This window comes from Paroedura picta, chromosome 3 (assembly GCF_049243985.1).
Source record: "Paroedura picta isolate Pp20150507F chromosome 3, Ppicta_v3.0, whole genome shotgun sequence".
NCBI lineage: Eukaryota > Metazoa > Chordata > Lepidosauria > Squamata > Gekkonidae > Paroedura > Paroedura picta.
In genome coordinates, this window is record NC_135371.1 from 128,992,635 (window position 1) to 129,236,427 (window position 243,793).

The 243,793-nt window shown below is 45.5% G+C and overlaps 4 protein-coding genes and 1 long non-coding RNA gene across 15 annotated transcripts in view; 3 read left to right on the top strand and 2 right to left on the bottom strand.

The window, feature by feature from the left end:
• UBE2O (ubiquitin conjugating enzyme E2 O) overlaps positions 1-5,795 on the top strand; it is a 106,314-nt gene extending 100,519 nt beyond the window's left edge. For both annotated transcript variants that reach the window (XM_077327688.1, XM_077327689.1), the window contains 3 exons: positions 160-363; positions 1,419-1,476; positions 2,237-5,795. In XM_077327688.1, coding sequence (XP_077183803.1) covers positions 160-363; positions 1,419-1,476; positions 2,237-2,991 — 1,017 coding nt within the window. In that variant the 3' untranslated portion in view covers positions 2,992-5,795. The remainder of the gene's footprint in view (positions 1-159; positions 364-1,418; positions 1,477-2,236) is intronic.
• Positions 5,796-9,899: 4,104 nt separating this feature from the next.
• SPHK1 (sphingosine kinase 1) lies at positions 9,900-78,987 on the bottom strand. The gene is made up of 6 exons (XM_077327694.1): positions 78,917-78,987; positions 59,111-59,719; positions 26,628-26,777; positions 21,703-21,797; positions 20,173-20,288; positions 9,900-11,697 (listed from the first exon to the last, which is right to left on the bottom strand). Exons 2-6 carry the CDS (start codon positions 59,550-59,552, stop codon positions 10,905-10,907), a joined length of 1,596 nt encoding a protein of 531 aa, XP_077183809.1. The 5' UTR covers positions 59,553-59,719; positions 78,917-78,987; the 3' UTR covers positions 9,900-10,904.
• A 38,521-nt stretch (positions 78,988-117,508) lies between these two features.
• On the top strand, positions 117,509-154,767 carry PRPSAP1 (phosphoribosyl pyrophosphate synthetase associated protein 1). 6 transcript variants are annotated; one of them, XM_077327709.1, is made up of 11 exons: positions 117,509-117,740; positions 119,247-119,351; positions 134,341-134,393; positions 136,462-136,528; positions 138,611-138,783; positions 140,035-140,150; positions 143,570-143,625; positions 144,778-144,923; positions 146,738-146,808; positions 148,364-148,510; positions 150,892-154,767. In XM_077327709.1, exons 2-11 carry the CDS (start codon positions 119,269-119,271, stop codon positions 151,048-151,050), a joined length of 1,071 nt encoding a protein of 356 aa, XP_077183824.1. In that variant the 5' UTR covers positions 117,509-117,740; positions 119,247-119,268; the 3' UTR covers positions 151,051-154,767. The 6 variants fall into 6 exon arrangements, with proteins under 6 accessions (XP_077183824.1, XP_077183823.1, XP_077183822.1 ...); XM_077327708.1 differs by having other exon boundaries at positions 117,510-117,729; XM_077327710.1 differs by lacking the exon at positions 117,509-117,740 and adding an exon at positions 130,413-130,554 and having other exon boundaries at positions 119,195-119,351.
• On the bottom strand, positions 136,599-171,703 carry LOC143832794 (uncharacterized). 3 transcript variants are annotated; one of them, XR_013229406.1, is made up of 4 exons: positions 171,077-171,703; positions 168,978-169,053; positions 163,480-163,542; positions 136,599-136,650 (listed from the first exon to the last, which is right to left on the bottom strand). It is a non-coding gene; the product is annotated as an uncharacterized LOC143832794 (long non-coding RNA). The 3 variants fall into 3 exon arrangements; XR_013229408.1 differs by lacking the exons at positions 136,599-136,650; positions 163,480-163,542 and adding an exon at positions 163,726-165,628; XR_013229407.1 differs by lacking the exons at positions 136,599-136,650; positions 163,480-163,542 and adding an exon at positions 165,639-165,903.
• QRICH2 (glutamine rich 2) lies at positions 171,664-228,136 on the top strand. Of its 3 annotated transcripts, XM_077327703.1 has the most exons (20): positions 171,667-172,781; positions 185,163-185,267; positions 191,844-191,915; positions 192,586-192,699; positions 196,364-197,552; positions 197,797-197,891; positions 201,680-201,786; positions 202,220-202,334; positions 204,159-204,410; positions 206,500-206,622; positions 206,813-206,887; positions 207,419-207,583; positions 208,387-208,508; positions 212,769-212,834; positions 213,015-213,116; positions 213,863-214,063; positions 217,872-218,040; positions 224,020-224,107; positions 224,266-224,391; positions 227,721-228,136. In XM_077327703.1, the coding sequence occupies exons 1-20, from the start codon at positions 172,221-172,223 to the stop codon at positions 227,843-227,845; spliced, it is 3,972 nt and encodes a 1,323-aa protein (XP_077183818.1). In that variant the 5' UTR covers positions 171,667-172,220; the 3' UTR covers positions 227,846-228,136. The 3 variants fall into 3 exon arrangements, with proteins under 3 accessions (XP_077183819.1, XP_077183820.1, XP_077183818.1); XM_077327704.1 differs by lacking the exon at positions 213,863-214,063 and having other exon boundaries at positions 171,664-172,781; XM_077327705.1 differs by lacking the exons at positions 201,680-201,786; positions 202,220-202,334; positions 204,159-204,410 and having other exon boundaries at positions 171,666-172,781.
• Positions 228,137-243,793: the final 15,657 nt, after the last annotated feature.

Sequence of the window (243,793 nt, forward strand, 5' to 3'; positions counted from 1 at the left end):
AGTTTGAAATAGAGTATGCACTGGGCATGTAGAAGCCTGAAGAGACTTGAGGGGGGTGGCTGAAGCACTTCCCTGCTGGTGTTGAGTGAATTAACCCCTCATTAACTGTGTTTTCTCTGTATGGAATGCTGCTTGATCTTACATATAGCCTCTTCACAGGATCTGTTTTCGGCATTAGTCAAAGGACCCACCCGCACACCATATGAAGATGGTCTCTTCTTATTCGACATTCAGCTCCCCAACATCTATCCAGCTGTTCCCCCTCTCTTCCGTTACCTCTCCCAGTGCAGTGGGAGACTAAACCCCAACTTGTATGACAATGGAAAGGTCTGTGTGAGCCTTCTGGGGACATGGATAGGCAAGGTAATACAAACAGACGTGGTCAGGAAGTAACTAGAATTCTCTCAGTGTGTTGTCTTGTCACTGCCTTGGGTCCCCTTTGTGGGCAAAGAGAAGGAAAGAATATTTTAATCGTAGCTGTTCTGTTGGTCTTCCTGTTTGGTCTTCATTTGGTTTCCAACAAGGATAGCCCAAATCCATGTAAGTGTGGTGGCTAAAGAGCCATATACTGTTGACTGTGGGAATCCAAAGTGAGTCCCTGTCTTGTGTGGCAATGACATTGATATCCATGTTGATGGTTGGCTGAATCCACCTTTACTATAAAAGATATCCATCTCTATAACAGGATGTCTAGCCCCACCCACAGAATTCATTATGCCAGTTACCTGACAACTGTGCAGTGTGTACATCCTGTGGGTAAGGTCACGTGCAACATAAGAACATGTACTGTAAACACAAGCATGTCTTCAGAACACCAATCCTACTTCTCTCTTGGGAATTTCTTCAGGTCTGGTAGATGAGTGGCAGTGATTGGCCCTGAAGCCACCATTGCATAGACTACGAGTGGGAATATTTGTTGAGCCTACGTGATACTTGAGAGGACTTTGGGGAAATAAATAATAGGCAGGCTGTTTCCAGCTGACTCTCAAAGCACGTATGCAGGATTCTACTGCGCAAGGGCAGTCAGACGGACCTAAGAGCAGTTTTATTGTGCGGTGGGGGGGATCTGTTAATGTGGGAATGTATGTTTCCATTGGTAAAGGTGTGAGGTGTGCCAGTCCAGCACTGTGTTCTGACACCATACCCGTTTGCTCTTTTTCCCCCAGAGAGGGGAAGGTAAGAATCCAAGTGACCATCACTTCATAGTTAGTTTATATCACATCTTGATGAGCTTGTTGTGAGTATCATGGAGCCAGTATATTTAGGTGGAGTTTAGATGACAATGCTAGTGCAGTTTAAAATGCTAAAATGAACTGGTTCTATGAGGTTTGCCCACAATTCAGTTCCCATCTACATTTTGGTGCTGTCTTAGCCCTCACTGCTGGCTTTACCTGCCTATTCTTATTTGTCTGTTCCAGGGCACAGAGAGGTGGACCAGCAAATCCAGCCTTCTCCAGGTGCTCATCTCCATCCAAGGTATTTTTCAGTATTGAAGTTGGGCCCACGACTTAGCCTTTGCAGGAGGTCATGGGAGCATGGTGCCAGCTAGATCTCCTGTCCAGCCACCCTGAACAAAATGTTCCCAAAGCAGCCAACCCAGCAGTCAGAATTTCCCCACCACTCTGAACATTCCCCATTCACTTTCCTCTTACTATGACTGGAGGCACTCCTGCCCCTACGCCTACTGCTTCACGACCTGAAGGGAAAACCACAGCCACCTCCAGAAAGCTGCTTCAAATAACTCCTTGAAGTGACTGCTTAAAATCCCACATTGGTGCTCATTTTGGGCCACATGTATTTCTTACCTCTCTGCACAACAATCTCCCTGCAAATGGAGCTACTCATATGGAAATGCTCCAGCTTGCCACTTGAAAAAGCAGGTGCCCAACCTGCAGTTACAGGCTGTAAGTTCAAACAGGCACTGTTCCTTGTACATCATGAGGAGCATCATGTTCAGAGGACACCAGAAAGCACTGAGCTGCTTGAAACAAAACGTGAAGTGAAACCTGAATTTGTGTGCAAGTTCACCAAGCGTAAACCACACACATTTCTCTTGTTGAAACACAGGCGTTTGTGCATGTGTGAATAGCCTCTCACTCCAGGGATTTCTTTCTTTTTTTTTGGGGGGGGGGTCTTCAGAAGGCAGATCTGAGCAGGATATGTGCATTTTTCCATTCATTCACAATGCTCTAAATGTCTTGTTCTCCCCACTCTCCCTCTCATTGTTTTCCAACAGGGCTTATCCTAGTTAATGAGCCTTATTACAACGAGGCTGGCTTTGACAGTGACCGGGGCTTGCAAGAGGGCTATGAGAACAGCCGTTGCTACAACGAAATGGCCCTGATCCGTGTGGTGCAGTCTATGATGCAGATGCTGCGCAAGCCAGTGGAAGTCTTTGAGCAAGAGATCTATGAGCACTTCTGCTGCAATGGCTGGCGCTTGATCCACCGTATTGAGTCCTGGGTGGAAACCAATGAGCTTGTTGAGAGAAGCCATGACCAAGCTAGTCTGGGGGATTCCTGTTTTGTGCATTCAACATGCAGCACTTTGGCTGAGAGCCCTGTAGACAGCATGGGGCCACTGGGCGAGCAAGAGGAGGTAGGGGCAGCTGCAGCAGTTGACCCATTGCCTGAAGGCAGAGAGGAGCTGGAAGACTCTGGTTGTGGAACGTCAACCCTCACCTCTGGTGACATCCATCAGTATTCGGACTCGGAGAGCATGGGTCAGGCCAGAGCAGCACACTTTGCCAGAGACCTAACGGATGAGAGTAAAGCCACTCAGGACTCTGCTTCTCAGCAGCCTAGTGTGAAACCAAAGAAAAGGAGAAAGAGCTACAGGAGCTTCCTCCCTGAAAGGAGTGGCTACCCCGACATTGGGTTTCCCCTATTCCCACTCTCCAAGGGGTTTGTCAAGAGCATCCGTGGTGTCTTGCAGCAGTACCGGGCTGCTTTAGTAGAGGCCAACATCCTAGAGTGGACAGAAGACAAATAAAACATCAGGGGATAGGGGACAGACAGACAGACGCACAGAAAAGAAGGGAAGCAGGGAGGAGGAAACTAGCAACACTTGTCAACAATAAATAGACTGTGTCATACTGCACCCATTCCTCCTTGGCCTGGTTTGTTATAGAGAAAGCAGAAGGTCCCATAACTCATCTTAGGCTGGTTCTTCCCTTCCACATTCCAGATGCACAGGATGGTTGAGCATCTCTGCATGCGTGCACACACCTGCCATTGTTCTCTTTTTGCATTTGATCCTAGGAGACTAGGAGCTGAGGTGCTTCTATTCCAGACCTTATGCAAACCTGGAATTGGGATCCTCTCAGTTTCTGCTTGTATGAAGTAACTCCCTTTTCTTCACTTGATCCTCTGGAGCACTTGCTGTGTGTGAAGGATGAAGATGCTTGTTTTACTTTCAGGGAGGAAAATGTAATGCTCTACTCATTCCTCTACCTTCTTACCCAAGTGTACTAAAAGCAGGGGGGAGGGGGCTGTTGGTTGCTCTCAATGCACCACATTTTAATGTGCCCTTTCCTGATCTGTTCTCACCAGACTACTCTGTTAGCGAAATGGATCATTTCTTCAGAGAACACTGGAAGATGGTGTTAGGCTTGGACTCCTCCATGAGAGCATTTAAGTGATGGATATAATCTGTTCCTTTTTCCTGACTGTCTAGTCCACTGGTAGGCCATTTTGAGGCAGAACCTTAAGTGCTATACAAGGTGTACTTGATTTGGTCAGCCCTTGGAAACTTTAGTTTCTGAGAATCACCTGCTGTCTGTCTCACGTATACAGTTTCTTCTGGACAGAATAGTTATTTCCACTTTGCCTTGAAGGGGAATAGTGTATATAGTATAGCCTGCTATTCTCCTGGATACATGAACAAATGGCTATCCACCGAACCATGTGCACCAAGGTACCTCAGGATGGCGCTGGAACAATTGCACGGTGTAATCCACATCTTTTTCAATTTCTGCTTTCACTAATGGGTTTGCCAAGTAGGTTCTGACTTCATGTCTTCACAGATTCATATCAGCTTTACAGCCACAAGCCTATGCTCTGGTAGATAGTGGGTCACCCTAGTCCAACAGCCTTCATTGTTCACCACTGTTAATTCCTTTCCCCTCTTTCTAGATAGCAGCATCTCTGATATGACACGGTACCGTGTATTAGAAGCCCTAGCCTTGTACTTGATCTTAATCACAGCTGGTGGTACATTCACATTCTCACTTTCTGTTTTCCATTCCGTGTTCCTGCACTGTTGCATGGCATCAGTTTGCCCACATACTTCCATTCTCTGATGCTGACCTAATGCCCCTCTTTTGCCCTTCCAGTACATGGATCTAGTTTGAGACACCAGGAAGGGATGGTACATGACTTGTGTTACTCAGATATTGCGCATCATAGTGCTACAGATTAAGATGGGCTTTATTCTTTGATTGGGAGGCTACAGCACATATGTTTTTGTGGCCAGGCCAATCATTAGTCTCATGGGGTGACATGCTAGTGAAGAGTAGCAGAACAAAGTTGGGCAAGCTACATATTAGGTGTAGTTCCACTGCACAGCAAGGCTTTTCCCCTCACCTAATATAGCTGCTGAGGCTGGTATTTCAAGGGGAAGGAAAGGAGGGACGTTAATCTAACCTTTCTTCCCAACATAGGTGAAAATAACTTGGGGGGGGGGGAGCAGTATAAGCACGCATATTTTCCCCTCACAATGGTGGAGGTGGTGTCTATTCTGCAGGGAAAATAAAATTTAATCCCTTCTTTCTTTTAGAAATAGCAGCCCTAGTGCCTACAATTTGGAAAAGGGGGAAAGGGTTTATTTTTTGAAAGCAGACAGCTAAGGGCCTGTTCTCCGGTCATACTTTTAAAAAAATCAAACGGTCTTAGACCGGAGCCTCTGTTCATATAAATTCCCACAGTCTTCTTGCTGTTGGGAATTTGGATCCTCATCTCCCTAGGAGGTGAGTGGACCACATCATTCAGGCATGTCAGAGACCCAAACATCCCCAAATGTCAGTCCCACAGCTGCCCACTTGAGCTTGACCAGAGGCCGCCCTCCTTGTTTGGAGCAAGTTTAGCAAGGTGGGAATGGCCAGAGAACTGTAGAGCTGTTTGTGCTACTCCCCACTGCAGAGAGCTGAGCTAGAGGACTCCCTTTTCTGAAGGGCAAGGGAGAGCTTCGTCTGGAACCCTGGGAAGAGGCTGCTTTCTCTAGCCTCCTCAGGAGCTGCTGCCACCTTTTGCGTTGGTCAAGCACTGTCCCTTTGTCCTTGCTGTCAGCCCCTACCAGAGGCATGCACAGAAGTTTACAAGTTTTTTTTCTATAAGCTTTTGGATAATGTGAAGCTCTAGATTATGCAGTTGCTATTGAGCACACTGCAGCTATGTAACTTTTTTTGGTGTATATGTAATAAAGAGTGAAGAGAATTTCCAAGAGAGAAATGCTTAAATACACACAAAAGCCAAAGCATGAGGCATATTGTTAGTCTTGAGATGGGCTACATGATTGTGATGTATAAATTAAAAGCCTCTATTTGTTAAATGCTGGGGAGGTACAGGGGGGAAAGAAATATTACACACACAAAATCAATTTCTAGCCTTGATTCTGTACAGTATTTAAAACCGATGGAACTGGCTATTGGGCAATGCTTAGAGGTGTGTTAATTTTGCAGCTGTGAATGCTTGGTTGCTTACAATATCTGTATAAAGTAATTTGTGACCTTTTTTTAACTTGCAAACTTTGTTTGGCTTATCAAGAAGTAGTAATAAAGGAGAGAAAGCGGCTTGCAATTATGTTTTCTTGCTGTTGATAAACTTGGTGGTCTCTGTGGCCTCTTCTTCCAGCAGCCCTTATGGGATTTGTGCATTATCCAAGAGGGGTGGAGGGAGGCTAAAGGGGGACCTCTGCCATGTGTGAGCAGCTGCTAGTTTGGTGTAGATTTGGGCAACTGAGGCCCAGTAGCTCCATTATTTCTTATTTTCCCTAAAACCATATTTTTAAAACCTTGTTAGGTTGTGTAAGAAAAGATGCCAGATTTTCTTCTCTGTTACTTTATTGAACTTGAATACATAGGCCTCAACTGTAGAAGCTTACCTCTCCTGTTAATGATATATTTCCAAACAGTTATGTAGTGAAAACCATCCCCATACCCTCTTGCTAGGAGTTGCCTAAGGCCTGATCAGAAGAAGAATTGGTTTTTATATCCCGCTCCTTAACTACCTGGAAGAGTCTCAAAGCAGCTTGCCATCACCTGCCCATCCTCACCCCCCAAGTCACCCTGTGAGGTAGGTGAAGCTCTGAGGGAACTGTGACTAGCCCAAGTTCATCCAGCTGGTTGCATCTGGAGGAGTGGGGAATGCACCCCAGTTCTCCAGATCAGAGGCTGCCACTCTAAACCACGACCCCAAGCTGAATCAGGGTGTTCTGAATGTCCATCTGTGCCAGGGCCATGATTATGACAGATAATTGGAACTTTTTCATAGCTTCCCTTTCTGAAAATAGCTGGCATCACACCTCTTGTGAAGCAAAGCAACTAGAATCTACTTGGCGGCTTCATGGGAAGGATGGATAATGAGACTTAATAGGATCCAGGGAAATCCTTAAGTCTAGCTTGGAGGCATTTCTTTCAAGAATTTAAATTTAGCCTATTTTCTTCCTCGGGAGCCAATCATGACTCCAGATTAGGATATCTGTGTTGGATCTGAACAAAAAAGCTTTTAAAAGTGGCAAGTTCAAAATTAGGTTTGATGGCAGAAAAATGTCTGATTCTAACTGAATGAATCATGAGCTTAAAACTGATGTCTGGGATAGATTTTAGAGAGTGAGGTTGTCTGGGTTTCTGTTGTCTTGCAGAGCTAACGCACAGGAGACAGACCGAGCCCTGGCTGCCCACTGCTGACGAAACAGCAGCCAGAAGCCACAGCCTCCAAGCTGACTCACTCAAAGAGGGCAGATCCAATTTCTCTGAACAGGAAGAGATCACAGCTCTAGCAGCAGGGAAATCATTATGGCAAACAGTGGTTCATGGCCTCCTGGAAGCCCTATCCAAGCCCTGCAATGGGTCGGGTGGAGGGGACAGCCTGCTCAGGGCTGGTCTTCATTGCTGGCTAGTAGCTGCCCTGTCCCTGAATCCATATGCTGAGTCCGCTGAGAGAAAACCACCATTTTTAGAGCTACTTGGAGTAGCCCTACAAAATCAGAGTCCAGTGGCACCTTTAAGACCAACAGAGATTTATTCCAGGCATGAGCTTTCAAGTGCAAGCACTCTTCCTCAGACTGTGAACTTCCATCATGACAGTGGGAATATAAAGCAAAAATTAATTCTGTTAAAGTAGCCCTGCTGTGGCAGCTGAAGGAAAAGTGCTCTGGCCTTGTTTGAATCACCAAGTCTTAGTGCCTGGTCCTTATAATTTACTCAATTTTTATAAATGTGAAGCTGGATAGTCTTCAGTAGTCTGCTCCCCTGTCTGTATATTGCAGCATGGTTTCCCTGCTCTTCAGTATGCTGGGGTACGGTTTTCATCTATGTGGAAGGACAGGAGCAAATTTTCAGCTGGCATCAACCGCATCCCTTTATGCTTGTCCTGAAACCTGTCCCTCTTTTTTTTTTCTTGCTGGCATAGATTGATTAGAGACTAGTGTTGAGTACTTAAAAATTGATGGGAAATTTTTTTTTAATTCAAATGAATCAAACTTGTTAGGCTTTGTTTCATTCATTTCCTCATTCCGGCAGACCGTGGCTGCCAGAAAGAGGTTGAGAAAAGAATGAAGAGAATAAAGCCGACAGGAAAGATTCCAATCATCAGTGAAGGAGGTTTTGCAATGAAAGAAACATCCTGCTAGATCTGACTCACAGTTAGCATTTCTGTCAATCATATTGTTCATTTAGTCATTTAGAAGAGAGCCCTTTGCAGTGGTTGAGAGCGGCAGCTTCTAATCTGGCGAGTCAGGTTTGACTCCGTGCTGCTGCAGCTGCAGCCAGATGGGTGACCCTGGGTTTGTCTCAGCCCTGATAGTGCTATTCTCCCCAAGCAGTCCTGTCAGAGCTCTCTCAGCCTCATCTACCTCACAGGGTATCTGTTGTGGGGAGAGGAAGGGAAGACAATTGTAAGGCGCCTTGAGACTCCTTTAGGCAGTAAAAAGCAGGGTATAAAAACCAACACTTCTTGATTCTCTGTAAGCAATATGTTTGTTTTATTCTGTTCTGTCATGCTTTGCAATTGGTCATGAGTTCCTTTAAGTGCTGCCCTCTTCTGGAGAATTGCAGGTGATGCCTGGGAGTTCAGTTTGGAGAGGGGCAGGAAGGATTGTGATACCATAGAGCAGGGGTAGTCAAATTGCGGCCCTCCAGATGTCCATGGACTACAATTCCCAGAAGCCCCTGCCAGCATTCGCTGGCAGGGGCTCCTGGGAATTGTAGTCTATGGACATCTGGAGGGCCACAGTTTTGACTACCCCTGCCATAGAGTATCAAAGCTGCCATTTTTTTCTAATGGAAGTGGTCTGTCGGGGCTATTTGTAAATTTGTTAGAACTCCCAATCCCATCTGGATGGTGCTGACTAATTGCCCTTCAGTGATTAGTACTGGTTTAAACTCCCTCAGAATTTGCCTGGAGCAGGGCCTTTGCAGTGGCCACCCCAACAGTGGGCAGAATACTACCCCATGTGTACTTTGGTTCCTTTGTTCTCATTCAGGGGAGGGGGGGGCAAGTGGACACCATCCTTTTCCGCTATGCTTTTGAAGTTTAATTTTGCAGGCCAACTTGTATTTTAGAATACACAGGTATCTTACTGTTTTATTAGGATTAATAATTTTGTGGCTTTCATTAGTCTGCAAACTCCTTTGAAAACTTCTGAAAACTTTTAAACAAAGACAGTTACAAATAAAACAAACAAATTAAGCGCAATGACAGTTCTAATCAGTAGGAGCAGTTAGAACTGGAAGCCGCTCAAATCTAACAAACCAGTTTGCAGTAAATTTGCCTAAATTCCATGTGCCACCGCAAGCATATTCTCTGGAGATATGGCATGGAAATGTTCTAAATAAATACGTTCCTTAGAATCAAGGAACAGTACTTTTAATCTGAAAAAGGTGTTGTCCAATAGTCTACCTTTGTGGGTAAGAGCACTAAGAATTACAAATTGCCAACCTGTTTTCCTATGTATGAAACAATCGTCATTATAGCTATATATCAGCCCCAATAACTTTATGCTATTATTCTGTTTGTCTTCTGGAGTCTCTAAAGTCAGGCTTTGTTTACTCATGTTATTAGATACAGCTGGATAACTTATCTTCACACAGAATAAAGTTTGTGTTGTGTGGCGCTTTTAAGACAAACAAAGCATTATTTGAGATCCATGCACACTTCCAGCACACGCTTTTGTGTCCATGCACACTTCCAGTGTACCATACACCTGAAGAGGTGTGTATGCACACAAAAGCTTAGACCTTAAATAAAGTTTTGTTGGTCTTAAAGGTGTCTCTCAATGCAAACTTTGTTCTGCTGCTTCAGGCCAATAGAGTTACCCACCTGAACTTATCTTCACGCAGACACCCCCGACCCAACATTACTGTGAATGGGGCAGTATCACGAGAAACGTATGGATCCTTGCTTGGCAGGCATGAATTCTAGCAGGGTAGGATTGGGTGGTAGGTTGAAACTGGCTGTTAAAGCAACTATTAATTTCCCCCCCAAAAAAGCAAACCTCTGTGAAGTTTACCTTTAGACTGATGGATCTGAACATCTTGGATTCCGTTTATCTCAAAGACCCTCAGCTCAATAAGCTTCAGCTGACAAGAAACTATGAGCATTAGCATAAGGCTGCTTTTGCACCACCTCCACATTATGTGTATTTACCAAACAATGAAAATAAATTATTGCCATTTCTTTGGGGGGGGGGGGAGTGGTTCTGTTGGCTGGCTGTCACCTGATTACCATCTTTCCTTGTATCTGCCAGATGGTATACATACGGTCCATACTGCCACACCAAAGGAGCCCCTATATAGGCTCCAGCTTGGAAGTATAAAGCAAATAGAGGTGTTAATGGTCTGCTGAATTGATGCCCCTTGCTACAGAAATCAAAATCCTAATAAGATTAACACTTCACTTGCTAATACTTCTGTAGAAAATCAGAAGGTTCAATCTTTTTTAATGAGGAAGTATATGCAATTGAAGGTGAGAAGTATCCACCTCTTAGGGATTATTCTCTTCCTATCATCAACTAAAATGTATGAAGTGTAAGCTCGCTGGTTGTAAGGAGAGGGTTTTGACACTTCTTAGAAATGACACCAAACTTAATTTCCGAATAGAGCTGGTTATTTGGGGGAGGTGGGTAGATCTTTATTTCATCTCTGTAAGAATATAATCTGCTATTACAAACAACTTTGTTTCTTTGTAAAAAAGCACACTCTTCTTTACAAAAGGGCTTAAAAGTTGTCATTGATTTCAGCCAAAGGCTCACTAGGTGGGGATGATCTCATGTCCCCCATGTTAGCCACTAGGCATCCACTAGGCTTTGGTCTCAGAAGGAAGAGTAACTCATGGTTGCTGAAAAGTTGCCTTTGGTTTCATGGAGAGATCTGGGGTGTTTCACCTCTTTACTAAGAGAGGAGGAAGACTATGAAACAGCCTTTTCTCTCCTTTTGCGACAGAGAGAGGCTATTCTAGTACCAGGAGGAATACCCTTTTAATATTGCAATTACATACTCTGTGGGCCCAGTTTCCCCTGAGAATTATCCCTTGAGAACAGAGCTGGTGCCGTCTTGATAGAGGCAGCACTTAAGGCAACTTGCTACAGGCACTGGTTCATGAAATTAAACGCACAAATGCACCCCAGCTATGCTGTACAGCCTTTTGCTGCTGGCACAGATGTTGCTTCTTAGAAGTCCCCCAAAACACTCAGGAGCCACTGATGATACGGCAAAACTGTCTGTGAATTTGACCCTGCACTGGCTCACAAGCCAGCACTTCACCATCCACCGTCATGTGACCCTTAAGCATGGAGGGTTCAAGCCGGAAGGCTTTCACAGGCACATAATGGAGATACGGGCTGTTGAGAGTCAAATGGGTCCCTTTTTCCAAGGCCATAAAGAATTTGATTATTGCCATCCTGGAAACCCCAGCGGTCATGTAGAAGACGTGGATGGCATCATTGTGCAGCTTGGCTGAGGGAGCCAGAATAAGGTCTGTTCCTAGGTGGGACTGGTAGATGCAGACAATGGAGACAAACTCCTCCTCAGGCACTGCGATCCAGTCTTTGGGGACTGGCTGGTCAAAGGGTACCAGTAAAGAATCCTCAAGCACAGAGCCCTGCTGAGGGCGGGGGGGCACTGGCTGCCCATTGCAGAAGGAGGTTGGGTGGGCATGCTGTCCTGGAAGGCTGCTATTCTCCCCTTGGGAGGATAGGGCGCTTGGCTCTTCGGCAGGCAGGTAAGAGAGACGGCCCTTGTAGACGTGGAGCGTGGTCAGGTGCTGCAGTGTGCCCAGAGTAAAGCGGGCGCTGCCTAGTTTGCGGTATCTCTCGCTGGTGATGTCGACGTCAGAGACAAAACCCCAGCTAAAGCTCAGGAAGGAGAACAGACGTCTGCCTGAGGCGGTATGGAGGGACACGAGGTCCAGGGGAGCGTGCAGGCCTTTGCATAGGAAGAAAGTGCAGCTTATCAGCAGCTCTTCTTTTAGTAGGCAGCTCTTGCTGTGGGAGAAGAAAGAAAAGGCACTGAAGAACAGCTTACACCAGGTGCCAAGGTTGGCAGCAAAACATACCATATTAAGCAAGCAGTTAGTTCATATATCCCACCTTCATGTCACAAGTCAAATTCACACCATAACTTTTCAGCAGGCTCCTGTCACAGAACTGCTTTCCTTGGGGTATCTTCTACTTTGCATTAGCAATACGTAAGGGACACGAGTCCCACAGGTATTTCCTATGCCAGCCCTATCCCTCTGTCGGGGTTGCTGAAATTCAAACAACCCCATGACCCAAGAAATGCAGAGTTAGCATTTCCACCCTACTTTGCTGGGATGCAGTGGTGCTTCAGCATCCAGCCCATCACAACACAAAGGTCATCTATAAACCGAGCCCTCACTGCACGAGAAGAGCTCCCTAAAGGATGCCTTTCATCTCCACGCACCACCCCCCACAAACCAAAGCTTTAACTAGTGCACATTAGATAGTGCTGAGTGGAGAAGATTGAACACTTAAATATCTGCAGCTGATCCTGTCCAGTTCCTTGTAGCAACAGATGGGAGAAGGGACAGCTTCACATCACTGTTGTCGAATCTGATTTACTAAAACAAGAAAGGTTGGCCAGAAAAACCAAGAACTGACAGTGGGGTGTGTGTGTAATAAATGGGGGTTTGGGAGCACACACAGCTGCACCTTCTTGAATGAGATGTCTTTGATCAACCCCTCAGCCAGAGGCAAGGGCAAACACAGATCAAGTTTAGGAAACCAGCAAGCCAAGTGGGGAATAAAACAAACATAGTTTTGTGGCTATTACTTTAACACCATGACCTCAGAAGGGGGCTGCCGGACAGCCTCTTGCCTTCAGGCTGAGTGGTTCAAGGAGGCACCTTGTCACATGGGTTGCTCCCAGCCATGGAAGACAAAAATGGCCATGCTTGCAGGCAGCAGCGGACTCACTGGCATCTCACTATTAATGCAGGGAGAAGTGGGTAGGATTTAGGCACAAATATTACTCCTGCTTAGCATATTTTCACCACATGGCTATGCTAGAGCAAACAACAGCTATGAAGCAGGATACTTTGGAACAAACTAGATGGGAGAGCTATGAATGGATTTCACACTTATTGTTATTGGATTGGGAAAGAGGGGTGCTTTTTGAAAACAGCCACATGGAACCCTCCTTCAGATCAGGTTACTCTCCCATATGCAAATCACAGTTCCCTTTTCAAACTTGACCTTTCCTCTTCTCCTGCACATGATTAGGCGGGGAAGGGGCACAGAAATCTTCTCTTTGCCATCATATTTCCCTTCCAGAACTAACTTCAGAATGGAGGAAGGCAGTGTTGACAAAAACACAACAGAAGGGTTAAACTGCCCCCTAAATCCTCCTGTACCATGGTTCCAATTCAAACTGGGGCTTCCCCCATTTAAAAAAAAATACTGCAGAATCTCTTCTCAGATCTCCCAATATCACTAGTTCAGCCCCTTCTTAAGGGTTCAAATATCCACCATTCCACATGAACCTGGACTTGATTGGTACTTTGTCACAAGCTCTGTGCAGTCATACACCTGGGCAGACCATATGGAGGACTGTCCAGAAGATCACCCTTAAGAAGTAACCAGACAGGACCTGCTGCTGATTTATAGAGGAAAAGAAAGCTGGGCTCCCAGAAAAGTATTTCATTAGCAGAGGCACCACTGGTGCCTTCATACAAATTAAGTTGTCTTAAAAGAGCTTTGACAGGCACTGCAAGACAGGTGAAGGGATAAGCAAACTCCAGTGCTTCATGGCTAGAGGGAAAGACAGATTCTGTGGGCTCAGGTATCTGTGAAAACAATGCCTACTGAACTAGGAGTTTTCCCCTCTAATCTCACCTGATGGGAGGATGATAGGCAGAAAGCCCCCTCCCCTGCCAGCCTGGTGGGACAGCTCCACAACCATTTGCCTCATTCCTCCCAAAAATATCTCCTGCAGTAGCTGTTCCAAATGTTCATTATGCAATGTATAGCATTAGGAAAGCATTCATATCCATGTTTGTTTTTTCCTCCCTCCTCTTCCCACCCCATTCTTTTAACTTCTGTATTATGTCTATCAAGCCAAACTACACATTATATGTAGTCTTGTGATTGGGTAACAGGTGGCTTTGGTCAACTCTAGCAACAGAGACAGCAATTCTAAGGAACCTGGAGCCAGGCTTCTTTATTCCTGCCCTTCATGATGTCCCCTTGCCCCAAAATTTGCCCACTTTGCTTTTTCTCCTGCTGGGGAAAACATATTTCCTGCATTCTGCAGAGGGTTGGACTAGATGACCCTAGAGGTACCTTCCAACTCTATGATTCTCTATGGGTACTATATGTCCATGTCCTCCAAGCATGGTAAAAGCAGGTTGGCAGGGATTCGGGGGGGGGGGGTGAGTTGCCAGAGACAGTATGAAGAAGGGCTTCCCCCTTTGCCAGTCTTCCAAATCAAACTGTAATCTCAGGAATAGTATTGGATAAATATAATGGCAAACCTGTTTAAAAGTCATGGAACCTAATGTGATATTTTCTTCTGCACTTAAATTCTAAAAATTGTACACCGTTTTGAGCAACTTATTGGAAAGGCTTCAGCAACCAATATATGAGGCACATAACGGCAAAAATAAGCCCAGGCAGGTCTTGTAATTACTTGGAGGTAAGAGAGAACCACACAGGGGCACTTCAATTCATTTCTTTTTCCAGAACCAGATTCCAGCATGGAAATTAGGGCCTTTCCTCCCCACTGTCATTTTCCCAACCTGAAATACTGCCTGGAATTGCTGTGTATCTCGCTAGGCAAACTTACAGGTACACATGTCTGTCTGGAAGTGTCAAGAGAGGGCAAACAGTGACTCCACAAGGTTCGTGTCAAGTTAAGAAACTGTTACAGGAGAGGAAGGCTTTACCCCTCCTCCACATTCCCTCATGCCACAGTACTGACTAGAAGTTGTGAGGCCCTGCACATCTGTCATTTGAAAAACAGGGAGTCCCAGGTTACATCTGGTTCAGCCTAAATCCTGACGGGGACTGTTTCAATTGGCCAGCCAGGCCCTAGTTGGCCACTGGTTGATCTTTTGTGATTATTGCAGTATTAATAAAGTCTCTCCTGACACAGATAAGCAGCCCAGGCTAGCCCAATCCTGTCAGATCATGGAAGCTAAGCAGAGATGGCTTAGCATTTGGATGGGAGACCTCCAAGGAAGTCCACGGTTGCTACACAAAGGCAGGCAGTGGCAAACCACTTCCAGCCATATCTTGAAAACTCTTCCAGGTGGCCATAAGTTGGCTGTGACATGATAGCAAAAGAATAATAAAGTCCATAGTAACATGCTTATATATGCCACATTTCAGTGGCTACTGTGGAATCAAACTGACAGCCACAAAGCTATCTTTGCACTGCCTGTTGGAGACAACGGGTATGAGAAAATGCACTGGAGATGGTAGAACAAATTAGGATAACAGCTAAAGGGGAATGGAGGAGAGCAATAAGGAAAATGGTCCAGCTAATGGAAAGGATGGGCCAGCCTATGCCCAAGTGCTGGCCACTATGCAGAGTTCCAGAGGGATAACTTGTGGTAGTCAACTGCAGCTAAATAAAAGAGAAGGTTCAAGACACCATAAAGACTCACATAATTTATCTCCGTATGAGCTTGCATGAGTCAGAGCTCACTCATCCAGATACTACAGAAACGAAATCACTATGGAGATGCTTAAAGGGGAAATCGCAGTTTCCCTCCTAGTGCTCAGTTTGAGTGGACCTAGGCACAGCCTCGAGGCCATAATTCCCAGGTGCAGAAATGTGAGAATTAACAACTCCATTTGCCTGGGGTACACCAGGTGGTTGAGCCAGCTTGACAGGGAAAAGAAAGTAACCCATTAGTGACATCCTCCACCCATCTCATCTGCCCCCTTTCCAAAACAAAACCCAGGAGGAACAGACGATTAGTCACAGAGCAGATGGAAGAAGCAGCCAGCTGTGCAGAAGGCAAAGGCCAGGTCTGGGGAGTTGGGGGGTATAAATCCAGGGAGGGGATTGAAATGTGAGCCAAGGACCTGCAATTATGCTGCCTTTGTGAATGAACCTTCTCCCCTACTCCACCCCCATTCCAACAACAGTGCTAGAAGACACCAGCCACCATCATCTGTCAAGAGGGAATCCACCAGCCCATGGGACTGCCCTGCCACCAGTCTTCGTAGGGATCTACAAGGACAGACCATTTTCTTATTGCCCTGGAATATTCCTGCAGCCTCAACGAAACTAACCCATGAACTAAACCAGCACTCTGTCATTGTTCAATTATCTGGAACTGATCCATTGGTAGTTATAATGTCTACTACACTTGGCCCTGTCACAAAGCAAAATAAGCATGTGCTTAGGGCATCAAAGGAAAAGGGTACCACAGTTCTTCCTGCTAGTTATCTCACCATTAGCCTGATATTAGTCAGATCTTTTGTAATTATCCTTAACTGCCATGTTCAACTTGCTTTTTTTTTTGGTATAGTAAATGATTAAAGTTTAAAAGTTTGGTCCGAAGATGCCATCAGATATCACATCGTTTCCGTCTCATGGCATGGGAGTTTCACTTCCGTTAAGTGCAAACAGAGTGGCTGGGTCTGCCTAGCATGTAACTTGTCTGCTGATTTGTGTGACCCTTTATTATTTCTTTTACTTATTTTTCACAGAAACGAGCTAAGTTTTAGTGAACAAGATGTAAAACTTGACTTGACACCAGATCTACCACTCATAGATCATTTACAAGACGGGTAGTCCAAGGGTCACTTTTTAACCTTTCTGGAACTAAAAAGCACTACTGGTGAGGAGATGGCATGCCAGGTGCTGCTGTACTTACGCAAAGTGTGCAAACTACGTTTTTTCAAAGCGTAGGGGTCAGTCCTGCACCAACCTGTCTGGGAGTTATAAGGGGATGCAGCAAAAGATTTTAGAAGGAAACAAGTTTGTCGTATATGTGCCCCGTGCAGCCAAAGTGCTGTTGACTGCTGTCAAGGAGCAGTTTTTTCTCTACAGTGTGTTTACTCCATGCATATTTTTCCACCTCAACCAGCCGGAGGAAAATCCTTAAAGTTTGTCTCGGAAATGAAAGGGTGTTGAAATTCTTCTCTGATCCCAGATGGGGGCACACGTGATGGCAACAGCAGCATTTCTGAAGGCTTTCTGTAAGATTTTGGAAGCTTTAGGATGTCTAGTTGAAGACCAGTCACAAAAGGGAAACACTAGAAGAGAGGCAGACAACATTGCAAATCAGATGCAAGAGTTTGTTCTTATGTTGATCATGTGGGATGAGATTTTGCAAAAGTTTCATAGAGCAAGTCAAGTTCTGCAAAGTGAGGATGTGAACTTTAAAATATGTGCAGATGGGTCCTTAGCTGACCAACTACACACATTAAGAGATGACTTTGAAAGATGTGTAGCACTTGCAAAGGAAATACTACCAGATGTTTATTACAGTATAGCTCAAACTCGCAAACGTATCAGAAAGCAGGTACACAATGACAGAGATACACCAGCAGTAAATCTAAATGCTAGGGATAAATTCCCTATCACCACCTTTTGCACAGTTGTTGAGAAACCAGAAACCCAGATGAGAAGAAGAGGTGCACAAAGAAATAGCAGATTTTCTTCCCAGAAGTGCCAGATAATTTTCCTTCATCCACTGAAACTGGAAAGTACTCAATTCCACACAGTAAAAAAATTAGTGTTACACCAGCACAATGGAGTAACATTTAAAAAAAAAAAAAAACCCACACCTCTGGGAATTCCTCACCTGCTGGCTCCTCTGCTGCCATCTTGCGCTTCCTGCCATTTCGCACGCCTGGTTGAAATGGCAGAAGAGGGGAACACACTATACATGCTCCTCTCTTCTGCCTGTCAATGAAGACAGGTGGCCAATCACCTTTCTCCCTCTTTTAAAGAGACCGCGATGCGAGCTCATTTTTTAAAAAATGAGACTTATGTGTTTAAATCCATAGGTGCATAGGGCTTTTACTGCAAGCTCTCTTGCAATGCAGAGCCTTGAAGCTTTAAAAAAAATTGGGGCGGGATTTGTTTTGTTGTTGTTGTTGTTTTTGGTGGGGAAGAGGCATGCTTGATGGGCAAACTGATGGGGAAAAGCTTATTTTGTGCTATGCCTGGGCGATTGTGTGCCTATTCATTGCTCCAAGCAGTTTTTAGAAAGAAAGAAAGAAAGAAAGAAAGAAAGAAAGAAAGAAAGAAAGAAAGAAAGAAAGAAAGAAAGAAAGAAAGAAAGAAAGAAAGAAAGAAAGAAAGAAAGAAAGAAAGAAAGAAAGAAAGAAAGAAAGAAAGAAAGAAAGAAAGAAAGAAAGAAAGAAAGAAAGCCCCGTTCCAGTGAAGAGAGAGGGAGGCGGGCTCGAGGGCAGGCACTTGCTACTTCGGCCACTTTGGTAATGCACGTGTCTTTTGCGAGTGGCTTGCTGGCTGATCTCCTCCTGCTCACATGGCAGGGGGAATCCAGTTTATGCAATTCCCCTGCAAGCGCTTTAAAATGGAGAATGTAGCTGCCAGTTTGCTGCTGGAACGCTGGATGTTCATGACATCATGCAAAACACCAAAGATATGACGTTTACAAAAGGTAAGAATTTCACTTCTTTTATCAGGTGCGGAATGGCTCTTAGTGTTCTCAAAAGTGAATTGGTGTTTGCCCAGAGGACTTGGATACTAATCTCTCTGCTGAGCTTCATATGTGTGCCATATTTTTTTACAACAAAAACTGTAAAAACTAGATTCAGTCATGCTGAACTTTATAAAATAATTTTAGAAAACAAAATTGAGTGTGTGCTGCTTTGCATATATTTTTAACATGGATGGTCCCAAATTGCAGACCTGAACATTCATTTTCTCAGCTCAAGCATATTAAAAATCTCAACAGAACAACTATGCGGCAAGACCGGCTGAATGCATTGTCTCTGTTAACTAGAGAAGCAGATTTGTTATGGTAAATTAGTTTGGAGGACTTGATCAAGACTCTCCTAAAAAATAGGAGAAAACTCCGAAAATTATAAATAAAGTTATAAGCAGAGAACAATAAGCATTATTTGATATTTTTTGCATATAGAAACGCAGTTTATCTTCAAGGCTAAAAAGCAATGGAATAAAAGATGTTTTGTTTCATGCATATTATATTTTTCCATTAGAAAATCTTTTTTAATTGTCCATCAACATCAATTTCTGCAAAAAGAGGATTTTCAAAATTGAAAAGATTACATAATTTCAGTAGAGATAATAGATCATATTTTGCGTTATAATCTTTGAGAGGATGATTCAAGATAGTTTTCAGTAATTTTTGTATATGCATTTTTCCCTTATAATAATGTTATTTAAAAGTGCTTGGAATAGTGTGGAAAACTGCATTTGTTTCTGTTGCCCTGTTTGTAAGTAAATAATCTGTTTATATTGCTTTCTGTTACTTAGTGTTAAATATTTTTTTAACTTTATACTTAACATCGTTGTGGGGTGTGGTTTGGAAGAAAACAGAATTTTAAATCTCTTATCTCGCCTTATTTTATCCCTTCTTCCCTCCCAAAAGTTCAGGGCGGCATATGAGGGTTCTACCCTCCTCTCTGTTACCCTTTGCTTTAGGCGAGGTGCTAAGACATAGTGATTGGCCCAAGATCACACAGTGAGCTAGACAACAAAGTACAGATTTGAACTCAAGCATCCCAAGCCCCAATCTGGCATCCTAAGCCCTCCACTATACTGACCTACCATTATAATCAGCACAGGCACATACTACCCAGGAAGAGCTATACAGAGTGCTGAAGAGCCACGAACTGATGAGCCATCCACCAGCTTCTCACATATTTTTACCAAGCCTCCTTGACAAATATTTGCGCTTGTCTTCACAAAGCTAGTTACTTGCCTTAGAACAGAGAGACCAAGGTTAGTTTCTGCAACCATTTAGACTCATGGGGGCTTGCTTGAAGAAATGAGCATAAACTGGGAAAATGCAGTTTTTTTCATGGCTGAACCACGCAACTCAGTCCCTTTAAAGTTTCAAGGGACTGCAGAGGGCACCCAACAATCAGCAAGTGGGGAGGGGCTCCCAGCTGTGCAGTTGCAAATCATTAAAAATAGCTGCCAGGAGCATGGTGGGAAATAGCTGTGCAGGGAGGCGCTTCCTGTCACACAACTGTTTCAGGCTGTCTTCTGCAGACCCTTTAAACTTTAAAGGAACTACAAAAGACAGTCTGAAAAAATAGCTGCATGGTGGGGCCAGCAGCAGTATACCAATGAGGGCACTGATTTCAAGCGGTCACTACCTACCCCAAAGTCACATGGAACAGTCCGGAGATTTCTAGGATGCTGAATTCTGCAACAGCTGTCACAGTGCAAAACTGGACCATGCGGTTTGACAACAAGCAGACTCCCCTGACAAGTACAAACAAGGCTTTGACATTCAATACAACATTTTGTTTGTAATCCCTTACGTTGTATAGTAATTGAGAGAAGCAGCAACGGCATTTCCAGAGCCAGCCGGGAGGACACAAAGAGGCTTCTGGGTAGCAGTCTCCCAGTCAGGACGCTCCATCAGTCCATTTATGACCTGCAAAGATACAAAGAAGCTGGCTGCTCAAAAGCTGGTTTGAGGGAAGAGCACAAGGAAAGGTGGTTTTCAGCTATGAGCCTGGCTTTGGTAACAATGCCGCAGCAGCAGGGTGAGTCATACGGGTATCATATAAATGTCAAGTCATTTCCCTGGAGCAGCATATGAGATCTCAAGGGCACATCACTTTTGGGTTCTGGGGAGGCTGGATTTACACAAGCAGCAGAATGAACTGAAAGAATGGTGATGTGATGGGCTGGACTGCATCGCTTTGGGTTGTAGGTGAGAAAATGTGAATGTTGCGCACATTAAAAAGAAACCTTCCTGAAGGTAGAAAGCTAGCACATTTTGGGAAATAGTTCTTCCTCTAGCCTTGCATGATGCTAGTTCTCTAGTTGCAGGGAGTTTTGCTGATAGGGAAGAGTCTAAAAAAACCTGTATCCCCCACTTACAGTCTGACATGGCACAGTCCATTTTACCACCTCATTCTGATACATGCGTAAGCCAGGCCGGAGTCAGTCTCACATGAGAAGCAGTGGGTTTGAGGATGTATCTGGGAGTCAAAAACTACTGGAAGTGCTGAACCAGTAAATGTATGCAGTGGGCAAGTCACAGTAACGTTTCCACCTCCCCCCACCCCCAGCTTCCCTCAGCTCTGTCAGTGCTCTATCTTCCCAATGCAGATAGCTCTGCCAATACAAAGATTTAAACCCACTGTATTCATATATATAATCTTGCAAGCATTCAGCTCAGTGCTGTATTCATAGGTACAATTTGATATTCCTTACTTCTTAAGACAGATATCTTAAAATACGACATTTTCCCATTGTTACTCAAAGGGAGGATTTCTGTATTAATATTCTGCAATTAGGGGGGAAATACTGTACTCAGAATAAATTCCTAAATATTCAAAATTTGGCTTACTGAGCCATTAGCAGACTGTTCACTCTTTTTAGTCTTTGCACAACTTTTGAGGACTAGAGACACACTATGGAAGAGTCTCAAGCCAGTTTTGGCACTAGGCAACGGATCCTGTACTCTGTGAAGGGACAACTGCATCCATATGGACTTACTCAGTGGGCCTTTGCTCCATATAAGTTAACACTGGGTCATAATGGCTCAGTACTGAGGTTTGAGCTGTAGGCTATTAAAGGCTCGGGAAGCAGGATCAACTGTTTAATAGTATTTAGTGACATGCAGGTATTAATTTCAAAACTAGCCAACTGAGTCTTAACATGAAGGGAAGCCATGACTAGTAGCAAGACTCACAAAGCTCATTTATTCTATTCATCATGTCCACTTTGAGCAATGGGGCAGCATCTGGTCCTCTGTGGTGGGAGGATCATCCAGTGTTGTGTCATCATAGGAAAAGCCAGAACCCCAAGTTTGACAGCGGTCCATCTGCCCTTCTTACCTCATACAGCAAGCCATCCCCAGCCATAATGACCAAGGCATCCCACCTGGACAAGTCCTCCTCCCTCACCAGTTCCCAAGCATGGTGGTGTTTCTCTAGAGAGAAAGACAAAGAGCCTGTATGACTTGTAGGTGGCATTACCTTGCGTAAACATGGGATCAACAGGAAATGAGGCTGGCCATATGGGCTGGTCCACACACACATCTCAAAATAGACAGCTGCATTCTCTCACACAGTCAGACTCACCGGCGGCTAATTTCACCTGCTCAGCAGGAGCGGCTTGAGCTCTGCATCCTCCACGGCTCCCTGTCTTATTCAGGAAACACTGCCAGTCAGTCCTCTCTTCCCTCTGACACATACTGGCAGCAGTATCATGGTGGAGGAGTACATGAGGAAAAGGATGAGAACCAGCCCACGCCCAGAAGATGGCTCCCTACTTTGACATAATCTGGCTGTATAGATCCATGTCATAGGAACCTCAACGTTGGACTATTGTATCATGGATCTGACAATGTCAGTGAACACACTGCAGCTGGTACAGAGGCTCGGTGACTCAAGAGCTAGATGGGCATGCACGTCACACCCACTCTGCAATCATTCCATTGGTCAGGAACCAATTACTAGGCTCAGCTCAAGGTACTAGTCATCACCTACAAAACCATTCATGGCCTTGGGCCCATATAGAATCATAGCCTTTCCAGAGACCTACAGCAGCTTCCCAATAATTACAAGTTCTTGTAAGTGATCCAATCTGAATTTTTAAGAGCATTGTTTAATGCTGTCAGGTGCACTCCAAATGTGATTCTGAGACAGAAGGCCGGCCTCTGTACAGTAGAAACAGAATTCTGGCAACATATATTCTACTTCTGTTAAGAACTCATTTAAAGCCCTCCAGCCTAATTCCTTTTATGTTAGCGGCTGTCCCCTACCTGTGTTGGCTGGATAAAGAAGCAGGCAAATTAAGATCAATTGGGCTTGACCTGCTTCAACTATTAGAAGGAGGCCTAACTAAAGCAGAAAGCATGATTCAACCACAACTTTTGGACACAGAGCTCCTAAAGGAGATTTCCTTATTACCAGCTCCTTGTTGTTGTTGTTGTCGTCAGCCATTCAGCTGTGTCTGACTCTTGGCGATCCCACAGCACAGCCACTCTCCCCAATCCTGCACCTAAGCTGTGCAAAGTTCTGGCTGGTGTCCACCCCAATTGAGTCCAACCACTGCACCCTCTGTCATTCTGGTTTCCTTTTTCCACTGACCTATCCTAGCATAACTGCTTTCTGCATTGATTTGGATCTCATGGTAGGGCCAAAGTGAGTGAGTGGGTTTTGTGATTTTGCCTACCAGTGATATATCAGCCATTATGAGCTGTTGTATTTCCTTGTTTGTGACTTTTACTGTCCATGGAACCCGCAGAAGCCTTCTCCAACACCAGAGATCAAGGAATAGATTCTGTTGTCTGGTTTTTTTTTCATCGTCCAACTTTCACAACAATAAGTGGCTATTGGAAATATGATACATCTAACCAGCTCTTTACTCTAGGTTAAAATCATGGATAAATATTGCCAGTGCCCCTTACCTAGGGAACATTCATAATTCCAACCACTTCCATCAGCAGTACTGTCTGGCAACCTCTGCACTTGAGACTCTGTTTATGTGATAAGACTGTGGGGACAACATCCCATATTCTACAACACTGCGCATTATATGAGGATGACAGGAACAAACTAATAATCCCTGCTGTCTCTCAATTTAAGCCCTTGGAGAGTTACTTGAAATATGCAGAGGGACATCTTGTAACTTTTCTCCTGGGAGACAAAATTAAGACGGTTTCAAACGATGTAGCACAATATTGCTATTTGGTCTCTAGGGAAAGGCAAGTTCTATCTGAACAAATTCAACAATTTTACTAGTTTCCCTTACTAATTAATGTCATCATTAAAGTGTGTTTTTAACTTGCTGATTAATTGTTTATTTCCCGCTGGTTGTTGACCCTATTAATAAACTGTACTGTACTATTCCCACAGCGGAGTGACATCATTTCCAGATCTTCCCTGAAAACGATGTAAATTCTAAAAGCCCTCCCCCATATCCCTGGCCTCCCAGTCTCCTGCTGGGTGCTGGCAACCCTAGCTGTGACAACTTCCCTCTTCTGAACACAGGCATCTAAAGATGGGCCCTGCAAATGCCCCTCAGCAATGACCCTGTGCAGCTGCACTTTCTGTTTCGGCTACCACATGGAGCTGGAGATTAAAAAATAAGGCCAAGGCCAATGGTGCAAAATCAGGTAAATATATTTTATTACTCAGTTAAATTTTTAAATATCCCCTTTGTCAGTAGATCAGTTAGTCTAGCAGTAATTATTCAAAATGAGTAAAAAGCCAATAAGGAAAATGCAGTTTAGTTTGTGGTTTGTGGCATGCCCTGTTCACAAACCATGAACCATCAGCTGGAGATCCCATGCAGGTTTGGAGTTACTAGCTTGCTCAGTATCCATTCTGTACACGTGAACCTCCTGAACCTATGCCAGATATTGTGACAGATGCAGGTTCAGGAGGTTGAAGATTATATGGAAGAAGAGGAAGGACTTTGTGTGTGGGTTTTTTTTTTTTTGTACCCCACTTTTTATTACCTGAAGGAGTCTCAAAGCAGCCTGCAATTGCCTACTCTTCTTTTCTCCACAAGAGATATCCTGTGAGGTAGGTGAGGCTGAGAGAGCTCTGAGTGAACTTTGACTAGCCCAAGGTCCCCCAGCTGGCTGCATATGGAAATGGAGTTGCTAATCAAACCTGCTTCTCCAGATTGGAGGCTGCCACTCTTAACCCTACACCAAGCTAGAATGGATCCTATGCAAGCCAGAGACATCAAGGTCACAGGGGACCTCCCCTGGCTGCTCCTGGACGTATCTTCCAAATGGTTGCTTTGAAGTTTGGCATTTTGATGGAGCTGAGACAGTCTGTCTCAATCATGAGCTGGCAGAAACCTTCATAAACAGCTTCCAAGTTTGTGCTGGTTGACCTGCCATAAACCTGACTTTGCAAATCAAACCATGACAACAGTCACCACAAACTATTCAATTCAATTTCAATTTCAATTTCAATTTCTATGGTTTGTGCCCATTCCTATTAATTGGATTTTTCAATTTGCTGTTATTACATTGGCTTCTACCTTTGTAATCCAATTTCTGCGTTATGGTATGCCATGCCTTATGTTTTTGTTTGTATTGTTTTCTAATTCGGTAATCCTAGTCCTATTTCACAGTGTGATTGATGTCTACTTGAACTGATTTTGATATTCTAGAAACCTTGAAAAGTGTGGTAAAAGGTAAGTAATTAAATATTTCATCTGCTGAATCCTTGCCCCCCCAAATAAAGTCAACAACCTGATTTCATGTACACACACATACATGCTCCTTCACTTCTTTCACCCCTCTCCTCTTACAGAAATAATTTCCAAAGGGCCAGAATATGCAGTGCTCAAGTAGTGCCAGTTACCCTGTCTGTCCATAGCCTAAAGGTTCTTTTTTTCCTGTTCAAAGAAATTGGGGGAGGGGGGGCAATAAGTAAGATACAGGGAATGGAGTCATATACTGCATGAAGCAATTGAATCTATCCCAGACAGCTGACGCACCTGTTTTAAAAGTCCCCCTGTTTTGAAAGTCAAACAATATGCTGAGCATCTTTACTGGAGAGTTTAATTTTATTTGTATGCCACAGTCTTGTAATGTTCACTTTTGAAGACCTTAAGAGCAAAGGAGGAGAGTTTTCTGGCAGCAAAATTTGGAGTCCTGAGGGGAGCAGATATACCAAAGGGTAAGGGTGCCACACATTATGCCATCACGGTCTTATTGCTTGATTGACTGGGTGTGTTTTTTTCCACCCTTCCTCTCAGAAGGGTGGCATACATTCTTCTTTTCTCCTTCAATTTACCCTCACAACAACCCTGTGAGGTAGGACACACAGAGAGAATTACTGGCCAAAGGTTACCTTCAAGGCTCCCTGACTGTACTCTAAACACCTTCATCTTTAGCACTGGTGTAGAGGTCCTTCACTCACATATAGCTCAGCCCTTACCTGCTTCTTGGAATAGCAAAAATTGAATCAGAAAGACCATTATGGCATAGTATGTTGCAACCCCACCCCAAAAAAACCCTCAGTCAGGAAAAAGGTACTCCCTCCAGTGTGGAAGTGTCATGCACGCCTGGGGCTGCCAACTTCTCAGTGGTGGCTAGAGATCCTCCCGAATGACAACTCTTCTCTAGAACACAGGGATCAGCTCCCCAGGAGGAAACTGCTGATTCATACAAGTGGACCCTGCTGAGGTCTATCCCCTCCCCAAACCCTGCCCTCCCCAGGCTTTACCCCCAAATCTTCAGGACTTTTCCAACTTAGTTGACACCTCACACAAGCCCCATGCATTTTTTAAAACTGTTCTATGCAATATAGACTCTATTACAAATAAATAGGGCAAGCAAGGATGCTCCTGAGGCCTCTGCAGGACTCAAGCAAGGGAGCCCATCACAGTGCTGCCATTAGGGTTACCAGTTCTGGGTGAGAAAATTCCTGAAAATTTGGAGGATGGAGACTGGCTATAATGCCATAGAGGCCAACTTTGAAAGCAACCAATTTCTCCATGGGAACTGAGGTCATTTGCAGTTCCAGGAGACCTCCAGCCACCTCCTGGAAGCTGCCAACCCAACTGCATTGCCAGCAATGGTAGGTTAGCAACATGAGGGCTAAGAAAGAGCTTGAGTGGAGACAGCCATGGGCAACAGCTGGTGGGTAAGGCCTGGGGGGCAGAGGTAAGGATACAGGTGTGAGAACAGTCACTTTTGTAGCTGCCAACTGGCATGGTCCAGAGTCTTCCACCATGTGGAGGAAGTATTGCTACAGCGTATCCAGAGCTCTTGTTCAGGCACAACACTTACCAGTTATAAACATGCTGAATGCTATGTTTGCTTCTGTCAGCATCGGCTGCACTTGGGTCCTGAATAGATGCAGTGCCTGGCCAGACCCACTTTGTGGATTTAAGAGAACCATCACTTGACAGGGCCGAGGGAGGAGTCCATATATTGCCTCTGCAGAGAAACAAGAAAGAGCAGGGAAATTACAAGAAGGTTTGGGGTGTCAGGCTACATAGAAGATCCTATTTCCCCTCTCCTTATCCAGATCCTAAAGAGGGGGGGGTACTACAGACTAGCATATAATTAATTACTGTAGCTAAACAGCATGGATTAAAACATGAAACCAGACCAGGGTGTAAACTGCACGGAGCTTTTACTCCAACCCAGATCGATCCCTGCCCTCTAAACAGAATGTGAATTCCGTTTGGATTTGGGGCAATTTAAAATTTCCTTCTGCAACAAGAAGGATTGATCCGTAGTGATCCTATCTTTATTGTGCGATATCTTACAGTGATTGGCCACAGGTGGTCATGTGACAAACTTGCCTTAAAGAAGAAGCCCCTAATTTCTCTCAATTTATGTCAGTCCTGGATTTTTTTTCTCCCTTCTCTGCCTTTTTTGATCCTCTCCCACCCACCCCTCTAAGAAAAGAAAGAGGCTCCCTGCTTGGCTCCTCTCCCCCCCCTTCAAGAAAAGAAAGAAGGGGCTTGGATTCCTCCCCCCTTCTGAGCCTCCCTAACCACGTGCAGAACACTATCCTGTTTCAATGGGGAGGGGGGGAGGAGGAAGATCTGAGTTCAAAGCAATCTGAATTCAACAGGATTGACAATGGAATAAACAAAGGAAGTGGAGACTCTGCCCAGGTATGCAGATGTCGAAGAGCTTTGTGAGTATTTAGTTCTACCCTAAAAGTGGAGATATAGCTAAAACTCTTCCCTACAAAAATAGGCAGTGGTGGCCAGGGTTGCTTCTCTCACCAGCCTCAGCCTTTCCTGGGCCAAATAAATAAATAAATCTTGCCACAGTGGCGTGTGCCCTGGTTGTGTTGCATTTCTATATGTTTTTAATAGAATTATTTAAATACTAGAAAATAAGCCCGCTGCAGGCAAAATGCAGCGGGCGCTAGGAGGGCACGCGATGAGGGCGGCAGGGCTGTGCGGCGGGGCTTTAGAAGTCCGGGGTCGTCCGGGACGGGTGGGACCTCGCGGCCTACCTGGTGTCCTGGGGGGCAAGCTGGAGGGCAGGAGGAAGTGGACGGGCTGTAGTGACTTGCGTCAGATTCCCGAGCTGAGGCTGGGAAGCTGGCTGGGCACTCAGGCTGTGTCCGGTGGGCGGCGGCGCGGGCGGCGCTTGGGTGACAGGCGTCAGCGGTTGCATGTGGTGGCGCTGGAGGTGGGCAGCTTGGGCCGCGTGGTGGAGTGCGCCGCCAGCGCCGCCGGGTTCCCCGAAGCTTCCTCCACCGGCCGCTGCTGGTGGGCTGGCAGCGGGGCGTCCTGCGCGTGCGCGGCAGGCGGGAGCAGCCTCAGCCGGCGTCATGGGAGCTGGGCGGCTGGCGCTTGCGTCAGTGGCGGCGGCGGCCCTGAAGCATCCCCCGCCGGCCGCTGCTGGCTGGCTGGGCCGGGGGGCGATGTGCGGCAGCGGCGACCTGCAGCCTTGCAAGGCTTGCAGGTAATGGCGGCGGGCGGACGGCTGTTTTGGAGCGCAGAGGGGGGCGGATCGGGAGGCGCTTTGTGGGCGGAGAGGATCGCTCACCGAAGCACGGCAGGCGGCCAGGCCGGAGGGTCCCCGGGGAAGCGAGCCGCACTACGCGCGGCCAGACGGCCGTCCCTGTGGGGTCCGACGCAGGAAAGGAGGGAGGCCGGCGCGCTTCCCTTTTGCAGGTGGCGCGGGATGGCGCTGTGGCTCGGCGGGGTTCCCGGACTCGCTCGGTCGGCGGCCTGAAAGGGCGGGAGGCGCTTCGCGGCTCTCACTGCATCAGGCCGGCAGGCAAGGAGCCCCCGGCAGCCGCGCGGACTGCCTTGCGGCCGTCCTGACGCGTCGGAGGTGCTATGCGCCTCCGACGTGCCAGGCCACCGGCAAAGGGAGCAAGTGCAAAGAAGCAAGTGCAAAGGGAGCAAGTGCAAGCCGCGCTGCGCACAGCTCGCAGTTACTGGGGCTGGGAATCGGAGGGACCATTGTCTGTCCAGAGGAAGGGTCCAATTCGGACCCTTCCTCATCACGGACACATCCTGCCCTAGAACCCCTTAGCCTTTTATTTAGTCCGTGGCGCCCATGGCGCCACGGGCGGTTTAAAGATTTTATATGTACGTTTTAAGTGCTATTTTTAATGTTTTTATATTCTAATGTTTTGCCACCTTGGGAACCATTTGTGTATAAAGGTGGCACAGAAATGCTTCTTTTAGTTGAATCATGGTCATCCCTGTGTCGGCTTTGATCGTGTCGAGCCAGCAGATCCTTTGGCAACCACATTTCCTTTTGCTACTGACCATGCCACTGAGCATTAATGATTTTTCTAGCGAGTTTAATCGCATGATGCATCCAAAGTAAGTGAGCCTTAGCCATAATATCTTCCCTTCTAATGACATTGTTGGTTTGCTCCTCTCTAACACGATCTTGTTGGTAACTTTGGCTGTCCATGGTATTTGCAGCATTTATCTCCAACACCATAATTCGAAAGCATCTAATCTCCACCTGTCTTCCTTCTTCAGGGTCCAGCTTTCGCATCCACAGGTTGTTATGGGGAAGACAATGGTGTTTACTAGCTGGCACTTTGTATTAAGGCTGATAGCCTTACTCTTCCATATTCGGTTCATGCCTAACATTGCATTTCAGCCCAGTGTTATTCACCGTTTGATTTCATGGCTGCATCCACCACTTTGAGTGATCATAAAGTCAAGAAACATGAAATCATCGATACATTTAATATTCTCATTGTCAATCGTGACTTTGGTGCTACTGCCAGTAACTACAAGTCCCATGGCGCCCCACCGCCAAGTCCCCCCCTTGCCCTCGCCAGCCGCTGGTCAGAGCAGGGCGCACCTTGTCCACCTCCGCCTCGCCAGCCGCTGGCACTGCGGTGGCAGTTCAGCAGGCCCGCCTCACCTTCTGTGCTCCGCTGGCCTGGCTGCCTGCCTGCCTGCCACGGGAGCGGAAGGATGCTGGCTGCCTCCCCCGCTGGCCAGAGCATCCCCTCCCTCCCTTCCTCCACTGCTGGCCAGCCCCTGGGCCGTGATCTTCCCTCTGCATGTGGGTGCAGGCCGCACTGGCCAGGCGGGATATTTGGGGAATGCAGTGGGACACGGGACCAGGCCTTGAAATTTGGGATGGTCCCGTGAAAACCAGAACATCTGGTCACCATGAATTAACTATGTTTTCCAGCATGTTGGTTGCTAGCTAAGCACCATCCGACCGTTGCACCATCAGATGGGTCTGCTCCGGGCTCTGCTTTGCATTCCAAGTTCCAGGGCATGGTCTGGAGGCCTCCAAGTCAGCAGCCTTTACAAAAGCTATCTGGGTCACTGCCCCTATCATGAAATCCTAAGCAGAGTTGGGTCCTTCTAAGACCAACAGGCTTAGTTCTGACTGTACCATGAGTTTTTTCCCTACTATACTGCTTTGTACATACTGTGAGGGGAAAAGAATAATATATTAGTTCTGAAGAAGAGCAGATTTTTATATACTGCTTTTCACTACCTGAAGGAGTCCCAAAACAGTTTACAAATACATTTCCCTTCCTCTCCTCACAAGAGACACCCTATGAGGTAGGTGGGGTTGAGAGAGCTCTAACTATTCTGTGAGAACAACTCTAAGAGATCTGTGACTGGCCCAAGGTCATCTAGCTGGCTGCATATGGAGGAGGAGTGGGGAATCAAACCTGGCTCCCCAGCTTAGAGCCTGCCACTCATAACAACTACACCAAGCTGGCTTTTGGGAGGATACCCAGAGCACGTTACCAAATGTTGTGATCTATAAATACTGGTGATTTAAAAAATGGAAGCCTGACACTTGTGGCTTTAAACATCGGCAAATAATCTTTGGATGGCCAAGCAAGGAAATAAAATCTTTTCCACTTCCAACGATATCTTTGAAAGAATCCTTCCCATTTATAAATAAGGGCCACAGCCTGAAGAAATCTTTCAACCAGATGCCAATGTTAGAAAAAAAGAAAGGATTGTGCCAAAGGGTTTGTAAAATAAACCTGAGAGGCATATCTGCTTTGGTATTTTTTTTCCTGAGTGAGGTGGAAGAATAGACCCAGATGTCACAACTGTAACAATGTGGCCTTTGTTAGTAAGTAGAAAGGACTATGCAGGACAGGTAAGAGGGGAAAAGTGAAGAGGGAATTAATTGGAACAGAGAGGTATGGCATATCTGAATGCCTTATCCTCTCACTCGAGCACCTCAACAAAGTTAGCAGCTTTACGACCAAGAGTGTTTTACGACCAAGATGCGAGCTTCCGTGTACACGCACCTTGAATAAAACTTTGTTGATCTTAAAGGTGCTGTTGGACTCTAGCTTTGTCCTGTTCAGACCAACATGGTTACTCTACTAAATCGAGGATCTCAAAGTAATTAGCAGCTATTGACATCAGAATTCAAGCCCCCCCACCCCGTTTAATGTATTTGTTTAGAACATTTGTATGCTCCATCTTTCTCCTATCATAGTTTCCTGTCTCCTATACATAGTTTAAATGGCATTAAAACAGTGAGATTGTTGGTCTTATGCTAATGCTATCACATGTAGCTATATTAAATGTCTCATGGTGCAATCTGGTGCAATGAGAGAGAGGTATGTGTATTTATGGCAAACCCCAAATGATGTTTCTAATCCCAGTCTTCTTTAGCTATATTAGCCTGAGCTGCAATTAAGGGTGCCATTTCCCAGGTGGGGCAATCCCCTCGAATTATAGCTCATCTCCAGACTAAAGACATCAGTTCCCCTGGAGAACATGGCTGTTTAGAAGAGTGGATGCCATAGCATTATACTCCACTGGGAACCCTCCTTACCCCAAATCCCACCCACTCCTGGCTCCACCCCAAAATCTCCAGGTATTTCCCAACCCAGAGTTAGCAAGTGCAAATATCCAGTTAACGACAAGGCAGTCATAGCATGACCCTAAATTCTGGGATTAACCTTCCCAAGGCCATATTCTTCAGACTGTGAAACACCCTTGTGCTTCTAAAGAAATAGCACATATCTTTCTTTCCTCTGTCTCCCTTCCAGAAGTATTTGATAAACTTTGGGGGATTTGAAGAGCTAGGGAAGATTAATTTAGGCCTCTGGGCTACAGCTCATACAGCTGGGACACGTTTATCTGGCAGAACTCATAGGGAGGAAAAGTCAAGGAGGTTGGTGCTGATAACAGTACAGTGCAGGTAGTTTACGTAGCTAGAGAATTCAGGAACATTTAGGGGGAATACCATAAGGAAAAAATAGCACAGGCTGGCAACAGGCCATGGACTCTTATTAGGAGATTGTGTTGGGATGTGAAAAACATACACAGCAACTAAGTGTTCTGCCCAGAATATACAAGAAATGAGGCAGCACCTTCTGCTTTGGGCCTGGGAATTTGCATTTAGCCTCCATGACCAAGACTCTTGCTGCAAGTAGCAGTAAATAATTAAATACACGAAGTTATGCCTATGACAGCTAAGGTCAGAGGGAAAGAAAGAATTGGCAGAGTTACTAGGATGCACCTGTATTTGCTCTGATTCAGTCAGAACTTTGCACTGAGGTAATTTCCTTCATTCCAGGGTGTGGCCTGATCCACGCGGTTCTATAAACCTAAGCCATTGTAAAGCAATGAAAGAGGCAGGGAGGAAACCAAACACATTCTACATGTCCCTTAATATACTGAAAGGAAATGACTTGATTCTTCCCTAATCATTTTATTCTGACCTTTTTATAGAACCAGGATAGTTTTAGCTACAATATTCATCTGGAGCTGGCTTTCTCAACCAGGGTTTCATGAAACCCTGGGATTTCTTAAGGGGTTTCCCTAATGGTGGGGAGTTAATTAATATTAAACATATTTAGTACATTTGTTAAAGTTTTATCATGTGATATAATCATATATAGCTGCATCAACCCATCCTCCCTCCCAAAATGGCCAATGATGGGCCTGAGGGGGTGGAGAAGGAGAAGGCCCAGGTGGGCATGCGCACAGCTATGCTTCCCAGCCACAATTGCCACACTTCTGGAGTTTCTTGAAGCCTGAAAAATGTTTTAGGGGGTTCTCAATGGTAAAAATATTGAAAAAGGCTGATCTGGAGAGAGACACCAGGAGTGCATTCAGGATTGAGATTATATCTAGGATTTGAAGCTGGGGATCACTAATATGCCAATGACACCCAGCTCTGGATTTAGGGAGCTGCTATTACTGTTGAGAATCAGTGCCTAGAAGCTGTAGTGAAACGGATGAGTCTGAAGATGAAACTGAACCCAACAAGATGGCCCCAATGTCAGAATCTGCTGATTACTGCCATGATTTATTATACCAGTGTAACCCTTTTATATTTTCTTTTGTCCTGAGTTATTGCTTAGCCTGTCTGCAGCCATTTTGCTTGTCTGTATTTTACCCTTGAACTGTCTGCCATGAAGTAGTTTGTAACATGTGCTATCTTGGAAGAAGTACCCTGGCTTCTCCAAGGCCAGAGAGGAACATGTTATCACTGCTGGATGTGGGCCCAGAGGGCACCTGGCATTACTTTCTGTTTTGGTTATAGCCGTGAGAAGGGAATTGGGTGGGAAATGCTGGGATGAAAGAACTGCCCTTTGAATTTGCCCTCAGTTCTGGCTTTGTTTCATCTTGGAATGATCTGCAAGAAATAAACACTTTCTTAATTCAATTAAGGCTTTGGTTTCAAGTCTGTCTTCCGGACACCCAGACAAGATGGCAGTTTTGCCCGCTAGGACGTCAGAGACTATAAGAGCCTACTGTCAATGGGGTGCATGTCGCTCTGTTGGGCCAGGTACACAGGTAGGGCATTTCCCCAAGTCCACTGCTAATGCTGGATAAGCAAGTAGCAGAAATGGCCAGGAAAGCTTTCCGTAGTTGATGGACTGGCTGCATACGTTTTCTCCCACTTGGTACTACCATCACTGGGAGCAGCCACCATCTGAAATTATTTAGTGCTCTGCAACACAAAGGCTTAATTTCCCCTCCTCCAGAGCCCCTGAGAAAATAAATTTTGATCTGAGACACAGGTAATACAATTCTAAATATCAGCCTATGATCCAATTTACTCAGCAGCCTAGAGACAGAGGCCTGCGGGCCCCAAAGCCTCCCCTTTTGCCTAGTTGCTTTGACTATCATAGAATCATAGAGTTGGAAGGGGCCATACAGGCCATCTAGTCCAACCCCCTGCTCTACACAGGATTAGCCCTAAGCATCCTAAAGCATCCAAGAAAAGTGTGTATCCAACCTTTGCTTGAAGACTGCCAGTGAGAGGGAGTTCACCACCTCCTTAGGCAGCCTATTCCACTGCTGAACTACTCTGACTGTGAACATTTTTTTCCTGATATCTAGTCTATATCGTTGTACTTGAAGTTTAAACCCATTACTGCGTGTCCTCTCCTCTGCAGCCAACAGAAACAGCATCCTGCTCTCCTCCAAGAGACAACCTTTCAAATACTTAAAGAGGGCTATCATTTCCCCTCTCAACCTCCTTTTCTCCAGGCTGAACATTCCCAAGTCCCTCAACCTATATTCATAGGGCTTGGTCCCTTGGCCCCAGATCATCCTCGTCGCTCTACTCTGTAGCCTTTCAATTTTATCTACGTCCTTCTTGAAGTGAGGCCTCCAGAACTGCACACAGTACTCCAGGTGTGGTCTGACCAGTGCCGTATACAATGGGACTATGACATCTTGTGATTTTGATGTGATGCCCCTGTTGATACAGCCCAAAATGGCATTTGCCTTTTTTACCGCTGCATCACCCTGCCTGCTCATGTTTAGTTTACAATCCACAAGTACCCCAAGGTCTTGTTCACACACAGTGTTACCTAGAAGCGTATCCCCCATCCAGTAGGCATGCTTTTCATTTTTCTGACCCAGATGCAGAACTTTACACTTATCTTTATTAAATTGCATCTTGTTCTCATTTGCCCATTGAGCCTCCTGGCAAATTATGGTTAAAGGGAAGCAGGAAAAGGACAGAGAGCCGATATACACACAAAAAGGCGTACAATACATAGCCTATTCCCAGCCTTCCCAACCTTGATTTGATCAATTAGAATATGACATCTGAACTGAGGCTGAATAAACAGCTTCAAAAGCCCAAATCCTTGAGCAATTTCTTTAAATACTGGCTCCCAAAATTCATATCGCAACCAGCAGCATTCCTAGACAATACAGAACACATGCGGTTTTAAAGAACAATGGAGTTCCTCACTGAGCAACGGGTTCGTTTTGTGTGTGTGGTATAAATCTTTAGTTGAAACAGTCCCTTTGAAGATCCCAATTTAGGAAACTAAGGTCAAAGCGAGGAAGGCCTGCAACCCATGGGTGGGATACATCGTGTGCTGCCTTGGCAGCTGGAGTCCGTTCATTTCTGAAACACAGCACCTTGTCATCAGGACAAAACTATGTTACGCTTTTTTACCAGATGTTTCTGCTGTGGCAACACAGCTGTGATTCAGCACAACGTGATACTGGGAAGAGAAACTCAGCATTTCTTTGAAAGGGGAGATGTGCTGACTTGCCAGAAGCTGCCTGCCCCTATTATTTTGGTGACTCAGATGTGGTTCCAGAGAAGCTGCTGGTGGCTTGCTAGGTCCTGATGGTAGCCTTCACCCCCATCCCACAGCATTGTCAAAAAGTTGCCATTACTAATAACTTTACAGACTGCTACAACTGGCCATGACTAGTTGCAGACAACTCAGTCTACATGACAAGCATACCATGCTAAGAGCGAGAATGCTGGAAGAAAAGAATCAGATTCTTTCACTTGCAGTCTACAACTTTGTTGTGGAGCCAAGGCTGGCCATGCATGTCCTTTGGGAGAGGGACTGTGGCTCAGTAGTAGAGCACCTCTGGATGGTCCCATGTAGAGGGTCCCATGGTAGAACCCAGATATTTCCATTTCTTAAAAAAAGGTCAGGTAGTAGGTTGTATGACAGACCTCTAAGATGAGGCCCTGGAGAGCTGGTGCCAGTCAGAGTAAGCTGACTGGCAGAGTAAGCACTACTGATGTTCACAGAAAAATCATCTGACTCAGTACAAGGATACTTGCTGGGTTCATCTCTGGAAGACCCACTGACTGGTGTCATGTGTGCTGGAATATGCAAGGTCTGCAGTGTGCATGACTGAGCAGAATACAGTGTCCTGCAGAGGTACCAGAGGAAATATGTATTTAACATAATTAGAGTAGAAACTTCCTGGTTATTTTGAATGTCCTGATTGGCTCTTTGGAAGCTTCCTGCTTTTTTTCAGTAAACTTCTTCCCAGCTTGCCTCGAGAACAGTAGCTGAACAGAAAGAATGACTACAGACAACACTAGAACAGATAGTTAGGTTTCTATCTCTTTCTTTCTATATATAGTTGTTTCTCTTCATGAATAAAAACTATTTTATTCTTTAAGCAGCTTGGTGCTTCACCCTCTCTGCATATTCAAACTGACTCCACAGGAACTATTCACTCAAGACATTTTTCCTCCATATGAACAATCATGTCTGTCCCCAAATATGCTTTCATATGGATAGAGATGTAACATTTCTGGAAATGTTGAAGCTGCGGGGGAGGGTGTCTGAAAAAAACGGAAATGGGATGGGAGACTGCAATATGTGCAATATTTCATTTCCTATGAAATCTAAACTTCTACTTATTTAACAACATAAAATACATAATTTATAAGTACAAGCATAATTATAGAATTTAAAGGTATAAATACCTTCGTAAGACAAATTACAAGTATACCCAATACTTGAGAAATTGCTGCACCCTATGCACCCATAGCACATAGAGCCTTAATATTTGCCATCTGAGAGATAGGAAAAAATAAAACCAATTATTTAGTAAACAGAATAAATTGTATTAATTGGACAGCAACTCCCCCATAGAATCCCAGTAGGTATGACTGCCAGCATGTTTGGATAATAAGCTAAACTTTATAACACTGATGCCACTGAACTCTTTAACAATGTATTATAGCATATTAATTGTTGCCAAAATTATTTCTATTTAAACAAACCCCAAAAAATATTGAACATATTGTACATGTTTACGGTATGTGTGTTTTTAGTGTTCTCTAAATGTTTCTAATTTTTTTCCACCAGAAAAATTGAAGGGAAGACCTCAGGGGAAGAAAACTAGGGGGAAACACCCCACCTCAATATTCCTCCCGTTCTCTTGCACCTTCCTCTCTCTTATATATGGACTAGAATTAAAGCCCATTGTAGCTGATACAACGGGTGCCAGCAGGGGGGAGGGGGGAAACAGCAAGGAGATATGGGGGTAGAAAGGAAGAAAGGGCATGGGTGTAGAGAGATGGGTGTCAAGAACCTGTGGTTTGAAATGCTCGTTGGGTGTGGGAGAGGACTGACCTTTGGGAATTGTGGCATAGTGGTTACAGATGAGCTTTCAAGAGCTCACATTCACATCCTCATTTATCACCATGCCACCACAACCCCCCCCCCCACAACACACATATTCAGCCTCATGCCCTTACAGACTGGACAACCCCTCCCCTTACTCTTCCCAATGCCAAGCTCTCTTCATCTTAATCACCCTCTTCCTTTCTACCTCCCTTTCTCTTTGCTATCTTCCTCCCTCCCCTCCCCCCACTAGCGCCTGTTGTATCAGCTACACTGGGCTTCAATACTAATCTTAACACAAGCCCACGGCGCCGCGGGCGCCGCGGACTAAATAAGACAGTAAGCCCTCGGAAGGCAGGATGTGTCCGGGATGAGGAAGGGTGCCGATTGGCCCCTTCCTCCGGACAGACTATCGGAGGGACCAATCGGCAGGCGCAGATTCGTCCCTCCGATTCCCCGCCCGAGCAACTGCGAGCCGCGCACAGCGCGGCTCGCAGTTGCTCCTTGGCCGGCGACCTGACACGTCAGGAGGCGCGAAGCACCTCCGACGCGTCAGGCCACCGCCAAGGGAGCCCCCCGCCAGCCTCAATGAAGACACCGGAAGAGGGAATCAGGGCCGGGCTGCGCAATCGCACGGCCGCGCCCCGATGCGGGGCGTGGCCCGACGCACGGGCAGAGCCCGCGGGCGCGGCCCGATGCGCGGGCGTGGTCCGCGTGGGCACGGCCCGCAGGCGCGGCCCGATGCCCTGCCAGAAGAAGTAGAGGCAGCGCAGAGCGCCGCTGCCAGGTCGCCGGCCTTGTGGGCCCCCGCCAGCCTCCACGAAGACATGGACGAAAACAAAAATGGCCGCCGGAGAGAACACGCCACCAAGGAGCCGCCCGCCCTCGCAAAAGGCCTCTAACTGGTAAACCACCTTTACTCACCCTACCTTCGCCAGTCCCTCGCTCTGCCCCCGCCTGCTAGCGCCCATTGTATTTGTTATACAATGGGCTTTATCACTAGTTATTATATAAAACCATACAAAAATAAAAGCAGCATGCAAAAAGAAATTAAACCTATTAAATAACTGCTCTCATAGTGAGAGGCCTTTATTTTCCTTGCTTCTATCTATCCATCTTTTATCTTCTATCTACTATATAAAAGACAAGCCATATTGACAATAACTCACCTCTTAAAACAGTGTCTGCTGGGATTGGGTGCAAAATCCGGCATACTCTGGCATGCTGAGGCATTGCGCCTGCGCTCTCCCACTTGTATGCTCCCTGACTGCCTGTTTTGGGCAACAACCTCTGGGCCAGGGCAGACCACCTCAGGTCTGCAGAGAAGAATTTAAGTTCCTGCCAAGAAGTTGGAGGGGGTCTTCCCCCCCCCCCCGCTCAACCCTCCTGAGGCTGTGGAGAGAAGGCTCTCTCTCTCAGCAGGGAGGGAGTGTTTAAGGACCCTGCCATACAGCTGATCCTGACCCTTCTCAGGCTGTAGAGACAGAGCTCTCTGTTTTCGCTTCAGAGGAGTCTACCAAAGCTCCTCATCACCACTTTTGCTTCAGCCCATTGCTCCTGCTCCCCCTCCCCTTTTCTAGAGCTCGTTGTATTTTTTCCCAAAACTGGTTTTATTATTAGTATGATACATAATCATCAGAGTCAGAAGATAAATTATCTTCCCAGTAGCAGAATAAGAATTCAGACAGGACAAAACCTCAGACTTTCAATGATCTTTGTTTACACCAATGCAATGTCACGAACGTAAATAGTATCTTGCAGCCTTTCAACGAGAACTTGTTCTGACACTATTTTAGGACCCCATGCTTGAGCTTTGTGCTTAAAAACAAAAAAAAAGCCAAATACCATGCTCACAATGATACCGTGACACCACTCTTATCTCTCCGAACTCACCCAGGTGCAGACTTCTGATACATATTTGCACATGTGAAAGATGTCACAGTGATTCACAGCACACCAGCATTAAAAGGAACATTATTTGGAAGTTAACGCAGACTCTAAATATTTGAAATTTCTAGGCAAATAAAATTTTCACTCTGGTAGCACCTTAAAGACCAACAAGATTTATGGCAAGGCACAAGCCTTTTTGAGTCACTTCTCACTTTTTCATATATTGAGCAGCAACTCAGGCAGCCTCATACCCTGCCACAAATTTTGTTAGCCTTTAAGGTGCTACTGGACTATTGCACTTTTCTACTGCTACAGACAAACAGGGCTTCCCCTCCTGAGAATGCTGGCCAGTTTTCTTTGTGCCCCCTTTAAACGTTCCCCACTTGTAAAATGAAAGCAGCTTTACACAGACCTTTCTATAGGGCCAAATGTGTCTCAATCCAAAGCACTATACTGATACCAAAGAACAGGCAGACAGGTTAAGCCTGTCTTTGATCATTCTCGACACATTCATAGTATGTCCAGTTTCCACAAGAAACACTGAGCCTCTATTACCTGCATTGCTCAGTGGCCTGCAGCAGTAGCTTCCCCACCCAGAGCCCAAACAAGTTATATTAATATTAATTTGTATTTTGTTGTTTTTCCAGGGAGTCCCCCACCCCATCCCCATCCTTCTGATTTCATACTAAAACACCGAAGCCATATTTTCTCTTTCATTTGGGAATGCAAAAGACCCACTTCAACAAACTGTTGCACCAGAGATTGTTGCATATTGAGAGACAAAGTCTGTTCTCTTTAGTTGGTAGGGCATGTTCCCCACTGATGTATGGTACAGCATCTGATTACAGGGGTCCAGATGTTTATTTCTTGCACCTCAACTCTCCACAAATCCATGGAGCTTTCTTTCTTGCAGAGTTCAGTGTTCTGCCCTCAGCAGTCATGAAGGGCAGATCCTTGAGAACTCCTCCTCTGGAAAATCTCTCCCTGGGTAGACCTAGGCTCCCTGAATTTTTATCTCATGTTTTGGCTCACTGAAATTTTTATGCTGAGTTGAAGAACTCTTTAATTAGCCCTCTTTTATACACTTTTACAGGCTATTCTGATCAGTGGCTGGTTTTATAACTTCTGTCTGATGGGAAACCTTATATTGTTAATCAAGTAGTTTGTAGCAGTAGTCAGATGCCACTAAGCTCCAAGAAAATGATAGTCAGCAACTCTGGATGATTTCCTTTTTCCTCCTGGGTTATTTCTTGATATTGTCTGACCCAGTTATGTAACTTGCAATAAATGCCCTGTTCACCTCTGCATTCAGCTTGGATGCAGCCATTCTGAACACGCTGCCAAATACAAGCTATTCATGCAAGGCAGCTGCCTGTACACAGCAGGGTGATTATCATTACAACCCTCATTTATGTGTGTTTTGTTATCAGGACTCACCATGCCACTGATCCCATGGGTGAGTACATGGGCCTTAGTACAGTGCCTAACTCGGTCTCTCTCAGACACCTAGCTCATCCCTCATTAGAGACTCCGCAGAGGAGAAATGACAGCTCAGTGTTCAAATCACTTCAGTAGGGCTATCTAAATCATAATTCAACTGAAATTAATAGGGCAAACGGAAATGGATTTAATAGCACTCAAAGTACTTGAATTTAGTCCGTGTGTATATTATTTCCATTTAAACAAAAACTAAACTCTTGAAAATGTTGTGCATGTCTACAGTGTGGTTTTTAGTGCTTTGATAACCAGAAAAGTTGCAATATCAGGAAGGTTCCCCAAACCTGGAAACTAAAAAGTTTCCGTCTTTAAGAGCCTATATTAGCACATTAGGAATCCAGTTCTAAACATGATTGCAGAAGAGGAGCACTAATACATTGTAAAAAAAAGGGGGGGGCAGAAGCTGTCAAAGATTTTTCAGATGCATTTAAAGTAAGGTTCCAACATATGCCATGTTTGGCCCTCACTATACCATAGAAAGAAAATTTTATCTGGGGATGTTGCAAACATCACACCCCCCCCCTCCAACCAGCCCCAGGCCAAATGTGTATGGTGCCTCCTTGGAGGCAGTGATGTTAGTGTATTTTCCTGTCACTGCAGCCCAACAAATAAATAGCTGGGTCATCTCACTGAATATCTGAAGAGCAATTCTAAGATCCTTGCCATGAACCGGGTCCATATGGGATGCAGTTCTGGGAGAGAAGATTATGGAAAGAAGGCATTAACGAGTGCTCACTTTTGGAGTCAACACTGTTTCACTTAAGAGTTTCCCGGCACAAACCATGTGGGCATCCAAGTGGCATAATACCAAAAAATCATGTGCATGAGCAGTGGTGTGGCTTGCTACTGCTTCAGCAAAATAGTCATAATTGGTTTACCTTCCATCTTCAACCAGGACTCATTAAACCGGATGGTAAGTACACCCAGAACAGTTCTGATGACACTGTATTTTGTCAAGCTGCTTTAGCATGACTGCCAAGACACTTACACGAACAAGTGGATGGTTTTGTGTGCTTATACTGGACTATCTTGCATCAGCCTGTTCACAATAGACAGAAAGGGCCTGTTGTATTGTTCATTCTGCTGGAAGAGTATTATGTAGCCAAAGTTAAAGAATGCAAGAACAAACGCAACATGCCGTGAGCCACATAAAATCCAGTGATCTTCAATATGCATCTGACAGCTAGAGAATAGCTCTAACATAAGATGCCAGTGCATATAAATATGCATACAACAAAAAAGGAGCATCTTTCATCTGCATAGGAATGGAGAGAGGAGTCTCTGATTCCCAGAGACACACAATGGTGAGCATTCATTCTCTCTCACAGGGTTTGACCTAGTACAATGGAAGCCATGGATAAATCTTCAGAAGTATTCCATTGTGCCCTCTACAAACATACTGACCATGTGGCTCATTTCGATACAGACCTAGCACTGGTGCGGCAGCTTCAGGTTAACTCTACACATAAACGGGCTACCATATACAGTTAGCATGTTTACACATGGAACCCTTGTGCAGGCCAGCTCTTTTCTTGAGGCTGCTTTAGTCCCTCTCCAAAGAGAGAGAAAAACAGCAAATCAGAAGTTTCAGGAAGAACCTGGACATCTGTTCAGTCACACCTATGTTGTTTTACATACCTTTTCAAACATACATGATGGGCAAAGAAATGAGCAAGGTAATCAAGGATATGGTGATGGATTTCACTTTAGAATGCCATCCCAGGTGTCATCAGGGTCTGGATGGTATGTTTCATTTCAAACAGAGAGCCTGGATATTTTTAGCCTGCTCTTCAAAGGAGATAAGGAAGAGCAATTTTTTAAAAATAGCAGCCTAGTGTGATGGAATGACATAAAACTGCCTTTCATGCAATGGGCCAATTCTAAAGTGAGAAGTCATCCTGCCCTCTCTCAGGTGGCTGTCCACCAATTGCAACTGATAAGGGCTGGCTCACAGGACTAACTTTGGCATTGCAACCAACTGCTTTTGAGAAACACTCAGAAGTGCTACATAGACTAGTTGTACCAGAGGACCAAGAACAAACCTTGAGGGATGTGGGGGGGGGGGAGTGGAACCCATGCTACTATGGATAAGATGAAATCTTTTCAAGACAGAAAGCTTTCTGGAGGGTTCAGAAAGGCAAGCTGGTAAGAGAGAAGGGGGTGCAAATCTTCTCTGTTCTGTTCCTCTCATGGCAATGCAATGAAATCTCTTCTAGCTTTGGGCTCTCTTTCCTCCTCATCTGTCACTTCATGAACCGGCTTACAAAGAAACATTCTGGGCACTGGATCAGCTGCCATCTCTTACTGTGCCGTTCTCTCCTAGCATCTCCTCTCTGCATTTACCTCCCATGCCTGAAGGTCTCTCATAGAAGGAGACGCAGCAGGGTAATTGCAGACTCCTAGGCAGGAGGCAAAATGGAACAGGGAGGAACACAGATTGTACAATTGTCATGCTTTTCAGTCTCCAATTAGCACATCTAAAACCAGCTGTACTTCTTCCTCCATCCCTCATGCATTCAGTGATAATGGCTCAAAGAAAATGTTGAGTCATAGCACTGAGAATTCATATGCATTGCTCAAAGCATCCACATTATTTTGCAATTTGGTCATGTGGTAGACTCATGGATGAATGGCCATGGTGAGGAGAAGTGACTCTGACGTTAACATAATTCATCACAGGCTGAAATAAATCTGCATTTTTATCTAGAGATAGAGAGCTAGCCCTGAGAACCCACAACACACTGAGTTTCTAGAAGAGAGAGTTCAAAGCTTCCTACGGTTAGACCTTAATTGTACACACATGCTCATTCCAATGCACTGTGACGTTTGCTGTTCTTGCAACTCAAATACTTATTTAGGGCATTTACGCACATCGAAAAAAAAATCATAATTGTGTAATGCTAAATACTATCACGCCTCCAGCTATTCCTAACCTTCTTGCTGTCTCGCTTTCGTCTGCTGTTTTTTCGCACGCCTTATACTCCATAATGCCTTCTGGAAATGGCGCAAGAGAGCAATGCACTTTACACATGTCTCTTTTCCACCTGGCAACCAATCTCCTTTCTCAATGTTTTAAAGGGCCTGCCATGCCCGCTATTTTTTTTTAATTCAATATTTCTCCATTGAAACACCTATGCATCTAATCATGGGTTGCACTCATGGGTCTTGATACTTTAAAAAAAGAAACTGATTCCTGATTTTTTTTTGAGGGGATACTTTAGAGAGGCATGCTTTGTGTCACAAATTTGGAAAAAAAATATTTTTACTTTTGCCTGCATGCTTGTACACCTATTCGTTGCTCCAGGCAGTTTGCTTTTTAAAAAATCCCATCCCCGGGAAAAGGGAGAGGGAGATGGGTACAAGGGCGGGACACTGGAGGCAGAGATAGCACTTCTTCACCTCCATACATTTCTTTGGCTGGTGGCCTGCTGATTGCTCTCCTGTAGCTTGTGCTTTTTAGGTTGGAGAATCCTCTTTATGCAGTTCCCCAACTAGCACTTTAAAATGGAGTATGTAGCAAGCAGTTTGTTGCCTGGATGCTAGATGTTGGCAACATCATGGGGAGTGGCTGGAATGTAACGACTACCTAAGGTAAGCATTTCACTGCATTTAATGGGTACGGAATTGCCTTAAAATATTGCTATCCAGCTTTCTCTGACTATAGACCTCAATTGAATCCCTGCTACTCATATTCATTTGCTGATGTTTTGGCCAGCCACACACAGCCCTTCGGTTCAGATCATCAGCCGGCTCATGGAGCCCCATCTGATGACTCACAAACACCAACAATACCACTATATTTTTTTGCTGCTTTTGAGAAGAATTGCTGATAGTGCACAAGCACGAGATAATTGGCACATTACCCCTCACACCTCCCTTTGCAGACAGACTGAAAGAAGCAGTGGGATGGTGAGGTAGGACCACTAAGCGGTAGAGAGGACTCCTCTATGGCTCTAACCCCAGGTTACACCTCTTGGTGCTTAGTTGGTGTTTTCTGTCCCCAACTCTACCATCCACTAATCTAGCTATAGCACCAGTAGTCATTACTCTTGCTCCTCCTCTTCTTGTCACATGCTTGCATATCCAGTGAAAGATGAACTTTGAAGGTGGGTACCAAGTCTACAAAGGCTGAAGACCACTGCCCAGCACTAAGTCACATCACTGATCTATCTAACCAAGAATTGGCTACTAAAAACCATTAGCTCTTTAAGGTTTCAAGCTGAGGTGCTCTTACTTAGGATCCCTCTCACTGGAGATACTGGTGGGGAGACTGAACCTTGAGTTTACCCCACACAAAGCATGTGCCCCTTGTTTATGTCAGACTCAGTTCTATCAAATACTTCCAAACATTCTACTGCCGAGCCGAGCCATTCTGTTGTGTTTTTGGTTGGTTTCCAAATCAAACCCGTACAAGAAGTAGGGTCTTGTGGTTTTAACCTAGCTGAACAGAATCCACAATTAGGGGTTGTGCAGGGCTAAAAAAAAGAGTAGCCTGCTTCTGTAGCTATAGCCAGATTGTGTGGGTTTGGGCACACCCTTATCTTTCCTGTTCTTTGCACAACACCCTCATCTAAACAGTTGGTGGTTGTGGGAAGTGCCATCAAGTTTCAGCCAATTTATAGTGACCACAGTAAGGTTTTCAAAGCAAGAGATGTTTTGAGGTGGTTAGTAATTGCCTGCCTCTGAGTAATGATCCCGGACTTCTTTAGTGCTTTCCCCACCCAATACTGACCAGGGCCAATCCTGCTTAGCTTCCTGGATCTAACAGGGTCAGGCTAGCCTGTCAGGGCTTTGAATAATGCTTTATTGTTGTTCCGCACAATTTAGAAGTGGTGATGTCTCTAGGTATGCACGTGAATTAGATTACCTCTGGGCATTGTTCTTTATATCCCTGCAATGATATCATAGACGTGGTCAGAAATATAAGGTAGCAATTGCAGGACTTTACCAAAAAAGATCACAGAAGATGTAGTACACTTAAACTGAACAAATTCGGCCTCTCACTGTAGCATGTCAAGGAGGCAGCCTAGAAACCCAGAAAATATTAGCCTTGAAGATCAATAAGAAGAAAGAGTGCAACAGTTATATGGACTTGTATAGATTACAAGCTGTCCAGCCCCTTATCAGCAGATGCAGTTTGTTGAGGCCCAGATGCAGAAGCATCTGAGAATTGTAAGAATATCTTGCCTGACAGAAGTAGGTATGGTTCAAGGATGGGAGCATTCGTTGAGGATAAAAAGATATCCACATTTATGAGAAATGTGTAATCATTATCTTTGAATAGAATTTACTAAAAAGTAATGAGAATGAACTAAAATCTTTAAACCACTCCTGCGGAGCGGATTAAATAAAAGGCTAAGGGCTGTTTGGGAGGAGTTAGGGCGGGCCCTGTCCGGGATAAAAACTCAGAGAGCCCAATCAGGAGCCGCAAGTGTCCATCCAGGAGCCCTCCATCCAGGGCCAAGCCGCCAATGGGGAGCCGCACGAAGCGCGGCTCCCCATTGGCGGCTTGGCCCGGCCTCGCCTCAGCTGCCAGGGGACTCACCGCACAGAAGGAACAGACCTCCGACTCGGTGAGTCCTCCCGGCGACCGCTCCTCCCCGTTGGGAAAGGAGCAGGGACGCCGCGTCTTCGACATGGCGCCCCTGTTCCTTTCCCGCCCCCTGCCACCCCCAACTAACCCCCCTTGAATCTTCCACGCCGCTTGCCCCACCAAATGCACCTACCCACACACCACCGACTACCCCTTGATCCCCCGAACCCCTCCTGCCCCCGCAGCACCCAGCCACCTCTCAAATCGCCACCCTCCCACCCTTGCCCACCCCCACCCCGACCATCCCTTCCCATGGACCCTCGCCACTACCGTACTCATGTTAACGCCGTCCTCCACTTCCCCACCCCTTTCCTCTGCTTCCCATGCTCGCCCACGCAGCGCGGCCCATGCGGCCTCCCTCATGCCACAGGAATTAACCAGGCATGCGTGGACTTCCGCGCATGCCTGGTTGCCTTGCCCGCCACGCTGACACGGCTCCGCCCCTGACCCAGTCCCCCAGCCTCAGCCATGCCTCACACAACCTGCCTCACCGCCCAGAGGAACGATAAGCTGGCCAGGGGGGCACGCCCCACGTCGCCGCCGCCTGGATGGCTGCCCACCGCCCTTCTCCGAGTGTCCATCCAAGGCCAAGCCACCAATGGGGAGCCGCACGAAGCGCGGCTCCCCATTGGTGGCTTGGCCCGGCCTTGGTGGCTTGGCCCGGCCTTGCCTCAGCCGCCAGGGGACTCACTGCACAGAAGGAACAGACCTCCAACCCGGTGAGTCCTCCCGGAGACTGCTCCTCCCTGTTGGGAAAGGAGCAGGGACACGGTGTCACTGTACCTTTCCTGCCCCCCGCCACCCCTAACTAACCCCCCCCTTGAATCTTCCGCGCCGACGCTGCTTCCCCCCAAATGCACCTACCCACCCACCGACGACTACCCCCTCGAACCCCCGAACCCCTCCTCCGCCTCCGGCACCCCGGCCACCTCTCAAATCGCCACCCTCCCACCCTTTCCCACCCCCACCCCGACGGTCCCTTCTCACGGACCCTCGCCGCTACCGTACTCATGTTAACACCGTCCTCCGCTTCTAAGCCACGTCACTGAAGTGGCGAGGCTGTCCCCAGCCCTAGCACCCATTTTATCCCCGCATAAAATGGGCTTTAGTTCTATTTTTATATATATTCTAAGAAGTAGTTTTAAGTTAAGCTAACCTTGTATGAATTAGCCTCTTGTGGCGCAGGATGGTAAGGCAGCCAACATGCTATCTGAAGCTCTGGCCATGAGGCTGGGAGTTCAATCCCAGCAGCCGGCTCAAGGTTGACTCAGCCTTCCATCCTTCCGAGCTCGGTAAAATGAGTACCCAGCTTGCTGGGGGGTAAACGGTAATGACTGGGGAAGGCACTGGCAAACCACCCCGTATTGAGTCTGCCATAAAAACGCTAGAGGGCGTCACCCCAAGGGTCAGACATGACTCGGTGCTTGCACAGGGGATACCTTTACCTTTACCTTAACCTTGCATGGTGTTTGAAGTTATGAGGTAGTATATTAGCCAAGAATGTGCAACCTACTCAAATGATACAGTTAGCTATTGTTAGGAGATTATTTTAATATCCTATAGGGGAAGTTGTATTGACTATGACCTGCTTACTATAGGGATGAAGAAACTGTTATGGACTCATGTAATTGCTCTACTTTAATTATCTATGCAACAATAATGCGTAGATGCATAATGCTCTGTGGATGTAATCTATCTTAGTGCAGTAATTATACTTTAACAAACAAGTTGAGAATGGAAGCAGAGACTCTCTAATAGTATTTATTTGTGTAGTATGCTCAGAATAAACTTGTAGCATTTCTGAGGTGTACCTCAGCTCAACAGATGCCTATGGCTCTTTTATGTGCCCACCTATACCTGAATTAGGCTTGACTAGAACAGTAGGTTTCATAAAACCACTTCCCACATTCCTTTGGCAGCAGGACAAACCTTTTAAGTGTGAAACATCAACACTCAAGAACATGAAGGACTGTTCTCTTGTTCCTAAACTAACCTCCACTGCTAGAAGAAAATGGCCTCTGCCTTCAAAGACTTCATATAAAGGAGCGTGGCCCGTGCGGGCGCGGCCCAATGCGCGAGCGTGGCCCATGCGGGCACGGACCGATGCGCGGGCGTAACCTGCGGGGGCGCGGCCCGATGAGCGGGCGCAGCACGATGCCCTGCCGGTCCCCAGCCTCAGAAAGGTTGGGGACCACTGTGCTACATCATAGTTCCAAAACAGCACAAGCATGGCACACACACACATTGCCTCCCCTTCTCCCTCTCCAGGAAGATTGAACATTCTTTGTCAATTTCATGAAGGTAAATTGAGCTGTAGTCAGTTTCAGGCAGGGAGGCTATGAATGTTGTTATTTTCATCCAGCAGCCTCCTGCAGCTTTCCCAAAGTACCCCAAAAAAACCCAAAACATGCACTATATGGAGTGGAAGAAACTGACGACACAAGATGCTTGCTGGAAGTGGCACATTTAAAACAAAGCTGCAAGCAGTTACCATTTTTCCCAAGCAGTCTTTTAATTTGCATTGCCCCCAAGAAGGCTGGGGGGGGGGCAGGAGAGCTGCACAGCACATGGAAAAGAGAAGAGCTTGGGCACTTTTCCCACAGAAGGTGGAGGAAGGGGATAGGACCAGCCGGCTGTTCCTCAAAAAAATGTCACGGGAGATGGGACCGGCCACCAGCACCTCCAAAATAAATGTGAATGGCATGACGCAAAACCAATTCTCAGTATTGCCATTCAGAGATGACATGTGCAGAGAGCCAGGCACAAATTCGATGTCAGCTTCCAGCGACAAATACAAAGGAGAATACAGACAATACAGAGAATACAGACAACTGCAGAAAACCCCTGTGTGAAACTGGCAGCTCAGCAAGGTGAAGCAAGGAAGGGCACAGGCACTGAAGAATGGGGCAGGCTCGTCCTAAAAGCACCGCTCCCCATGAATGGTTACGCAAGCGTAATCCCCACTGAGTTCATCAGGAGTCTTGACAATTTTGACGTATAGAGGAGGCGGGGGTCAAAAATTATCTGCTCTGGGTGTCCAGTATGCTAAGTACACTACTGGAACTGTGAACCTGATGCAAGCCAGGTAAATGAATTCAAAATTTGGGGTGGGGGGGGAGAACCAGGGAGTCTGCTCAAACACAGCAAAAGAGGCAACCAGTAAGGGGTGAGACACATACACCAGAAATTATCTTCACGTTATAATGCAATGGATGGCAAATGTACTTTAATGGGGGTAGCACAGTTCATGCATGAGGAAAAAGCAATGCCCCAGAATCCAACCCTATGAAAAGTCAAACCTCAACATGAATAGACAGAAACGTGACAAGGAAAAAATGAAATATGCAAGTGTGAACCAATTGTACCAGTAGCATGATCATTGAAAACACCATGACATTCATGAAAATCAGAAAGGCAACTGCAGCCTGGAAAATGCCAATGACATATTTCTTCACCACACATAGGAATGGGGAAACTTCCTGTACTGACTTCCTAGTACGTCACATAGCTCTTAAAGATACAATAACCTCCTCAGAAGGACGGTAATGACTGGGGAAGGCACTGGCAAACCACCCTGTATTGAGTCTGCCATGAAAACGCTAGAGGGCGTCACCCCAAGGGTCAGACATGACCCGGTGCTTGCACAGGGGATACCTTTACCTTTAACCTCCTCAGAAGAGTTAGCAACTCTAACCCTGTCCAGCTCTGAAGCATGTTTGGCTGTGGAAGAGCCTGCTGGTGATGTACATTGTTGGCAATAAGTTCTGATAACTGTGGTTCTGTCTATCCCACATGAAAAAGGAATGGTAATGTTTTTTAGTAGTTGAGGCTACCTCCCTCAATGCACCTTAGTGGCTCTGGCGAAAGAAGCCTTCCCCCATATAAAAGGATGCTGGAAGGGACAGAGAAAAGCAGAGAGCTACTGCTTTGAGTAGGGTTGGAGCACCCGGGGAGGTGCCCCCCCACATATGGGGTAGTAGATCAACTGCCTGATAGAACCTGCTCTTTGCCTGTGTTCTTCCTGCAGATCTGTAAATACTGAAGACAATCGAAAAGAGTCTCCAACGCTCTGTTCTGTAAAGGGAATCAATCAGGGAAAGTGCTAGAACTTCTCGCCACTGTTAGTAAGTAGGGTGTGTGTAAGGTGTAAGGTGTAACTGTATAAATGCAGGGACACTTACCATTTTGTATCATTGAATGGCTTTAAGAGAATTTCATGCCTTTTAGTGCAAATTAAAAAGGACAGCAAAGAAGCTGCTTGTAATACGATGCATTTAATGAAAAGTATGCTATATATCAGTTATTGTTAACAAAGTTCCATTTCCAGAGACAATCACTGTTTAAAAAAGAAGTGGATGTGGTATGAAAGGAAGTAAAAGAGACAGCAGCAGGGCGAGTGGCCTCAGCTGACTAGATGCATTGCCCCAGTTTGAATCTCACCTCTGCAATAAACTCTCTGTACATATGTGGAGCACTCCAAAACATGGAACGTTCTATACCAGGCTTTCTGAACCATGGTGTCATGAAACCCTGGGGTTTCCTAATGGCCCTGGAAGGGTTTCCCATATGGGTGGGAGTTAAATAACTTTATATACATTTTAATGTGTTCTTATCAGGTAACATAACCATATATGGTTGTGTCGACCCGCCTCCCTTCCCAAAACAGCCAGTGATGGGCCTGGAAGGGATGGGAAGGGGTGGGGCCCCAGTTGGGCATTTACACAGCTATTTCCCAACCATATTCTTGGGTTTTTTGAAGGCTGAAGAATGTTTCAGGGCTTCCTCAATGATAAAAAAGTTGAAAAAAGCTGTTCTGTATAAAAACTAGTACGTTATTATATCAGAACTAGCTTCAAAGCCCGTTCCTAAGAATGGGCCTTGAAAGGGTCCCCTCCCCTGGCCAGGCAACTGAAAGTGGCCTTGGGCGGCAGCTCGCAGCCAGATCAAGTGGGGCGGGCGGGGAGTCATCTCCTTAGCAGTCCTTAAGGAGCAGTCAGCAGGCCAGGAGGCTCTCATCAGCAGGCCCAGCCTAGCAGGCCAAGAGGCCCTCATTAGGAGGCCCTCCACCAGGAGCCTTTGCCCAAGGCCTCTCCCCTTACCTGCTCCTGGCTCCAGGCACTGAGGTGTCTGAGAGCAAAGGGGCTAGAGTCCAGGGACGGAGGGTGGGAGCTGCTGTCGCAGGGCTAATCAGGGCAAAGCTGGCTGCACCCTGATTGGCCCTATTCCAACTTGGACAGCCGGACACGTCCGAACCCCTAGGCTGTTTCATAAATATATAGAGGAACCACAATGGATAAGGATGTTTGCATAGCAAGATATAGGTACTTTCAAAAGTTTCAGGGCAAGCAGGCATCACTTAGGTGAAGTTTTCTCCTGTTAAAAGCAGTGAGGAGGGAGAAGTTCAAACTGTTGAACTTCTGTTGGCAAAACAGCTGAGCTGTGATCCCACAGTTATGTCTACATTTTCCTGTTCAGTGCTGAAAACAAAATATAGAGTTCACTTAGATCCTGCTGAAAAGTAGCATGAAGATTTTCTACCCATGATGTACAACTTTCTTGCCTCCCCCTCTTGCGCCAGTCTAAAAAACACCCCCAGCGCCACTCCTGAAAGACATGGGAGCTCTGGGAACAGCATGAGCCAGAGGTCTGCAGGGGGAGGGGAAATGAGCAAAAACCACCCACACCACCCTTTTCACCATGGAACATTAGGTGGGAATCACCATGGAGCATTGCAGCCAAACATGTTCAGCGATGACACCAGTTTTTCATAGGCACATATTTGTACCATAAGAAAGCTGGGATCCTAAGGTGACCATATTAGAACTCCTATCAAACTACTGTGCAGAGGAGCAATTCCAGGAGAGGCACATCTTGTGATATCACAGCATTGCAGGAGTCTGAAAAGCTGCACCTTATCTTCAATGTATTGAAAGGACAGCTACCCCTGCAGTAAAGCAGAAGTGGATGTACTGCCTCCTGCTCCCCCTACCCCCTGCTCCTGCTGTAGTGTTTCCAGAACTTAAAGCAAGCAAATGAAAACTCACAGTAGAATTATTTTTCATTTTCACCTTATACATTTCTATAATTATGATTTTGTATGTGTATATATCTTCCACCCGAGGATACTGCTAACTGGGCAATATCAACTACCTCCCCCAATCCCAACAACTACATTTAACTCTTCTGTTTTAGTGGGGAACAGATCCATTTGTGGGTTTCCTCATTCCTTATCCATTTTGGCCCTGGAGTCCCTTTCAGGTGAGCAGACCCTGACCATAGAATTATGCAGTGCCGCAGTGAGACCAGTGAGAGAGTGAACTCAGATTCCCTTTCACAAATATCATTTAAAGCCCACGGCAGTCACCCACATTGCTCTTGTGCCCCTGAGCTCTGGAGTGATAGTGAGCCTTAGCATGGGGCTTCCGAGGCAAGTGAGAAGTGGTCAGTCACTGTCTTCCTCTGCAGAGTCTTCCTTGGTGGTTTCTGTGGCAGAGCAGGTGTGCTCTGGCTTGCAGATCGTGTTCCAGCTGCCACTCCAAGGTGTTCCCAACTCCTAGACAGTCTCTCCCTCTCCCTCTCCCTCATGTTAAAATGCAGGACAAGTTACATATTTATACAGAGTTTCCCTTACCTGATGATTGCCCCTACAGACCTGAGATAACAGGCCTGTCTGTTATGATGGACACAGCACTAAAGAGGCCTTCCGTACTTCCAGGAGTTTTTATATTTGTTTTGCCAACCACTAGGTCAGCCCAGGTCCAAGAAGTGTTTCCTGGCAGTCTCCAGGAATCTCCTACCTGGAGTTTCTCTAGAATTTAAAACCACAACATTTCTATTTCCTGCTTGGACACGGGGGAGCTGGACCATCCCATTGTCTTTAGCTAAACCCATGTGCATTTGTATGAAGGTGAGCTGAGGTACCTCTGGAGAGAAATCGCCCCTCCCTGGTCTCTTACTCAATTCAAATGTCTACAGAAAAATGCATTTTTTCACAGTCTAGCCTGCTTAGCTTCCGAGATCTGACAAGACTGGACTATACCATTCCACATCCCATGTATTTTTAATATATGAGAAATATTTACTCCATCTAACACAAGGTCCATTTTGAAATATGTATAACTGCAGTCATGTTGACATATGTTTACGTACAGTTGGTATGCAAATATGTGGAGTGACTGATCATCATTCAAGTACTCATCAACAAAAAGAATCAACAGAAAGCCTTACTTAGAGCTACATCCCCCTTTGTTTTAAGCTGGGTCCCATATAGACCATATAAAAGCATGCAAGATAGTGAATGGAAGATGAGAGAACTGGGGAGAAAGAGGGGGAAATGATGATATTTTAATTCCTCCCAATTCCCCACCCTACAAAAAATGAATGAATAGTGTGCAGGGCCAAGCTCAGGCTTTTGATCAGCCTTTCTGGGGAGTTATTTATAAAGAGCCAATCATCTAGCTAAGGGCGCATTGTACAACCTCTGAACCTCAGATGAGCTAAAATCTTTGCAACACACCTGGTAAATACCTTAGGTGTCATTGCAAGCCCAAATGGAAGCACCGAGTGCTCATAGTGGCCCCTGAATAGTTCAACCTCAATTTACTTCCATATTTCATTATACAAGGACAGAAGGAAGAATGCATCCTCTAAATTTAAATATTAAATTAAAGTTAATATTAAATTAAAACTAAATATTGTGGGCCATAAGGGACATCACCTCCTGTTTGGATAACCTCCTGAACTTTGGATCATTCAAATGCTTTAGGGATATTAGGTCTCAAATGGACCTCTTTGCATCTACCTTTCTTGTCAATGGTGAAATATCTAGAAAAGAAGGCTAGGGGTAAGCTTTGTAATTGCTCCCTTAGTTACTAGAAAGGCAATCTCCTACACTAGGAAAGGGGAAGGGTTATAGGGTTGGGGCAGAGGTATTCAAGTGAAGGCTGTGATTTGAAATCCCAAAAAACTACCTTTGTTTATTATGAATACCACCCATTCATCAACTGTAACTTTGCACCAGTTATAAAAAAAAGAACACTTGGGTAACCTATCTGATAAATTCAGACAGATGGGGCACTTCTAGAATGCTGATCCCTAGGGAAGTGGGAGGAGTTTCTTTCCTGTAGCCTCCCCTGTCTTTTGGGCTGGGACTGTGGAGTATAAGGAGGCCTGAAGCACTGATAGAGGAGAAGATGGGCCTGGTATCTGTAGTCCTGTGCATGGTAGGACCTTGACTGGGGGTACCTTTGGATATGCTAAGGAAGTACCTTTGTTCAAAAAGTGTTAATGAAGTATAAGTAATGCCCAAGGACTTGGCTGTCAATCCAACCCAACATCAGTTTAGTCACTGAATAGGTTTCAACTTTCAAATGGAAGATCCTATGTTTTGCCTCTTATTGAGCAGAAGGGCTGAGGAACATAACCATGAATATCTCCATATGACAATGCCAGAGGCCATTGATCTGCTATTACAATCTTCTTCATGCCTTGCTGCTGTTTTCCTAATTTTTATCCCTCTGCAATAAGGACTTTAGCCACATTCTGTTTATCTACAGGCAGTAACTCGAGGAACTGTGTCAACTTTTCTTATAGTAGCAGCCAGTGATCACTGTGAAATTAGCCACCCTTAGTCCCATAGCCCTGGAGGAGTAGATCTTTCTTCCCAGCAGATCATCTTCTGCATTCATTATCAAGGGGCTTCCAGCTCTGCCCTCTGGCTGGCAAGACCTCTTGGACTATGGAGTTTGCTTCAGGGTGACAAAACAAATAGTTGCAGCCTCCTTCCTGATAGTATAGATTTTCCAGCTTCTTTGACAATGCTCGTGCCAAGGCAGGCTTAGCTCAGATGGCCAAAACTATGTTCTGAATCCCTTGCAACACTGGGAGTGCCACAGGGCCCAAGTCAGGGCTGTACAGGGCCTTCATTACAGGATCAGATGGTTGCAGCTCTGAGGCATTAAACTCAGGGCTTTCACCATTGGGATCAACTGCTCAGAATACATCTTCAGATCCTTTGTTCAAGTGGAAGATATCTCTTCTGGGGATGGCACTGAAGTGTTCTCCAAGCCCGTTTCCAAGATTTGGTACCAGTGTGTCCTTGGAACTGGAACTATGATCAGAGTAGCACTGCTGATGGTGTTCTCATCTCGGTCTTGTGGAAGACTTAACTGGCTGCTATTGGTATACAGCCTATGGAATTGGTATACAGCTATTGGTATACAGCCATTGTGCCACTGCAGTGGGATCATGAATAGAAACAGGCCCCGTAGATTTTGTTGAGATGGCCATTTGTTTGGCAATTGTGGGCCTGGTTGCTCTTTGTCTTGTGATGCAGGTGGGTCCATGGGAGGTACCTCAAAAACCTCATCTTCTGAGGAATCTGGGGACCTTGATGCCCTTCTCAATGGCAAGGAGTTTTTCAGATGCGAAAATGAGTTGACATCAAGCCCTAATGTGGCACCAGGGGGACTTTGACTTAAAGATCGTCTGTGCCAATGCTTTGCTCTGAGGGGAGACTGGTCATCATTGGAGGGTTAATGACCTCAAGCAGTTGAGCTACAATTCCATGGTGAAAGAGATTATCAGTATCGAGGCAATCTTGAATGGTATCAACTCAACAGCAATCGAGCCAGACTGCAATGTGTTTGGTTCTCCTTTTAGCCTTTTCTGCAGGTGGTTCTGACACCAATCTCAGGATAGAAATTTGAGTTTGCAGTTCTGATAATGAGGATGTTAATGCCAAAGTCACCAAATGAGCCCTTGAACCCTTTTCTTTTGGGGCCTGTTTTTCCCCATGGGATCCTGGGCACCCAGAGCTTTTCCCCAAAACTGTGGCCACTGCTCTAGAGCCTGAAACTTCCTTAGAAAAGCTTGGAGGCTCTTCTCCACAGCTGGCCTGCAATCACACAGTCCTCATGTGGAACTGCATAGAAGCCATGACAATGAATGGTCAGATATAAGAAAATCTCCTCTGTGCTTGGTGTGCTTGGCGTGTGTAGTGGGAGTGAGGATTGGTTACTGCAACCCAAGTGAATGGCACACTGGAAATAAGAGCAGAATTTGCCACACATGGCTGGGGTGTTCTTAACAGAAGCAGCCCTGTTCATTGACAGCATGGGGTGAATAGCTGGACCGACAGTCTGCAGAATGGGGTGATGTCTCAATAGGCAATATGAAGTTTGCAGAAGTTGTACTGGCTTTTGCATGTGGGGGGAAGAATCAGGTGTGTCACCTCCCAGCTCCAAACCTGTTTGACAAGGCAAGCCTGTGTACCTGTGTACCAAGTTGTCTTTAAGCAGATTACAGGTGACTCTCCCAAGGTTTATTGTGCAATAATAAACCCTGAGCCCCCGGGGAGGGCGGTATATAAATCAAATAAATAAATAAATAAAATAAATATCCAGTGACACAAGTGTTCCTAGCTCTGACCATTATTCCTATTGGCAAAGCCATTTCCATGCAGCTCCCTGGAGAAATGCTTTGCAAGTCTTACACTACATCAAGAGATTCAAAGAGTTTAGACTCCCATTGCCCTGACCCACTGTGCTGAAGTGGTTAATGTGTTGAATAGGACTGGTGGGAACAGAGTTCAAATTCTTCCCAGGCATTAAGCCCACTCCACAGCCTTGAGCCAGTCACTTTCTACCTCATCCACTTCAAAGTTGTTGCGAGGAGAAAATAGAGTTGGGGGAAACCATGTGCACTGCTGTGAGCTCCTTGGAGAAAGGGCGGGATAAACATATGTTAGGCCATAAACACAAGAGAGACCACCAGCATCTATGAGGTTGCCCTGGCCTGGATAGCCCAGGCAAGCCTGATCTCATCAGATCTCAGAATCTAAACACGGTCAGCCCTGGTCAAGATTGGGCAACCACCAAAGAATGCGAGAGTTGCTATGCAGGAGCGAGCAATGGCATAACACCCCTGATAGTGTGTTGCTTGGAAAGCCCTAAGGCAGGGGTGGGCAAACTGTGGCCCTCCACAGCGAATGCTGGCAGGGGCTCATGGGAATTGTAGTCCATGGACATCTGGAGGGCCACAGTTGCTCACCCCTGCCCTAAGGGGTCACCATCAGTCAGCTGTGACTTGATAGAGCTTTACACACACACATCTATCTAGTTGGTTCATATTTTCTATTAGGAAGATTAAAATCCTTATGTTCCTTCTTTTTTAATTTTGGGTTTTAACTTGGACTCCAGATTCGACTGCCTTTTCTTCGCAAGGCCTAGAAAAACAACTTTAAAATCAAAGCAGTTGAAGATTTCTTTTTGTCACTTATCAGATGATTGCATTATCCTGACTGACAACTATTCAAAATGGTATAACTGGTTTATTCCATACAATGATTTGCAGATTCAGCCTGGTTTTGAATTGCAGGAAGCCTCATGTAGGAAGAAATATGAAATACCATGAACAGTTTGACATTTTCTTTAAAGACATGGCTGGCTGTTGTTGGAACAAAAATGCTGAATTAGATGGACCTTGAGCTGTTCCAACAAGCATTATTTGTGCATGTTTGTGTGTGTAAAGTGCTGTCAAGTTGCAGTCGACTTATAGTGACCCCAAAGGGTTTTCAAGGCAAATAACTATGCAGGGGTGGTTTGTCTGCTATGTCTTCCTTGATGGCCTCTCATCCAAGTACAGACTCAGCTTAGCTTCCAAAAATTGGCCATCCTATACTGTTCCACATCCCCAAGCATTACTAGCCTGGCTGCTCTTTAAACAACCTTTGTCTTTGCATCATCTACGGGAAATGTGATCTGTAGCCCAATCTTGTCAGATCTCAGAAGCCAAGCAGGGCTGGCAGTGGCTAATACCTGAATGGGAAACCACCAAGGAAGCTCAGGACCACAACGTAGATGCAGGTGACGGCAAATACACCTGAACATCTCTTGCCTTGAAAACCCTACAGGGTCATCCTAAACTGGGCAACTTGATGACACTTTCCACCACCAAAACTGGATTAATTGCCCTGACTTCTCTTCAAGAAGTGCCTTGTGGGCTGCAGTCCAACAGTTCAGCATGGTTTATTAAGCCAGAAGGTGTCACAGCTACCTTTGTCACTTCTTTAAATCATGATAGCTCGTTATTCCATTTCAGCATGTATAGAGTACCATTCTGGAAAAATCCTATAGACCTCTTTGAGAGACTCAAGGTTGTCACATATGACAAACCAAACTTTAAAAGTTGTATATCTTTTACATCCTGCCTTCCTCCTTAATGGGGACCCAAACCAGTTTATATTATTGTCTTCTCCTTCATTCCTACACTGCAGTGTTTTCCATGTGGGGCAGGAGCTCATGGTAACTGGAGTCCATGGACATCCTGAGAGCCACAGTTTGGCCATCCCTGACCCAGGCCATCTTCAACGAAAACATAAGAACACATGTGTCCCTCCTGCAACTCCTTACCCATCCCTGTAGAAGTTTAAATAACTGGTGCATCTTTTTTAAAGCCCTTTCATGGGAAACTTTTAATCCATACAGGCCGCGGGCCTCAAGATCCTCCACTGAATGCCCACGAAAGCCAGACTGGGGCTGCAGGCAGCTGGGGAGTCCATTCCCTCGCTCCGTAAAGAGGCAGCTAAGCATACAGAGGCTATAGCTCTGGAGAAAGCAGCAGCAGGAGTGTCCTAGCGCGCGCCTTCGGGAGAGACACGGCAAGGAGCCTGCGACTCGGGCGGCGCCACGGTCCCTCTCTCTCCTCTCCCCCGCGAGGCAAACGGGGAGCGAAATGACCGGGAAAGGTCGTGGCCATTTCCACGGAGTTACACCGGGCAGGGCGGTTTGGCCGCGCACCCTACGGGACCGCGCTGTTCACTGCACCGCCAGGGGGGCGAGGGAAGGGGGGGCAGCAGCTCGTCGACTCCGAGGTCAGCTCCAGACTCTCGCGGCGGCGGCGGCGGCGGCGGCGGCGGCAGTGACCCCCCCCCCCCGGCCCTTCACGGAAGCCCTCCCCCCCCCGGCCGGAGGCGTCTGTCGCTCGCTCGCTTACCTTCCAGTTTCGGGAAGCGCGGGGCGGAGAGCTCGGTGATCTTGCTCGCCCAAGTGTCGGCGACGGCGCGGTTCTCCTCAGCTTCCTGGGACGGCAAGACGCGGAAGGTCCAGGCCACCCTGTGGCGGGACGCGACGGAGTCCCACCAGCCCTTCTTGAGGGGGTAGCAGAAGAGGGTGAAGTAGGCGGCCACCTTGCGCTGGAACGCGTAGCAGCCGATGCAGTCCGAGAGCATCAGCCGGGTGGCCGCGCTGCCGGGGGCCGAGTCCCGCCGGCGCAGCAGCAGCTCGGCGTCGCTGGACAGGCTCAGCGCGTAGTCGACCTTCAGAGCCGGCGCCAGCGTGAAGACCCCCGAGAGCACAACTTCGGCCGAGGAGGAGGAGGAGGCGGCGGCGGCGGCGGCGCGCTGAGAGCCTTCCCCGGGGCCCGAGCCGTCCTCCATCGCCGCAGCCTCATCGAGCGGACGAGCGGCCGCCTCCCGCCCAGCGCTGCCAGCCCGAGAAGGGAGCCAAGCGCGGCTCGTGCGGCGGGCTCGCTTTTAACTCGCCGCCGCCGCGGACCGGGACTGTCGGCCGGCGCTCTGCTCTCTGTCGCCACCACGCGGCAGCCCTGCGGAACAACAGCAGCGACGGTTGGATTCAGAAAGCACGCGGGCGGGGGCGGGGGGGGGGCGTGCGCGCAGTTCGCTCGCTCTCGGGACCGAGGAAGCGCCTGAGCCGCCCAGCGCACGATTGCTCAGAAGTAACACTAGTCAGCGATCTCGGGGATTACACCGGAGATTCCCGCAAAGATAATACGTCGGCACCCGTGTGCCGTGGGCGGAGCCGTCTTAAATCCCCGCTTGCATTAGACGTGCGGGAGCCCTTTTTCCTTTGGGTCGCCCGATGCTCAGCCTTTCTCGGAGGCGACAGGCTCAGCCGCAAGAGTTATGATCAGGACCTGTCGAAACCGTTCTTCTTGCTGGGAACAGAAATCCCAACCAGTCGGCACAGTCTATTGACAGTTTCCCGGTAGAAAGACGTGTGAGTCGACTGGCGCCTTTAAGGCCAACAAAGTTTTGTTCAAGGGATAAGCTTTCATATGAAGAAGCATGCATGGGCAGGAAAGCTTACACCTTGAATACAATTTCACTGGGTTTAAAGGGGCCAAAGGACTCAAACTTCCCTCTGCTGCTTCAGACCAGCAGAGCTACCCACCTGAATCCGGTTTCCTGGTATGCTCACTTATTATTTATTAATTATTAATTGGACTTGTATACTGCCACTCCCAGCAAGCTGGCTCACGGTGGCTCATAAAAGAAAAGACAATGTACAGCAAGTCACATCTAAAAAATAACCTAAAACAATCCCCAATAATCTTCAAAACAATCCTCACTATCATAAAAGGCAGTATACTCTGTATACTAATAAACCTCTGCTCATATATTGGACCATCGGGCCGGTGCTAATGGTAATATTGACAGGCAGTACAAATAAATGACACAGGATCCCTAATGCTGCCTAATATTACTCATAGGGACCGAAAGGGGGGAGGGGGACCAGATTGTATACCCCGGGATTACCACCCAGCCCTAAGAGCTCTGTTTTTCAGGCCCTGCGGAACTCAAGGAGTCCTGAGAGTGCCCACAGCTCATTCAGGAGCTCATTCCACCAGGTAGGGGCCAGGACAAAAAAGGCCCTAGCCCTGGTCGAGGCCAGGCGTGCATCCCGGGAGCCCGGGACTTCCAGCAAATTCATACCTGCAGAGCAAAGTGCCCTGCAGGGGGATATAAGGAGGTAGGTGGTCCCGTAGATAAGCAGGGCCCAAGCCGCATCAAGCCTTAAAGGTCAAAACTAATACCTTTAACCTGATCCTGAAGCGAACTGGCAGCCGATGGTGATGCTTCAGCAAAGGCTGAACATGGACCTCCAGGGTGACCTGGTCAGGACCCACTCAGCTGCATTCTGCACTAGTTCGAATTTCCAGGTCAGAGACAAGGGAAGGCCCACATAGAGCAAGTTACAGAAGTCTAATCTGGCAGTGACCGTTGCATGGATCACAGTGGCCAAGTGTTCTGGGAATAGGTAAGGCACTAGTAGCCGGGCCCGGCGTAGATGGAAAAACGCTGTCCAAGCTACCTTAATGACCTGAGCCTCCATAGAAAGGGAGGCATCAAAAGTCACTCCCAAATTCCTGTCTTGCAGTACAGATGTCAGTTGCACCCCATCCAGGCAGGAAGATGCACTTCCTGCTCCTGTCCCCTTCAACCCAGCCACAGGACCTCCATTTTAGAGGGGTTGAGTTGCATACGACTCTTCCTGATCCATCCAGCTACCGCTTCCAAACAAACTTGCTAAATGTTGCCCCAGGGACAGTTCCTGGACTGGCCGATGACTTGCTCTGTCCTTGGTAGTCAAGTGAACTGTTTCACATGAGTGTAAGTGCCTGTGTTTATTATAGTTCTCATGCAATATGAATATTGGGGGGACGGGGTAGTCCTGTGCCACATTTAAACTGTTTTTTTAATCCAACACAAACCTGTCATGGCTGAGAGCCTGCTTCCTGAGCCAGTTTGGTGTAGGTGAGCCAGTTTGGTGTAGTGGTTAGGAGTGCGGACTTCTGATCTGGCATGCCGGGTTCGATTCTGCGCTCCCCCACATGCAACCAGCTGGGTGGCTCGCCACGGCACTGATAAAACTGTGCAGTGATATCAGGGCTCTCTCAGCCTCACCCACTCCACAGAGTGTCTGTTGTGGGGAGAGGAATGGGAAGGCGACTGTAAGCTGCTTTGAGCCTCTTTCGGGTAGGGAAAAGCGGCATATAAGAACCAACTCTTCTTCTTCTTCTTCCTCTGATGTGAGGCCACCGAAACTTAGTCTGGAAGGAAAATGTTCAAGACACCACTAGATTCCAGTTTGATTCTGTTGCAAAGGGCCAAACTGCCCTTCCACTCATGCATTAGTCCTAAAGAGACTTCTTAGCAAAATTGTAGCCATGGAGGTACTGGTCTGGTATTCATGCCTAAGATCAAGATATCTTTTAACCTTGGCAAGCTTCTTGTGCCAAGTCAACAGCTCTGTGATGTGCTGAAATCCTGGATAAAAAGTTCACTGAATATTAATCCAGGTTTCTTTCTCAGTCTATCCTTGGAGTCAAAGCAGACATATCTTTATCTGTGTTTGTCCTCAGAGTAACCTCAGGTAAATGGCTCAGCGACATTAATCAAGGACTGGCAGCCTGAATACACTTTGGCTGCAATCCTTCCCAGGGAGTAAGTCCTATTTAATTGTATGAGACTTTCTTCAGAGTAACGCATCTTAGTGTTGGAGGTTCTGTGGTTGGGGAAGAAAGGACAAGAAAAGAAGCATGCCTCCCCTGCCTGGACAGAGCGCAACTAACATCTTCACACTCTGTAAGGAACTTGGGGATGCTCTCAATGCCTCCCTTACTATGGAGGCCCAAATCACAAAATATAATTTGCCAGGCCTTTTATCATCCATGCCTGGTGAAGCTACTAATGCCCTATCTGGCCCTGGAAGATCTAGCCACAGTGAGCCATATGCTGGCTACCTCTAGGTTAGATTACTGTAACTTGCTCTATGGGGACCTACCCTTGGCTATGATCCGGAGATTGCAGCTGGTACAAAATGCGGTGGTGTGGATCCTGACACAGGCCCCAGAGAGGGCCTATGTTTGATGTGACCTCTGTCAGCTGCATGAGTTGCCAATGGAGTTTAAGGTGTTGGTATCCACCTTTAAGGCCTTAAATGGTCTGGCCTTGTGTACCTGTCGACTGCACATCCTGTTATGCCCCCTCGAAAACATTATGATCTGTGAATGCAAACTTGCTGAAGATCCCTGGCCCCAGAGAAATCTGACCAGAGCTAGGGCCTTTTCGGCTCTCAATTCTACCCAGTGGAATGAGTTACAAACAGAGATCCGGGCCTTGATGGAACTAGTAAAATTCAGCAGAGCCTGTAAAATGGTACTCTTCCACCAGGCCAAGGTTGAGGCCAGGATAAATAAAGAATAACTATGGGCCTTTCTCCGTCTCTCCCATCTCAATGTCCTTCTCTGCTTATACCTGCACTAGAAAGCCTTGAATAGTCTTGGAACAACCATAAACAGAAAGGCCAGTGGAGCTATGATGGAAGGAAATGTTGATATATTAATTTTAAACTGTTAAACTTTTAAAGATATTTTATTGTTGATGTTTTATCATTGATACTAGGGACGAAGCCCATGGCATTCAGGATTACAACGAATGCTAGATTGGAGGGGGGGGGGGAACTCTGCAGATGGCCTCTCTCTCCCCCCAGGACCTGAAAAGGCTGCAGACTGAAGGCCCCCAGACAGGGAACTCACCGGAAGGGGCAGCTCTCATGCAGCAGGGATCTGTAGCCACTGAGTCTCGGAGAGAAGTGGAAGGAGGAGGGGGTGGTCAGGGGTTGGGGGCAGAAGGCTATTGAATAGCCACTGGACAGACAGGCAAGGCCAGTTGGAGGAGGAGGCACTCAGGGGCATGACAGCTGCCCTGAGTGGGTGTTAAGCACTGAGTGGCACTTAAGCCATGAGACTAGCTCCTCCTAGGAAATATTAAGTGGAATAGATATTGTAAGCTGCCCTGAGCCTTCTTGTGGGGAGGGTGGCTATAAATTAAAGTATTGTAATACTAATCTTTCACAGAGTGTCATTGTCTGTCAGAACTCCTCCCTTCCTCATATTAAAAAGGTTTAGATATTTCTGATATAGTAATTGCTGCTGTAGATAATGTACAATTTTTACTAAACAGCAGATAAGGTTGTTATTTTTATTTTAGTTTTGCTTCTATTCTACGCAAAGGATTTCGAGCTGATCAAGTCAGACTTCCTCCCTTTCCAGTAAACGTATATTTAGCATATTTGTATCCCACCTTTCCACCAACCTAGGTTTCCCAGACCCTAGTCTAATCATTAAACCACACAGACCTGACATGCAACAATCCATAGATGCAGCTTTTAAAATATCATGAAGTGTTGTTCCCCATGTTGTTAAAGTTACAGGAACTCATAGGAAGGTCAGCAAATTCACAGATCTAGCAAAGAAAACAGGGGAAGCTCTTCCCACCACTCATCTCTATAACAAGTCAAAAACTGTAACAGCTGATTAAGAGCAGCCCAACAGGTAGAAATTTAATTGTCAGCAGAAAGAACATTAGTGCTCCGAAGATGGAAGTAAATGACGCTGTAAACAACCCATTTGCATCCCTTGACTCTGGAAATGAGCTTATATGGGTGTTTAATATTAATATTTAATTAGATGCATTTAATTGCCTGTATTAACAGCTGTTTGCATTTTAACTGTTACCTCCATCTTGACCATGTCATTTATTTTACTTTGTTTATTGGTTTCAGGATGTGTAGACTGATGTGAAATGACTCTGAGTTGTTTATTTCTTAACACATGCACTCAAAGCCAGGCCATTTAAAGTAACATCCTAAGCAGATAAATGCTTCTACAATGGATTTAGAAGAGTGTAGCTCTATTTCAGATGGCAATGTTTGCAACAGATCTCATCATCTTCCATCATGAAATAAGGCCCTATGCTGAACCATGTTATGAAGCCTTCACCTATATACTATACTAGCTTATCCTGTGCCAAATGACTGTTCACAGACCCAAAGACATTAATCCTTTATCTGTGCTGCTTATCTTACGCCTGAAATGTGTGACAATGATCAGGAATAAGACTGATCTGCCTTTGTTGTTGGGCAAGCTAACAGCTGGTTACATTTTCCCCATACCTTCACACTAGAAACATGGTTATTTCACACCTTATCCTAAACAGTGGGGAAGCTTATTGGATCCTGGTACTTGGGAATGTGCATGACACAGAAATGCTCTCAGATAAGTTATATAACATTGACGTTGTTCTATAGCAGGCTTTCTCAACCAGGATTTCGTGAAATCCTAGGTTTTCATGAAGGCCCTGGAAGGGTTTCCCGAATGGGTGTGAATTAATTATTTTAAAATTTGTTAAAACATTTATTGAATGATATGACCATGGTAAACGGTAATGACTGGGGAAGGCACTGGCAAACCACCCCATATTGAGTCTGCCATGAAAACGCTAGAGGGCGTCAGTCCAAGGGTCAGACATGACCCGGTGCTTGCACAGGGGATACTTTTACCTTTACCTTATGACCATGGATGTCAACTCCTCCAATGGTCAATGATGGAGGGGATGGGAAGGGGAGGAGTGCTGGGTGAGCATTTACTCAGCTATGCTTCCCAACCATATCCTGCCTGAATGCGCCACTTCTGGGGTTTCTTGAAGCCTGAAGAAAGTTCCAGGGGTTTCTCAACAGTAAAAAGCTTGAGAAGGGTGGTTCTAAAGTTTCAATAGTATAATGGTTGATCTAGCATTGTAGGGTATCAATTAACAGTAAAGAGAAATAAAATCCGCCATCTAAGGAAAAAAGTCAAAAGGTAGAACATACCATTTTCTTTTTCTTTGACTGATTAAATATGCAGCTTTGAGTGGCTTGTGTGACATGCTGGCATCTCCAATAAAGGGATAAGGCTGATTTCTCAAATAAAGTATTACATCCTAATTTATGAAAACATTCAATCTTCAGAATGCAGCTGCAGAGCAAAGGAACAAAGGAAGTAAGAAAACAGGATTGCACCCAACTGTAACAACAACTTGTTTATCAAGTATCTTCCATGCAATCCCACAAAGGGACTACACATAAGCATGTCTGCCACTGGAAACATTTTACAGCTAAAATTCTCTAGTGGGCACTGTGCACTAGAGCCAGAACATGTTCCTGCCCAGGGGCCACATGATCCCACACAGTAGCACTCCCACCCTCATTACCTCTAGCACAGCAAAAGCAGAGGATACAGCAGGGCAGGAGGGAGGGTATGTGTGTCTGCATGGATGAACAAAGGTTACAGGTAGGTGCAAATGTGTTTGCTGATGACCAAATCTCTCTTAGAAGCACACTGTCAAAGAAGCTATGGCTGTCATAGATGGACATGGATGTTTAGAGGACAGGAAAGCCTAGCCAATACATCATTCTTTAATGGTAGCTACAATCCACCTGGATAATGTTTGCAAAGAATCATTCTTCCTTTTATTAGGTCAGGCATAACACACAAACAATGCCCTATCCCTGCAAAACTGTCATTTGGATCATGGTACTCTCTCTGGTAAGGATGCCATGATTGATGCAGAAAGGGCCTTTGTGAATTGGGAGTTACTAATCTGGGACACCCTAAATGATTCTGCAGTTCTCTTGTGTTTCTTAATGAAAGACCATGTCTCATCCATCCCAAATTCTGCTTGGTTTTGATAAGGAGTACAGTTGACCTCAGCCAAGCATGGTGCCTGAGAACAATTGAGCTTGCCATGGCCAATGCTGCAGAATCCATGGAATATTGGCCAGATTGATTTGATGACCTCTGCATGTAGCACTTTAGCCAGAGGTCGCTTGTCCTCTTCCACCAGAATTATAGTCAAGGTCAATAAAACAGTCAACATCAGACTGGCCTTCCTCCTGTATCATACTCATGCCCAGGTTCAAGTTCTATACCCATGGGTGGAACTTTTTAGAATGGTTTTTGGAATGGTTTTAGCTGTGATTTTAAATTGTATTGATGAGCACATGTTTCTCACTGTCTTGAGTCCACACTGGTGGTGAGGGTGGTCTATAAATTCAAATAAGAAGGCATTCCAGGAAGAGCAAGATTCTCTCCCACAGAAAAAGTTGGTAACCAGCCATTATCGTCTCAGTATGTTTTAACATGTTTTATTGTTTTATTTTATATGTTGTAAACTGCCATGAGCCAGAATTTCTGAGAATGACAGTATATTGAATGAATGAATGAATGAATGAATGAATGAATGAATGAATGAATGAATGAATATTTTAAAGCCCAGTGCAGCAAAATATCTAGTTTTTTAATTTTTCTGCTGGGGTAGAATTATATGATTGACAGCCTCTAATCTGCATTTCTTCCATAACTAATGAAGATGGTGGAGGATGAGTTGTTAGGTAATCAAATGATTCTTTCTTAATTTTATAAAAGTTCCACCCTTCTGAATGTGAGTCACAACAATGCAGGTTTTTGCCACAACTCCTGCATAATATCATCCAGGCATCTAGTACTAGCATTAATGCCAGGGGTATCTGAACAGAGCTGACTTAAAATTTTGTCGTTTGGCTTGTATCCAAAGTAATGACTTCAGTTTCCAAGGATTGTACCATACATATAATTTGTTCTCCATACTTGCAGAGATCCTCCATGGGAAATACTGGGGAAAGGTCTCCTATTCTCTCTCATCCACTTGGATCTGAAGTTGTTTCAGATACATCCAACTTGAGGACTGCCTCTTATCTCATTACTGGGGAACAAGATCTGCAGGAAAATTTTGCAAAGAGTGGATAAGAAGCAGCATGATGAGAATAAGGGGAAATATTGGCATCCCTAATTTGGACAAAATTATCTTTTCCTTTTTCCAAATTGTCCGGAGATATCAAGTATGGATGCAAGGGCCAACACATAGGTAGCTGAGGTTGTGACCACACAACCATTTCACTCTTTTCCAAGTCACAGTCATGAGGAACTTGACTTGTAGGCAGATTTGGTCCCACCTTCCCTTCAGAGATGGATGAGAAGAAGAAGAAGAAGAAGAAGAAGAAGAGTTGGTTCTTATATGCCGCTTTTCCCTACCCGAAGGAGGCTCAGAGCGGCTTACAGTCACCTTCCCATTCCTCTCCCCACAACAGACACCCTGTGGGGTGGGTGAGGCTGAGAGAGCCCTGATATCACTGCCCGGTCAGAACAGTTTTATCAGTGCCGTGGCAAGCCCAAGGTCACCCAGCTGGCTGCATGTGGGGGAGTGCAGAATCGAACCTGGCATGCCAGATTAGAAGTCCGCACTCCTAACCACTACACCAAACTGGCTCCCATTGTTGGGTCCCATTGTTGAGAAGCTGATTTGTACTTCTCTTTTTCTTTGCTCTTCTTTGCTCTTAGTTGTGGCTCAGAGGAAGCCCATTGGATCAGATGAGATTGTGATCCCAACAGGATCACTTGCAAAATGGATCCAGGAGGTCGAGGTAATGACATCAAATCCATAGACATTTTCGCATGCAATTTTTCTGAAGCAATTTTGATAAGGGTTCCAAGGCTTTTTAAGCTGCTCCTCACCCAAGCAGAACAGACACATCACGTTCATCAAACTGGGTAATTTTGAACCTGCAATGGGAGCATTTCTTGAACAAGGCTTTTTGAGCCATCTCGAAGTTTGTCACCAACAATCCCAGCAATCTGGTAATAATTCCTCACCAACACAAAAGTAGTTGGAGGCTCTAAAAGAACAACCTTCTCCTTCAAGGGCAAAAGAAGAACTGAGGGTAGGCATGTTGATGCATGGGAGCCTAGACTGGAACAAGTTCTGGCTCCAGTGCAAGGCACCTCTTGGAGGCTTTTAGCTGTAAAACATCTCCAATGATAGGCTGCTCATGTGAAGTCAATGATGAACTGGATGCTTTGTCAGATGGAAAGTTTTCCCCCTGCCTTTTCCTAACATGACTGAAATTAGTTGTTTGTTCCTAGAATGACATAGCTACTCCCTTTTGGTAAGTGTTTCAGTAGGTGGTGTCCAGTTATACTTTGTGTTGCTTATTTTAGTTCTCTGTTATTTTTACAGCTTGGTGGAAACTGTCTGAAACTACCTGGACATCACAATATCCTCTTACTGCATAATTTTAAAGCCCTGCTATGATCAGGAGAGGAAGGTGTCGTTCGTGGTCTTGCAACTAGTCTTTTTTTCTCCTCCACAAAAAAACAAAACACATACATGTGGACGCAGCTTGAGACTCAAAAGACTTTTGGCAAGGAGGCTGATTGAAAGGTTTCATACCCTCTTCACAAAGTCATGCACCTATAGAGTAAAAGGCTTATTCATTAGAGCAGTGGTCCCCAAACTTTTTATCTCCGGGGACCGGTCAACGCTTGACAATTTTACTGAGGCCTGGGGGGGTACTCTTTTGCCGAGGGACGTCATTGCCACTACCTTAGCCCCTGCTCCACTTGCTTTCCCGCTGGCATCCTGACTTACCGCCACCCACTGGGGGGCACTGCCAGCAGTAGCTGCGCAGTGCCACGCAGAGCATCAAAGGTGAGCCGGCGGCAGAGTGGCAGGGCAGCCCCTGAGGCAGCAGCCAGGGAGGAGGGTGAGGAGGAGCCGCAGCCCAGTACTGATTGATCAATGGACCGGTCCCAGTCTCCGGACCGGGGGTTGGGGACCGCTGCATTAGAGAACCCTCTCCCCAGCCTTGAATTCAAATGTCACCCTTGAGTCCTAACAACAATCTTAGTCTTGCTGTTGCTATGTCACAAATGAGAGCCCTATTTCTGTCAAGGTTAATAGGATCACAGTGAGCCCAATTTCAGTTAGGGACAAACACAAACCAGCCCACTAACTAAAGTTCATGATGAATTTGGGCTAGTTTCTGGTTCATGAAATGAAGCTCATGGCAGGTCAACCAGCATGAACTTCAGTGTACTTTGTGGTAATTCATGAACTGATACATTTCCAAACATCCTGTCTTCAATCAATCTGTTTAGCAAACATCAAAGCAACAGGGGGCAGAACTTGGACAGTATGTAGAGGAGCCTCCAAGAGAGATCCCTTGTGACTTTCCTACCTCTAGCTTGTACAGGATCTATTCTATACACTCCCAAACCTCCTGAATGAGCACCTGTCATTTCCCCAGAAAGCACTTTCCTGGGAGCACCTTCTTTGGATGCAGCAATTCAGACCCCATTTGACATGCCCATACCTGCTGCACCTCTGGCTGAGCCCCCAGAGGACACTCTGGAGGCTGTAATTGACCCAGGTGCACTGTCTGGGCCAAGCACTCTCTCAGCATTGCCTGGAGTCCCTGCAAGCAAGGATTGTGCAGTGGACTAGGGCCAGCCCGATCTTCCAGGCGGTCTCAGCCAGATCCCCACCCAGCCTTATCTCCCAACACTCTTGAGATAAAGAGAAAAAGCCTCATCTAGCTCAGAGGACTTGCCAGAGTGGTAACAATGGTGTGTAAACCTGACAGCTGTCAGAAAATCAGCTTGGCTGTCAGCATGCTGTCAGTCCCAATGGGGAGCAGCTGAAATTCCTTCCTTGGATGAGGACTAGGCCCAGCTGCAAGCTCTCCAATTGAGGGCTACTCCACCCAGCCTTCATATACTTTAGAAGAGGCTTGAGGCAAGCTTTTCTATGGGTGCATGCATGCATTCCCTGCCTGTCTTCCCAGATGCTCCGGTTTGCTATGATGAAGCTCTGCTTGGTTGATTCCTGGCTCCTGACTTTGGCTTTAACTTCTTGACTTCATTCCTGGTTCCTGACTTCAGCTTTGACTCCTGACTGTGTTCCTGGTTGCTGACCAGTTTGGCTTAATTGTGTTCCCAGCTCCTGACCTCAGCTTGTTCCTTGATTCCGTTCCTGGCTCCTGACTCCATTTTGGCTTTTGACTCTGCTCCCTGGCTACCCCACCCTACTTGGTGAATTGTCTGCCTCAGCTTTAGACCCCTTTGAACTGGACTTGGACTGTGAAATTGTCTCTCTGTTTGGTCTCAGCTTTTCTGCTGAGGCTGTAATTCACGGGCCGCACACCATACATCCAATCCTCACCATACTCAGAGGGTAGATAGAGGAGAGTCAGTCAAGATCTTCTTTGAGTTTGGTGCCTCTAGCATGCCCAGGGACTATTTTACCATGTTGCAAATTAAACTGGTTTGCAAACCAGGCATAACACAAATGACAAACTGAACCACATTTTCCCAGTTTGTTCCCATTCCTCATTTCAATATCAGAACAGTCATGGAAGTAATGCCAACATTATACTTTCATATCAGCTAGAAAGGTAAGTCAGTCTCCCTCATGTACCATGTGCATTCGGGACCAGTGGAGTAGGCTTCTGTGCCATTTAACACAGCCTTGATTTGCTGGGGCTTGAACACCCTCAGGGCAGTTGTACTCAGTGCTGGACCAGCAAAATTCTGAGCTAGGTGAGCAGAGAGTTTTTGTGCTTTGAATAGGAACTTGTATTTATTCTCCATCCCTCATGCTATCTTTTTATGATCTAGTTTCTATTCTCATATAGCTACTGTACATCTACAAGGGAAGGGCAATCAAATTAAGGTGTGAATGTACTGCATGTACCTATTGTACAAAGCCAGCACATTTATTGACACTAAGAAATTGTCCACAATACTCTTATTGAAAGAACTGGCTGCACATCTAGTAGTCTAGCCCTAGTGCTGAAAGTATATGCCTTAAGCCAGTGGTCCCCAGTTTTACTGAGGCCCGGTGTGGGGGGGTAGTTTACTCCTCTACTCTCAACCACTGCCCTAGTGCTCTCTGATCGCTATGGTAGAAACTGGTTCCCTTGGAGAAAATGGCTGCTTTGGAAAGGCTCTTTAAAGCCTCCATTTTCTGACCTATTTGGATCCAGGCCTATACAAATGGAATGAATCTAGGATAGGTTATTTAAGACATGGCCATTTCACTATGAATATTTGGCTCTACCCATTCAAACCCAGAAGGCAGCCATTCTTTGTCAGTAGAAGGAGGATCCCTAAATATGTGTCTCAAAATGCAGTTTTGCTGTTTAGACGTAGACTCCAACATTATAATGTTGTTTGATCTCTGGATCATAAATAAAGAATGTATGTATGCTGCAGCAATAAAGTCTCTTAATGTGAAAGACAAAATGTTTTGTGCAGATGCAAAAAAAGCTCTTTGGCTTGAGAGAGGCTAGGGCCTTTGCCCTTTTCCATTAAACAGCTCTGTGTTACTGCCTCTGTACTTTCCCTTTATCTTTATGTCAACAAAGGTGCTCTGAATTTTCTGAATCTTCCCCTTTCCCTCCCCGTTGCAAAATATGCTGTTTCCCATTGATGACTTCCCCAGCATCACCCAGCAAGCTTGCACATCAAAATGGGATTCAAACCTGGCTTTCCCAGAGTAGGAGTGAGAAAAGTTAGCCAATAAAATCTGGTCACCCCCCTAGACTATAAACGGCTTGGGATAGCTCTGGAGTGCCATTTTTTTGCCCTGCTCTCTGAGCTTTGGTTGGATTGTCTGTTGCTGACTTGGAGTGTTGTTGCTGAACTTGCTTCCATCTTTCAGTCAGTTTTCACAGGCAGAAGAGTTGTAAGTCTGCCTCTTTATTCTGTTTCTTATGAAGCTTATTTTTAGAATTCTCTTCCCAAGCTTTTTACAGGATTTTGCTTCAGCTTCAATCCAGCTTGTTTGGAGGCTCATATTCTAGCCCTGATTATTTTCTTTGGTGTTTATAGAATTGTTACCTCAGTATATTCACATTATTTAGACATCCTTTAAGTGCATTTATGAGCTAAGCTTAAAAAAAAAAAACCTCAAATGCCAGCCCTCTATGTTTTAGGCTAGTGATTTGTTTTGATTTTTTTTTCCTACTGTCTAGAGCAGGGGTAGTCAACCTGTGGTCCTCCAGATGTCCATGGACTACAATTCCCATGAATTCCCAAGTGCTGGCAGGGGCTCATGGGAATTGTTGTCCATGGACATCTGGAGGACCACAGGTTGACTACGCCTGCTCTAGAGCACATTTAAACTTTTGTTTCAGTATTTTGAGGTAAAATCCTAAAATGGTCTCTTTCTGGACATTGCTTTGCAATCTTTTTTCCCCCCAGTTTCAAGTTCTTATTTTTTAGTACATTGCACTTCAACTCTGTGGCTTTCCTGTTGACCTGAATAAGCAAAGGCAGAGTGCTTCTTCAGGTTGCTAGTAGTGGGAGCTGGGAACAGTTGCATTCTTTTTCAGCTGAAGTCTAAAAAAGATATTATGCTTAATTTCCCCCTGAAGCTGTGCCAACAAATCTTGAAAGCGATGCGTGATGGCCACCTTGGCATCGTGCACATGAAGGCACTCACCAGCAGGTACATGTGCTGGCCCGGCATCAGCAAGGAGGTCGAGGCCTGGGTCCCCAGTGCTCAACCTGTCAAGAGCGTCGGCCGGAAATACCACATGCTCCTGTCAGACCTAGGAATCAGTTAAGAATCCCTGGTCCAGGCTGCACATTAACTTCACTGGGCCCCTCCATGTTCCTGGTTGTGGTAGACTCTTTCTCGAAGTGGCTAGACATAGTCCCCGCTGCTTTTGTGACTTTGACCGTAGTCTTCCTGGCTCTCCAGCAGCTCTTTGCAACACATGGGTTGCCTAATGCAATTGTCTCAGACAACAGGGCCCAGTTCACCTCATGAGAATTCAAGGACTTCCTGGAGGAGCACATCACTTCTGTGTTGTTCCACCCATCCATCAACGGACAAGCTGAGTGGATGGTCTTCACCACAAAGGACTTGCTAACAATGGCTGTAACAACTGCTTTTCAATCATGGTTCATTGCAAATAATATAGTTAGGCTACAGTTCTGGTCACTTGTCTCCTCTTCCTTTGTAAACCTAGTATGCATACTTGGTTTGACCATTTGATGTTGATCTTTCACTACAGGGTGCTTAATTCTCCATGAATTGTGTACATTGATGTCTACAAATAGATTCTAGGTTTTTAACTCCTCCATGGTGAGCATTTTTTATGCTTTATCTAACCAGAATTTTAACATTTTAACATTTCAAAAATTAAATTATGCGGGAAGTCATATCATTGAAAGAAGAGGGGTATGTTTTGACCTCTAGCCCAATTTTGAAATCACAGGAAGGGGAGGGGTTGGATGTCTTGACCCTTGACCCAAAGTGACATTACAGGAAGTTTCATCAACAGTGACATCATATTTCTTCTCCCTGGGCACTGCCCCCAAGTCTTAACTTACAGCAGCTATATTCTGCTCAGGATGTGAACTGCCCCACCAATTAGGAGAAAATTAGAGGGAACGTTGGTTAGTTCTGCCTATCATTAGGTCTGGCTTTGCTACAATTGAATGCCCTACTTCCTGCCCCACCATATCCAATGGATACCAATAGTAGCTATTGTGACTATCCACGGACTATCTTCCAATCCCTCACACTATAGTGCAATAACAGTTTAGAGCACCTCACTAATAATTAAAATAGGCTTCCTTTCCTCACTTAACTCAGACTACAAATGCCAAGTTGGAGCCTCCCTTTTTTTTTCATTAGTTCATCAAGCTCTGTTTTCAAACTCAGGAAAGGTATTGACTGCATTGTTCTTATTTATTACCAAATTTCACACCAAAGATGTGCTGAAATGTGTAACCACAATTTGTTTTCATGCCATTTTTTCCAGCCATTTCCTCTCCCTGTTTTCCAGCAATACTTAATTAATGTGCATGGCCTAGTTTCCCATGCTAAGATATCTTCCATTCAGTTCCCTGATGTCTTCCTGCTTTAGAGAAGCTCTTTCCTCCATCTCTATATCCTTCCTGTGTCCTACCTACTCATCCTACGCTAAGCAAGTCCCCCCTTCTTCCTCTTCCTGTCCCACAGGAACATCTCTCAGTGTGTGTTTGCAACCTCTGTTGGTTTGTTAAGCCAGGAGCACAATTCCCAGCAATGCTGCTCATGCAATCATATTAAGTAAGCAGAGTATGAAGAGCTGTTCATCACAGGAGTAGCCCCATAAACAGCATTCCTAACCTGGAGATGAAGGCAGGTGTTTTGCAGATCTTTCACCTGTGATATAAACATGACTACATTGGCCAGAATGTAGATTGGGCTTAGTTTTGGCTCTGTTCTGCCCTCTGTCTGGCATTAAACATATTCACAAGTGATGCATTTACTTTGCAATACTAGTATTAAAAAGGTTGCTAGAACTTTTCTTATAAAAATATGAGGTGAAAACACCAATAGGTTAAAATAAGAGATTGCTTTAAAAATGTCAGAGGAATGAAATACAATTTCTTCCAGGTAGCAGTGTTTTAATGAGAATAAGGGGCAATTTATCTAGAGGTGCTATGTAGGCTGCCACCCCTCCACCACAGACTGGCACAGCTGCACCAACTATCCTTGATACTCCTACACAGATCATGGCACCAGAGAGAGAAAGCCAGGTCAAGCCTTGCAAAGTATAATGGGAGAGCAACTAAGATCCACCTCTTGCTCTCAAGCAGGACTTGGAGCTAGGGTTCCCCAACACACATGATTGCAAACAAAAGAGGAGTTTGTCAGCACACCTGGCAGGAATAGAGAGACAAAGGAGCCCCACCCAAAATACCCCTCCACCCAGCCAAGCACATTGTCTTGTAAAGGGAACTGGCCACCCTCTTTCAACATCTAATCCAAGATTTGGTCTTTGTCTTTTCCCATATCACTATCCCTGGGCACAAGCAGTCATCCAGGATTTGCCAGAATTGGGCGATTAGCCCTTCTAGATCGGAAGTATTTCTTCATATCCTCAGCAGGTGGTTTATTTGTCTCAGCCAACCGTTTCTTTGTTGGGACCCGGCCAAAATTGTTACCAGCCATCAAACTCTTTGTTCAACTCAGGGAAGAAGGTAGGATCAGCCCCCTATAACCTCAGGTCACAAGTTTCCTTTAAATATTGGGCTCCCGCAGCCTACAAAGTGCAGTCAGCTTCTAGGCTACAGAAACACTGTATGATGTTTCTCTAGGTCCCTTGACTGTCACCCCGAATTGTTTCCCTGGACCTCCAGAACTCTGCTCCACCCAGAGAATAGGTAAATATCAACTCAATGAACCCTTAGTATAGGCTATTTTTCCATCCCCATAAGCCTTTTCCTTGTGTGCTCATGCCTAAGAACGCATATTTCTATGCTAGAGTGCACATGTGCTGTCTTTGTCTAATTAGTGTTTGTCAATAAAATCCTTCCATGTTTAGATCGTTGTCTGCATTGGTTCTATCTCAGTGACATAATTTACCCAGTAAGCTGTGCAATAAAAGATTGGCCCATGCAGGCAGAAGCACAGGCCAGACACCCGGATGTGTCCCAGACAGTGCTCGCCTTAAGGGGTTTTTCACAAATATTAGAGCCACCAGTGGCTAGGATGTTTATATACCACCCTCCCTTGTGGCTTAGAGTGATTTATACTGAAACTTTCATAATGTAGTACAGTGTAATGTTTTGCTTTGAATACGTAACATTTTTTTAACAGTGAGAACAATGAAGAATAGTAAAATAACACAATGTAATATAGGACATCTTGATATTGCAACTCCAGTTTGATATTCAACAATGAATATTCGATTCAGTTTTGCTGCACTGTAGGTTTTGTTCTTTTGTGGGTACAGTTTGATTATAGCAGAGGCCTTTGGGTGGTAGGTTCATTTGCTTCGACCGAAAGCCTGGTGGAAGAGCTCCATTTTGCAGGCCATGAAGTAATCTGGGAGCTCATTCCACCAGGTGGGAGCTAGGACTGAGAAAGCCCTGGCTCTGGTTGAGGTCAAACAACTTTCCTGGGGCCAGGGATCACCAGCTTGTTGATGTGAATGGAGCATAGTGCTCTCCGGGGGAGCATAAGTAGAGAGGTGGTTTCTCAGGTTCCCATGGCCCAGTATAGCCTTGCAGGTGATTACCAAAACCTTAAGCCTAATCCAGTAGTCAACTGGTAGCCAGGGCCGGATGTGGGCCCTCCATGGTGTTCCCATAAGAAGCCTGGCTGCTACATTCTGCACATTGGCTGCTACATCCTGCTACATTGGAGTTTCTGGATCAGGGATAAGGGCAGGCCCAAGTAGAGTGAATTGCAGAAATCCAGCCTAGAGGTGACTCTCACTTGGAACACTGTGGCTAGGTATTATATATATTCACTAGAATAAATTGCAGAGTACCTTTCCTCACCCCTACAATATGAAGAAAACCTTCTGGCTCACATTATTATTTGCATAATGGTGGGAAAGGGATCCCCAGTGAAATTGTGTAATATCTGAAGGCCACAACAGCAACCCCAATGGCTCCTTCCACATAGGGATGACTCTTTGTGGAGCTAACAGAGGTATTTGCCGCAGCAAGTATCCACCAGCAGTTTTCCTCACACTTTCCTTGAGTCAGCTCACATGCATTTCCCCACTCTGACAAAGAGATATCATCATGTAACAATTTTCTTTTTTAAGCCCAAAAAGGTCTTCCATGGTGGTGGTGGCAGGAGGGGTGATGGCTGAGGCAAGGAAAGCAGTACCAGTTTAGATGAGACATGCAAAAATAAATGATGTTCAAACACACCTGGTTGTAATCTTGAGATCATTGGGAATTATCAGCATAAAGCAGAGGGAAACTTTGACAGTGGATTATTCAAGGATTATATCAGGTGTCCTAGGAAGAACACATGAAGTCAGAGAAAAGGGGCAAGAAGAAAACCAGAAGCTCCTTCTCACCTCTCAGAGAGCTTCCTCACAGTGTTGACCGAATTACAGCTTTTTAAGACGAGTTTCCCCAGCGTACATCTGACTGCGAGTCCAGCTGTGCACCCATCACCCAAGACATGTTGGGCACATGGGATAGTTAGCCAGTGGGTTTCAACAAACTGTCACAGCCTGAGCAACACTGAGCAGTGTTTTGGCCTGTAATTTCTCACTCCGTGCTCTTAATCATTCTGACATTCTCGTCTCTGCCCCTTCTAACTCTGTGACACATTTGCATCAATTAATAACTGTATGGCTGGAAGCAATCCAGCAGTGTCACTTTTCATGTCTCTGCAAAAATTCAAATCCATGCTGGGAAAAGCCACGCCTCTCAAACTATGCAGCTGTAGAAGGTACAGAATCTAATTCAGCAAAAACATTTGCAACCCATTGAAGGTTGCTGCTTCTGCATAACAATTATTATGAAGTATTTAATATTTTGGAAGAGGTTATCATAACAAGTAGAAAGACAAAGGGGAGAATAATGCAAAGATCTCACTCCATCTCTCCAAATCTCTCCTTCCCAGATTCTCTAAACCAGGTGTAGTCAACCTGTGGTCCTCCATATGTCCATGGACTACAATTCCCATGAGCCCCATCCAGCAAATGATGGCAGGGGCTCATGGGAATTGTAGTCCATGGACATATGGAGGAGCACATGTTGACTACCCCTGCTCTAAACTGCCACAGGCTTGACCAGACTAGTCTCCCCTCCCCCTTTCCCCCTTCAATTCACATCCAGCTATTTCCATCCCTCCTGAACCCCACTCAGTCTTCATCAGGTTGGAGTAGGGGTAAATTCTCCTTTTTTATTCCACTTAATTTGTAGAGTCATATGCTTCTGGGGTCCCTGAGGACCCCTGAGGAATCTTGTGTAAAAGGGGATAAGAAACCTGGCAATCCCATCCCATCTTCAAAATCTTGCCCCCACTCCATCTTTGCCCTTGCCCCACTAACTGAATGGCCATCATTCACCAAGTTAAAAGGCAGACACAGCAGACTCTACTCATTACCTGGGATCCTCTGGGGGATCTTTCCTGTCCCATTTGGCACCATGAAACAACATACCCCTATAGATCAGCCTTTCCCAACTTTTGTAAAATTAAGAGACCCTTTAAACATTCTTCAGGCTTCAAGAAACCCCAGAAGTGATGCAATGGCACAAAATATGATTGGGAAGCACCAAGGCCTTCCCCTCCCCACCCCCTCCAGGCTCATCATTGGTCATTTTGCAGGGGGGGGGGGCAGGTTAGCATGTCCATATATGGTCATATCACCCAATAAATGCTTAACACATTTTTTAAGCTATTTAAAAAAAATAACTGTCACCCACTCAGAATACCCTTCCAGAACCATCAAGAAACCCCAGGGTTTCATGAAATCCTGGTTGAGAAAGCCTGATATAGACATAAAAGTGGTAAAAAGTAACATGGAGATATACAAACAAAAGTAGACTTGCCTATAGTTGATGCAAGTGGGTTTTGAGCAGCCACATGTTGTTATGTGTTGGTTGGCTGGGTGGGATTTGAATTCAGTCTCTGGAACATTCTAGAGGAAATTGTCTGTTGTGCACATTCCCCCTCCCCCACCTAATTCTCACACATCTACCTGAGCAAGGAGAGAGTCTAAGAAAAGGACACACAATCCTCTTGGTGAGATTTTGACTGCACAAATATCACTTGAGGGCTTGAGTGAGGACTTTTAACACAGAAATAATCAAAAGTAGTTTGACTTCCACAGATTATGCAGATTTAAGGCCAGAAAATAAACTGAAGCTGAGAGAGTCTGGACACAATAGCTGAGGAACTCTATTAGACCCTAGTTAAGAAAATTTTCTCCCTGTCCTGCCCCAGCTTTGTAATCCTAGTGCTATGATATTGTTTATTCATTAAGGTGACCAGAATTTAACATTGGTAAAGCGGGACACCGTTGACCGGGGGGGGGGTCTTGATTAAAAATTTGGTCTATATGGAGCAACAAAAAGTTTCATAGAATGCATAAAATGCAAAAATAGTATTGTAATATTTTTTTTTTCATTTTAACATAAGTACAATTTGCCAGGTACCCCCAGTTGTCCTTCTGGTCACCTTATTATTGACTGTGATGATGCACATTACATTGTTTATATAATGTAATCTGCCTAGAAAGTGAGCTATGATCAAGTGTGTAAAACAGTAAATACACGAATGAATAAACAGACATGTGTATTGATATGTGGTATGTGCTTTCAAGAAGGGGCCCCTCCTCAGGCTACGTGGTAACATCTACTGTACCCCGCCTGGTGGTGGATGGCTGTGGGAAATGGGGGGGGGGGGCGGTTATGCTGCCAGTCTTGGTTCAGGTTGCTTTTTTATGGGACTAGATGGGGTTTTATATGTTTTGTGGGGATTTTATATTGTAACCTGCCATGAGTCTCTTGAGAGTGGTAGGCTAAAAATCTAAATAACAATAACAACAACAATAATAAATCAAAAGGAAAACTCACAAAATAATGAAATCAACACACTCAAAATCAGTCAAAATGTGGTCTAAAACTATGTAATCTGTCCTATTAAATTAGATTTCATGCCTACAATTTACATAGAATAATGTTCTCACAAAACTTAAAGCTAAGAAATAGAAATTGATGATCAAACCTAAAACTCATAATTATTTGTGTTTTAAAGTATTTGTGTGAAAACACATGCCATGTTGTTGCTTTATTTTCGTTTGTGATACACACATACAGAGCTCAGCTCCAAAAATGTGTGAATGCATACTGTAATATAGGGTGAATGTGGAGAATGTTAAGATGACTTACAAGTTACTGCAGTGAATTATCATAAGACTAGATTGAAAGCCCATTTGTAAAAATGGGCAGAGGAGGGCCGTAGAGGCGGGCAGTCACGGTGGGGGCGTCCTCCGCTTTGCAGAGGTGGCAGTAACCTGGGGGCAGCTCGCGCAACGCGTGTAGGGTGGCGGTGTGGGGACGGCGGGTGAGCGGCCAGAGGCAGCGTGGCTCAGGCGGGTTGGCGGCCGCGGGCTCTGGGCGGCAGCAGCGGAGCAGCAAGGCTTGGAGAGTCCAGCGGGCAGCGATGGCGGCAGGTGACACGCAGCAACACGCGGCATCCCTTCGGGGACGGGGAAGGAATGTGTGCATGCGTGTCTCGCGGTGGTGTAGCAGCAGGGCGCGTGCGCGTTGGGAAGCCTGTCTACGTCGCTGGGGGCGCCCTGGGTCGCGAGCGGTGTGAGGCACGGGTGGCGGTAGCGGACCGGGGGCAGCGGTGCAGGCAGGGCTCGGCAGTTGGGCAGACGGTGGCGAGATAGTGGGCAGAAGGGCGCATGTGCTGAATGCTGCACATGCGTGGTTCTGGCGGCCTTCATGGCCTACTCGGGTTCGCAGTGGTGAGCATTGGGAGCGGGTGGCCAAGGAGCAAAGAGGAAGTAGGGGCTAGGAGAAGTTTTGGGGTGCCCCCCAAGGGATGGGCGGGGTCGGGGTCGGAGGGGCGCAGTCGGCGGTGGTCGAGAGGCGGCTGGGGACGCATGTGGGGGTAGCGGGCAGTTCCATGGTCGCGCAAGGGCTGTGGCTGGTCGGAGGGGAGGCTGGGTGCAGCGGTGTGGGGCGGCCGTCCTCCCTGGCAGGCATCCCTGGCCCTGGGTGAATTCCGTCGGCGGGCGACTGGAGAAGAGGAGGGCCGCCGCGGCCTGCTGTGTTGCAGGCGAAGAGGATTGGCACTCTGGAGGGGGCAGCAGTGAGGATAGCTGGCTGGGAGGAGCGCGGAGTCGGAGGCGCGGTGTTCCGAGGACGGGCCAAGTAGCCAATGGGGAGGCGCGCTTTGCGCACCTCTCAATTGGCCACTTGGCCCTCGAGTGCCACTCGGAGGAGCGAATCAGGAGCCGCTTCACCGAGTTTTTATCACAGACAGCACCCACCCACTCTCCTCCCAGTTAGTCCTTAGGCTTTTATTTATACCGCTCTGCTGGAGCAGTGTAAAGATAAAAGTAATGGCCTTTGGAAATCAGCCAAAGTTGAGAGCCTGAAATCTGAACAATCACAAAATTGAACAGGTCAAGTAGTTTAAATATGTGGAGATAATATTACAGTCCTCGGGAGCTAGGAATGCCCATATCCAGTATGCTGCAAAGCATGGCGAAAGATCAGCTAACATCATTATTACATGTCTTCACACCAAGGGTAGACATTTCCATCCAGCAGCCTTAGAACTGTTTAAGGCAAAGTCCCTCTCCCAACTTTTATATGTCGCCTTTTTGGGAGCCGTGTTTACAAGTATCACGAGAGTGCAATCAAAATTCCTTAGAACTATTCTCCAGCTTCCCAAATGTGTTTCTAATGCCCAGGTGTGCCTGGAGACAGGAATGCAGAGAGTGGAAGACTAGATCAGTACTCTCTCTAGCTCTCAATGCTTAAAATTAAATCATAACCCAAAGAGCCTATCATCACTTACTTTGATAATTTCTAATCACTTTGGCCGAAAGCTGTGTGGGCTAAGTTAGTGCAAGTCAGGTTCTCAGAACAACTATTAATCAACCTAGGCAGAGATCAATCTAAGTCTATATTCAAGCAAAGATCTAGAGACATTAGCTAGCAAAGGGATCTAGAAAGAGTCGATGACTTCCTACTGCCAAACAAGCTTAAATACAGGCTAGTCCCGACTCCCTACTTGTCTTCTTTAGAGATCAACAGACAAGAGAAGAGCCTTTTCACAGGATCAGCCCTGCTTTCAGTTGTTCTGGAGGACCACTAAAACAAAATTCCTGTCACAGAGACCATGTCCATGTGGTAGTGGCCAGATAGAAACAATAGAATATGTTATGATTACACTGTTTGGCATTTACTGATATTTTAAATGTATTTTTACAGTTTGGTCTGAAAGACAGTAAATAAAGTTGTTGTAGGGTGACTTTGTGACTGTTGGTAACATTGTAAGAGGCTGGCAACAAGTAATTAATGTGCATCCCACATGCTTTCTTCTTCCTATGCTATTAGCCTCAGAGAAGAAACAAGACAGACAAAATCAGAATGCCTGTCTTTTATCTCTTCCAAGGCTAATAACAGCCTGCAGGTGGGGTATTGTTTGGCAGAACTGTAGGGAAGGGTATGCATGCCACAGTCCTGATCTGAATAAGGACCTGGAATGGTTGCCGCTTAAGATCCAGTCCTCTCTTATCTAGGCACTATTCAAACCAAATCTAATACAAATGCCATTTCTGTTAACAATGTGTCAAATTTCCACCAGGTGAATTTATCTGAATTCAAAATGTGGGGAAACCTCAGTGCAGTCCCCCCCCTTTTTCCCCCCTGTAGAATTTGGATTTATCACTTCTATTTTTGTAACATTGACCTGTTTCCTTTTTGAACTTCTAGTCTTGACATACACACCATTTCTGTATAATCACAAATGATTGCCATAGAGATGTGTATAAAAGTAACTATAATTTCATTTTAGATTTTAAAATGTATCTTTAGCAAATACTTATTTTCACACGCAAAAATTATGCTGTCTCAATACCTTCTCAGTAGGACAAACTTTATTGCTTGCTGATTAAGAGGTCCTGAGCAAACAAGCAGCATGAAACAAAGCTGCTAATTGTAACAGAAAATCTGAGGTAATGAGTTACTTGAGATTTATTACAAAGTCGCCAGTGAGTCAGGGGCCTGTTGCTTTCAGGACTTCAAAGACATAGTGCCGCCCATTTGTTTTCATCTCAGCAGCCTCTGTGTTCCTTGATGACCCGGGTGATTTTTAAGTTACTCTTTGGTGAATAGATGATTTTTAAGTTACTCTTTGGTGAATAACGTGCTATGCTTAAGAAAGCTGGATCAGCCCCACTTCAATAAATAATGTTAATGAAAAGCCTTCCCCATTACAGTTTCCTTTCTATGGCATGTTTTCAGAGTTGAACAGCAAGAGCTACCTTCTGCCCTCCCCTCAATCCAGAGTTCCAAGGAATCTCGTGGGGATCTTAGGCCATCCCCAAGTAATCTTGAGGACCTCCTCCTTCTTCCTTTCTCCATATGTAAATTCTGGAATTGCACACATGTAACCATCTTATTTATCTTAATAATCATTGTATCACTACTACATACATGCATGTGACCATGGTAAAGGTATCCCCTGTGCAAGCACCGAGTCATGTCTGACCCTTGGGGTGACGCCCTCTAGCGTTTTCATGGCAGACTCAATACGGGGTGGTTTGCCAGTGCCTTCCCCAGTCATGACCGTTTACCCCCCAGCAAGCTGGGTATTCATTTTACCGACCTCGGAAGGATGGAAGGCTGAGTCAACCTTGAGCCGGCTGCTGGGATTGAACTCCCAGCCTTATGGGCAAAGCTTTCAGACGGCTGCCTTACCACTCTGCGCCACAAAAGGCTCTTGTGACCATGGTATTAATGACTAATTTGTCTTTTAGGTGCCACTGGACTCAAATTTTGTTCTGCTGCTTCAAACCAACATGGCTACCCACTCGAATTAAACATTTAGGCATACGCATCAAAGGAAAGCAGGTTTATTTGTTCTCTCTGTAAAAGACTGTGTATAACATGGCTACTCATATACAAAATTCAATTAATTAAAAACCAAACAAATTGCAATTAAATAAGACAAACCTTATAACATACAAACCTGACCATGGCTTACCATAATTCTTAGAGCGTGCCTATATTTATCAACCTTTAACTGACAGTATCTCTATATTATTCACAAACCTCATATATAGTGCGTGATGGAGAATGATGCACATAGAACAGATGAGTAATTTTTTTAAGGAAAGGGGAAACGGGGGGAAAAACCAAAACTAATTTATCGAATTACACAGATATATAAACCCTGTCCAGATGAAAAAAGTAATAGTGTGCACATCCAGTCAATATTTTCATTTAGTAATTGTGGGGTAAGAGCCAGCCTGGTATCATGGTTAAAAAGTGGCAGAACCAGGAGAACCAGGTTTGATTCCCTGCTCCTCCACAAGCAGCCAGTGGGGTGACCTGGGCCAGTCACATTCTCTTAGAGCTTGTCTCACAGAGCAGTTCTCTTAGAGCTCTCTAAGCCCCTCCTACCTCACAGGATATGTGTTGTGGGGAGAGGAGGGGAAAGGTGTTTGTAAGCCATTTTGGGGCTCCTTTGGATAATGAAAAGTGGAGCATGATAAAACACCTCTTCTTCTAAAGAGAAGACCCAGAATGTCCCTTCTTTTTAAAATTCTATGATTTTGAGAGGACTAAGCTGGCAGCTGTTCTACAGTGTAGCGATCCCCAACCTGTGGGCAGCGGACCACATGTGGTCCTTCGACTAATTGGAGGTGAGCCCCGAAGGACGCCTTCTCTCTCCCCCCCCCCCCCCGGCACTTTACTTCATCCCCCCAGCCCTTTACAACACACTTCATTGTTGTGGCGTGTCTGTATCTTATTTTGAAGGGATGTTTAAACATTACCATAGCGATCAGAGAGCGCTAGGGCAGTGGTTGAGAGTAGAGGAGTAAACTACCCCCCCCCACCGGGCCTCAGTAAAAGGCGTTGAGTGGTCCCCGGTGAGTGGTCTCCGGCGTTGAGTGGTCCCCGGTGATAAAAAGGTTGGGGACCACTGCTACAGTGAAGTTCCTATCAGAACGTGTGAAGGTCACAAAGTATTAAACTAGTAAATCTGTAAGCCTTCTGCTTCTAATGCAGTCCCTTTGTTCACAAATACGATTGTTGTCTTCCTTATGTACATCGGGGACATTGTACTATATATGCTTCAAGCGTTAACAGTTGACAAAGGAATTAATATGAAAGATTCCGTCATACGATGAATTCAGAAATGTCTCCCTTTGAAAGGTGCATAAAAAATACAAGGGAAATTTCCTTTTGCCATTCCTTTACCATCAATTGCTGTACTTCTGGTAGTGGGTTCTATTAATGCACTCCTCACTAGCATATCCACAAGATTTCTAGATCTTTTGAAAGTAAAAAAAGGGGGGAGATCTATATTTTCGAATCCCAGACAGGAGGTACCAGTATCTTTGTATTATTCCTCTCACTTGGGAGTATACATCATTGTATGTTAAAATGATAATCATCCTATCTGTAGTTTGCTTTCTGACTTTGGGTACTAACAAAAATGATCTTGAAGTGTTTGTGGCCTTATAAAAGGCTTGTTTTTAAAGTTGTGGATGAATACCCCCTCTCAGCGAACCGACTGAACAATTCCTGGGTTTATCTACATCTGACCCGGCCTCTTTCCTTTATACCCGTGCCCTGAAGGAAAGGTCAGTTTCCAAACAACTGCCTTCATAATGTTCTTACAGTCTCTGACTGAACCTTATCACGTGTATATGTTCAGATACTAATTTGGGAGTTATCTGCTGCCCCCTTGAGGCAGATCTCTCAACCTGTAAATTCAGCCAGGCAGCCGGGCATTGAAAAGCAAAAATAGTGTGGCAGCCCTGCCAAAGACAGGAGTGGTATTAAGCTGGAAGGGGAGGAACTATTGCATCCTTCAATGTGGTTCGGATATTGTGCACATCTGGAAGAAGGCAGCTGCCTCAAACAAACCATGCATAAAATGTTCCTAGCCTTGTTTCTCATGTGTTCCTATAAATAATCTCCCATTTCATCCTGAGGCCTTTTTCTCTCTTTGGAGGTCAAAATTACAAGTTATAGAAAATCTTTAATAACAGCATCTTAAATTACAGAAAAGCCCACAGAGTGGCATGAGGAGTGGGCCGTGCTGTATGGCAAAGGAACATGGGCTTCGAGGGTATTATAGTGAGGATATTTGCTGCCCAGAAGTGTCTCTGTTCACAGCAGCCCACAATGCTGAAGACTCTTGATGTGAAGGCAACTGCCATGAGCTGACTGCAGGAATACATACTGCATGCAAGGGTGATAGTTTCTTGGTGCCTTGAAGCCCCAATCAGTGTGGAATGCCCAGCTGCATTAGGACAAGCTATTTAAAATGCTGTTTTTTCCCTTCAAGGCATCTGGCAAATCTGATCAGCTGATCCACAGGTTCTTTTGCATTTTAAAACCCCAAACAGATCAGTAAATAAAGGAAGCTGACACCATCATTCCACTGTGGAAGAAATAAATACATATTGCAGTGATCAAGGGCGATGTGAATAATTCACATTAGGCAATCAATGCATGCATGTATAAATATTTATATTGGTATTTATATTCTGCCCTTCACCAAGGATTCAGGGCAGATTACACATGTAAATATATACACAAGGTAGGAATTTATATTAGTTAAATTTTAAAGTTCTATAAACAAAAAACTTGCCTGAAGCCAGCTTCCTCATAAGGGTGGAGGGGAATACAATATAACTCTCCACTTAAATTTAGTTAAGTGGATTTTTATAGGGATTTTTATAGGGATTTTGATTTTATTTCAGGCCTCAACCATAGGCCCAGCAGAACATCTGTTTTACAAGCCCTACACAATTGTTTCATGTTCTGCAGGGCTCTGATCTTGCTGGGCAGTGTTTCACCTGGCCAGAGCCAGGGATGAAAAAGCCCTGGCCCTAGTTGAGGCCACTTTAATTTCCTTGGATCTGGGGATCGTGAGCAGATTTTGCTCACTAGAAATTAATTCTCTTTGGGGAGGTAGTCCTAGAAAATACATGAATGAAAAACCTGGAAAGGGATCAAAAGTGGCATTCCTCCTAAATACAGGAGCTTGGGAATTCATTGCAAAAAACCTAAATGAACATCCTGCAACGATATAGCAAATATATGACTGGAACTGATAGTGTCCTTCTATTGTTTATCTATATCAGGCTTTCTTAATCAGGATTTTATGAAACCCTGGGGTTTCTTGACAGACCTGAAAGGATTTCCCAAATGGGTGGGAGTTAAAAGGTAAAGGTAAAGATATCCCCTGTGCAAGCACCGAGTCATGTCTGACCCTTGGGGTGAAGCCCTCTAGCGTGTTCATGGAAGACTCAATTACAGGCTGGTTTGCCATTCCCTTCCCCAGTCATTACCTTTTACCCCCCAGCAAGCTGGGTACTCATTTTACCGACCTCGGAAGGATGGAAGGCTGAGTCAACCTTGAGCCGGCTGCTGGGATCGAACTCCTAGCCTCATGGGCAGAGCTTTCAGACTGCATGTCTGCTGCCTTACCACTCTGCACCACAAGAGGCTCATGGGTGGGAGTTAATTAAGTTTTAATATATTTTTAAAATTTGTTAAACATTTATTGGGTGATATATGGTCATGTCAATCGCCCTCTCCCAAAATGGCTAATGATGGGCCTGGAGGGGGTGGGTGTATACACAGCTATCCTGCATGATTGTACCACTCCTGAAGTTTCTCAAAGCCTGAGGAATATTTCAGGGGGTTTTCAACAGTAGAAAAAAGTTGAGAAAGGCTGGTATATATCTTCAAGACATATTTCACCCAATTTACTCATATGTTCCTAGAACTGGGGCAAGTCTGAAAACTGGCTTAAAGATGATTTTGGATTTTTCTCTGTAACCATGATAACAAAAATAAAAGTGGATTTTCAATATACACAGCTCTTCTCTTCCCAGCTACCAACTCCCATTGGTGAGGCAAGAGAGAAAAAAGTGGCTATGTTTCCCATAATGCCTGAATCCAGAGCTAAATAAGAATTCTTCTCTACGCTGACTAGAGCTCAGAGCTCACCACAACCCCTCCAACAGCTGCTAAGTCAGGCATCCTTTGCTCATTTGAGAAGCAGGGTAAAAACACCTCTGTAATACATACAGGCTGCAGTTGCCACTAGAGAAGGGGGATTAGCAGAGCACTTCCATTATCATTTTTATCACAGCTTCTGCAGCCAAATAATGTTTATGTATGGGAATAGAACACGGAAGGGAGGGGAAAAAAAGCAGGCTTATATATTCTTATCCTTTTCTGAGAAACATCATGTACATCTTGATCTGATCCAAGTTCCCTCTGGAGCTAAAGCCTCTTCATTACACCCAAGTGAGTCTGCATATGTCCACAGCCTACGTTTCCTTCCTTTCCTTCTTTCTTTTTTCTTTCCTTATATTTCTAGTCCATCCTTCCCCGGAAGCTCAGGATGGATGACATTAAAAAAGCATACAATTTAAAGGTTATGAAATTTAGATATTTAAAAATTAAATTTTGATTTTTTTAATTTAAGAAGCTGATTTGCCCAATATATCCTTATCAAAGAAGGAAAAAAAGATGTGTGTGAATATATAAAATATAAACCTTCAGATGAATATGACTTTGGACAGGGAATTTCTGATGTTTCTCCAGGGCCTCAATCATAGGCCTGGCAGAACAGCTTTGTAGGATATCTTTGAAAATGAAAGAATTGTTCACTTGTAGAGCAAAAGTTCTAAGTTTAAAGTACAATTTATCATTCCTTTAAAAAAAGATTAAAACTGTCACCCTGCACAGTGTCACCCAGAATTAAGGTGTCTTTTAATGGTACTTTTTCCACGGTGCTAATTGAATTAAAGGTGGTATACCCTTTAATCTAGGTTACCTACCTGAATATATATTTGCACTCTATTTAGAGTTGTTACTTTCTTTAGTCTCATGGTTTTTATTGCTGTGAAAACAAAGTGTAGGCTGTTAAAAATAGGGATGTAAAAAAAAAAAGATATATTGCTTCCAGTTACTGGAATGATGCCCTGGCAAACAGCAGCCAAACATCTTTGGCACTACAGCAGGACTGGGCAGTTTGTGATCCACTAAGCCAAGCAGCCTACAGGCCATGTACTGTGGTCTGACAGGGTCTCAAGAGCCATGTTTTTTTGCAGAAAGAGATTTATTCCCTTTAGCTAGCATATGTGACTCATGGCCTGTATTCAGTTTGGTCATGAGTTATGCAACCCTGCACTACACAAATACTCTCTTGTTTAGTGGTATCAGGTGTTATTTAAATTAGGTGGTAATTCCATGGAGCCTTGCCTATTTTTTCCTGCCTATGAATTCCCAACATGCACTGGACACACTTTTACCATGGTGCCTTGTGGGTAACAAGTATCCTTTTCCTCTGGGTGCTGTCTTGGCCAGGAGGAGTAGGGGGGAGGGGTTATGCTTTAAACAGTTTTAATGTATTTTAGATTATTTAATTCTGTATTGTTGTGACTTGCCCTGGGACCTTTGGGTGAAGGGGCAGGATATGAATTGCTAAATAAACTATTTTGAGCACTTTCCAGAAAGACTAGACATAGCAACATTAATTACTCAAAGTGCTTCCAGAGGTTTTGTTCTCTGTAGGCCAGGCTTTCTCAACCAGGGTTTCATGAAACTCTGGGGTTCCTTGATGGCCCTGGAAGGGTTTCCCAAATGGGTGGAAGTTAATTAATTTTTAATGTATTTTTAAACATGTTAAGCATTAATTGGCTGATATGACCATATATGGTCATGTTAAAAAAACCCTCCCCAAATGGCCAATGATGGGCCAGGAGGGGATGGGAAGGGGAGAGGCCCTGGGTGGGCGTGTACACTGCTATGTTTCCCAACCATATTCTGCATGAGCGCACCATTTCTAGGGTTTCTTAAAGTCTGAAGAGTGTTTCAGGGGTTTCTCAACAGTAAAAAAGTTGAAAAAGACTGCTGTAGGCACTGGGGAGACACTGCTGTATAGGCTTTTTTGCGATGACTTGGTGGCCAAAATTGGGTAGCTAAAATGTCAGTTTACATGGAACCATCAGATGCCCGCACAATAGGCTACAAAGCAATGTCATTCAAAAATTTACAGGAAGAGTACTACACAATGTAAAAGAAAGGCTTGTAATGCTGTGCATGGATTACTCTGAAGTATGTGCTTACAAATATTAGCTAAAATTATTCTTCCATTGCAACCCTCAGCAGCGTTACACCCTTCTAAGGTAAGCTGACCAGGTGTCTTGATTCTCATGGGACACTCCCACTTTTGAGGGAAAAGTCCTGCATCCCGTTACAGTCTTTAAAAGTCCCGCCAGTTGCTGGTCTCGGCGCAGCTTTGCCCAGCCCCATGCAAACACCGCCGCCGGTGGTGCTGGGGCCTGGACTGGCCAGCAGAAGGCAGGGGCACAGCACCCACCAGGGATGAGCAGCCCTTGAACCCGGGCACACGCCCGCCTCTGCCCCACTTGTCCGGCGCTTCCGTCTCTGCCCCCGCCATGTAGTACAGCGCCTCACACAAGCCACAGCTCTCCTCGCGAGCCAACGCCTTCTCCATCACAGCACTCTTGTCCAGCGGCAGCTCCAAGGCCAAGGAGGGCCCTGAGAGCACCATCAAGCCCTTGGATGAGTCGGGGAGGACCCGATCTGGAGTGCTGGGGCCAGGCTCCGAGGAGGAAGGCGTGCCCGGGTGGGCGAGGCCAGAAGCCCACCCCCACATCCATGCTTGGCCGAGGCATGGCGCCACCCAGTTGGGGTCCAAAGCCAAGCTGAGCTCCACAAGCAGGCAGGCCGACCAACCAGCCAACCCCACGGGAGAGGAGTGGAGCAGCCCCTCTGCCAGGAAAAGCCACCGGCGGCGGCACTGGAAGGCGGGCGGGTAGGGAGGAGCAAGTGGCTCACGGAGGTGAAGGGGCCAGGCTGCAGCTGTTCTGCCTGCCACTGTGGCTTCATTTGCTCCACCACCACTTTTTAAAAGGGAGCACACGAGAATGTGTGTGTGGCTTTCCTTTCCTGATTGCTTTCTCTTACTGCTCGAGGGAGGAGGAGATGGATGGGTGGAGAGGGTGGACTGGCTTGCCTTTTGGCCTTCCCCGGGATTGGCAGGAGGAAGATTGGAACACGTGGAGGTGGGTGGTGGGAGCGAGATGCCAGAAATGCCAGGGACCCCTTCCAACCCCCAGTTGGGAAACGCTGCTCTAGGGATTGCCCGACATGGAGTGGGTAACCCTAATTCTGTAGCACAGTGAAAATGTCAGGCAGAGATCAGAGATCCAGACCACAGGACTGCTTTTTGGCTGTTCCAAGCAAGGCAGACAGCTGGGTTGCCATGCCAGCTCTGGTATAGGAAATGCCTCGAGATTTGGGGGCAGAGCCTGGGCTTCACAACCCCAGGGTGCACTTCCGATGAGACACAGAAAATGAACTGAGGCAGTCTTTAATAGAAAGTCCATAAGGAAGCTTTATTCTGGAGAGCAAAAATGGGCAAACAAACACAACAGGCAAACATTGCTTAAGGCAAGTAACAACTGTAGAGTCAGAATACATATAAGCTCTAGCCCAACCCCAACTCCCACTCAGGTATTTTTTGCACCAAAAAATGTTCCCATGGAAAAACCCTTTCATCTGCCAAAGAGAAAGCAACTCAGGATTTGACACATGCTTGCGCAACACTTTTCAAGGCAGCCTGACTCCCTTTCAGACACTATACAGGACCTCTCCAGATAACAGGGAGAGGTGAGAATGAACAGGCACAGCATAGAAAAATACTGAGACCCCGAGGAGGAGAGGGACCCCCCCGGCTGAGGGTGCTGGTGCCAATAAGGCGGCATGACACTGGGTAGGACAGAAACTGGAAAGGTGGGGGAGCTCAGATGGGATGCAATACCATAGAGTCCACTCTCCAAAGCAGTAATTTTCTCCAGGGAGACTGATCCTTTTAGTGTCTGAAGATCAGCTGGAATTCTGGGAGACAACCATGTAGGCAGCAGAGGCAGGCAGGCAGCAGCTAGATGAGCAGAGCTGTAAGGCCACTAGGCTTCCTCAGTGCGACCCGCGGGCCCACCTGCCCAGAGAAGTGCTCCTCTGCACTCCTGTGCATGGGCTCTTGGCTGGGCCCGTGCCCCACACACCTCCTCGCCCACTTCCTTGCCCACTTCCCCGGGGAAGCCTTTCCGTGATGTCACCAGAAGGACTCTCTGGCTGCGAGGGAGTGGGCACTGCAGCCAGTCCGGCAAAGAGCAGCCCCTCCGCATGGCCGCCGCCTAGGAGAGCTCACGGAGAGGCCTGGCAGAGGCAGCAGGGTGGGGGAGGGCTGCAAGGGTCGGCTCCGGAGGAAGGCAGCGTCGGAAGGTGCGAGAGGAGCACAGTTTAGCCTACAGGGCAGCCCTTGGTCTCCAAGCTGTGCAGGCTTGAGTGATGATTCCTGAACTCCAGGCCATATCTGGAGGTTGGCAACCCCCGGTCAATGGTGTCCCTCTTTATGAATCTTAAAATCTGGTCACCTTATTCTAAGGGAACTGAATTCAATAGATTTTGAAGGGTATAACTTTGCTTGTTATAACACTGTTAGAATATCTGTTACAGCCTCAAGACTTTCACTACATTCCTCTGTAGTTACTCCAGTCTCAGTGGCCTTAGACTACAGTGACTCAACATGGGATTGCACGGTAAATATATATCTTGCTTGCTGAATTATTATGCAGGCACCACTTTCCTTGAGGACTTGTTTCCCCTTCTGTGACATAAACAGGACATTTTTTTAAAGGGTTGGTTCTGGGACTTAGTTTGGGTTCCCTGCAACAGCAGCTGCACAAAAGGCGCCTTTCCTCCTTCTGCTGTAGGTTTGGTGCCCAAATGTTTATTTTTAACAGCCATTCCTTTCAGGTGCTGTGTGGTTGCATAGAACCCAAGTTGGGTCTGGGAAACCAGGACCTGACTCTAAAAACCAAAAATCTAGCTTGGCCCATATATGACAGTATTCAGAAACAAAGACCACACTTGAAAGCTTCCCCCCCCCCTCGCCCCTCTCCCAAGCAACACAACCACTATTGTATTCCCACATCCTGCCAGGCAACAAAAAATAACAAAGCCCTTTACTTCACGCTTGTAAAATAAAACTCATTATCTCCAAAGTACATTACCTTGCGGCAGTATTATCATATTATTATCTGCCACAGACAGGACATTTTACAAAAAAATTTAAATTAAACTAACTTCAAAGTTATTTTGCTAAGTTCCGGACACTGGAATTTCAAAATGTAAATTTTGCTGTGCCAATAGCTTTTTATATTTAATACTTCAATACCATCTAATTTACTAGTATTTGTAGTAATTGTACAAGAAGATTTGAGGTAGAAGAACATTCTGGAGACATTTTACCCAAATGTTGTTTCAGCAGTAGCCTACGTCTTCTACATCTTAGTGCTAAGGAGATTTTCCAACTTTTTTATTTGGGGACTTCTTCATGTGTTTTCGGATCTGATGTCAAAAACAACTTTGGAGACAGAGTCAGTATGATTGTATTAATGCATATGTTGTTCAAGCTCAGAATTGCTAGAGTCCAGAAGGTAAAGGTATCCCCTATGCAAGCACCGAGTCATGTCTGGCCCTTGGGGTGACGCCCTCCAGGTTTTCATGGCAGACTCAGTATGGGGTGGTTTGCCGGTGCCTTCCCCAGTCATTACCGTTTATTTTACCGACCTCGGAAGGATGGAAGGCTGAGTCAACTTTGAGCCGGCTGCTGGGATCGAACTCCCAGCCTCAGACAGCATGTCAGCTGCCTTACCATCCTGCGCAACAAGAGGCTCATGTCCAGAAGGTAGATAACAGCAAATAAGTAAACTCCATGGGGTCATGTCCTAGCACTCTACTCAGCTAAGTATGAAATCTTCCAGATAAAGAACCTTCCTCAGTGGAAGAACTTCTTTTGCTAGAATACAGATCTTTCCAATGCAGGAAGTCTCCCCACCCAGAGCTGAGAGGCAGGATACAATTCCCACATAGTTCCTCACATGGTCTGCCCTATATCAGAGTTTACAATTACCACCAGAAGGATAGCTTGAAAGACAAAACAGCAAAAACAAAAACCAATTTACAACTCAAAGGGTCCATATCTGTGCTCTAGTTCATCAAAGGATAAAGTAATTGATATTTTCAAGTGTTAACTTAATGATCGGAGCCATAAATATATGTTTTAAAAATAGCAGCTTGCCTTCTCAATGTTTTATTCATTATTCCAATAAAATGTACCCATATATTCTTCCTGCTCCAGACTTCTGTGATTTCCTTTAATTTTTTCAGTAACTAAAATGGGGGATTACCTCTGATTTTCTATAAGCTCTGACATTTAAAAGGACAAAGGGTGTTATGTTGCAGTGGTTCTCTCATTTGCCCGAAATAAGTGTTAGAAGAACAGGATTTCAGAATGCCCTCTTTTCTACTTAACAGTTCAAATCATTTAGTAGTCACAAACTGTTCTCATTCAGCATGGTTTGTCTCTGTCTAGTTGTGGAGGCAGAGTATAAATCTGGTTGCTACAAAGTCACTTTCCAATATCTATGTTCCATTGATTTGAACAATTTTAATAATCCCTCCACAGCTTTCTTAATTAGTTTACTTGATTTTGGTAATGTTGTTTAAGATAGTGTGTCTGTGGGTTTCTTGTACAGGCGACCTTAAGGGTCCTCAACCTTTTATGCCTGCAAGCAGCTCCAGAACTGGGGGAGCAGCATTCCAAAATACGACAACATAGAAACATTCTCTGATTTGATTTATGATAGGGATTCACTTTCTTATGGTCTACATTCATTTTGACACTTGCTTCCCACCATTTTCCCTTGTTTGTTGAGAATGGCCATTTCAGGAGTCTATTGAAATGGAGGAGAATCTCATGGTGATGGCCATGGTGGCTTGGGTGGCAGCCCTCATCCAACTGATCTCTGCCATCCTCATTCGCATCAGGGAGGACATGACTCATTTCTTTAGAATGATGATCCATTGAAGGCATCTGAGGACCCTGCGCCAACCTCTCTCCAAGTGTCCCCAGCACTGCCATTCCATTAGGATCTCCCTAAGGTCAAGGAGAGCCTCCAGGTGCAGGTGGTTCACTCTCATGGAGGTGTGCTTCCCCAAACAGGTGTGGGTGGACAAGAGACGCACCAACTGGTGGGAGAACTTTGTCCTGGCATTATAGAGCAACGATGACTGGATCCTTAACTTCAGGATGACCAGAGGCACCTTCAAGGAACTGGTCTCCACACTCAGAGGGAGGCTGCAGCACCAGACCACTAACATGTGCCTGCCCATCATGGTGGACAATAGGGTGGCAATGGCTCTGTGGTACCTGGCCAACAGCACCTGCTACAGAGTGGCCTCCCAGCAGTTTGGGCTGGGCATGTCTACTGCAGGAGAGATTGTGTAAGGACAGGCTGGCTCACCTCTAGGTACCCAAGACAAACACACTGGCTAGCTCACATCTAATTTCCCCAACACAAACAGTCCATGACACCAGTCTCTTCTTGTGCAGGTCAAGTCAAAACAACACTGGCCCAAATGGGCAAGGCAATACATCTTTTCTATTGCTTTATTTCGACACTTCAAAAGGGGGCCCCACTGGATAAAAATGGCAACGGCTCGTCAGAGAGCAGCCTCATTCTCGTAGATCCTAATTTCCATTGGGAGGGACCCTGCTAGAGAACTATATTTAACCTAATCCTCATCCCTCCCAGCTGTAGGGGGAGACTGGATTAGACAGGGTCTCCATTTGCTTTCTGTCATACTGTTTGTCTGTATTGATCCTCTGATTTTATGTAACTCTGGAATGATTTCTTTCAACTGGCTGGTCTCAGTGTGGTTACATGCCCTCTGCAATCAGTGACCCCATGGAGGTTTGAAGGGGAATCTCCTAAACCTTCCTTAACAGATTGTGCTGGAGGTCTGCTTTGCCATGGAGGCAGAGCTCTACAGCACAGTGGTCTGCTTGGGTGAAGATATTGGGAAGGTAGGTAGGCTGGGCTCCTGGAGGTCCCTTCCAACTCTATGATTCTATGTGGGGTGGAAGGAGCGGTCATGGCCACTTCCAATGTTCCTTCTCAGTCTCTATAGGGGCTGTATGACCAGAGGGCTGGCATGGTTAATTGGACAACAGCTGCAGTTAGCCCAGCCGCTGGTTACATTTTGAAAAATCATGAGTTGGGGCGTTATTGCATTTATTTTTCACAAAACTGCCATTCGCCAACATGCCAGGGACACAAAGAGGAGCCTTTTGGCAGTGAACTGGGATAGAGGCCCTGCTGGACGTTATCCTGCTCTTGAGGAGCCTGCCAAGGCTCATGGCCAGCACCCATATGCAAACTCGGGGAGCGCATGTGGTGGCAGTGAGGAAGCTGGCACAGAGGGTGTTCCACTGGACCTGGGAGCAGTGCCAGGCAAAGTTTAAACAGCTGAAACTAGACTTCCTCGCCAGTCTGGAGACATGGCAGGGCGTCCCCAGGGAGAGGAGGTACACAGCCTCCCATGACGAGATGATGTTACTATGGGAGGCTGCAGGATGCCCTCAGTGGGAGGACAGAAGACACCTGTGTGAGTGCTCCCTATGTCCTCCTTTATGTGTTAAGTGTCCAAGCACTGTCTCAACCCCCCCCTTACTCTCCTTTTAAGGGAGACTACTACTGTGCCCATAGAAAGGCAGATCTGCATTTGTGTGGAGGAACAAACCTCCTCATAGATTTCTGGGAGGAGTTTTAAAACTTTTTGGGGGAAATACTTGCATTCTTGAGAGTGGGTGGACTTTCTCCCTCTAGGTCAGGAGGACAGCTTGGTGGATGATTTCCCATCTCTCTCTGAGGGAGGCAGGTCAAAGGAGAACTTCCTGTCTCCCAAACGCCCTCCTCTTGCCAGTCTTCCTCCTGCCTCACATGAGGGAGCATGCAGACTAGAAGTCTCCTGCTTGGAAGAGAATCTTTCTTTACAACCCCTGTTCCAACCATTTTTTCCTGCTCTCCTGCTAGCCTTCCCTCCTGCTATTCCTTTTTTCTTTCCCACCCTCCCCTTGGTCGGTTGAGAGAAATAGCAGAGAGTGACTTTGAAGCAGGGAGCTGAGCACATGGCTGCTTGTTAGCAGTGGCCATTTTGGATTGCTTTCCTTTTTGCTTTTTTCCTTGCATTTATTTTCCCCACTGCTGGGAGATGGCCTCCAGCAGTCGGGAACACAATTTTTCATCTGAGGATGAGCAACACTCTCAGGAGGCCCCAAAGGGGCCAGTTGATTCCAGAGATGCCACAGCCACTGTGGCACAAGGAAGCTTGGCGCAAACGCCCCCCCCAGGAGCAAGGACAGAGCTCCTTTTCGCACTGGGCCGCTTCGGAACTGCGCCACCCCCAAAGCCGCCTGACTCAGCGGCTACGGAGAGGGGCCTGATCCTGGCACTTCGTCAGCGGGGAAACGGCACAGCACCGATCCTGAAGGTCCACAACGTGTGAGACAGAACCAGCCTGAGGAACTGGGTAACGTTGAGTCTATGGCAGAACGTTTTAAATTGCCTGCTGAATTCTTTACCTTCAGGCAAAATTCTATGCAGGCAGAGATTGCTAAATTCTGTAAGTAAAGCCTTGCCTCTTCAGCCAGGATCTCCAGGTCCCGTTCCCATTCTTGCTTCCCTGACTCTTGATCCCACAACTAGATGGCCCACTAAGGCAGCTTAAGGCCCTACTATGCCTCCAATTGTCAGTCTGAATCCTCTGAGGAGGAAACTAAGGCCAGGGAACGGGAAGAAGGATAGAAGGTATTATGATCCCAAGGGCAGTGGGGAATTTTTCCTAAGATACAAACCAACTTAAAGAACTTCCCTTACCAGAATCCTTTGAAAGGATCAGGGCTGAATGGGGAAAGCCTATTGTAACTAAATAGTTTCCTTCCTTTATCTAGCATATGTGTGATATGCCAGAGTATGCTGAATCCATGTTACAGATTCCTGCAATAGATGGTCCAGCGGCAGCATTGCAGACTTCTGAGGATGGCGAGGGATATCTTCAAGATATCATGGACAGAAGGTCAGAGACTGCGCTGAGAAAGCACACAAGGCCATGGCAATGGCAATTAGAGCTGCTACCACTGCCTCAATTGTTGCAAGAGCGTCCATGGCCAGGTGTAAGAAATTGCTCACATTGATTCCTGAATCAGAGGGGCGCCTCCAGGAAGGCACCAACCAGATCCTAAAGGCTTTGGTGTATAATGCAGACACTTCCTTAGATATAGTGGTCTTTGCATCCCCTGCCATGGCTTCTACACTGTGGCTAGACGACTGTTATGGCTCAAGGCCTGGCAGGCCGATCCACACTCTAAGACTCAAGTTACTGCTTATCCCTTCCAAGGGGACAAGCTCTTTGGAGACACTCTGGACAGAGTCCTTATGTCAAACGCTAAAAGAACTCACAACAAAACTTCTATAATAAGAAAGCTTTAATGGAAGGTTACTCTAGTCACTATAACTCAGTCAAATCTACCCCACAATAGAAGTGCAAGCCCTTTTCAATACAATTCTCCCGCCCAAAACTTGAATGTTCCCAAGGGGAGGGTGCCCTCATCCCCAGGTGTCAGCCCAGGCATCCTGCCAGAGGTACTACAAATCGCACGTCCTTGGACTGGCCGGCGCCTATTGACAAGATACAATGTTGTTGTTACAAAAAGCAGAGCTAGCGAGCAGGGATCAAAGGACAGACAGTTCAGAGCGGGCACTACAAATCATGATAACATGGGAACTGAGGACAGGCTTAGGTTACATAGAAAGCCCGGAAAAGAATAATGGAATACAGACAAAATGGAGTAACCCCTGTTCATGGACAATTCATGGCAGAGAGCAGGTACTGATCCTGACACCTTATTGAGACCAGGGATAAAAAAGAAGGCGATGCCACGGCCCATTAGGAGGGATGGCAAGCCCTTTCCATCGAACTTCCGGTCCCAGAACACTGCTCCCAGATTCAGACCGGAAGGAAAGAGGGGATCCTACAAATCCAACTGCTTCAAGCAGGGCCGCTCCGACAGACCAGTGGGAGAGAGTAAGTCCCCTAAAGCATGACTATTCCTGTAGGGGGGCGACTTCAGCATTTCAAGCAGGCTTGGATAGGTTCACCAATGGATGCATGGGCCAAGGAGGTAGTATCTCAAGGTTACCTAATAGAGTTTGCTTCTCTGCCCCCACACAGGTTCCTACAATCCCCAGAATCCACAAACCCAGACAAGTGAAAGCAGACATTGGACGCGATAGACCACTTACTGTGGATCAGAGCCATAGAACCAGTTCCTCCACAAGACCAGGGCATGTGTGTGTAAATGTTTACTGTTCCCAAGAGGAACGGGGACTGGAGAGCCATACTTGAGAGTTTGTCAACCAGTTCATCTGGCTGAAGAGATTCCATATGGAGACTCTTCGCTCCATCACAGAGGCCCTACAGAAGGACAAATACCTCACATCCCTAAACCTGCAGGAGGTGTATCTTCACGTCCCCATAGCTCAGAAGCACCGACGCTACTTGCGTTTTTGTGCAGGGGGGTGTCAGGTTCAGTACAGGGCCCTACCCTTTGGCCTATCAACAGCTCCGCGGGTAGTCACGAAGGTTCTTGTCACCGTGATAGTACTCCTGAGACAGGAGGTGATTAATGTCCATCCATATTTGATCAGGAGCCCCTCCCGTCAGCTGTCCACATCTTACACCCGTAGAACTATCAAGATTCTGGAGCAGTTTGGTTTTTCTGGTGAATTTGACAAAGAGTTCAACTGTTCCATCTCAGACACTAGAAGATCTTGGAATGGTGATTAACATGACCAAGTTAACACTTTTCCTCCCACAAACCATAACCATCAAGACCATAGGGTTGACCACACAGGTCATCATAGCACGGTCCTCTTCACTCCTACAGCTGGCCAGTCTGATGGGACTTCTGACATTGAACTCGAAAACCCTTCAGTGGGGTTGCGCTCACGCATACCTTCATTTTTTCCTAAGACTTGTTCTGAGAACAAACGCAGATGACACAAGCTGGATGTGAGAAGAGTTCTTAAAACTTACATCAAAAGGGACTGAGATCCTTAGACAAAAGGTTTGTTCGTGTCAGCAGCGCCTGCACAGGCAGGCCTGGCCATATCTAAGGCTGCTATTAGCAAGTCCATCCAATCCTGATTTGTAGAGGCCCATAGAATGGAGGGCAAGATGGTGCTGGAGGACATCACAGCTCATTCCCTCAAAAGTGCAGCTGCCTCTGCTGCTTTTTCCAGCAGAACTCCGGTGAAACAGGTCTGTAGGGCCGCCACTTGGGCCAACTCTTCCACCTTTGTCAGGCACTATATGATAGATGCCTTAGAGGTTGCAGAGTCAGATTTTGGCCATAAGGTTCTACAGCAGGTAACTGACTCTGGTTCCTTTTCCCTCCCAGTTGGGGACTGCTCTTGTACGTCCCACCAAGCTGTCCTCCTGACCTTGAGGGAGAATGACCATTGGATACTCACCGAGAAGGGTCCTTCTCCTCGTAGGTCAGGAGGACAGCTTGTCCCTCCCAGTTTCTTTCTAGCCAGAGCTCTTTATCTTGAGGAGGGTCTTCTCCTTGCAGGTTAAAGCAGGGTTGTTACCCGTTTGGTTCTTCGCTTCGGGGGTCTTTCATGTTGGAGACATTGACAAGTGTTTCTTATTAAACATTAGATGTGGAAGACTTCCTGTACCGTCTTCTTTTTGCCTTTTGTGTCCTCTCCTTATCTTAACCAAGTTTAATTTCCATATGGACAAGGTTTTTCAGGGAGAGATCTCGGGAAGAATCTGACTGGCAAGAGGAGGGCGTTTCCCAACAGGGAGACAGGAAGTTTTCCTTTGACCTGCCTCCCTCAGAAAGAGATGGGAAATCACCCACCAAGCTGTCCTCCTGACCTACGAGGAGAAGGACCCTTCTCGGTGAGTATCCAATGGTCATTCCCCTCGTGGTGGGGGCTTGCCAGCACCAATCAACTCCATCCAATACTTGCAAATCCCACCCCAAGAAGCATCCCTCACATCCTCCACTTTTCTGATTCTGCCCAGAAGGAGGAGAGATAGTTACTACCATAGATGGCAGTGCCATCAAAGTGTGTCCCAAGGGCACACAATACAGCTCGTGCTGGGGTTTGCCTTTGGGGTGTTCACAGCAGCTCTAAACCTCTTGTGGCATGATTGGGGGTGCTGGCTGCCAGGTGGGCTGACTATTTTGCCTCTAAAACACCTGAACAACAAGCCACTGCACTGTAGATTCCCTTTGCAGACAGTCATGGTCACCTTTTCGTCAATAGTCACAGCAGTCATTTGACCAGAGCCTTCCTTCTTTCCCCCTCATTGCCCCATTCACATGGCCTCTGCAGCAACAATGACACCAAGGAGAGTGGCAGTGTCCTCCCCCCCCCCCCCAGGCACTAGAGGGAGAAATTGAAGAGATGGCATCCTCCCCACCAGAAGAAGTGGTAGATCAGGTGTAGGACCCTGCTGAGAGCAATGTCAAGGAGGATGCTCTTGCCAGCACCCCCCAAACCCCAGGTACGTGCCTGATGGGTCCTGTCACCTGTCCAGTGGGCCTTTATGTTGGCTGGGGCTATTATGAGCGAGTCCATTGCATGTGTGGGCCCACAGCTGCAACTCTTTTTCCCCTACAGCAGGCCACAACTCGCCCCAGGAGGAGCTGGTAGAGCAGGCAGTGGAGCATGGCAAGGCTCCTGTAGCGGGCACCTCAGGAGAGGAGCTACTACCAGCCATTGATAGGCTACAGGAGAGGATGGTGTCAGCCTGTGAGTGCCATCTTTCAGTGGGGAAAAGTCCTGGGCTTGTGTGCATTCCCAAGGCATTGGGATTGGGTGTCTTCTTCCATTAAGTGTACCCTGTTCCCTCCACACACACACAAACACAGTGCATACCATAAATGAGATGTTGGATGCCCAGGAGTGTTGGAGGAAGACAGATGGGAGGATCATCCACCTGCATGGGAGGAAACTGCAGGAGATGAATGGCATGCTCCAACGCATGAAAACTTGCCTGGGGATGGAAGGGGATTCGGGCAACAAATGGTTGTTTTCTAGATTTTCTTGTGTGGATGGGGTTGGTTGTGGGCTTGTTGCTGCTGTTCTGTTTGTTTTTTAAGTTCTTGAGTTATAACCTCAAGAGCCCCATGTGCCTTTCTTACAAAAATCTCAATACACTCCCCCACCCGGAACACCAGCAAACACGCAGGCAGCAACACCAAGGAATCTCGTGGTGCGACTGTGTGCTACCTTTTTGCCCCAGCATTGAGGGCAGAATCCCACAGCCACATGCCAGGTTGCCCCACAAAGACAGCATGATGACAATATTAAGAAACAATTTAACAATAACTTTATTGATGTAAAGAACTTTATTGTGGTGCTCAAAACTGAATATGGTACTCCAAGTAAGGTCTAACCAGAGCAAAGTGGTAACATCACCTTACATTATCTGGATACTATACTTTTCATACAGCCCCAAATCCCGTTTGCCTTTTTAGCTACCAAGTTACACTGCTGACTCATGTTCTGTGTCTAGTCTACTAAGGCCCCCAGATCCTTTTCACACATACTACTGCCAAGACAAGTCTCACTCATCCTATAGTGATGCATTTGAATTTTCCTACCTACATGCAGAACTTCACATTTTTCACTATTGAAATTAATTTTATTCATTTTAGCTCAGTTTTCCAGCCTGTCAAGATCATCCTGTATCCTGTTTCTGCCTTCTGGTGTGTCTGCTACCCCTTCCAGTTTAGTATCATCTGCAAAATTAATAAGCATCCCCTCTATTCCTTCATCCAAATCATTTATGAATATGTTGAATAACACAGGGCCCAGGACAGATCCCTGAGGCACTCCACTCATCACTCCTCTCCAAGAAGATGATAAACCATTTACAACTACCCTTTCGGTGTGATCTGTCAACCAGTTCTTGATCCACCTAACAGTAATAGGATCCATACCGCATTTTACCAACTTGCCAATAAGAATATCATGCAGAACCTTATCAAAAGCTTTACTGAAATCATAGTTACTTTCTCCAAAAGAGATGTTAGCCTAACATGACTTTTTTCTTCAGAAAGCCATGCTGACTCTTAGTAATTACAGCCATCTACTTGCTCGAGGACCGACTGTTTGATGATTTTTGCCAGATGTCAAGCTGATGAGTGGATAGTTACCTAGGTTCTCATTTTTCCACTTCTTGAAGATGGGGACAACATTTTCCCTCCTCATATCTTCTGGGTCTTCCAAGAATTGTCAAAAATAATGGAGAGAGGCTCAGAAACTACATCTGCAAGTTCTCTTAGTACCCTTGGATGTAATTCATCTGGACCAGAAGGTTTGGTTTCATTTAAAGAAACTAAATGGTTATGGACTAACCCTACAGTGATCCTAGGCCACAACTCCCATCCCTCATCACGTGAAAGGATTTTGCCACGTTGAGTACAATTCCCCTCGCAAGAGAAGGCTGAGGAGAAGTATGAATTGAGCAATTCAGTCCTCTCTTCATCATGTTACAATATCTCTGGTCCCTGCAATGGTCCTATTATTTTTCTTATTTTGAAGATAACTAAGGAACCCTTTTTTGTTACTTTTAGCATTTCTTGCTATCCTAAGCTCATACTGAGCTTTAGCTTTTCTAACATTTTCCTTCCAAGCATTGGCTATTTGTTTATATTCCTCCTTGGTTACAAGGTCCTCCTTCCATTTCCAAAATTAGTCTTTTTTATGATTCAATTCTTTTGAAAGCTATTTATGGAGCTATCCTGGTACCTTTATATTCCTCCTAGCTTGACTTTTCAAAGGAATTGTCTGTGATTGTGCCTTCAGTATATTTTGAGAAACTCCCAGCCTTCTTGGACTTCCATATCCTTAAGTTTTTCTGACCATGGGATTCTGCTCGACATAACTTCAAAGTTTATTAAAATTTGCTCTCCTGAAGTCCAGCCTGTATGTGTGACTATGTACAGCTTTTCACTTCCCCAAGATCACAGGCCAAAATCACATAGCCACTGCTACCAAGCACACTCACAACTTTTACCTCCTCAAACAGTTTTTCCCTATTGGTAAGAATCAAGTCTAATATAGCAAACTCACACGTTGCCCCTTCCATTTTCTGGGAAATGATGTTGTCAGCAAAACAGGTCAAGAATTTATTGGACTTCTCATTTTTAGCAGAGCTGGTCTTCCAGCAGATATCTGGGTAATTGAAATCTCCTGTGAGCACCAGGTAACCAGGAATACTTGTCCCTAGGCTTGATAAGGTACCGCTTTTTGGGCTTGGTCTCCATCTGGACCACACGCCTTGTCTGAATCCCCCAACTTCTTCCAGGAGTTATTTTGCACAGAGCCAAATAAAACAGTTTAAAAAACAACCCGTTTAGACGGCTTTATTATACTACAATCATTGTTCTGCATTGAATATAGTCTGTTGAAAAAACTACGTTGCAATGCTTTCTGTATGGAACAATTCATAGCCCTGCCAACTCTGCTTTGTTCTCTAATGCAGTCACTAATCTGCATAACGAAGGAGCTTCTCTGCATGACTAATAGAGCGTATGAAGCAGGAAGGGCGTCTTCTGCATGTTGGATAAGCTGATGAAAACTCACTAATTACATCGTTGTTTTTCTGATCTCTGCACAGAAGAGTGAATTTACTCTGCAAAATTGATTTTGCTCTGCATGGTAAACTGCCTCTTTGGTCCTTTAAGCGCCCTTTAAGCGCTTAAGATGCTTTTCATCGATTCATTACTCTCCTGCCTGCTTGAGATGCTCTATTAGTCATGCAGAGAAACTCCTTAGTTATGCAGATTAGTAACTTTGAACATTTCCTGGATATTCAGCCATATATACACAGCAGAATGACTCATAAATAAGTTTTCATGCAGAGATGGAGGAGCTTCACATGCTCATAGGCCAGAGATCCTATATACACACTGGGGAGTAGGTATCACATGTATAGGATCCCCAGACAGTATGTGAGCCTGTTCATCCTATATAAATGAAAGAGCAATTTCATCCCCATACGGAATTATGACATCACCAAAGTAATAATGAAGCCATAAATCAAAACAGTACATGAGTTCCTTTCCTTAAGACATTTGTTGAAATACTTGGCAAACAGATTCTCCTCTGAGACAGACTCAGGTGGATAGCTGTGTTGGTCTGAAGAAACAGAACAAAATTTGAGTCTGGTGGCACCTTTAAACCCAATAAAGTTTTATTCAGGGCATAAGATTTCATGTGCATTCACTCCTTTTCAGATACATTGAAACAGAAGTCACCAACCATAACATAAAAGAAGAAAGTGAATTGGGTGTTGCCAGGAAGGGCCAATTAGTAAGTAGCTGAACAGTAAAAATAGCTAAGACTGAGTGAAAGTAATGGGTAATACCTGCAAATAGCAGCGAATTAGCATACAGCATAATAAAGGAGTTTACAAGCAGATGTGGGAACTGAATGATAGTATCATATGTAGTAAGAAAAGAAACCAATCTCTCTGTCCTAGAGCCCTTTTATATTGGGACAAAGTGGTTCAAATGATATCAAATGGTCTTTAAAAAAAAGGTACTATCAAACCCAGAAAACATATTATTGAATTATTTTCCAGAAATACAGTCCTGTTATGCTATCTTAATATGTTAAAAACAATGAGCTTATAAGGAATTTGCTAATAGCAGCTCCTTTTCAGTTGCTGGAGATGTTAAAAAGCATGTTGGTATTTTTATCCATATTTGATGGGTTTGGTCAAAATGTTTTGGTAAGAAATTATTCATTGTGAAATTAAAGTGCCCAAAATCAAAATGCTAATCGAATTCAGTGTAGATGGGAGGGATTAATTCAAACTGGGACTGGGTAAAAGCCCCGTGCAGACTACACCCTGGTTTTTTGTTTGGGCAAAAGGATTACCACTCTTGTCCAGCTGAAGAGCTGGTTGGATCTACTGGGTAACTCTGCTTAAGAATCTATCATTAATAATTCCACTGTAATATTGTTAAGTGTCCTAACCTCCATAGCCCAGGCTACTTTTGTCAGATTTTGTGTAGCTTACAATTTAAGGATGAGAATATGAAATGATCATGGTCAATGGGTAGGAGGAACAGGAACAAAGGATATGAAAAACACCTAAGTAATACCATTATCAAGACTTCTTAAAATTCACAGAGTGGTTTGGTGATTCTGAGCAAATGTAGAGATCACCATGGGCAATGAACTCAACAAGGAATCTAGAAGCACTGATCTCTGTTGTCTGGAGATGAGGTATAAAACCAGGAGAATTCCAGGTCTGACCTGAGGACTGGCATCCCTAGCAATCTATCCTATTAACTCTTCCAGAAGTCACAGGTAAAATGGGATGAACACCAGATCTAATGTACTCAAAGTACCCTTTTGTCTCTACAATATCAAATAACTATATTGAATCTATTGATTAAATGGACCTACCGAAAAATCTATGCTTTTAGTAGATACTGAGAAAGGAAAAAGGAATGATTGACTTGGAGATGACAATGACAGAAACTATTTACCTACCATGATATGCTGATTTTTTTTAAAAAAAAAACCTTCATTAAATATCAATAAGATGTACGGATGGTTTATACCCTATCAAGAATGCCGAAAATGGTATTGACATCATTTTCAGTTGCTGGAGATGTTAAAAAGCATGTTGGTATTTTAATCCATATTTGACGGGTTTGGTCAAAATGTTTTGGTAAGAAATACATCAGATTCTAACAAATTATTCATTGTGAGATCGCATGGAATCCAGTTACAGTTCTGTTAGGCTGTCTTAATATGTTAGAAACAATAAGGAGCTTATAAGGAATTTGCTAATAGCAGCTACAATTTGAGTAGCAGAATATTGGAAGCAGAAGATATTACTAATTATGGAAGAAAGCCTCTGTGCAAAATATGTACCTGGAGAAAGCTGAGATGTTAAACAACTTATTCAGGATATTTTGTTATGATACGTTATCTTTTTATTGTCCTAGAATATCAATATTAAAATCCATAAAGTTGTAAGGAAGAGATACATTTTGGGCAATAGGGATATGCTGTATATTGTATGAATATTATAATAATATTAATATTATACTATTATGACAGTAAATTTAAAACATTTCAAAAGATGTGTCATCTGGGCATGGAATTGGGATCACTGTGGGGGCCAAGGTACTTATGTTTCCTGCACTGTGCAGGGGATTGGACTAGGTGACCCTGGAAACCCCTTTCAGCGCCATGATTCTATGATTCGGTAACCTGTAGCCAATACCCAGCTGCTTTCAGCGTCTCAAGCCCATCAGCCCTTGCCTTTCAAGCAAAGCCTTCATCGTTGCCATAGGGATGGCTAGGCTATGATGCTGAGTATTCTGCTAAATGATGTCACAACCATCTTCAGACATACATAAAGCTTGCCCATAGTGGTTGCTGTGCAGTCTGCAAAGACCTGCTCGGTGGCATACACCTTGCTGATATGGCTTATGCTAACTTCTTCCTTTGGATGTTACTGGTGCCTCTTATGGGGCTAGCTCTGCTGTCCCCTTGGAAACGCTACATTCCAGACTCTCAGACGAATGTTCTTGAGCCCAAAGGCTCCGTGACAGTTGACAGTGAAGACAGTGACTTGACTAACCTCCCTAATGGTGACAATTCTGTGGTAGTACTGAAGAAGGTACTTGGGTCACAGATACTGACTAAAGAAGACCTGCTGAAACCGCTTCTACAGGGAACTAAACATGTTTGAAGGAGAAATCTCGGCAGGTGACTCAGAACCCTCCTTGAATGAGCCCTCACTTCCAAGGACTTCTGTTTCTCCCCCTTCGGGCTTCTTGCCACGTGAAGATGACAACGTTCAGGTGAGGGTGAAGTCTTTGAAAATGAGCTGAACGAGAAATTGACTGACCTCAACCCAAACACACCGGTGAGGAAACTCATCTCTCACATGATCCGCATCCTGAAAATAGATTGCACGTCACCCACACTCCAGGTGGCTTGTGCGAAACTCATCACTGAAACAGACCTCCTCATGAAACTCTTGAGTGAACACGTCAATGAAGCCTCCTCCCTATGGAATATTTGGCCCTCCTTGGATGCAGCTGATATGACCACAGCAAGCACACCAAATCTGGAGAAGCCTTCAGGCAGGCTAGTAAATGAGGGAATTCCAGTATATGGATGTGGAAACAAGCTGCTCTTGGTTATTTTAGTGACCGCCTTCATGCTGATTATCGTTGCTGTTATCTGCCTAATTGAGTCTGGTCTCAGTGTACTGCAGCCAAGGAGAAGAGCTTTCTGGGCAAAGAAAAGAAACCTGCCAGATGAAGAGCTTCCCAGAACACCCTCTCCATTGAGGGATAAGCCTCTTTGGCTCAAAGATATGTATTATAATCTGGATGAACTAGAGAATAACACACTGGACAAACTGCATGGTGAAGAATCCTTCAAGGAAGTGGATCTGACCAGTTCGAGCATGGGTACCCCACCATTACGAGAGCCCAGTGTTGAAAAAATATTATCTGAACCAATGCTGAAACAACGGATTCCCCGTTACTCCACCACCATTGCCAGCAGAACTTGTTCCTCCTTCTACTCCTCCTGCTCCTGCTCCTCCTCCTCCACCACCACATGCTCATGAACTACCACCAACTGCTCAGTGAACCACCACCAACTGCTCATGAACCACCACCATTACCAACAGCAACAACAACACCACCTTCTACTCCTGAGTAGTCGATTGAGAAAAAGAGTTCAGAAACAACAGAGGCCATCAGTCCAAAAGCAGCATCTTCAGCAGCAGATGAAGACATAGAGAACTCTGCTGAGAAATCGGGGAATCCCCCCTTCAACAGAAGTTATGAGTGAAGGACCAGAGAGTGGAGAGGGGGATGATGAAGGTGAAGGTGAAAGTGAAGAAGAGTGACTGATCTCTCTCAAGTTATGAATATTTACATAATCTGAAAGTTTTAGTGTTGCTTCTATTAAACATGTGATTAAAACACACCTCTGACATAAAGTGTTTTGATTTGTTTAATATTAAAATGTTTATATTGCCCTTCCCTGTGGGATCATATCTAATAAGAATGCTCCTGACTTCTGAGCCTTTCATTGTGAAGTGAACAAATATATGACCCTTTGGGGGGGGCGGTATATAATATAATAAATAAATAAATGGAGTGTAGACCTTCTTGCTGCCTATTCTCTAACTGGATATTTTTTTTAATCGAGTAAGGTTTAGCTGTTTAATTACCTAGAAAAGCCATGAACTTTACTGTGGAACTGAGTGATCAGAACTAGTTATTTATACAGTCCCATCCCTTGCAGACTACCCTCAATGCATTAGATTGGAATCCAGCCAGTTCATCCCCTCCTCCTGCCAGAGAAGGCCTGCTGATCATAGGCCCAGTCTTTTGTCCAGGCAGGTCCCATGAACCCCAGAACCTGGGCTGATTCTGCACTTACTTTGTTTATTCCATTGTGGATCCTGCTGATTTCAGATCGATTTGAATTCAGGTCTTCCTCTATCCCCCCCCTTCAACTGACGCCCTGGCCAATCAGGGAAGACTTTTTTTGCTACAGCATTGGAGGCATGAGGCAGAATTATTTCGCAAAGAGCAGAGATCTGCACTCATCCTGATGCCTGTTTTTCAAATATTGAGGCTTATATCCACTCCGGGATATTGTGGGGGGATAGCTAGGGTCACCACGAATCAATCTTACTTGTTGCAGAGGGGAAATTTAAAGTGCCCAAAATCAAAATGCAAATCGAATTTAGTGTACATAGGAGGGATTAATTCAAACTGGGACTGGGTAAAAAGCCCCGTGCAGACTACACCCTTGTATTTTGTTTGGGCAAAAGGATTACCACTCTTATCCAGCAGAAAAGCTGGTTGGATCTACTGGGTAACTCTGCTTAAGAATCTACCATTAATAATTCCACTGTAATATTGTTAAGTGCCCTAACTTCCATAGCCCAGGCTACTTTTGTCAGATTTTGTGTAGCTTACAATTTAAGGATGTGAATATGAAAAGATCATGGTCAATGGGTAGGAGGAACAGGAACAAAGGATATGAAAAACACCTAAGTAATACCATTAGTTATCAAGACTTCTTAAAATTCACAGAGTGGTTTGGTGATTCTGAGCAGATGTAGAGATCACCATGGGCAATGAACTCAACAAGGAATCTAGAAGCACCGATCTCTGTTGTCTGGAGATGAGGTATAAAACCAGGGGATTTCCAGGTCTGACTTGGGGACTGGCATCCCTAGCTGTCTATCCTATTAACTCTTCCAGAAGTCACAGGTAAAATGGGATGAACACCAGATCTAATGTGCTCAAAGTACCCTTTTGTCTCTACAACATCAAATAACTATATTGAATCTATCGATTAAACGGACTTACTCACCCAAAAATCTATGCTTTTAGTAGATACTGAGAAAGGAAAAAGGAATGATTAAATTGACTTGGAGATGACAATGACAGAAACTATTTACCTACCGTGATATGCTAATTTTTTAAAAAACCATTAAATACCAATAAGATGATGTACGGATGGTTTATACCAGTGGTTCCCAAACTTATCTGGCCTACTGCCCCCTTTCCAGAAAAAAATATTACTCAGCACCCCCTGGAAATTAATTTTTTAAAAATTTTAATAGCAATAGTGATACCGGTGCGCGCCGCTTGGTGTCCAATTACCGAGTAGCCACGCCGAACGGCATCGGCGTCACGCCGTCGGCGCTAGCTAGAGACGGCGACCAACGATTCTCAAATATGTTATTCCCTACAAATAATGGACCTATTCCAAGTATACGACTGACCTATTTATAGCTGCAGCTGGTGGGGACTGGAAAACCGGTCCGTTTCTCTACAAATACTTTACCGGAGAATCGATAGTTTTCAGACCTAGTAAGAAGGCTTAAGTAGGGATCAGAAAACGGTTATAAATAAATAAATTACCGATAAATAAGTAAGAAGTTTTGGTTTTAGACTAAAAACATAATACAAATAAAGGATGACGTTTTATATTGGTATGTTTACAATTTTGAAAAAAAATGATTCAAAAATTCAGAACGAGACAGACTCGCTCTTCGGCGGAGAGAATCAAAAGTGCAGAGCGATACTGACTCGTTCTTCAAAGTGAAAAGGTTTGTAAAAAGCATATAATTATTACAAAATAAATAAATAATAATCACCAATTATAGTCGCACTATTTGTTAGTTAACTTTAACTTGTACAATATCACAACAATCTAACTTAGAGTTATATTACGCTGTAATTTTACCCTAATAATTACGGGAAATGTCCTGATTCATAGTGTGCTCCAAAATCTGCTGGTAGTACAGCCGCTGCCGTTCCAGACTTTGGCCTTACGATTGACCAATCGCACGAGTGGCTGTTGCCCGCAGCAATGCTCGTAGTACTCACGTGTTTTGGAACGGCAATTCAGTGGCACCCCATGAACAATAGCAGTGCGCGATTGCACATATCTCAATGCAAGTGAGGGAGTATGCTGAAACCGAGCTAACATCCAGTACGTTGTTCAAAGAAAAATTAAGCGTTATGAGCGGAATACATAAATCAATTTTTCTAAATCTTCTCTTCTTTCTTTTATGTTTTCACAGCCTCCTTACAGTTATTCATCGCCCCCAAATGCACCTGTGGCCCATCACCGCCCCCCTGGATTGCTGCAGCACCCACCAGTGGGCGGTAGCATCCACTTTGGGAATCACTGGTTTATACCCTACCAAGAAAGCCAAAAATGGTATTGACATCCTTTTCAGTTGCTGGAGATGTTAAAAAGCATGTTGGTATTTTTATCCATATTTGACGGGTTTGGTCAAAATGGTAAGAAATACATCAGATTCTAACAGAAATTATTCATTGTGAGATCGCATGGAATCCAGTTACAGTTCTGTTAAGCTATCTTAATATGTTAGAAACAATAAGGAGCTTATAAGGAATTTGCTAATAGCAGCTACAATTTGAGTAGCAGAATATTGGAAGCAGAAGGTACTACTAATTATGGAGGAATGCCTCTGTGCAAAATATGTACTTGGAGAAAACAGTTTATAGACAAAGCTGAGATGTTAAACAACTTATTCATGATACTTCATTATGATATGTTATCTTTTTATTGTCCTAGATCAACATTAAAATCCATAAAGTTGTAAGAAAGAGATACATTTTGGGCAATAGGGATATGCTGTATATTGTATGAATATTATACTTATAATAACTTTATTATTATACTATTATGACAGTAAATTTAAAACATTTCAAAAGATGTGTCATTTGGGCATGGAATTGGGATCACTGTGGGGGCCAAGGTACTTATGTTTCCTGCACTGTGCAGGGGATTGGACTAGGTGACCCTGGAAACCCCTTTCAGCGCCATGATTCTATGATTCGGTAACCTGTAGCCAATACCCAGCTGCTTTCAGCGTCTCAAGCCCATCAGCCCTTGCCTTTCAAGCAAAGCCTTCATCGTTGCCATAGGGATGGCTAGGCTATGATGCTGAATATCCTGCTAAATGATGTCACAACCATCTTCAGACATACATAAAGCTTGCCCACAGTGGTCGCTGTGCAGTCTGCAAAGACCTGCTCGGTGGCATACACCTTGCTGATATGGCTTATGCTAACTTCTTCCTTTGGATGTTACTGGTGCCTCTTATGGGGCTAGCTCTGCCGTCCCCTTGGAAACGCTCCATTCCAGACTCTCAGACGAATGTTCTAGAGCCCAAAGGCTCCGTGAAAGTGTAGACAGTGACTTGACTAACCTCCCTAATGGTGACAATTCTGTGGTAGGACTGAAGAAGGTACTTGGGTCACAGATACTGACTAAAGAAGAGCTGCTGAAACCGCTTCTACAGGGAACTAAACATGTTGCAGGAGAAATCTCGACAGGTGATTCAGAACCCTCCTTGAATGAGCCCTCACCTCAGGGGACTTCTGTTTCTCCCCCTTCGGGCTTCTTGCCACGTGAAGATGACAACGTTCAGGTGAGGGTGAAGTCTTTGAAAATGAGCTGAACGAGAGGTTGACTGACCTCATCCCAAACACACTGGTGAGGAAACTCATCTTTCACATGATCCGCATCCTGAAAATAGATTGCACGTCACCCACACTCCAGGTGGCTTGTGTGAAACTCATCACTGAAACAGACCTCCTCATGAAACTCTTGAGTGAACACGTCAATGAAACCTCCTCCCTATGGAATATTTGGCCCTCCTTGGATGCAGCTGATATGACCACAGCAAGCACACCAAAACTGGAGAAGCCTTCAGGCAGGCTAGCATATGAGGGGATTCCAGCATATGGATGTGGAAACAAGCTGCTCTTGGTTATTTCAGTGACTGCCTTCATTCTGATTATCGTTGCTGTTATCTGCCTAATTGAGGTCTGGTCTCAGTGTACTGCAGCCAATGAGAAGAGCTTTCTGGGCAAAGAAAAGAAACCCCTGCCAGATGAAGAGCTTCCCAGAACACCCTCTCCATTGAGGGATAAGCCTCTTTGGCTCAAAGATATGTATTATAATCTGGATGAACTATAGAATAACACACTGGACAAACTGCATGAATAAGAATCCTTCAAGGACGTGGATCTGACCAGTTCGAGCATGGGAACCCCACCATTACGAGAGCCCAGTGTTGAAAAAATATTATCTGAACCAGTGCTGGAACAGCGGATTCCCCGTTACTCCACCGCCATCACCAGCAGAACTTGCCCCTTCTACTCTTCCTGCTCCTGCTCCTCCCCCTTCTCCCTCTAATCCTCCTCCTCCACCACCACCACCACCACCACCACCACCTGCTCTGGAACCAGCTGCTCAATGAACCACCACCAACTGCTCATGAACCACCACCACCAACAACAACAACACCTTCTACTCCTGATAAGTCCATTGAGAAAAAGAGTTCAGAAACAACAGAGGCCACCAGTCCAAAAGCAGCATCTTCAGCAGCAGATGAAGACATAGAGAGCTCTGCTGAGAAATCGGAGAACCCCTTCAACAGAAGTTATGGGTGAAGGACCAGAGAGTGGAGAGGGGGACGATGAAGGTGAAGGTGAAGAAGTTGAAGAAGAGTGACTGATCTCTCTAAAGTTATTAATATTTACATAATCTGAAAGTTTTAGTGTTGCTTCTATTAAACATGTGATTAAAAACACACCTCTGACATAAAGTGTTTTGATTGGGTTTGACCAAAAATCTGCAGTCATGTTTCCATCTGTAGAAGAGCAGTCATTTATTATTTATAGATTCGTTTATTAATATTACTGTTTATATTGCCCTTCCCTGTGGGCTGTTATCTAATAAGAATGCTCCTGAGTTCTGAGCCTTTCATTGTGAAGTTAGGGCATTTGGAGTACATTCACTTTAAGGGAAGCCTTGCAACCGGGAACCAGGAAGACTTTGAACTGACGCCCTGGCCAATCAGGGAAGACTTTTTTGCTACAGCATTGGAGGTATGAGGCAGAATTATTTCTGATGAAGAGCTTCCCAGAAATCCTTTTGGTAAAAGGGATTACCGAAGGGATTACCACTCTTATCCAGAAGAAAAGCTGGTTGGATCTACTGGGTAACTCTGCTTAAGAATCTACCATTAATATTTCCACTGTAATATTTTTAAGTGAACTAACCTCCATAGCCCGGTTACTTGATTTTGTCAGATTTTGTGAAGCTTACAATTTAAGGATGAGAATATGAAAAGATCATGGTCAATGGGTAGGAGGAACAGGAATAAAGGATATGAAAAACACCCAAGTAATACCATCAGTTATCAAGACTTCTTAAAATTCACAGAGTGGCTTGGTGATTCTGAGCAGATGTAGAGATCACCATGGGCAATGAACAGACTTCCTAGAAGCTGAGGATGAAGACTGGGCAGACGTTAAGAATGTTTTGTTTGTTTATGACAACTGAGGGAAGAGACATGAAAGAATGAGGTGACAATGAGGTAGAACCCTGAGGTGGTGGAATAGGCTGTGCCACTTCAAACTGCAAATGGTGGGGTCCAGGTTTGAATGTTTCTTTGCAAATAGAAAATTTGGCCCACAAGGAGAAAGGTCCTATAGTTGCGCTGCTTTTCTGAATGCAGGGAGTTTTTAAGATAAGGGAAAGAGCTGCAATACATGGTGCTCCTGAATCTTCCCCTGCAGTTTGAAATAGTACAGTCCAATATACCATCTTGGCATTCTTCTGCTTCATCCTCCTGCGTGGATTTACTTATGTCCTTCATTATCATGGAGTGGGGGGTAGTGAAGGTGAAGAAGATGAAGAAGAGAGTGACCGATCTCTCTCAATTTATGAATATTTATATAATCTGTAAAGTTTCAGTGTTGCTTCTATTAAACGTATGATTAAAAACACACCTCTGACATAAATTGTCCCCACAACAGACACCTTGTGGGGTAGGCTGAGAGAACCCTGGAGGTATTTTGCACTGAGCCAAATAAAACAGTTTAAAAAACAACCAGTTTAGACCGCTTTATTATACTACAATCGTTCTGCATTGAATATAATCTGTTGTGAAACTATGTTGCAATGCTTTCTTCATAGAACAATTCATAGCCCTGCCCCCTGTAGTTTTGCCAACTCTGTTTTGTTCTCTAATGCAGTCACTAATCTGCATAACTAAGGAGCTTTTCTGTATGACTAATAGTGCGTCTCAAGCAGGTAGGAGAGAAATGAATCAGTGAAAAGCCTCTTTCAGAAACAACGCTTAAAAGTTGCTTAAAGCACCGAAGAGGCAGTTCACCGTGCAGAGCAAAATCAGTTTTGCAGAGTAAATTCACTCTTGTGCAGAGATAAGAAAAACACTGATGTATTTAGTGAATTTTCATCAGCTTTTCAATCATGCTGAACAGGATTGGGTAGGTGCAGGACAGCTGTTTCGGGGAGGAGGGGGGGAGTGTGAGGAGACATCAGTTGGGATTCAGGGGGTGCTGGTTTGGGGGGGATGTGCTGTGAATTTAAAGCAGAGATTGTGGCCAGCAGTCCAGAAAAGTTCCCTGGGCTACCAGCTGGACACACAGAGGTGAGTAGAGAAGATGAGAGGGACAGTCCCAAGCAAACCAACATACACCTGGAGGTGGTGTCTTGGTCAGGCAGGGGCTTCTCCTTCACTGCTCCCTTTAAATGCAGCAACACAGTCACACAGGTCTGCAAGGAACCTGTCAAACCTGATATTGTGCACACCAAACAACGTAGATAATCTCAGACATCTCTAGAATAAATCATTCCCTGGCATTATCACAACCATTAACATGAAACCACATTTGAGTCCAGTAGCACCCTTAAGACCAATGAAGTTTTATTCAAAGTACTTACTTTTGTGTGCATGCCATTTCTTCAGATATCACCTATGTGCGTGCACAGGAAAACATACCTTGAATAAAACTTTGTTGGCCTTAAAGGTGCCACTGGACTTCAACTTTCTGTTACTGCTTCAAACCTTAACATCACTGGTGAGTGCAAGAAGGCACCAAAAAGCGGGGATAACCCAGCTTTTTACTGTGTTCGTCTTCATAGGTTGAACTGCGACAAGATCTAATCAGTGGTAAAGTAACAACAGCAGGTTCATGAACAGAAAGAGCAATGATCTGTTCACCTACCTGGCTGAAATTAGTGCCTTAAGAGCCTTTTCAACTCTTGGCTCTGGGAAGAAAAGATAAAAGAGATTGGTGCAGGTAGGGGGGGAAATTGGAACTCTACAATTGTAACTCTTTAAATTGTATTTAAAAGGTTGCCATATAGAGAATGGAGCAGAGTTCTTTCATGCCCCAGAGGAACGAATCAGAACCAATGGGATGAAATTAATGCAAAAGAAATTCCATCTAAACATCCGGAAGAAGTTCCTGACAGTTATCTAATGATTCCTCAGTGCAACAGGCTTCCTCGGGAGGTGGTCGGTTCTCCATCTTTGGACATTTTTAAACAGAGGCTGTGATTCTGTGAAGCTTCAATGGGATGGCAGGTTACAGTGTTCGAGTGATAGGGTTGTGAGTGTCCTGCATTGTGCGGGGGGGGGGGGGAGTGGATTAGATGACCCAGGCGGTCCCTTCCAACTCTATCATTCTTCATTTCTGTTTACTTTTTCCTCAGAGGACATGTCAGGAACTTTTTTGCAGAGCAACAACGACGGCAGGGGGGATAACAGCGCACCAGCCAGCATTATCTGAATGGTCTCGTGTAAAGAAACCCACTTGAACAGGTCCTGCCCTGTGCATTATAGAAAGGCCGTATTATAAAACACGCCCAAAACACTTAGTGTCTCCCCCGCCCCCTGCCTCTTTTGTAGTCACCTGTCTTACGTAATCCCCCCTGCAAACTCCCTCCCCGCCCAGCCTTAAGGACTTCTCGAGGAAACGATCACCGGCCCTTTCAGCACCTGCCCCCCTTCCCGCCGCGCTCCCCTCTGTCTCCGCCCACTTCCTTTGAAGCCGGGGAACCGTCATTCTAGAGCTTCCCTCCTAACCGGCGGTTGGTCCTCCAAGCGAAGCATCCATATTTGATCCGGGAAAAGAAGTAGTCAAGGTCCCAAGGAAGAGACGAAAGAACAAAAACGCCCACCGATTCGCCTCAGGGTGGCCCTAAAACTCGAAAAGTCTCCTAGTTGGCTAGCGAGCGGGGGGAGAGGGAAGAGCGGTGAGTACCAGGTAACGGGAGTTGTCTGTCACCGGCTGCCCTTACTCAACATGTCTGCGTGGCCGCTGACAAGGGCCGCAGCATTGTTCCCAAGCCGAGGGAGAGTTGGCACAAAATGGCCGCCGAGAGCAGAAGGTGGCGCTCTAGTGCTGCGTCTCTATGACCACCAGGGCCTTGGCGGAATCACTTTAGTTGATTTGGGGGGCGAGAGAGTAGCGGGCCTGCAGGAGTCCCAAGGAGGCGGGATCGACAGCAGCAACTGCGAACGACACTGACGGAGCGCGCCCTCTTCCCCCCAGGCTGCCCCTAAGCAGCAGTGGCTGGAATTGCCCTGCCTCCGTAGGGGGGCTGCTGTTCGGCTGACCCGTCCCCCCTCCCCCCCGCCATTTCCCACCGCCTGGATCCCCCCCCCTCTTGCCCATAACGCCCTCGTCCCCATCCCTGTCCCTCCCTCTTCACATCGCACCGCCCCTTCCAGACCACTCTGTTGCTTCTTGACCCATTTCCTCCTCTTCCTCACTGTTCCTCCTCCCCTGCCTTTTGCGTGTAAGGGCTTCCGTCCCGTCCCTCTCTTTTCACCTGGCTGCCTAACCATCTTGCATTTGACCTTTACAAGCTCTCAGGAAGGCGAGAGTGCCTTTCCCTCCTCTTGCTGCCCCCGTATCATACTTTGCCCCTGCCTTGTGGTTTGGGGCCCCTGCCATCCTGGGTCTTAAGTTTCCTCTATTCTCTGAACATTCCTGCCAAGTCTGCTGGAATCCTGATACCCTTATCAGCGGTTCTCCCTTCTAGCAGAACTTGCCTCCTGTTTCTCCCTTTCATTTCCCCTCTGGTCACTTTGTCCCCAGGATGTTTCCTTGACAGTGTCATTCCCTGCTTCCTCTGCCCTTCATGCTCTTGTCCCCGTTGTCTCCTGTGTTCCACCAACACATCTCTCTGCTGCCAATTCTGTGCCCTCAGAACCTCTCAAGACACCCCCCACCCACAGTCTGGAGTTTTCTCTCTGAATCTGTCTCCCCCTTTTTTGTGTTGTATGTAAACAAGTTTAATTGCTTTTGCTTTATTTTCTGTGCCCCCCTCCTCTGTTGTACTTTGTCTTAGGGATATTTGTTATTCTCCCCCACCCCAGTAAATTTTTATAAACTTTGGTTTCCTGTTTTTCCTGTTACTACTTATTTTGCTTTTGCTTCTCACCACTCTCACAAAGCTGACTGCTTGCTTTTTAGGACTTTGGCCAGCAAAAAGGCATATCTTCTTTCCCATAGGTGGCTTTTTCAGGGAACATATAAAGAACTAATTCCAAGCTAACATTGGTGCTTCTTAGCTTCTATTTTTAAAATACTTTTTCCTTGTCATTCCCATTACAGTTGGGTTGGGGAAGATCGTCCTGTGTTAAATTCCTTTTCTCCCCTCCATCCCTTAGTGGGTTTCTAGTAGTTGGAAAGGCTGAAGAGGAGGATGCCAAGGAAACTGCTGTTACCTTATAAATCTGTGTTTTCTCACTCTCGGGTTCCAAGGGGTTTGCATGATTCCTTGGCGATGAATGCAGCCAGAAGTGGCTACCGGGTCTTCTCGGCAAATTCTTCAGCAGCATGCACGGAACTGGCAAAGAAAATCACTGAGTGAGTCTCTTGCATTTTTAAACTTTGTGTTGTTGAGTTTATCATTAGGCATATAGCCAGATATTTTCTTTAAATGGTATTTTCAGTGGATTTTAGTCTTGGATTCAACTCCAGTAGCAGCTTAGAGACTGGCAAGATTTTTCAAGATATAAGCTTTTGAGAGTCAAAGCTCCTTTTGTCAGAATTAGTCTCAAAGGTGTTTTTGGACTGGAATCTAATGCTTTTAAGTGGTATATGATTCAGGTTTATCTTTTTTATTCTTCAGTTTTGTAGTTAATTGGTCAGCCAGGTTTAAGAGTTTATTAACTATTCAAGTCACATAGATTCACTTAGGTAATTCAGACTCAGAAATGGACTTCTTTGTGTTAAAATACTGAACATAATTTTAAATGAGAACAATATAATGATTTAGCCTATTGTTAAATTCTCTAGACCTCAACTGTAGTGCTTACGTTGGCTTTCTTGAGCCCTGTTTGAAAGGAAGATTTGGATTCACAGTATAGTGAAGCAAAGGGTTCCATGCATTTAGGCAGGCCTTGATAGGCAGCCCAAATATATAATCCTGCTGATCTTTCCTCTTCCTGGTTGGGATAGGCATGGGTCTTCTTAGCAAATATGATTTATTATTGAGTTGCATATCAGTTTAAACAGTTAAATTCCAGTGAGACCAAGTCTAACAAAAAGAGTTTTGACACTGAAAAGCCACTGTTTTATTTGCAAGTGTTTCTGAAACTCGGCAAGACTACAGGTCCATACAACCACTAAATGGTTTTTTTGGGAGACCTGCTATAAGTGTGCTTGCCAAATGCCCCTTGCAGGTGAAAGCATTTGTTGTCCTTAAAAAAAAAAAAAAAGCTGATCTGAGCATCAATAGAAAGCAAAGGCATTAGCTAGATGATCCTTAACTGGTTGAACTGTCCTGTTAGATTCTCAGTGGTACTGAATAGTACAAAGAGATTCACCGTTTTTTCAGTGTCACTTTTCAGTGTTTGGAGCCACAGACACTGGACACGGTTCAAGAGATGAAAAATCAGTTCAATCTCCCAATTTCTTCTTAAACCAAAAATGGCCATAGAAAGCTCTGAGTTTGGTCACCAGAGCAACAGGATGAAAGAGAGGGTTCGTAATCTTTCTGCCACAAATAATTTCAGAACTTCCCTTTCCACATTGCTATTCTAATTATTATCCTAAATTGGGGAACGGCGGTCTATAAATCAAATAATAAATAAATAATAAATAAATCTTCTAGATGGGAACAGCTTTTTGTGTGGCGGTTTGAATAAGTGATTCTGACGAGTTGGGAGCAGAAAAAGGAAAAAGCTTATTGGCTTCCATTCTTCTGGTGAAATTTTAGAGAAACAGCTGCTGATAAATTTCTGGAGATGGTGGCACTTGACTGCTATGTAATGTCTAGTCTGACCTCAAACAATACTACATTATCACATTGATACTGATGGCAGTCATAAACGTCTTAGAAAACATTAGATTAATTCTGGTCTTCTAAACATTGTTTTGCCACGGTATCTCTATTACTGATGGGTTTAGTTTGAAAAAGGTAGGCACGTGTTCTCTAATTGGTACAATTATCATCAAATTTGTTTTCAAACACTAGCATAAGTGTCACCAGTTACTGTCCTTCCTAGAAGAAGAACAGTGTTTAAAAACACATTCTAAAGGTTTTGTTCTTTCTAGGGGAAGAGCAGCATGTTTGAACAAAGTGGTATGCAAAGTTTAGATCGTTGCGTTCTTAAAATGGCAAAATGGTGGTCACTATGAAGTATGAGGCCATAAACAGTACATTTGGGAATTGTTTTATAAAATACCAAATAGCCTTATTCTTCCTCCCATGTACACTTTTCTATGGTTAAAGATAGCGGACTGCCTTGCCATTAGAAGCTACTTGCTGCAGTATACAGGTCTTATATTCCTTGACTTTCCATGACTAAGAATAAGAGTGGTAGGTTCTACTTGGTACTTACTTGAAAGGCTGCTAATGTTTTGGTAAATGACATGTTATTGAAAATTGCATCCCTGTGTAAGATTCTCCCTTCTGTAATGTTTGGGTTTCGTGATATTGTGTGCTTTCCTATCGCTACCAGTGGCAGCTGGTATTACACGGTAGGAAAAATCATGCTATCAGGGCAACTCAGCATGTATTAAGTTATGTTATTCAGTAATAGAAAGAGGAAAAGCTCAATGAGTAGGATGCTGCTTTCACTGAAAGTCCCATGTCTCCTGTGATATATAACGGTACCCGTTGTTAATAATTTCATCAGATAACTCCTTCACAGCTAGATGGTTATGTCAAGGATTAATGCCTCATGGGGATCACTTTCTTCTCCCAGTCCTGACAGTTAAGAGCACCCTTGCCATTAGGATACCAATTGGAGCTGGAAGCGCAGTTCATTGTCCGTCTTGTTGTGCAGCCCCACATTGGGACTGCGCAAATGCAGGCCTGCTGCGGAAGTCGTTTTTCCAGCTTTAGCCCTGTAGGGGGTGCTTCCGTTCCATCATGGTGCGCATGCATGTGGTTACCAGCTCTTCCCTCAGTTCCTTTTTCACCACCACAAAGAACAGTCGCACTTACCAGCAGCTCTTTTTTTCTTTGAGAATGGCATCTAAGGCTATTTTCAATAAGTGTTCTCGCTGCGGAGTGAAGATCCTGCAGACCGATGATCATGATCTTTGTCTTCTTTGCCTCAGTGAAGCTCATAACATTGGGGCATGTAAAATCTACCAGTGCTTCATGCCTAAAGCCAAGTCAAATCGTTCTGCCAGACTCAAGGCAGCTTTATGGGAGAAAGCCCTTTGGGGCCCGCTATCCAACCCCTTCCAAACTGGCATCCAAGCCTTCCTCTGCTCCTGCCCCTAACCCTGGATCCACATTGGTCCATTCCGGCTGTGGTTCTGACACAGGTGGAGAAGCATAGAGCAGTTCCATCAGTTCCGTCTGCACCTTTGGTGGATACATGAAGACATTGTCTTACGGGGAGTGCCATTTGGTTTGTGGAACCCTGATTTGACCTTAATCACCGATGCATCTCTCGTGGGTTGGGGGGCTCATTGTTTGGATAGATCCATCCAAGGTCTCTGGTCAGCCCCTGAACAGCAGTTCCATATCAACTTTTTGGAGTTACATGTGATACATTTAGCCTTAATTCATTTTGCAGATATCTTGCACAGCAAGAAGATCCTTATCCAAACGGACAATACCTCCTGCATGTTTTACCTAAACAAGCAGGGAGGAGTGTTATCCTGGCACCTTTGTCATGAGGCCATGAAAATTTGGAAATCAGCCATCAGGCTGCAATAGATTTCAGGGCCATTCATATAGCAGGGGTATTGAATGTTCAAGCAGATGCACTCAGCAGGTCTTTCATCTTTCCCTACAACTGGTCCCTCAATTTCAACTTTCTCTGGCCAATTCTGGAATGATGGGGTCTCCCAACAGTTGACCTATTTGCTTCTCCACTGTCAGCCAAATGCAGACCGTTTTGTTCCATGGCAGGGATATGTCTCAATTCGATGGGGGATGCGTTGCAGTTGCAATGGACCGGAACTCTATTGTATGCCTTTCCCCCCCTTACCACTTCTTCCCAAGGTTCTACACAAGGTGCAGGCAGATTGAACATCCATGATCCTAATCACACCAGATTGGCCATGGCAGTGTTGGTACCCAGTTCTGCTGAACCTCTCAGCGGGCCGGAAGATCCTTGAGAACCTAACCTGACTGCATGGAAACTCCACTGAGCGTGGAGTGTTTCTCACAAGAGGTTAAGGACGTCCTCCTACACTCTAGTTGTGCGTCCACCAGATGTTCTTATAACCTCAAGTGGGCAAGTTTTGAATGTTGGTGTGCGGAGAAAAGTTTGTGCCCGTATATTTGCCTTCTGCCGAGAGTGTTGGAATATTTGCTAGCTTTGGCTGTGGATGGCCTGGCCATCCATACATCTGGCAGTACTTTCAGCCTTTCATGAGGAGATCCAGGGAGTTTCCCTCTTTGCTCATAAACTCTCCCAACATTTTCTGAAAGGTTTAACTAAGCTGTTTCCCCCTACACCTAGAGTGACCCCCCAGTGGTCCTTGTCATTGGTCCTGCCCACACTCATATGCCCTCTCTTTGAACCCTTAGGGGCAGTCTCCTTAGGCCTGCTTTCCATGAAGATGGCCTTTCTGATTACCATCACGTGTACCAGACATGTTCTTGAAATAAGTGCCCTTAGGTCTGATTCCCCTTTTTTACAGGTGTTTCCGAACAAGGTTATCCTGCATCCTGACCTGCAGTTTCTTCCCAAGGTGGTTTCTAATTTCCACTTGGCCCAGGCTATTACCTTACCGTGTATCTTTCCTAACCCAACCTCCAACTCAGAGAGGTCCCTCCATTCGTTAGATGTTATAAGGGCACTGTTGTACTATTTGGACAGAACCAAAGAGTTTAGAAAAGCAAACGCTTTATACATATATTATTGGGGTCCCAGTAAGGGACATAAGGCCTCTCCAAGTACATTGTCCAGGTGGATGGTCTTGGCCATCGGATCTGCTTATTTGGCTACGAAGGTCCCTTGACCTCTTTGTGTGTGGGCTCATTCCCTTTGGGTCATGGGTTCCCTGGCTGCTTTCCACAGGAAGGTTCTGATGGTGGATATCTGCCATGTCTCTTCTGCACTCAGCATTAAGAAGTCATTTCTACATTCTGAGGAAGAGCTATTACTGCTCATTGGACTGTGTGATTCATGTTAAGATTGTCTGATCTTAATTACCTCTCCTGCAAAGCTAATTGGGCCAGAACTTCAGAAGATAAACTCCAACCTTAACATATCTTTGAAAAGGTGGCTTCTTAAGGGAAAATGCCAGCCTTGTTCCATTCAAGGAATCTTTTGTCATCAAGCAATGTAAGTAGTTCTATCTAGTTGGCTAAAGAAGTTGTATATATTAGTTGCCTGTTGTCTCTGATTTTTTTTTCTAGATTAGTTTGTTTTATTAGTAAAAAATAATCTCTGTTGAAGTGCTCCAGACTTGTGGAATATGTGATGCTCAGTGCACTCTTTATGCCTAACAAACGTTCCTACTCTTTAGAGAAATAGTGTCTGAAGAGCCCAGGGCTTCTAAGATCTATATTGAGAATATATCATCCTCAGAATACCCTTGTAAAGGTGCCTTCTCTTTAGCATTGGGAGTATTAGAAACCTTCTGTAGAAAGTTAGTGGCATTGTAGAAGACCTGAGACATGGCCTGGAAAGATAAGTTAGGTATAGCATCCAAGACCATGTTGTAAATGGAAGTGGGAGCAAATGTTGTCTTTGGGTGATACAACATTAGCAGGTCAAGGTGGCAACTGAGAGAAGAGCTATCAGCAAAATTCAGGTTTTGCTAATGAACCATCAATTACTGACTTATACTTGAAAATCCAACAAAACGGACTGCTTGGTTCCCTAGTTGTTGTTGTTGGTTCCCTAGTACATTCTTCAAATGTTCTGATTTCAAAACCTGTAAAGTCATTTCATTCCAGCACACATGAATGCAGTTGTTTCTCTGATTCCTTGAGCAGCCTGAACTGGTGAGCCAGTGTGTGAACTACAGCATCCTCCATGTCACAAATAGGTTAACTTTTTCAGTAGTTGGAGAACATGTAGTACCCCTGAAAAAGAAACAGATGCACTTAAGGGTCTCCAATTAAAGAACCTTTGGTAGTAGGTGTTTGGAAAGATCTTTCTTTGGTTCCAAAGTGCAGCCATGTTGGCTGTTTATTTTAGCTGCTATGTATGTGCCCTGAAGTTGCAGTCTACTTACGGCAACCCCAGCAAGGGATTTTCAAGGCAAGTGAGAAGCAGACAGCAGTCCTATGGCACCTTAAAGATGAGCACAGTTTTATCCTGCCATAGGTTTTTTGGGCTACGACCCACTTCTTTGGATACAATGAGCAGATCCTTACAAGGCAGAAGTTTTATTTAGGGAGCAGGGGGAGGGGGGAAATACCCGGCCTGACCATGTAGCCATGAGATTCTAGATATACAGGATGAAATATGTTTCCATAAATTCTAATAAAGAACAATAGTTGATCGTTATGCTAGGCTAGTTAATACTATAAAAGGTGGGGAGTCTCAGCATACTAAGATAATTAATCTTAGCATACTAAGATAATTAATGCCAGTATGTGTGTTGTGCTGTCAAGTCACTTCCAATTTATGGCAACTCAAGGATTTAATGTCCTTCAAAACATCCTATGATTAACAGCCTTGCTTAGGTTTTGCCAACAAGGGCTGTTTCTTCCTTGATTGACTGGGTGGGTCTTCCTGTTCTCCTATTGGGTCTTCCAACTTCTCCTAACATTGCTGTCTTTTCCAGTGACACTTCTCTCCTTACAATATGTTATGAGTTAATGCCCATACCAAGGCACATTCTTCAAGCCCTGGTGTGTGTGGAGCCGTATAATGAATCCCTGCAGTTTCATTCTGGAGTCTTTTTTATATCCTCCACATAAACAGATTGTAAAGTGAGGATTGACTTGTCACATGTGAAGAAATGGGCTCTCATCCATAGAAGTTAATGCTGAAATAAACTTAGGTTAGCCTTTAAGATGTTGCAAGGCTCTTGTTTCTTTGTCTGAGGTCCTAGAAAACTGCAGTTGATCTGCACAGACAATTCTGTGCTAGACAGGCCAAAGGTCTGATGGTGTAAGGCAGTTTTGTATGGTTGTAATGTGATTATTTGCTGCTGGCTAATTGGAATTTGATTTTTAGTTGAAGGGGTTATGCTTTGTCATACATCTTTAGATCATTTCACAAGATCAGTTAATCAGCTATTTGATTATTAAAATATAGTTCTATTCAGTCCATAACTGAAAACACTTGCTGGTAAGTTAGTATAAAAATTGTTCTAAGCAGAAAGAAGTAGGTACTCATGCAGCTGGAACGTTACCAATTTGGATTCATTGTCATATCTTGATTTGGTAAACAATCAGCATCCAGGTATGAATTTAGGATTGCAACTATTTGAAATTGGCTCTGCAACTTGTTATGTTATCTGTAACAATCTTGCTTTACTGGAATTCAGCCCTGGATTGAATCAAATGGCTCAAGTATCCTGAAAAATGTTCCAAGTTGAAATTGATGTGATACAATCATTGTATCAGATTTCTAAAGCACTCTTTGTTGAGATGCCATTATAAGCATTTTGTTCAGAAGAAAAGTACATGTTTTTGTACTCTGGGACCACAGAGTCTCAAGTGAATGGAGGTGATCCAGCTCGCTATAGAATTCTGTCAGCTGCTGTTACCCAGTAGAAGACTGATCCTCTTGTAACACTAAAAATAGACAATGGAACCTCAGTAAAATATCTCAAATTTCATAAATCTGTTTTAATACTACATCTTACCTCCTTTTACTCAAGCATGATTTGCATTTTCATGGAACATCCTCCATGCTTTGATATAGGTCTGCCAAATATTATAGTAATTTGTTGTCTTTCATTCTATATTATGTTGTAAAATATATGTTCTTCATTTATCTGAGCAGAGCCTTCTGTGGGTGCCAACCTGCAAATGGGCAAAATCAACAACTACCCATAAATGTGCCTTCTCTGTTGTGACCCCCACCTTATGGAGTGGCCTACCTGAGGAAGGCTTCCACTCCATGCCTGGCTTTCTGCAAACTGTGCAAAACTGCACTATTCAAGAGGACTTTTCTGCATTGATTAGTAGGGTAGCAATGTACAAATGATTCACAATGCTACGTGCATAAATCAGGGACTGTGGTCTATGTATAGCTTGCTGTAAGTGGGATACTGCTAATGTGTGCAGCATTTAATGTGTCATGTTAATACTTAGGTTTTGCTTTGGTTGTGTTTTAGATTTTTGGTTGGTTCTGCAACCCTAACCCTATTTCATGTAAGAAGATCATAGTCTGACGAAGGGTGCTTGCACTCGAAAGCTCATCCCTTGAATAAATTTTTGTTGGTCTTAAAAGTGCTACTGGACTTTTAGTGTCCTACTTCATCATTTACTGATTGCCTCAGTCTGTGTAGTCCTCCTTGAGTCCAATAGAGGAAGGCAAGCTAGAAATAATGTAAATAAATAAATCAGTGCTATATTGTCAGAATTTTTCCCAAATATTTCAAAAGTACCTGGTCTATTTACCCACTGGTTTAGTAATTCATACAGTGACAGTCACGTTAGCTCTGTATTTTGCTGTACAGCATGGTGTCATGGTTAAAGAGTGGCAAACTCTCATCAGGAGAACTGGGTTTGATTCTCTACTTCTCTACATGCAGCCAGCTGTTCTTACAGAGCAGGTTCTATTATAGCTGTTGCAGAGCAGTTCCCTTAAAGCTCTCTTAGGGGGGAAAGGGAAAGGCGTTTGTAAGCTGCTTCACAGTATCTCATACCGTCCTTTTAAAAGGACAGTGTAATGCCATATTTATTTTCAGGGAATCGATGGAGCAGCATTACTCCTGGGTTCATTCAAATACCTTAATATTAATTAATGAACTAGTAGTTACTCATTTTAAAAATATTAGTGCTAATGCTTGTAATAAAGGAGCAGAGTTCTTAGTGCAAAATAATATAAGGAGAGATTGGGACTTATTCTAAACTATGTCCACAATTCTTTGCTAAATTGTTTCTTTAATAATAAAACTGTGTTGTTGTCTGTCTGTTAAGGAAGGGGTAGTAAACCTGTGGTCCTCCAGATGTCCTTGTACTACAATTGTACTACAATTCCCATGATCCCCTGCCAGCGTGTGCAGGCAGGGGCTCATGGGAATTGTAGTCCATGAAGATCTGGAGGCCACAGATTGACTACCCCTGATTAAGGAACAGTTTTTAATTAGATTTGAGATGCTATCTACAGGCCTTGATGTTGGGGTGTGAGTCAACCTAAAACTCAATTTCCAGCTACTTTGGTTTTTATTTTAGTGACCGTATTTTCTTATTATTTTTTACATAAAGCTGATCTCTAACCTCATTATTGAAATTTTATTAAAGCTTCAAGGAAAGCATTGTATATAAACAAATATAGGTGTAACCCTGGTTGTTGTCATCAGAACAAAAAACTAAACTCTAGCCCTAACTTCTCATTTTCTCATAATACTGTTGTTGCTTTTAAAAACTCAGTTTTATTGAATATCATGCATATATTTTATTTAGAAAAGAGAAGGAAGGGGAAAGGAAATAAGAAAACAACATATAAGACTACTTGTATTATACTACTGATTACTATGTTCTTTGTTCATATCCATTCTTATCACTTAATGACAGTTCTTTCAATTCTTTAGTTTCTAATAAGATCTTAATAGAAGAACAAATTTAGAAAAAACAAAAATGTTTTACCTACTCTATCCAAAAAGAAGAAAAACTTAATTGTTTTAAAGTATTCTAGTATAAATTTAGATTGTCGCTTGTAGGGGGGGGGAGAGCAACTGGGTCTAGGTGATTGATGCCAGTTGGGTGCTGATCATAACTCTCACTCAAGATGTGTGGGTACTAAGCAAAATTAGTTCCTGAAATTCTGTGAACAGAAAAGATGGGAGGCTTCTGGATTGTTCCTAATGGATTCACTGTTCTCTATTGTTCCTAGTCAGCTGATGTTTAAACAAAAGGACTTGTTGAAATGCAGAGATGATGCATTTCTCTGGAAATGTTAAGACCATGTATCCCATAAAACTATTAAAACAAAGCTAAAATTACTGCTTTCTAATGTGATGTAAATGTCAAAATCAACTAAACAAGATAGCTTTTTGATTATTGCAATAGTTTTATTCTTGAACCTATTTATCTTAGAATCAAATATCTGATTATAACATGTTTTAGAAGCGTAGAGAGCTCTTCAGTGCAGCATGAAAAATTTTAAGAAATCAAAGGCTACCAGTCTTAACAAATAAATGCATACACAATTGTTTAGTGTTAGCTTCTAATTAATATCTGGTTCTTTGTTATAATTCTGACATCAGAGCTATAATCAGAGAGAAGCCAAATTAGGTCTGATAACTCAGAGACTCCAGGAGGGAGAAATTGGGTTACCCAGAATGAAAACATCTCCTTTGGTACTTGGGCAAATTAATTGCCTGCCACTAAATTGTGGAGATAGAGACAGATCTTATTTTCCTGGGCTCCAAGATCACTGCAGATGGGGACGGCAGCAAAGAAATTAAAAGACACTTGCTCCTGGAGAGGAAAGCTATGGCAAATCTAGACAGCATCCTAAAAAGCAGAGATATCACCCTGCCAACATGGTCTTCTCAGTTGCAATGTATGGCTGTGAAAGTTAGACCATAAGGAAGGCCGAACATCAAAGAATTGAGGCTTTTGAATTCTGGTGCTGGAGAAGACTCTTGCGAGTCCCTTGGACTGCAAGGAGAACAAACTGGTCAGTCCTAGAGGAGATCAGCCCTGACTGCTCCTTAGAAAGCCAGATCCTAAAGATGAAGCTCAAATACTTTGGCCACCTAATGAGAAGGAAGGACTTCCTGGAGAAGAGCCTAATGCTGGGAGCGATTGAGGGCAAAAGAAGAAGGGGACGACAAAGAATGAGGTGGCTGGATGGAGTCACTGAAGCAGTCAGTGTGAACTTAAATGGAGTTGGGGAATGGTAGAGGACAGGAAGGCCTGGAGGATCATTGTCCATGGGGACGTGATGGGTCAGGCACGACTTCGTACCTAGCAACAACAAATTGTTTTGAGAATACTGCTTTAATGTTTTTAAAAAATCTACTTAGGGAGTCAGTTGTTTTGTAAAGTCAGAGCAAGTACTTACTTCTACAGAGTAATCAGAGTAGGGTGCAAGCTGACCCCAGCACCAGTGTAACTCAGATTTATGTTCTTGCAAGAGGCATTTATGCCAGTGTAGGGAATAATTGGCATTGCATGGTGCACTTCCACTGGTGCAGTGATGGCACGAACCCCTGCATTGACCGAAATGTAAGCATGTCAATGCGTGAACTCCCAAAGCATTTTAGCATAGAAACACTTCCCAGGACTGGCACAAAATTTTGTGCCATCAAAATGCCAATAAAGCCATTGGCAGCCATGGTAAATCCCTACTCTCTCTTCTTCCCCCTCCCCCTCAGCTGCAGTAATGCCCTCAGGAACCCTTGATGCTCAGGATAATGACCAAGTGCACACCCAGTTAGAAAACACCACACGCCAGCTCTGCTACTCCAATGATGGCCTGGTCCCCCCCCTCTAGGAGACAGCCCCACAGCTCCAAAGGTAGGACATATGGCACAGAATGCTGATTGAGCTAAATGATAGCCAAACACTTCCCTTGCAGGCGCAGAGTGCCCTGATGCTGCTGTCTCTCCAGATCCATGGAGGTTTTGACAGGACACTGGGTCAGGTGTGAATGATCTGGATTCTGCCACCTGTTGGGTCCCCTTTGCAGTAGAATGCCAGATGAGTCTTCCACGAGTGCCAAATGCTCTACAAGCTTCCAAGAAGAAACACTGGCAGCTGCTCTACCATGTAGCTTCCCTGTTTACAACATGGAGAGCCATTAACCCATCCATGGAGGCAAAACCTGCCTCAGGAGCACACAGAAGTAACCAGCCCCAACAAGAGTTGGTGAGGCACTCCTGGCATGGAAAGACCAAGTGCTGGTCCCACACATTAGTCCTGCAATCCCAGCCTTACCACTCTATGTTCCTACTTTCCCCCCTGTGAAGCATATCCATTGTACCCATCCCAGGTATTGGTGTTCGTTGTGGATGCTGGGAGGTGAGAGTATGTGTGGAGGGGGTCTTATGCAAGGCTGATAAAACTGTAACCATAATCTCAGCAACCCAGAATCATTTTGGGGCCCAGTACCCACAGAGCTAAGAGTATCCTTCTGTTATCTGGTGGATGTTTGGACTTACACCATGGAAATATTGATAATCTATGGGGCTGAGCAGTCCCTACCATGAACCCCCTTCTTTCTCTATCATACCTGCAGAAATTACACTCCAGACTCTGGCATGGGGGACAACTTCCACATGGCATTACTGTTTCATCCAGCAGTAATTCCTAGCTCTATAGTGACAAGAAATGCTTCCCATGACCTTAGCCATGGGTGACCTTGGGGCACAGTGTAGCGCAGAAGCATACTCATGGCATCAACATTCCCTTTGGAGGCCAGAGACTTCAGGGGCTGCTGCCTATAGACCATGGGAATGCAATCATAGTCCTAGTTGAGCCCGGAAACTGGGCACCTGTTGCCAAGGGCTGCAGCTGCTTGTAGTGCCAAGAAGGGGAAGACTGTCCAGCACAGCCCATCCTGCCCATCCCATCCTTCACAGTGAATCTGGTCAGTGTCAGAGGCAGAGCTTTGCAAGGGCCATCTGCATAACAGTCAGACAGCTTGGTGATAATTTGGGGTGCAAATGAGAAACGCAAATGGCAAACAGCAGTGGCTGTTGGACAACATCAGCTGCTTGACAGCCCAAGTGATGAGAATCACCAACAATATGCCCATTGCCTTTAGAGCTGGCCTTCCCCCATTCCTCCAATGACAGAGGGATGCTCCCAGATCTATGGCCCTGAGCCCTGAGATGATGATAGACTGCCATGTCCTCCTGGGGGTTGAGCATTATGTGTGTACACTTGACAACCCCCACCACATTGAGGCAGCCTCCAAATGATGCAAACCCTAGCTTGATGGACACAAAGTTGGCCTTCTCAATAGGAAAGCACACATGCTTCTGGACATGGGCCAGTATATAACCCAGAGAGCTGTGTAGGCATCAGTTAGCAGATGACTACAACACTTTGAGTGCTTCAGTGAGAACCCCCTGAAAGGATCTGGTGACCAGGTCCCTCAGAGAGAACAGATTTTCTGCAAGTCAAGGATGGCACTTGGTGTAGTGGTTAGGAGTGCGGACTTCTAATCTGGCGAGCTGAGTTTATTTCTCTGCTCCTCCTCGACATGCAGCCAGCTGAATGACCTTGGGTTGGCCACAGCACTGATAAAGCTGTTCTGACTGAGCAGTAATATCAGAGCTCTCTCAGCCTCACCTAACAAGCTGTCTGTTGTGGGGAGAGGGGAGATAAGGCTATTGTAAGCCACTTTGAGACTCCTTTGGGTAGAGAAAAGCGGCATATAAGAACCATCTCTTCTAAAAGACTGGTCCAAGCTTTTTGCACAGGGCCTTGATGGGAGACATACAAAAGACAGAGGATGCTAATGCAATCCTTGTGCACTGTGCCTCCGTTGGCACTGTGCGAGCCAGACATAGCAAGTGAATGGGCCGCACTCCAAGCATGGGAGGTATGGGCAGAATGCGCACCATTTTGGTTGTGCCTGGCCCAATCATGCAAAAAAAAAAAGAGGCAAAAGCAACTAAGAAGATGGTTGCCAGCCAGATCTGCACATATCGGTACATGTGTTGCCCTTCCCAGACCATATGCCCACTACAGTATGAATGCCTTGTTTCCCCTGCCCAGCCATTGAGTGTGTATGAGGGGCAGCACTGGGGAATGGTGCCTTCCCATGGTGGAATGGTCTGCCTACACATTCCACTTTGTGGGTAGCATGACCATTGGAACCTCTGGTGGCAGAGGATGGCCTTAGTCAGCTGAATTGGATTGAGGCCGAGAAGGTAACACTGTATGGCTTGGTGGTGGAGCTTGCAAGCATTGCCCTTGTTACTGCCAGGAGTAGATCCGCTAACTTCTGCTGCTGTGTCTTCTGATGCACGGCTGCAGAACAGTTGTCAGCCATGGGACATACTGTTCAAACAGAGATGTCGACTCTGAATCACTGGAATGATTTCTTCATCCTCATTCAGAAGAATGTCTGAACCCTCATGGCCAAAAGTATACCTTTGGGAGCAGGCGGAGGAGTGGGGTTTCCAGGCAGAAGAAGCCATCATGCAGCTGGTGATACAACCTGTGGTGGTGGGTGGCCCCAGCATGGGGGTTTCGTAGTGAGTGATATGGTCTTCTCTGACACCTGTTCCTAGCATTGTTGTTCTGCTCCCCTATATCTCTTATCAGTTCCCCCGGCTCCCCTAACCAATCTCCCTCCACCTCGCAGTCAACTATGCACCCTGATCTCAAGGAGGCACACACCAGCAGCAGCCTCCGTGGTACTATAAATCAGGGGTAGTCAACCTGTGGTTCTCCAGATATCCATGGACTACAATTCCCATGAGCCCCTGCCAGCATTTGCACATATCCCTTGCCCTGACACCTGAAGAGGAGCCAACACAAAGGACGGAATCAAAATCTTCGGATGCCAGTGACCTTGACCTTGTGGATGGGGGGCATGGATAGGGCAGGTGTCCCTGGTCTATGTATAATGGCCTGGAGGAAGGACAGGATCCAGGCTCCTTGCCAGGTTTGGGGCCCCGTGTCTGACACAGTCCATCCCACCCACATTTTCTCCATTGGGTGGCAATTGAGCAGGAGTACGTCACAAGAATGCTGGAATGCACTACTGTGGTGGACTTACCAGGGCAGTGGACAGCAACATGTGGGGCATCTTCCCCCCCCCCCCTGCATAACTATCCTCTTAGAGAAGCAAAAGAGCAGTGCTGCACCTCAGGATTGCTTTGCCCAACTTAGTATTATTCTGACATTCTTTGGGTGGGATCTCCCCAACATACTTAGGTGTAGCTACAGCCAATGTGATTGCCTTATGAAACATGGAATAGCTTGGTGTTTTGTATGGTAACATTTAATTTCATTATAAGCAATTTTCTCATCTAAAGGAATCTGTTCCTCACAGAGCTGCAGTGTTTGATAAGGCCTGTAAGTATTGCATAGAACAATTCCATTTATTTATGTATTACGTTTATATACCACCCTCCCCTAAGGCTCAGGGCGGTTCACATGGAACTAAAAATTTATACCATATAGCATCATAGTTGGTCTCTATTTCTTCTTGAAGCTTGTATTTTAATTGTTGAGATTTGTTGGTACTGTTCACAGCTAGTGTTTGCATGATATGAGCCATTCAATACAAGCCAACCACTGTTACCTGAGAATCTGAACCTCCTCCTGTCTCTCTCTTTTCTTCAGGCGCCTAGGTGCTGAACTAGGAAAATCTGTGGTGTATCAAGAAACCAATGGAGGTGAGTTGGGGTTAGGGTCTCTGTAAAGCAAGGGTGGCCAAACTGTGGCTTTCCAGACATCTGTGGAGTACAATGACTATGAGCTCCTGTCAACATGAATGCTGGCAGGGGCTCATGGTCATTGTAATCCATAAACATCTGGAGAGTCACAGTTTGGTCATTCCTGGTGTAAAACAACTTTGCTGGTTTGTCCAAAGAAACTCACAAAAAGGAGACCTACCAACCATACCAGTCTAGCACCCGCAAGCAGGTAACAGCTAAACATTCCTTGAGGAAAGTTTAGGACAATAGTTTTAATGGAAAATTACAAATCGGAACAGGAGTTAGAAAATCAAATAAAGGGTTCTCTCAGTAGCACCCGAAAAGTGAGACAGTGAGTTCAAGAACAGAAACAACATTGCTTAGATTTATGTTAGGTGAGCTTGCGACAAGCGCATCCAATCTCTGAACACATTTCTGTGATGATACAGACTCCTCGTGCCACTTCCGTCTTCGTAAAATCTCCTGGCTTTTTGCAAGTCTTCCAGCTACTGTGCAGACTGATTTGTTAAATTTGGGCTACCTGGGTGTTTGGCTTGAATTTTACAAACCAGTGTTTGCTTCATGGATTGTGTTATGAAAATGTTGGCTCAACGAAACTTCATCCTCTCATGTATTTTGTTTTCAGCAGCTGCCAGGTGCACCTTCTCTATGCAGCCATGTTTACAGAAGCAGCAGTGAAAATAGCCTACATACCATAATAGTCTTATCAGTAAATCTAGATACTGAGATAAACTTCAAGATAAATCCTTATTGATTATATCATAGTAACTGAACCCCATATTCATTGTGTAATTCAAGAAATGAAAAATCAGTATTTGACAAGTCAGCCATTTTTAAATTTATATCCTGCTTTTCTCCCCAGTGGGAACCAAAAATGAATAACATTCTTCCCACTTGTATGTTATCCCTACTTTATATACCACTTCTCTCAGAAATATCATTTTGTGGCGGTTCACAAATCAAATGATAAAAATCCCAATATAATAAACAGATGTCGTCATAAACTGAGTCTTCAACCCTCCTGAACCCTCCAAAGCTCAGCCATGTAGATCGGCCGCTGGGCCTATATTGATGTCGAAAACGATGGGAGCCGGGAACTTGATCTTAAAAAGCAGGGTGGGATCCACAGCTGGTAACTCTGATTCACCATCCCGGCCTCAACCAAACTCCTGGCGGAAGAGCTCCGTCTTACAGGCCCTGCGGAACGTCAGCAGCCCTGCAAGGTTGGCTAGTCTGAGTTTGTGTGACTGGCTGATGGTCACCCAGTGACCTTTCATGGCAAAGTGGGGTTTTAGACCTGGGTTTCTAGATTCAGGTCTGACACTGTATTATGCTCCTCCAGTTTTGTCCATTGTATTTCCATGGCTTTCATGGGAATGAAGGTGTTCATGGATTGAAACAAGTTCCTGTCCTTTTTTATGCACTAGTTTGTAAAAGGAAGCTAAAACTATGTTGTGAAATCTTCACTTATCTCAACATATTTCAAGATTAGTTCTCCCCCTCCTCCCCAGTTTTTCTGTTGGATTTTTTGGGGGAGGGGAATGGGTGGGAGGCTTTCTCAAACATATGTTGTTTCTGGTCCTTCACACTATCTTTTTTAGGAAGCAGCAGCTGCCACTGACTAAAACTACATACAAGTCAACTGCCATTACCATCATGTCCCAGTTGTGAGACACAAGCTGCTCTTTTGTCTCCCTGTGTTTTGCTTATAATTTCCATCTGACCAGCTAGAATGTTTGAACAGCAAATTGTTCACACTTCTCTGGTGTGAAAAATAATCATAACTGGGCAGAGACTTAAAATTTGAAGTCCTGTTAACTCAGACATCCCCTTAGGAGGTTGTCTGTATACCGCCACAGGGGAGGGCGGTATATAAATGTAATAAAATAAATTAATATAACATTTTAATCTGGGAACACTCAGTTCCTGTTCTCAGCCAACACTAGGCTTGTTATTTGGAGGCACATGTGTTACTTGCAAGCCACGCACATCATTTAAGACAATCTTTCTCTTTTCCTCTCTTCAGAAACAAGGGTTGAAATAAAAGAATCTGTCCGAGGCCAGGATGTTTTCATTATTCAGACAATCCCGAGGTAAATTTTTGTGGATTCAGTTTGATTTATTATTATCTAAAAACCCAGGTTCTTGGTATGTAGAATCTGCTGTTGAGTGGTGGGAGAGGTTTTTCTGGAGGGTTTCCATTTACTGTTGGTACCTAGGATACAAGAGATGGAGATTTTTACTAGCTCAAGACCCATCATGCCAGTCATACTCTGGGTTCATCTACATGTTAACAAAATCTTTGGATCATAATTTTGGGCCATTTCAGCCCTGGCCTGGTAGAATGCTCTTCCAAATTAGATCAGAGCCCTGTAGGACCTTGAATGGTTCCGTAGGGTGTGTAAGACGGAACTGTTCCACCGGCCCTACAGTTAAGGCCCCAAACAACTTCTGAATTATGCTGTCCTCCCTGTCAAAACCCCCAATTCATATGTCAGCTAGGGCTGACTCAACCCTCCCACCTCCTCTCTCCTTTCCCAGTAAATAGAAGAACTAGGCAATTGGCAATTTAATCTTTGTATTTAGATTTTAATTGTGTTCAACTTAGTAATCTTTTATATTTTATCTGTCTATTTTATTTTTATATGTGACTTTATTGTGCTGTAATCTGCCCTGAGTCTCAGGATAGATTCAAGTGGGTAGCCGTGTTGGTCTGAAGTAGCACAACAAAAATAGAGTCCAATAGCCCTTTTAAGACTGACAAAGATATATTCAAGGCGTCTGAGGAAGAGTGCATGCATTCGAAAGCTCACACCTTGAATAAATCTTTTCTGAGTCTCAGAAGATAGGGCAGAAAACAAGTCTAATTATAATGACAGAAATAAGTTCAAACTTGAATTCTAGGAATTTTTGTAAAAAAAAAACACCTTCTACCCTATGAACTACATCTGTGTAGTGTGCAATAGTGGAAAGCATCACTGTCCTCAGTAATTCTGGGGAAAGGGAAAATTCTACATCTTATCTTTCTTAATTACTTGGGTGGAAGGTATTAACTTTTATAATTCTTGGCTCTCTCATTTGGGAACAAAGCATTCATTTGTATGAAACACCTTATCAAGTGCATTGTGGTGGAGGTGGATGATGAACAGACCAAATGAAGCAAGTTAAAAGTAGGTTCATTTTCAAAAGAAGTCACAATGCAAAAATGAGAGCAGTGGGCTAAAATAAAGACTGGCTGTGGAGGATCATTGTCCATGGCGTGGCGATGGGTCGGACACGACTTTGCACCTAACAACAACAACAAAGTGATATGCTGTTGAAAGGCATCATCTCAGGTAATCTGAGGGCTGCAATCTGATGCAATGACAAGTGCAGATGGAAGAAAAGCCATAGCTTGATGTATCCTAGAGATTGTTATCTGCAGAGTTTCCAGGCAGCAAGCAAGACTGAATTGCCAATACTGTCAGTATAATAGGCAGGCTAGAGGTCCACATTTGATTAAATTGTTGCCAAATGCCCCTGCCAAAAGACATGCCAACAGGTAATGATGGGGGTGGGGGAGAGTAGGCAGGGGGCAAGGATTCTCGCTCCTTATGTGGAGAGAATCCTTATTGGCTGATTTTTTTTATCTCAATAAAGAGAACATGTTAGTTGGGTGGCCCAGTCAGGAAAACAAAATTGCTCTGTGGGAACAAGGTGGGCAGAGTGGCCATAGACCCCTTTTGTGTGTCTGCTTTGCAATATCTGTTCATTGTAGAAGATCTTTCAGCTTGTTCTAGGATGCATTCTCTGCTCAAGGAACCTGGCTGGGTTTGGAAGGCCTGCACAAACTAGAGTGTTCCCACTGTTCTCCTTTGGCTGCATATTTTGGAAGAATGGGAACTGCATGCAAGCTGTTTTTCTGGGAAGATTCCCTATTACTACTAATTGACTCATTACAGAATGACTGACAAATTTCTCTGGAATCCCAGGGTTCTTGTCGACAGCTTGAAAAACCACTAGATTAGGCTGAGAGAGGTTTGCTGTCCAGAACGTTAAGCAAAGATTTCCTGTACAAAGATTTCTGGTTGTGGTATTTGGGTGGTTGGTTGTGGGGGATCTGTTTGTTTTTTAAATTTTGGAACAATTAAGAAGCTCTGGCTATGGATTTATGATGCTGATTTCTCCTGTTTCAGAGATGTAAACACTGCAGTGATGGAACTTTTGATTATGGCATATGCACTGAGGACATCCTGTGCCAAAAATATCATCGGGGTCATTCCCTACTTCCCCTACAGCAAACAGAGCAAAATGAGGAAAAGAGGCTCAATTGTCTGCAAACTCCTTGCTTCGATGTTGGCCAAAGCAGGTGAGTGGGCTTGTTAGAGGTAACAAGATGCTACCTTTCTCATTTATGAACAGTAGTAATAATGGTTGAGTTTATTGTTATAGAGAAATGTAGAATGCCTTGGTTAACAACCCAGGAGGCCCTTGGCCTCAGAGAAAACCTACCTGTTTGAGAACCAGGCAATAAAATCTTGTTGCTGGCAAAGAGGAGATCTTCCCCAATTTAGAGATATATGGATAGAATGGCTGATAACCATTTGTCCACCTGCCAAAAAGGCAGGAGAGATCTTTCTTTTTTTTTCTTTTTTTTTTGAGAGAGAGATCATTTTTATATCCTGAACTAAGGTCATAAAAAGGAGCCTCTTGTGGCGCAGAGTGGTAAGGCAGCTGTCTGAAAATTTTGCCCATGAGGCTGGGAGTTCAATCCCAGCAGCCGGCTCAAGGTTGACTCAGCCTTCCATCCTTCCGAGGTCGGTAAAATGAGTACCCAGCTTGCTGGGGGGTAAACAGTAATGACTGGGGAAGGCACTGGCAAACCACCCCGTATTGAGTCTGCCATGAAAACGCTAGAGGGCATCACCCCAAGGGTCAGACATGACTCGGTGCTTGCACAGGGGATACCTTTACCTTTTAAGGTCATAAAGACTTAGGATATGAACCTTGTTATGTCTTGGTAAGGTGAATTGGCAGAAAACACAAGCACTCAGCCCCTATTTCAAGACAGATCAAAATAGAATTCCACTGTGGAACCACTCTAACTGGAACTTCCTCCAGATGATTAGCTCAAAATTCTCTTGAATTAATTTCAACCCATTGGTGCTAGTCGGACCCTCTGGAGCAACAGAAAACAACTCTGCTCCATCTTCTCTATGACATTCCTTCAAGTTCTTGAAGATGGCTATTATATCACCTCTCCAGGCTAAACAGACCAAGCTCCCTCAACTTTTCTCCAACCCTTCACCATTTTCGTTGTCCTCCTCTGCATTGCTCCTGGAAACGCCTCCCTCGCCTCAGTCAGGGCCTGTTAGAGGCTCCTTTATAGCAGGCTTGAAGGGAGGGGGAGAAGGAACACACTCACCAGCCATCTGCCAACTCTGCAAGGCTGCATGAGGGCTTTCCAGCCTAAGGGCGAAAGGAGGCCACCCCCCCAAGCCACTTACTGTGTCCCTGTCAGCAGCCAGGGGCAAAACTGGCTTATCTCCTTGAGTGAGGCTTGGAGAGTGATTTAGGTGCTTTAATGTGATTACGATCTCACTTTTCCCCCTTCTATTAGGTTTAACTCACATCATCACTATGGATCTTCATCAAAAAGAAATCCAGGGCTTCTTCAGCTTTCCTGTTGATAATCTACGGGCATCACCTTTCTTGCTTCAATATATACAGGAAGAGGTGAAGTTGTTTTGATCTACCAACATTTGGGCAGCATTTGGTCATAGCTAGCCTTTATTTTTTCTGTAGTGAAAATTACTGCGCTTAGTCAGTAAAGCATCTCTTAATATTATCGTTTTATTCTGCCATGCAGCCCTCTCCCCCTTTTTGGTTTAACTTTCAACATTCCTTTTGATGCATTCTGAAATGAGTCATGAAAACAAAGAAGAAGCAAGTGGTTTTTTTAGCTATATGAGTCTTGAAGAAGCAAAATGTTTTTGGTAGCTCTGGCCATTGCTTTACTAGTGCTATTGGTCACTCACTGTGATCCTGTCTCTCTGGGTTCTTAGTGTGTCTGGCAGTAAATATTTCTTTCTTTCTTTTTTTTTAGCAGTTTAACCAATTTATTGTGGCAGAAGCTTTTCTGGACTTGCAGATGGTGTCATGTTTCTTTTTCTTTTTTAAATGTTAAGGGCTTTTTTTTTAGTAAAGACAAAGATAAAATCTAACAAACTACAAAAAAGTAGAAAAGAACTGTTAAGAAAAAAACTTCTGATTTTCTCCACAGCAAATATATGTAAAATTACAAACTTAACACTCACTCACTCTACAGTCATAAACATGAAAAAGAAAACTTTGTTTTGAAATTTCTGATTTTTTCCTCCTGGTCATCAAATCCACAAATCATCAGTTATTCCTTCCCCCTTTCTATAAAATTGCCAGTAAGTCATAAATAGAGATGTTGTTTTTAATCACATGAAAGTAAACTTGGCTATCTCTGCAAATTCCATCACCTTCATCAACCATTCCACTTTTGTGAGTAATGTTGATCTTTCCATTCTTGTGCATATCTCACAGCCGATGTCATATGTAAAAACAAAGACTTTTTCCTAACTGTCTATTCATTAGTCCCAAAAGAAAAGCCTCTGGTTTCAATTTTACATTAGTCTTTAAGTCTTTTGGATCACTGAATGTATTTATATTTTAAAAATTTGTTACACATCCGCTATATATGGTATTATGTTCCTTGATGTTCACATTTCCAGCTTACGTTTGAAATACATTTGTACATTCTAGCTAGTTTATCTGGTGTCATTTACATCATTTTATAAAAATTCTCTTTAAGGCAAGAACTCAATATAACTTTGAGACTCTTCAATGACACATATATTGAACCCAAAGTTTTTCACATTTTATCTTGCATTTTTTCACTTGTCTTTCTGTCTCAAATTTCAACAAGAGTTTATACATTTTATCATTCATACATAATTCTGCTTAACATGTTCTTTATACAGTCATAATTCCACTTCAAATTCCGTCTTAGATTGTTCAAAAACTTTGTTTTTTGAATCTGCTTTAAACATTGTATGTAAAATAACCATTGGCAAGTATTTCCTTCTATTATCAGATCTTCTCTCAGTTTCATTTTACATTCTCCTTAAGAAAATTCTAATATGTCACGATATGCTTACCACTTCTTTTATCATTTCTCATTTAAAATGTGCTTCTTGTGTTGAAACCCTATGGCCCATTATGCACGGCCACTGAAACGGTGATTTCGGGTCACATGAAAAACACGGAGGGTGAAGAAGCGAAGCAAACCGCTTATGCACGGGACGGGACGCAATGGCGGCAAAACCCAGAGTAACCGATTATGCATGTGGCGACCCCGGTGCTGCTTCTGGTTGCACCCCGGTCACCCGGAAGCTGCACTTTCTTCCGCGTTTCGCTAACGCAGCTTTTTCGGTGGCATGCACCAAATCTGCGGCCGGTTGCAGCCGGTCCATGCATTATCGGTGATTTTAGTCACCGCCATTCCGTCCCGAATGTGCGCTATCCCCCCCGTGCATAACGGGCCATAAAGGTGTTTTCAGACACCATGTTCTCAAAATGGCACGTCTAATGTAGGGATTTTTAAAGTCCATGTTAACTTTAACTTTGCCATACCGAACCATACCTCCCAAATCTTAAATAGTGTCCTTCTAATTCCGATAGCCACCTATTTCTCACTTAGACCCACCCTTTCATCTTGCAATATTTTAAATTTAACGTGTGTTTTTTCTGCTGCCACACAAATTTGGATATATCCATCTGCTGTTTTTCAGTAGGTACATCAGTTGTCAAAACAGGTATTTTACGAAACAACAATATTCTAGGTAAAACTTTCAATCACAGATATTCTCTCCAACAGAGAAAGTTTACCTTTAGATGGAGATTAAATGAAATGTTATTACAAAAATATGATATTGTTTAGAACTGAAACTAATTTAAATAAAGGTACTGACTTGAAAATGGTTTGGGATGCAAAATAAGTCCTTTATTAGATGACATTTGATACAACCAAATTTTGCACTTAAGAGGAAGAGATAAGAAAAATGAAAAAATATTTTGGAGATTAAAATAAAAGAAAGTGAATTAAAGAAGTCATTGGGGAACACAAACATCTCTCAGCAAATCAGGATTTTGCAGCAACAACTATCTACAGTAAGAACAAGAGAAATGGAAATAAAATTGAAGTATGCAAAACCTGGAAAAAACAGAGGAGGATAGAAAGAGGCATAGCCTCTATCTAGGTGCTGCTTCAGCAGCCCAATTTCTTGCACAGCCCCCCATTTATTGCTTTACTTCCTTCTGTCTGCTGTAGGAGATGAACTACACTGAGCCCCTTGCCACCAACCTCTTCATGGTCATCTGGCTTCTTCAACAATCCCCCCCAGGTTTCCACAAATTCTGGCTCTGGCCCAGCTGGCAGAGGGAAAGGAGCCTGGGGACAACTACACTTCTTTTATGATGTTTATTGATTTCTCAAAAGCATCTGGTTGGGCCCTGTAGAAAGTGGAATTCTGGAATAGATTATTGTGGAGGTCATGGTTTGCTTAGGGCACCAAAAAACCTTGGGTCACGTAAATTTGGTTATATGGGTTACCATCAGAAAAAGGTTGGGAATCACCGATATAGAATAAGAACACTTCTGCTGTGAGTGGTCAGGTTCAGAAATAGGCTATACAAATGTACCGTATTTGCCGGCGTATAAGACGACTGATACAAATGTACCGTATTTGCTGACGTATAAGACGACTGGGCGTATAAGACGACCCCCAACATTTCCACTCAAAATACAGTACTATGGGCCACTATGGGCAGCTATGTCTATCCCAACTGAAGGGCACCCGGCGTATAGGACGACCCCCCCCCCACTTGGAGGCATGTTTTTCAGGGCGAAAAAGTAGTCTTATACGCCAGCAAATACTGTATGTATCCTGCAGCAATGAATTTAGCGAGGAGAGAATTGTCTGAAGCAGAATGTGTGCTTATTGGTATTTTAATATTACTATGACTTCTTTGGTACACAATAAGTTTTCTGTGCAGAGTAGTGACTTATTCAAGAAATTAATAAGTTATACTGGTTTAATGTGTAATAATTTTTCATTTTACTCTAGATCCCTGATTACAGAAATGCAGTAATTGTAGCCAAGTCTCCTGACGCAGCTAAGAGGTAATTGAACTTACTGTGACATCTCATAGTTAGTATATAGTGTACAAAATTGGGCAGTCTATGTTAGTATTACTTTGTTAGTATTATTTACTTTGGACACATCAGTAGCAAAAGGAAACGTGGTCGGCAAAGGATCCGCTGGCTTGACACGATCAAAGCCGATACAGGGATGACCATGAGCCAACTAAAAGAAGCAGAGACAGGGGCACATGGTGGAGACTTTCCTATAGAATCGCTGAGGGTTGGACATGACTGAATGGATAACATCATCATCATATAAATGAGTCGTTTGTGTTAAGTTGGAGAACTCGTATAAGAGGAGGCTATTCTCCCCAGTGAAAAGTGAGATCATAGAATAATAGAGTTGGAAGGGACCTCATGGGTCATGTAGTCCAACCCCCTGCACTATGCAGGACACTCACAACCCTATCACTCATCCACTGTAACCTGCCATCCCCTTAAGCCTTCACAAAATCAGCTTCTCCATCAGATGGCTATCCAGCCTCTGTTTAAAAATTTCCAAAGATGGAGAACCCACCTCCTCCCAAGGAAGCCTGTTCCACTGAGGAACCACTCTAACTGTCAGGAACTTCTTCCTGGTGTTTAGATGGAATTTCTTTTGAATTAATTTCATCCCATTCGTTCTGGTCCGTTTCTTATGAAGAAAATTTTTAAAGTCTTTAAGGTGCCACGTCTTTTTGTTTTTGGCTGCAATGAACATACCCTCGAATCCAACACTTTGAAAATATTTCTTCTCTTTTCTCCCCTTTCTATTTTATAACCTAAGTTCACTATGGCTCATGTAATGCTGACAGATGTTTTAGCATCACTCTGGAGTGAAGGTGGTGGGTTGGGAAGGGTGGTGTTGAAATATCACCTTTTTTTTTTTTTGATTCTGCAATTAAATATAAGTCTGAAAGTTGTTAAAAGGATTTAAAAAAATATTTAAGTGTTTTGATATATTTCCACAATAAGAAGCATCTAGCTTTCATATGATACTGACCAAAGCAGAAAATGCATTAAAAAATCATTTGTTTGAAGAAAATCCAAAACCCATGTTGAAAAGAGAAATGATTAGTCACAAGACGTTCAGAAACTCCTCCCTGAAGTCAAAACCTGCTTCCCATTCATGTGTCTCTTGGGTTTATGTAGAGCCCAGTCTTATGCTGAGCGGCTGCGGCTGGGACTAGCCGTCATCCACGGGGAGGCTCAGTGCACAGAACAAGACATGGATGATGGACGTCATTCTCCCCCAACAGTCAAAAACACTACACTACACACTGGCTTGGAGCTGCCATGTAAGTTGTGTTTTTTCTGCTTTCATTTTGCTTGGGGGTTTCCTTGAGTAAAAATTCCGGTACTCATGAATTGCAAAGATTTGATCAAGATAGGTTTTATAAAAGTTTCCTAAGGTTTTTTTGTTTAATTACAAGCACATGCATGCTTAAGCTAAATTCTTAGGCAAGGGCAGTATATAAATTGAAATAAATATATAAAACATTTCAGCACCCTGGAAATGGAGACACAACTGCACTGGTCATTTCCTTGCATGATTATACTCATGATTTTTGTGAATGCAAATACTTAGCAGCTTTGCCACCAAGGGGATTTCTTTGTAGTATTTCACAGTTTCAGAACTACTATAAATACCAACGTTACTAAATTCCCTTCATTCAGTTGTGGTCCATCTTCCTAGACCTTTCACCTAGAGTCCATGGATGCCACCCAGTTTATTCATTTGAGATGGGCCGAGAGAGAAAGAAATGAGCTGTATTGACTTATTCTGTTTGATATTAGTGCCTCTTTTGCATGTTTGCAAAATATTAGGGGAACTGTGTCTCTAGATATAACGTTTCCTAAGGCATTCCCTTAGCCAAATAAATAAATAAATCCACTAATAGAGATGTCTAATATCTGCTGGAACATAATGTAGGATTGAAATTGTTGGCTGCAAATGCTTTGATCCTGTTCATTGTAATCAGAAGTACAATTCCATTTTGAAGTGCCATTTGCCAGAAGAATAATGTAAAACGTGAGCGAAGAGAAGCAGCCTAAACTTTCTTTGCCATGCCTAGCCATGGCATGATCTCTAAGGATCTCTCCCGTGGAAGAGGATCTCTCCTATGGAATGCTTATATTTTATGTAATTTATACTTTTAAATATTTATGTAAGCTGCTACAGAAACCGGTTGTAACATTATTTCAGCTTTGAATTGGAATAGTCTTTGGTCCTTTTGATATAAGCAGAATCCTCCCTAGATGTCAGTTAAAGCTGACAACAGAAGTCACCCTTGGGTTACTTGAATAAATGATGGTGAAGGTACCATGCAACAATGAATAAGCTCCATCTTAGACATTTACTTTGTGCATTTTTGGGCCAATTAGTAAGTTGAGGGTATTTGCTCCTAAATGTATTTACAGCTGAAGTCAGTATAAGTGTTGGGCTAAGGAGTGAGGACGGCAGAGGTTGCTTGAGTCAGTTGCTTTTTTCTCAACTTGCCTCACAGAGCTGCTGTGAGGATAAAGTGATAGAAGGGAGATCAGTGTTAGTGTCATGATAAAATGTGATCATTATGCTCTATCCTTGCAATGGTGCTGCTCCATTCTGTTTATTTAAAATTTGAGATAGCCAAGCCAGCTAATGATCACATTTTAGCTGTAATGATACTTTGGGAGATGTTGACATCTGCAGAAAACTTGAGGTGTTATGGATTCTAGAACTTGTGTTTTAAAAGATGGCCAAAATTGGTGATGTAATTTTCCCTTAGATAGGGTTGACGACAGGCCTGCAGAAAATGTCCTGCTCCTTTAATTATAGGCCTAATGTGTGGAATTGGACAGCTGAAGCTTTTTATTGCATGAAAGCAATAACTTCCAATTGAGCCTCTGTTAAAGGGACAGAACATTTTTCTTGAGGAAGTTGGCAACCCTACCATCAGAGTTAATGCGTTGGCAATACTTTTGTAATTAAGACCATTATTAAGGGTACGCTTTCTACTGTCTGTCATGTAGGCTGAGAGGGAGAGTTAGTGGCACCTCGTGTATGTGTCCTTCACATGCTGTAATTGAATAGTGCAGTAAACCTGTGGGTCTGTTTTTTTTTTTCCTTTAGTGATGATGGCCAAAGAAAAACCACCAATAACAGTAGTTGGAGACGTTGGAGGTAGAATTGCCATAATTGTGGTAAGAAACTGAAGTCAATTAGGATTTTCCTCAGTTTTGCCTCCCATCTAATGAATGTAGGTGGAATTTCAGTTCTGACCTGGAAGATTTAAGTTGATTGTTGTAGTGGGAAACTAAATATTCTGACAATATCCTTAAATTTTATGTTCCTGTTTAATCAAACAGGGGCGTTGTACTCCGTTATGACATATCCTTATCCATGGTTCCTCTATATATTTGTGAAACAGCCTGGGGGGGTAGAATGTGTCCAGCTGTCTGAGTTGGAATAGGGCCAATCAGAGTGCAGCCAGCGTTCCCACCGTCCCTCCCTGGATGCTAGCCACATTCCAATCAAGACATGCCAGAGACAGAGAGAGACACACAGAGCCCTGCCAGACCGAACACAAGCCCTCATTCCTTCCTATCTCTCCTGCTGCGAGGGAGGCAGAGAGAGACACAGAGAGAGCTGCCCCCGCTGCGACAGAGGGAGAGAGAGAGGCAGAGAGAGCTGCCCCAAACTGCACACCAGCCCTCCTTTCCTCCTAAGAATGAGCCCTAATTACCTGCTATGGCTCCTGCTGCCACAATGAGAGACACACAGTGAAAGGGAAAAGGAGAGACACAGAGATCTGTACCCCCCAGTGTCCCCTGGGTCCTAGCGCACTTTGCATTTCTGCTTGCAATGGGCTTTCTTGCTAGTTCATTATAATATGTGAAAAGGTGGAAATGGCTCAGAGCATCTTATTTGCATTCAGGAGGTCCCGAATTTAATCCCAGCATCTGAACTTGAATGGTAGTGTGACTCTGTATAGTGTGACTCTGTATAGTGTGACTCTGTATAGTGTGACTCTGTATAAGGCGGCAGCTTGTTTATATTCTTGACATTTTCCTATTATGTTAAAGTGATTTTGTTAAAGAGCTATTATGTGTGTGGATAGAATCCTTTGCATACTTGCCTTCTTAGGCAGGAGGCTGGTAATAAATATTTGGAGGAAAGATGTTTCAAGAAGAAAAGGATTAGGTAGCCTTTAGCCCCTTGGCTTGCTTCCTGTGAGTTTCCCATTGTGTCACAGAACTCCGTATAGCCCTGAGCAAGCTTGCTTTACTGTTGTCCTCCACCTGGTGATGTGTTCTTAACTATATTTCAGTATTTCACAACTTCCCAGCCCAGAATTATAAAGTACATAAGCACATATTGGTTACCCACTGGTCCACAGGGGTTGACTGAAACTAGTAGGGGGAACCAGTGCATAATCTCAGGCCCCACAGACAGCAAGAAGGGGGAAAGGTGCCTGCATTTCAATAGGGAATGTTCTTAGATCCCAGTTTTGGTCCGGCAGCCACAATGTAATAAAGAGCACAGGAAACTACATTCACCAGCAAAGTATCCAACAGATAAGTCAGTCTAACACTTGACAGTGTAATAGAAACATCTTTTGGCAACATGCCAGGATTTTTCACCCATTGCTTTGAACACTGAAACCTTTTCAAGCAGTTCTTGACTGGTAGAGGAAATCAAGGGCTGTAGGGCGAGATAAGTTTCCAGATTCTAACTGGGATTTACTTTACTCCTCAGGATGACATCATTGACGATGTGGAAAGCTTTGTGGCAGCTGCAGAGATCCTGAAAGAACGTGGAGCTTACAAGATTTTTATCATGGCCACTCACGGGCTACTGTCTGCAGATGCTCCACGCTTGATTGAAGAGTCCTCAATTGACGAGGCAAGTCCCGATAGGCTGTGTAAACAAATAGCTGGAACACTTTGTTATCAATAGTAGCCCTCTTCAAAGAGGCAGAAACTCTGAGGAGAGTATGAGGCTGGCATTTGCATTCTGTTATAAACAGAAACAGCCTTGATTGATTTCTGCTTGCATCCATTTCTTTGTCCTTCCTATGAAGAAGAAGAAGAGTTGGTTCTTATATGCTGCTTTTCTCTACCCGAAGGAGTCTCAAAGCGGTTTACAGTCGCCTTCCCTTTCCTCTCCCCACAACAGACACCCTGTGGGGTGGGTGAGGCTGAGAGAGCCCTGATATCACTGCTCGGTCAGAACAGTTTTTATCAGTGCCGTGGCGAGCCCAAGGTCACCCAGCTGACTGCATGTGGGGAAGTGCAGAATCGAACCCAGCATGCCAGATTAGAAGTCCGCTCTCCTAATCACTACACCAAACTGGCTCTCTATAGCAGGTGATTGCAGTACAAAAAAATGGATAGTTCAAGTTCAAATATTTATGCTGAAATTTAGACCAGATTTTCACTTGTTTGTCACTTAGAACTGAGCTTTATACTTAGGTTTGTATTCAATAACATATACCTTTGCTGCAGTTCCCTGGGGTGTCTTTGCCCACCTCCAGCTCTTTATGTTGTGCCCGATTTGAACTCATGAGCTGCCTATCAAACAGCACTCTAGAAATGCAATTTTGCACCATGTCACTTAACACTTTCGCTCTGTCCCCCAACCCCAGGGAGAGCCTCTGTTGTTGTGACAGGAGAAAGCAGAGTGGACACTTGCAGCTGCCACAGCATGGCTGTCTTTTGTTAAATAGGACTATGGCAGCTGCATTTGTGGTGCTATTGTCAGTCCTGTCCACTTTCCTACCTCAGGCAAGATTTTCCCTACATTTTTCTTTCCCATTACTGATTGGACTACCCTTGTGATGTGTTTTTTTTTTTCTTTGCTGAAGAATTCTGGCTTTCCAACCCTGTCACAGTATGATATTTTGGAATCTGAGATAAAGATCAGGAGCCCACTTTAACGTAAACAATTTAAATGACATTCGAGGCATTTTGAAATTAAAAAATAATGAAATATTTTACTTAACAAGGAGGGGAAAGTTCAAGTGAAATTGGGCTGAAATTTCTGAGGTAAAATCAGTACATGCATAGACTTGAGTTTTTGTTTCAGGCTAATGAGAGTTCCTTAAGCTTTTCACAGTGATTTAAGCCCTTATGTTGAGAAGCTTTTGTTCCAGAGTTTTCCCCAAACACTCCAATTCATTTCTTTGAGTATTGTCTGATTCTTTTGGCTTCCAGAAGGCTGATACACTCTTTCCACTATCTTACCCCATTTTCTTGAAACAGCAGTACTTGTCTTTGAGTTTTTAAATTATGGTTTGTAAAGGCAGTTTCTCACCAGACCAGGGATCTCTGCACTCTTCAGAGCTATCTCCCTGTTTGACTGGGTAGGGAACCTCTAACCTTTGGCCCAAAAGGGAGTCTCCATCTAACTAGCCACTCATCCTTGCTCTCTTTCCCCAGTTCTCTTGTCTGTGTTAAGCTGCTCTCAGTCAGGGTTGAATTCTGAGATTGTCAGTACTCAACTCTTCTCATCTAGGGCTGAAATCAGACTGTCGGTACTGAGCTCAGTCAAGGCAAAAATCTGACTTGTCTCTTCAGCATGCTGTTCTCATCTGTTTATTGCTCAGCTGATGCTAATCAGTCAGATAGCCTGGAGCAGCCTGTTGTTCAAGGACATGTTTCTGCGAAGAATTAAACCTTCAAAACCTTTACTCCGTTTGTACAGCACTTCAAAGATTTAAAAAAGTGCAGTCCATTATAGGCACAGTCTCTCTTCTGGGCCTAGAACCTAAGTGTATGAACACTGCTTTACATAGCACTTGGTGTTCTCCCTGAGGGCTAGTGCCATGGTGGATTGATTGTATGGCTGAAATAAAACTCTGCACAACTATCTTCACCATGTTTTTTTTCTTTTATGAGGCCATTTTCATTAACTTGGTTATTTCTCATGGGAGCTCAGCAGCTGTGCTCATAGGGTTTATAAGCCTGTATGGAGAACTGAGCTGATCTCCTTGTAACTATCATTACTAGACTCTCACATTTAGTTTTCCTTCTCGTTCTTGCAGCATTTGTATTCATCTCACCACAAATCTTGGGGCCAATCATCCCCTAAATAATCTAAAAATCTGGCTGCAATCTCACTTTATATCAGGCATTCTGAATGACAGATACAGTCTGGAGGCAAGCAGGGACCACTGAAAACTGTTGGTTTGATTACTGTTTTTCTAAGGCAGATTCCATCCCTCACACATTAAATCTGAGCAGTGTTTTAGCCATGTTTCTAACAGTCTTCCTGTATCTCAATAGGTGGTGGTCACCAATACAGTTCCACATGAAGTGCAAAAACTGCAGTGTCCCAAGATAAAGACTGTAGATATCAGCTTGATCCTCTCTGAAGCCATCCGTCGAATCCACAATGGAGAATCTATGGCTTACCTCTTCCGCAACATCACTGTCGATGATTAGATTTTTTCCCCCTTTCCCACTCCTTCTGTTTGGTTTTCTTAAAAGAAAGGAGAATGGAAATGTGCATGAAACAGCAGTGCCATAAAGTTAATAGTATACAGTTTTTGAGATCATATAAGGGGGGTTGAGTGTTCAGGAACTGTTGCCATGAGACCAGAGCAACTACTAAGAGTCTCACCTCTTTTTGGAGGCTGAACAAGACCAGAATGTGTCAGGCATTGGAGTCTTTTTAAAATTGTTTTGAAAGAGACTAGTGGCAGCCTCCTGATTGTATTGTGCGAGGGAAATTAGGAAGTGTCCTTTGATGGCTTACTGAGATTGCATTTACTCCATAAAGTTTCTAGAAACAGGTCTGTCAAGCTACTTGGTAGGAATTGGGTTTGTTTTCGCCAGGCCCCTCTTGTCATCTTGGGTACCTTTCCTAATCTAATGGATGCAGCAGAGCTGCCTTTTGTGAATTCATCTGCAAATAAGCTTAATTGTATGGCAGCTTATGTAATTTCATCAGCAATAACATAGCATGATGCTAAATGATTCCAAAACAGCAGTAGAAAGCAGAATGTACTTCCTCTCCTTTTGTGGCACCCTAGGTTCTAATCCTGCCCAGTTTAGTACCTCTTACCTGCTGTTTGTGATGATCAGGTACAGACTGACAAGGTGTGTCTCAGATGGCGTGCTGCGTTCAGGGTTGAAAGGTGCTGGCCAGAAACTATAAAGACACCAGGTCATACATAACTGTAACTTACACAGAAAAAAGTACTTTTGTGAATCAGTTAAATTATAAGAGCTTGCTGTATACTGCTATGTTAACACTGATGTCTTTGCTATAGATTTTTGTATTTCTTCAGGCCTCTCCATTAGGTGATATCTTCTGGCTTGGAAGTGAAACTACCTGCCCCTTGTGTTTTCAACACCTTCTCAAATGCCACTGTTCCACAAATAAGATTCCTGCAGTTCACTTAGCAGGTTTCATCCATTTGTTTAATTCTTATCCAGAGCAAGATTACTTCATTGATCATTAGGATTTCTAGTAACTTGTAAAAATACGCAACAGTGAAAGTGCTGTTGTTTTCCACCAAATGGTGATAGACTGAGATACTGTAAAAAAAAGAAAAAGAAAAGATATTCTAAATACCCACATACTTTGGCTGGCCCCATTATATTATCAAGAGTGTTCCCAAAGCTGCCTGAAAGAAAGTAAGTACTACTGTATTATTCTGCTAAAACCAAGCGTGATCATCTTTGCCAGTCTGCCTATATGATAGTCCCAAGGTTGCCATCTGAGGGGTACTGGATGAGAAGATGCCAGAGCTTTCTCTGCCTACTTAGAGGTAGCAGCCACTTTCCTACATATAATTGTGTAGTAATGGAGGCATTAAGCAAAGCTGATGCTACTGCTGCCACCCATCATACTGGTCTATCAAATCCTGAAGAGCAGCATAACCTAGCCCAGTTTTCCCAGCCTGTTTCCTATGCAGCAGTTTTGACCAATTTTAATCAACAGATAACATTCAGCCCTGCCTCCCTTAGGCACTGCTGTTCACTTTAGAGGATCCAAAGTTAGAAGACCTAACTTTTTCATAAAATCTATCATACATGAATTTTCATAGGATGCTGCTGCTGAGGCAACACTGTGCACAGTGAAATTCTGCCTTTATAGAATTGCATTGAAGGGACAAAGGCCTTCGGTGCGGGTCCTGGATCTACGAAACGTATTTTCCTTTGGCCACAGATCTTCAGCTTTCAAAGTTCCCTTACCTGGATCACTCTCTCTCTCCTAACAAGTTTGCAGCTCCTTCAAGTATTCCCGGACCCAACTTGGTTTCTTTAGCTATACATTCCCATTAGGCTTCGTTTTTCTCTCCTGATCACTCTTCAGCCTGTCCACTCTGGGCTTGTTGCCCCTTCATTTTTCAACTTCCTGAGAGTGACTTTGATCATCAACAGAAAATGCCTCATGTTTGCTCCTTTCAAAATGTATTGTTTGAAGTATTGTGGCGTTGTGAGGATTCCAGTTGTTGACAGCAGCTATGGATTCTACCCTGAAGCATAGAAATAAGATACGCAGCTTGCTCACGTATCTTCTTTTTAGTACTTGCTGATTCTGACAATACCATCTCCTGCCTTCCTGCTTGCTCACGTTGGTCTTCCTGTTGCTGGCAAATGGGTCTTAGTGCTAGACCACTTGGCATAATCTGTTGTTCAAATTCGGATTAAATTGTATTGTTCTGATTGACTGTTTACACTTTAAATGTAGCATCTTTGAGCACTCACTAGGGGCAACCATAGGCAAACAGTTCGCCTCAGCAGTTAAAACATTACTAAGGAGCCCACAACATCATTCCAGCTCAGCCATGGCAGAAACTTCACTGTCATAGAATGTTGTAGTATGTTGTAATATTGGCTAGACTTGAGAAGGCTCCCAACTACTGCAGTGGAAGGAAGTACGTTCTAATACATTTTAATCATATTAAAGGACACACATGACCACTGCAGTTCTGGGAAAAGTCTTGACTGCTCCACCAGGGTCCTTCAGTTTATGTATGTGAGATTTTTCTAGTTTCGGGGATATAAACATGAAAGCAAAGACCCCTTCAGTGTATTGTTTACAGAAGAATGTCTTCCCAGATAATTTTCAATCTAAGCACTACCTTGGGGTAGCTCACAGTGGTTTTACTGTAAATGCAAAGTATTGGAGAGGCCACTGCACTGTGTTATTATGATCTTGGCTTTGAGGTTTCTAGTACTGTTAACAGAATGTTCTTTTTTTTTAAGTAATGGACTCTCCTATAGTGTGGGCAAAGTTTCAAATGTGATGTCCACATAGTTCTTAAGCAATTTCACATACAGTGATCAAAACAGTCCCTCTGTATGTAAAATCATTTTTTAAAAGAGTGTTTACCTGTAAATATGCAGCAGCATCGAACAATACACTGGCTCAGAAGTAAAAAGGGCTTTCACCTTTTGTCAGTAGGGTCTATATTTGTAAGGACAGGGACTACTGCAAGGGAGACACAGATTGAAATGACATAGAAGTGCTCTGGATGGTTTTTGTCTTGTCCCGTTCCTGATGGAGGAAGGTTGTTTCTTTAATCTTAATAGCTTTATTTCTCTGAAGTCACAAGGTTATGCATCCTTACAATATGGGAATGAACCTCCAAGTAAGCACGCATAAGCTTGGGCAGTACGTGAGGAGAGCCTCTCCCATCCCACCCAATTAAGCCTTTGGAGGAGAGTGGATTGGTTCCCATTCAGAGTCTTTGCTGCCAGGAAGAATTTCTGTCAGCAGAGCAGATCTCCCCCCACCAGATGCTGATGCTACGGGATGAGGACCTTCAGGAACAGCATGAAAAGTGATTTGGGGGGGTTGTTTTAAAAGGTCGAGGAGTCTGCGAATCCACGAGCAAATATTTCCCACTGGATCCAGCCCAATACCTCTACTAAAGTCAGTGGCCAGCCTGTTTGATCTTTTTACTTGCAGTTTAGAGCTTTTTGTTGGGCTTCAGCTGTCTTACATATTGTAGGTAACAGCTCTCATTAAAACTGGTGTATGGTGTATGATGTTCTCCACCCCCCCACCCCCCTTGGAATCACCTTGCCTTTAATGGATTTTGAAACTGCATATAAAATTAGCAGAATGACCTGTTAAACAGCGCTGGCAAGATGTAAGGAAGGTTCACAATTAAAACAGCAATATGATGGTGTGATTCTCTTGTGGGTTTATGTTTCCTTGTCTTTATTTTTAACGTAGGTTTTTGCAAGTTATATCGCTTTGAAAACTTGACCATATGTGGACATCTTTCCTTTTCCAGGGCTTCTCCCAAGCCCCCATTTTGCTGTGTTTTGCTACACTTCACATCTACCTCTTAGTCAAGTCACTAGGGTAGTGCAGAAAATCCATGTATTAATTCAGTTGCTGTCATTTTCTAATTAGACATTCTTCAATGCAAAATTTGTTGGAGGGAGGAGATAAATTTAACTTTTGCCTTTTATTTTGCTAAGGTAAAGACCCTTTGACCTACAACATTAATGCTTTGAGAACAGGGCAACACAGAACATAACCAAGGTCATAGAATGGGTAAACACATAAGACTAGATGAACAACTTTGAAAATGGGAGATTGCCAGCAGACTTTCTGCAGAGACAAACAAACCAAGCCATCCTTTGTCTTTTTATCTTTTTGTAACTGTATAATACTTTATTGAGCTATGAGTTTGTGATGATCTGGACCTTATTTAAACTGGATTGGGTGGGCAATCTTGTCATCTGCGGCTTCCTTTAAAGGAAAAAAAAACCTGTCTGGAACTGTGTTTTAGCATTGTTCTGAAAAAAGAAAATTAAAACAACAAAATGGTGAGAAAGGAATAATTATTCTGCTGTTTGCTGGGGGGTGGGGGTCATCTAGGCAAGGTTTCCAGCAGCAAGTACTGTACCACAGAGCATCATCTGGAGAATGTTCATAAATGTTTAAAGCAAAAAAATTAAATGGCATGAGCACTGGCTGATTTGTCTGTGCCGCCATGGGGGACATTAGTTGCTCTTGCTGTGTTGGAATGCAGTCTCAACGGATGCTGTATCTAGTTCCCATGTCACATTTTCTGAAGCATGAAATGCTGAGCTAGGAAAGCCCCAGAATATACCCTATAATAATGTAAGTGCAACTTTAATGTGAACTACCTAAGAAGTGAGTAATATGTACATTTAAACTGCACTTCGAAGCTGTTGCAAGTAATGGTAATGTTGCCCCCTCCCCAACATCCCCTGATTGCAAGATCCTCTAAGTCTACTTCAGAAAAAAAAGGAAAGCTGAACCTGGGCCCATTACACACATTTTGGATAAGGCACTTTCTGTGTGTTTTTGCAACTGGATTTTCCTGTGTGGAACAGGATAATCTACTTCTAAAGTGCATTGAAAGTGCATTGTCCTATGTGTGCAGGATGGGCCCTGGTCCCTTCATTTGGATTGTCCTAGATGTCCCAGCTAATTCTGTGATGCTCCATGTGTTCAACTGTGACCTCTTTTACAATATGAGGGGGGGATTTAAAAGCCTATATTATGGTGACATCTCTCTTTAAATGTAAGTTTTCAAGAAATGCAGTTCTTCAATGCACATAGTGAAGAGTGCTGTCTTCCAGCCCCAGTTTTCATAAAGTATCTGAAAGGTGTGTATGTATATGCATGTGAAGGTGTCAGGATATTCCCGTATTTCTTAATCTGTATTGAGTGGGGGGAAATCTGAAAAGGTCATTTCCTGAACACGCGTGCACATCCACACACACATCCACTTATTTTTAATCTACACATTCAGAGTGGAATGAAGGAAACTTTACAACTTAACCATCCACCCCATTCATTTATGGTTGCTTGCTATGATTACCTCTTGCAATATCAGAAGTTTGTAGATCTGACTAATAAATATGCAAATGAACACTGTCTTTTCAGCCTATGGAAATGAGGCTTTGTTTGACTACTGTCTTTGTAAGTTCTGTCTTTGCTTGTAATGCTTCTGAGGTCCTTAAGAGGTTGTAGCTTACGCTTACATGGGCCTAAAGTGCTGAGCCTGGATAATATTGATTCAAATATGAACAATAGTGTCTGAAATCTCCCAAAGCCAGAAGGTGCGGCCACTGCTCAGTTAAGCTCTTGGGCTGGGTCCTATGTCAACTGTCTTTAAGTTGGATCCCACAGCCTTCTTCTTTCAAGCCTTTCCCCATTACCAGACGGCTGCTTCCACCCATCAACTATTATCTGCATAGGTCTTGTTGCAACAGCATATCCATACAACATTTTCCCCAACATTTCCTTTGCCTTAGTCCCCCATGGTTCTAACACTAAAACCCTGACTACTTTTTTTATTAAGACTTTTAAAAAATGCTTGCCATTCTATTGCTATCAACATCGTAAAAATCTATTAATTACACTGAGGTTTTACATTTAAAAGATTGTCCTATGTCTGAAAAAGGCTGCAGAATTGTTTTTTTTTAAGTGAAATCTGGGAATTCAGTGGAACGAATAGACTCTGGCAACTGGTTGTTACAATGACACTGCTATAGTAATCTAGCAATTGTCTATGTTTTTTACCTCTGAAAGTCCTCCAATGACAGGTGAGAAATGGCACCTGTGGGGAATAATGTTACTAATGGGTACCCAGAATGTGGACACTGAGGGGGTGCTCCAGATAATTTCCCCCACTCCAATTTGGAGATCAAACTGGAACAAAGCCTCTCCATTGAAGCAACCAAAGTCTGCCTCTATTAAAGGGACACCATGGCATTGTGCTCCACTCCCAAATCTCCAGGAATTTTTCAATGTGAGTTTGGCAACCCTAGATCCAATCTCTCCTGGGATTGCCCTTGGAGCTGCCAGCAGGGGATGGGGGCACTTTCTGTGAGTTAGGAGGAGTAACAAAACTTAAATGTGGAAATGAAAGGAGTAACACTCTGGCTTTTGGGGGAAACTCTGGTAGAATTAGTTACTAATAGAATTTATCAGTATCAGATAAATCAGTATCAGAGTATCATGCCCTGATGTGCCATCATTTCTGAGTGTTATTGGTACTTTGCATTAATTTCCTGTTTTCTTCCCTTTTGGAGTGGGTAAATGGGGGGGGGGTGAGGTGCATCTGGAAAGTGGGGGACCCCTGCCCAGACGAGAGGACCTGCCAACCCTAATCTCTCATCGTATGTCTGTGTACACACAAACGCTCATGACTAAAACTCTAAACGCTCATGACTAAAACTTTGTTGGACATAAAGATTAAGGTGACCAGATTTTAAGATTGGTATAGAGGGACATCACTGACCGGCGGGTTACCAACCTCCAGGTAGGGACTGGGGATTTCAAGGGGTGACAAGCGACCTCCAGTTTTATTTCTGATATGTCTTTGTGAACTACAAATGGATTTGAGGGGTCTGATTGGCTGGTTTGGCAGGGAGTTATGTGGCTATGATACAGTTTATTAATGTAACGGGATTAACTTTTGCTTATATATTCTCACTGTTCATAGTCTGAGGAAGAGTGCTTGCACTTGAAAGCTCACACCTTGAATAAATCTTTGCTGGCCTTAAAGGTGCTACTGGACTCTGATTATATTATTCTTATTAGTGTGTGAAGTAAAAGGCCATAAGAAGAGAAGTGTTGGTTATGCTGCTTTTCTCTCCCTGAAGGAGTTTCAAATTTAACTTGCATGGTTTGGAATGACTCCTGTCTACTGCGAAGAATGCGAACAACCCTACTTGTGTGTCCCCAGCAAATTCAGGGCCATGAAAATCCTCAGGGACCCTTTATTAGAAACAATTGCTCTGATCCAGTAGCTTCAGTGCTTTCTAAAGATGCTACATTATTCCCACCGCATTTTTAAAAAATCTGAACTGGTGTTCTTCTCTATCAAACACTGCAGGGTGAGCAATTGTAGATTCCTGTTGCCTACACACACACACACAGCTATTAAGGCCAAACTACACATTAAGGTCCATAGAGTTTTCATGGCAAAGATACTGGAGTGGTTTGCCATTTCCTTCTCCAGTGGATCACCTTTTGTCAGAGCTCTCAGCTATGACCTGTCCGTCTTGGGTGGCCCTGCACGGCATAGCTCATAGCTTCACTGAACTACGCAAGCCCCCTTGCCACAACAAGGCAGCGATCCTTGAAGGGGAAGTAGATGGGGAAGAAATGGAGATGGGGAAGAAATGGAGATAGTGACAGATTTTATTTTCCTGGGCTCCAAGATCACTGCAGATGGGGACTGCAGCAAAGAAATTAAAAGACGCTTGCTCCTGGGGAGGAAAGCTATGGCAAATCTAGACAGCATCCTAAAAAGCAGAGACATCACCCTGCCAACAAAAGTGCGTTTAGTCAAGGCTATGGTATTCCCAGTTGCAATGTATGGCTGCGAAAGTTGGACCATAAGGAAGGCCGAGTGTCAAAGAATTGAGGCTTTTGAACTCTGGTGCTGGAGAAGACTCTTGCGAGTCCCTTGGACTGCAAGGCGAACAAACCGGTCAGTCCTAGAGGAGATCAGCCCTGACTGCTCTTTAGAAGGCCAGATCCTGAAGATGAAACTCAAATACTTTGGCCACCTCATGAGAAGGAAGGATTCCCTGGAGAAGAGCCTAATGCTGGGAGCAATCGAGGGCAAAAGAAGAAGGGGACGACAGAGAATGAGGTGGCTGGATGGAGTCACTGAAGCAGTAGGTGCAAACTTAAATGGACTCCGGGGAATGGTAGAGGACAGGAAGGCCTGGAGGATCATTGTCCATGGGGTCGCGATGGGTCAGACACGACTTGGCACATAACAACAACACACATTAAGGTAAAGGTATCCCCTGTGCAAGCACCGAGTCATGTCTGACTCTTGGGGTGATGTCCTCCAGCGTTTTCTTGGCATTGCACATTAGCCTTTTTTAAAAGTTGGGAACCTGGGCCCAACTCAAGTTCTCCTCAGCTGTTGCAGGGGATGACTTTTAAAAAAAAAGAACACGAATGGGCTCAGAAGGAAAGGAGCGAGGGGAGCCCTGCAGCCATGCACAGGCAGGCAGGTAGTGAGAAAGGGTGGTAATGGAGAAAACCCGAGGCTAGGAGAATGGGCAGGAGAGCGAGGCCAGCTGCTGAAACCCCGAGGAGTGGGGGGACCCCAGAAACAAGGAGACGGAGTGGAGGCAGTGGCAAATTTCAGCTCCTGACCTGTCCTTGACATGGCAAGCAAGCTCTTGCACTTGTGGTTAATCTGGACAGCGGGGACTGCACAAGTGTGCCTGTCCCTGGCGCAGCCTCAGGGGGGGTGGAGGAGGGGAGAAGCTGGCACCTTGGCGAGGGCTGAGGGGAGGCCGAGGGCAGCGCAGTACCCCCCCCCCCGGGCTGGCCGCCCTCCTTCCTCGCCCGGGATTCCTGCCGCGGGGAGAAGGGGCCTGTGCCCATGTCATTGAGGCAAGGCGAGGCGAGGCGCGGGGCAGCAGCAGCAGCCACCTGCTGCTTCTGCCTGCGTTGACCCGCCCATCGCCGCCCGCCCTCTGTCCCCACCCAGGCTGCCCTACCCCGAGCACAACTCGGGCAGGCAGGCAGACAGGCGGGCAGGCAGGCAGCACGGTCCGAGGGACAGGCAGACCCACAGATTTGGAGCCCCAGCAAGGGACCCGCCCCGCCACCTGACAGGCAGCCCGGGCAGGGATGGAAGGCGGGCGGTAATGGGTGGGGTGACGCCGGCAGAAGCAGCAGGCAGCTGCTGCTGCTGCCCCGCACCTTGCCTTGGTGGCATGGGCGGCGGTGGTGGTGGGTCCCCCTCCCCCCTGGCCTCAAGAATGGTGGCGGTGGTGGTGGGGGCTGCGGCCCCCCCTCCTTCCATCCCCCCCGACTGGCCTCAAGAATGGCAGCGGCCTAGGAAGACGGATCCAGGAAGGTCCGAACTGGCGGCAGCAGAGCGACGGGCACCGGCGTGAATGGTAGCGCCACACAAGCCCTGCCCTGGAGGCTGGGCTCCTGCGCGAGGACCTCCTGAGCCCAGCCTACCTGTTGGGCTGCTATGCAGCACGAGGCAAAAAATAAACAATTAAAATTTAAAAATGTTACTTAAAAAAAAATGTAGAATGCCACGGGACAACTGGAAAACACCGCAGGACATGGGGCAAATGCCCCAAAAGTCGGGACTGTCCCGCCAAAGGTGGGACATCTGGTCACCTTATTAAAGATGCCACTGGACTCGTAATTTGTTCAGCTGCTTCAGACCAACATGGTCTTGCCATGTCAAGGACAGACCAACACTTGAATCTACTCTCATAAAATGGATGGCAGACCATCTATATGCATGCTCAAATGCAGGAATTGCCAGCCTTTCTGAGCTTGTAGGCACTTTAGTTAATTCTGATACAATGTAGTGGGTGCAGTCACAAAACTGTTGCCACGGGACATGGAACCAGACATAAAATGGCTGCTGTAGCTCACCCTCAGTCACACAGTTAAAATCTGGATGCTTGTAGCAGATAATACCAAAGCAACATAAAAAATCTGTATAAATAAAATCTCCAGTGGCCAATTAGATACCTTGCTGGTTAAGAAGCCCACCTGGCCCTACCCCTTTTCCTAGGTAAGGTGTTGGTGGGTGTCAATGCACCCATGGACATCAAACTGGGTCCTGTGCTTAATCTTTAGCCCTCAACCAGCCTCTATGCTACACCATCCAAACTTCCTTTTTAGCTATCCCAGATGAAAGACTGTGGGAAAGTGGGGTTCTATTGACCCGGCTGGGCTATGTGATCTGTGAACATCAGTCATCACCATTGGAATCTTCATACCTCCAAACAGGGGCTAAGGCAAGCTATTGATTTTATGCATGTCGAGTGCTAACTAAATGTTAACCACCTCCTGGGAATAATTTCCCACACTGAGGCTTAAAGGGATGAGGGTAGTGGACTCTCTGACAAGGTATGATTAAATACCAGATGAATGAGGTATTGATGAGCTTCAGCAACACCAGGGTTTGGTTGGTGTTAAGTAATTTCTCACTTCTTGTGACAAGTCATTTTCTACACCTCTTAGCACCTCTAATTTTCTCTGGGAACTATAGAGATTTTACAAGAACAATAACTGGCAGGACCTGTAAAAATTTCCTTTCACTCCTAGTTCGCAGGTTTTATTGGAAAAGTAAAATGCCAGTCTGGGAGGAAAATCTATCAGGAACCCAAAGGATACCTCCCAAGGAAGGAACAATAATATCATATTTATTTATATTTATTTTTTAGATGTATTCCTTGCCTCTTCCCAGAAGACCAAGGCAAGTTCCTGGCCCTAGGGAAGTGCACCTAGCCTCGACCAGGGCCAGGGCCTTTTCAGTCCTGGCCCCTAAATGGTGGAATGAGCTCCCGGGTGAGCTGTAAGCCCTGCGGGATTTGCCAGCCTTCCGCAGGTCCTGTAAAATGGAGCTCTTTCACCAGGTCTATGGTTGAGGCTGGGGTCAGCGAATCAGAACCACCGCCCCTCCCCTGGGATTGGAAGTTACATCATTCCTCTCCATTCTCCCTGCTGCTCTAGTAGTGGGGGGGGGGGGTGGAATGTGATTTCCCCCCCATCATGTTGGGATTTTTTAAAGTCTTTTAATGGGTATATTAATGGGATTAAGACTACTGTTACCTACCATGAGCCTTTTAGGGAAATAAATCCAACAACAACAACAACAACAACAACATATAGCCCCCCCACACTGAAACTATGCAATAGAAGAGGAAGAAGAAGAAGAAGAGTTGGTTCTTGTATGCCGCTTTTCCCTAACCGAAGGAGGCTCAAAGCGTCTTACAGTTGCTTTCCCATTCCTCTCCCCACAACAGACACCCTGTGGGGTGGGTGAGGCTGAGAGAGCCCTGATATTCCTGCTCGGTCAGAACAGTTTTTATCAGTGCCGTGGCGAGCCCAAGGTCACCCAGCTGGTTGCGTGTGGGGGAGCGCGGAATCAAACCCGGCTCGCCAGATTAGAAGTCCACACTCCTAACCACTACACCAAACTGGCTCTCTCTAAAACATATAAAAACATATCATACACAATACCCCACACAATAAAACAAGATGCGGTAAGAAAAAACTCAGCTCATAACTACACTAAGATACCACACTAAAGGGGGGGGGGGAACAGAGGGTGCCAGATGGACTTCGCTACTGCCGCTGTAAGGGGGGCCAGATTATCCGTGCGGCCCAGCCTCATCCCACGACCTGGCAGAAGAGCTACGTTTTGCAGGCTCTGCGGAACGCTGAACCTTCTGGAACCTGCCTCCAAAATTCTAATTATTTTTTGGTTTGAAGATTAATTTCAATCGAATCCTGAATTTTTTTAAAAAAAAATATGGACTAGACATTAGTAGCTCTATTATATGCTACTGATATATGGTGGGATCTAAAGGTAATATATGCTGATTTAAATGACTTTTATCAATGTGTGCATTGCAGTGATTTTTACCACTCCCCCCCCACCAGAGATCTGCAGGTTCTCAAAGGCTGTTACAGTGTAAGGGGGTGTGAAAGACAGGTTTGCAGTGGGAAGGGGAAACTGGCACTCACACAAAAATCCTCTTTTCCTCTGATGGAAAACGACCTTTGGACTCAACCTGCAGTTTCCTACTGCTGTGATAAGTGGAAAACTACATGTTATCCAGAATCTCTGACCTTTCAAAAAAAGAAAGAAAAGAAAAGCAATTTTGCAAATTCATAGTTTTGATCAGAGAAGAAGCTTGGATTAAGGAAGAGAAGCTGAAAAAGTTTTTGTTTTCTGTTCAAAAATTACCTCTTAAATGGTTTCCACCACCACTACCCCATTTCCAGATGAATGTTTACACAATTTATGCAAACTGCAAATTTACACAAACTAAATACTTGGGAAAGATTCAATGGGTTCCCTTTTCTGTTAAATCCAAAGTGAGGTTAATTCAGAAACCGTGAGTAAAACTTACCTGAAAAATTCTTGCCACATCCTGTGTTCCCTTTAGGTTGCTCCCTTTCTTGGACAACAGGACCTGCCAGTTAAAAGTAGATATTGAACAGCCTGGCCCTGTAAATGTTCTTGGGAGTGAAAAATAGTGAGGAATAATCTCTCTGGCCCTTGTGAGTCTTAATGACATTTGTATTATAAAAAACCTATTAATCAGAAATGTGTCTAATCCAGATGAAAAGGTGTTTTTACCATTTAGTTAGGAAAGTTTGCTTACGTTTAGAAAAAATGCCAAACTGTAGTGGTTTTGTTTTGTTTTTTTTGCTAATCCTTGCTCTGGGCATGGTAAACCTAGACTTCAGCATGAACTACAGGTTCTGAACCGAAGGAGCATCACATACATACAATTATCCTATGGTAGACGTTTAGTTGGGTATTGGGCCGCCGTTTTGTTCCACTGCATGTGATGTTCTGCCACCTGCAGGATGCTTTGTGCAATGAATTATCTTAACATTGCTAGCTTGCAGTTTTAAAAGTCAAGGAAGGTCATGATTAGTAAACATGAGGCATGGCCCTGACACTTAAAGCTCATTCTACCAGCTCAGCACTCTTCCATGGCATGAGTCCCTTGTTTTGCTCCATGTGTATGCCAGGTCTAGGACTGTAGCCTTAAAGTGGTTTGGGGTTGTTTTTTTGCAGAAACTATCTGAGTATATCTCATTCTTTTCCAGTCTAGCCTTTGAGGAGGAGATTTTGAAGGAAAACAAGACAGTCATTATTTTCCGACTGTGCTTGATTGTTACCTTTGAAGCTGAGGTGGGAGATTTTAAACCCCCGATTCCAAATGCAAAGCCCATTATTCATGTTTGCAAGTCATGTTTTGAATCACGTGAGACCTGCAATGAGGTCTCCTTTATAGCTGCTTGCTTGGGATAGTGACCTCGTGACCAGTCCCTTTGTTATGGATTTGAGTATTCTCCTTCTTATTTTCTGTGTCAACCATTTGTGGAATGTTTCTGTGATCTGGATACTGGGGAAGTATATGAGCAGTAGCCCATCATGTTTATTACCCCCAAGAGCCCAGAAAACTGTCAGCCTGTCAACAGTGAGCAGGAAATCACAGAAAAAACCATAAAACCCAAGGAGGACACTGATCTATAGTAATAACTTCATTGCTGAGTGGACCAATAACCATAACCTATATGCAATCATATGGACAACATCCCAAACACATGAAGTTGCCTTATATTGAATTAGGGCAAGTATAGAGGCACTGGGATACCAATATGACAAAACAAATGTACAAAAATGACTTTTATAGAGTTTTCAAACTTCCATTCTTCTTTATTCTTTTATATGAACCCCAACGCGTTTCGCTCTTTGGCTTTATCAAGGGACTTCAATTCTTAGGAAGAATAAAAGTACAATAAGTAACTGTTAAAAATAATTAATAAATGTATAACAACAGTATGAATGACTAATGCCATGAGTACATACTTCATATTTTGAAAAACAACTTCGGTATAGAGAAGTAATATAACAGAGAGTCTAAAAAAGAAACAAGAACATTATAAGTATTATGGAAACAAGGATCTATCCAAATTGGGCTGACTGGCAAATACTCCAGAAGATAGAGACAGAGTTCAACAAGATCTGAACACAATGGAAAAATGGGCAAATGAGAACAAGATGCAATAAAGATAAGTGTAAAGTTCTGCATCTGGGTCAGAAAAATGAAAAGTATGCCTACTGGATGGGGGATACACTTCTAGGTAACACTGTGTGTGAACGAGACCTTGTGGATTGTAAGCTAAATATGAGCAGGCAGTGTGATGCAGCGGTAAAAAAGGCAAATGCCATTTTGGGCTGTATCAACAGGGGCATCACATCACAAGTCAGTCCCATTGTATATGGCACTGGTCAGACCACACCTGGAGTACTGTGTGCAGTTCTGGAGGTCTCACTTCAAGAAGGACATAGATAAAATTGAAAGGGTACAGAGGAGAGCAACGAAGATGATCTGGGGCCAAGGGACCAAGCCCTATGAAGATAGGTTGAGGGACTTGGGAATGTTCAGCCTGGAGAAAAGGAGGTTGAGAGGGACATGATAGCCCTCTTTAAGTATTTGAAAGGTTGTCACTTGAAGGAGGGCAGGATGCTGTTTCCGTTGGCTGCAGAGGAAAGGACACGCAGTAATGGGTTTAAACTTCAAGTACAACGATATAGGCTAGATACCAGGAAAATTTTTTTCACAGTCAGAGTAGTTCAGCAGTGGAATAGGCTGCCTAAGGAGGTGGTGAGCTCCCCCTCACTGGCAGTCTTCAAGCAAAGGTTGGATACACACTTTTCTTGGATGCTTTAGGATGCTTAGGGCTGATCCTGCGTTGAGCAGGGGGTGGGACTAGATGGCCTGTATGGCCCCTTCCAACTCTATGATTCTGTGATTCTGTAATATACAAATTAGTCACTGAAAAATTAAACAACTTTTAAAATTCAAGATACAATAGAGACTTACAAGACAGTTTCAACAATTGCTATTCATAGCTAAGGGCGTTCCAGATGCATCTGAAGCAGGGTGAATTAGGGTGAATTATACTGAATTAGACCATTTGTTGATCATGGTCAGTATTATCTACTCAGACTGGTAGTGGCTCTCCAGGTTCTCAGGGTAAAGTCTTCCATAACAGCAACTCTCTGATCCTTAGAACTGGAGATGTTAGAGAGTTACCTCTTTAATGCCAAGTAAACACTCTGCCTCTCAGCCATGCCCCCCTCCTAAGGCAGTGAGCCAAAAGGTCATGGTTGATTACATCAAACACCACTCCCATATCTAATAGTATCAGCAGCACCAATTCGCCTTGGTCCAACTGGCATCGGAGGTCATCCATCAAGGCGACCAGCGTAGTGTCTACACCGTGGCCAGGTTGAAAGCTGGATTGGAATGGATCAAGGCCCTTATGCAGACTGTGACTTCTTCCAGGAATGCCAGCAGTTGTTCTGTGGCCACCCTCTCTGCCACCTTCCCCAGAAACGGCAAATGCAGGACCGGGCGATAGTTAGCAGGCTCCCAAGGATGGAGAGATGGTTTCTTCAATAAAAAACACACCACTGTCTCCTTCAGCCCCCCTCCAAAAGGTCCCTAAAGTCTAGGAGAGATTTATTGTCTCCTGAGTTGGCCTCCCATCTTTTCGAGGACCATTTAAAGCAGCCACGAAGGGCAGGGATCCAGAGGACATGTGGTGGGCCTGACTGATGTCCATTTCATCCTGTAAAAGGCACCTGAAATTATCAAGTCCACCCCCCAGAAATGGCCGAGGGGTTTCTAGTTCCCTTACTGTATTAAGAGTTGGGAGAAGGTCACAGAAGTGTGTTGAGATTTTATCTGCAAAAAAGCTCACAAATGCATTGCAGCGAATCTCCAATTGGCTACTGTTCTGGTGCTCGTCATCGAAGATGATTAAGTCCTAATTACCCTAAATAATTGTGCTGGGCCTGAGCTTGTGAATGCAATCGAGGCTGCACAGAAATCTCTCTTTGCAGCCTTCACATAGGTGGTCATAAGCATCCTATAGAACAGTGGTCCCCAACCCCCGGTCCAGGGACCGGTACCAGTCCGTGGATCAGTCGGTACTGGTCCGCGGCTCCTCCTTGTCCTCATCCCCGGCTGCTGCCTCGGGGGCTGCCCTGCCACTCTGCCACCGGCTCACCTTTGGTGCTCCTCGGCGGTCGCCATGGCTGGAGCTCCCCCTTGGCATGGCATTGCGCAGCTGGTGTTGGCAGCGCCCACCAGTGGGCGGCAAGAAGTCAGGGGCTCTGGTGGGAAAGCAAGTGGAGCAGGGGCTCAGGCGGTGGTAGACTACCCCCCCCCCCGGGCCTCAGTAAAATTGTCAAACGTTGACTGGTCCCTGGTGATAAAAAGGTTGGGGACCACTGCTATAGAATGTTCCCTAAACTTTGTTGTGAGTCTTCCTCCAACCTTGCTCTAGCAAGAAAAGGAAATGCCTGCACACTTGCCCAACCAATTTGACCTCTCCAATAAGCCCTTATGCAGACTGTGACTGTTTCTGCACTAAATATAGTGTTCTAATTTGCATTTTCGAAGTCAACTTTTTCATCCATTTCCACACTGAAATCCATTTCTTCAGGCGCATACCTGAATTGCCCCCTCGCCCCCCAGCAAAGGAATCCCCAGGAAATCAAATTTCAACTTTTAAAGTGGGACCTAATGGGGTCTAAATCAGGGCTGTTCAGCATACAAATGCTTGAATTTGGGGGTTTCACTGCGCCAGTCAGTGTTTTAAGTGTTTTGGGATGCCCCCTTACTTGTTGCTGTCCTCCCTCCTCCTCCCATGGGAAAGGTGCCCTAATGCTCCCCTTTTCCATCTCCTGTACATTTCAGGAGCATAATTCAGATAATTCTGTGCTCTCGATTGCCCCTCCCCGCTTGTCTCCAGGTGTAATAATAAAAAAGGTCATAGCATTATTACATTTCTGCATTGTAATGTGAAAGACTGCTTTTTAAAAAAAGTATTTAGTGAAAGCCATGGGAGAGAACCATGGTAGAGTGGGAATGACTAACTGGCTACCCTCCTCCTAGTGTGCATAGATTCTGGATGAACGCAAGAAGCCAACTCGGCAAAGCCAACCTGCTGCCAAGGCTCACACACAGAATGCATCTGCTCTTTGCCACCCCAGGGATCCTTAGGGCAGGTGCATTCTGGATGCAAAAAGCCAAGCTAGAGTTCCCCACATCTCTCTTCTCCAATGCTGCAGGAGACAGCTGCCAAATCGCATTGGGGAGGGGTGGCACAGAGTTCCCTAAAGGATCGTGGAAGGCAGATGCAGAGTTTCCATGCCTGACTTCCCCAATGGGAGCATGCAGCTGGCTCCTGAAGATCGTGGAAGGCAAGCATTCTCCCCACTTGCCTTGCCCAATGGGAGCCAGCTGCAGACTCCTATTGGGGGAGACGGGTGTAGGGAACTACATGCCCACCTTTCCCAACCCATCAGGAGCCCACCGCAGTTTGCTGCAGGCTCTGATTGGGGAAGGCGAACATGGATTTCTCCACAAACACCTCCATCCCATTCTTCAGAAGCTGCATGAAGGCTCTGATCGGGGAAGGTAGGCAGGGGAAACTCTGCACCTGCTTTCCTTGATCCTTCAGGGGGAGAAAAACACGTTGTAGGGATTTGCGTTGTAACACAATAAGCACGTTTTCTAAAAAGTATACCGGGGGAAAGGGGGGAGGAAATCGAGAATATGTGAAATGAAGGGGAACAATTTTTTAAAAGGTGCAAGAAGGCACCATTTTGTAAAAAATATATATATATTTTTTAGAAACGGGGAAGGGAGCAAAGCATTTTGGGAAGCTGCCTCCTTCCTAATGTGGAAATAATATGATGAATTTCAGCCTGGGAAATAAGGGGAAAGCCCAAATGTGGAAAGCAAAGTGTACCAACTCGCATCATCCAGTAGAAATCCAAAGTGAGGTTAATGCAGAAACCGTGAGAAAAACTTACCTGAAAAATTCTTGCCAAAGAGATCCTCCTTCAGGTATCATCATCTGTGTTATCTTGAGGAGCTGCTAATCCCCACCTAGGGGAAATAATGTTATTGGGACCCCAATTGTTCATTGGCATTCAGAAGACATCACCTTGGCTTTAGAGATTCTTGATCTTCCATCTACCTCAAGCTTTAAATCTTCTAGGGAGCCTGAAAGATGTTCTTATTTTCTACTGATGTAATTCCTGGGTGTAATTTTCTTCTACGTTTCAACATGCTTATATTACTTTGCTCGCCCCACTTCTCCAAGGGCTGTGACATTCCAGGGGCTATTGCTTACCTGGGGCTGGTTGTCTTAGATGCGAGAGTAGAGGAGTCTTAGGGTGTTTTTTATTTATTTACAAATTCACAGGTACAGCACAGGTAAAGGCACCATTATGTGGTAACAGATCCACAACCCCAAATCAAAATCATCAGGGAAAGGGAGCCCCTGTGCCCTCTGGGTGTTTCAGCCTATTGTCTATTTCTTTCTCCAAACTGTTATGGGGGGGGGGGAAGTGTTTCCCTTCCCCACACAGGTCCATGCTTAGCATATTAGTAGCTCACCTATATTCACCATGAGATCCCAGTCTGCATAAACACAGCATGCCACTACATATACACCTGTGAATTTTCCATGTGTGTACATGCATGCTTTGGGGTGTAGTCCTCTTCATCTCCCCCTTATCCCCAGACAATAACTGTTATCCCTACTGTAAGTTCACTAAATTAGTGGTCCCCAATCTTTTTCAGGCTGGGGACCGGTGGCAGCAGGGAGGGCGATTGCCTGGCCGCGCGCACACAATGCGCGGCCGCACACGCGCAATGCTGTCCGTGGTCTGGGACCCACGTATCTGAGGGACCATATGTTGCCTTATGCCCCCTGGAGAGCTTTGCACCAACCTGCTGGTTGTTCCCAGCCCCAGAGAAGCTCACCTTGCCTCAACCAGGGCCAGAGCCTTCTTGGTCCTGGCCCCTACTTGGTGGAATGAGCTCCCGGAAGAGCTGTGGGCCCTGCAGGAGCATTCAGCATTCCATAGGACTTGCAAGACAGAGCTCTTCCACCAGGTTTATGGTTGAGGCTAAGGTCTGAGTAGAAGATCTGATTCCCCCTGGTAAATAACATTCCCTTAAGTTTCTGTTTAAGAGACCCAGCATGGTGTAGTGGTTAAGAGGACTGACCTCTAGTCTGAAGAACTGAGTTTGATTCCCCACTCCTCCACATGAAGCCACCTGGGTTACCTTGAGCCAGTTACTTTTCCCTTAGAGCTCTCTCAGCCCCTACCTACCTCACAGGGTGTACGTGGTGGGGAGAGGAAGGGGAGGCAATTGTAAGCCACCTCGAGATTCCTTTGGGTAGTCAAAAGCGGGGTAGGAAAAAACAGCTGTTTGTCTTAGGGACAGGACATTTTTTTCCCTCCACAGCTGGCAATGCTGGTTAACATATTTGGTCCTGATTGCAGGTTATGCTAAGAAGAAGTGCATGACCCACTTTCACCCAATGAGCTTCATGTTGGAATGGGCCTCCCTGGAGGAAAGAGTTGGGTAGAATGAAAAAGCACCTACTCTGAGAATCAGGAAGCTAATTCCACATAAGGATTACATCCACATTTCTAAAATGGGCTGCATGTTCCCCACCTCCCCAAACTATAAGAAGTCCTAAAGGAAAGCGCTGCTGAGTTTTGTCTTTGTATGACTTTGAGTACTAAAGATTTATACTGTCTCTGACCTTCTCCCCCCACCCACCCCAGGGCTGAAGGCCTGGTGGAAATGGCCTGGATGGCTACTGTGTAGAAGGGAAGGTTTCCCCAGTCCTGCCCACGGGGGGCCATTTTCCCTACCATCCACCCCCACACCCCTCCCCATGGGGAAGGGTTGCCATCTACAGCTGGCAAACAGGTGCAAGAAATGGGGGTGGGGTGGGCATGGGCTTGCCTGCATCTTGACAGTGGAAGTCATGTCAACACACTGGCCAATATTTTAGGAGTCACCCAAACTTAGACTGGTAATGGGGGTCGGGAAGAACTCTCATGCGGAAGCCACATGGTGGGAGCAGCAACAAGGGAACCACACATACCTTCCCCCCTGTAGAAAACGCCAAGGTTTTGACTGGGGTTCTTCTTAAGGTTTCACTTGCGGTCACTTCCAATCAAGTATCCGACTTCTGCGGGGTCTGCAGGAAAATGAAGTTTTCTGGGATTCCTGCTACTGATGAAGTCTGGAATGCAGCGTGCAGAAGGCTATTTCTGGCTCTTTATAAAATATTATGCTGTATAACATTAACAAGGAAAGTGCTGCTGATCTATATGCCATCCAGAACTGTAGTGAGGGTCGGGAAGATTGCAGTTCATGAATTCCATTACTAAACTGAACGTCACCCAATTTCATCTCTGTTGAATGTGCTGCCCAGAAACTATTGCTCTTTTTTGTAGAGGGCAAAGACAGATTAACCTGCACCTTCCAATTGCCCTCCGACTCGCCGCAGGCTGGAGGATGCCGTCCGGAACTGGCGTGTCTCATTTCCGACCCGCGCTCATTCGCGATCGCCCACCGGGAGGAAAGGAACTACTTCTCGTGGCGCAGCCAGCCTCCGGTTGCAGAAAGTGAACGCTTCGTGCTCCGCCGCTTAGCAACCACAAACGCCGAAACGCCTCCAGCAGAAGGCGGCGAGGAAAACAAAAAGCACATGGGCAGCTGTCGTGGCCAATCGTGGAGCGGGGAGGTCTGTGAAGTAGCCAATAGAACGCGAGGATTCGAACGGGGCTGGATTGTTACGGCGCAGAAGGAACGGTTCGAGGCGCTGCAGCGAGCGGTTCTGCCTCTTGCCGGCGCGACTTCAGCGGGCGGCGGGGCTCGACGCCGGAGCGCAGTCTATGGGGCTGCTGAAGTCGCATGGACGACTTACGCAGAACCCTTTAGACAGGAGCGGGTCGTTTTCAAGGGCAAGGGGAGGAATGTCGCTGGAGCCACAGAGGGGGGAGAAATCCCCTCATGTTCCTCAATGAACTGTATATAGGACGAGAACCTGTTAGGATCAGATTCGGTGTTGCGAATGGATGTGTCTTGGGAAGGGCGATCTTTTCTCTAACTCATCCTTTCCCCGCCCCGGTCCATATTTTCTGAGGACTGGTGCGCGGTTTCTCTATTTCAAGAAAAAAAATTATTTTTAAAAGAAGGCAAATCATTTCCCCATACAGAGTAAACTCCTGACAGGTAGAGAAATGGCTTACAAAGTAAGTTTGTTCGAACTGGCGGACCTTTCCATAGGGACCCCGGAGGTCGGCGTTGTCAATTTTAATGCCCTGCATACCCTACTCCATGCCCTCCTCAAGCATCTTAAACTTGAGGATATTATAACTGAGATGAAGCAGGAGTGGGGCCCACCCCCCTCTGTTGCCACCGCTGCCATCGGGGCACTTGAGGAACTGGGGCCTTTTGAGAAGAGACTGTCACTCGAGGATGTGACTAAGCCACCCAAGGAGAGTGTTGCTCGACTGGCTGACCTGGAAAAGAAATTGCTGACGTTGGAGAATAACCTCCAGGGTGTGGGGGATCAGGTCCGTGGCATGGAAGATCAGGTCCAGGGGGTGCAAGACAGTGTCCAAGGGATGGGTAAAAAACTGAAAGGGTTCCAGAAACAGGTCTCCGGTCTGGACAGGCTGCCTTCGGGGACAGACTTACTGGAGAGGACCAAGAGCGGCAGTGGCACCGCGGTGGCCGACATGTGGCAGATGCTGCAGATGCAGAAGAAGGTGGAAGCCAATGAGGAAGGCATTGCTCAGGTAGGTCTTCTGCACTGAATCCATGAGGCGGAACAAGGTCATAGAGGGTTTCCCCCAGACTGACTTCATAACAGATTAACTATTCTCAACAATTTTTGTTTTAGCCCAGACTTTGGTGGGTTTATTTACTTCATTTACACCCCACCTTTCTCTCCAATGGGGATCCAAGGGGACACCTCCGTTCCTCCATTTGATCCTCACAACAACAACCCTGTGAGGTAGGATAAACTGAGAGCATGACTGGCCCAAGAGCAGCCAGCAAGCATGGTTCTCCCAGCTCTTTGTTAGACATTGTAACAATTGCAACCACACTGGCTCTCCTGTGTGCATGTGGGGTGTGTGTGTGTGTGTGTTACTGTTTAGGAAAAGCACTAGCTGTGTTTTAGATATTGTAGGCTAGTTCACAGGAGCATGGCACAAAGATCACTAGTCACTATTATATATGATGAAAAGTAACTGTAACAAATCTTAAAATATACTATTTAAAAAAATAACTTTAATTCATCTATGGCAGTGAATCTTTTAAGACCTTCCTGAAATGGCACCCATAGCTGGTGCATATGTTTTGAGTCCTGCTCATGGCCATTATATTTAGGGTCTAGAACACATTGCTCCAGAAGTGATCTCAGTGGATGTGTTTCAGCTGTAGCCCTTTCCTAACTTTAGCAGGTATTGGGAAGAAAAGGCACAACATAACCTGGAAGAGTCCTGCCACTGATACTTTTGGTTGTACAAACAGAACAAGTTGTGTTGGTCCTGCTGTAGTTCCATTGTAGCAGATGGGCAAGGGGGAAGCATGGGCTTGTGGAAATTGGATGTCCTTAAGTGACTGCATCCACCTCCCAGGTTCTCTAGCATCTCTGGCATCAGACACCCTGTGAGGTAGGTGAGGCTGAGAGAACTCTGAGAGAAATGTGATTGGCCAAGGGTAAAAGGCTATGTAAATTATTACCAGGTTATGCTAGCCATCCTCAGAGCTAGGAATAGCTTTGGGAAGAAGCCCAATCAACATTGCGCCCAGTCATGTGATGCATCCGGGACAGAACTTAACAGGATAAGGTGGGGAAATGGGTTTTTAGTCCATGCTCGTCACAGCATGGTCTCCTGTAAATTCTGTAAAACCTTCTGTGCACTGATTACTATCAGGGCAAGAGGGGAATTAAGTCCTGATAGCTGTTGCCAATTCAGTTAGCAGATGGAAAGGTGAGAGATCACCCAGATCCTGCCAGAGGGCTTCTCTTGTTTGTATTTGAGGGCTTTATTTTCAGAGGGATGAATGAAAGAAATCCTGCCTTTCAGTCTCCTTTGTAAATGATCTGACTAGACATCCACTGTTGAAAGTGGAGCTATTCCTCGACCATAAACAGCAATATACATTGAAAGAAGAAGGATGATATATATCAGTAGTAATAATGAAAGTAATGGCATAAGGATAATATAGCAATAAATTGTTGAAAATTGAATAATGCTTTGATTTGGAAGGGAAGGAGAATTTGAAGAGGAGGAGAAGGGGATAATCCAGATGTCTATTAATCCATATTTTATTGTATTTCATAAAGAATAATGGTTCCAACATTGCTATGTAGAATTTCTTTTTTTCTTCTGTTTGTCTGTTTTTTCCTTGAAAATAGAATATATAAATTAAAATAGAAAGAAGGAATCTTCATGGGCAAGGGAGCAGAGCTTGATGAGTTTTACTCTTAAGTTTTCCAATAAAAGAATCATAGAGTTGGAAGGGGCCATACAGGCCATCTAGTCCAATAAAGGCTTCTTAAATATCCTGCTGTGCTCAAAAGTCAAAGATCTGATTTTGGAGAAGTTCCAAATGCGTTGAGCAAAGGGCAAATCAATCATGCAGTTGAGTTTAACATGGCTCTATGCTCTGGAAAAGAGGCTTGCAAAAAAGGGTTTTGCTTTCCTTTTCCATATTGTGGGGTTGCCAGTCGCCTGGAGGGAAGTGTCCTATCCGTTTAAAGTGCTGTTACTTTCTTCTATGCCATGAGAAGCTTTAGCTGTCCATTTCTGCACATAAGCATCCTGTGAAAGGGACAGGATGTTTTTCTCCAGGTTGTTGGCAACCTTAAGTGTATGCTAGTCATGCCTACAAAAAATTGAAAGTGTTTCAAAGCATTTTAGTTATAAGGATTGTATCACCTTTAATTATTTCTCTGTATTTATTTTGGGGGGTTTATATGCCACCCTTCTCTGAGGGCTCAGGGTGGCTTACAACGTATCAGTCCAATAAAACAGGCGTTAAAACATTTTTAAACATTACAATCAGATTTACATTAAAAATCCAAGGATTTCACCACCATCCCTCCTTCAGGAGGAAGGGGAAGTAAAGCGCTGTGATGTTATTAACTAAGTGACATAGAGATTGTTGTGGTCTACATGCCTTGTGGTAGTAGATCATGCCAGTGTAGGAAGACTGGCCAGGAGGGATCTGTCAGAAAAATACATGACTACCATATACGGAACCAGACCCTGTGGTGGTCAAGGGTGCCTTTGTGGTTAGTTTTGGTGGTTGACCAGAGAAATAATGAACTAGGAATAACTATCGTCTTCCCCCTAATAAAACCCGGTTTGCGGGCCCAACGTCACACTCCTTAAAACTGAAGGTGATTGGCCTGGTGTGGGAGGGGTGTACCACAAATAGGAAACGGCAGTCCAAGGGATCTGTCTGGCAACCACTGACCAGCCTGGACTGCCTTTTCTTGTTGGTGGAAATGCCAAGAGGGCTGTGCAGTTGCTCTGCTCTCAAGTAATCTGCCTTTGTTGGGCTGCCTGCACAAGGCTATGTCCTGGCCCCTGAGGCTGGTCTTGCAGATGGCCCCTTCACCAGAGGAACACTGAGGGAGGCCAGCTGCAGTGGCAGCATCACAGGTGGGCCACAGGTAGACACTCCAGAGACAGGCAGCTGGCAACTGTGCCCCTCAACTGAACTCCTACCGTGCGGCAGCAGCACCTGCTCCAGCACTGCCATCAGCCCAGGGACAGAGCAATGTAACCATTTTTAGTTAACAGGAGAATGTGACCATTCATAAAAATACACATTGAATATTTCAAGGGAAAAAACTGATAGAAGTTAATTCTAGTCAATTTCATTAAGCCTAATGGCCAAGGGGAAATTCAAAACATAATAAAGAATAACTGATGCTAAATGAGGTATAGGATGGCTAAGTTCTGTGCAAATGAAGTTCAGATGCTGCTCGATGAACATTTTGATGGGTTGGATGCCATACCGTGAAGAGATGAAGTTCATGGATGGGATCTATGCTGCCTCCCTACTGCAGCTTCCTAGAAAATCCATTCTAGATGGGAACCATGTCAGTAACAAAATGGAATGTGAGAGAAAAAAATAAAAGACACAGAAAGGCAAAATTGGTGGAAATACTCCACATTCTCATACAAGCTTTTCTGTGAATTGATAAAAATGTGTTCAATAATAAGGGATGGAACTATTGCTGACCCCCCCCCCCCTTGGTAAAGCATAGGTTCCCCCATTTATAGCTCCCCTCCCTCCATTCCTTCATTCTGGTCTTTCCTCAACTCATGCAATTAGGCATCCATCCAACAGAGGCAGTTCTGTCTCCAAAGAAGGCTGCCAGTGTAGGATGGGGTTGGAGACCCCTCTGTAGGATTGCCACCTCTAGGTTGGGAAATACTTGGGGACTATGGCAACGAGCTGGGAGTGGGCAGGATTTGGGACTGGGAGGGACCTTAGTGGAGAATAATACTATGGAGTCCACCCTCCACATTTGCCATTTTCTCCAAGGGAACAACATTATTGGGGATTGGATTGCGTTCTTTAAAATAAAATTAAAGATAAAGTAAATAATGGAATGTGATTAGTTTAGAAACCTATGGCTTTGACAATAAATATTTGAACGATCACTTCATCTACATTCAAATCACCAGAATTAGAATTAATTCCATTCCTACCCCACCCCGCTTTGACTTAACAGTAGTTCTCCAAAGAGATATGTCAAGTATGAATAATCATCTCAGCAGATGACAATTCAGACTTGATCCATGCATTTGAAAAACCGTTTGTACCAACACTGTTGATGTCTTGCAGAAGGTATTGTGCTTCTTTTAAGTCATCGGCAGCTGAGGAATAACTGTTCTTCTGGAGCTCACAGAAATTTTGCCCATTCCAGAATTAGGATGGAAAGTTACATAGCCAGAGGGGTGTCAGCAGCACTGCATCCTCCCCACCCCCCACCCCCCATCTTTTCCTGTATTAGCACCACAAACAACTAAGGCTACTTGAACCGTGGAGTATGCCGAGAATGGCTTCCAGCAGAGATAATCTTTGCAAAAGGCAAGTGCTGAATTGGTTGCAATACCCTACATTCCTTGAGTACTTTCCCATAATTGCAGGGACAGTAACTACTCTGTAATGCACCAGTGAATAGGGCAGGTGGAGGCACATCTCTTCCTGCTGTTTGTGCTGCAATCCCAGCACTGTGCACTGCCTGGATAAGACAAGCACCCTTATTTATCCCCTGCGTTTGCATATCCAGTTCCTGGGGGAATGTATTAGAAGTACTGCAGGCTCTCAATATGCCACCTGCTCCAGACCAGTATCTAGGCACAGCATGGATATGACTCCTAAAGTCTCTCCGTTGGCTGCACATCTGTTACTGGGCTCAGTTCAAGGTACTGGTTATCCCATTTAAAGCCCTTCATGGCCCTGATCCCCCCTATCTCCGGGACTGCCTCCCTCCCTAGACTTCTGCTCATCCAAGCAGAACCTTCCACAGATGCTACCCTACAGGTGGGCAAAATGGACAACTGCATTATCTGAAGAGGGTCCTCTCCAGCTTATGGATTGGCCTGCCTGATGAGGTTGGGCTGCTCTCGCTCACTTTCTGCAAACTATGCAGAGGTGAATTATTCAGGAGGGCTTTTTGACACAGGCAAGAGGGCTTTACTGTAATGAAATGATTCGGAAAGATGCCTTGATAAAGGAACTGGGACTGTAGACTATGTTACCGCATATTGTCTGTTGCTAGAAGTGTGCTCCTATTGTGTGATTTCGGCATGATTTAACGTGCCATGCTTTGTTCCAGCTCACTTTCAGATATCCGATTCTTTTCAGATTTCTGCAATCCAGCATTATTGCATAGTTTATTAGATATCCCTTCCTGTTGGCTGTATGTATTTATTCTGTGTACTCTGCTTTGAATCTCAATGAGCAAGGCACACTATAAGTCATGTAAATAAATAAGGGCCTCACAGATGTGGTTTAAATGCATTGTACATGTGCTATTGGCCACCCTGAGTCCTTGGGGAAGAGCAGCATACAGATAGAAAAATAAATAAACAAAACTGTGCTGTTCTGCCAGGCCTCCAGTTGAACATCAATGAGAAACAACATCAGCAATTCTGGCCTCCCTATCTAAAGTATCCTAAACATCAGCTAATACCCACCTATCAGTTATGTGCTCCTCTTTTCTAGGACAGGCTTTTTCAACCAGGGTTTTGTGAAACCCTGGGGTTCCTTGACAGCCCTGGAGGGGTTTCCCAAATGGGAAATATATTAATTTTAATTATTTTTATTTAATTATTTAATTTAAATATTTAAATATATTTTTTAAATTTGTTAAACATTTATTGGGTAATATGGTCATATATGATCATGTTCACCCACCCCTCTCCCAAAATGGCCAATGATGGGCCTGGAGGGGGTGGGAAGGAGAGGGACCCCAGACGGGCATGTACACAGCTATGCTTCCCAACCATATGCGGCATGATCGTGCCACTTCTGGGGTTTCTTGAAGCCTGAAGAATGTTCCAGAGGTTTAATAACGGTATAAAGGGTTGAGAAAAGCTGCTCTGGTGAGAAGGTGGCTCTTCTTAACTTTTTAATTATTTCAGGATTTATATGCTATTTTATTGTCTTATATTTATGGTTGTGAGTTTCCCTGAGTCCTTGAGGAAGGGTGGCATAAAACATTTTTTTTGGGGGGGGGGTGTTGTTGCTATCCAAAGGAACCCCTGCCTTACAAAGCTGAGAGGGATAAAATAAAAATCACAGTGGAGCCAAGTCAGCTTTGTGGATTCTGAAGGGGCTCCCCAATGCCTTTGCTACAGTTGAGATGGCTTTCTCTCTCCTGTCTTCTCCACAAACACTAAGTAACAGGAAAGGTGAAAATAGTGGATCAGAGTCCCCTTTGCTTTCTCCAGCTGGGGACAAGTGCTGGTCCTGCTGGGCACATATACCACACACCTGTCTGAATTTTCTCCGTCTTTCTCATGGTAAATAAGAACAACATAGATCCCAGTGGAGGAACCAGAACGTTATGGAACTCTTTTCCTGTTACTAGGTGACATGCCCATAACAAAAGGCAGCCTATGAGCAAAATGATAGAAAGAAATCACTGTATGTCTTGATAGGTACTCCAGATGGGGCCTAGGAGGTGAAGATTGTGTAGGTGAAACTGCAGTGCCGTGGTTTAACAAACGCAGACATGTTTCTGTCTCGTGACCAGCCTAAGGGCCAGTCTCTGTTTGATTCCTGCAGCTCCCATTTTTTGAGTGTATTGGAGAATGAAACTGGAGAAAATGAGAAATTCAAAGTATTATTTCCAGGTTTACTAAATGGTGGAGCTTCTCCATCAAGGAGTTCACTTGCAATCTGGCATTAGCACGGAAGTGTCTTACCCTGGGCACCTGAGGAACATTAGAATCATTGAATCAACGAGTTGGAAGGTACCTAGGTTGGAGTTGGAAGGTTATCTAGATACCTCCAGGGTCATCTAGTCCATCCTGCTGCACAATGTAGGACACACAGTGCACAACTACCTGCCCACCCACAGTGACCTCCATTTCATACTCAGATTATGCCCCGCTCAAGAAAACCAGAATCCTGGCCAGTCTGGCCTGAAAGAAATTTACCTCCAAACCCCAAAGTGGCAATCAGCATTTCCCTGGGCATGCAAGAAAGGGCCACAAGAGCCAAGCACTGACAGGAGCCTTCCTGCCCACCACTCACAAACTACCTAAGTGCACAGAATCAGAATTTCTATCAGATGGCTATCTAGACTCTGCTTAAAAAATTCCAATGAAGGAGAAACGCCACCTCCTGAGGAAGCCTGTTCCACTAAGGAACTGCTCTAACCATCAGGAACGTCTTCAGGATGTTTAGCCAAAAATTCTTTTGAATAAATTTCAACCCATTGTTTCTGGTCAGACCCTTTGGGGCATCAGAAAATCACTCTGCTCCATCTTCTCTATGACAGCCCTTCAAGTACTTGAAGTTTGCTATCATATCACTTCTTAGTCATCTTCTCTCCAAGTTAAACAGACTAAGCTCCCTCAACTTTTGTTCATATGTCTTGGTCTTCAAACCTCTTACCATCTTTGTTGCCCTATTCTGGACATGCTTGAGTTTGTCTGTATCCTTCTTCAGTTGTAGTGCTGAAAACTGAACACAGTACTCTAAGTGAGATCTCTAAGTGAGATCTAACTGGAACAAAGTAAGGTGGTAACATCACCTTGCATGATCTGGATACTATACTTCTTTTGATACAGCCCAAAATCCCGTTTGCCTTTTTAGTCACCAAGTCACGCTAGTGACACATGTTCAGAGTATGGCCTACTAAAAGACTACTGTTAACCCCTTTAAGTACCCTTGGATGCAATTCATTTGGCCAGAGTAAAGAAAGAAACTAGGTGATTATGGACTACAGTGATTCTAAGCTGCAACTCTCTAACCTCATGATGTTATATGATTTTGCCATGTTGAGTACAATTTCCCTCTCAAGAGAAGACTGAGGAATCGAGCAGTTTAGCTGCTATAAGTTTACTTTCTTGTCCCTGCAATTGTCCTGCCATGTCTTTCTACTTTTTTTCTTACTTTGAACATAAGAACCTTATTTTCTTACTCTCCTAAACTCATACTATGCTTTAGTTTTGCTTCCTACTAGGATTGGTTATTTGTTTATAGTAATCCTTGGTTATAAGGCCCTTCGTCCATTTCCTAAATTATTTCTCAAATCTTTTGAAAACTGTTTATGGAGACATCCTGGCTTTTTAAAGGTTTCTCCCACTTTTCCTTCTCAAGGGGATTGTGCCTTCAATATTTAATTCTGAACCCCCATCTCCTTAAGTTTTTCTAACTACGGGATTCTGTCCAGCATAATTTGTTTGTTAAAATTTGCTTTCCTGAATTCCAGCCTATATTCCAGTCTGATGCAAATTCCAAAATCACATGGTCACTACTACCGATTGTGCCCACTGTTTTCATCTCATTAACCAGTTATTCCCTATTGGTGAGAATCAAGTTTAAAATAACAGACCCCATAGTTTCCCACTCCACTTTCTATGAAATGTAGTTGTCAACAAGAAAAGTATTCATTGGACTTTATATTTTTAGCAGAGTTGGTCTTCCAACAGATATCTGGATAATTTAAATCACCAATGACCACTGTGTCCTGCCTCTGAGAACTTTGTAATGTGGTCTAAGGGCATCTCATCCAAGTCCTCTGCCTGGCCTGGTGGTCCGTAGTAATCCCTCACAATGATACCACTATTATTTCCTACTCCTTTTATTTTTACCCGGAGACTCTCAACTGATATTTCATGCTCAGATACATGTATTTCCCAACAAGTATACACATTCTTAACATATAGTGCTACTCCTCCCCCCTTCTTTATCTGTCCCTTTTAAATAAGTTGTACTGCTCAATCCTACTATTCTAGTTGTGAGCGCTATCCCTCACAACATCACAAGTTTCTGTAACGCCTATCTTTAACCGCTCCTAGCGGAGCGGATAAAATATTTCATTAAGGGCACCAAAGGTGGGCCCTGTCCGTGATGAGGAAGGGTGCCCATAGGCCCCTTCCTCTGGAATGACAATCTGGGGGCTTTGCGCCTGCCGATTGGGCCCTCTGATTATCAGTCCGGCGGCAAGGGACCAACGCGGCAAGGCGAAGCGCCTCCTGATCCAACCCCCTTCCTCCTCGCCCGCAGCCGCCCGCCCGCTGCCATAACTTCACTCACCTCCACCAGGCCAGGACGCCACGCCGCCGTGCCCTCGCCACTGCACGACGAGACTCTGCACGGCCCCAGGTAGCCGCCGACGCGCACGGTGGGCCTCGACGAGCCACCCCGCGCCGCACCAAGCCAAGCCCGCCGACTCCCGAGACCCGCCCGAGCCGCCCTGCGCTGCGCCGCCCCACGCCGGCCCCGCCAACTCCCGAGCCCTGCTAGAGCCCCAATCCACGGCCGCGCCAGCCCCGCAGGCCCCGCCAACTCCGAGGACCCGCTAGCGCCTGCTGCATTAGGACTGCAGCGGGCTTATTTACTAGTTAGGTCATAATTCCCTTCCTCTATTTCTACTTCTTTCTTGTTTTCCATACCCTGTGCATTAGAGACATCATAATCTTTCATTTATGTGCCCCTAGCTTTTAGTTTTTGAATTTACCTGTCAGTTAATGATTCCCTGCATATGTGCCATTCCCTGTGAATCTGCAGGGTTCCCATCTACAGTTTTGGTTATCAAACTAGGTTTTGAATTTATGTCTCACACCCTCATTGATTTTAGCTTAAAGCCATCATCACCAGATCTGCAAGGTTCTTTGCAAACACATCATTTCCTACCCTTGTATGGTACAAACCATCTCCAGCAGATGAGCCTCATCATGATAACGTAACCCATGATCCAAAAATTAGTGTGTAAATGCCTGCCGCATTTTAAAGATTGTTTGCATATTAGAACTACTTCCTTCTCATTTCTTTAAATCCATGTTGCCCAGCTGAAAGATATAGTTGCTGGGAGCAACTAGGAAATTCTTCTTATCATTCACACAAGCCTCGCTACTAATGCTGGAATCACATCTTTCAGAACACTAATATGTAGCACCCAGTTTCTTTTTCCCTCTCTTCCTGGGACTAATACATTCCAAGTGAGCCCAAGACTTTTGGCTGGCAAAACAGTGCAAGAGGAAAGACTTCCTTCGTTCTCTGTAGTCTAATTCACCCACCTCCCCCAATCAGCATTGTAAGCTAACTATACTTTGTGGATCTGGTCATAACACATCATTATGCCTGTGAGAGGCATTAAAAGAACAGGCAGCTTAAGCACTTTGCACTTTTGAGCATTATTTTATAAAGTAGGGGCAAAGCCCGTTGCACCCAGGAAAACAACGGGCACTAGGGTGCACACCTGTACTGTGGCTGTCCGGGGGACTGGCTACATGACAAAAACTCCTGCCCAGCCCTGGACTCATGATGCCCTGCTTCCAAACCTCAAGGAACCTTCCTGACCCGGAAGTCATCAACCTCCAACTGCGGTCTGGAAATCTCCTGGAATTGGAGGTCATCTGCAGACTATAGAGATCAGTTCCCTAAGGAAAATTGACTCATTGGGGGAACAGGACTCTGTAATGACAACTGTTCTCCAGGCTCCTGGAGATGCAAGGGCTTGCTTGGGCAGGGAGGACCCTGTGACACTGTGCCCCAGAGAGGTTGCAGGATAACAATCTCCATTTGGGACCTGGAGATTTTCTGGAATTGCAGGTCATTTCCAGGCAACAGAGATCAGTCCCCCTGAAGAAAAGGGCTACTTGGGAGGGGGGACTCTCCGGCTTTGGATCCCATGGAGGTGCAGGGATGCCAGGCTCCAGGCGGGAAGCAAAGAGAAATGCTGTGTGGCAGTAATTGCTAGTAAGAATTCATAAACTTGTCACAATTTCTTCCTTCAATGTAAATATTTAATTGACAGAAAAATTTGCTTGAAGAATTGAAAACCTTTCAGTCTGTACATTCTTCATTTCAGTTCAATGTCAAAGTAAATCAAACAGTTGTATATTGCAATGAAATAGGAAAATATTGGCTGACGAAGAAATTACAGAGAGTTTCTCAATTACTGCTTTTGTCAGCTTTTCCAACTTTTTTACCATTGAGAAACCCCTGATATATTCTTCAGGATTTGAGAAACCCCAGAAGTGGGAAATTCAGGTCCCAGCTAGAAGCTAGCATTCCTGTCACTGTTCAGGGATGCCAGCCTCCAAGCAGAACCTGGAGAACCCCAGAATGAAAGCTCCTCTCCAGACTGCAGAGATAATTTCCCCTGGATTAAAGAGCTGCTTGAAATGGGAATAGCACTCCCCTCTACACATACACACACATATACACAGAAAGAGAGAGAGAGAACACAGAAGACAAAAGCATTCCTCCCTTCTCAAATTGCAAACCTTATTTGCTACACAATCACCTCTCCATTTAGGAAATACCTGAGTGTCTCCCTCTTTGGATTGTTCTGAGAAGCCATTGGCCAGAAGGTCCAAATTAAAAAAAAAAAAAGGATCCCATAACAGTCAATGAGCAAGTAAAAAAAAGACTTACACCATCTTCCTGCAACAGCTTATTCTGCCTGTGCTCTAGCTACATCTCTTTAAGGCAATGGCAATTTGTATAGCTTAGTGTAGTGGTTAAGGGCAGTGGCTTCTAATGTGTGAGCTGGATTTGATTCCCTACTCCTCCACATGCTGGGTGACCTTGGGCTAGCCTCAGTCCTGTTAGAAACTGTTATCACAGGGCAGTCGCTCTCAGAGTTCTACCTCCCTCATAGGGTGTCTATCGTGGGGAGAGGAAGGGAAGGTCACTCTGAAGTTCCTTTGGGCAGTGAAAAGCAGGGTATAAAAACCAACTCTTGTTCAATTGGGAAGGTACTACTGGAAAACAGTGTCTCCCCCCCCCCCCTCCAAATGTCCCCATTGCCTCATTGTGCTTCTGTGCCCGGTTTACAGTTTCCCCATTGGTCTCAAATTTGCTTTGTTGTGATGGTCTTGGAAAGACTGCAGCAAGATCAAGGTGGTATCCATATGGAAAGGAAAAATCTACATCTTCCCAGTCCCACACACTTCAGCATTATTTTCTCTGCTGCTATTTCCTGAGATGGTTACCCCCAAAGCATCTTGAGTTTAAAGAGGCAAGGACAGCTTACTGGCAGCACAGCATGCTCTAAGACTGCCTCCCACCCAGCAAACTCCTGAAACTGGCAGGAAATTGGAGGCAGAGAGCTAACTCCTTATTAGCCCTTCCTCCTGACTGGAGCTGAACTACCAGGGTGGGCCTTTCCGGGCTGAGGGCCATCTCCTATTGGGGGAATATTTCCAGGGGGGGCAATCAGATAGGAAGTGAGTTGCCTGCGTGCAGTTTGATTGACCCTCATTGGCAGAGTGTTTTCTCTCTCTATTGGTGGCACACCCCCAGGGAGGACCAATCAGGTAGGGAGTGAGCTGTCAACTTGAGCTTTATTATGTTTGATGATGACTGGAATATAGATATTTCAAATAAGTAAATAAGCCAAATCTGAACAGTTGCTAAGTGCTTTCTCCCACTGATCTTTCTTTGTCTTTGTACTGTAGGCCATGGCTCTTCTACAGGACCTCTTGAATGAGACTAGTGACATGAAATCAAATGCAGCCACCGTGGAGGAGGATGTACAAAAAATAAAGGAACACTTAGCCTTGGTAAACTATTCCATACTTCGTATCTCCTGCTGTTGAACTGCTTTACTATTTCTTCCACGTTTGATAATCTTTTAAGATTATTTTTATTGATCTTTTGTTTTTGTATGTTAAAATTTCCTTACTATTTCATATATACATTTTAATAAAAAGTTCAGTAACCACTAACTTGGGGGAGGGGTTTATGGAGCAGCTTTATACGGCTTATAAACATGAAGGAGACATGTCATGAAAAGGGTTGCTGGTGCCCTCTGCCACTTGATGGTGTGCCTCTGCCACATGATTCCTCTTTCATGAGAAGGCTGTCTCAGGAGATGACCCCTTCCTACACCTACCATTTATCTCTTCACACTCTTGTCCGATGAATATATATTCATGAACCAGGCAAAGACATCGTGCTATGAATCCTGATAGGTCTGATGCTGTTTAGTTAACTGTCTGAGTTTGTCAGATGGAGTCCTGAGGAAGAGCTGAAGTGTACATATAGGAAGAAGTTGTCCTGACCTGGATAGCTCAGGCAAAGCATCCCATCAGATCTCAGAAGCTAAGCAGGGTTTGTCCTGGCTATCACTTGGAAGAGAGACATCTCTTGCCTGGCAGCCAGACAATCTTAGGATATCTGGGCTTTATCACTCACATGCCATATGACATGGGTGGCCAAACTGTGGCTCTCCAGATGTCCATGGAGTACATTTCCCATGAGCCCATGCCAGTATGTGATGACAGGGGCTCATTGGAATTGTAGTCCATGGACATCTAGAGAGCCATAGATTGGCCACCCCTGACGTACAATAATTAAATAATAATAGAGTAGGCATGAGCTGATTTGTAAGACGGGTTTGCAACTCTGGTTTGGGAAATTCCTTAGAGATTTAGGGCTGTGCCTGTGGAGGGCAGAGTTTGGGGAGTGGAGGGAGCTCAATGGGACTATGATAACATAGAATCCCCCCTCCAGAGCAGCCCTTTCCTCCGGGAAAACTGATCTCCATAAATCTGGAGATCAGTTCCATTTCTAGTAGAAATCCCAGTTCTACTTTTGGGAGAATTCTAGTGTCCACCTTAAGGTCAGCAGTCCTATTTTTAGGACTGTTGAATGGGCAGAGAATGAAGATCAGTTGAAGCAGATGAAAGAGGCAGCAAGGGAGTTCAATAAACAATCTGAATCAAAACACAAGAAGAATACACACTGGACTACATCTTGGACAGGTCCTGATTCCCTCATTTGTTTGATGCACGGCCATCGGTTGTGATTCAAGAACTGTTCAACTATTGGCAAAGGCCCATTCCTCTGGCCAGGCCAATTAAAAGGCGAATCACACTTAGTCCGGGTCTTATTCAGCATTTATTAGCAAAATGCTCCTCAGCTCAGATCTTTCTCTTCTCCTTCCCCTCCATATTGCAGGACAAATGAGTATTTATCAAACACTCATTAACTATGATAGAATCATAGAGTTGGAAGAGGCCATACAGGCCATCTAGTCCAACCCCGTGCTCAATGCAGGATCAACCTAAATCATCCATGATGAGTATCTGTCCAGATATGGATACATATCTGTTTGATAAGCCAAGCATCTGTGTTGTCTGTCCCAGTGGTAAGAAAAATCTTAGCTGAGACCACAGGTTTTTTAAACAATGGATTCAACTGACAGACAATCATTTAAATCCTGATTTACCTTCATCAGCCAGGGAAATAGCTAGTGAGGCAATGAAAGACCAGAGAGGTTTTAATTTTGAGTCACTGTGGCTATATGGATAACCTTTGTATCTGAAGAAGTGTGCTTGCACACCAAAGCTTATACCTTGAATAAAACACTGTCGGTCTTGGAGGTGCCACCAGAATCTGTATTCATAGTAAACTAACTTCAGACCATAGATTCAGATCCTGGTTTGATATACCATAACTTACCGTACTTAACAGAGTGGATGTCATTCAGACAACCATACTAAACGTACCTAAAAGAAGAAGGGTTTCACAGGGCAACTGAACCAAGTTTTAATTGATTAAGCATCTACATTGTAATTGATTTATTAAATATATATATATTATAGGAGTACTAAGCCTCCTGCTCTGGTGAGAGGCCTCGCTCTTGCCTCACTTGTTGTCCACTGCCGCACCAAATGGCAGTGGGAGAAAAATTTAAAAGTCAGCCCTGTCTGTGCCACATAATCAGGGAACACCCAGATGCAACACCAGTAGCTCTAAGAATTGCTGTAAACATGGTGGTTTTACAATAAAGTTGCTGGCAATTTCTAGAGCTACTTATCATCACTTCCAGGGAAACAGACAGTGGGGGGAGGCATGCCCCCACCTCTGAAACTCCCACTGGTTGCCAAGCATGGTTTTGGCTAGTCTAACTCATCAAAATATAAATAAAGTAAGTAGAATTCACTCTTTGCTTTTAGATGCTGTGACATCTTAGAAGAGGTTTTTAAAAGTGTGTATGTGCGTGTGTGAGGCCTGATTCATTGGGACCCCATTTTAGTTAAACAGTTTATAATAAATTCTACTTCAAGAATAAGGATCTTGCCAGCAAGGGATTTTAACCCTTTATATTAAAACTAGAATTTAAGCCCGCTGTGGCTGGCAGACAGCGGGCGCTAGAAGAAAGGGTCCTGCGCTCGGTTGCCCCGACAGGTGAGTGGGGGAGAGAGTGGGCGCGGCTTCTCCCAGCCCTAGGAGCAGAGACAGTGACGTATGAAGAGCAGAGGTGCTAGGAAGAGTGGGGTAGCAAGGGTGTGAGCTTGTAGTGTGTCTGGCGTCTTGTCTTCCTGAATCTGTTATCTGGCTGTGTCTCTGCATGGATCTGTCAAAGTCTCCCAGCGCCCTGTGTTTCTGTGTGGCTGGCCCCTATCCTCCCACACAGCCACCGAGTCCTGGCTGTATCTCCTGTGTGTCTCCCATCCATGGCAATCTGGGGATCTGTGTGTCCTTCTCCATGGGTTTCTCCAAGGCCAGTATGTCCCTCTGTGTCATTCCTCCCCTCGTATTGTCCTTCCTTGTTCCCTGTCCTTCTCTGTGTGGTGTCTGCCCGTGTTTCTCTCACACAGTCTGTAGCTATCCATGTCTGTTTGTCTCCGTCTGTGTGTGTCTGCGGCCCCTCCCCCCTCCAGGGGCCGGGCTCGTCGCGGCTTATTTTGTTTATTTTGTTTATTTTATTTTTTTTATTATCATTTTTTATTATTATTTGTTCTTATAAAAAGCATTTACAGAAAGGTAAAGGCAAAAAAAAACAAAAAAGCGACCAGCTGATAAGTATCGTCAATACACGTATATCATACTTAGTGTAGTCTGATATTATCTCAGGAGATATATAGTCAGTTCCCATTACATATTGGTCCTAATCTAACAGTTACTGCTGTCTTTCTTAAGAAAGTCCAGATAATCACTCCACTGTTCATCATATTCTTCCGGAGATCTCTTCTTAACCATGTTAGTGAGTCTTGCCATTTTTGCTAAGTCCGCTAATTTGTCAAGCCATGTAGAAATAGTTGGAGTCTCAGTCGCCTTCCAGTGCTTCGCCCACACCAACCGTGCCGCCGTAGTTGCATGGAAGAAGAGGATTCTAGAGGAAGTTGGTAAAGCACTTGGGTGGAAGCTTAGCAACATATATTCAGGCTTCATTGGGTATCGCATTTTAGTTGCGGCTTATTTTGTGAGCGGTGGTGAGGCTCTCCCCGGGCCGTTTCCCACAGCGGGCCGAGTAATCATGGTGAGGCTTGCTCCTGGCCCCCGCAGGGGATTCCTCATGGGAAGAAAGGACGCACAGATGTGTGGGCGTATTGCCGTGGCGGCGGAAGCATGGGCGGAGATTCCAGATCTCCGTAGGTGTCTCTCTGCGGCCCCTCCCCCCCCCGGGCCCAGGCTATTTGCGGCGTATTGTGTGGGCGGTGGTGAGGCTCTCCGCAGGCCCTTCTCTGCAGCGGCAGGGTGAGGCTTGCCCCCGGCCCCCCCAGGGGATTTGTTGTAGAAGAAATGATGTGCACAGGTATGTGCACGTGGCCGCGGGAGTTCAAGCGTGGCCGGAGCTTCCAAGGGCAGGCAGGGCGTGTGTGGGGACAGTAGAGGGGCCGTCGTGGGAGGCACGGGCGGCGCTGCATGCGGGCGCCGGAGCATCGGCTGGTGGCGCAGGCCGCTCCCGGGCGGCTGTGGTGTGGCCAGTTGTGGGCGATGAGGGCAGGGAGGGCCCGGCAGCCGCGCTGTGCGCACACGCGCTTGTCGGCGGTGTTTTTTTCTTTTTCTTTCGTTGGCTCCTTGGAGGGAAGGTTTTTTTGCGGTGATGAGGGCAGGGAGGGCCCGGCAGCCGCGCTGTGCGCACACGTGCTTGTCGGCGGTGTTTTTTTCTTTTTCTTTCGGTGGCTCCTTGGAGGGAAGGTTTTTTTGCGGTGATGAGGGCAGGGAGGGCCCGGCAGCCGCGCTGTGCGCACACGCGCTTGTCGGCAGTGTTTTTTTCTTTTTCTTTCGTTGGCTCCTTGGAGGGAAGGTTTTTTTGCGGTGATGAGGGCAGGGAGGGCCCGGCAGCCGCGCTGTGCGCACACGCGCTTGTCGGCGGTGTTTTTTTCTTTTTCTTTCGTTGGCTCCTTGGAGGGAAGGTTTTTTTGCGGTGATGAGGGCAGGGAGGGCCCGGCAGCCGCGCTGTGCGCACACGTGCTTGTCGGCGGTGTTTTTTTCTTTTTCTTTCGGTGGCTCCTTGGAGGGAAGGTTTTTTTGCGGTGATGAGGGCAGGGAGGGCCCGGCAGCCGCGCTGTGCGCACACGTGCTTGTCGGCGGTGTTTTTTTCTTTTTCTTTCGGTGGCTCCTTGGAGGGAAGGTTTTTTTGCGGTGATGAGGGCAGGGAGGGCCCGGCAGCCGCGCTGTGCGCACACGTGCTTGTCGGCGGTGTTTTTTTCTTTTTCTTTCGGTGGCTCCTTGGAGGGAAGGTTTTTTTGCGGTGATGAGGGCAGGGAGGGCCTGGCAGCCGCGCTGTGCGCACACGGGCTTGTCGGCGGTGTTTTTTTTCTTTTTCTTTCGGTGGCTCCTCGGAGGGAAGGTTTTTTTGCGGTGATGAGGGCAGGGAGGGCCTGGCAGCCGCGCTGTGCGGACGCGCGCTTGTCGGCCGTGTTTTTTTCTTTTTCTTTCGGTGGCTCCTCGGAGGGAAGGTTTTTTTGCGGCGATGAGGGCAGGGAGGGCCCGGCAGCCACGCTGTGAGCACGCGTTGGAGGACGGGTGCTCCTTGGCGGCTCCTGACGCGGCTCGTTGGGGCTTGTAAGCTGTTTTTTTTTTTTTCCTTTCGGTGGCTCCGCAGAGGTTTGTGTTGTTCGGCTGCCGGGGGTTCCCTTGCGGGCGGCCTGACGCATCGGAGGTGCTTTGCTGCGCGCGGCTCGCAGTTACTCGGGGCTGGGAATCGGAGGGACCAATCGGCAGGCACAAAGCGCCTGCCGATTGGTCCCTCCGATTGTCTGTCCGGAGGAAGGGTCCAATCCGGACCCTTCCTCATCCCGGACACATCCCGCCTCAGAACGCCTTACAGTTTTATTTAGTTCGTGGCGCCCGCAGCGCCACGTGCGGTGTTAAGATCATTTTTCAGTTTTTAAAACATTTGCTCTCTGGATTAGTCAAAGGTGATTTTGAAATCAAAAGGCTCTGTTTAATTGAGAACCAGTTGGCTGATCAGTTACCACCTAGCAGCACCATGCATTTTGAGCTTGTCTTTTCCCGTCTTCCACAGAATATGTTGGGCATTTGGGGCTCTTTATAAACTTGTTAGATGCTGGCAACAAACCTTTACCTTAAATTTCAGTTCTGCCACTGGCTAATATAGAGCCGGAAATGGGGGATCTGTTTGATGAACAGAAGAGGAACTCAGTTTAAGAGGAGATGACCCCTTCCTACACCTACCATTTATCTCTTCACACTCTTGTCCGATGAAGTCATCTTCCAGCCTGGCTCACTTGCAGGAATGGAGCTCAGTTGGGAGGGGGGGGATACCACCTTACCCACAAAATCTGATTCACTTTTTACATTGCACTCCTGCTCTATGTGTTTGGGACAGAGATGAGTCTACCATATCCACTTTGGCCTTTGAATTGGAAGTTTTCCACAACCTGTTTCTGTTTTGGCAAAGTGCAAAATGCCCGCAGCCCTCAGTACAGGCCTGGCAGAATGGATAGAAATTGCTTTGGCTGCCCAAGTTGGAAACTGGCATAATTCCTACCAGGTGCTGGAGCTCTATGCTTATTATGTTGTGTCTCTTGAACAACTCTGAATGCCCAGATGCACACTGAGAGACTAGTCCCCAAGGGCCACTCTGCTCTCTGAGGCCTCCTTTTGTTTCCTTGCTCTCTAGGAAACAAGCTGTTTACTCCTTTCTTCTGAAGCTTATGGGGTGGGGAAGAAATGACCCCCAAAGCTGCACAATGATGGTAAACTGGACAACATTTTTTCAATGTATTTCCCACTTGTCCACCTTCTAAAAAGTGAGGAAAGACTTCTCTTGAGTACAGTGTTCACATGTTTTTTAAAATGTTCATACAATTTACCTCTGCGCAGCCAGAAATAATCCCGGTGAAGAATCTAATTGTCATCTCTTCCCTATTATGCAGATAGACCCCCAGGCATTTGATGATCGGCTGCGGAATTGCTTGAGCGATCAGACAAGCTTGGATCATGATGTGGTATGTTGCCTTCGTACATAAAAGAATTGTTGCTTGCAGCCGCTCCCCAAGGACCACCCTTAGGGTGCATTTCTTTGGTGGCTCTGAGGAGGATCAGAAGTGCTTCTAGTAGTCACTCACCCAAACATCCTAGCCAACATGCATTAGCAATTTCAGCCCTTCCTTGGTCCTTCTTCTCTCTTGGCACGGCTGTGGTGCTGGACCAGAAAAGGCCATTCAGTCTGCACAGGGAGGGATTTCCCCGTAATGAGTAAATCCTGCAGTTCATCGGTGCCTGTTTTGTTCACTGTTTGCATTCCCAGTTTTGTACAAGTGCTCCTAACTCACAGGACTAGAAGCTCCTGCACGAATTCACCTTCAATGGATTGTGCGCCCGATGCTGACAAGGCCATTGTGTGAGCAAAGCCGGTTGGAGGCTTACAAGTCAGACTGCATAGAATTAATAAATTAAGCCCACCACCCTCCACCACACACAAATGTGATCCTGTTGTGTACTTTCCCTCAAATAACATGCTCAACTCATAGTTAAAAGGACCATTCAACCACGGGCTGAGAGGCTCCAGGCAACCTGATATCCCGCAGCAACCATGGGCCCCTAATGAAGAAGGGATCAAGAGAAGCTAGTGTGAAGGTGGGAGGATAACACTGCAATATTTTTGCTTCTATTTAGAAAGATTTGGAGAAAAGGCTAAGCCAATTTCCTTCCCCAGAGGAAATGAACAATATGGTACGCTGGGAAGTTCTGGAGGATGTCCTTTTGAAAGGCAAGAGGACTCCAAGTCCTGTGAGTATGATTTCACAGACCAAAATTGGGACGGGAGAGAAGAGTTTTTGATATATTCTTTGTGGTAGACACCAAGATAATGTGCACAGACCTCTCTATATTGCAGATGTTATTTATGGTTATGTCCTTCACTGTGACTTGACATATTATTCTCTACTAAGAGCAGTTTATCCTCTTTGGGGCACATCCCTTCACCACCTTGGGCCCAGTATTAGGGGGGCAGGAGTGGCCGTGATTTTGGAGGGGAGGCTGGATTTCACTGTGTTGTATTTCGTTTGGGTCATCAGGGGTCCCCTGTGTGGTGATCATGAGTGCCATTGCACCTAACACCTTTTCCTGTGCCCACCAAGTGTTTTTAGAAAATGTCCAGAGTGAGATGGGGCTTTCCCCCCAATAAGGCTCTTGAATGGGCTGTACACATTTCTGTACACATTGGCTGTTATGGTTAATTTGGATAATTTCCCCTTGATTTTATTTCAGTTTATATTTACTTCCAGTTGCTGATATTGTATCCATGAATGAAAATTGGAATGTATTAATAAGGTTATATGGTGAACTGATAAAGATACTCCCAGGTTAATTTAAAAGAGATAATACACATTCTAGGGAAATTAATTAATCTAAAAAAGATACAAAAAGTTAGGTCAAAAAGAGAGAAGAAAAGTATAAGGGGTGGCAACTTCTTATTAGTTTACCAAAACATAGTGATCTATCAGGTTTTGGGAAAATTGTTTTTGTGGCTATGAATCTGAGGTCATCATGCATCCCTGCGTCTCAATGGACGATAAATTTTAAGGAGCTGTTTTGTTCTAGTTTCTTCTGTAATACTGGGGCAGTAGGTACAATACCCAAGGATCTTCTTATGGGACTCCCGTATCAGAAAAGGATGTACATAGTATGATTCGTCATATGCGATTTGGGAAGGCTCAGTGCTTGGATAGGGTATCAAGGGACTTATTTAGATCCTTCATATATTAGCACCATTTTTTCTCTCAAATAAATTAGACTGGTGAAATTCCTACCATTTGAAAAAGTTTTGTAATCATTCTAGTTTGCAGAAAGGGTAATTGGTCTGACCCTGCTAATTATTGCCCGATTACACTTTTATCATCTAGGAAATTATATTTTTTTTCGTCTGTATCGAAGGTTAATGGAATGGATTGAGACAATGATATTTTTGGATGGGAACAAATGGGTTTCAGGAGAGGATTCTCCACCATTGACTACTGCTTAATCTCTACATCTACTTGTTCCATGGCCCCGCCCCATCCACCTACTAGCTACCAAAGTTGAGTAGAAGAAGCTCCAAACCACTGCCAGATTCTTGTCTGCTCTTAGGGATGAGATGCCACTGCTGATTTTAACCTGTTTGTGCCATTGATGTTTAAAATTAATTTTAAGCTTAAATTTTATTTGTTTTTACTTACTGTATTTACACTTTTATGTTGTACACTGCCCTGCACTGGTCTTCTGGATTGGGCAGTATAGAAATCAATCAATCAATCAATCTGCAGCTATGCCAAAGGAGAAGCTGTATGTAGCTTTTATGGGCCACAAGGTTGCATTTGCCAGACAAAGTTACAGGAGATATGAGAGAGCTATCAACTGATAAAAAACTATTTAATCAACCTTTTATACACTAATACTATTGCTCAATATGGTGATGAGAGGCAACTCTCAGACAGTTTTAGTTTTGATTGTGGGGTTAGACAAAGTTGCTTGTTCCCTCTTTTTAAATTTATATTTAATCTAGTTTCAAAGCCCTTTTTTTAAAAAAAAAAAGGGCTTTGAAAGGGGAGAAGGGATAAGGGCAGGGACGGAGAAGGGAGCCCCCCCCCCCCTGCAGCTTACCTGAGTCCGGCATCCCGGGCTTGTGGAGGCTGCGGCGCCAAGCCACCCCTAGGTCCGGGAAGAGCTGTCGCTGTGGCGAAAGGCCTCGGCGGGCCCAGGGGCAGTGTAGAGGCCCCTCACTGCCGGGCGCACCGCCGGAGAGCCACCCCTGGGCCCGTGGAAGCCTCTTGCCACAGCGGTAGCCCTTCCTGGACCCAGGGGCAGCGGAGAGACCCATGCCTGCCGGGCAAGCAGGTCTGCAAGACTGAGCGGGCCCTGGAGGAGCGGGCGCTGCAGGCACCTGCTCCAGGGGCTGTGCCAATCCTGAAGCACCCAGCTGTGCTGGGTGCATCCGGATTGGCCCGCTGACCCGGACACCACCCGGGCAGGGTGGACCTCCGGGACCTGGACAGGGCTGCCTACATGGCTCTTTCAACTATATAAGAGCCACTTATGGTAAGGATGAGCTGATGTTGAGCCTCACACCCCCAAGGTTTTTTTTTTAGGGGTGGTGGTGGATTAAGTTCAAAAGAATTACTACTGTTGGTTTATGCTGGTGTTTCTGTTCTTATTTCACATACCAGGATTGGTTTCAAGAGACTTCTGAAACGAAATAAATTCCTATTTAGAAAGGGAGTTGCAAATAAACAAGAATAAACCTCTCCAAATTAGCAATTTAAGACTTTCTAAGTGGGTCCTAGCTAACTTTCGTATTGAGCAAGTTAGGAAGCTTTGTTACTGGAGAGTTGTTTTCTCTTCAAACCTTTCTTTATCTCCCCTGTTTAAGTTTGCAGTGAATAAAATGACGCCTCTTACTTGAGCAATCTTACATTTCTTTTTCTCTAGGGAAGGAAGATGTATCTCTGGTACTATTCAGGTGTTCAGGTCAAAAATAATTTCACAGCTTCTCTGTGGAGTTGCTATCTGGGCCTTTGTAATCTCAGGTTCTATTAATCATCCCCTTTGCCATTTTTTGGGAAGGATAATGGGCATCCCTCAATGTGCTTCACATGTGTGTCTCAGAGCGGAACTAGGCCAAAAGGCATTGGAAGTTAGAGCATAATGCTTTTAAGCAAAGGATAAAGACTGTCCTTGATGTAGAAGTGTATGGATTTAGGGCTGCCAGCTCTGAGTTGGGAAATACCTGGAGACTTTGGAGGTGGAGCTGGGAGTGGGTGGGATTTGGTGTGGGGAGAAGCCTCAGTGTAGTGTAATGCTATGGCTTCTATCCCCCAAAGCAGGGAACTGATCTCTTTAGTCTATAGATGAGCTATAATTCTTGGTGAGCCCCAGATTCCACCTGGGCACTGGCATCCCAAGATGCTTATTACATAGTATGGATGATGCCCATTGACATTAGATTGCAGCAGGAGCCTGGGACAACACATTATCCCAGGAGCCTGGGACAACAGGGGGTAAGAATCCAGGGCTCAATGATTCGATCCTATGTGGCAATGCCTGGTGGCCTGCTGCACCTTTTTCCCCACCTTCTGGCTTTCTTTTTCTCCCCTCTTCCTCCCTGCCTTTCTGCCTAGCTTGCCTCAGTGAGATTGCCAGAGGCACTTGCTGATCACTATTGTGGGGGTCTCCACCCTGGGTTTGCTCTGGCAAATTCTTGCGATTAAAAATCGTGGTCCTGACGACGATGTTACCACTGAACCTGCAGCCTTTGGGGAAAGTGAGTTCCGGTTCCATTAGTTCTAGGTGGCATAAGCAGTGCCCATACAGAACATTAATTTTAATAACACTGCTGGTGCTTCCTAATCCTTTCCTTACAGTGCTGGGCTGTTTTCTTGGACTATCACTAAATCGGCTTCCTTTCATTTATTTGTAGGAGACAAGTCCAGTCCAGCAGTCTCCAACCTCCGGTTCAGGCTCCCCTCAAGAGGGCAAAATCTCTGGAACTCCAGGAACACAGTCTGGTGCATCTAGAAGAGAAGGAGCACCAGGAGGCACACCAGGGACTTCACGAGCTGCTCAGGCTACAGCTGCTGTCCCAGGAGCTCAGCCAGGCAGGCAGCCTGGCACTGCTGGGGCTGAAGGGGCCCAGGTGGGAGCAGGTGTTCCAGCAGGTGTGCCTGGGGCACTTCCAGGAGCTGCCTATCCAGGGGCTCAGCCTGGAGCTCCTGGAGCACAGGCACCCTATCCTGGAGCACCTGGTGCTCCTGGAGCCCAGCCACCTTATCCTGGAGCACCTGGGGCCCAGCCTGGAGCACCTGGGGCCCAAGCACCTTACCCTGGAGCCCCTGGAGCCCAGGCACCTTACCCTGGAGCCCCCGGAGCCCAGGCACCTTACCCTGGAGCTCCCGGAGCCCAGGCACCTTATCCTGGAGCTCCAGGAGCCCAAGCACCTTACCCTGGAGCTCCAGGGGCCCAGCCTGGGGCTCCTGGGACTCAGGCACCCTACCCTGGAGCTCCAGGGGCCCAGCCTGGGGCTCCTGGGACTCAGGCACCCTTCCCTGGAGCTCCAGGGGTGCAGCCTGGAGCACCTGGAGCGCAAGGACCCTATCCTGGAGCATACCCAGGAGCTCCTGGAGCCCAGCCTGGGGATCAGCGTGGAGTTCCTGGGGGTCCACCTGGAGTTTCTGGACCTGGCTATCCTGGTGCCCCTGGAGCTCAACCAGGTGCTCCTGGAACCCAAGAAGGATATCCTGGTGACCAGCTTGGTATTCCTGAGGTGCAGACATACTATCCTGGTGCCCAAGATGCATATCTTACAGGCCAGTATGGGCCTCCTGGTCCTGGGACCCAGATGGCAGGCCTACTGACAGTGCCACCAGGGCCTTCTTTAGGAGCTACACCCCCATCATCGCCAGCATTAACTCCTCTACAGTATTTAGAGTCTCCCATATCAGGATCCAGTTTGGCCCCAGCTCGTTATGCTGAAACTGTGGATGCCCTTCGCCAGTTAGCCCAGCTGACTGACCTCTACTATGCTTTGAGAGACCAGATCAACGGGCTGGAACAAAACAAGTGTGGTCAATCTGATCTCCAGAGACTGCAAGACTTACTCACCGATGCAGGTATGGATTGCAGATACACCAGTTCTCCAAATATTATTTGGCAAATTGCCAGGATTTATTGGAGCAAGATTTCCCAAAGTGCTGGCTACCCATTTTTGTTTGTTTGTAGGACAAATATGGAAATGTGACTGTGCTCATCCAAAAAGTTAGGGTTTGGAATGCTGCCTCTGCCTTGTGAGGCTTGAGGGTCCCTCCACCGTGTGAGACTTGGTCATTGTTCTTCTCTTTCCTTGCTTCTGGGTAGTGGATAAGAGCCTGGCCAGCATCCCACCAAACCTTAATGAACAGCTTGCTGCACTGAAGTCCATGGAAGATGACATGAAAGATGAAAAAGAGAAGGTGAGCGTCGCTTGTTTCCATGCTTGCAATATGAGTTTGTGCAGTCTGACCTTCTCAAAAGGGGAACCACCACAGAAGCACCATGTCCTGCTGCTGAAACCTCTCAATGCATTGCTGTAGCATGTTAAATTGTCCGTGTGCTTGCGTTATTAATTTCTGCCTCACCTATGACCTGTCCATAAACAGATTCTTACCCATATAGCTTAGACATATCTGCTCTGTTTGGCAGAAGCTCTACAAGGTCTTGGGTGGAACATTTTCCAGAAGCCATGCTAGATCTACATCCCACGTGTGTCAGTGGCAAGTTGACATTTAATCCTATAATTCAGGTTTTTGTCCTTCCTCATGTGTTCGTAGTGAGTAACGTGGGAGACCCTCAAGTAGTTTTGTGGAGCAGCTTATTTTCCTTTCTGTCTGCTCTCAGTATCCCACGCTGATGCTGGGCCATAGCAGGTTGATTAACAGCAAAGCCTCTGCTCTGCAAGCACACTTTGCAGAGCTTGGGGTAGACCTGGTGCGTGTGATGGAGGGCAAAGGAGTGTGAAACATACCCCACCCAGGTTCTCAATCCTTCATCCACCCCAGACCTCAGGTCGGGGAGTGGCAATAGTGATCTGGGAGGCTTACTCCTTCAGAGCATTCCCCGTGGCATTGATTTCAGGCCTTGAATTTGTTTGCCTTGGGTGCGACTGGGCCAAGGGCTCGGCCATCTGGGTGGTATACCATCTGCCCAATGCACCACTGGATGTCCTGTTGGCCCTGCTAGAGGCTACGGTGTCCTGGAGATGATCTGGGACCTGCTGGAGCTGACACAGTTCCACAGCCAAGCTTTTGGTTGGGCCCAGTGAACTGAAAACATCTACTGAGCCTCTGCTATCGGAAAGGCCTCTATCAGAAATGCCTGAGGAAGAAATCTGTGGAGAGATGTAGCTGACTTATGACCATACAGATGCCAATAGACATGGTTTTAAATGATCTTAACAGTGTTTAAAATTTAATTGATAACGTTTTAACCAGAATGTTATTTATGTATTTCATATCTGATGTATACCATATGGAGCAATTTCAGGGCAGTATATAAATAAATATCCTGGTAGCCCCCATATCCTCTCCCCTGTCCCTGATTCCTTCTCTATCAGCCAATCTATCTTTTACCTGCCCCCCCATCTTCAGCTATATTTGTTATATATACAACAGAGCATGTTGTATTGTTTTGCCCTCCCCTTTATCTTCACCTGTGAGGTAGGTAAGGCTTGGGAGTATGTGACTAGCCCAAATAAACCCAGTGGGCTTCCACAGCAACATGTAGATTTGAATCTGGGTCTGTTGTTATTGTTGTTGTTATGTGCGAAGTCGTGTCCGACCCATCGCGACCCCATGGACAATGATCCTCCAGGCCTTCCTGTCCTCTACCATTCCCCGGAGTCCATTTAAGTTTTCACCTACTGCTTCAGTGACTCCATCCAGCCACCTCATTCTCTGTCGTCCCCTTCTTCTTTTGCCCTCGATCGCTCCCAGCATTAGGCTCTTCTCCAGGGAGTCCTTCCTTCTCATGAGGTGGCCAAAGTATTTGAGTTTCATCTTCAGGATCTGGCCTTCTAAAGAGCAGTCAGGGTTGATCTCCTCTAGGACTGACCGGTTTGTTCGCCTTGCAGTCCAAGGGACTCGCAAGAGTCTTCTCCAGCACCAGAGTTCAAAAGCCTCAATTCTTTGACGCTCGGCCTTCCTTATGGTCCAACTTTCGCAGCCATACATTGCAACTGGGAATACCATAGCCTTGACTAAACGCACTTTTGTTGGCAGGGTGATGTCTCTGCTTTTTAGGATGCTGTCTAGATTTGCCATAGCTTTCCTCCCCAGGAGCAAGCGTCTTTTAATTTCTTTGCTGCAGTCCCCATCTGCAGTGATCTTGGAGCCCAGGAAAATAAAATCTGTCACTATCTCCATTTCTTCCCCATCTATTTGCCATGAATTGAGAGGGCCGGATGCCATAATCTTCGTTTTCTTGATGTTGAGTTTCAAGCCAACTTTTGCACTCTCCTCCTTCACCCGCATCAACAGGCTCTTTAGTTCCTCTTCACTTTCTGCCATTAGAGTGGTATCATCTGCATATCTGAGGTTGTTGATATTTCTCCCTGCAATCTTGATCCCAATTTGTGACTCCTCTAATCCCGCATTTCTCATGATGTGCTCTGCATACAAGTTAAATAGGCAAGGCGACAGTATACAGCCTTGCCGAACTCCTTTCTCAATTTTGAACCAGTTAGTGATTCCATGTTCAGTTCTCACTGTTGCTTCTTGACCTGCATATAAATTTCTCAAGAGACAAATAAGATGCTCTGGTATTCCCATCTCTTTAAGAACTTGCCACAATTTGTTGTGCTCCACACAATCAAAGGCTTTAGCATAGTCAATGAAGCAGAAGTAGACATTCTTCTGGTACTCCCTCGCTTTCTCCATGATCCAGCGTATGTTGGCAATTTGATCTCTAGTTCCTCTGCCTCTTCGAAATCCTGCCTGTACTTCTGGAAGTTCTCGGTCCACATATTGCTGGAGCCTAGCTTGTAGGATTTTGAGCATAACTTTGCTAGCATGAGAAATTAGTGCAATGGTGCGGTCTCCCAAATCTTAAATTGAAACTTTAACCACCTCGTCACTTTTGGTAGTGGCTGCTGTTGAATAGTAACAAGCAGCCAGGCCTGCTGGTGGTTGGTGTTGGGACTGGCCCTGGTGAGTCCTTCATCAAAGGCCAAAATAACCCCTGCCTTTTGCTAACAGAAACCAAAGTTTTTGCTGGTAATATTGTTGTAGTTGCTTAACAATTCCAACAATGGCTATGGTAGAGGGTGTTCATGTCTTAAAGGTATGGGTGCTACTTCTATTATTGGGCTGTTTTAGCCACATGCCATTTTGAGGGTTTCTTTTCTTTTCAAGGATTTCAGATTTTTCTGCCAACCTGATTTTACTCAGGGTTGTAGAAAGATCTGTCTGGTTTATTCATGGCTCCAATTCCAGATTTACATAGTCAACTGTTGTTGAGAATTAGATATGTTGGGGTCCTTTGTCAGATTCCTTTGCTATTTAACAAAATTAACAAAAATGCAAACATGTTTTGATTTTCCCTTTGGCCACATCCCCTCTCTCGCCTTCGTGCTCTCCCTCCCCATTTCAAGGTCATTCACTTGATCTGCTGACTGCAGTGGGTCAAATAAAAATAATGGGTTTTGGAGAGGAGAGGACAGCTTTGCTTTAGGCAGGTCTGGTACGAATTGTTCATTTCCCAATTTGGACTTTACCAAACCTGCTTTCCTCTCGGCCATTTTGAGCCATATGCTCCGGTTCTCACCCTGAGGATTGAGATAGGGGTGGAGTTGCTGGTTCAATCAAGTGCATAAGATGCCTCATCTGAAGGCACAGAGTGACAGCGAGCAACCTGGCTTGTCCAGCTTTAGCTCCGGCCCACTCCCTGCCACTGTCCCTTCCTTGTGTCCCCCTTCCTTATTCTTATTGCGTTGCTGCTTTTGGATCTCCTGATTCGGACAGGCAGCTCCACCATTACTGCCTCAGCACACTAGGAAAATACGATGCCCTTCCTTCTTACCAGTCAGTCAATTTAAGGTTGAATTCAGCTGTGAAAGAAGTGAAGATGAATCCCTAGGAGCCGGCATTGTATGCACTCGGGAGGAATGGGTTCCTTTACTCCAAAGAACAGACCAGCCTCTTGACTACATTTCTTGAGAGGCAACCATCGGCTTGGGGCTCCTCATTCTTTCCAATTGTGATTCTAGATAGACAAGATTCAGAGAATCGTTGAAGGAGAACTGACGGCAGAGTCCCTCCCAGAGGCGCCAGTGGAGGGAGTTGGTCATATCAACATGCAGATAGGTTATCTCAGGTAAAACTAGGAAGACGAAGCACATAAGATGGGGAAATCTAATCTTAGCTTCCCAGCCCCCCAGCCCTCCAATGCCTGGCCCTGATGCAGATGGCTTTTCTTCCTTCCCACATACATGACTTTGCCTTAGTGGGAAAAGTAGTTGAGAGAGGAATTACCTGCATATTGCACGTACCCTCTGGGCTCTTTGCATTGCCCCATGATGTTAAATGAAGAAGGTAAAGACAACCCCTGGGGAATAGTCCTGTCAAAGTGGGATGAGGAAGTGCACTGAAGCTCAGGTGTGGGGGGGCTGGTTTCAGCAAGTTCCTGCCCCCTCCCCCAGCAAGCCATGTGTGTACTGGAGAGCCAGGGAACAGACAAAACACACACTCCCAAAGGATTCCTTCTGTTTAATGCAGACTTCTTCTCTCTTGTTGGCTTTGCAATACAGAGGAACAGTGCAAGAGATAGAGAGAGAACTAAAGGAGCTGAGAGAGAAGCAGGATAAGGGGAAAGAGACGCTGGAGCAGTCAGTGACCGACACGGCCCTTGACCTACAAGACCAGGTCAGCAAGACAGACCAGGCCCAGCACAGCCTTTTTGCCATGCTCTCCATTCCCGGCTGCCTACCTAGAGTTCCTCTTGGCCCCCTTTTAGGCAAGCTTTCCGGGAATGAAGAAGCTGTCGTGTTAACTAGTTGGCCGCTGTTTTTGTATTCTTTGGGGGCTATTGGATTCCTACAGTGTGTTATATTGCCTGTTTTTACTTACTGGTTGGCTGCCTTGAATACTAAAGCAGAAAAGTGGTCCGTAAACAGTTAAAAAAATCAATGTAGTCACATAAGTGGCTTAAATAAATAAATGTGGTTTGGAGCATTTGGCCACCACATCTCCCCCCCCCCCCCCGGACCCTTGCCCATTGTAAGAGGCGTCTTGCCAGTGATGGCATAATCCTACACGGCCAAGGGCAAGCCCTGACACGGGAGCCAGTCAGCCTCCTAACTGAAGAACACGATTGTCCAAGTGCTCTTTATGTCGGCTTCTGCTTTGCAGTCAGCGCTGAATAGCAATGAGGCCCAGGATCGACAATAGCGTCTGCTTGATTAGTTTGCCAGACGCACTCTGTAAGCAACTTACAACATACACATGATCTATTCATTTTTTACATAAATGCTTTATCCTTTTTGCCACAACTGGTGTAAATCTCACTTTACCAAACAAGACTCTGGAATCCTAAAAAAATTTTATTCACATGGGCTGTGGATGGGTTCCCCGCTCCATCAGTCAGTCAGGCATGAGCTGCCATTGCCCTTCAGTTCCCACGTGGTGCCTAATTCAGATAGGGACTGTGTCATGTAAGGAGCAGGAGCTTGAGCCTTTCCCCAGCACTGTTTTCCAACCTGAAAGGGTCCCGAGGCATTCTTTGCCCCATGGTGGTGGTGGGGGGGGGGTTCTTGTGCATTGCTCCCAGGTTTCCCCTACTGAATAACTAGACCCTCCCCCTACACACAAACACCAGCCATTTCAGGTGAGAATGGAGGAGCCCTGGCCACTCACCTCTGATGGAAAGACAGTGGAAATGCCGGACAGAACCTGCATAAAATGTGTGTGAATTGATGAATACATGTGACAATTTGAATGAATGTGAACCTCGTGAAGAGAGTTGTATTGGCCCAAAGGGCAGTTTTGACCTAGACAGGGTAGATGGGGGGTGGGATGCTACTTTTACACTTATCTAGCATCACCTTACTTTCTTTTCTCATCCAGGCTATGGGTCTGGATAAAGCCCTTTAGCCCCAAAACTGCGGCATCCCAGTTAGATCCCTTTTCTTGGTTTTTAAAAGGAAAACTCCCTCTGTAGTCCTCTACATTGGGCATATCAGGCATCCTCTTCAGAGCTGGCTGCAGATTTTTATAGCGCATAAGGTGTTCATGAGCAGATGTCCCTCCATCTCAGCTCCCTTGCCACTTTTAAAATTCCCTTTCTCCTTCCTCAGTTATGACAACACTGGAGGGAGCAGAATGGGGCCCCATCAGTCTCAGCGGTCTAAAAGGAGCAGTAATATTTCTCTATCACCCCCTCCTTTACATAAAGAGAACAACCACAATAAAAGACACTATAGTTTTCTATTTGTTGGAGGGTAGACCCAAGGGTTATGTTGGCAGTGGCCAAATGTTTCTCCACCATATTTTCCTTAAACAAATAAAGGACCCTTATTTACTGCTCAAGATCGTTCGATTAAAAGAAAAAACCACCAAGATTTTCATGAAATCAAAAGTTCTCCCTCCGAAAAGCCTGGTTCTGCTTCCCTCCCCCCTGGTGAAAGCAGGAACATTCTGCTGTCAGATGCCCTTAACCAGACTCCTCCTTCTCTCCTTGCTTGCCCACAGTTAGACAAGCTTAGATCGGTCATGGAGAACATGATGGCCTCTTCGTCCACCTTGCTGTCCATGAGCATGCCACCGACCCCGGAGCCTGGGCTGGCTCAGGTCCAACAGAGCACATGTGCCGCTTGCAGCTTAGATGTCAGTGAGAAAGTCAGCCAGCTGTTCAAGCGCTATGAGCAGCTGCAGGACTCAATAAACAAGTTCATGTTGAGGCAGGCGGAAGGCAAAGTGACCAAGAAACCCAAGGAGCGCCAGGTAAGGCCAGCAAGAGAACCTGGCTCAGAGGAGCTCAATCCCCCAAAGTGTCTCTGAAGACAGAGGAATCCGCGTAGAAGGTATTGCAAAGAACTTGGGGCTCCTTAGATGCTAGCAGGAAAGGCCTGAAAACAGAGTGTTTGTGAACTGTGCTGGTGGCTTGGCTTCAGCCGCCTGGCATCTAGACATAGAAGCCTGGGACCAGTGTAGTATTTCCGCAGATGGAGCCATTTCCATGGGTGGAAACGTTCCACTTCATTCAAGCCAGAAAGTTTTGACTGAAGCACCAAGAGAGGAGGAAGGGAGGTGGGAAAGGCGACGGGAGTGCTTTGAGCACAGTGTGCATGTTGTGTTTGTGTCTGACCTCAGTTAAGCGGCCACCTGATGTGACATCTGAATGCAACTTTGGAAGCAGAGGCCGCTGAATTATAGGTTTAGGAGAGATCAGAAAATCATGCAATGCAACCTGCTGACCTAATGGATATGTTTTCCTCTCACCCCTGTATACAAGATTCCTGTATCTCTTCCCCACCCGACCCCCACCGCTGTCCTCCTCTTCCAGAAAGGTGAGGCCAGGAGTCCGGACATTAAGATTTCTTTGAGAAAGCTGAGGTAGCAGGGAGTGTCCTGGGAATGGCTCCCAGCATGGCCCTAATGGCCTCCCTGCTTAGCGAGTAGACCTTGCCACCAGGTCACCTGTAAAAATGTGCCGTGTGCATCTGCAAAATGGTTAGCTGGTTAACTTTTCAGGCCTCCTGTGAGACTCTTACTTCTGCTCATCTGCATTAGGATTCAGCAGACTGTAAGCAACCTACCTGGGTATAAATGGTCTTGGACCGATGCAGTGATGTTAAAGCCTCCTCTGGTTTGCTCTTTGGTTGTTCATTTCCAGGGCCCTCTGTCCCAGCTTTGATTTGAAAGAGCTGTTGGAAGTGGGGCAGCCATTCGTTGAGTACCTGGAAGATGAAAGGCATCTTTGAGGCTACTACGCCAGGGTTGGCCTGAAGGGTTCCTCTGTGTTTTCTACTAGGTCCTCATGGGAACTGCATGGTCTGATGGCTTTGTAAAATGTGGCCTAGCTTTCAAAGGAGGGGAGGTTAATCATGGGGCTTCTGTTTGGCTGTATTTGAACAGCATAAAGGAGTAGCAATCGGGTCAAGCCTGAAAGCCTCTGGACCGTGTGTTCTCCCCACCCTTTCCTCCCTGCCATGCCAAGACTGAAGATTTCCTGGCTTTGGACAGCTTCAGTCTGTTATGATTCTCAGAGCTGAGCAACATATTTCCCCTCCTTGCTCACAAACTGAGATTCTAAATCAGGATCGGGAGGGATGGGGGGAGTGTGAGAACTGCAGTTATCTTTTTATTTATTGAACCTTGCCTTTGAGCACATTTCTGTATGGGATCTGTTCTGGAACGAATGGGGTGCCAACACAGGGGCCGGCAATGACCACCTGGGTCCTTACCGTAGTAGCACCATCTTGCTGTTTGTGGTTTGTGCTGACTCTATGGAGAAAGCTGATGTGACTCCATGAATGGGATTGGGGCAGTCAAACCCCATGGACAAGCTGCTCTGTATGGCTAGGGTAATTTTAATCAGTCCTTCTCAGGGAATACCATGTTGTTACAGTGGCTGGCTGTGAAGACATAAACCTGTGAAGCTGCTTTATAGCAAGCCAGGCCATTATCTGTCCAGGTCAGAATTGCCTCCTTCCCAAGCTTTCAGGTGGGGAAAGGTCTTCCCCTTCCCTTTTTAGCTAGAGATCGGCCCTTCTGCATCCAAAGCAGGTGCCATGTTGCTGCACAACCAACCCTCCAAAAGAAGAAGCCATCTAGCCCATATTCTCTCTTTGTGTGCAGTTCCTCAGAAATTTCTCACAGAAATGAAAGGGAACTGTGCGCTCACACTCTTGCTGGCTCTTTTGCAAGGCGATGTCCAAGAAACCCTTTGCTCGTTAGGCACATCCCTCCTCCAATTCTGGCCTCCTAAGACCGGAGATTTAAAAGTGTCTTGAGCAGGGACTGGGAAACTGTAGGCTGCCTGCCACTGTATCCTTTGAGGCCCTTATTACGTTATTGGCTCTACGAACAGGAGGAAGAGCTGCTCAACAACATCCAGACGACTATCCTGCAAGTCCAAGACGACTGTGAGAAGCTGAATGCTACGACGGGCACCCTCCTGGACGACCATCGCCAGAAGCAGAGAGAGATCAGCGTAGGTGACCTTGAGGCACCGCAGGGTGGTGTTGAGCATCCAACAAAGGGGACCCCTCCTGGTGGTTGCCTCGGGCACCCCACTTCCTAGCACTGGGTGACAACGTTGCCCATACCAGCCATCCATAGACTGCACAGGAAGATGAGGCTCTGTTTTTAGTAACTAACTTTGGCCCCCTTGTTCCTTAAAGATGTTGTTCAAGTCCCTGGAGAAGCTGGAAAAAGATAAAGCTGACAAAGACCGCATCGTGATGGAGATCGATGTGGTAAGGAGCTGAAGCAGGCATCTTGATGTTGTTGGGCCTGTCAAGAGAGAGCAAAGGGTTCCATTTACAGATGTAGGCCTCGGTTCTGCTCCCAGTTCTACAGCTGATAGACAGAGCAGCTGTGAAAAGTTTGCTCCCTCTTCCTTCCTTCCTTTTTTTTTTTTTTTTGTACAAGGATGCTGATCCGTGCCTTCCTTGGGGGGGCTGGGGAAATTCAAAACATTATGTGTCCTGAAGGTAGGGTTGCCAGCTCTGGGTTAGGAAATACCTGCAGACTTTAGGGGTAGATCCAGGAACGGGGGGATTTGGGGCAGGGAGCGACCTCAGTGGAGTACAGTGCTACAGAGTCCACGCGCCAAAGCAGCCATTTTCTCCAGGGGAACTGATCTCTGTTGCCTGGAGGTGAGCTATAATTCCAGGGGATCCCCAGGTCCCGCGTGGCCACTGGCATCTAACTGGAGGGAAGGAGAGAACTGTTCATGATGCAGATCAACCCAAATATTAGCCCCCATCTTGCGTCCTTCTTTCTAGAAAGCAGATAAGTCGGCCCTGGCTGCGAAGGTCAGCCGCTCCCAGTTTGATGCCACCACGGAGCAGTTGCATAAGATGATGCAAGAGCTGCTCAACAAGATGGCTGGGCAAGAACAAGACTGGCAGAAGATGCTGGACAAACTCTTGATAGAAATGGACTCCAAGGTAACCAAGGGGTGGGGCTCTTCACTTAGCCACAGCAGCCTGGCCAATCAGAGCCACTCTCGTTACTTGCCCATTGCTTCCCATTGGTTGTGGCTGTGTGCTGAAGTGGGCACTCAGGACTGCACAAACCATCCCCACCCCACCCCACATCTCGCAAGCATTCTTTGCAGGAAGCCAGCAGTGTGACTTGCCTGGCTTTTGTGCTAATCCAACCTGTGACCCAGGTTGGCCTACACAGAAAGTTAGGTAGGCCTGAAGTGCACGTTATGCATGGTTCTTGCTGATGCGTACTGTGAGGAGGACTGGATGTGCTGAAATACATCTGACCTCCCTGAACTGGTATGCCTGGAAGTGACCCCCCCCCCCAATTGCTGACTTGTCAGCTTAAGGCCAGACCAAGCAACAGGAAGGAACAAGGTTTTCTTGCTCTAAAAGTTAATCCTCCAGTCCTCATACCTCCTCAGAAGCAAGCTGTAGTCACCTGCACATACTTGCAGAGGGCCAGCCCTTTCAGGACAGAACTGATTGTAGGAGATTTACAAATGTCGTGATGCAGCATTGAATTCTCAATGTGGCTGCATCCAGAGCAGGAAGAAAGGGTTGTACACATTCCAAACGAGCAGAGATGCTTTCTTTTTCCTTGGAGGGCAATTCAGAGGCATCCCGTGCAAGAAAGCAGAAGAGGCACGCTTTCCTCTCTGGAGTCCCCACTGGATGCCCAGACTCTTCCCTATCTCGTGCAATGTTTAATCAGGCCTTTGAGATGCCCTTTTCTTCTGACCCCTTGTTTCCTTCCTTCCCAGCTGGACCGCTTGGAATTGGATCCCTTCCGGCAGCAGCTGGAGGAGCGATGGAAGGACATTCGGAAGCAGCTGAAGGAGAGGGTGCCACAAGATGAAGGAGATGAAGCCGCTGGGATCCGGAGGTAAGAAATCTGGGCATGTCATCTTTGGGGAGTCTATGACACCAGCGAGCAGATGCCTTTAGTGTACTATCCATCGGCATGGGTTTCCTGCAACATCTTTTTCACACTGTTGCCATGGTGAAAAATGTTACCATATATGACAGTGCTCAGAACTTAAAATCCCCTCACTGACACCTGAGCACAATGCTCAGTAGTCCCAACCTTGTAAATCCACTAATGAATGGGTTTAGGATTGTACTGTCCAATAACAGAGCATGGAGAGATCTCAATTCTGGGGCCCTGCAGAGCCAGCACCAGGCAGTCTTGACATGGCTGACCTATGGCCCATTGGCTAGGGTAGCTTGGTTGGTCCATTCTGGATGCCTGAAAGCAAGGCTTTGAACAGCAGGCAGGTTCCGGGTTGTGGCATAGCTTGCAGCCTGACCAGCTCTTTGAGGGAAGTATTTGCATCTGTTTTTACAACACACGCCTAGCCTTTCTCCCGAAGTGGAAGTCAAGGCATGAAGCTCCCAGGTGATCTTTCAACATGTCCCATCCTGAGTAGCTTCAGCAAGGCTGCTGAATTGCATACCTTCCAAATCTATTTTAGGAGTATGCCTCAATAATCCGTCTGCTGACTGGTGGGGTGGGGTGTTGCAATATCAGCCCATTGCCTTGGCTAGTAAGCCCCACCCATCCGTCTTCTCAAGGCTCCTGCTGTTTGCTTTGTCACAATGGGTACCATGAGTTCTTCTCCATCCCTGGAGCAGCGTACGCTTGATCAGGAAGGATTCTGTCTCTGCCATGCTCGATTTTCAAAATTCTCAGCTGTGTGTTTCTTGAGTGCTTTTGTTCCCTTCAGCCTCAGCTTGCCATTTCAAATGCAGAATGTTATGCACACCTCTTGTTTGAAAAGCACATTGTGTCTTCTGGCTCCGTTATTAACTCCTTCCCAGCTGCCATGCCATTAGGTTGCCTAGAAGCATCTCCATTTCAAGTAGAAAATGTTCTGAATACGGGGAAGTACAATCAGAAAAAAATAACGGCTTTGAAATGCTGAAAGCCGTTTCCTCTTTAACGCTATGATCACTCTTGTTATTCAAATATGTTCTGTTAGGATTCAAAGAGTAGTCAAGCCACTGCACAATATACATCAAAGCCTAGATTAAAAAACCCTGAAAACAAGAATTGCAACAATATGAAGAATAATGAAAGTGCAATCTACAACATTTGCACACTGGTGGGTGGCGACTATCAGTGAATGACTTCAAGAACACTGCACTGACAACCAAGAGAGAACAAAAAGATAGATCTTCTTGGGAAAGTGGCCCACAAAAACGGAAGGCCCTGATCTGTGTCTTCGCATTTCTTTAGTTAGTTTTGTGCTTGCGATATCCCTGTTACAGGCAGAGGCCCAACAAGGATAGGGGGTAGCCTGACTGGTCTGGCTGCTCTTTTAAAAACCAGGACATCATATTGTATCCCTACGCATCTCAAATGGGTTGTGCACGCCCTGCAAAGAAAGAAAGGGACAAAAAATGGTATTAAAGTGGTTGGACATTTCTAGAGTGGAAAAGAAAGGCAGTAATGCACTGAGAGAGGGGGAGGGGGACTCCAATGAAGAAGCATGTTTTCCAGAACAAAAAATTTATTTACTGTCATTACTCATTTACTTCCTTCCCTTGTAGCCCACCTTTCTCACTGGGATTCAAGGCAGACTACAAAACATAAATCAGCGCAGTCAATCAGCATGAGACACCCAGTAATCAATGCCTAAAACTACGGCTTTGAAACAAAATTAAAATATAAAAGTGCATTGGCCGGGTGGTGGCAGGATCATGTCTGCTGCCTCCAGTGAGGATATCAGAGGTGTCCAATAGGAGCTGGTGACAATCCCACCAACAACTCTCAGGTTTCTGTCACAGGAGAGCTGAATGTACTAGTGGGAACTACGGTCTGGGAGTAAAAAATATATTGTTTCAGCCACCTCTGAAGTTTGAACAGGTGTACATTGTCTGCATGAAAACACTGAAGCCCCATCAGCAGGCATCTGTAGGCATTTCATCTCCCTTCTGGCTGACAGCTGCATGTTATCTATCGATTGATCCATCGACTGGATGGCATATGTGTAGGGTTGCCAGGTCCCCCCTGGCCACCGATGGGGGGGGGGAGTGTGTGTGTGGGGGGGGGGTAGGGTTGTCAGATCCAGGTTGGGAAACTCTGGGAGATTTGCGAATGGAGCCTAGGGAGGACAGGGACCTCAGTGGGGTACAGTGCCACAGTGTCCACCCTCCAGAGCATCGGTTTTCTTCAGAGGAACTTATCTTTGCATTCTGGGGATAACCTATACTCCTGGGGCATCCCCACATGAGTAGCTAGAGGATCCTAAGACTGTCTGGATGCCAGACAAGAGACTTTCTTTACCTTTCACATGCCTATTCAGAAGGAATGGCCCAGCCCACTCAAGTTATAAATAGTTTGAGCCCACTATTGCAAGTTGTGTTCCTACACATCACCACCAGAGGGTGCCGATGCTTAGTGTGTGGGGCATGCTTTCCTCCTCACCTGCATTGTATTTGGCCTTAGACATGCAGCCCTGCTGCTCCTGCCCCATCCCTGATCAGCCGAGGGCACCACGAGCAGCCCTGCACAGTATGCCTGGTGTGCAAAAGGCAAACCAGACCCAACAACGAGGCCCGCCTGCTGCCTGTGCTTGGTCCTGCAGGTTGCTTGGCCTATAATGTTGTCTTTTCCTTAATTGAACCAACAAATAAAATGCAAACAGACCCTGGATGAGAAGAAGCGTGCTTCCCTGTGCAGAGAGCCATGTGCTCACCTGTTTCCAGTTCTGCCTCCAGGGTGATGATCCTCAAAGAACAGCAGATTAGAAGCTATTGCTGTTTACATCTTGCCCCACTGCACGGATTAAATTTCCCCGGAGGGTGCAGTGGCAGCTCCAGACCCACAACCCTCTTATCCCTCCTTTTCTATTAAGAAGTCAATTGAGGAACTTGATGTGGGGCATCCCCAGAGCTACCTTTCCCACAGGTGGACTCTGGTATGGTCAGCAGCCTTTAAACACACATGCACATAACCTCAGTTGATAGAAATAACGTATAAGATGTACAGTTCTGAGATGCGTAAAAATGGGGGGTTGTATTTTTAAAGACTTTACATGGTTATATATATGTACATACATGCATGCATGCATACATGCATGCATGCATACATACATACATACAAAGCATTTGACCTGGTTGGTTGAACGTGCCATTGGACATGTTGATCTGGAGCTCTGTTGCTCCCAAATAACAAGAATGACCTTCAGATGTTCTTTGGAAACTGATCGCCTTGGACAGTTGTGACATCCAAGTGTTGGGAGATGTACATCACACACCTGTTGGCACACCCCACGTATTGTTACCTGGGCTCTGCATTACTGAGGTCATTCACGGATTGCCTCGAACTGAGAAAGGGAGAACGGCATGTGCACTCGTCTGTCCTTGCCCTCCCTGCAGTGTGTGGGCAGTGATTCACACATCTTACCCATGGGAAGAGGACGGAAGCTCCCGATGGAAATGAACACAGCTTTGTGCCATGCTGGGTGCCCTCCCGCTTTCTTCTCCTTGCGTTTAGAGCGGGCATCACAAAAAAGGAAATTTTCAGACATGCTGTGCATGAGAAGAGAAGCAAGAGGGGTGCACAAACATGAACAAAAATGGCAACTGCTAGAGTTCTTTTTGGATCCCTGTCTGAAAGCAAAAAGGTAATGAAGTCATAGCAATATACATTTAAATGAATTTGCAAACACGGTGACATATAATGTCTCCTGACATTAGCGTACAAAAGGTGCTCCAGAAGGACATGTACTGTTGTATCGGTCTTACCAAAAGGACAGAGGCAGATTCATTCTGAATAAGGTAAACACATGAACCCCCACCCCCCCAGGACTGCCGAGGAGTGAGAATTTAGACTGGCCCAAGTGGGAAACCAACAGATGGGTGTAGGAGAGAAGAGATTTTGGAGGTGGAATACCAAAACATTGGGATGAACAGGTGTGGCTTGCTTTGGTGAGCTTTGGATTTTACATGATTCCTCCCCAAAGCATATGCTACGTGAAAACCCAGGGACACAACCTGTGAAGCATTATATGCAAACTGTGTTGGAGACAGACACCTGGTTCAGTATGAATGCTGAGAGCCATCATTGAATAGCCTTCACACTGATGACCCAGCTGAATATCCTATGCTCTTCACTGCCTGATTTTTTCCACCCCAACAGGAGACTACTGGCTCATTTCCACTGCATTTCTTGTGACCGGCCTCTGGAAATGGTGGTGCCCGGCCCGTAAGTATTGGGATGTTGCACTTACGTTGCCTGTGAACTTTCACTGCTGTGGGCACAGGGTGGGTTCGTAGGCTCCGTATGGGACTTGAAGCTCGCTGATGTAATTGCAGTCCGTGGAACCAAGATTTGCCTCCCTTCTGCCTGTTTTGCTGTTCCTTAGCCTGTATCTTGTCTCCACAGGCACATCACAACACTGCCTGCCATTCCAGGGCTGCCTGCTCACCAGTCCCTCCGGCCATACATGGTGTATGAAATGGAACAAATACGGCAAATTAGCCGCAAGTATGAAAAGGAGGAGGCTGACTCTTTGGGGGCAGTTAAAGGGGGGGGGGATTGTGTGACTCTTTAAGAGGCCATTGGTAATGAGGTGGAACAGAGATGTAGAATAGTGACCAGATGCAAAGCATCAGTAGCTTGCAATGGCCAAAGAGTGTGGGGGGAGGCAGTGTGTTTGTGTCTGTGTGTGTGTGTATATGGGGGGGGGGGTTGTACAGAACATATACGCCTGAAAATCACTAGTCTAGAAAAGCACAATTAGGGCCAAGCATTGGATTTTGAGCCAGGTCCTTTTACTACAAAATGCTAAAGAACACTGGTGCAGCTGGATGTGTTTGATGCCCTCTCACCATCCACTTGTTAGTTATATCTGTAGTCTACCCTACAGAGAATGGGTATTCTCTATTTAAGCATGCCCTTTGATTTATCAGTGAAAGAGGGCTTCACTCTCTATAGGAGCCAGCCTGCCTACCTCCTCCTGGGTCACCTAACTCCATGCAAACACTCTGGGTCAGGAATGGCCAATCATAATCCATGGACATCCGGAGAGCCACTATTTGGCCACCCCTACTCTGTGTCGTTCTTCCTACCCTTACTCACACAGAAGGAATGTTAAGACGTGCAAGGCATATCAGGGACCACAGCCATGCTTAACGGTGTGATTTCTCCTTTCCATTCCCCTTCTCTGGATACTCTTCTTTTGGCTTGTGTCTGCACCAACTTCACTGCATCCCACCCCCACCCCAACCCAGTCTGAAGTTAGGACCTGGTATTCGCTTTGACGCATTAGAGAAGGCTGCGAGTCTCAACAAGCTACGACGTATTCATTCCAAGATGCTCATGGAGATACAGAAGGTGCAGAGCCATTATGGTGGAACACCGAAGGTCAACGCCCAGATGATCAGGGATTTACTGCAGGCCCAGTGTCTCGGGCCCAGCCAGTATAGCAAACGGTAGGAGGAAAGCTCTGAAAAAGTGGGAGAGATGGGAGGCAAAGCTCTCCCAGAAAGCTTAGGGTAGAGGCACAGCAGAATGGCATAGCCCCATGCCTTAGACTTCATAAACAGTGACTTCTATTCAATTCGGTTCTGATCCAAGTTCGGTTCTAGGGTCATTGCTGGGTGTGAAACATCAGCCTTGCAAGAGGTCAGCTACAAGCCAGATAAGTCAAGTCTTAACAAGCAGGGAAAGAAAATATTTACCGGGCTTCTTTGCTGCCACCCAGTTGTTTCCCACAAGGAAGTCATTTGTGTGTGTGTGTATTTACATGAATCTTGCGTGGAGGATTCCTGTCTCAGCTTTCAGGGGGAAACCACAGTTTCCTCATACGCATGTCCTGCATGTTCTGTCATGCTACATAATGGGCTTTGTGAGGGCTTGATGCAAATCCCTACAAAGAATTGACGTCTGCACAGAGATGTGGTCCTGTCCAGAACAATCATCTCTGTGTTGCCCTTTGACATACTTACAGGCCCATGGTTGGGACGAATGCACAAATAGTTAGGGGCTCGACTTCTGTTTGGGTAATGAATTCTGGAATTCCAAACAGGCCCAGGATATTCTGGGCCTGCCAAACCAGTTAGATTTGATTGCTATCATTTCATAGTATATTTACTGATGTCTGCAGACTGACTTCAATATCAGGGAAGGGGGTGGGGGAAACAGTATCATGCAAACTAGTACTAGCTTATATTGTACCTTATATTAACTATACTGCTTATATTTCTATATAAGAGCCCTGTTGGTTCATCTAGCCCAGCATTCTGTCTCACACAGTGGCCAACCAGTTTTTCTAGAAGGTCTACAACAGGGCACAGAGTCAGAGGCCTTCCCCTGATGTTGCCTCCTAGTTCTGGGGTTCAGAGGATTAGTGCTTCTGAATGTGGAGGTTCCCCTTGACTAGTAGCCATAGATAGACTTATCTGCCATGAATCTATCTAATCCCCTATTAAAGCTGTTTATTCCTTTGGCTGTCACTCTGGCAGTGAATTCCAGATTTTAATTACTCTCTGTATAAAGTAATTTTTTATTTTGTTCTTGCTGAATCTACTGTCCCTCAAGTTTGTTGGATGCCTTCGAGTTCTAGTATTTTGCAAGACGGAGTAAAAAATTCTCTTTGTTAACTCTCTCTGCCCCATGCATAATTGTATAAATCTCTGTCATGTCACGCCTTAGCCATCTCTTTATTAACTGAAGAGTCTCAGCCTCCTCAGCCTTTCCTCATAGGGAAGGTGTTCCAACCCCCTAACCATCTTGGTTGTCCTCCTCTGTACTTTTCTCCAGGTCTACCATGTCCTTTTTGAGATATGATGACTAGAACTGTGCACAGTATTCCAAAGAAAGCTGCACCATAGATCTATACAGGGGCATTACAGTATCAGCCGTTTTATTTTCCATTTCTATCATAATAATCACAAACATAGAATTTTATTTTTATTTATTTATTTCTTAGATTTTTAGCCTGCCACTCTCCGGGAACTCATGGTGGGGTACAATATACAAAAAAACCATAAAATTCCCATCCCATAACAGAACAAACAGAGCATGAGCTTAAAAGATAAAACAAGATTGGCGGTGTCGTTCCTCCCCCCCATCCACTCCCCCCTCCCCCCCCAAAAAAATTGCCTTTTTTTCACTGCTGCAGCACACTGGGTTGACACTTTTATTCAGTTATCCACTACGACCTCAATAACGTTTTCCTTCTCAGTCTCAGCAAGTTCAGACCCCATTAGTTTAAAGTTGGGATTTTTTGTTCCAGTTTATGTCATCTTACACTTACCAACACTGAACTTCATTTGCCACATTGTTACCCACTCACCCAGTTTGTATAAACCTCTGTCATGTCACGCCTTGGAGCTCTTCACAGTCAGCCTTGGTTTTTACCATCCTGAATAATTGTGTCATCAGCACACTTGGCCACTACTCACCCCCTGTTCCAGTTCTTTGATAAATAAAGTAAATAGTACCCATCCCAATACTAATCCTTGTGGCCCCACACTGCTTACTTCCTTCCATTGTGAGAACTGTCCATTCCTACCTTTTGTTTCCTGTCATTTAATCAAATTTTAATCCTCTTATCCCATGACTGCTGCGTTTACTCAAGAGTCTTTGGTGAGATGTCAAAAGCATTTTGAAAGTTCAAGTCACCATTATACGTGTTTGTTCAGTCTTTTAAAGAACTTGAAACGATGGGTGAAGCAGGACTTCTCTTTGCAGAAGCCATACTGATTTCCCCTCAGCTTTGTCCCTCTATATGCCTAACAATTCTCGCTTTGCTTACAGCTTCTACTAATTTGCCCAGGACAGATGTTAAGCTGACTGATCTGTAATTTCCGGGTTTCCTTCTGGATCACTTTCTAAAAATTGGTGGAATATTTGCTGTTCTGCAGTCTTCTGATACAGTGGCTGAATTTAGAGATAGTTGATCTACTAATAACCTATCTTACATCTGAGTTCCTTAACAACTCAGGACCTGGAAACTTGTCCAATAAATGTAGAACTTCATCACTGGTCATCACAACCTGGCTCAGTTCTTCAGACTTCCTTCTTGAGAAGAGGGGTTGTGGCATGTACCAAGTTTACATGCGCCACAATTTCTATAGCGAACTCAGTAGAAAAAAGTCATAGAGCTTCTCTGCTGTCCCCTTATATTCTTTTGTCATCAATTGGCCCCATTGCTTCTCTGACTGGTTTTCTACTCCATATATATATTTTAAAATGTTTATTGTTTGTCTTGATGCTTTTAGCAACCTGATTCTCAAAATCACTTTTTGCATGTTTAATTATTGACTTACACTTCTTTTGCCAGAGCCTATGGTTAGGCCGGGAGTAGCAGCTTACAAATATAATTAAGAAATTCACTGAGGCAGACATTCCACTTTTAAAAAGTTGCTTTTTATAGCTTCCTTGACTTGTGTTGTTCACCACACAAGCCCCCTTTTAGACTTGGCAGTGTTTTTTTGTACCCTGCTTTTTGCCACCTGGAGGAGTCTCCAAGTGGCTTACGGTCGCCTAGCCTTCCTTTCCCACAACAGACACCCTGTGAGGTAGGTGAGGCTGAAAAAGCTCAGAGCGAACTCTGACTGGCCCAAGGTCACCCAGCTGGCTGCACGTGGAGGAGCAGGGAATCCAACCCGGTTCTCCAGCTGAAAAGCCACCGCTCTCAACCACTACATCGAGCCGGCTTTCAAGCGGTTAAGGGCTGAGGTCCACTTGTTTTGGATGGACTGTCCTTTGCCTCACAGGGCACATTTGCTGCTTGGCTGCAGAAGGACTCTCCACTTTCTGCATGCTGCATCTTTAGCTAGGGAAGGAGCGAGTGGGCCAGAGGTTATTTCCTTGATAGACACAGGCTGGTGACAAATGCATTCTGAGTCTCAGAAAAAATCACAGGTTCTAGAGAAGACGTGCGACACAACCCTTGTGCTGTCACACTTCAGAAGTGACCCTCTTTCCTCTAGTCCACCACCACTGTTGGTGAATAGCTGTGGCAGGGGCTCCCATCCAGCAGGAGGGACTGCTGCTCTTGGTTGCACAGTGATGCCATTCCCTATGACAAAGCATTAGAAAGACCTGGAGGCATGGCAGGAAGAACCAAAGCCAGCCCTGTCAGTCAGGTTGTGTTATTGCCTCACTAGATTTGTATGTTGTGTGTGAGTGTCCTCCTTCAGGAACCAGGGCAGTGTAGCTGACTGGGCTCCAAGGTAATCTGAGCTGTTTTATTTTGCCAAGTGTGAAATGTTGACCCTCGATTCTTAACAGTGACAGAACTCCCGATATGGCAGACTACAGCTACGTCAGCATGCCTCGTCACTGCGGAGGCAGCCACACCCTCACGTACCCGTACAGGCGCTATGGCCGACTGCAGCAGATAGCCCCGTGTATACCTCCAGTACATCCAGAGGAAAACGCCATGCTGGCAATGATGAAGGTAATGAATGGGGAGGAGGACAGAGGAGCATAGGGTGGGCCCAGGGCTGGACTGTTGGCCTTGAAGCCTGGGGCTACATACTGGGACACAGTTTCTTTGCCAAAAGCACTAAGGAAGAGGCATCGCTTGCATTTTGCCACACTCTTCAGTGCCCAGTTTTGCATTCTGTTTTTCACATGAGAATTTTGTCTGTGTTTACAAGGTAGGAGCTTAACCTGCAGTTGGTCTGAACAGATGTGCTTACCCCTTTCCTGGTCATAATCCTACCCCAATTCTTTATTATTGAAGTTTTCTGTTCTTTTTCTGGTGCATCAGCCCAAGTTGGACTAATTTACGTTGCTAATAACATCTGCTGACTTATCTTAGCCAAAACTGAAACTGGCCTATTTTATAATCCCATTTCTAGGTTTTCCCTTCCCCCTCTTTGACACATGTAGAGTTATTTTTAGACTATCAAAAAGGTAAGATCAAAATTCTTAGGGGAGGAATCTCATATGAACAGGGAAGATACAAAGCTTAGGGCCATTCCGCACCAGGATCTATATAGCAAACTGGTTACGGAACGAAAAAACGCCATTTTAAATAGTGGAATTCATCGTTATGCATACCTGCCTTTGTAGTGGAATCCGGTTGCGTTTCTATCGTTTCCCACAGGTTTCCGGTCTCGGCAAAAATCGCTAGCCAGGAAGTGATATTGCTGAGCTTTATCCTGCCCCTGGCCGTCAATGAAACGAGCAGCCAATGGGTGGCCGTTATCATGCTCCCAAAAAGCCCCTTTCCCTTAAGGCAGGTTTAAAAAAAAAAAAAAAAACACGTTGCAACGAATCTGCGTTGATTCGTTGCAACGGAGAGACCCATCTAGCTAGCAGGTGGTGTTTGAGCTGCCGTTTCATTGTTGCCACGCTCCCCCCAAGTGAAAAAAATACCCCCCCCTTGCACGAGCACGATTTTCGGCCAAAAATAAAGGGAAAAATAAAGGGAAAATAAACCAGCAAATGGGGCTGTGTGGTGCTTGGTGCTTGGTGACTTAAAACAGCTCTGGGGAGGGACTGCAGCCGGGGAAGCCTCGCTGGGTAAACGAAGTCTCGCCGGTGCGTTGATCTCCGCTCGCTCCGAGAAAAAAAAATGGCGATCGCTTCGCCGAAAGATCAGAGGAGAGAGCCAGGGGGAGGGACTTTGCAGAAACCACAACAATGGTAACGCACAGAACTTTTCCGCTAGTGTTGCAGATTGGTTGCAAGAGTGTAGCGCTTTCCAGAGGGTGAATCCACTTTTTGGGAGTTCCCTGAAAGCGCTACAACGAAGCGCTTTTTGCGGATCGGTTTCAGGAGTGTGGCAGATTGTCAACGACGTTGTGCATAACTACAAATTAGTAGCAATTACAATTTGCCACACTCCTGCTACAAAGAATCAGTGCGGAATGGCCCTTACTATTGGAACAGCAGTGACAAAAGATACTAGATATACCAAGAAAGCTTGCCAGGACATGTTTCTTGATGTTGGACAAGTTGGTGTTCTAACCTCACTGTCAAGTTTCCAGGTGCAGCAGGGAGAGATGCGCAGGCAGCCAGATAATTTAAGGGAGTGAGCAAAGACATGGTCGCAAAATGGAAGCCAGGGTCAGTAGCCAGAAATCCGTCACTCACACGCCAAGTCCAATAGGAGCAAGAAGGAAGTCCGTGGTCAAGTCACAGGCCGAAGGTCAAGAGAGGGAAGCAGGTCCAAGAAGCCAGGAACAGGCTCCGGAGGTGCAGGTCCAGAAGGAATGACAAGGCAGGCACGAATGGCCTCTTGCCCTCACCACTTTTCAACCTGACTTGCAGTTAATCGTCCCCAGCTGAGTCTGGGAGGCCTGTTCTTCCATGAGCGATTAGCCTTGCGCTCCTCTGCCTTTCCTGCAAAGCGAAGGCTTGCTTTTCGTGTCATTTCCCCACCCCCACCCGACGTTCAGGAGACAAGGGTGGGGAGCTGGCTGCTGCTGGGGCTTCACCAACAGGGTTGGGGTCCAAAGGCTGGAGATTCTGGGCACTTGGACCTGGTTGTGGTTCAGGCTCTGGTGCTCTGAGTGTGAGACTGGGCAGTGGCTGAAGCCCAGGGGCTGATCCTGGTAAGACTTGTAGATCCGTTTCTTCTTCAAAGTCAGGCAGGATTTCAGCCAGCTGGCCCCTGACACTCACTCTCTTTCATTTAATAAGAGAACAGTACATTACCAAAATAACAATGAAATCACATTTTTAAATGACCCTGTGCAGTTTTCTCTAACATCAGGCTCATGCCTGCTCATTGTCCCTGTTGCAACAGAGTCTTGTGGCACCTTGATAGCAAGCTGCTTATAAATGCATTTTTTCTTTGGTGGTTTGCAATGAGCAAAACTTTCAATCTGAGTTTTAAAAGTTATTTTCCCCTCTGGGCAGAGAACAGGAAGGGCTGAGGGAGTCAGTTCTATTGCTTTCCAGAATTACTCAGCTCACATTCCTGCAAATGCTAACCAGGCTTTCTCAATCAGAGTTTTGTGAAACCTTGGGTTTTCCTGACAACCCTGGAAGGGTTTCCAAATTAGTAGGAGTTAATTTTAATAGATATTTTTAAATGTACTACACATTTATCAGGTGATATCACTATATATGGTCATGTTGACCCGTCTCACAAAGTGGCCAATGATGGGCCTGGGGGGTGGGAAGGGGAGGCGCCCTGGGTGGGTTTGTACACAGCTATGCTTTCCGGCCATATTCTGCACGATAGCACCACTTCTGGGGTTTCTTGAAGCCTGAAGAATGTTTCAGGGGTTTCTGAATGATAAAAAAGTTGAGGAAAGGTTGGTCTACACAAAGGGATGGTCAAGCTCCATGCCCCGCCCCCCTGCACGGAACAAAGATTTGGAGGAATTAAATACTAGAGAGACTTCAGAAAAGGCCTCTATGACTCGGTCTGACGTGGTCAGTGGGTGGGGAAAGGAGAGATGATTTTAAAAAGGAGGAAGAGCTCATTGGGTGCTTAGCCCATCAGAGCAGACAGAGCTCTTAACTGAGGCCTGGAGGAGGTGGCCATTAGCAATGTCTTGGCCTGAACAGCTTAAAGAAGCTTCAAGATTATGAATGTAGAGGTCTGCAACTTCTTAAACTAAGGAGCCTCTCCTATATTTTAACATCTGATAGGGCATGTATAAAGAGGGGGACAGAGAAATTGCATTTTACCCATTTCTTTTTAATCTTTTAAATTTATTTGAATGTTCTGTCTGGTTCTGTGTTAAAAAGATGTTTATGAACATTTTCTTTTTAATAAATACTTTATATATTTTGATATATGTTGTGGTTCTCTATACCACATAGACCTCTACCTTCTTGGACATGCTATTGTAAAAGGAGCTCCAAGGAGAAGGCCAACCATGGGCAAACAGCTATTCTTCCCTGTGTGCACCAGACAGTAAATTGTCCTTGTGGTGACCAGGTGCTGGGTAGTAAGATACACAGAGGCAAAGCTTCATATCTGGGGAAGGAAGCTGGGAGTCCACCCTCACAGCAGGCGATTTCTTACAAAGGCTAGGTGGTGGTGGAAGGTTACCCAGGAGAGAAAGAAAAGCCTCTCCAGGAGTTAGAACAACCTTGGAGGGCAGGGTGGAACAGGGTTTGCAGGCCAGAGCAGGCATGTTCTGCCACACAAGGAAATCTATTGTTCAATAACCTTTTGTGTGCTACATCCCACTTCCCCAGATGCTGTGGTCTCAGAAAGTACATGCCACAACAGATTTGTTCGTTGTTAAGGTGTTGCAAGACTCTTTGATATCTGGGCTGTGGGCTGACATGGCCATCCTTTGGGAATGCATGATCTGTGCCATACTTCAAGTACTATCAGCTCTGCTGGCTTTGATCTAACAGAAGCCTTCTGAAACACAAATTCTCTTTTTGCTCCACTTTTCTTTGTACATTTTGATTACACTCCTCTGACAGCAGAAAGGGGATTTAAGATACAATGGTTGGGATCCACCAGTAATTTTTGCAGACTGAAGGGATTTCCACCGGTGGAATGTTGTTCATTCTTCTCCACCCTCCCACTATGGCACAAAATGCCTTCTGAAATGCTGCTCCTATTGCTGGCTGACCGTGATGATGACCCATAAGAACAGCAAGAGTTGTAGGTCTTCAGCAGCAGAGACAAATTGGCCAGAACATCCTTCTTTCTGTTTGCAGAACTCCTCAGCAGGAACCAAGCCAGAGCAATATGATCATCGTTCTTAGGTCAAACCACTGCTAAGTATGCTGTGTGCCAGAAGCTACAGAATGTACAGGGAGGGTAGTGACTCCTTGCTTGCAACAAATGAAGGCCTAGGATGTTCCCATTATGTTACATAAAAGCCATGGATACTCTGTCTAGCTCTTTTAAAAATATCCATAATCCCCCTCTCTTTCTTTTGAACTCCTGAGCCAACTGCTCGGCCTTCACCACCTTCTCACATGTCCCCTTTTCTTTTTGTGTTCCCTTGGACTCTTAGTACTCAGGTCTGCATGGCATATTTCAGATCTGTTGGCCCTGTCCCTTCCTCATGAAGTGGTAGTATTCCAGCAGTTTTCTCCCATCTAATTTCTTTGCTGTGGACTGCACAGTTGCATTCTTCTTTCTTTCAAGGTCTGATTTTGCTGAAGTTCGTGTTCATACTTTAGGGATGGGCACAAATCGAACCACAAAGCAAAATTTGTCATGAATTTTGCTTTGTTTGTAGTTTGCAAACTGAAGTTTGTGACAGGACTACTAACTTTCACAAACTTTTAAAGCAGTTTGTGGATAGCATAGAAAGCAGGAATTTAAAAGAGGCCCCGTGTTCTTTAAAACCCCTGCTTTCTGTTCCCAGTGACAGTCACAAAAACAGCTTTAAAGGGACTGTACAAGCAGGGAGGTGCATCCTGCCACTCAGCTGTTTTTTAGGTTTTCTGCAAACCCTGTATAAAGGGACTGCAGTCTCTTTTAATGGGGTTTGTGGGGCCACTGGTTCATGCCCATCCCACTCCCCCTACTGGCTAGAGACTGAAATGACAATTAGGCCATAATCATCAGCTTTTTCCCCCCAGTCCTAGAACTGTTTATTATCCCACAATGCAAGATGGAGTCCGCTGTCAGTTTTCAAATAAAATGAAAATTAGACACATGCACTTTATCTTAGAATGAAATAACAAAGGAGCAAGAGTAGTGCCTAGTGAAGTCCACTTGACGTGGGAGTACAATGGAGGACAAACAGTTTACAGTTGTTTATTATGTTCCCTCCCTTTTCTGGAGGCAGAGAGTGTTGGTGGTTCTGCAGAGTATTCACTGTTGGTTCACATTGAGGGTTTTTATTTAACCTTTTGATTTATGAGATTGTTAGGAACACATTACTGTTGCATTGTTAAGCTTTGCTCTACCATCACATTTGTCTAGAAATTTAGTTTAAAGTGAGCTGCCATTCTTCTTAGACAGGCCTAAGTGAGAGAGATGTTCTTAAATCTTTCAAATGTATGCGCTGCGGGAATAGTTCTGATGACTAGCTGATTTCTAACTTAGTAGATGGAAATATGACTGAACTGGCAAGTTGAGATTAAAATGCACCTGGATATTTGACATGAGCTGTGTTGATTCAGTTACTGTTTCCAACATTTTGCAGGCTTTACCATCCAATAAGACTCAAGTTCCAAGATTCAGTCTGTACTTTTACATTTCCTGATAAGGCTTTTGTCATTTACAACCAGGAGTGGTAGACTAGGAACCGGGAAGGAATAAGCGGACGTCCTGATCTCCAGAAATTGAAGGCACTGCACAGACCTCCAGGCTGCAGTCTGGAAAGCCTGCTGTCCAAAAGGAGTCAAGTGGGCTCCTCATGCAATAAGCATTTCAAACTCAACCATAGAAATTAGGTCTGATGGGATAAAACTCTATTGCTGGCTGACCGTGAAGGCCTGGTTGGACAGTGTCCCTGCACAGCTAAGCGGAGCTCTCTTCTTTGTTCCCTAGCATGAAGAAGTGGACATACTGGGCCTGGATGGTCATATCTACAAGGGACGGATGGATACGCAGCTCTCAACCATTACAGCAAAGGACAGTGAGTTTTGTGTCCCACATGCAGCAGTGCACATGGGATTTGTCCCCTTTTCTTGGTCCAATTATTTATTTTAAAAGACAGAACTGGCCTTATTAGGGTGCTACCAAGAAATCTTAAACCTCTCTTCTTCCCCTGTCCCTTTGTGCTTTGTCCACCAGATATTCCAAGAATTAAAAACAAACTAATTCGGTCTTCCTCTCAAAGGCATCCGCCAACCCTCCCGGACATCACCAGCCTTCCAGTTCGTCCTCACACAGCCAGAGGGTCTTTGCGTGGCTACTCAGGTACTTCAGGACTCCCATCGGATTATCGGGAGCTTCTCTTTCCAGCCAGTCGATAGAAGTTTCTACTTCCTTTGCACTTCCTTTGACTTGTACCTTGCCTTTAAAATGGTTTGTTACTGGAATAATTTCCTCCCATAGGAACTATCCACAAATGCAAGATTTTGAGGTGGAGCCAACTGCTGCTTTCAAACAAGCTGTCATTGGTTTTATACCAAGGGCGGGGGGGGGGGGGGGGGCTGAGATATGGTAAGCAGGGAGAAAGAACTGGGAAAGCCACCCCCCCCCTCACCGAATCTCTCCTTCCAGGATATTTTTAGAAGGTTGAGAAAGCTAATTTCCCTACTTCACTTTGTTTGTTTGCCCTCTCAGCATTCTGAGGGCAATGAAAGTCCTCAGTGGGCCATTTCTTCTTCCTCAGAAGTTTCCTTTTTTAATGTACAACTAATATCTGGGGAACGGCAGATTTGCAGAATTAGGAAGGCTGGTTTCATTGCCTTTGTGACAGGCACTTAACCATGAGGTTTGCTATCAGAGGGAACTAGCTGGAAGGACTCACTGGATTGGGGGCAGGGGTGAGAAGTAATTTGGAAATTCCTTACACAGACACCCAAAGCTTCCTTTTCAGGATACTATACATTCTCAGGGGCTTACGAAAGACAATTTCCCCATCTTTCACATTCTAGTCTTCTACTTTCACTGACTCTGCCGTCGTCATGGTAGTAGTAGGAGTAGCAGCAGCAGCAGCAGCAGCAGTAGTAGTAGTAGTAATAAAATTTATTTATAACTAGCCTTTCCCTGATGGCTCAAGTCAGGTAAAAACATATATAAAACAATAAAATAACAATAAGCACACTAAAATACATATTAACATGGTATCAAACAAAATTATTTCGGAGCTTCCTTTAATTTTCTAGTGGGTGGGGTGTTCTGTTCCTGGAGCAATGCTCAGTAACTGTCAAGCCATATTTGGGGTGGGGTCTTTCTGCGAATGACTGTATGAAGTCATATTCTGCTGCATGGCTGAGGGATTCCCCAAGTATGTGCAAACCCTACCTTTTCCTGGATGTCCTGGTTCTGGCTGATTTGTGTGTGCCACAAGCTACCAAGTGTTGTTTATTTACAAAATTTATACTTAAGGTTGCCAACTGTCCAGGGGAGAACAATTCTGCCCCTTTATAAAGGCTTTATTGCAGAGAAAAGCACAGCTGAAGCTTTTCATGGCATGGAGGTAAATCATATTACCTGCTAATTGCAGCCGGTCAAACGGATCACTTTAGCGGTCCCTGTACCATCTGAGTGAAGTGCTGGTGATCCTCGAGGAAGTATTATGGGGTATGAGTGACATTTGGGAAATTCAAGTGGTACTTCAAAAAGTCATCTCGAGGCTTTTATAAATTCTTAGCAGCCAGTTAAACACCCCCCCCTCTCTCTCTGAGTGACTCAGACCCTTCCAGCATTCTGTGCCGCATATTCAGTCCTCACCAAGCAGCTTATGGTTAATTTACAGATTCCATTTTTTCCAGTGTCACAAAGGAGTCTCTTTCCTATTTAGAAACCCCGTCTTTGCCTGTGGGTGGCCTGCTCTTTCTGTTTTTGTGATTGGCACAGGGGTCAGCCCCTTAACTATTAGATGTCGTGATATTAATTAACATAATGATAACTCTCAGGGCTCCTCCTGGGAATTGTATTTTGGTTGAATTCTGTTCCTCACCTGAATTACAGGATTTCATCTTCTGGAACTCTTTGAGAAAAGAATAACAATAAACCAGTTTGGCTAGAGTGCCTGGCCTTTGTACAGAGGGTAGGCTAGTTCTGTTATCCTTGCAGATTTTATCCCTAAGTATAGGAGCAGGCTGGGGCCTGCAAAACCTCTCTCTCTCTCTCCAACTAACCCAAACTGAGAAGCTCAGACTCAGAGTGTTAAATTTTGTGCTTAATAACAAATCATCCTTCTGTGGAATCACCAAACCCCACTCAACGCTATTTTCTGTGCAGTAGTCAGTATTCCAAAAACTGCAGTGGCTTATTGATTGCTGTTCGTGCCTATTTGGTGCTCAAAACTATAATGTATTGACTGCCTGTCCCAGACTGGCCCCCCATGCTCAGGAAATAGTTTCCCACCTGGCTGTCATGCCCCCACAGTTTCCCCCTTGGGCTCCAGAACCCCTAGGAAATGCTGATAACAAATTAAAACGAATGAATTTCAGACATGAGTCAGAGGGCGCCTACCTACTGCCTAGATTCATTCCTGCTACATTTCATTACATTCTCTGCCACGAGCCAAGGGTTGCATGATGTGCAACAACAGAGCAACAACAAAAGGAAATTATTGTTATTATTTGAAAGCTGGGGTGGGGGGAAGCAGCCATTGCTTGAGATAGTTTTCAGACAAGTCCTTGGTGGTCCCTTTTTTGCAGAGGCACCTACTGAGCTGACTGTCACTGGCTGACTGATTCTAGGCCTGTTTTCCATCTCGGCTCCTGCCAATCCATCTGTCCACGGCAGAGAACTCCCTTCTGGTGGCACCAAGGTGCGAAGGCATCGCATCTGAGGCATAATTGCAAACACAGTCAGTCAGAACAACGGGATTACATGGCAGACTGATTGAAAAGCACGGCAGGAAATCGTGGAGCTGTTTAGCATAACCCAGGAGCCCCGTTTACTTGCTGACATGCACAGGACCTACCGATGAACATTTCTCGCCCGCACACTGAAGTGGGGAAAGAGACCAGAAAGCAGGAAAGAGGAAGGGGAAAGGGAAAGTGCCCAGAGTGATTAAATCCACCCGATGAAATTCATTACTTATAAAAAGCCAGCCTGAGAGGGGCCAATGAGGTTCTGCTGTCACTTTGCATAAGGTGGCAAGAGACTGTTGTGCATCTCCCCTGTTGCCATCTGGTCCCTGAGCAGCCCTTACACATGATAATATTAGCAGCCCATTTCACAGTGCGTGTGAGACGCAGACATGCTTTGGGGCTGCACGTGTATAACGTAGACATGCTGCAGAGAGACCGGGCCAGCCTCCAAAACTCTCAAAGTTTCCATGCCCCAGAGTACTGCAGCCAGCCACTGGGAATTGGATCCAAGAGGGGCTGAGAGTATCAGGTGAATGGCTTCCACGCAGATAGGCCCTCCTCTTCAGCTTTTAACCATTTAAGTCTTGAAGGGAGGCTTATGACAATATGAACTTCACAGTGAAATGCTGGTGCAAGCATTGGCACAAGAAGAAGGGTCTGGGTAGACATGTGTTTAATTGGCAGGTTAATTAGCACCATCTCTTCGACCTAGGGTGACTGAGCCCTGGCCACTGCTGTTCTTTTGCCTTGCAGCTAAGTCCCTGACATCCCCGAACGCTTTAAGGGGCACTGAGGACCCTGGAATGCAGGACAGAGAAATGCTAGAGCTACGCATGGAGATTCCCTCGAGCCAAAGATCCGATGAGCAGTCAGCTTAAGCAGAGGGACCCTGCCTTGTGCCTCAATGAGAACGTAGTGCTTGAAGATGAAAGCCAGATCAATAAAAAGTGAACCCAAGGGGGGAGGGAGACTGTGCAGAACTGCCGCCGCCGCCACAGGATCCAGGCCATCTTGCGCTCTGTCTCCAGGAGGCCACAACTCCTGCCTCTTCCACAGAGTGATATTTCTTGGGGAGGGGGACACGGTGGACAGCTCCCACTTTTGCAGGTCGATTGTTTGATTTATCCACAAAAGTTTATTCATCAATACAAAAGCCTCTGTTTAAACCAGATAGAGAGCAAATGCGCTGATTTTAAGCATCATTATCGCCGCATTTCACTCCTTTGTCCAGATTCTCCTGATATCCCAGAATGTAATGTAATCAACCTGCAAAGATCAGCCATGTAAAAGGGAGGTTCTCGAAAAGAGCAACTGGGTTTTGTGATCCAGCAGGTTTCTGTTCTGTTGCCATTCCTGGGATGTGATGGCAGAAAGAGGCTACAACTCCCAGCAGCCAGACTGTTGCATGCTGGGACATGCAGTCTTTAGCTTTGGACTCAGAAGATACAAGTCCTTAAAGGTGTCCTGCTGCTGTTCCTATCAAACTTGGGAGGAATAACTTTCACCAGAGTCAGGAACCAATATTGATTTCTGAACTTCCAAATTTAGATAGTGCCACCTCTAGGTTGGGAAATACTTGGGGACCTTATGGGACTAGGTGGGATTTGGGCAGGGAGGGATGCTAGGGAACCCACCCTTCAAAGCAGCTGTTTTCTGCAGGGGAACTGGTCTCTGTTGCCTGGAGATGAGCTATAATTCCAGGGGATCCTCATATCCCACCTGGAGGCTGGCATTGCTAGACAAAGCCCAGCAGGAAGGCTTCCTGAGGGCAGCCATTTATTACGGGCAAGAAGGGGGGGGGGAGAAGGAAATGTCCCAGTTGTCATTGAGTTTCCTGGTTAAGATGTCTGTTCCTTATACGGGTCAAAGTGAGTTTTGCAGTATGAAAGGATGGCAGACTTTTGCTACACAGGTTTAAGAGAGTTTAAGCTGTTGGCTGGCCAGCTTCAGCCATCATAACCACACGAGTGAATAAGAAACTTCATAGAGCCCAAAATAGTCGAGGAATCAAGGGGAAATGTTTGCGGGCTTCACAAGGAGAACATTTCTTCCCTTGATCTCAGGTCTGGGCTTTACTCACTCAGTCTGCTTGGATTGGACAGGCGTCCAATTCTACTTTTGTGTGACCAAAACCTTTGCCTCCCTCACAAATCATCACTCGAGAATCCCAGAAACTTTCCAAACCAAATAGGCTTTCAGTGGAAAATATAACATTGGTTCCCCTGTCAGGCTGCAATTTTTCCATGCCCAGCTACATCATGCAGAATACACCAGGCCAGGGGGACATGGCACTCTGTCTCATGATGCAACGGGAGAGTTCCTTTGCCCTGTTAAGCGCCACGGTGCTAGCACACTGCAGCTGAGGATTGTGGGACAGTGTTCTTGCCCCTGCCACATTCTTGGGACCTCTTCCAGCCAAGCTGTTGCAGCTGTCATCAAAAGTGGTCGCCGTCTGGCCCTTTCCCCTATGTCCAGACTAGCAAAGAGTCCACTGTGCCATCAGCACCACAAACACTGTTCTGTGCAGGGCATGCCAGAAGCAAAAGAAGCAGGGCATGAGAGGGAATCTCACCTGAGACCCGGAGCAATGTGAGAGCCCCTACCCCTCTCCAGAGCTCCTGGCTTTCATGCATGGTTCGCATTGTCCTCATGCCTTGATGTGAAACTAAAAGCATGGTGGGTGCTTTTGAATCTCACGTAACATCCAAAAGAAGATATTGTATTGGCTTGGAGAACATTAAATAGTAGCAGCCGAGGGATTGTGGTGTGAAAATTGCCAGCATGGGCCTTTTCAAAATGGCTGCCAGGATTCCACAAGAGGGAAGTACTGCTTCACCCAGCAGCAAAGGAACTCCAGAAATGTGTCCAGAAAGACAAAATGGGGTGAAGGCCACTGGGTCTGGGTGGCTTTCTGAACATTTTATTTATTTATGGGACTTATAACCCGCCACTCCCGCAGGGCTCGCGGTGGATTACATATCGTAAAAACACATAAAAACCCTAATACAATAAAATTAACTTCTCCATGGAGAAGTTAATGATAGGACAAAACTACTAATCACTGGATTTGCTGAATGGCTACTTTTTGTGTACTACCTCTACCCACCAAGAGGCAACCTCTATACTTAGGAGGATTATTGTCGATGGCATAAGAAGTTCTTTCCAACATCTCTTCAGGGGCAAAAGTTTCCTAAATAACCTTTGAATAAACAAAAATTACATCTAATTTAAATATGCACTATCCACAGCAAAGGTGAATTAGGTATCACAGTTCTGGGTACATCTGAAACTCTGAATAAGAACTAACACAATGTAAAGCAGGGGTTCCCACCCAGGCTTCCAGGAAACTCTGGGGTTACACAAGGGGTCCCCAGGGGTTAGGTGGTTTTCCCCAGACGTTTGGATGGCTGCTGGTAACACTAGGTGTCCCTGGAGCCCACGTTCCCTGTTGCCCTACAGGCCTAGTCAATGATCCTGTTTCAAAAGCAAACAGGCTTCCATACAGCAAACATGAAATGGGATTAATACAGGCAGAAGCATTTCCTACAAGGATCTGTAGCTGTACTGTAAACCCTTTCTCTGCCCAGAATGCACGACCTCTCTGTCAAATGCACGGCCTCTGTCGGTTTGTTTGGTGTAGCAGTGCATGGATGGGAGGCACGCTGGAAGCTACCACAAATCCTCACTTGCCGTACAGTTTTTCAACCATGAAAGCTCTGGTTAAAAGCTGGGATGTGACTTCTTCGAATAAATACACCTTTGTGCTGCAAAGGCCGGCTGGTTCTTGGAGTGCAGGAAACCCTTAGCATTTTGTTCCTTGCAACTACAGGTACCTTTCTATACTGTCAACTGAGAGGAACGGGGTCCCAAAGGAATACTGTGCTTTCCTCAAGCCCTCTGCCAATGGCCAGCAATTGTTTTCATTAAATACTTAAATATTAGTTCATACATCTTTGTCTCTTGCCTTGAAAGCCCCATGGAGCTGCCCTAAGTTGGCAGAGGCTTAATGGTACTTCCCACCCCAACCTTTGAATCAAGTACAAAAGAGAGAATTGCAGTCCCTGTGCCACAATGGTGGGACTTCCTTTCCCTGGAGACATGCCAAAATCTCATGATTAACATCTTCCAAATTTATTCTGATGTAAGCAAGAGTTAATTTTAGTATTCCGCGTACTGGAGTTTTCAATAGTGATTTGTCTACCCCTGCCTGCAGCCTGCACGTGCCTTCAGACTCAACACATTCTACTACTTCTGCAGTGCCCAGATGTTTCCCCTATCCTTTCCCCCGGGATGGCCAAACTGTGGCTCTCCAGATGTCCATGGACTACAGTTCCAATGAGCCCATGCCAGCACATGCTGGAGATCCACGGTTTGGCCACCCCTGCAGCCTATCCTTATCCCAGCCCCCTTCCACAGTGCTGCTCCCAGCTGGTTGTTTCTAAAGCCCTTGCTCCTCTGCTGCCGTCACCACCACGCTGGGAGGGGGCAAGAGAGTCCTGCTCAGTGCTCAGTGCTCAAGATGGTCTTGGCTGTCCCACCAGTGTGTGCCTCTTAGGGTCCTGCTTCTAGTGAGAGAAGGTCAGGTTCTGCATCTACATGCGTGCCCCAGCAGGATTACCCAAGCCTCAATACCTTGGGTATTCTGCCACACTATTTAACTGTGTTTTTGTGTGCTAAAAGTACACTTTTGTTCAACTCTGTGTGTATGCAAGTGGTCTTGTTGGTCTGAAGCACTGCAACAAAATTTGAGTCAAATGGCATCTTTAAGAGCAACAAAAATTTATTCAAGGCGTGAGCTATTGTGTGCATGCACTTGAAAGCTCACACTTTGAATAACTCTTTTTTGGTCTTTTGTTGTTGTTAGGTGCGAAGTCGTGTCTGACCCATCGCGGCCCCATGGAAAATGATCTTCCAGGCCTTCCTGTCCTCTACCATTCCTTGAAGTCCATTTAAGCTCGCACCAACTGCTTCAGTGACTCCATCCAGCTACCTCATTCTCTGTCGTCCCCTTCTTCTTGTGCCCTCAAACGCTCCCAGCATTTTTGGTCTTAAAGGTGCTATTGGACTCCTATTTTGTTGTATGCAAGAAAGATCTCTTTCTTTTTGTTGGAACATGCAAGACTTGTGGTGTGCATGATTCAAAAGGAAATGAAGAATATCCTGCAGGGGGCATTGGAGGAACTGTGTATTTAGCATAGTTAGACTAGGAACTTCCTGATGTTTTTCAAATCATCCAGTGTCCTGATTGTCTCCCGTGGAGGCTTCCTGCTCCTTTAATCATACATCCTCCCTGCTTGCCCACAGAACAGATAGACTGAAAACAACAGAACACATAACAGTTAGGTCTCTCTCTTTTGTTTCTCTTCTTAACAGAACCATTTACATCTTTTAAGCAGCTCAGTACTCTGCTCCATTGGCATGTTTAAACTCTGCCAATCCTTTTGAACATGGGCACGCTAGCAGTCAGGGTGAACTGGAGAGAGGATGGTGGATTATCTTGAGACCATCTTGCTCTTAAAGATGCCATTTGACTCAAATTTTGTTGCAGTGCTTCAGACCAACAAGACCACTTGCATACACACAGAGTTGAACAAAAGTGTACTTTTAGCACACAAAAACACAGTTAAATAGTGTGGCAGAATACCCAAGGTATTGAGGCTTGGGTAATCCTGCTGGGGCACGCATGTAGATGCAGAACCTGACCTTCTCTCACTAGAAGCAGGACCCTAAGAGGCACACTGGTGGGACAGCCAAGCTGCACATAAGACATCCCCATTTTCTCTCCTCTTCCAGCCAAAGGAAAAGGAATTGGTGGTGTTTGTGCAGCTATCTGGGTAATGCAGCCCCATCCGTTGGCTGGAAATAGCAGAAAACAGAAATGCAGACCAATGACCGCTGTGACCAGAAGGGCAGGGGAAAGTAATGCCAGCTAGTACAACGCAGCTAAAGAAACAATTAACAGGTTAAAACCAAAACCAAAAACCTTTGCATCTCTTGATGCAGATCTTGCTGGGAGGCTCAGAATAGTTTGCTCCTTTTGAGTTAGAATCCGGAAGTCCCTGGGAGCTTCTACCTGCTCTGTAAGTTCACAGGCATACACATGCCACTGACGGAATACCTATGCCCAATAGGTGCCTGTGTTCCACACCCGTCTTTGGAACAATTTAATGCTCTGTCTACCTACGCTGAAGCATAGATGGACCTCCTAAAATCAGCCCTTTCTTCTGGCACAGAAGCAGAAAGCAGAAAGGGCTGCCAAGCCCCACACAATGACATTGTGCTTTGAAAGGCAGTGGGAGTTGCACATGCAGTTATGGATTGTGCTAGGATACCACAGGGATTTGAGGAGGACGATCTTTGCAGCCCTTTGGAGGACTATTATTACATCAAGCAAAAGCATAAAGGCTCACCAAGTCTCGGGACTCATGTACAGAAATGCAATTTTAGCACCTGGCCTAAAAGGATTTCCTGCCTTTCATTGCCACAGAAGATCTATACCAACTGAGTTACATTGGTTCTTCATTACCATTTAGCTCCTCAGTGGAGACAAGCAGCAAAAATAGCCAGAGGGCCTTTTCACCCCTTGCTGAACATACCTTGTTGTTGCAGTCACCCAGGATTTCTGGACTTTCTTAACAAGACACCCGTCCTGACCCTTTCATTCGCTTTGTACAGGATATTCCACCCATCACTTCCCTTAGGACCACTCTCCCCCATTCTTCGAGCAAGAAAAGAATACAAACAGTCAGCAGAATATTCTGGTGAAAGTGTTTGATTAGGACCCAGGAAGCCCCGGTTCAAGTTGCATTGCCGTGGAGTTTACTGGGTATTTCTGGGCCAGTCACTTTACCCCAGGCCAGACTATATCCCTGAAGTTGGAACTGTGCATATCACTGTCTGCTCCTTGGAGAAAGAGCAGGATAGAAATGTAGGAGGCAGACAAAGTAAAGAAGTTGCACATGAAGACTTCCACTGTAGGTTCATAGCCTTTGCACGCTGCTGAGTGTTTGAACGCTACGGGAATCTGTCACACAGACAATCACTTAGCTAAGAAAAGCTAATTGAAGAAGAGGAAAATGAAAAACTTCCTTCAATTTAATGTAGAGATGGAGGGGGGGAAAGAGCTCACCCCAGGAAAGCCAGCAAAATGTCACAGATTTGAATATGTATTGGTTAAATATCAAGTAGGATTTGAGATGTTTTTAACTAACCTATTTTTTCTTTCTTCTGAGCATGAGGTCCTAAATATGCATGCACTAAAATTAGTGTGGAAGTGAGAACTAGCTGTTTTCTTTAGGTGGGCATTATTCTTAGGTTCAATTTAGGTTGCAGGATAATTGATTGGCATTTCAATATGATCCATTTCAAGATTACCCTACCCCATAAAGCTTTTCAAGAGCAGCTCACCTAGCAAAGTTTATTTTGCCCTTACTTCCTACACCCAATTATTGCCAAATACACTGTTACTAGGGGCCAAGCCCGTTGCATTCAGGAATACAAGTGCTAGATTGGGGGGTGGAAGAACTCTGTGGACGGCCTCCCCCTCTCCCTAGGACCAGGAAAGGCTGCAGGCAGCTGGTGGGGACCTAACCAGCAGGGGCAGCTTTCATGCGGCAGTGATCTGCAACCTCTGAGCCTGGAAGGGGGAGGGGCTGGTCAGGGGTTGGAGACGGGCTATTGGCTGGCTAATGGACAGACAGGCAAGCCGGTTGGAGGAGGTTGCACTCGGGGGCGGGACAACTGCCCGAGTGGGTGTTAAGCGCTGAGTGGCACTTCAGCCACGAGACACACTCCTCCAAGCCCTTACCAGAAATATATTATGTGTAACAGATGGCTGCTGGCTCGGTGAATACAGAAACAGTAGTTCTTTGAAATCAGCTCTCTTGGTCAGTAGTCAAAGCAATCAATCCCAACAACACCAAACAAGAAACAAGGGAACACACTTCAATTTTTATACAATTTTAGATAGCCTTCCAAGAGCTCTTACTGGCCCTTAACGGAGGCCACTGATTGGACCATAAGTTTCAGGGATTTTTATTGTTCATCGGACGGTTTCTCAAGCCCTATTTTCAGAGTGTGATCTTAAGTATGACAGTGTTCACATACGTTACATATACCATAACATTTGAGATTACATGATGTGGACAAAAGCAAAATCAAGGACACACCCACGTGATTGGTTTGGTGGATTAGCACTGTCCCCCCCCCTCCACTTTGATATAGGGCAAGTGTATGGCCATATAAGACTGCCAATGCCAGCCTTGTCTGCTGCTTTGAGGCAGGCTCTAAGCTCTCGGAAGGGACCAGCACAGCTGTAGGACATTACAGTCCAAACACTTGTCAAGGCTAAGGTGACCAGATTTTAACATTGGTCAAGCGGGACACTTTGGTGTTGGGGGCGGGCTGGCCAGAGCAGGCGCTGCCACTTCTGGTATGGGGCGGAAACAAAAAGCCCAACCTTCCTGTGCCCCAAGCTTCACATGTGATCCTCCATTGAGATGCCCTACCCACCAGGGTCCCCTTCCCCTCGTGTCCCCTTGTACAGATGCCTCGGCCCAGCCTCTAGCAGTCATGGATCCCCGCTGCACAGGAACCTCCAAGCAGCTTTGTGCGCACTCGAGTGGGAGTGCTGCTGGTGTCCTTCCAGTGGACTTCTTTCCCCAGCCCCGGGGCCAGATCTCAGCCTCCCAAAGTTTGAGCTCACCACACAGAATGAGCCCAAAGTTGGAGCTCACTATGCCAACCCTCCCATCTCCCACCGGCCCCACGTACTGGGAGGAAGTTTCTCCGGCTGCCCAGGCTCGTGGTGCTGTTCCTGGCGCCGCCTGGCTGCCCCATCGCTGGCGGCCACTGCCCCATCGCTGGGGCCAGGGGCGATGCACTCAGAATGGCGCCAGCGCCACCTCTGACTGCCAAGTCGTACTGATCTTTGGTTGTGGCGCCTTCCCCAGAAACCTAACCCTGCCAGGGACACCCCCACCAACGTGGTTGCGCCAACCTGTCCTGCAGCAGACCCCCCCCCCCCCGTCTGAAGGAGCCAGGCTCTGCTGCAACATTACCTGGCCAAAGGAGGAAGCAGGGGCGGAGGAGGGCCCCAAAGAACCCCACCCACTCCCCCGCCACTCTCGCAGGTCTAACAGCCCAGCCAGCCAGCACCAGCTTTCCGCTCAGCACCTGCTCTCCCTGGCCAGGCCTTGCCTAAGCCCAGCCTCAGCGCACCAGCCCAGAAGCAATTCACGCCTACCCAGGGAGCCTGGGATGTGTAGTCTCGGTCTGTGCCGTCTCGCCGACCAAGGCAAGGAAGTCTCCCCGGGACACATGCTGTCGCCGCTGGCCGCACATGGGGCGGGCGGCTTGGAGGCAGTGTCAGGAGTCAGGGCAGCGGGGCCGGGGCTCCAGAGGCATCTGGGGCCGGCTCCCCCATGCTCCGCGGCAAGGCAGCTGCTGCTGCCGCTCAAAAGCCAGCCTGCGCGCCCCGGCTCGCTCGGTCAGTTGGCCTGCCCGGGAGGGGGAAAGAGAGCTCCCTCGCAGGGCAAGGAGGAGGTGGAGGATGCCAGCAGGGGGTGGGGCCAGCGCCGCTTGCCGGTACTGCGGGACTTTTTTACAATGTAGCGGGACGCAGGATTTTTTTTAGAAGGTGGGATTGTTCCACGAAAACCGGAACGAATGGTCCCCTTAGTCAAGGCATCACTGCTGGGAGACAGCCATAGAAAGAGGGCTCCCTTTCACTCCTAACCACCAATATTAACTTGCAGAAGGAAGCCTCAGTTGACACAAGAGAACAAGTATCAGCTCCCTCTTCCCCATGGCTACAGAAGTTTCTACCCTATATTAGCACCTTCAGGTAAGAAGGATCAAGCTACCACTTGTCTGCCGGCTGTTCCCCCACTATGTGTGGCCTGCCTGGCATTGACCAGAGTGGGGGCCTTTTCTGTTGTAGCCCCAGCTCTGTGGAGTGGCCTCCCTGATGAGGTCAGGAAATCCCCCTCACCCGAGATCTCCAGACGCATTGCAAGGCTTGCTTGTTTGAGGAACTATAAATAGCTTGGTGCACTGGTCAAGAGATGTGGCCTCTGATCTGGAGAACAGGGTTTGATTCCCTCCGCCTCCTCCTCCATATGCAGCCACTTGGGTGACCTTCTCTCAGAACTCTCTCAGCCCTACCTGCCTTGTGGGCATCTGTTGTGGGGAAAAGAAGGGTAGGTGATCATAAACCAGTTTGGGACTCCTTCAGGTATCAGGTAATAAAAAGCAAGGCACAGAACCCCCAGTTCTTCTCATCATCATCTTGGAGGTATTTGGGCTTTCTTATTTAATTTGTTTTTATATGAATATCACTGTTAAGCCATTCACCTCCACAAAGAAAAATGGGGTATAACTTATACCTTAAACAAACTAGCCCTGTGGAGACAAAACATTAGTTTACAACACACCCAGTTTTACTACTGCACAGAAAATCATGAAGTTTAAACTGAGAAGGCCCTTCTTGTGGAATTCAAGTAGCCAATCAAAGTAGGGTGGAACTGGAAATGTGCCATGTTTCATTCTCGTCATTATTCTTGTGACATTACAGAGAACCTCTTGTTTTATAACTTTGGCAACTTGCCCGAGCACAACACTTTTGAATTAGGATAGCCTAGTTACAGTACGGTCATGGTAGTGATTTGGGTGCAAATATAAAGAGAGGTTGGTCACAAGGCCCACAGAAATCAAATATGCCAAGTTAGTTACTTGCAGTTAACGTCTTGGGACTTCAATGTGAACAACTTGTAGAAAAACTTCTGAGTAAACAGTTTCAAACCAGCCCTTTCTTTTAGCTTGGGGTTCTGTACTGTATGCTCTTCAATACAATTCCAGATTCCCTTTTAATGTTCTGCCAGGCGTAGGTTATTTATTGTAGTGTACTTATATTCCACCTCTCCCAAGTCCTGCTGCATGAACACATCAAACTGGATCAAACTTTCAAAACTCATAACATGAATGTGAACTGGGTCATGCTGAAAAGGCGAGAAACCGCTAGGTAACAGGAAGAAAAAGTATTTTTGTCCCTCTGCAATCTTAGCCTGTCCCCAAAATCCCCCTGACTCACAAACAATTAAACCACCTCCCCGCATTCCATCCTAGCTGCACCAGCAACAAGCAGCATACAGCCAGGCTTCAGAAATGACATGCACTGCTCTGACCAGGGTGATGCCGGTGTTCACGGGCCACTCTGAGGGCCACTGTGCACTGGGCTGGCCCTCAGAGGGTGCAAAAATGCAGTGCAGCTCCTACTGGGGTGGTGCTAGTGTTCACAGGCGTCTTTGAGGGATGCTGGGCACTGGGATGGCCCTTGGAGAAGAAGAAGAAGAAGAGTTGGTTCTTATATGCCGCTTTTCCCTACCCGAAGGAGGCTCAAAGCGGCTTACAGTCGCCTTCCCATTCCTCTCCCCACAACAGACACCCTGTGGGGTGGGTGAGGCTGAGAGAGCCCTGATATCACTGCCCGGTCAGAACAGTTTTATCAGTGCCGTGGCGAGCCCAAGGTCACCCAGCTGGTTGCATGTGGAGGAGCGCAGAATTGAACCCGGCATGCCAGATTAGAAGTCCGCACTCCTAACCACTACACCAAACTGGCTCTGAAAATGCTGGTCAAGCCAGCACATGGTGTTTTGGGGGCCGGTCCTTCCCCCCTCCCAATGAGTAGTGCTGAGGGCTGTTCAGGCTGGGGGGTGGGTGGTTGCAAGACCTTCTTGGGCCCTCCAAAGTCACACAAGCCTCACAGTGGCCTGTCTAGGCTGCTATGGGCTGCGTCCTTGCCTCCTGTCCACAGGCCCCAGCCCCAGGATCTTGACCATATGGGTGGCATTAGAGACCACACTGGCCTCCCTTGTGCAGGCCGGCAGCCCAGCCACCCCCTTAGCCGGCTGACTTTACAGCTGCCAGCGCTTCTCGTAGGGAGGAGGAGAAGGCGGTCAGGGGTGGGACATCCCCTACCTGATTGGCCCTCCCAGGTGAGTGATGTCTCAGAGAGCCAGGGAGGAGGTGGAGGCAGTTGGGGAATGACGTGCAGCCTATCTGATTGGTCCTTTGGGGCTAGTGATGTCCCTGAGGGCCAATCAGGTAGGCTGTGTCATCTGGGCTTATCCTTTTTTCATCTTTATTATTTTTGATGATGATGATGATTGTAAACAGACAAGTGTTGTGTTTACTGGTTTTACATTTCTCACCATATTGCTTTTGTAGTTTTCTATAAAGGTAAAGGAAAAGGTATCCCCTGTGCAAGCACTGGGTCATGTCTGACCCTTGGGGTGACGTCCTCCAGCGTTTTCTATAGCAGTCTTTAAATGCTGAAAAGGTGGTGTCACAATACTAAAATAAAATATATACTATTTGATGTTGACCAACCACCCTCACCAGACCCAGAAATAAAGGGCAGAACTTGTTTAAATGTGTCAGTCATACCTTCTAATGTAATGCTGAGGGCAAAACCACATTCACCTGTTTAACACTCAGTATAGGACTTTGCAATATATGTAGCCAGCAGAGCAAATTAAGTAGTCATTTGCATGCCTTAAAATAGCCTATGTGGAAGAAACCCATTGAAATTCCCACTCTTCAGGAGTTGTAAAACCCCTGTCACACTTATGAGATATCCTTCACATGATCTGAAAGGGTACTGTAGCATGTCCATCATGGGTATTTACCTCATGTTTGCATACAATGCATTGCACCTCTAAATGTCACAGCACTCAGTATATTAGGAGAAGTTGAAGTATGCCTCTTCTTTGTTAAAAAAACAAACAAACATTTGAATGTCAGATGATACCTGCATGTTTTAGGTGCCCTCCATTCTCTACCACCATAAACAAAATACTGAGGTCCCCTTCCTTGGTAAACAGGACTTTGCTTTATGGGCCGACTCAGCCAAGGAGGCAGTTAAATCTGCTGATGCAGTTCAGCACACACAAGGAACTGATGCGCTAGTGAGGAAATGGTAGCTTCTGTACCAATTAGAAATGTAAACGTTGGAGGGTATTGCTCTTCTACAGTTCAAGCAATTGCCTACCTTTCTATTAAAGCTCATGGAAGTTCAGGACAAGAATCAAGGCTTGCTGTACCAGAACAAATTAATGGTATCATGTAAATAGTGTAGCCAGCCGCCAGGTGGTGAATAGTGTTCTCCTGGAATTACAACTTTCTTCAGGCTACAGTGTCTCTTCTCCCAGAGGAAATGGCTGCTTTGGAAGGTGAACTCAATGGCATTATACTCCACAGTCCTTCCCTTCCCCTCCCCTCCCCTCCCCAGGCTCCATTCCCAACTTCTCCAGGAATTTCTTGAGCCAGAGTTGGCAACCCAAGTAAAACACAGGCCGATAGCTCAGTCTAGGGTAAATAAACTTATTGTCCAAAGATTTAGAAGGCATATCAATGTTTGTGAAGGTAATGCTTTTGTACTTTTATGTTAGAATGATGTTGCTGTTTATATTTGTTTTGTTTTTGCAGTCTTGTTTTTGTATGGCGACCCTGGGTGGGGTTTTCAAGGCAAGAGATGCTCGGAGGCGATTTTGCCACTGCCTGTCTCTGTGTGTGTTCCTTGGAGGTCTCCCACCCAAATGCTGACCAAGGCCATCCCTGCTTAGCTTCTGAGTTCCAACAAGATTGGCAAATATAACCGGGAAACTACAGGCTTCCAGCCTACAGAAAGCCAGCCTGGCATCGTGGTTAAGAGCAGCGGATTCTAATCTGGAGAACAGGTCTGATTCCCCACTGCTCCAGATGCAGCCAGCTGGGTGACCTTGGGCCAGTCAAGAGTTTTCTGAACTCTCCCACAGGGTGGCTGTTGGGGGGAGAAGAAGGGAAGGCAATTGTAAGCTGACTTGAGACTAATTCTGTCAGGTGGATCAATAACTGGTTGACAAATCGTACCCAGAAGGTACTTGTTAATGGTTCAGCATCTTCTTGGGAAAGAGTGACAAGTGGATTACCCCAAGTTCTGCAATTGCCTCATATGGAGGCGGTCCAGCAGAATGACCACAGTGGCAGAAGCCATAAGGCCCAAAAGTCTCTGTAGGAACTTAGCGGGCCTCCAACAGTTCCTGTTAAATGAGAAAACCATGGAACGTATCAAGGAAAAATGGTCATGGGGTAGAAAGGGTCGGGCTTGCACCAAATTCAGAGTAGAACCTATGAAACCAACCACTCTGGTGGGAGTGAGACGTGATCTTTGAATATTAACTTGCAAACCAAGGGCTGAACAGAGGTCTAACATAGTGGACATAGTGGCGCAAAAACTCAGATGAGGGTGCTACCATAACAAGGAAAAATGACGATTCCTTGGGTGTGGAGGTAAAAAATCACGACCACCATACATTTGGTAAATACCCTCGGGTCGTGGCCAAACTGAATGGGAGTACCATGTACTGGTAAATCTGAGAACCTTTATGGAAATGTAAGAAACGTCTATCTTTAAGGCGAATCGAAAAATAAAAGTAGGCATCTTTGAGATCAAGGACCACAAACCAATCCCCTCGGGAGAGGAATTCAATTACAGCAGGTAAGGAAACCATGCGAAATCACGAAAGAACTAAGTATTCAAACTTCTTAAATCAAGTACGGGGACAGAAACCACCATCCTTTTTCTCAACTAAGAAGAAGTAGGAGTAGAAGCCTGCCTCTCTGAGGCCATTAGGGACCTCCTCAATCGCTCCTTTATTTAACATCTCCAACACTTGGGAATCCAGTTCATCAAACATGTTAACATGTGCTTTGGAACATGTGCTTTGGAACCAGTAACGAGTTAAACTCCAAAAGGTAACCATGAGGGACTATAGACAGGACCCAGGAATCTTGGGTAATCAACGACCAAGAGTTGGAGAAGCAGGCCAAGTGATCCCAAAAAACTACCTGGCCAGTAATTTGGGAAGTTAATTGTCAAAATCTGTTTTGCACATGTTGCTGTTGCTGAGGGGGCTGGTCCCACTGGGAATATTGTAGACCCTTAGGTCGCTGACGTTGTCATTTCTTTTGAAAGTTATGGAATGGGTGGGAAGGATACTGCTAGGGAGGGGGAAGGACAGAAATATGGTGTATTGTAATGTTGTTGCTGGGAAAAACAAGGTTGAGAAGAAGGAACCGAGGGGAAAGAGCTGAGAGAGTGTGCTGTCTGGCAACTCTTCTTCAAAGAAGACAGGAAGTCATCAGTGGTAGCCGTAAATAAAGAGTCCTTCTCAAAAGGGAGATCCTTGACTTTAGCCCTGGTGTCAAGTGGTAAGGACGTGCCTTGGAGCCAAGAGTGGCGCCGCAGGGTAATGGCCAAATGGACGTCTTAAATGGCTCTGTTTGAATGAGCTTAGCTAATGTTTTCGACTCATCTGGTAACATGCCCAGAAACTTCGACATGCCCTCTCAAAGGAACATTTGATAGCCGGCATTTATTGCTTCATAATTAGTGATTCGAAAGGGAAGCAAAGGAATACAACTTCTGTTCTAAGCCATCCAATTTTCTACTCTACCTGTCCAGGGAGGCAGAATGTTGGCCTTGGCATTGTGTGATCAGCATATCCTCAAGGATGCTTGACATAGAGGGAGGATGTACAGTCAGAAAATGTGAAGCATCTTGCTTCACTTTATAGAATGAATCCAGTTTCCTCGGAACTGGTGTAACTGAAGCTGGCTTTTTCCAGATTGGAAACGTGAGGTCTTCAAAACCTTCCAGGATAGGAAGGGAAATGGTCACCGGGGTATCAGAATACATTGTCCTTTGGATAAACATCAGTGGATGAGATGTCCAGGTTTAATGTCTTCACCACGTGGAGGAGCTGTTCCAAATGGTAGTCTTCAGAAGGGGAAGCAGGGGCTGGATCCCCAACAGATGCGTCCAGGGAGGTGTCAGAGGCAGTACTGGGGGAGGGTGGTGGTTGGATGAGTTCACCTTCCTCCATATCAAAGTCCTCAGCCTGGAGGTAAGGTTCATCAAAGCCAAAGGTCACCTGTGGTTCCACCATATAAGGATGATCCCATTGGCCTGCATAGACCGGTGAAGGGTCATAAGATGCACAGGAGGCAGAGTGCCAGACCGTAGATGCAAATTCTTGATTAGGAGTTTGACTGGGAACTGAGGGGAGTTGGATCGGAGTTGGTTTATGCTCGGTAAGTGAAACGGATGTAGTAGACGGAGCAGATAGGTGCAAGGATTGATTTGCAGAGCCATAATCTGAGTGGCTGGACTGGGCCTTATGCTTAGATTTCTTAGTCCTCTTGGAGCTCAGTTCGGAAGGCTATGGCATGGTGCCATGGGACGTGGTGCGGGTGCCAAGGGTTGTGGCATGGGTGCCGGAACCGTAGTGGCCTCTTTAGTCAGAGGGGCCAGGGATGGTGTAGGTGGAGCTGGTCTCTTATCTGAGCGTGGAGGAATGGGGGCTGGAATGGGAGCCTTGGAACGCACCGATCCCGACCTGAGAGTACGGACAGTATTGGCTCAGATTCCGGTTTAGGAGGGCCAGTAGAAAGAGCCTTTTCCCACAAAGCTGCTTTTAATCTAGCTGAGCGATCAGACCTGGCCTTGGGCGTAACCTTCTGGCAGATTTTTCAAGTGCCAAAGTTGTGTGCCTCTCCAAGACACAGCAAGCAACAACTGAGTTCATCCGTGTGAGGCATTTTCACCCCCACAGCAGGAACATTTCTTAAATACTGACTTGGAGACCATATTCAAAACATAGAGCTTCAGTAGAAGTGAACCGTTCTTTGCAGCGGCACAAAAGGAACTGAGGGTTGAGGGAGTGCTCTGCCCATATCATGTGAGCGTTTCGGCAGGAAGCCGCACACTTGTGCACCGTGTCGGGATG

Excerpts from the sequence above, each read along its gene's own strand:
- SPHK1 (XM_077327694.1), bottom strand. The coding sequence starts at position 59,552 with ATGGAGGACGGCTCGGGCCCCGGGGAAGGCTCTCAGCGCGCCGCCGCC. Across the intron at positions 21,798-26,627 it reads ATTCAGCATGTTTATAACTG|AGAAACACCACCATGCTTGG; the intron begins GTAAGTGTTGTG and ends CTTTCTCTCTAG. Across the intron at positions 11,698-20,172 it reads TCTCTCAATTACTATACAAC|CAAGAGCTGCCTACTAAAAG; the intron begins GTAAGGGATTAC and ends CTTCTCCCACAG.
- PRPSAP1 (XM_077327707.1), top strand. The coding sequence starts at position 119,188 with ATGCCAAGGAAACTGCTGTTACCTTATAAATCTGTGTTTTCTCACTCT. Across the intron at positions 144,924-146,737 it reads CACTGGCTTGGAGCTGCCAT|TGATGATGGCCAAAGAAAAA; the intron begins GTAAGTTGTGTT and ends TTTTTCCTTTAG. Across the intron at positions 148,511-150,891 it reads AAGAGTCCTCAATTGACGAG|GTGGTGGTCACCAATACAGT; the intron begins GCAAGTCCCGAT and ends GTATCTCAATAG.
- QRICH2 (XM_077327703.1), top strand. The coding sequence starts at position 172,221 with ATGGCTTACAAAGTAAGTTTGTTCGAACTGGCGGACCTTTCCATAGGG. Across the intron at positions 197,553-197,796 it reads AGACTTACTCACCGATGCAG|TGGATAAGAGCCTGGCCAGC; the intron begins GTATGGATTGCA and ends GCTTCTGGGTAG. Across the intron at positions 218,041-224,019 it reads CCATGCTGGCAATGATGAAG|CATGAAGAAGTGGACATACT; the intron begins GTAATGAATGGG and ends TTTGTTCCCTAG.